The sequence below is a fragment of the Lonchura striata genome, chromosome 3, assembly GCF_050655825.1.
Source record: "Lonchura striata isolate lonStrDom1 chromosome 3, ASM5065582v1, whole genome shotgun sequence".
NCBI lineage: Eukaryota > Metazoa > Chordata > Aves > Passeriformes > Estrildidae > Lonchura > Lonchura striata.
Window position 1 is genome coordinate 69,412,702 of NC_140705.1, and position 288,358 is coordinate 69,701,059.

Sequence of the window (288,358 nt, forward strand, 5' to 3'; positions counted from 1 at the left end):
TTAAACTTATCCATCAAAATCCATTCCTGAAGGCAGTTTCTGCAGAGAGACCTGGGATGAGGACTGCACTGTAGAAGAAGCTTCTCATCCTTGGTGTTGACCAAGGAATAGCTCAGGTTTGGAGGCCTGGAAGGCTCCATCCTTCCTGCAGTACGAGCAGGGGACCTGGAGCCAAACTCGCTGTAGTTCATGCCTTTACAGCATGCAGAGACTCCGTTTCTTCAACCTGGAGTCATTGCAGTGAGCAGGTGGGCATCTTGCCCTGGAAGGTGCTTCACAAGGGGCATTTATTTCTCATTCTGTCATCAGCCCTCCTGTGCTTCTGCTTCACACGAGCTGCATTGTCTCTGGCTGCTTTTCTTTCCCCCTTCCTGGAAGAAATCCCCAGTCCCGGGCTGCTGGCTGAGCCCACACAGCCGAGGCAAGGTGGCTGATGCTATTCCTAGGGCTTCTCAAGGGCTGGAGAATCAACATCCTTCTCACTGAAGAGGAGAGTGTTTCCATGTGTTTCAGTTGTGCCCATTTGTGAGTTTATTTGGAATATGATCCAGAGCTATGCAAATCCATCTAGCCTTTCATGTTCATTCACTTCACAGGGAAACCTTCACTTCTCTGTTTTTGGGCCTGCAGACACCATAGCAAGGCAGGTTTTTGACCAGAAATTGTGTCAGCCTGGTCATGTTGCCTTCTCTGTAAGTTGAACATACAGTATCTTTAGTAACTCTGACCAGCTCAATATTGCACTTGTTTTGTTTTAGACCACTCTGGAGAGCTGGGGATGAGAGATTTGCTCCTGAGTTCATAGGAAACATCAATTAAGCCCCAGAATTTGGTGATCTATAGGTCCTGCTAGTCTAGCCTCAGCTGCCAAAGCAGTTAAGGTACATACTGGTTTCAGTATATTTTGTTCATCTGTTGCTTACTGCGGTTGGATTTCTGCCCTTCATGGCTGTTTTCTGAAGACTACTGATATGAATACAGCCATTCTAGACAGAAGATCCGGAAATGCTTTTTAAAATAAGCTCATCTCTGACCCATGTGCTGATAAATGGATCATTCAGTCACTGTGGAGAGTTGCAATAAAAAATTATTATAAAGGTAGCAGCAGGAGGCAACAGGACAAGGAGAAAAGCACACAAGGCAGGAGGATGACTGCTGTGCCTTCTCACTGCTGTATTCTGCAGCAGTGAAATCCAGCAGCTGCAATGAGGCCTGGTGATGCTATTTGCTTTTCTGAGATTTTTTTCTCAATTTGCTGTTATAACAAGCCCACTGGACACTTGCTAGTGGACACTTTGAGGCTTAAGCTGGGGCAGGCAGTTGCCAGTCCAGGTCAGCCCTTGGACAAGGGTGCACACTTGTGGCTGGCAGTGCTCTGTCAGGGCAGGAGATGCACAATGATGATGCAGGAGACCAGCTTCAGAGACACCTGAAGAAGCTTCATGCTGGAGGGACCTGCACTTCTGCCTGAGGGGGAGGTTCAAGGTGGCCAATGGTGGGCTAAAAGTGCTAATTCCAGGCTTGGTGGCTCTGTGCAGGGCAGGCACTGCAGGTACAGAGCAGGTCCTGGCCCTGCAGGGCAGTGCGGGGTCTGACTCACAGACTGCTGCAGGGATTGCACACAGTGCTTTGGCCTCTGAGGGCAGGCAGGAGAGTCTGCCACAGCTCAGCCCTCCTCTCCAAGGCACTGCATTTGTCCTGGGCATCCTTTCACAGTCTCAGATCAGGACTTCAATCCTGCCTTCACCTGAAGGATGGCCCAGTTACATCTAATGCCTTCTCAGAGGGGTTTGCTCTGGCTTGTCCTTCTGGTGAAAGCCAAAAACTCCAGTTTTTTTCATTCCTCAGCTTCAGACCTGTGATGCTTTGGCACTTAAGAGATGTGCATATATACCATCTGGACATGCTGCATTCTTGTTCTCCTAATCACATCCCGGACTTCACTGTCTGGAAGGCTTTTCTACCCAGTGGCTTACTGTCAGGTCAGGTGTTTATGCTCAGGGCAAGGTGTTGACTGAGGAAATGTAGGGCATTTCATCAGGTTAACATGGCTAGCTCTGAATTGCTTCATGTGGGGAAATCTAGTTTGCACAATTCCCACTCAGAAGAGACATGGTTCATGAAGTGCTGTTTGAAGTCCCAGCCCTTGCATGTGTTCAGCCTGTCCTCAGGAAGGATGAGCCAACAGAAGCAATGACTTAGTTGCATTTAGTAAATCACAGTTTTACTAATGGTGCTATCCATTCTGGTGCATAAATTCCTCCACAATCCATACTGAGTGCTAAAAAACCTGCTTCCCTTGTGTTTAAAAACACACATTAGTTGCAGTTTTTAAAAAGGCATTTGGAGCCTTTTGAATACTTACAGACTGCATCAAACATGCAACAAAATGAAGCGTGGAGGTCACAGAAGATGCCACTTTCTGGGACTATGGAAAATGAAAGAACTGCTTACATATTCTTCTCTGGCCTTGCTCAGACAGGAGGCCTGGGGGGGATGACATCCTCAAGGATGACAAAATTATTTGTCTGAAGATGGAATAAACTTGAATCTGGGAGTTTTGAGGTCAAATATCTATGTGTGCCCTTCAGTGTAGTTATTTGAGTTGTACCTGTGCTCCTGTCTTGTGCCTTTTCTCTCCTCTTTCCAAAGAAATAGATATAAAATTCAGGGGTGTAATCTCTGTTAGCAAGTCTTTAATGTCTGGTTGTCAAGCAGAATGTTGGGGACAAGCCTACAAGCTGGACTGGGGCCTGGTTATTAATGTACAAATTCATGTCCCACACACAGCCCTAAGTACCTGTTAGCATATGCACCTATGGCTGATCACTGATGCATTCAAAGATCAATTTTTCCTTTGGTCTGCTTCTGCTGGATCTCTGTTCCTTGACTGATGCCTAACAGCATCCCTCTAGATGGCTTTGTCCAGGGAGTGCAGAGCAGACTTTGCTGTCTTGGACAGATGGGCTAGCAGTGCCGTGAGATGCAGCCTCGGTTGCTTTGATGATCGTGTCTCTCCCTTCTGATCACTTTGGCCAAATACTACCCACAGGAGAACTGCCATAAAGGTTCAATCAAGAGAAGGAAAAGGATAGCATTGACTGAGGCTGAGTTTAAAATCTTTTATTATTTAGCTTTGCCAAACAGATAATGGAATCTGAAGTTGATTTGCTAAAATGTTTTGAAGTGGATGCCACCCCTGCCTGAGACAAAGAGGACCTCAGTGGCAGCAGGGACCTTAGGCTATGGCAGCAGTTCAAAAGAACACTTTTAATTTTGTATGCAACAATGTAAACTTCAAAAATAGTAAACTATAACCTTTTTTCCCCCCCTTTTTACATAGCATGTGATCTATCACAGATAGAAATTTAATGGCGAACCAAAATCGCATAAGTAAACATCCTGGTGCTTACAAGTTTCATAAAAAGTGTTACATTTGATGTAAATATCTTACATTTTTAACTCTTAACACTCACAATTATGGAGTAAAAGCAACTGGTGATTCACCCCCTTAGTCCATGCTCTCAGACTGTACATCAGCAACCACGCTCTTGCCAGCCCCTTGGATCATTTTCCGTCGGATTGTCCCACACGTGACCGAGATTTCCCCTTCCTCACATTGGCATTAATCAAGCGCAGCTCCACACAGGGGTAAAACCTGTGAAGTGAGAAGAGAACCAGGTCTCCTGCGCTCGAACTTGCAGTGCCCTGGGCCCCACGCTCCCACAGAAGCCACGGCGTGCATGGGAGGCACGTCCTGGCGTCGGTGGGAATTCGGGGTCCTTTGGGGCCACAAACCTGAGCCCTGCCTTTGCAAGTGCCTCGCAGCAGGACCTGGTTCTGCGTGGATAGCGACAAGAGTTCTGTAGAAGGCACTGGTTTTCTCTTGCATGATTTTAAACGTGGACTACAGTCATTTGCAGAATAAGGAGATTTGGGCTCTAGACTGCTTTCTCTCTATGCTTTAGTGCAAGCATTTTTTGCGCTTGAATTTTCCCTGTTTGCAGCGCAACATGCGCTCATCTACATAGAGTGATTTCTAAATCTTCCTTCCACTCTTCCCCCCATCTTCCCGTCCCCAAAAAGATTCCCTTTTTTTTGCTCCTTGAAAACTTTCAAAGTACAGCTCTGGTCAAAAATAAACATGTGATGTAGCATAGCATTTGTTTCTTTTAAATCACAGTGTGCAATGCATCATTCAGTACCTAATGTTCAAAATGTCTGCCCTGCATTTCATGAAAGTCATTCTTTAAAATAACCTATGCAAATATATTTTGACTATATATTACATTCATTTAAAAAGAGAAGAGAGGTTCTTGGTTTGCAATTTTTTTCAGTGTACTACTTAAGTGAAAGATCAGATGTGAAAAAAGTACAAGCAAACTGGACATGCCAAGACTTGATGCTTTAGATGGTGATCATATCAAAACTGTACAGGTATGTACACCATGTTGGACAGGTGTGCTTCTTCCCAAGAAAAGACCTTTGCATCATCATATATAACGTTAACCACAAAGTTTTGGTAAAAAGAGCATTTAATGAGCAAAGGATGACATGGAAGGGCGAGTTCTCCGGCTTTTATTAGGCAGTCCTGAAGCAATGTCTCCATTCCCTTCAGGAATTTCTTCCTTCTTCCGGACTTTGAGACGTGTGAGGAGCTTTATTACCCAGACATCCCATTCCTCTGGCAAGAGCAACAGGAGGAAGCCCAGGCCAATAATGATGATGGCAATTACTCGGACGCTGTTGAAGACAATTTCACTCGTGTAGTGATCAACAACTGTGTGGGACATTGAACGAGTGTTATTACATGGGAAAGGGCATTAGGACAGTATCCCCTTCCCTCCCCCTCACCTCCCCAGCTCTGAGGACTGGCTGTGCCAGGAGAACATGGCCATGGAGGCAATGATGGCAAGGGCACCATTTCCTGTTGGTTGAGCGCACAGTAGGGTATGCCCACCAACAGCACAGGAACTCCTGCTGAGGTGCAGGGACTCAGAGAAAGGGGCATTTCCATTTCCCTTCCCTGCACAGGACCTCCTGATTGCAAATTTTTCTTGTCTCCCTGAGTGCCCTGTGAAGTAAGAAACCCTTCCCAGGCTGAGCCATCCATGCACTCTGGAGGGATCACTCCTTTTGGTAGCCAAATCTGCCAGAGCAGTGCCCAGCTCTGTGTGCACTTAGTGAGCATGAAGCTGGCAGCTGCCACCTGCACGGTGGCACCAGCTGAGCGTGCTGGGATTTGGGAGCTGCTTTAGGTTGGGATTGTGTCTGCACTCCCCTGCCCAGCCCTCTCAGACTCTGCAGTCTCTTGGCTTTCACTGAATTTCAGAAAAACTGTCAGAGAAATGAACCAGACCTTGTCCAAAATTGAAATTGTCTGGAGTTCTTGATAAACACCCGCAGTGTTATTTACCAAGGCAAGCAGAGTTACTATTACATATCTGCTCTAAAATGTAAGCAATTATATTTGTTTGAATTTAGTGTTAAGCCTGCCTTGAAGACATCATTAAGAACTGATTTCTGCTTTATACATGGGTTTTTATTCCAGCCCAGAGAAGAATGTCTTCAAATATACTTTGTTTTTCAGAAGCAGGCTTCTTTAGACAGCAATTTAAAAAACAATTTTGGAGATTTTGAATATTCATGTAATATTGTACAATATATATTTAATGCATGAAGAATAAATTTTTAATCAGTGTTATCTCTGTAAGTCTTTGAGAGAAGGTGCAAAACATGTTTAATAAATCTATTTTCTTTTAGCCTTGCATATTAGAAAGGCCGCAGATTTAATGTATTAAGATGTGAAAGACAAAAAATCTTACCTGCATTCACTGGGACACTCAATACAATTCCAAGAGAAATCAAGGTGGGGTAGGTAATAGCAATCCCAAAATTTAGTAGAATATTGAATGCTGATGAAGGAAAGAAAAATGTCTTTTAGTACAGTGAAATTAGGCAGAAAGAATGTCACTTTAAACTCTTATGCTTTATTACTTTATTTGTTGTTCAAATAAAGGGTATATCAGCTTCTGTTGTTTTCCCTGAAGATACCAGAGGACAAAGCTCTGTCTGCTGCATGTTCACCTGCCTGAGACATCGCTGTTTCTGGGGAGCTCTGTATCCCTCTGGAGTCCAGTGGCAGGATCAGGGTGGCTTTTGGGTACAGCCTGTCTCTCAGCATCATATCCAGTAATTCCCACTCTTTATACTGATCCAGTGATCCCCCTGGCCCTGCTGAAAGACTTAACACTCTTCATCTGGGAGAGTTCCACTGAACAGGAACTTCTGTCTGAGTCCTTTTTTGTAGAAAAGCTGCCTCCAGTTGCAGGTGGAAGATGCTATAAATCTAACCCTCTTCCAGGCAGGAACTTACTAAATATAATTTCATACAATGAAATTATACTATCATTACTATGGAAAGATTATAATATCACTCCATTGTAATACCATACACAGTTTGTGAGGTGTTTCATGACAAATTAATAATTGTTTTGGATCAAATTCACCCTTGTTTTAAGGTGATCAGCTTTAGCAGAGCCTTGCCAATACTGAGCTTGTTGGGAGCTGGAGCTTTGACTGTCTTCCAGAAGTACCCATGTATTACACATGCCAGGGATTGCTTGCCAAGTTCTGCACCACTTTCTTACAGACAGCTTCCTCTGAGTCCACTGGTAAGTAACCTGAAGGTATTTCTGGAGTTGTGATTGTTCAGGGTAAAAGGAGCTGGCACTCGAGGGGTAGTGAAGAGCTATTTAATGTGGAAATTAATGTTTTAGGAGAGGGGATTCCATCATCCAGTGTAGGGACCAACTGGTCAACACATCTAGTTTAACAACGGACAACATCATTTTTCTAGTCCCTCCCCTCTGGGCTCTTTTGGTGACACAACAGTGGCAGCAGGAGAGAGGATTGCTACTTACCAAAATTTCCATCACTGTGCAATATTAAATTTTCAAAAGTTTCCTCCTCTTTAGGAGTAGCAATTACTTATTTTTAGGAGTAGCAATTAGCTACTTCTGCAGGCAGCAGAAGCATTGGAGTCTGGCCTTGCCAGGCCTGTCCTAACCTCATTGCTGTGGGGATGCTGATGAGCCCCAGATAATGCTCTCCTAGCAGGGCTACTTCCATCACAGCCTGGGCAAGTGTTACCTGTCTCTGTCACACAGAGTACATGAGTAGGAGTTAGAACAAGCTTTACCATTTAGTTCCACAGTCCCTTCTAAAGAGAGACACTGTGTTTTGGTGTGGTAATAACAGCAGAAACGAGGTCTACATTGGCCCTAGAAATGGGCCCTCTCATAGTATCTCAAGTTAATAATTAAGTTGAGAAGGGAAAACAGCTCCAGTACAGGGGAAGCTTGCAGTTTCCACCAGTTTCTGGTACCCTCCTCCACCCCCAGCAGTGAGAGCCCCCCCATCTACTCACTCAATAAGAGAATTGAAAATCCACAGAGGTTCCCCCAAGGAATGATGTCAAAAGAGCTCCAGTACTCCACTTTGGTAAAATAAAGGATGACAGGAATACAGGTAACGAAGAGGACGTTGAAGACAGCTAACACAGACAGGAATAAGGCAGCTTCTCCAAATTTAGCACTGCCCAAAAGAAGTTTGAATAAAACCTAAAAGAGGAAAATACATGGGTTTAACTCTCTTGCACCACCCTCCCTGGAAGGCTGGTGTTCTGTTCTGGCACCTATGCCGTGATGCTTGCCAGGTACGTGGGATGGCGGCTCGTGGAACTGTGGTGAGCAGCTTGTGTGGCCCAGCCTTCACCCTCCTGGCAGCCCCTGGAACACAGGCAGGGGCAGCTGCCAACTCAATCCATGCAGAAAGGGGATTCAGCACCTTTATCTGTGCATGAGCTGAAAGGAAAGGTCACTAACTATAACTTAGACCCTTCAACCCTAGCTTAGATCCTTCAGTCTTCTTTCTGCACCTCCAGATAATTTGACATTAAAGAGGCTGTGAAGCAGGGCATGGGGAGGAGACAAAGCATTCTAGATCAAGAATCTCCCTGCATGAGACATCACCGGTCCAGGCCTTTGGCTGCCTCCTGAGAAGTGCTATGGTGGTGGGCAAGCACAGTCCATGCTGACTGGCTGTCCTTCCACCTTCTCCCTGCGAACTCATCTCCAGGAGGCAGATAGCAGAGCAGCAGCTCCACAGCCCAGAGTGCAGATGCAGCCTGGGCAATGAAACTGCAGGGAGGCATTTAAAAGCTTTCATTTGTTAGTGAGAGAAGGAAAAAAAGACATGAAGGATGTGAGCAGCCCATCTGTGGCTGGGGACTGCCATATATATATATAAAAGACAGGTCTTATCTGGAGTCTGCATTGGTTTTCACCACAGAGCTCCAGAGATTCTGTTGGATACCATGGTCTGGGAAGTTTTCCTCTGCTACTGGCTGGAGACCAGGACAGCCAATGGACTGTGACTTAGTGGTTTGTGCTGCACTGGCAGCCCCCCTCACCAGTGTCAGTTCTCTCTTTTGCCTACACAGAGCAGGCAAGTGTGCAGGACTGCTGTGCTAGCAGAGCTCTGCCCACTCCCACCATCCCATCACTGGCCAGTGCAGCTGTGTTGCTGCTCTGCAGTATGGAGCAAAATGTCCTGAAAGCCACTTGCTCCTCATTTGCCACCTGAGGACGATGTGTTTCCCCAGCAGGGCCACCTCAGCTTATCCTCCTACCCCAGATATGCAGTGGCTCTGCTGCATGTGGTGAGATCTGTCTGCCTGTAGATCTGCCTGCTCCTTTGGCACACACAGCTCATGGGAACTGAGCCAGACTGAGCAAGAGCAGGGTGGCAGCAGCAGTGGCAGCAGCATGTGTTGCACAACAAGCTGCAGAGCTTCATCTGTCCTGGCATGCAGACCACACTGCAGAGTAACACCCTGCTGGCACTGCCACCACCACCCTCCTGTGCACGGGCTCTGGTGGAGCAGCCCTGAGATTCTCATTCCCAGAAAGAGTAGCAGTGCCATGGGAAAGTGAACACAGCTAGGCTCTAGTCTTTAATTTTTTCTGGTTCGGTGGGCCGTGTCTCTGGTCCTGCAAGGAAAGGCTCTATTAGAAGAATGAGCTGTATGAAACTTCATGACCTTCCTAATGTAAGATATTGTCTGATCTGAAAAACTGAGCAAAAAGCATCACAGCACTGCGCTGAGGGGCATGGGACAATGCTTCTCAGTTTAGCAAGTTTCCCTGGGCTCCTGGTGTTAGGGCTGTAGGGCTCTCCTGGCCAACTCCTGTTGGGTGACTGGTACAGTGCAATTCATTAGATCAGATGAAGCTGGCTACTCCTCCTCCTCATCTACACATCCGAGTCAGGGTGGGCAAACCACGCTCTACAAATGCTTATTCCTCACTGTGGACTGTGACTGAGCACCATGAGCAGCACAGAGGCAAGTGCCCAGAAGTGTGTCAGGCTGAGTGAAATGTCTCTGCTCAGCAGAGAAGGCTGCATCTTACACATAGTGCATCTTATCCAGCTGCTCAGGATGAGGTCTTGATTCATAGGCACGTGCTTTGCATTTTAAGGATGTGATTGCTTCCATGACAAACAATGCTTTAAGACCAACACAGGCTACATATGTTACTGAAGGAGGGCTGGCAAGTGGAGGTATCAAAGTGACTCAAAGAAGCTAAATCTCTGCAAGGTGCTTCCAGAATGAGTGCTTGAGTCCATAATCTGTGGAAAAGTGGCCTCATTCTTCATGAAGGTGGGACATCTGTAAATCTTCCCCCTGGTGGAGGAGCACTGGAAAAGACTATTCCAAGGAAATAGGCATTTTTATCCTAAGAGAGAGCAGACATCAAAGCAAGGGAACACCCGAATACAGTGCTGCAGAGCCAGTGTGTTCATGGCAGAGCTCTCAAAGAACGGCACATGGCACTGAACTGCGCTGAGGTTTGCAAGTGAGAGAGGAACAGCCCAAAATGAGTGACAAGGGTGACAGGGGGAAAGAGCCAGGTGTGCTTACCTTGTAGAGAGCAGACATTGAGGCAGAGCCCACCACCAGGGCTATCCCAATAACAGAGTGGCTGTGGAACCCATCGGCGTACGTCATCATAACTATCCCTGCAATAGCAAATATAGCAGCCACGATCTGGTTGGAGACAAAGAAAGAAAGCAAGAAAGTGTTACTAGACAACCCCCACGATGGAGAAACAGGCAGCCAGATTTACATGCAAGTGCAGTATTTCTGCATCATCTGCTTATGTAGAAAATAGTAGCAAGCCTGGGCCAACACCCAGGGAGAAGATGCTGCCTGTCCTTGTGGTTTCCCTGGCTGCAGGGAAGCTGCAGGCAGAGCTGCAAAGGAGTGGCTGCTCTGGGCGTGTGCGACAGGCCAGACTGCAGGGCTCAGTGCCTCTGACTGAGCTGAAGTGGGAATTTAATCTCTGTCACTGAGCTTGCCCATCAGTGGGTCCCTGCAGCCTGTGCATGACAATAATACACAAGTAACAATTCCCTGGAGCTTGAGAAAAGGCTTCGAGTCCTCTTGAAGTTTTGGAGGAAAAAGGTTATGGAAATAAACAGGGAAATAAAATTCATACAACTACTTTCCAGTCTAGACGAGTAGAAAGAGAGAGAGAGTAGGAGGAGGTTTTTTTCCAGCCAGCTATACACACTGCAATGCCTGAGGGGTGTCTCCCAAACAGAAGAAACATTCACAAAGGCAGGGGACACACTGCCCTGATTTACCAGGGTGTGCAAGAAACCCCTGCCTTCTCTGGGACTGTCCTGCCAGATACCTTCAGCCTCCCAGGATGTTTATTCTGGGGTGAATAGGGCTTTCTGTATTCTCATGCTTCCTGGCTCTGTAGGGCTGTGAGGGATGCCCTGCTTACACCACATGCCTTTTGGCTGCACACTCAAGGCAATGCCTCCAAGATGACTGAGATAGTAGTTTATTTTGATCCACAGATAGGTAAGTGCCAGCCAGCTGTACCCTCTCACAGGACCAGATGGGGGTTTTAAGCCCCATCCATGTGTAGGCTGCAGCTGCCTACACATCTATGAGCCTCCTCTCATCTTTCCTGCTTCCCACCAGAGATACCAGGGCTGCTGTGAAGATGCAGGGGGAAAGTCTGTGTGCCAAGCTCTGCTGCTGCCTGATCAGCAAAATGTGGTGAGGTAGCCTCTTTACCAGCTGCAGGTCCCAACCCCAGCAGCACCAGCAGCCTCTTCCCTGGGCTGACCTGGGGCTGGTGCCAGGGTACACCCATACACCACATAATCATCCAGCAGATCCTTCCCTCACACTGACATCAACACCTTCAATTTCCCCTAACACAAAACTGGCCAATTTTTGCAAACAAAACTGTATCAATTTCTCCACAGGTATAATGGCAGGGTGGCATAAGGCAGAATACTGATTTATGACTTGATAAGGGTGGAGCCCAGTACCAACTGCAAAGGTTGGGTATACACAGTGCACATTTCAAGAGGTTTAGATACAGCATCTTGGCTGCCATCTGGTCTCTCCATGCACAGCTGTGGGACATCATTTCTAAAGTGAAGTTTTGTGATGTAACTGGGCCCTATGGTCCAGAACAGGCTTCTTTTTAAGGCAAGGAGAGACACCCCCAACCCCTGCATGGCTCTACATAAGTGTGGGGCAGTTCTCTCACCAGTGTCAAATAAAAATTCAGACACTCTGTGTGGCTTCAGAAGCACAAGAAAAAAGGTCATTGCATGAGACTAGCATGGTCTCAGGCAGGTGCAGAACAAGGAAAAAGAGATTTGCCTTCACCCAACACATAATTAAGTGAAGGAAAGCTTTGCTGTTGCACCTGTGGATGTGAAAAGTTTACAAGGATAAACTCATGGAAGAAAAAAATTCCATCAACGGCTATTAGCTATAGAAACACTGCTTCCATCTCAGGAAGTCCTTGAGCCTCAAATTGTTGGAGGCTGGAAAATCTCATAAGGAAATATCATTACAGGCTTTTCCTATTTAGACAGATTTTTCTAGGTGTCTACTACAGGCAGCTGTTGCAGGCAGCTGGGGGCAGCGGAACCTTTTCTCTAATTCACTATGGCTCTTGGGAGAGCTGCAAGGTACATAGCTCAGGCTTGGCTGAAAGATGGCAACTCTGCACCTTCCTGTAACATCACCTGTGTTACAGATGAGTTGACAAAGAGTGGAAGAGGCAACATTTCCTGTAGCATCTTCCAGCCTTCACTGGAGGGCTGAGGAGAACCACAGCCACATTCCAGGCTGTGGCACCCAGCTAGCACCTTCAGTTTTGTGGGTGGAGGAAGCCTGCCTCAACCCCCGCAGGCAGCTGTAATGCCTCTGCACTGGAAACCTGGGAGGTGCATGCATGAACTGCAGAATGAAAGGTCTCCAGCTAACATCAGGAGCTGATCAGCTTCCGAGCACCTCCCAAAAGACTGTGCCTCTACAGTTTGAGATTTGATAGGATATGTATTTCCAAGTCCCACAGGCAGATGTGCGTGTCTATATGTTATGTACAAAGGAGGCACTTGCAGGTGATGGATCTCTTGGATCCTGAGCTGTTTGATTCACTGTAGCATGGAGGGAAACACCAAAGTCAAAGATCAAAGCAAATAAATGCAGCCTGTAAACAGTTGTGCTGGGGCAGAGGTCCTTGCTTGCCTCTTCCATCAGGCATGTCACAGGTGTCAGATGAGCCTTGGCCCCACTTCACAGTGTCCTGTTGACCTGCCGGGGGTGTCCCAACACGTTCTCTGAAAGCTTTTCAGCCTTTCCATCAAGCGCGTTGTTAGTGGCGGTGACAGGCTGCTCGCACACCACAGTGCCCGCAGATGTCACAGCGCTGCAGGGTTTGCAGAGGCAGTGCTTCAGGCACTCACAGCTTCATTATCTGTGTGTCTTTGACAGCCCACAGCCCAGCCAGTTGCTCTCTGGGCACAGTGAAGGGCAAGGCGGAAAAGCTCAACTTCATTAGGGAAGATGAAGGCACTTAAAAGTACCTGAACGGCAAGAATGGGAACTTGTAATTGCTCTTACACTTACATTCCAGCTAAATTGTGATTCATGTACTTAGAGAGCTAGTAGTTGCACTTCTGAAGGCCAAGTAGGATAACTGTACTTGCTTTAACCCCACTGAGTGGCTGCCTTTCTCACCTTGCCTCTGTCAGTAGCCATGAACAGGGACACTCAAATGTGCAGTCAGAGCTTGATGTGGCACTTTCCATCCTGGGGCACTGGTCGGAGTAGGAGCGTGGGAAGGCACTCTCCCCCTTGTAGCCTTGTCTGCCAAATAGCCTCTCAAAGGGTGCTTCTAAGAGGGTCAGAAGCTCTGACACAGTGTGCCCCCGAGGCACCACGTGCTTTGGGGCTGGGTTGTGTGGTGGCTGCAGCCCCTAGGTCACTCCCAGAGAAGTCCTAGCAGCTCTTTCCTTCTGGCTGCCAGTCCCAGGAAGAAGGCAGTGTATTGAGGTCATCCTGAGGATATCCCCCAGCAGTGACACTCTTTCTGCCTCTTGCTTTTCATATGGACTGTACAGAAAACAGAGGAAAGAGGGAAGAAAATTATTCTCTCCAAAGATTCCATGCTATGACCTCTGCAGACAAGAGTGCCCCAGCACTCCCACTATGCCACACAAATCTGGGTGGTAGAATGCTCTGCTGCCATGTGTCCTTCCAATCTCCAAGGACAAATGCCTCCTCACTCTCATATTGCCACAAGTCAGGATGCCACAACTGCTTAAGAGCAAATAGCCCAGTCTGTCTGCAAACCCCTTCTCCCTGCACCCAGGCCCCTTGCTGGCCTGTCACCTGGGAAGGAGACAACTGTGTTCCTTCTTGGATTCAGGAGATAGCTGGGTTCCTTCTCGGGAAGGTCCCCTTCCACAATTTCACCAGTGCCAGATTCCACAGGGAGGGACAGGAACACATGGCAGGAGTATCACACAGCCATCACTGCTCTGGCCCCTGTTCTGCTTCTGTGCTTCATTGCTGCTTTCCCAAAGTAGTGCAGATAGGAAACAAAAGACAGCTGTACATGGCCAGGACCAGCACTTGGGTCTGCTTCTCTGCCCCTTCCACTCCTTCTACCCCTTTGAGAAGGGAGGCATACAGAACAGGATTCATCCCCCAGTGCATGTCCCCTGCCATGGCACAAGACAGCCTTCCCAAGAAGCTGCTGGAAAGTCCCTGACCATCCTGGCTCTTCCATCACAGCATGTACTCGTGCAAGCCCAAGAAGCATCTCTAGTCCAGCATGTAAGTGCCCACGTGGGTATCCCTACACACACAGGTTGGCTTCCTTCCCTCCACACCACAGCCATATCCCATGGTAGGAGATGGCACATTCAGACTGAGGAGCAAGCTGCAGGTGCAGACCACAGTGCTCACCCCTCCATACACCATCTCTCCTGGTGTCCCACCAGTGCTACAGCTGGCAGTGCCAAAGAGAGATGAAGACACAAAACCATCTTTTATTTTCATTTGTCAAAATGGCAAGCACATCCAGCTTTGATAACTATGAGACTTCCGTAGCTCCAGGATCATTTCAGGATACCCTTGCTTCTGCACTCGAAAATCACAGTTAATTTGTTTTTAGGGTAGGGCTACTTGGGCAGAGGAGTGGGCAGACACCTGCTGGCCATGCTGAGCTTTTGGCAGGTACATTTTGCAACCATCCCCTGAGCAGCCTCTTGGCTGCCACCACTGAAAGGCTGGCCAAGCTCTTCTGCCAAATTCTCCTGCCAGAGAGGAATACATCCTGAAAAGTTAACTCTCAGCTACTCCATACAACATCTTTTTAGCACTACCAGCCTGGGTGGGTGAGCCAAAAGCTCCTCAAGTAGTGGCTAGGGACAGGAATAACTACAGTTATTGCTGTTGATCTTGATTATTAATTAATATTAATAGGTGAAGCAAGGAAAGAGGGACCCACTGGTGCCTTTTCCTTGCCATTTCTCTTGGCTCTGGCAGGAGCCCCTTGGCCCCAGGGTGGTGAGTTACCCACCCACCACTCTGCTGCCAAAGGACGTGATGTGCTGAGGGCTGCTGGAATGGCAGCAGGGTCAGCAGGGAGCTGAGGGTTTCCTGATAAACCCTGTGCCCATGGCTCTGTTGCTGCTGCTGCAGAGGCATTCATGTGGGGTGCAGAACTAAAGGTGCAAGCAAACATTTGGGGTGCCACCAGAAGAGCAGCCTGCAGCTGCTGGCCAAATCCAAGTCCCTGTGGACACCTGTCTTCCATCAGTGACACATGCAGACACGCATTTTGGACACAGGTGGGCGAGGGCAGCCCAGCTCTCCTCTCCTGCCTGCAGCTGCTGCTACCTGAGACGGTTGCAGAAGACAGCTGTCCCACCCTGCTGTCACACGTAGGAAGGTGTTGAATTCCCAGGATTGGACCAGAAGTGCACTGTGTGTAGCCAGGGCTTACGAGAATGCCCAGTTAGAAACAACCAGGTCTGGTGGCAGCCTGGGAATTGTCCCTTGGAATGCACTGGCAAGGGCTGACACACATCTACAGCAGTAGGGAGATAGCACATATCCTTTGTGAGACACTCTGGAGCAAGTCACCTCTTTCCTGAAGGAATATGCACAAAGGCATTGGGCTGGGGGAGCCAGTGGCTCCAGAAGCTCACAGGCACCTGAGAAGGCTGCAGGGAAGGCTGCAGGGAAGGCTGCAGGGAAGGCTGCATCCCTGCTCCGCAAGGACTTCTGTGCCCACATGAGCAGCTCTCTGCATGGGGACTGCTTGACTCAGCTGGCAGGAGGCAAGGGGTAAAGGAAAGACACAAATGTGAGGGGGAAGAGGGGAGACAGAGATAAGGAGTCACTTACCCTCACTCCCATGAACCTGTCCCTCAGAACGATCCATGAAAGCAAGAACACAAAAGCTTTGTTGCAGCAGAACAACACGGAGACATCCGTAGTGTTTATTTTCTTTATTGCATGTAAGTAAAGGTAGTTTGTGAGTGTCCAAAGAACACCAAAGGGTGCTGCCTTGGTAAAAAACACCTTCAAAGTCAAGCCATTGTCTCCAAAAAATCGGCAGCACTCCCTAAAACAAGGAAAGAAAGGCAGTGTTATTACATATGCCAGTCACAGTCTGCAGCAAATATATGGCTTTTTTTGCTCCTCTTCTTTTCCTTTGGGGAAAGAGAGGTACACACCTTAAAGAGGAGAAAACAAACCAAGTTTCAGCTTCTGCTGCAACAGCCAGCACCTGCACAGGGTACAAACAGGTAGGGGCTGCAAACACGGGAGGGGGCTGCAAAGAAAAATCAAAGGGAGAGGTGACTGAAATCTCACTCTTCTCATCAGTCCCTTCAAAGTGAACATCTTGAAGCGGTGTGGGGCCATCCTCCTCTTCATCCCTGTGGGCACCAGGATGCTGAGGGCCCAGGATTGGCAGCAAAGCCCCTAGCTCCCTGCTCCTGCTGAAGCCATGGGAAGCTGGTGCCCATCTGATCAGCTACTTGGGGCTTGGAAGAAGCCTTGCAGGAGCCCAGTCTGGGGTTTTTCCACCCAAGGGGTTGGACTTGGCTCAAATCTCCAGCAGCATCAGGGCAGCAGCATCAGGAGGAGGCAGCAGGCAGCTGCCTGCTCCCCCTGAGGGGAGCACATGGCATGGTAGCTCCTGAGAACACACCGGAGCAGCGAGAGCAGCAGTGGGAGGCAGGAGCTGATGTGTGCAGTCCAGGCTGCGGGTGCTGTGAATCCCTGAGCAGGAGGCAGCCTGAGTGGGTTCAGCCCTGGCACAAAGAGAGAAGCAGCAGCAGTTTGTGTCCCAACTGTAGCAACAAGACACAGGAGGTGTTGGGGGGCAGCTTGGCCCTGCTGGCAGGGCTGGCATGGGGCTGCAGGGATGGGGAGGAAACCTGCCTGCAACCTGGCAGCAGAGCTGGAAACTGCCAGCTGCATGGAAATTCAGTAGCACAAAGAAGGAATGAATCAGCCTAGGGGCTGGGGCTGTGGCCAGCAGCCTGCAAGGTGTATGTGAGGCAGCCAGCATAAGTGCCCTGACCCGCACTGCCATTGCTCACTTTCAAACCTGCAAACTCCCTGGGGCCCTGAACTTCTTCATTGGGGTGTTCTGACAAAACCTGAGCAGAATTAAATTTCCTGCTGACAATGATGGAGAAATAGTTTTTCACTGCTGTCATGAATTTCAAGCTGTTTGTTTCCTGAGACTGGGCATGTAAAGATCATTATCTGGACACAGATGAAAACATTGTTTTGCTCCACTTTCTCAGAAGACAGGGCTGTACCAGATGAATACCTAAAAACCCCCATCTATTCTTTGAGCCTCATCAGATCTCTGCATCCACAAGCTGTAGCTCCTCTGCTACAGCAGGTACAAGACTGCAAAGTAGAGAAAACACATATTTTGTGTTGATTGGGTTTTGTTGCCTGCCAGTCCCTTGTATCAAATCATAGCTATGCAGAACTTGCCCATCTCTGGATGTGATGACCCTGTACTTTGGCTGCTGTACATGGACACTTTCCTTTGAGCTGCTGGTTCTGCATTGTATCGTTCAGTGTCCCTCATCCTCTGCAAGATTGCCTGCTGGCAGCAGCCTAATTCCTGCCAAACCTGTTAACTGCCTCTCTGAATCAGCAGAAGAGCTGCCCATCTGCACTACAAACCACAGCTCAACTTCCCACCTGCTGGAGCTGTGCTGGGCTGTTCAGGGATGCTCATGACCCTGACAGATGCTGCCTGTGCTCAGCAGGATCCATTCTCCCCTTCCACAAACACTGTACCCACTTCAGGTCTGGCCTTCATTCCTGCACAGCATTGACTGTGCCAGCCACTTGCCACAGGGGACACAGGGACTGCAAAGGAAGCAGAAGCACACTGAAAAAGCCAGTCCCAAACTTCATTAGAGGGCTTAAACCTGCTTCCTAAGACACCATGTAGGGTTTCACTGCCAGGGTGTTATAGGCAGCCAGCCTCATGCTCTGAAAACAAAAGAACACAGGCATAGTTACAATTAAACGACATGAAGCAAGTATGAGAGGAAAAGAAAGGCTGTACTGAAATGAAAGAAATGGAATTTATGTTGGGATTCATCCTAGGGAAAAAAAAATTCCCCCTGCCAAAAATGTGTTCCCCACATATAGAATTGGCTATCACTATTTCATATACAGTAGAAACATGTGCTTTTACTGTCTTGTGGGTCTGATTTTTGTTTAGCAAATACCACTGGATTCCTACGATATCACAGCCTGGATGCTTGAAGCATCCAGTGTAGTGCCATGCTGCCCCAAAGGACAGCCTTGCCCTGACATGGATCATGACCCTGAGGTGCAGTGCCCACTTTGGCAGTCTCTCTTTGCCCTGTACAATAATGCTTCCTTTTAGCTGATCTGGCTGCCTTCACCAAGTGTGAGTTACTTTTCATAGGCTGGCTCCAGCTTTCAAAGGAGATATCCTTATGGCAGAGATTTCCTTACCCAGCACAGAGCTGTAGGGAAGTTTCTTCCTGAGGACTCCTAGGGCTGTGGAGGATGCTGCCAGCCATGCACCCACATCCACAGTGAGCCTGTTGTTCCAAACAGAGGCACCCCTGCAGATGGGTTATAGGGCTGCTTTGGACTTGGCATCTGCAGTGAAGTATGAGGAGCATCTGGGAGAATGTGGTATATTTTGTGCACCAGAATGTATGTGCCATACAATAAACCTCTCACAAGTAGCCATACCAGGAAGCGCTTGATGAAGAGAGTTTCCAGTGAGTAATGGTAGATAAATAGTTATGGGAAGCAAGGCAGGACTGTGGTATAACCTCTGCTGTAAGCTCAAAACAGTCAGGGATGACTCCAGAAAAAGCAACCTTCAGCTTAAATATCTTTACAGAACATTTGAAAACAGCTGTTCCTGCTGTCCACTAATTTCTGGGTCCAGCACAGACACAGGCACATCCACACTGTGTTAAAAGAGAAATTGTGCTCTTAGACTGACCAAACCTATTCCTGGTCACATTACCAGAAATCCTGTACCTGCTGCTCTCACCTTCCTCCTCAGCCCAGAAGCTGCTTTGGTACTCTCTTGATACAGTTTTGCTTGCTGGGAACACCCTTCTTTGCCCGTGGTACAGGGTGTGGATAACAGCCAGAAAGGCTACAGGGAATGTAGATGCAAAGCTCAGGTGTGTGCCCTGGCCCTGTGAATCCCCAGGTGCTGAGCATGGCTTCTCTTTGGCAGAGAAGATGCCCTGCAGAGCCCCTCTGCTGACATGATGTCCCCTCTAATCTCTATAATCTATGTGAGGAGTAAATTCCTGCAAGTGCTTAGCTGTGTGCAGATAAGGTGGCAGCACACAGCAAGGAGCTCTGGCATTGCAGGGTGTAATGCTGTATTTTTTAAATAAATGATCTCCCTGCTTTATTTTCCTCAATTCTGCCATCATGAGCTGGCGGTCCATTGTAATCACAGCAATTGGTTTAAAGCATAAATACAGGGCATTGCGTACAACTGGAATGGAATAGCAGAGGAAGAAGACTGTAAGGGAAATGTGCTAGCTTAATTGCCACAGCAGCAATTCAGAAAAGTTTACTTCTACCTAGAAGTGCCACATCCATGTTCAGACTACCTGAAGCCTGTTATGGTACTACAAGAGCTGGGTTAAAAGATACTACAAAAAAGCTTAAGGCACAGCAATCTTTTGTTTGTGTTTTAACTCTAAATTGTTTGCTTGTTTCTTTAGCTTTCATGTACTAGATCTTATTCATACTCTTTTTAGTGGGTATCTTCATTAACCCAGAAAATGGCAAATTAGCTCTACTCCATTAGGCAGGTCTCCAGCACAATACTTGCAAAATAACTCTGCCACTGGAATCAAGCATCCCCAGTGAAGAAAATCAGAAGTCATCAGTGCCAAAATTCTATGCTAAGTAAGAGTTAATTATATTGAAAGCAGGTGTTGCAGTCAAATGAAACTTGCAAATGAAATATGACAGTAAAGCTCCGCTTTTTCCCCACTGAGTTAACAATCATATATTTAACACTATTCACCTTCCACTGCCTGTTGTGGCTTTAACCACTGCTAGGCAGTTGTGATGTTTCCCCACTTCTCTGAACCTCATGCAAATGAATTTATAGAATCTTGCCAACACTGGAATTAATGCTTTTTCCCCCTATTTTGAAAAAAAGCAAATCCCACCTATGAAGAGAAAAGATAGACGAAAAACAAGAAAAAGTACACACAGTGTGTTGCCCCAGGCCAGGGGTTTGGTCTCTTGATACTCCCTGCAGAACAAACCTATGCCAAAAAGGCTTGTAAGCCATTGAAAAATGGCTTACATCTTTGGAAAATCTGCAGTAAAGTAGAAAATTTCTGGGAGTAATACATATCCTAAGGGAATACTTTGCACAAGACAGTTATTTCTCCTTTCCAGACTGTTAACTTTTGATAGAATTTTTTCATTGTTTCAGTGCTCATACTGGAGCCTCTTCCTCCAAACCAGATTTGGATCTGCTGCTGCTCTTAGAGGGTAATATTATTTCTTTGTCGACTGTGCTTCTTACTTTGACCTTGCAAGGTCTGTAACTGCAAATTGAATTTGGCTAAATTGCTTCTGATTTTCAGCAGAGTGAGTATCACCTCCTTGGAGCACAGCAGAGCCACCACTGTGCCAGTGAATCCGTCTTCTTGATTAGAGATTGGCAGGCAAAACATGTTTTGCTAATCCCTGCACCAATTAGGCCTGCATGGATAAATAATCTGCAGATGTGCAACAGTTTTACATTTCCTGTTCAATGTACGAAAAAAAAGACATGGACTAAAATGTCATGCCATGTCTTCTGGGAGGACTTGCAAGTCAGTTGTAGTAAGCAAAAGAAAAGTAGACAGACAAGATATGTTGACAGTATTAAGAGAGAAGGAAACTAGACTCAAGTTTAATTTCTCCTAGTGAAAAAAACCCACAAGGACGTTTTTTGTAATTCATCCTGTTAGGACCACAGCATCTCTCATGCATTAAGCTCACAAGTGGAGGAAAGTATGACTGCTGTACAGATAAAATGGAAGTTAACTCAATATATTATTCAAGAATGGTCTCCATGAAAGTAAGGATATGTTTTGCAGAAAAAAGGATCATGCCTCCAGCTTTGCTTCTTTCCCCTTTGAGCCAGCACTGACCCAAAAGGTAGCCATGACAAAATCAGCCTCTCAGGTGGGTAAATTTCAAAGCACTACAAGAAAAAAATGAGCTTATGAAACCCATTTTACAGATGTGCAAGCTGGGGCACAGAGAAGCAAAGTCCCAAGGTGCTTTAAAGTGGCAGGATGAGGGCTGCCTGTTGATTGCACCTTCACAGAGATGGGAATTTGCTTTTCCTGCATGTTTTTTTTATAGTCGGCTCCTGTTCCTTATCAAACCAATCCCTGAGCCCCTTTTTCCTGAGTCACCACAGGTTCACATGCCAGCAGAACAGTTGCACGGAGGCTCCTGTGGTGTGTCCCAGATCATAAAATGCTGTGAATAAACCTGCTGGCCTCAGCGCTTTGCAGAGAGATGCCCGGGACTCCTGCCATGGCTTTTATTGCCCCACTGCTCTGCGCCTCCCGCAACAAAACCTGTGTACCCCTGCCTCTAACTTTCCTCAGGAAAACTGTTTCCAGGTGCTGGGAGAGCACAGTTTTCTCCTCAGCTTCCACGTGGCAGAGGTCTGGGACCTGTGCTGGTGTGCCTTGCCTGCCGTGCTGCCTGCAGTGCCCACCGAGGAACGCTGCAGCCCACGGCCACGGACCTGTCGCTCCTCAGAGATGTCTGTGCTTATCCAGTCTGTCTGTGCTGGGGCTGCCAACCGAGCTAGGGCTGCCAGCCCTGGCCCTTCAGTCTTGTCATACCCTTCCCAAGGGGAGTGGCAGCATGCAGTCCCGGAGGTAACTTCAGCCCCAGTGTCTGGTTTCTGGAGACGGATACAAAGGGTGGCTTATCTAAAATACTCTACTGGCTTTTTAACGCCCATTGTCACACGCATATTTTTCTGTAAGCACTTTATTAAATGAGAGAAATTACCACAGAAACCAATCAAGCATCCAGCTGCCACTTTTAAATGTCTGCGCCTGCGACTGACTTGATTACTTGTTTCTACACTTAGTTTGAGGCTGGTGTTCTGCCTTTAAACTTTTATCTGTTCTGGGAGTTTCCAGCTCATTTGCAGAAAATAAATTCTGATAGGCAATGGAATGAGAAAATTGTTTTCTCCAAAATAAAAAAATAAATGAAATAAAAAATTCACAGACTGACCTTCTCTGAACTAGAGAGACAGGAGCAATTGGTTTTGCTCAGCACTGCACACATGCCATACGAGACATTTGCACAATAAATGGTCCCAGGAAATGCTTAGCTATGGATTTACATAGTAGACCAGAATGGCTCCAAAAGAAGCAAATAATACAAATCTTACAAACCACCTGAATACACATTTTCAAGACAAGTCTTAGAACAGACTCAGAAACCTTAATGAGACTGTTTAAACTAACATTTAAATAAAAAGGCTTTAAAAGAACAAGACTGAACCACATTTCAAAAAATGCAGCAAGTATTCCTGATAAGAAGTTTCTAATGTGACATGATACCTTCAGCAGTCAGGCAGCTAAAATTATCATGAATTATCCAACATTTTCTGCCTTTAAACCCCAGAGGTACCCAGAGCCTGAAGTATTTTATGCTCTTTTAGACAACTGGCATTATACAAATAAAATGTAAGACTGTTGCTATGTGCAAGCTCCAAACACCCACAGACCAGGCAGGCATCACACTTGAACACAGAAATGAGCTTTTTAGTTATACTCGATTGCTTTGTGAAGCACCTTTTTTCTGATCCCATGAGAAACATAACCCTTGACTTCATCTATTGAAGCACTCAGAATTGGCCTCAAATCTTTGTTAGAGCCCACCAGAGCAGAGGCCAGGAGGTACTCACACTGCACATTGCCCTCCACAGCAGCAGTGCCTGGAGCTGAAAGGGGCAGGAGGGGAATGAAAGCCTTAAAGGTTTCGGCGGGTTACTGGCATGCCCACAGTGCAAGCAGAGGGACAGGTCCTGATGGTGTTTGAGATGGGGCTGGAAGATGAACTGGAGGGAACCGACCCATGTGCACAGTGGGATGTGATGAAGAGTATGCCAGGACCCACCACCATTCCCAAATGGAATATAGGCAAAGGACTGTCAGCTCTAACAGCACCACGTCCAGGCAGGCACAGGCAGCCACGGCAGGGTGTGAGGAGCAGTTAATGATCTGTATGGAAGCTAATGACAGTCCTCAGGGAGCTACAGAGCAAGCTGAGAAAATGAGCAGCACCACATCATCAGACAGTATTTACTCAAGAGTTCAAAAATGCCCAAGAATGAAATAGGGAATTCAGAAAAGGGCTCTGTAATTCTCTTAAAACAGCCGTCTTGCCCAAAGCAAATGTCACATTGGTTCTTTAAATCCTATTTGTGCAGTGACTATGGCTGGCCATAAAATTTAAAGATAACCATTGCTAGTTAAACTCTGCACCTCTCTCTCCTCTTTCACCTCTTCATCAAGGAGCAACAAGGACAAGGAATGCCCAATTCAGGAGCATGCTGGCACAGCCAGGTGTTGCAGGCACTTGCAGATATTTTCATCCCAGGAGATTGGCTGGTGAGCAGATGTTCTTAATTCCTGAGCCCCAGGAATGCTCCTGTTTGTACCGTGCACCTAATGACTGCTGCCATCCTCCAAAACAGGATGCTGTCTGCTTGCAGCAACTTAGTGCTGACGAATTTAGACCTTCCTGAGGATCTCCCACTGCACCAGTCACACGGAAGTGGCCTGGGGCTGCTGGGTCTCCAGAGGGACCATTCCCCTAAAGGCACTTGCTCCTCACTTTATCCTCTGCAGCTGCAACTAGAAAAACCCCTGGGGCTCTGCCTGCCTGAAGGGAAGGCTCTCACCCCTGCAGGTGCAGCTTCTGCAGGACAGGAGCAGCACAGCACCACAGCTCTCAGCATCGCCAGCCTCCTCAGCCCCCTGGGCCCAGCTGGGGGAGCACACCCAGCTCTGGGGAAGGGCACCCTGGCTGTGAGAAGATTTCCTTCAGAGCCTTTGTTTTCTTTCCCACTGCAGGTGGGAGTTGCACTCAGGAGCAGGGGCTGTATTTTGGGTGGCTGGGGAGATGTGCTGGCACCAAAGTCACAACTAAACTGTGTCCTGCACGGCCCAGTATGAATGAGTTTGCTAATGTTGAGCTTTAAAAGGTTAGTTAATCAAACTGTTTTTTGAAAGAAAACCTGAATCACAAACTCACATTATTTTTAACATAACCCAAGTGGATTAGGCAATTCCCTGCAGATCCCCGCAGTCTGGAGGGGCACTTTATGCAATGCTTCAGTACTTCATTTACTGAAAAGATGAAAAGCATGGAAAGCCTTCCATGGAAAGCACTTGGAAAGGGCATCAGTAGGCTGAATTCAAGGTCCATAGAGATGGTTTATCACAAAATTTCGGCAAGAGCTTGGACAAGTCCCCAGCCAGCCTGTCCCGCCCCGGCACTGGGGTATGAGGGTACAGTCCCGCTGCTATTTCCCAGGGCTGTGCCGAGGTAAATGCAGTCAGGCATTTGTGCAGCACTCGGCGTGTGGCGAGGGGCAGCATATACAAACTGAGGCAGAGAAAACCTAAACATTAGAGTCTCAAGGCTTTGACTGCTGGAGTCAACATCATCACTGCTCTCCATCATCATCCAAAATTTCCATTGACGTCAGTGGATGTTCTGGGTGTGAAAGGCCTGCAGACTCTGAAACTGTGCAGCAATCGCTTGTGGATATCTTAAGCGTGGCCTGATGTGATTTATATCCAGCTTGTCCTCTTCAGCTGTGACCTGAACCACTTAGTACTTTTTAGAATAGTCAGAATGAAACTTTTAGGAGAAACTGGCCAGCTGGCCGTCTGCAAATTAGATTTTTGTAGTGGTTGGCATAGGCAGATCAAAAAAGTATGCAAGAATAAAATGCTTTTCTAGTAGTTGCTGTCTTGGCTTCTTTGCTCTGCTGATATGGAATTATCATGCTGATAGGAGTGGGAACAGTGCTGCTGTGTCTTGGGAGAAGGAATAAGACAAGAGGCAAAACAAAGAGGAGAGAAATATCTCAGTGATAAAACTGGCCAGCTGGCCGTCTGCAAATTAGATTTTTGTAGTGGTTGGCATAGGCAGATCAAAAAAGTATGCAAGAATAAAATGCTTTTCTAGTAGTTGCTGTCTTGGCTTCTTTGCTCTGCTGATATGGAATTATCATGCTGATAGGAGTGGGAACAGTGCTGCTGTGTCTTGGGAGAAGGAATAAGACAAGAGGCAAAACAAAGAGGAGAGAAATATCTCAGTGATAAAATGGGCTATGCAAACAACCTGAGACAGCTGTTACTGAAACACATATATTTACCCTCACAGACATATCTAATTTGCACCTTTATGCCAGTGGATTGTCAGAGACTTTGTGTGGAGGTTTGGATCCAGCTGGGCAAAGCCCTATTAGCCCTTGCTGCTGGCACTGCCAGCCTCGGGCCAAGGACATAAACTAATCAACTTCATAGCCTAATTGTTCAGCACCACGATGGGATGCTGGGAATACAGGAAGGTATGTGAGTCAGGAGATACCAAAAGACACACCATTAACTTGGCAGCTAGTCTATGAAAAGAAGGAAAATTATACTAAGAAGAAAGCTGAGAGTTTGCTGACATAACAGAGAAGCTGACACAACGCACAAATTGCCCCTAGATGCATTAAGTAAACGGGATATAGAAAGGAAATAATCTTTTCTAAATACTTGTATTTGTGGTCATTTTTAGAGTACCTCCCCTCAAGAACAGGTGAATCTTTTCTGTTTGAAGTTTGTTTGCCTTTTTAGTTGCACTGCTGATGTCCATTTAACACAAAACCAGAGCACTCTCTGCCCTGTACTCCCTTACTTTCTGTTCTTCAGCAAAATCATCCCAATCTTGCACACAGCAGCAGAGCAAGGAGGGGACCATGGAAGTGGAGTGAGGAGGTCTCAAGACTCTGTGATGGTATCTACCGTCATCCCAGAGCCTGATTGAACAGCACCTTTTAGAGTACAGCAATCTTTGAAAAGTTTGAGAAATTCAGCAGTCACATGAGGTGAATGGGTACAGCTAATGAGTTTAGAGCAAAAAGGGAGGTGTTTTAGAAAATATGATGTCTATTGCTTCTGAGATTGGGATTTTTAAACAGCTTTACTTGTTTTAACCTTTTTCCCAATAGGCTAATTCTTCAAAAACATTGATGTTGCTAGTTGCATTAAATTTGTGTAACACCTTAGTATAAGTGGCAAAACCAGAGCATTATGTAACAGAAATTGAATGGCTTTCATCTTTGCTACTGGAACATTAATGTCTTTCAAGTAGCACACAATAACTGAGAATGGCTTGAAATCAATTTCCTGCTGTCCAAGGGAAACATGAAAATTTCCATTCCCCATATAAGCACTTTGTTGCTTGAACAGTAAACATGCAAATTAAAAAATACGGACACCTACTGTATTTTTAAAGGACTGGATGGCACAGAAATGGAGCCACAGTAGCTGAAATGCCAAGAGAATGTACTCATGAAGGATTAGGCAGCAGTAAATCCAGTGAAGAGCTTCAGGAACTTGTGTAACATCTCCTCTACAATATTGTTTTACAAATGTGGGTTGAAAAGTTGTACATGTTTATTTTCATTAAATTTTCAGTGAAATAAAATGCCCATTCACTGAATCAGAAGCTTCTGAAGAAGAGTACAGATTATCAAAAAAGCTTACAAAAATTCTAAAATAAGTTTTGAACATTTTTATTTGAACAATTTAAGTGAAATTTATTTTTTGAATTCCTAATGAATATCAATTAAATCTATAGTGGAAAATAATGGAAGTTAACAAAATCAGCAGAAAATTGTAACAAAAACTAGCCCAGATTGTATTGTACTTGAAAGGTGGTTTTATTTTCACTTCTCACATCTGTATGCTCTTGGAATTTGCCTCTCATCCATTTAGAATAAGATTTCTTTTAAAATTTCCCAATGCATCCTAGAAAGCAAAGTCTAATAATAACCCTAATAATAATAATATTATCCTTTAACAACTCTTCTATGGCTGCATAAAAGGCACTGCTGACCCAAGCTACATAGCCAAGAAGGTACTTTCTTGAAGAGAGGGAGGGGAATTTTACCCTCCATAGCCTTACAATATATTTTATAGTTATCTTCATAAATAAGACCTGTGGAAGAAATATTAAAAAGAAATAATAAACCTGATCATGCACATGCCAGTTCAGAAGCCTTGTCTCTAAGGAATGTTCTTCTGCCTGTTTTTCAGAATTATAAAGGAATCTGTAAAATTGCATGCCATATTATATGAGGATCCTATATAAAAGCAAAATCTTCTCTGAAGACGCTTCTCAAGACAGAAGTGTACAGAAAATCAACTTCATTTTCTTTCTGGCATGAGAGGCGGGTCTATAGGATAAATAAGACATGGTTGTATTTCAATCTTCTTGCATTCTGAGGGGTCAGCATCTTCATAATTCTCTCAAGCTATTTTTACGCTTTTGTATTGATGGACCACTTATTCTTACATGGTTCAGAAGCTGAATCGGTTTCATGAACAATAAATCTGCAGGCTGTTAACTTTTCCCCTTTATACACTCCAAAGTGATCAGGATACTCAGTTTTGTGATAGATCCTCCCTCCAGAGAGGAAGCTGAGCTACTGCAGAACAGTTCTAGGAACACGATTTGTGCCTACTTTTGCAGCTCAGAAAATTTCCAGCTCCTTCCATCAGCTCCTTGAAACTCCCCAGACACCCCAGGTGAGAAGCCCTTGACATTTCAGAATTTTGAAGTAGGTAACCCTTGCCTTTCCTCCTCTGTTCAAGCCAGCAGCCTCAAATTCCAAAGAAACTACAACCAGTTCTCTCCTTGAGGGATGTGTCGTTTGCATGGGAGAAAGGGCTACCTGTGGGCTGAGAAAGCACAGGGTAGAAAAGGTATCTCCTGAGGTCTGCCATTGGCAGCCACATGCCCATCTGCATCTTCTCCGCATGTGGCCACTGACACAGGAGAGCTACAAAGCACTCCACAGACAGTGACAGATGCAGATGTCCTCCAGCAGTGTCAGGAATGACAAACTCCATCAGAGCCTTGCCTGATGATGCTGGTGTGAGCCTGGGTCTAGAACAAGGAGAAACAGCAAACACATACCTCAGATCCAAAGAGCTGCAATGCCCCTGTTACCGTGTTGTTGCCCTGATCGGATCAGGTCGCTAAAGCAGATGTCACCTGCCACGGCTATTATATCTCAAGCTCATTTGAATACCTGAATAGTGCAGCTTTATTTACCTCCCTGATTCCTACTGGAAGTGTGGAGTGGCACATGTGTGGGTCACCCTTGTGCCTCCACTGTTAGCTATTAGAGCAGTCACCTTCGGTGCTGACTTTTCTTCCAGCTGCTGTCAATGTCCCACTCTGGACTTTTCAGCTGACATCCTCCTTAGACCAAAAGTAGTAACATAAATGCCTAACTAGCCTTCAATTGCTTCATTCAGAATGGAGTAAAGCAAGTGTAATATTAAAAAGAACAGAGAAGAAATATAATAAAAGAGAAAGATTAGATAGAAATTAATTAATTCTAAAAGTAAGCAAAAGGATTATGGCACTGAGGTGATTACACTGCTTAGAGGTTATAAGAAAATGAGATCTATTTGAAATCCCTGGAAATGAGAACCATGATGGGGGATACATAAGGTAGTTTCAGATTTTCCATATTTAAAAAGAAGACTTGAATTTGAGATGGTGGAGTTAAATAGTGCTTGTGACTAAAAATTGCTGGAAACCAGGAGAGTCCCTGTGAACAGGATGCTAACCATTATTATTTATGTGTTTGGATGGAATACACAGCTGTTCTTCAGAGGCCAGGCAGAAATTTGTTTAGAGTCTGAAGCCTTCCACAGATACAATGCTTCAGAGTGCTCATCTGTGTTTTAAAATGTTCTATTATTTATATGAAATAATTTATATTTTTAAGGTTTTCCTCTTACATGATAAGAGGTGGTGAAGCACCCGAAGTCTTTGACCAGAATCTGATGCCACAGAAGTGGGAAAATAAAAAGCAGTTGCATCTTGTCATTGCCCTGCATGTGTGGGGGGAATGTCAGTGTGGTTTGGATAAGGCTGTTACAGCACACACTGCTCTCCTTCCTAGTGACATTTTTTATGTACTTGCTCTTTTTATTTTATATTTTTATTGCCTACTAAATAGTTTCTTTTGGCTCTGCTTTGTGTGAACCTCAGTGCAAAGAAAACAGTTCTGTTCAGAGAAGCACTTTGCAAACTGCCCTGAGGAGAAGTGAGCTGGTGCCTTGCTAGCACATAATCGCTAGCACCATCCTGATCTTGGCTGTGAACCCACAAATGAGGATTTCAACCCTGTCATTGCTGAACATACCCATTTACTTTGTGAAAGGCTGAAAACCAGAAATGAGTCCTTTTTTATAATGGTAATAACATAGGAACTTTTTGGCACATGATGCAGAATTCCTGAGGTAATAAACTGGAAAACCCATCTGCTGGTCCAAATGCCATACTTGTCTTTTTGGGAACAAAATTACTGAAAGACTAATACAGTATCAACTGTCCCTTCCTTCTCTGCCCAATCTGTGTCAGTGAGGCATTCACTCAGAGATGCCTCTGAAGAGATGGACCTCGATCCCACAAGAATTACCAGCCTGTGTCCAGCTGCTGATGGCAGAGGCACCAGGGACATGGCACACATGAAGAAACCTGTCCCCCAGGACAACCTGCCACTTTCTTGTCTTTCTTTTCCTGCTCTCCTGCTTAACCCACCTTGGATGCATTAACCATGTACCTTCACTCAGCCTGTAACACAAGTGTAGCTCCCAGCAGTTCAGGAGCAGTGAAAATTAATTAAAGTTTCATTAGCTAAAGCAGTCTGAACCACACATGTAAGTACAATGCCCAAGTACTTCTCTATTGCCTTTATGAATCATTGTTGTAAGCTCCTGATTATCTGCACAGATCAGCTAGGACTTTGCCACCCTCTAGGAGGATGCTTGGTCTGATAAATTTGGGATTTCTTCCTGTGACAAGACTGCATGTTGTGATGGTGCAGGGTGATTGGGATTCACTAAGACTACATCTCTGGAGAGAAAACAGTATCATTACCTGTTGGGAATTACCAGAGCAGATAGAGGAAGAATACAGATTATTCAGGATGAAGTTACACTGTCTAGCAAGAGGTCCTGGAAAACTTGCAAAGACAGCCCTTACTTTCAAGTGGCAGAGAGTGACTGATGGCAGTAAACTTGAGGTGACTCAGAACCATGGTATCTGGATTTGTTTCAGAAATATGACTGTGACATTTGAAAGTGTCAAATGGAAATGACAACTTCTAACACGGATTTCCCTTAATCGGAATAGATCATGCATTTCATGCTGGAAATGTTCTGGCTGTTATCTGCTTCTATGCTATTACATTTTGATGTGCATCTGGTAATGGCTTTAATAAAATGTCTGGAATAGAGCCTGTTAAAGAGTTTTCTTAGAATTAGATTGCTCAGATACCATCTAAATCTAAATCTTAGATTTAGGTGCTCAGATTAAAGAGTTTTCTTAGATTTGGATGCTCAGATACCATGAACATCCTTTTATGACAGAAGATTTCTAAAATAAAATGTAAGAATATTAGGGAAGACCCTCATGTACTACAAACTGATTTAAAGTCACAAAAGTAATTTCTGTTCTTTGACTATTTATAACTAGAGGAGTAAAGCTCCTTCTAATCTACATCAGTGAAGCATGCAGCACATCCATTCTTATAGCACTCACTTTTGGCTAAAATGATATAGCTTTGTGACACACAGCTGTAGTTTATGGCATCTTCTTGGTTTTATAGAGGGAGAACAGGACTTTGATTTTCTGAGTGAGACTGGAAGGGCTATGCAAGGGGCCTCCTTCCTGCTTGTTGGTTGTGAGAGCTGAGCTGCAGTGAGAAGAGCCAAGTATTTGCCAGATATAAAATTACCGGGCTCATTTGTCTTCTACCTTCTACTCCTGTGACATGCTTATTCCTTCCTTCATTTTGGAAAATGACCTTGTGATCCTTGCTTCCAGCATCACACTATTTCCAGAGCAGCTGCACAGAGAGCAGTGAAAAATCTGCTCCCTGCTATTACAGGGTAAAAGCACTATGAGGGAAGGAAGCACAGGGTGTCCTTGCAGCAGGAGCCAGCTACTGCTGCAACCTTGCAGCTTGCCACCTCGGAGAGAATTGGACCTTATCTAGCCATGATTAATGCCTGCCCTGTGGGTGTGCCTGCTCTGTCTTCATTTTAATAACAAATTTTTAAGGTCTCTGACAGACTGTAATTATAAAATGGCTTTTCTGGCCCTCTCCCAGATCTGTGGCTCCAGAGGCCAACATCAGAATGTGCTACATAATTTGGATCAGATACCCTTTGGTTGTAGTTATGGTTAGTGCAATTGCAGCCATGTACAGTGGATTGCCTGGGAAATAAAAATGCTTGGGTTTATAGCAGAAAGCATGAGAGGAGGAGGCACAGTGCTGCTCTGAGAGTGGTTAAAGGCAGAGGAGACAAGCACAGTTAGCCAGCCTGTTTCAGTGTGCCTGTGAATCCTTACACATGCATAGCAGGGGGTGTTGAAAAATTTAACAGAAGTACTGCTGGGGATTTATCACAGCCTACATATCTGTAAGTACTTACCTCAGTTTAAGTTCAGATGTAGATTAATTTAACCAAATAACTTGTTGGCTTTATCTGGAAAAACATGCTTACATCTTTCTAAGACTCTGAGATTTCTTTCAACCTTTTATTTCCTAAATTGCTTTTGGTTAAGCCAGTCCAGCCTGGCTGATCTCAGTGTTGCAAGCTTTCTCGGAGAGCTTTGCAGTGAGACTCATAATTTGCCTGCTTCTCACATAGGACTTCCTCTATCACTGTCATTTGTAAGATCTGGACACCTTATGTCACATTCTGACATGAACTGGGGGAGATCGAGGCATTATGTTGGCAGAAAGCAGATCTCAGGCAGAAGAGGAACTGGACCTTTTGAAAATCCTGGGGTTATTTGCATCTACAAGGATGTTTGGAATTGTTTCCCTTCCTGTTCACCTGCCAGGTTGGGCTATTGCATCACATGTTGTGTTACTTAGGTTCATTGTGAGGTCCATGAAGAGATGAGAAAAGTATCTCCCCGATGTCCCCATTCTTCTGTCCAGCCTTAGAGTCAAAGAATCACAGAATCACTAAGGTCAAAAAAGGCCTCTAAGATTACCAAGTCCAACTATCAATTTAGCACCATTGTCATTTTCACAAATAAACCACATCCTCAAGTGCCCCAGTCACATAGTTTTTGGATATTTCCAGGAATGGTGACTCCACCACTTCTCTGGGCAGCCTGTTCCAATGTTTGACAACCCTTTCCATGAAGAAATTGTTCCTACTACCTGATCTAAACCTCCTCTGGCATAACTTAAGGCCATTTCATTTCCTTCTGTCACATTTCCTTCTGCCATTTCATGTCCTTCTGTTGGCTGGGAGAAGAGATTGACATCACCTCACTACAACTTTTCAGGTACTTGTAGAGAGTGTTAAGGTCCCCCCTAAACCTCCTTTTCTCCAGGCTAAATGACCCCAGCTTCCTCAGCTGCTCCTTATGAGACTTATGCTCCTTATGAGACCCCTCCACAGGTTGGTGAGCAGCAGCCGAAGAAGTCAGCTCACACCAGTTAAATGAAAAATGGCAGATTTTAGCAGATATGTGCTTCAACCTTGATGGCAAGCTCTGTGGCACAGGTACTGTGTTTTTTTTTCCCTGCTGAAAAAGCACCTAGCACAAGCTGGTCCAGATCAGGATTTCCTGGATGTTAATTTCATACAAATATTAAGCAATAGTGATACTTGCATGACTGTGTGTCCTACAAAAAGCAGACATGGGCTTAGATAATGGAGATTTAATGTAGCATGTCTCTAGGAGAGGAAGGGAATTAGAAGTCAATAGAGAACAAAAATACCTGAATGAACTGTTCAGCAACGAAAATGTGTATGGCTTGAGTTAAGCCATAGAGCCCTGAGCCTGGGAGAAAAAGTCATGCATCAAAGATTAAGGCTGTCTCCTTATTGCTCACAGCATCTGAAGAACATGTAAGATGACGGATGCATTAATTAGCTCACTGCAACTCAGGAGCTGAAATAGTTGGTAGGTGGGCTGAGCCATAAACTAAAATAATCCCAGCATGTGAGAGAGGATGAGCAGGCAGCTTCAAGATTATATAGGAGATGGAAGCAAACAATGTTAACTGTCTAAAAAGAAAACATAGAATAATATCTTCAAAATACATAGCAAAAGATTAATCTATCTAATAATGCTTGCTCTTTGATATGAATTTTATTTACTGCTATGGTTGTTCAGTAAAAATATATTTAGCCTTTTCATTATCAATAGCATATGTAACAAGGATGAACATACCAAGTTTAGGGTATGTGGTCCCATTCTTAGAAGGGAGTTTTCACTAACTGTAATTTGTGACATAACAAATAAACTATTATTTTAGTAACTCCACATATCCAATTTTACTCATGTTCACTGCCAGAATGGGGTAATTGCGTTTTATGTGAGGCTGATATTGCAACTTAGAGCATCCCTGAAGATCTTTGACAATTGATATTTACATGTGATAGGAAATGGCTTGCAATCACACTTAATGTATTCATAAATCATCCTAAAAACTAAATGAACAGACACAAATGATTTGGTGTTGGTGAGATTGATTAAATTTCTCATCAAGATAATACAAAAAGAATTAGACAAATAATCCACAGACAGCACAAATGAGCAAACTGCAAGAAATTACTTGATTATGCCACCTTCACACTTAAATCCTAGGAGGATCATACCAAATTAAAAACATCAATTCATATTCAGGTACTAATGCACTGACTTTTCCAGTGGGCTGAAGACTGTCACTACCTATAGACTTCAAAAGTAATTATGTGTGATCAATTTGGATCTTAAAATAGATGTAAGAAAGTTAAGTACAGTGTCTCTCACACGGGGCATCAGCCATGGTGGGATTTCAGTCCAGGAGACAGGAGAGAGTCAAAAAACTTTTCTGAAGGAGTGTTTTCTCTTTTGGAAGGCTTGTAGGCAGGTGAGTGCTGGGGGTTCTCTTCCTGGAGCTTCATCTCTGTCTGCAGGCAGGGAGGAAGGGGCTTTGGGTGCAGCACCAGGCAGTGCTTTGCAGGCAAATGCTTGAGAATGAGCAGCCTTCTTCCTCTGCAGGAAGGTAGGTGCCACCTCCCTCAGCAAACAAACTCGGGCCTGATCCTGGAGACTGTGCTTTTCTCTATCCAGATCTCCAGGGCAAGAGACTTGTTGCACAAGGGAATTTTTCCACCCTGTTTGAGAGCATGACCCTACATTGATCCTAGAGCTAGAAAGCACAAAATCTGTGGCTTCACTTTCCTTTCAACAGATTGCAGTTTACAGGAGAGGTCCTGATCTGCAGGATGTTCTATGAGGACTGTCAAAAGTAAATCAGCCTGTTAGCTCCCTGGGAAAACCCTTTTCTTGCAGGATAAAGGGACTCAGCATGTAGCCGATATCAAATGGTGCCTACATACACATGTATACACACACACACATATGTACAACAACACAAGGAGGTATTTCCAACAGCTTTTACTACTGGTTCACCATTCCTTCCAACTGAATCTTTACAGTTCCACCACAGCCTTCATCAAGAACGGAAAATCCAGCAGCAGAACCTCAAAAATGCTACCCAAAATATCCTGACGCTTCACTAAATCTCGGCAACAGAGTCATTCAGATATCACAGTGCCCTGTGATATCCTTATCTGTCATTCCCTTCCCCCTCTCCCCCCAAGGTACCTAACACAAAATCTGGCTCATTTTACTGTAAATGTGCACTAGGGAATCTGCTAAATTTGGCTCTATCAATACTGCACCTACACAACTAGAATAAAGAGCTTCAGTGTTTGAACTCAGCCCTTTCTCAAAACTTAATGCACTGTGATGAAACTGAGAGAAAGGGAGGTTACTCAATAAGATTAAGCCCTTGAGAGACAGAAAAATGTACTGAACAGTAGTTCATATTGTTACTAATTTTAGTCTGACCTTCTTTACAGATTGTTTCCCAGGAAGAGTGACAAAAGTAGCAATGTGGTTTCAGCTATCTGTTCAGAAGCCTGGCGGAGGCAATGCCTGTTTTGGTACCTACTCTCTGTGCAAGGGTGCTGCTCCTCTGGCAAGCCCCTGCTACTGCAGGGAAGGGATCCAAAGCACCTCACTATGGCAGGTGGGCAAAGCACTCTGAGAGGCACAGGGCTCCAAGCAGCAGGGGACACCAGCTAAGTCATCTCCCAGGGTTGCTGGCTGCCTTCTCAGTGCTGGAGAGCTGGTCAGCTTTGCCATGGCCATGTTAGAGTTACCCAGGAGGTACAACTTGCTAAAATCTCACTACAACACCAAGGATGAGCTAAGAGCTGCACAGCTAGCTGGTCATGGGGGAGGCAGGTGGCTATTTTGTTGAAGGCATCCCACAGCAGGAATGACAGTTCCTGTTCAAGCAGAAATACCAATGGCATATAGTGGAAGAAAGCAGGTGAACCTGGCATTGAGCTGGACACATTTTCCATCTCACTGCAAATTACCTGCTTTTGTTTGTTGTGTAGTGGTGGTCTGGAATGAACAACTCAGTGTGAGCAGGGGAGAGGCACAAGATGTGTTGTGAAGACTGTAAGACAGCTATCGGGAATCACTCAGGCACACTGAGGACTATGGGGACACCAGCATGATTTGTACCAAGCCTAATGGAAAAATCAATTAATTCATTCTTGAAGAAGAAACAAAGCTGCATTAACAAATCTTGTCTAGTCAGTGCTATTTACATGTTTAATTGCCAGGAAAGGGGAGAGCATCAGAACACAGAGGCAGCTATAAACCGAGTCCCTGTGGAGGAGGGATTGACCAGGTAAGCATGCACTTAAATAAACCAGGACAAGTCTTTCAGCTTGAGCAAAGAGGGACTGTGTTCAAAGGCTTGGGTGAGTTGAGTGTGTGCTAAGGAGCTTATCTGCTGGAGTAGGTTAGATCAGCCATGAGAAGCCAAATTAAGATGGCTTGCATCTCACCTGATGCTGCCAGTGCCACTGTATCTTCAGCCTGTCTGTGCTTGTGGGGATGGATCTGCTTACACCTTACCTCTGGCACAGAAGAGAGACTCCTGAGGAGGAGGAAATGTCTAATGGAAGCCACCCATAGATGCTTAGGGGTGTTTGCAGGATGGGGCACGTGTCAGCCTTTTTTTGGCTCTGACCCTTCAGCAAGCTTTGCTGCTCAGCAAGGAGTGACATTCAGCATCACTGAAAATCAGCACTGGCACTCCTAAATTTTAGTAATTAGTCAAATTAATTATTAAAGATACAGAAAATAACACTAGTAAGGAATCACCAGGGGTTTGCTGATTATTCTCTTTCCATTTGGTTACTAAATGCTGCTGGGGAACTGGAAGACAGTTTCAGGTAACTTACACTAGTCCAGATTCTCATCTTCACCAGAGCTGTGCCAACATGAGATATTTTTGGTTTGAAAAGAGTATAAATGAACTGAAAGTTTGGCTCATGGGTGAGGATTGAATAACATGATGACAGAAGGGCTTTATAAACATTTATTATTCAAAATCTCTTCTGCAAATGTGAACACGCCTAGGCAATTATCTTGCCTTAGCACAGATGGGCAATTTTGATGCAATTATTATGCACCTTCAGTACTACAAAGCTTTCAGTGCCATTCCTTTTGAAAATGTCTGAATTAAAGGGAATGAAAAAACTAATGAACTATTGCATCTTTTTCCTGTCAGCTGCACAACATCTAGTAGATGCCATCAGCATACTTCATGTGGAAGAGCTGCATGGCCATGGCTGTTAGCCCATAGGCTTGTAAAAGCTGAGTTTTTTTCTGAAGACAAACCCATCTGTAGCCTTTGGTAGCTGAGTTACTTGAGGAAGGATAATTTGTTGCTGCACACTCAGATCATGACATGAGATTGATAACAAGACTTTGTCATCTCTTAAATATCCCTAATGAGATGATTCTACAAGTCCCCAAAACCTGTGGTTATTTACTGTACTGAGCTAGACAAACGCTTTTTGAGACTCCAGATACCAGCAGCATAATAGTGGCAAGTGTCTGAAGCCACACTGACAAAGAGAACAGTTTGTTTTTAGCACAATTGCTATGGAGGAAACACACTTGTTTCTTGAAACTACTTGTGTCTGGTTTCTTGCAGCAAACACATCCGGGAAGCCAGCTGTTTTTTGTTTTGTTTTGTTTTAATCCTTAAAACAAAGCAAAGCTCAAGAAATATAAAGCAGCAGACAAGTCAGTTTGCAACTTGCCAGCCAAAAGTAAACTCCACAATTAACTATACATATAACTGTCACAATTTTCAAGATCAATTTCCTCGTTATGACTCCTGTTCACCTGAAAATAAAGCCAATTCACTGCTTACTTTTGAAAAGACTGCAAGATAGCTTTAGCAGTTTGGCAAATTTTAGTTGCACATTTTCTTAACATATTCTTGTTAAGAAACAAATCTGTAAACATATGAAATAACTCTTGGTAGTATGACTTTATCTTCCTCTGGGTGGTTCTGAGTGACCTCTATGACTTGGATGGCTGCTGAGCCAAACCAAGCCAAACCTGGTATATCCCATGCTAAGAGCCAGTAGCCAGCCACAGGACCCTATACATGAGCAATGCTATGAGAAGCAAACTGTCCACTGAAATGGCACAGGATTTATTGAGCCCTCTTAGCTCACAGAGAAGCCATAAGTACTATCACTCATGCACATGTTACATTTCAGCAGAGCTCACGCACTCTGCTTCCGTAACACACAACATTTGGCCACCATCTCTGATTCCCAAGCACGCACTAACCACTCTTTGAGGTTCTTCTTGTTTTTCAGACTCCTGACAGCTCACTAGCACACTGAGAGAAACCACCTTCCTCATTTCAAATACTTCCCTTATGCTGCTTGATGTCACTTAGCTCTTTACTCATCTTCCTCAATCCATGGTTTAGCTGATTTTTATCATACTCCCATACGGTTATCTGTCTTTCATGCTCAAAAGTACAACTCTGCGAAAAATATCCACATGGAACTTGGTAAAGCAGAAAATTATGGCACAGACTCTATCTGGAATTACAAAAGAGCATGGCTTTGTAAATTGTCTGGAAAACCTATGAAATCAGTTGAGCTCTTTGTTAAATGCTGTCAGACTTTCAGATGGTTGGCCTTAATTGTTAAAAATTTCATGAGCAATGGCAGGTCTGCATACATATTAACAAAAAGCAGCTGATCATGTGTCTGTATGTCACTATATCCTCTTCTAGCACACTATTTTTCAACACTAAGTTTTTCTATTTGACTTCTCCATAATCAAAAGACACTTAAAAAAATTAATGTGGAGGTGAATTTCAGGGTGAATTTCTGGCCGGTGAAAACCTGAGTTCCCCTCTGCAAGATGAAATACATCTAAATAGCTATTAACTTGATATTTTTAATATTCACTCAGCCAGACACTTTTTGATAGAAATTAGGAAGAAATTAGTTGCTGTGAGGGTGGTGAGGCACTAGAACAGGGTGTCCAGAGAATCTGTGATGCCACATCCCTGGAAGTGTTTAAGGTCAGGCTGGATGGGGCTTTGAGCAATCTGGTCTAGTAGGAGGTGTCCCTGCCCATGGCGGAGGAGTTGGAACTCAATGATCTTTAAGATCTCTGCTGTTCTGTGATGAAATCAGCATTCTGTCATCGGGCTCAGTGGAACTATTCTAGATAGGGTCAAATGCTGCCTGTACCCATCACATTTAATATAGAGAACTTCATTAAATACTAAAAATGCTAGGTGAAAATTTTATTATTAAAAAAAGTCTAGCTCTCATTTTAGTGGCTTAATACAATTTCTTTTTAAATTTCAAGGTTAATAAAAACTAAATCAAATGCTCCTTGTTTGAATCAACATCTCTTTGCCTGAGGACAGAAGCACATTTAAGAAGCCTCTGGTAAAAAGTGGTAAGCAGAAGCAGAATGGGTACATTCACGGCAATATGTTCTGGTATGTGTAATTTTGGGATATCCTAGAGACAGCACAATAAAAGATGCAATAAAGCACACCTAAATTTAATAACAGTTATGCCTCACTCAGTGTCTGCAGACCACTAATCATTAACAAAATTAAAAGGTAGATATGACGTGGCTCTGCACTGAGCAGGTTGGACTAGAGCTGCCTCCCCGGGTCCCCAGCAGCTAGAATTACTTGTCTATGACCTGATGTTCAGGGATCATGGTGAGATGGTCTAACAAGACCATCACTTGTTACATGGAAAAAATACCAGACAACATTACAGAGCTGTGGTTTTATTTTTCTTCCAGTCAGTCTTCTGAGGTACTGAAAGCAGAGGTGAAATTCTTGCTATTGTCCTATTGAATAGGAGGTTTTCATATCAGAATAATTATCTTTCTGTACTTGGAAATCTATATATACTCCAGATGAAGGTATAATAAGCCAGACTAGTGAAGAAAGCTGCAGTTCCAGTGCAGAAAAGGCAAAATAAAATTTTTAGTCAGCCTGGCTAGCCTCTATAATAGATAGAGTGAAGAGAATAATGTTAAAAAAATGCAGTTTTTGGTGAAGCAAAACATTTTTTCAGATGCAATGCAAGGCCACATGCCAAATGATGTAGAGGAAAAAGACATAGAGTCCTCCTCTAGCAAATGGACCTGGATTCATACCATCCAAGGTGCCTCATCTTAGCAATGTACTAGGTTAATAATACTCTGTCACTGAAGGGACACTCGGGTGCTTGAATGGACTTGAGATCCCTGAGGCTTAACAGCTGAGGATGCTGAAAGAGATGGGAGATGCCATCCTTCACATAAAGCTTCCAGAGGCCCACTCCCCCAGTGGGAATCTGAATGCTTCACTCAGGCAGTGGAAGGTTTTTGAAGATATGAAGGGAACATTGCACCTTGTGAAACGAACAGCTTCAGTAAATGGGTAAACAGCTCCCAGCTCCAAAGAGAAGGAACACAATTTGTAAATAAGCAAACAAAAAGCAACCAACTCTAGGTGGGGAAGAGCTCAGTCACAGATATGAGGAACAGGGAACTGATGAGGCAGCAACAGGAGACTTAGTGTAGACTTGCTTAGCCAAGAGACCCAAATGACAGGCAATGACCATGAAACAACAAAGTAAATGAGGCTCTTTTCTTGAAACTCACTGAGTTGTAGCCCTAGGACTGGCAAGCAAACCAACAAGAGGGTTTTTTCCTTTTCTACAGCCAAGATGAAAAGAATCAGTCTCCACAAACTGTAACCCAAAGCAAGTGAACAAGGTAACAAAACCATATATTGTTTGCCTTCCCCATTTTTGAATCAGATTCCTTGGCAAAAAGCTACTATTTGGAAAGGTACTTTAGCACTGGAAAACACAAAATGGTTGTGTATGAGTGTGTGGACACATATATAAACCTGTCTGCCCATCAGCTTGTACCTTAACATTCTTTCCCTCCAAAAGCCCTTATGGATGTTCACAGATAACATTGTAGGGTTTTTCAGTTTATGATGCCCTGTTCATATACCTCTCTTGCTGCCAACCTCCACCTTTGGCTATTTGTCCCTTTTCACCACTTATAGCTTCGTCTAGCAAACAAGGGTGGCCAGCTTCTGGAGATTTGGACTGAACAGGATCCTCAGCCAGGTACATGTGCATTTATATGAGGCTGCTTTTTCATACAAACACAAACAATTCTGGGAAATCTGGACACAGTCCATAACCACTAGGCAGCTGGACAAATAGGTTTTTTCCACTTCTGTAGTACTGTCAGCCTCCAACAATTCTCACTGTATCATCTGTCTTTATTGAGAGCTGTTAATTATAGCTACAACATCTGTTGCCATACATGCACTTTCCTTTTTTAAAGCAGCTTTAAAGGTAGATGCCTTCAAGGTATTTTGACACAGATCTGGGCTGGAAAAAAACAAAAGCAGAATTCCTTATCACTCCTTGCTGGGTTTTGTTGTTATTTTTATTGCTGCTGTAAACATCATGGAGAATCTATCTAGGACAGTCTCAATTTAATGAGTTTGTGCACTGGGGGTCAAGGTACTTGGTGTGGTGACCAGGGTAGACAACATTCTGCAAAAAGGCCACCTGTGAAACCTTCTTCCATGTTATGATGATTGGAAAACCAGCAAATCCATGCTCACCTCAGCTTTCTGCTTCTTCCTCTGTGCAGTAAACACAATCTCACATTCTTTTCCCAGTCCTTTTTTTTCCCTTTGCCAGCCATAAAATACAGCTACTTTTCTGTCTGTGTGTGCAGGTCATGCCTGGAGGCAGGAAAGGGAGGAGGTGACCTGAGGTCCCTTCAGCCTGGCTTCCTTTTGTCCCGTGGTCTCAATGAGTGCAGAGCGGTCAGATCATCTTGGGTGGGACCAGCAGAGGCAGATTTGCTCTTGAGGTCTCCTGAGAAAACCCCTAGTAGTGTGGGAGCTTGGCAGCTTGTTTAACTAACCAGAGACAGTCTTAATGAAATGCAGTTTAACTACTGACCAGAGAGAGATCATTCAGTGCTGCAAGACACAACATTTTTTTCCAAGCAAAAGCCATTACATAAATACATTGCTTCATAGCACATGCCCTGTCTGCAGGTAACAAGAACAATTACTTCTTCTTCTAGTCCTTGCCTCAAGCACTGTTACCTCATAGGAGGCAGATAATAGAATTATTTTGAAGCATCTGTTCAAGCCACAGCAGAGGAGAAAAAAGTAATGGAACAACAAGACAAAATTACAGGACATTACTTAATTCAATCATCCTTAGAATGATTTTGCAAACCAGGCTCAAGATTGAAGAATGTGGGTCTGTCCTGATCAGGCAGTAACCAAGTTTTATTCTCAATTTGCACTTCACTGAAGTCCAAAAGCCCACAAGAGGTGATTTGCAAGAGATAAGGCTCTTCAGATTAAGGGAAAGCTTTTCACAGGACACAAATGTTTAGCTCTTTTCAGAACATCACGGTCTGAAAAACAAATGCAAACTCCAAGTATAATCTGTAAGGTTAAATTAGAAAGGACTGGCGTCCTAAAGAAGAACCCATGACCATTTTCTCACAAAAGCTAAAACATGAGTTCTCAGAGACAGTGAATAGAAGGAATTAGCAAATTAGTCAAACAGAATTTTAAAAGAAATCTCTCAGAGGTATTTCCACGAGGTTTAAAAAGGGAGGTAAGCATAAAAATGCCACCTTATGTTCCTGGGCCCACCATGCAGGCTTACCATTGTGAGAGCTACCTCCAGAGAGGATAGGACTAGGCCATTAATTTTGTGGCTTTCTGCCAGCCACTCACATCAAGAGTCTGATGCAGGTACCAAGCTCCATAGGATGCACTTGAGGGAGAGAAAAACTATCACCTTCACCATGGTCCAGGAGCAGTTTTTTAAGCTTTTCAATGGAAGACATTGAGAGGAGCAGTATCTCAATTCTAGTTAGGTGCCTAAATCTGGGATGGTGGAGGGCTCCCACTAGTAGCCAGTTTGGCCACAGCCCTTTCTCTTTCTCCTCACCCTGTCCTTCTGTGTTACCTTACATGCCTCACACTTGTGTTTCTGTTTTGCTCTCCCACAGAGTTCTGTGTGGAAACCAGACATTCAGCTCCAAGCTGGCAGTGCTGGAATATGCAGTGTGACACTGAGAAGCCAGCTATGCCACATTTCCCCCTAACCCAACCCCTGGTACTGTCTTCAGAAGAGACTGATGTGAACAGGAGGCTCCTCTAGAAAAACTCTGGAGCTGTTATTTTCTCAGGAAGAGGCAGCCTGTAGACATGGATGAGAAAATTTTCTTTCAGGGGGCACAAAGACCAAGAGACCATGACATTAATCAAAAAAGAAAACAAGCCTCCCCAAAGAAACAGCTGAAACCACAACTCATGCAATCATCTGGCCATAGTACAGCATAGCTGTGTTATGTCAAGGCAGCAGCAAGAAGCCACCTCCAGAACCCCTGGGGGGTGACAGCACATCAATCCCACCTCCAATGGGGACACTCTTTCCTCTTCAAAAGGCAGAGAACAGCAGCTACTGCAGGTTTCATCAGGAAGTGGTAATACTTGACTTGAGAAACAGAAATTAACAACAGCATCACCCTGAGCTCTGTGGCTGGGGCTTCAGCTGTGCTAAGGCCAAATGGATGCTCCATGACCAAGCTTGATGCCCTAGGGACAGCAGGCTGGACACTGGACAGGCACCCACCAGCACTGCCACTAGCACAAACACCCTGCTGCTCAGCAGAAGGCCTCACTATTACTGCTGCTTGCTCTTTGTGCAATTAGGCCTTGTCTTCAGCCAGGACTTCTGGCAGAAAAGTGGATATTCACTGAATATGCATGTTCAGAGAAGTGATACAGTGGTCCATCAATAACACAACACCTCCAGCACCTCTCAGATATCTGTAGGAGAGATAAACATGCCTGCAAGTATCATAAACCTCTTGTACAGTATCCACATCTTCTAATTAATTGTTTTGATACCAAGCACAAAGGTGACAGACAACTGTAGAGATCAAACTGATCTCTTGCTGTAGACATCAAACTGATTTAATCTGGAGTTACTCCTAACTGGTCTCTGTCAAACTCAGATAAGAATCAGATGCTTTATCTTTTAATTTCAATGGTTTATTTTGTTTCTTGGTTGATTTTTTTATAATTATTTTAATTTTCCCCAAGAAGCTAATGTGAACTTGAAATGTAAAGTGATTTTATTTTGAGGAGCACAAAGTAAATAGGTATTATTTTAAGGATAATGTTCTGAATTAGACAAATAGGATTTATAAACTGAAGTTATTTGAAAGAAAACACACTCCATTGGATGACATTTGCTAAAAACACTTGCATTTGTCATGTCTTGATACCTCCACAGCTTATTTATGACTCTGTTAATGCTGTCTGCTCTGGTGGCGAAGCTCCCATCTAAGTAGTAATATAAATCAGCAGGATGCCAAAAGTTAACCACACTGCAACATTTTAATGCTGCTGGGTAAGAGAGACTCACAAACACAAACCACTGAAAAATTGATAGTAGAACAGCATCCAGTCATGCCAAATGGCTCTGACCATCTTTCCCTTAGAGTTTCATCATGGCCAGAGGTTTGGTCACCAGTGGGGTTCTCTGCCTGCTGCAGAAAAGGAGGGCAGTGCCCTGGTGCAGGGCATTGAACTTCACAGCAGTCAGGATCAAACTAATGGACTCAGCTCCTTGTACCGCTGGGGGTGATGGCGAGTGTCTCATCTTTTGCATCATTGCAGAAATGCCTGTGAAACACATTTAGAAACCGGCCCACATTCTCCTGGACCTCAAGTGAAGCTATGGCACTGAAACTTTGTGGCCTCTGAAGAACGAAATCCTGATTCTGAGCCCAAGGGCATGTAGATCAAAAGAGACTTGTGTGAGGTCAATATGTTGGTATGTCAGAGTAAGTGAAATCTACTATGCTCGTCCTCTGCTGTTGTTGCACCAGGATTTTGATTCCATTTCAAAGACACAACAATAGTCAGTGTTACCTGTAACCTTTTCTGTATTTTCAAAGAAAAATCTACAAATTCTGGAAGACTAGTGGCAGATAATTTGGAGGCAATATAGAGACAAAACTCTGAATCAGTGAAGAAAAAAAAAAAACTAAAACATGTTCAAATATGGTTGCAGATCAGTGCAGGGACTGCACTGCGATGATCCTTTCATTCACCCAACACATCAGGTGCATTCAAGTTTTCAGTAGAGATTTAGTTCTAGCTTCTGTGTTCTCTTTAGTCCTAAATCTTTATGAAATAAAAAATCAAGATCTAAATTATAAATAAATAAATAATCCTGCAAATATTCTTGTAAGTCTTTTCCTTTGCTTCTCAAAAAAGTCATTAGATAAGCCTATGCCATCAAAATAAACAAGCATTCTGAGGTATTTTTCTAAAATGTGAAGAAACCCCTCTATTACTCCTCCCAGCTGGAACACAGAGGGCAAATCTTTATAAAAGATGTGTTTTCTGCCTAAAGATACATAAAGCTAAGCCACATCTTGCAGAGATTTTAATTTAATCTTTCATGTAGCCAGGGATTTTAAGCCCTAGTGCTTTTAATTTATGTTACCTCATAAATTAATAATGTAGATATGATGGAGGATAGCTCAGCAGATTAAATGTGTCAATGTAAATGTGTAATGTATTAAATTATAAAATATAAAGCAGTTTGGAAGCAAAAAGTATGAAGCACTCTTAAATGATGCTTCAGGTGCACAAATCATTACATCTCTTATTTCTGGACTGGACAATGGCTGAAATGAAAAATAATTTAGTTACAGTAATGTTATTTTAAGCTAAGCACAAGAAGTAGGAGAGTGATGCTGGCATGCTCTTCCGTGGCCTTCCAGAGCTCTCTGTATCACATCCATGCACATGAGTCCTGCGCCACGACATCCTTGGTGGCAACCATGGGAGAAGTCTGCCCTTGAGCAGCCTGCACCTGGGCACAGCCCTGGCAGCATTTGATGGAGCTGCTCAGGGAGTATAGAGCAATTGGAAGTGAATGCATGGGTTCTGGCTTGCTATGAAGAGTGACTCTCCCCATTGTGTGCTCATGCTGAAAGTCTAAAGCTACTTCAATTAAAACAGCCAGTTCCTTACCAGCAATATGGTTCAGTCGTAAGTCCTTGATACTTACATACAGTGTGGTCTAATACTCAAAATCTGATAAAGAAACTGAATAAACCTGCTCTAACATTCAATGTGTCCCTACAGAATTTTGGTGGCAAATTTACTACTATTATACATGTTATAAAAAGGGAAAAAAAACACCTGATTTTCTGTCATAAACTAGCTAAAAACCAATTTATATCCATGACAGATATGTTCTTCTTGTGAGACTACAAAACATAAAAATTCACGTATTTACAGCATAGCATACATGCTGGTATAATACAACATGAATTTAAAAACGGTAATAAATCATATAATCTGTGCAGTAGGGACTATACATCTATTCACTGTTGCTACCTTTTATGATCCCCCTTTTGTGCATTTTTCCTGGTGGTTGCTGTTTTTACATGCCCTCCAACTGTATAGGGAGGTATCCAAAGCACATGTGCTGGCTCCAGTGCCTTCAGGAAGGGCTGGTGTGAAAGCACTGCCTGTGGCAGGGGGAGGACAGGCTGAGCAGCCCAGTTCTGCTGAGGTGGATGGGCAGGTGTCCTAGGGGAGCTTTACTGCCAAAAAACATTAGGTACCTGTGGATTTCAGCAGTCTGTGTAGGCAAGCTCTGAGAACCCCTTCCTTTTCTACTTTACTGCTAAGGTGACTTAGATATCATATTTCCACCTTTTCCCACTGTTGCCTTTTAATTTATCTTGTTCCAAATTCCTGCCAGAGAGCTAAGATAAGATGTAAAATATAGATGAAAGTGAAGGATAAAATAAGTAGAAAGTGATTATGCCAGTGTCTTTACAATTCTAGGTCAGAATTGTCTTTTAACTACCCAGAAGTCTGTGAAATATCTCCCTAACATGCCCAACCATGCCTGGAACTGCAAGTTTTCCTGAGGATGGTGATGCCTCATATGGAGCTACAAAGTCCCTGTGTATCTCTTTCTCTATATATATTTGCACACATATATAAAATGGAAAAAAAAAAAAAAAGGAATAATTAGGAAGGGAGGCTGGACTGTAATGCTCAGGTTTACTGACACATACACATGAGACATATCAGCTGTAATGGTGCAAGCAGATGAACAGTAAATAATTTCACAGTAACTCTTGGTGCAGAACCACCAAAAGGCCTCAGTGGAGGTAGGGGACGTGCTGAGGCAGACACTACACAAACACTGGTAATGGGGAGCCCTCCCTCCTCCCTGAAGGACTGGCTCCTCCAGAAGAATAGGGAGTACAAGTAAATCAGAGGTCTGCAGTGATTTGCTCCAAACCACAAAACAAATCTGCAGCAAAGCTGGGAGCCACAGCTGCATCTCCAAAGGCACACATCTTCCCTTACACCCAGAAAAACCTCTCTAAGTTAACTCTATTAGTCTGCTTGTGTCAGACACACAAACATGCACTCTTATGAAGCCTGGGCAAACCTACTGCTAATGATATTCCACTGCATCCTAAACAGGCTGCAGGGCTTGCACCTGCTCTTCAGTTGAGCCCTCATTTAATTAATGAAAGACATGAAACTACCAACTGTATCAATTTACTGCAGCAATGAGTACAAGTGCTCTGGGTTTTTAACCCCAGGGACTTGGCAAACCACAACCGCTCACCCCAGAATTAAGCAGTATTTAAAACATTATCTGAGAGCAGCTGGGAAGAAAAATACTTAAAACCAAAGAAACAAAAAGGTATTTGCTTTTAGGCTAGCATTTGTTGCTGGTTTTAGATTAAGCTGTAGCTTGCTGTAAACTCCGTACTCCTCTTATCTCTGTATATGCCATGAACAAATACAACCTGAAGACTGAAGCTCAGGAAACATGGCACTTATAAAATGCCTCTAGAACTTCTGGATCCTGCTCTAGCACCTGCAGTGAATGGTCATATGCATTATCTGCAGCCCCCGCATTATTTAAAAGATGAAGAAACTGTAATGATGGCTAAGCAGTAAAATTTCTTAGCCCTAATCATCTGAGGCAGAGCATTTCCTGAGTAACCTGGTTTCTTAGATTTTTCTCGTAGTAAGTTTCCACCTTGCTGCTGCGCAGCTGGGAGCTGAGAAATGTGTACTTCTTACTGTTTACTTTTCTGAGCTACTTCATTAAAAGTCTATGAGCCCCACTGTGTAACAGAAGGGGAAAAGGTTGTTCACATCCTTCCACGTATCAGGCAAGCTCTCTGACATGGGACATCTTGATGGCTGAGTCATCCCATCTGTCCCAGACACCTTTCAGGCCAAAAGGAGCAGAGCAGAGCTGAGGGAGAGTCAGTGAGAGGCTGTCCTTCAAGCAGCCAGAGCATCCTCAGCCTCTCACGCAGGACGGGCACTCAGGGCTTTCTGTGAGCGACTCAGGCTTTGCGGGTTTGGCTTGCTATGAAGACAAGGTGTGCTGAAGACAAAGTGCTGCCTTTGGTTATGACTGCGCTTCCTCCCGGAAATAAACATAACAGCTCAAGTTTAACTGGGATCAGAGCTTGGCCTTTGATGTCAAGGGCGTAGTGCCAGGAAAATACGGCAGTACTTTTTACTCAGCTATTCAAGGCTCTGCTCTAGTCCTGAGCTTGGAAAAGAAAAGCTTACTTAGCTTACTCAGAGACTGACCCAGAGGTCAGCCATGGGTAGGGGAAAGAGATATTAATTTAAAAAAATATGTTTGCAGAAAACTCTGGATAAATAATTTTAGAAAATGCAGACTTTTGTAACATGACTTGCATTTGTTGGAAATAAATCTGGATTTCTTACTGCTGAAGTGAAATTATATTAGGAATAATAATAGCACCTAACATAGGACACACAACGAACTCAGACCGTCCTTTAACAAAACTGGAGAAGAAAGCAAACACAAGTTTGATGTAACTGACTGACTTGAACAAAATGTCTGTGAAATGTAGAGCAGCAAGCAAGAGCCACGGGATTAAGAACAAAAACTCCCATACCTGTATCTTTGCTTTGGAGACTGCTTTTCAGCTGACTTAAAAACATGTCCAAGATAATACAAAGGAAAGAATAAAAAGTTCCAGTTTGTTGCAAACCACGTTAGAGTGAAGGGTGCATCGAATTTCTTAAAGGTCAGTTTTGCTAGCTGGGTTGAACCCGACCAAGAGGAGCAGACACCCAGGACCATGGCCACACCCCAGAAAATCTTCTTGAGTTGAGTCACGGAACATTTCCAGCAGCAGCGGTTCACCCTTCCACTGCCTTCCGCCCCAGCTTGCATCTGTGCTTCGGCTGGGGCTGGAGACTCCCGGGAGCGCTCATCCCCTAGGAGAAGAAAAACACATGGCTTACTAAGCAAATCCATCCTGCATTTTAGTTTTCAAATCTTAGGCTCGTTTGAAGTCACATGAGCTTTATGAGCATAAGAACTGACCCGATCTTGCCACAAAATGTCCTTTGTTTTTAGATCATTGCAAAGCCTCTGGTTGAACTGAGGCATAATTAGAATGCAAATAACAATTATCACCTCTAGATTTAGAAGCCCTTGGGTAAAATGGAAGTGAAAATTACATGTTGCTTCGATGCACATAGAAAGACTTAACACACCACTTAAACTCGTGCCGTTAGGATGTGTAAATGAATGAAAAATGTGATATTGAGTTTGATAAAGCAGCAAAGGGAATTAAGATAACAGCACTTGAAATTGTTATTGTCTCAGAAAATGCAGAAATGGCTAGTTTATGGAATATGGTGTTTCTTAGAAGAAAAGCAACATATTTAATCTTGAAGTTAAGCAAAATCACTGCAACATAAATAGCATGATTAATACTGAATTGGATCATCAGGCATTTCAGTGGTCCCTGGATAAACAGGTCTGCTATGGCTGTAGCCAGATAGCAAAAACTAGACCAAACCACATGCTGCGCTGAAGTCCATCTCTGACCAGGCAAGCCTAACTTTTTTTAGTCTGAGTCCTGCACAAAGACTGGACTGCAGCTTTGTCCCATTATAACTAAACCTAGCATGCTGCTGGAAATTTTTCACCTAAAAACCTTGCCCCTTCAACCCTCAAACATGAATTGTTATAGCCCTGCTATCCTACAGCTGTCAGTCGATAATGTATCCTGCTTGTGAATGAATGAGCAAGGAAAGTTAGCTGGTTGAGTTCTCAGAGGCATCAAAACGTGCTGGCAGACCTCAGCAGCAGGCCACAGCCTTCAGGGCTTTTCTTAAATTCACCCCATTGAACATCTGCTGAAGTTGACAGTCACCCACACACACTCAGCAGTGATTTGTCTAACAGCCTGGCTGCAGTTGGTCCATTCACCTAAGGCAGGAAGTAACACATTGCAGTTCACATTGAAATCCAGGAATCTACAACTTTAAAACTGTTCAGAATTTACTTTATGCATTGAAAGGTGAAAACATGTAAATAAATCCAGGACAATGAGAGACTGTATTATTTCCAAACATTTATAAATATTCAAAGCTGACTAAGAGACATCCACATAAAAAAAAAAAAAAAAAAAAAAAAAAATTAAAAAAACCCCTTCCTTATCCTGGTGTGAATTCATATGTGGAATGGAAAATCTCTTATTTCAAGCTAACCTAAAGTTGTACTTATATGACCTAACACATTATGAAAGAAAATGTTTCTTTCTATGGAAATAACTATTTAGTTATTTCCCTACAGAAAAGAAATGCATGATCTGAGCTAAAAGTACCATTAGGTTGCCTGGTAAAGCTGTATTTTATAATAAGAAGGATTGTGGCCTCTGTTTGACGGCCTGATATCTAACAAGAATGTACAGGAGCAAAGATATAAACACCTAGCCTCTTTGTGTGTCTTCCAGAGATCTGATCTCTCCACTTATTTCAGTTTTCAATAGAAGGTTCTGTGGTCAGCCTCCCACATAACAAGAGATACACCAGCAAGCCAATGAATTGCCCAAAGTTAATGTGACCTTGTATTAAGCACATAATGGAAAGGTTACAAGCCACCTGTCAAAAGTTTGAATTGAAAAACAGACTGCCTGTGAACACTCAGCTCATTTTAAATAATTCTAAAGCATTTTCTTAGTAATAAATTGCTTGTAAATAATGCTTCTTACCTCACTTGCTGCACAGACCAGTATCAGTGTTCAGTTTATACCAAACAAGAGTACACTTATTTCTTTTAATTTCACCATGTAATGGGCAGTTGCCAGTGCCCTCTCTGCTGTCCACCCCACAAATCCTAGAATGATTACCAAATTTTCCTTTTCCACTCAAGATTTTCTTCTGGGCAGTGTCACTGCAACACCAAGCACTTCACATACCCTAACAAACTCCAGCATCCTTCTTCCCTTGGACACTGGGTTTCTGCACACAGAAAAAAACAAATTCATGAAGCCAGCATGCCAAACAAGAGTGTAAGAGGAGTTTGTGCCTCTGTGTCAATGCAACTTCACTCAGAGTTTGTGTTTTTTGTTTTTTTTTATGGAGAGCAAAAATGGTCCTCCTTCTTGAGACAGCCAGTGGGGTATCTGCCATTTGCATCTTTCTGCAGTTACTCCCTGGGGAAACAGGAAACCAGGATTTAAACCAATCCTGCTGAGGATATCTAACAGCAGGGAATGTGCCTAAAGCCACTGGGATATATGAGATTTTAAGATGAGTAGGTGCTCTGAGTCACAACACTGAAGCTGTTATTTTTTCCTAAAATGAGAATTAATCACAACTGTCTGATGCACCAGACACTCAACATCTGGTAACACAGTGTTGATAGACAGCCCAGTACAGACACTGTGGTGAAGATCTTCCCCCCATGAAGGGCTGAAGCCACCTGCCCAGGTCCCCATTGCACTGTGCACGTACACAAGAGTCAGCAGTTCATCTGGACAGCTTGCATAAATATCACTGCCTTCTACTCAGTTCCATGGCAATTGCTCCCTAAAGCTGAATTTACTGGTTTTCTCTGCTATGTAGGCAAAATTACTTGTCCAGGTATATTTAATTTTGTGTTAAACACACCAAGAGAAATGTTTGCTTTCAGCAATAGACAATGCTGCATGTTTAACTTCTAAAATGAAATTGCACCTCAAAGGTTAACTTTCTAGGGATGTTCATTCTTTTAATGCATTTACAAACTGGAGGGACTAAAAACTTATCCCAGACACAGTGGATTTCACAATGATGGGGTAAAAATCACTGTCTGATGATTAACAGTTACAAACTGAGATTTGTAATATCTGTCAGTGTCTGTAGTATCTGTCAGTGAAACTTTATTGTGTCCTCATGATTGCTTGTGCTGCTGGAGAGTTAGATGTCAAATAGACACAAGACCCTTCCAGTGGATGCACCACTGACCTGAAGGATACCTGTGATACAATCTTTCCCACAGAAAAAGATTTTCTTTGGAGAGGGTGGACCCTACAGATTATATACATTCATGTGGTCTCATCCTCTCATTTACTGGAGGGAACTTGCCTGCCAGCTGGCAAACACAAAATCCAGAGCTGTAGTTTGCCTTGTCTCATCCCTGTGTCTCTGCTGGGGACATTTTCCTCACCCAAACCACAGGTGCACAGATGAGGTGACACTAAAGCCATGCACGGCTGAAAAGCTTCTCTCTCTCTCTAACACTGCACAAGAGTCAGCTGGCAACAGAATGCACATGAATTTAAAGATGGCAAAATGTCTTTTTAGAATCAATGAGGCAGGACATTGAAGAATTTTAGTTCTGCACTCTTTTAATGGGTTTCTTCCATTACTTCCTGCAGCAAACTGCTCTGTATGCTACTGTATTCCCTCAAAGAACAGATTAATATACTGAGGTAGAGGAAAAATGCCTATCTTGCTTTTACTAATTTTAGTTTTTAATTTTCCCTATTGCTCATGTATTTTCCTTTTTCATAAATCCCAAATGGAGGCATTCCTCCTCCCTCCCTTTCTGTCCAACCTCTGTCCCATGGCATTCAGAAACAAAGGAAAGAAATCATCTCCCAAGTTACTGCCAATCCCACTAGCCTCAGAAAACAGCTGTCCTTCTGTTTCTTCTATTATGGCTAAGACCCCCCCTCAGGTGACTGTGGATACCTGTAGCAAGGGCCATCTGTACCCAAGCTATTTACTCCACAGACCCAGCTAAAAGCCATGAAGCAGAAGAGGCATGGTAAAGCACTACACCTTTAAACCATTAAAGGTAACAGCTTTAAATAGGCTGCCCAGGCCTTTTCTAAAGTCTATACAAGAGTCTTAAGACTTCTGTGCACAGCTAGACAGCTAAAGGGCTTACTGAAAGACCACACTGTACCTAAATGTGTGTATTAAAAATATGATAAAAAACAAGGGTGGCATTCATCTTCTTAGTTTGAGACATCTGCTGTGCCGACTTGTGTATCTGAGACAGTGATTTACACTTTCTGCATAGCTAGTAGACAGAAAAGAGACATTTCCACAGCACGATTTATCTCCTCCTAAAGTGGATGATTAAAATGAGCCAGATGAATCACTCCCTCTGAGTGCTTGTTTCTCTCCACCAGCTCTAAACAGTCTGGGGCGACAAGCTGGAAGTAGGTGTCTCTGGGGTGGGTGTCTGAAGCTGGGTGAGATGAGTCCCACCTCTCCACCACTGCTGTCAGGAACAGAGGGTGAAGCCACCACAGACAGTGCTGGTGGACTCAGAGCTGTGCAGTGCCACATGAACATATTTAGCTGTCATCAAGGACCTGCTTTAGCTGCTGTCAGCTCGTCAGCAAATCAGGGAAGGAAGCATTACACAAGTGCTGGATGCCCTTTCCAACCCTTCAGAGTGAGAAAGTGACCCTTAATGACAAAGGTCCTATCTACTAGGGATCAAAACATGTGCCTAATGATAATGCACAACTCTTCCAGGTTCCCTAGGCTAGGAATGTGTTTCAAAGTAAGCATATTCTTAATATGCTTACTTTGAAACACAAAGGATTCTGGAAAAAAGTTCTGGAAGCCTTTAAATCAGGCTCGTGGAAAAAAGTTCTGATAAAAAGAACACCCTCACAGATCTCTCTGACAATTATACATCCAAAGGTATTTCCATTTTGCCAGCCTGTCAAATGTTTTGTAACTGCTTGAGCATTGCGTAGAACAAGTTTGTAGAGCTTGCAAAAATATATGCTGATCATAAAGAGGGGAGAAAGAGCTGAAAGAAGTCCTGTGAGACAGTGCCTGATCCTCAGCATGGTTAGAGCTCTAGAAATCTGTGACATGCAGAAGGATCAGGGCTAGATACTACCAAGGCATATTCTCACAGCCTTGAATGCTGTGCGACTTCTTCACCCAGTATTTACTACATGGAGAGATCAGTGGGAGACAATTAGTTCCAACATACCTGAGAACACACACAATGGCTTCTGATGGTAGTCTTCTGGATACCCAATATTATTTGCCTCAGTAGTAGACTCACAAACACCTCAAATTTTGTTTTTACCCTGTTCCTACCACACTAACCATGCATTATTTAGATGTTCAAGATTTTTGAACTAAGCTGTTAAAAACTAGCTGAGGCATCATCCTGTGAAGAGAAGATGAAATACCAAATTCATTAAGTGATTCACGTGTCTGATTACCACTGTAGCTGTCTAAACCTGAAATGCTGACATTTGTTCAGATCTGTTGCCCAGGCATTTTCTTCACAGTCAGTCAGGTTAAAGAGTGAAGTCTCAGGGACTCACTTGCTGCCTGGCAGATCACCCGGTACCTAGTGCAGTTTTCTTGTGCCATTGTCAGTGATGGCCTCTCCTTCCACATGTCATCCTGGTATCTGGTTTTGAGAATCTGTTAATATTTCATTTTGGAAGCCAGTAATCTCCATGTTTCAACCTTCCTGCAAAGTTGTAATGAGAGCATGCACAGACCAACTTCTGCATCAAGAGACATTCCCTCATTTTCCAAATTAGCTCTAGCTTTGCCAAAGCTGCTTGTAGCAGCTGTAACTTCCTCACAATCTCACTAGAACTCATCAGACGCCAAAGAATCTGTTCCTGGTCATGACAAAGGACCATGACTCCTACACCCATGTGCCTCTCTTATACCCAGACTCTGACAGGATTCAAAGAAACATTTGAGAGTTCCATTTGAGAGTTCACATCTCTCATTTTAGGGCTCATCTCCAAGAAATATTTCTGTTCTGTATTTGAAGTAGTCACTGGAACAAGGCTAAGGTCTCACTTTTTCTCCTCTGGGCAAATTACCTCCTGAATTTTTGCTTTCCTAATGAGTAAGGATGTTTTCTATTCTGACCCAATCAGTTTTGCTTCTATCTGGGTTCCCTTGGCCTTGGAGGGCCTGTGGACACTCTCTTTGGCAGATGGATTTCCTGCTCCTAGCAAAGGGTGGAAGGCAGCTCTATGCACTGAGCTACTGGAGAGGGGCACACACTCCACCTCCAGTTTTTGAAGGAAATGTTTCAGCCACTTGCCTGCCAACTCAGCTCTGAAACAGAGTGGTAAGTGCTAAAGAGAGTGAGTAATAGTTAGGATGGACATCTCAGACAGCATAAAGGACAGCAGTATGTACTGGGCAAACACATGATTCATCCTGCAGCCTCAGTGTTCTCTGACAGCGGTCAACAGGCACATCAGTAAAGGAGATGCAGCTACCCTTTCCAGGTTTTGAAGAGAATCTTGAAAAAAACCCACTCCAAACAGTCTTACAGAAAATAGGCAGACAGGGAAGGTGCTGGAATGGCTAAAAGGCTCAGTACAGGATAGGAAACCAATGAGGAATATACAATGGGGGAAGCGGCCAAAGCTCTGCCGAGGTTTGCGGTGGGAACTGCACTGTTCACCATTAACCACAGTTACCATTAACCACGGGACTGAGCCACAAGGTGACAAAGTTTCCCAATGATGTGAAGCTAGGCAGGTCAGCAAGGGCAGTGGCCAGCTGCAGGGGATGAGAGACCATGTGGCTGGGTCACACATCGGCAGATGGAGAAGCTGCTGATAAAGAGGTGCAGTAAATAAACCCACACACCACACACCTGGTGACGGGCTCTGGCCACCAGGGATTATGAGCTCTTCACAGGATGCTCCATAGAAAAGGGCAACTCAGTGTTCAAGAGAAGTGAAAAAACAAAATAACTTCCATAAATTACTAGGAACAAAGCATAAAAAAATTTTTTCTACATCTGGGCAAGCTGCAGCTCTCAGCACACCCACACTGTGAGAGATCAATGGCTAGAAAATAGATATTCCTGTTCAATTCCACCAAGCTGGAGGCAGGACCCGATGGACTTTTGGTCATGCCCATATGGCAGCTGCGTGGGATTTTTGAGGAAGCTGCTTCTGGATTCCTACAGGAAAGCTGTGAGTCCCTGTGGGTGGCTGCTGTGTGGGACTGTAACACAGCACTGGAATGACTTTGGGTTTGCTCACAGTTCCCCAGTTTCTCAACCATGGTTGGGGCCGAAGATCTACAAGATCAGTACTCTATTTTTTATTGAATATCAGTTAATGTATCACAATGGAAAAATTACAAAACCCCATAAAACTTTATTAAATCAGTTTTTAAATTAGAATATTTGGTCAACACAGCATTGCACAAATGACTTTTCGGATGCCATTTGAGAAAAGTTTAGAGTGCTTTCTTTAAATACTTTGCTCTTACAGTATGAGATAAAAATAATTTTACTTAATTTGATCATGAAATAGAATTACTAAATTAAGAATAAATTAATACAGAAAATAGTTTTAAAGTCCACAATAGAATTATTTTAAAGGACAAACCCAGGGTATTAACCTATCAGGTCAGAAGGTTTGAATTTGCTTGAGGCTGCAGAATAAGGGATGTAAGTATATGAAAATAGGGAAAATTGCATGAACAAAAACTCAAACCAAGAAAAAAAAGCATTCTGAGCTCAGACCCTCTTCTGCTATTGAAATTCTTAGTATAAATTAACTAATTATAAAGTGTTATAATAATCTGTGGAGGCTATTTGAACTTGTCTGATCCTCTCATTTTAATTTCAGCAGGGTAAAAAACAGGACTTTTGGTTCATTGACAATCAAGGTGATTTTCATCTGTGGAAATCTGTCCCATATTACTGATATCACCAGATCATCCATATAGCTTGATTCATATCAATAGGCCTAAATTTCTTGGAGCAGGTACTCTCGTATCCTGAAGTATAATTCATAGATATAGTGGATTTTATCACTGATGGTTAATATACATTAATTTCTGTTTTATCCTGTGCTAAATATTATATCTAAACTTACTAAGAGCTGGAATTAAATAATCTCCACGTATTTTTGAAGATATGCCAAATTCTCCTCCCTAGCATACATATGCCCTTCTGCCTCTGTCAAATGTGCCAGCAAGGCTTTCTGCAAAATATGTATTTTAATTCCTGTCAGTGATATATAAAGAGGACTGAAAAGTTACCAACTTCATACTGCTGCAATTTGGACTTTTATCCATTTAATTCATCTTCATAGGCAACTGCCTTGAAATTCCATTAAAAGTTCTGCATCTGAATGGGCCTGATTATTATATTCTACTTTGAATTTTATGAGGTGAGGAGTTCCCCTAAATACTGTCCTTCTTATTATTAATCAGAATTCACAACCAGAGTCCACAGTGAAAATGGAAGCTGCTGAGTGCTTTTACACTAGCAGCACTGAGGAACTGGAAAGTAACCACATGCAAGGAGTAACCCTGATTATAAGTTATGTGCTCTTGATATCATTCTGTCTTCCATTCTTTAATAAAAGTTGGATTGAATCTTACAGTGAGTTACCTGGAGAGGTCACTAGACATTTCATCACTTACTTTGAGGAGTTACAGAAGTAGAACTGCTATTAGAACAAAAATCAGATATGAGCAAACTGTATTCTGGGCAAATTTTTATCAGTCTGTTCAAATTTCAGACTGAACAAAGGGTTGAGAGATGATAAAAAACCAGTCTGGATTCTCTGCAGGAAGCTACTGTAATAATTATCCAGGCATTTGAGTGCTACATGTCTTTCTTGAGTAATAGTTTTCTCTCCAAGGAAATTTAATTACTTCTATACTAATATAAAAAGCACATTTATATCAGTGCATATGTACAGGGAGAGAAGTGAATTCATGCTAACTGTGGAGGCTCTGCTGACTGCACTTCATCAAAAATAAGACAATGTTCTTTCATTCTTAAGAAGATTTCAGAAACTGGCTTTCAAGTAAGCACAATTTTATGCAGAAGACTGCTGTAAACCACTGGTTTCTTCCATAGTGAATTCCAGCTCCACCTGATTTTTCTCCTAGAAGCTAACAGCTTAACCTCCTAGTGAACCTCAAACACAATGTTTTCTTAGGTCCTAAGTTCAGATCAAGATAATTGGAGCATCTGTTCTCTGTCAACCAATAACTAGATACTAGTGGGGACTTGACATGGACTTGAGCATGCTCACAGTGGTTAGAGCAATGCACATATATCCACAGAAGTCCCCATGTGATTTACTCAATGATCTCTTGGAAAGCAGAAGAGATTCCTCCTCACCTCTCAGCAGCAAACTCTCAAAAGCTGAGTCTCCTTAAAAAAAAAAAATACAGGTTTGGCTAGGCCCATGTGGGCACTGAGGTACTCAGTGTAACTCCATGTGAAAATACATTGCATGCAAAAATTCTAGTTTCTATTTTCTCTCTGATACTTGCCTCATCCTCTTTGCAGTGAGAAAGGCTTTTGCAACCCACCATTCCTCACTTGTTTCAGTCAGCTACAGAAGACAGACTCATGCCTTTTTCAGTCACAAATAAAATATTATCCTTACTGAGAGTTGTGCTAGGGAATTTGAGGTGATTGTGGAAAGGCATTTCAAGTTCTTACCTCCTCACTTCTGTACTTCTCATGACTGAATGACAAAGGTTACAGGGTTCACACTTGTTTGGGTTTTTCAATTGAGGAAGCTTGGGGTCAGAAATGGACAAAATGTATACATAAGACTTCCAGAAGGGCCAACATACAACTTTTGTATAACCAAAGGGTGCTTGATCTTGTGTCAAAATTCATGCCTTGACTAGGCTCACAAAATTTCTAGGCTGGGTACCCCTGTATTATCTCCAAATAGAGAAGATGCATGTGTTTGGAACCAGGCAGCTCACATAGGAAATGGGGTACCTGATTTCTTCAATAGATGGTGGGCAGCTGTGCCTAGAGGCAAGCCAGCTCTGCACTGCTGAAACACCTTGTTTCCTGTTGCCTTTGATCTTGTGCCGCAGTGGCTGTCAGCAAAGCTCAGTGAAGACTACAAAGTGAACCTACTCTTTCATTGGCCAAATTCCTGCTTCTGCAGGATGCTATCCAGGTCTGCAGTGGCATCTCACGGTTTATAATTAACAAAGAATAACCAGGCTGTGGACTAAAGGTTGGCAGTGGTGCTCCAGCCAAGTGGAGAGAGCTGCTTACTGCATAAGTGAATGTGCTGTACTGAGTATAATGTGCTAGGAAAGCAACAACATAAATAATCCTATATATGAGACTTGTTGCTGGGAAATTGCCGGGGAATAGATGTTGAGCTAACTTAGACTTTTATGTTGAACCAGGAGTCTTTTTGGAACTCTGGCTCTTACACTGAGCTACAAATCCTACTGTTTACGATTGTCGGCCATCAGGAAAGAAGGACAAGATTTCTTTTACAAGATTTATAAAATTAAAATACAGGAGACAGTGAATAATGAATTCTGGTAACTTCATATTTCTTTTTTACTGGTTCTTGTTCAACTTCTCATGGGAGAAGCCTATAATTAAATAGGTGGATTAGTAATCTGCTTATATTTTGAAAGCAAATGCCTAAATTGATTCAAGATGACTACAAAATCCACCTTACTTCATTTAGGGATAAGTGGGTAAAATGTAATGGTCTGTGATCTACAGAAGGACTGAGAAGATGAGCCAATGGATGCTGTAATTCTTAAGTTCCATCACTGTAAGAGAAACTACTGTTCGTCCATTGTGTGTACATACTGTCTCATTTCAGCCACTAAAATAAGGAAGATTAGATAAATCTTTAATAACTTCTCTTTCTGCTTTGTGGTGCATTAAAATTCCTGCTCTGGCATTAGTTTAGTAAAAACAAAAAGGACTTATTTTATTTTTGTATCATTTGAGGAGGGGACACACTGCAGAAATAATGAGTCACCTCCAAACCTTTAACTCATGAGTTTGTACAGGCGAGATAGTAGATGAAATAACCATGGGGACATGACCAAAGATAAGCTAGAGGGACTCCCCAGTGAGTAAGGTAGCAGACCTAAGAGCAGCTCATTTTGAGGCTGCTTAAAGCCTAAGAAAGCATGGTGCCATTTGGGAAGTGAGCCAGGTGTTATGCAACAAGAAACTCCTCACGCCTTTGGAACAAGATCTTGGCTATCTTCTCAAATACACTGTTGTGCTAACTGAAAATACTGCAAGGAATAAAAAAATTGGACAAAAGCTGCCTTGGGCCAAAGCCAGAGTGTAATTGCTGTCCATGTGTACTTAACGCTCCGTACCCACAGAAGAAGGTACTGCTTTTCTGTCAGCTAAGTGACATTATTCTGCGGTAATGGGGCGCATGCTGGTAGGTCCAAAGGAGAAGCAGACACACAGCAAACCTAAACTCCCATTGATGTGAATTTGTCACCATCATCTTCACCAGTTCTAGTCAGGAGAAGGAGAAAACTGCTACCATAGCTAAGGAGCAAGAACCAGGTGGGTTAAGGTTCCCTGACTGCTCACACTCAACACTGTCCTCTGTGCAGAGAGGCAGCCTGAGCAAAAGCGCAGAAGCAAACACTTTCAAAGTTAAGTTCTCCATGCAGAAGCCAAAACAAATTCCTTGCCAAGGCTGCTTCAGTGGGGAAGCACACCCAAACCCACAGCGCTGGCTGAGCCACCAAAATACTGGCCCCTCTTGCTCACCAGCTGCTTCTGCTTTATAGGATGCATGAGCACTGCATAGGTCTATCATGTATGGCTTTCACAGGAAAAAGACCAGTGGCCACCAAATCTTGCTTTTACAATTGTGATGTCCTGGTTAAGTTGTTCACACAGCCTGCCCTAGTGCTCAGTTGTACAAGCATTGCCCAACTACCAAAATCTTTGGATGCCACCAGCACAATACTGCTAATAGTTACACAGTACTTATTCAGAAATATATTTATGAAGCATTTGAGCTTATTTCCCAAAAAGGAAGTTTTAGTCATTGATTTCAATAAACTTTCAATAAACTAAAGCTTCTCTGACTTGTTGCATCCATTCATGGACCTCTCATGGCCACAAAGATATGTGTGGGAAGTCTGGGGGTCTATTCCTATTTGTTGTAGGTCTTTTCTCGCCTGCTCTGTCAAAAGACGTGCTGCTTGTTTTTAGGCAAGTTACTTCATTCTGCAGTTTCTCAGCTGCTCCATCAACAAAATGAGGATAATAAGAATCTCTTCTCTTAAAGAAACTGACTGCTACTCATGGAAGTTTTTGCTGTGCTTGGGATCTTTGGTTTGTGCTTGCTAAAGAAGTGAAAAAGATTTATTATTAAAGTGATTACAGTGTTGATACTCTTGTGATGAATTCCCCGCAGGCATGCAAATATACTAAAGGCCAAATTTATTTCTCTTTCATAATTATACAAGTTCCCTGCAATTCCAACAATGCAGGCAGGGTTACTACAGCTGAACATGTGGTTCATCTGGTTCCACGGCAACTCAGTTTAGATGTTTATGTGCAGTAACTGATAGTAGAGAGGTGTCTTTTTTAAAAGAAATGTGGAATATCACCAGTCACTCATTGCCGACAGAACAGTGCAGAGGAAATGTGCTGTAGGGGAGGCTGCAATAGCATTTCCTTGGTGCTGGAAAGACTGGGAATAAGCAACTCCTAGTAGAGGCTAATTAAGTGGAGGATGTGTTTTCTGTGGTGTGGTGATTGTTCTGCAGTTCTTTGTCAAAGCTGATGTTGCCTGTTTCTGGAAGATCTTAAGATGCAGAGCAAGAATGAAGATATTTACCTTCCCGGGGAAGAGAAGTCAGTCCTCAAAGCACACTGTGCTTTCATGTACAAATAGGGTGAAACTAGTCATTTGGCTGGTCTGAGGGGAATGGCCACTGCAGTGTGGACAGAAATCGGTGAGAAAAACAACAGAAGGAAGAACAAGCACAAATCAGGCATCAAGCATATATTTCTCAAAATATGAAGGGTGTACCAGGCACAGAAAACACATGGTATGGTTACTGCCTGCCTGAGCAATCCATGTAGACACAGTTGTCTTTAGAAGTGCTGGTACAGCAGACTCCAAGCATACTGATGATTCAATCTCCAAAATAATTCGAAATGCCAGTCACGCTTCTGAACGCACAAAGTCCTTATCTTCCTTTTAAAGCTAAGAAGTCACTGCACCGGCAGGAAAATACAAGGAATGCTGGAGAGCTTTACAGCAATGCATATCAATGAAAGGCTCCTCTTGGCTAACCATCCTAGAATGAAACATATTCCTAGTGGTGTTGCCAAAGATCCTTGAAATGCTCTGATGGTGGTTGATAGGGGAGAAAATAATCATAACTATGAAGCAGATGAAAGGTTTTGCTCTCTTGCTCTTATTATTGTCTATGCCTTTGCAATGGACTTGGACTACCAGAGGAAGGTAAATCTTTGCCAGAGGTACGGCAGCCAGGCCAAGGGAAGTCAGCAGTCCACAGTGTGCCAATTAACTCACTTTATTTTTGCCCAAAACTACATATTTTTTTTTTATATGGCTTTAACACCAGTTGGCAAAATTAGTCAATGTTAGTCTGAAAGGAAATGTTGTCAATTGGTTTGGAAAAGGAAGCTCTCAAACTGAGCCAGTCTATTTCATCAAAGAGAAGGAAAGAAACTCCAGGCCCTATCATACAACACCAAGGCAATTTAGATTTTTGCCACTGATGATAAAGGAAAAAGGAATCTGAAGTAAAGAAGGAAAAGTCCAACTAGGTCAATAAAGTCCCTGGTGGGCAGCAATAGAGTATCTGAGAGCTGCTATGCAGAACAGACATGGAAATGCTTGAAAAGGTTCAATTTTATCGCTCAGTGAAAGATTGCTCTGCTTCTGTTTCTATATAAGGTAGGTAATAAACTGTATTTGAACTGGTAAAAGAGGAATGAGATGACCCAAATTTCAAAGCTGGAACCTGGTAGGTTATTATTATTTATGATTCATAAAGCTTGTGCAGTGCACCAAAAGAAAGGGAGGTGAGCTCCTAGCCCAGAGGAGCCTCCAATGCAAATCTCATGCACTCTACTGTGCATGGGGTCAACTTCAAGGGCTTTTTAAAATTCTAATTATAGTGTAATGAAGATCAGGCCTGCTCTTTCCATCAGTAAACTGGGATTTCTTTTCCTATCTCTGCAGTAGGTGGATTTTGTGTTACGGGAATGCAACAGCTGAAATAAGAACTTTCAGGTGCTGCTTACTTCCCACTCTGCTTTTACTTCCTTTTCTCCTCTTGCACATTCCTGCATTTTCTCACTTTCTGCTCCTCAGAGCTTTTGCTACCATTTTTTTTCCCTTTAGTAATTTCTCAGTTTTTCTGTATTAGTTTTTTTTTTTTTTTTATGGGCTTTCTCTGGAGTCTCACATTCACATTTTATGTCTTACCATTCAATCATTCCCCTTTTTTAGCTGTTCTTTCTGTTTGCCTTACTCTGGTCATCCCTTTTCTGCCTCTCCTCCTTACATTCCCCATGGCCAACCTTTTCCTTTCACCAACACCATTTTCTCAACCAATGACATATCCCAGTGGTATCCCCCCACACCAGCAGCTTTCCCTTTGCTTTTCCTTCAGGAACAGAGCTCTGTATCCATCCTTCAGACAGGCTTCTCTTCCTGACCTGCACCCTGCCTTCACATCACCCCTCCATCTCTAGAACATGGCTTACAGGTTTCTACCCAAGAAAACAGCTCCTCACCCTCAGATTTCTCCAGGAAACCCTTCTGAGCACATCAGTGTCCTTTTCAAGGTCCCCGGCCATGAGCCCTGATAAAGTCTTCAAAGGTCCCAGTGGTCCCTAAAGGTCTGCCAACCCCCATTGCTCTTTGGCTCTTATGCCCCTCCTGGCCATAAGACTTCAACTCCACGGCTACTATGCAGCTGGATTGGCAAACAGAGGTGAGGACAGATGGATGGAACATGGGGCTGCATCCCTCACACTGGGAAATCTGCCGAGCATCTTCCTCCCCTCCTGCCAAGGTTCCCGCACGGCAGATACTTGCCTACGGGTTTGGGGGTTGCTCCCGCGCCCCGAGGAGGTCCGGAGAGGTGCTCTGCCTCTGGAGTACGGGCGAGGAAGGACCCGGGGCTGAGCAGGGTGGTGGACAGGGGAAGGCGCCGGCGATGCCCGGCGGCGGGGGAGCCGCTCGTCCCGCGGGTTCCCACCGCCCGCGCACGAGTCGCGCAGTCCCCGCCGCCGGGCATCGCCCCAGCACCGCACTCGCTCATCCCGGAGCATCCCCGGTCGCGGTACCCGGTCTCCCCGGGATACCCTCGTCCCGCTCGCAGCGACGTCGCCTACCTTCCACTTTGGTGAGGGTGAGGACGGGGCTGTTGCAGGCGCTGAGCGGGGCCACCCTGGCCGAATGCTTCTTCATGGCGAGCCCGTCGCCGGCGGCAGCTCCCCGCCGCCCCGCGCCTACATCCTGGCGCCTCGGAGCCCTCCTCGGCGGCGCTCCCCGGCTCGGCTCCCGGCCCGCCGCCCTCTGCCGCAGCACCGGGCGGCGGGGGCTGGGGCTCGCCCGCCCGCCCGCTGCCGCTCGGGGCTGCTGCAAACCCGACGTCACCGGCACGGCCCCCCCCGCCCGCCCCCAGGGCTCCCGGGGCCGCCCCCCGGGTCGCGGCGGGGGAGGCGCCCGGACGCCGCGGCGAGAGGCGCTGCGGAGCCCCCGGACGGCGCCGGCCCCGGCGGAGGTCGCAGCGAGTCGGGACCGTAATGCGGCGGCGGACACCGCTCCCGCTCCCGCCGGTGCGCCAGGGATCCCCGGAGCGAGCCGGGCTCCCGGCCCCGGCCCCGGCCGCTGGCGCTGGGCTCCTGCACCGCGCGGAAAGGGCTCCTGGCTCATCACGCTCTGCTCAGTTCTCTTCGCACTGTCTGAGGGAAAAGGAGGATTTACACTCTCCGAACCAATTCATTATTTACTCGCTATTATCCCTCCTTTGTTTTCCTTCGAGTCCAGCCACTGTTCTGGGTCAATTTTCATCCGTGCCTTTAGTAATTTCTGCCATCCTCACCACAGCCATTCTGTTCCTGCTGTATCCTTTTGGAGGTAGACCAGAACTCAATCCAGCAGCCAAAATGAGGTACTCCATGGATTTACCAGTGATACTCCAAACACCTGCCGTCACATAATCTACAGCTTTCTTAACACAATTTAAAACTTATTTTTGAGGCACAAAAATAAGTATGTCCATACCCACGCACATAAAATAAAATTACATATGTCACAACTGGATGCTGCTTGTATGCAGCAACCTTTTATGCTGTTTTTGGTTTTTCCAGCAATAACTTTAAGATCCCCAATCATGACATACCAACAACATGTGATAAAGCTACCCCTCTGTCAGAGAACAAAAATCTAACTGGCATTAATTAATGAGACGTAATGCAAGCTGATTCAGGAGAGAACACACCATAATGAATGAGTATGAAAGATGTAAAATAGATTTATATCACTGTAAGCAGAGCACCAGAATTCACAAGATGCTGAGCACAGTGACCTCAGCACCCTTTGCTCCTTGTGATTTTTTTTTCTGTGGATATGAAAATACTCTGTAGATTTACCAGGTTCCAAACTGAGATGCGTCAGCAGACAAGGTGCAAATACTCAACATTTCTTAAGATCTGGTCAAATTAAAATGAGTGTACTTTGCAAACAAGACTGGGCAGCCATCAATACTCCACAAACACTCAAAAGTGTTCTTTAATTATATAAATAGTAGCTATTGAAAATCAGTCCTGACAGACTTTTCAGTAAACCGTGGGAAAACACCACCTTACTTCTGCTGGCTAGAAAGTTCTTTATATTTAAGAGGTGAGTTTTCTCAAGGGGTCAGACCTACACTATTAATTTGCATGGGTCTCATCAGTTGATCAACATTCTGATGAAGATCCAGGGTATTTTGCACTTCCTATGCCTCTTGTGTACAACATTTGGGATGAATCTCATACAAAAATCATTAGGCTAATTTCAAAGTGATTCTTCTAAAAAAAAAAAAAATCATGTACTAAGAGTTAAGACTACAAAATATCAGCTTTGTCAAATGATAGTTACTTGTTTTCATCATTATTTTTAAGACCTTTTAGTAGAATTGTCTAACCAATTCAGCTTCCTGGGATGTTACAGATCATAAGCATTTGGGAACCATGAGTCTGTCTTTTTTCGCTGCACTATTAATCTCAGAGTCCAATTGGTTTCTGGTTATTGAAAGAAGTTACATAAAAAGAGGCAGATTTCACCTCGGATGGTTCTGTCCATGAAATATTTTGTGATGTTGCAGTGCCTGTTATCTGAGGATTTCAAAGCACATTATAAAATACTAACTTATTTTACACTGTCTTTGGGAAGAAACTTCAGGCTTAGTGGTAGTTAAAATACAGCCACATAATTTAAGAGACTTCCTTAGATTCAGGTGACAAGTAACACCAGAACGTGGAGAACTCTGTCTGGCTTCTGCTCTGAGCAGATCTTCCAGGATCACCTCAGCCTCTGCTATATAAAGGAGGAAAACACTAAATCAGCATTTTACATCCAAATGTCATCAAGTTTTCCCAGAAGTAAGTGGCTGAGTAAGGATAATCAGACTTCTCTTCTGGTTATACTTGTAATCAATGGGATGATCATAAGAATTAAAAGTGTATTTGTTAAAAAGTCTTTGTTGCTGAGCACTTACATTATTCTAAAAGGCTTATGCTCTCTTATTTGCTAAAGAAAAGACATGGTAAGTGTCTTCTTGGAGGGTGGTGCTGCTCACATAGAAATTCACAGAAAAAAAATGGGGTTTGGGATGACATGTTACTTTAACCACATGTAGTATTTCAGGGTTTGCAGAGTTGTTAACACATTTCAGGCTCACAATGTTTTATTTAAGCCCGGAACTGCAAACGTCAAGGATGTGTATGGCAGCAAGTCTCTCCTGTGGCTGGCTGGCCCCTCTGCAGCTGGTGCTGCGGGAGAGCTGAGGCATCTTCTCCTCCTTCTTGCTCTGATGATGCCTTGCACAGCCACAGCACTCAAGCTTCCACTCCTCAGTGTTCAGTTTAGTCACCCACGGAAGATTTCAAAGCAATTGAGGACACTCAGCATCCAACTAGGGCTGGTTTCAACCATGGGAGAGGACATCCAGCCGCTTAGGGCCTCTTGGAAACCTTTTGCCCAATGTGTGTGTGAAGTACAGCTCTGCTCAACTCCAACCCCAGAGCATTTTAACAGTCTCTGGTTTCTCTTGCTGCCTGTACAGGCACACACACACACACCAGAGATCCACACTAGGTCCCTGTCTTACACTGTGCATAAAAATACCAGCCACATATCACAATAAAAAAAAAATGTTGTGTTTATTTAATGAAGACTAGGGTGCCTGAGAACTGTGTTCCAGAGACTCTTCTGTGAAAGCTGCATTTTGCAGCAGGCTTGTTACTTTCTGTAGCTGCAGCATCTCCACCTCCCCAATGTGCTTTAACACATTTACTGCTGGGTTACATTTCATTTTATTTATCATAAACATCTTACAGTATAAGCAATGCAAAATTTACTTACACAGGGTAAATTTTCAAGTCAAATATATGGCTTTTAACCTTTAAAACACCACTCCTGTATTCAGGTAGCAATGGAAGAGAAACTCGTGGATATCTGGGCTGTGGACAGCTTATAAATATGGAGAGAAAGTCTCAAATATTGGAAACTGGTAGATTTTCATTGCAAATCTAGAGCAAAGGTATGAAAAAGGAATGGTCAGATTAAAAATTCAGAATTAGGCAGTCAGAATTTGCCCAGGTTTAAGAATTTGTAGGCTTTGTAGTTTGATGCAACTATTTTTGTTCGAGTTGATTTCCCTTCTTCATTTTAGATTAAAAAGTTATAGTAATTGGGTAGGTTTTATACATATAAACCTTTATACAAGTATCAGCATCACTCAACTTTTAAACCTATGGATCACTTTCCTGAAAAATTATTTACAATGGAAGGTAGATTCAAGACAAAAAGAAATTCTCAGTTATGTGTGCTACAGCCTTTGATTTTTATCCTGTTAGCTAGTTTGTTTAACCAACATGAAACACAATGCTCTGTTTCTAACAGGCACAGTGGTATTTCCCCAGTTAAGACATTTTCATGTTTAATGTACTCATTGATAGGACATTTATTAATTTATGTACTTGCCTTACCACTGAGAGCAATAATTGTTGTGCTTAGCAACCTTAAAGGAAATGGAGTGAGGACTTCTACTCATGTAGCCAATTTCATAAAAGGCTTCATCTCATACCAGAATGAATTCATGTGCTAGGAGTCAAACACGCACATAATACCAACACTGGCCACAACCTGTTGGAAAAAAAAATTATCCTTTCCTTTAGTATATTTGAAGTAGTTTGGTGAATATTCTCCTCAAATAGTTATTAGTCTCTTTGTGACGAGCTTGTTCTACTTGACTCCTGTGTTACTTTTGATTGGCTATAATAACTAATAACTTTATAATCTGTTTCTATTTCAAAGCTCAAAAAACACAGATGTCAAAAGCACATTTCCAACACAAATATTAGCTGTTTTGGAAGTAATAGTTTCTGTCCTGCAATCATTCTAAATCTGCATTGAGATGCTCTCTCTGGTGACCATCCACCCCTATTCTGTTTGCAGCCTCCTACATTCACAACCTCCACTCAGAACAAATTCACATTTTTGTCAAATTAACATACAGTTTTTCTCTGCAATATTAATCTAGCTGTAAAGACAATGTCTTTCCAATTTTCCTTCTTCCAAAATAGTCCAGATACTTTCAGCATTGTGTCTTGAATTCAAGGAACAAGGCTGTGAAAGGAAAGAGAAAGGAAGCAGGGGGCTTCAAACCTCCCTGGCCACAGGTGCTCAGTAGAGTGCACCCCACAGACTCTGCTGTAGATACCTGATACTGCTCTCTATACCTTAATGCCTTCTCTTCAAATCTGATCAGAATAGAGTGCTACAGATAACAGTCACACGTGAGGTGCCCATAAGGGCTGCTGATTGTCTACACAACAACATATCCAACAGTTCCTAGACATAGATGCAAAGTCTTGATGAGAATATCTTCCTCTCTTTTTTTTTTTTTTTCCTAACCTTCTGTTTATAACTGCTGTAAGCATTACTGGAGGAGACAGCACTGCTGGATTTTATTTCCAAGTCTCATAAAATATTAACTATTTCCAAGATTTTATGAGAAGCTCTCTGGGTTTTGTGCATAAAGAACAGCTGCATTTCAAATAATACTGGTGAATTCTGCAAAATGTAAGAAAAAAGCTAGATTTAATCTCAAGAGTTTTAACACCCTCCTGGGTTTATCTGGCAATTGCTTTTCCTTTGTATATGAGACACTGTATGACTACAAGACCTAAATCACCTCAAATAATAAAAATTACATCATTACACCATCAACATCAACAATGCAGCAACAATTACTTCTTAACCATTTAATTACCTAGAATACATAGAGTACTAAAAATAACTGAGTATCACCTCTACATTCTTCACCACCAGCCCACTCCTGGCCAGTTGTTTTTGTAACGGACTTGATGTGAAATGCATTTCAATGTAGTTGTGCACATTTTCTGCCCTCATAAACACTGTGTAAGCTGACTTAAACCTCTACTCCTGAAACACCCCAGTTCAGAAGGACTTCTAAAAACATCTGAAGTTGGAATATATCAAAACAGAATTAAAATATCTAAAACCTAAAAACACGATAAAAAATATCTGTTGCTCAGATTCTGACTCAGAAAGAAAAGAAATAAATTCAGTCTGTGAGGGGACCTTTTGGCCTCAAAAAAAAGATTCTTTCAGAACTGTCTGAGCAAATAAGCACATGCTCCTGGCCTCAAACATCCAAAAACAGACCACAAGAACTGAAGGCATAATCACATCTTTTTTTCATCTTCTCACCTGAATATTTACAGAACTATGCACTGCCCTTCCAGTTTGTATTAGGCAGGACAGGAACAAGAGATGAGATGAAAAAGGGGCATCCAAAGATCTTTCAGAAAATAACAGTAAAGATACTTCTGAGGAGACATATTGCATATTTCAAGTCACTGTTTTTGCAGACAGTGCTCTAGGATGAAAATTGCAAAATCTGTCAAATTTAAGTTTTGCTACCAGCTGCTTGAACCAAAGATTAGGTGGCATTTAAGCACTCCCAATGGCCTGTGAAATGGAGAGGGTTTCAACCTACATAAATAACTCACCAGATATTTGCCAGGAAGAAGATTGCTGCCTATATAAAAGGATGTGTAAGAAAAAGAAGATACAGACTGATTCCTGTGTTCCCCTTTTACCAGGAAGACTGATTTTAAACACTTTAAATAACTACATTCTTTCCTGTTCTCCTGTGTATACTCTGCACTTTGTCTTTCTTCTTATTTTTTATTGTCAGTATTTCTTTAGTTCTTTTTTTCTTTGCATTGTCTTTTCTCTTCCATATCTTTCCTTTGTCAGATTTGTCCCAGTGTCAATACTACAGAGCTTGCAATATGAACTGGATGCTACATCCACTTATAAAATTACACAGACAAACAGAAAAATCCATTCAATTGTGCCTTCTTTTTTAACTGTTCATGTCCATCACAACCCTTAACAGTTAGTACTAGGGCTTTTGGAAGTGTCTTAGACATCATGATTTACAGCTTCAAAGTGAATTTGCTATAGCTGTCCAGAAGCTGTGCACCTCTCAAGCTCTCAGACTCTTTGCTCTATGATTTAATTTCTGACTGCACAATAATGGTGCTATGTCCAGAAGAATTCAAGATAAGGGTTAAAAATAATGCCCTAGGCACAGCCTCTCCACAGATTTTCCAAGTTTGCCCTGCTTCCTCACAGGAGCTCCAAGTGAGTTTCAGCAAAGTGGGCATCTGGGTTAATTCTCAGGAAGCAGCAAGTCAGATCTCTGGAATCAAACAGGTTAATTTTCCTGGGAACTCTCACTGAAATGCTTAGAGCAAGTAGCTGTGCTGATTGCCCTCAGAGAGACCAATCAGTTTGGCACACTGAGTTCCCCCTTCAAGCATAGATATTATTTAAAAGAAATTATATAGGATGAGCCTTCTGGCACCAAGTGCTTTGTAATTATATCCTCCCTATCCTGCTATCTAATCACTCCAGTCTCCCACTCTCACTGAGGACAATTGTTTTTCTTGAGCCCACTGGCTATTTCTCTTTTTTGGGAGGAGCTTTTCCTTTTACTTCTTTCAGCTGCCATTAGGGCACATATTAATATAGTTGGGTCCCAGCTATCTTATTATGAGACAGCAATATAAGCCTGTTTCTTAGACGAGTATCTGCCTTCAGACACTGGGAAAAGGAAAAGGGAGAAAAATGTTGGGGTGGAAATGCCTATTATAAAATCTAAAAGCACACTAATGTGTGCAGTGAGCAGTGGCAGTGCAATCCTCCCACTCCATTTCAGGCTCTGCCATCATTGTGGAACCAGGCCTGCGTTAAGCTGCTGCCACCAGTTACTCACAAGTACCTTGGGATAAAACTTGGCTACTTTCTTCATGTGCTTTTGAGATCCTATGCTGAAAAGCCCTGAGAACATCCAAGTATTACTGTTATTCAACACTCAGAGTATATCTAACAGGCTTACTATTTGTAATCTATTACCCTTTCTTAATGAAGAGGATGCCTTTTATTATTAGTGCAGAGGGTGATTATATTATTACTGTTGTTTATCACTAGTGCAAGAATAATTAAAATCTCTGGGTCACATGTTAAATATGAACTTTTGAAATGACAGTGGAACAGTGCTTTGTAGACTAAGAAGTACCTCTCTTAATACTCTAGCTTTTCATAAATTGATTCACAATCTTATACATCTTTACAAAATGAATTATTTTAACCTCACAAGTGCATTGCTGAACAATTCAATGTCATCGCTGAACAATGCAATGCAATGTCAAAGATGAACGCCAACAGCAAAGGTGACTAATATTCATGGGCAACACCACAGAGAAAAAGTAAGTCCTTTGTGCTGTTTCAAGGCCATGGGAGTTTTGATGAAAAGAACAGGCTTAAAGACAGGAAACTAGCCTGAGGTTGTGGTGGAAATTTAGGAGGGCTGCTCTGTCCCTTCAGAAAGAAGGTACTTTATATGAAGGAGCATGGATATAGTCAGGAGAATGATAACAATGCAAAACTAGAATAATTCCACAGATTTAAGTATAGCCAGATGAATGCATGGGCAGCAAAGAGTATAGTCTACCCCAAATATCTTGCATTAAATTCAGTCTTTTACTTAGACCGTAACAGTGTGTTTGTTACAGGAAGAAGCCTTTAAGTAGAGGGCTGAGACTGAGGACAATGGGAGGCTTTTTCCCAACAGTTTACTTTGGATATACAAGGCAGGATTGTAACATTATATTTTTATTTGATTAATTTAATCTAAAATAAGCAAAAAATTTGCATGTTTAATTCTTCAGATAGGAAATTCAGCTTAGCTCTAAAATATTTTAGAGCTTGACAGGTGCACAGCTTCTGGACAGCTAGAGCAAATTTACTAATACTGGTCAGATACTGGTGAGAAGGTTTTTACACATTGTCTTAGGTTTCAGCAGATCTAGAGAAACCATAGCCTTAGGATCTGTGAAGGAGGTCATGAGAGAAACAGGAAGAAAATGATGGTTTCTCTTAGTCACTCTCATGCTTCTCCCTATTTTCAGCTGATACTATGGCACATAAATTTACTACAGTAATTAACAGAATTTGCTACCTTGTTTTTCCCCCATCTACCTGGGCACAAGATATATGTGGAGATTCTGTATGATACAGAGCTTTTATCCTTTGTCAGTTTGATCCTTTTGCAATTTACATAGTATTTCAAAAAAGCAACATTTCTACAACCTTCCTTGGGATGTGATTATCCATTGGTGGATCTTGTCCTTTTTTCCTTGCAGTATGAGCTGAATGAAGTTATAGTGGGTTCATGCCATCTCATGCTAGCAGAAACTGAAAAATCTTTACACATCTTGTTAAACTAGTCATGACGATTTTTAAAAATGCTGGAGTAGAAACTCCAAGTTCCATGATTATGTGACGATGGCTATGAGCACCAAAGATGTGTCATTCTCAGCTATAAGCCTTGACTTTCCCACAGTAACAGGACAACTCTTTAAAGCCTTCTTGCTGCTTATCATTAATCCCCCAACTTCTAGATTGGATTTGGTTAATCCTTTTGGGGAATGAATCTGGATGATTAATTAACAGTACCAGGGATATCTGTAATAAGATTACACACATGGTTTTACATTCCCATGACTCAGTTGATTTTCTTTTGAACTAATGGGAACTTTGTTATTGCACTCAATGCACTCTGTGTTGGAACTGTCATTGCTGATAAAACTGTAATAATAAAACAGCTAAAAAGAAAGCAAATTTAAAATGTATACAAACAAAAAATATTAGCTTATAGGGAAGTAAGAGGGAAGGTCATATTAATCTAGGAATCCACAGGAAAATAAAAGAGGGCAAAGCATTAGGTAGAAAAATCCAAGAGAAAGAAGGAAAGTCAGGACTGCCAAGTAGGATAAGCCAAGGACGGCTGGACGAATGTTAAGGCAAACACCAGAACACAAATACAAAACATAACTGGAATAATAAATAATAACAATGTTAGGTTAATCCAGAAAAACTGAAGCAACTGCCTTTTGTGAAAAAAATCCATGTGTGCTTTGGATAGAGCAGGGGAATTAATCAGATCCTGTTCCTTTCAAGTAGAATAAGAAACACACTACTAAACCCACAGTTTGCTATTAAAAGGAGGCTCCTTCTTCTGTAATGTGTTGTTAGGGGTTAATGTGTCCTTGTGCAAAGAGACTTCAGACTCATTCTTTAGCTGCAGTTTGATCCCTTCACTATGGTCACTAGGACAAATCCTTCGAAGAATCCAGCTGATTTGTGTCTTTCCTGTCACAAAAAGCATCCTTGTCAGATATTTCCATATGAGCATTCACTGTATGGCACATAGATATGAAGTAGGAGTAATGGGGAGACAAATGCCCTCCATCAGAGGCTCTCTTGGCTGGTACCCATTGGTGTTAGCATGACCCTGGGGCAGCATCAGCTTCTTCTGTCACTTACAGTAGCACGAGACATGATCTGATCTTGCTAGGAACTGGACAGATGCCTGGATGATCGTAGGACAAGGGACCTGAGGGCCACAGACAGCCTATCCATCTCCCTCTCAATTGCCCTGAACCTCCATCAGACAGGCTCCAGCCTCTGCACTCATGGCAGAAACTTTCTCCTGAGGTCTGGAACAAGGAAACTCCCCCTGAGTTAACTGTTCATGCTCTTCTTCCCTCTCCGACTCCTAGCAGATGAAGATCTGGATCTCAGGTTGAATTTCCTATGAGAAGCAGCAGGAGAGCAGATTTATACCTTGCATGTTATTTCCAACAGCATCTCCCCAAGTGTATATAAAGCATTACTGTAATTCTGTCCTAGGGTTATGTTGGTATTAATAAACCACTTGAATTTTGCTCTAAGTAATTAAAGACACAAGTACTTTTTGTTGCAGTTACAGGCAGGAGGCAAATGTGGCTGGGGCTTTATTATTTAGATATGTGTAATAATTCAGGTAGCAGCATGTATTTTTTCAACTGCTTTTTATTCACATAACAGTCTAAAGCCTTCACCAATGCAGTCCCTCAATGCTTCAAAACATAAATTTAGATCCCATACCACCTGATGGAAATAAACAGCACAAAAGCCAAGCAATTTATTCCTGATTAACTAAGTATAAAACACCTTGCAAATAATTTATACTTGTTTCATATAGTAACTCACTGGAAAGAAATAACACTTCAGTGTCAATTTACACCTGGCTTGGATATTGGCATTTCTCATGTAAAATGTAATTGCAAACTGAGTATTGCTCACTGAGATCTAAAAAAATACAGCTTTAGACTCATCCCAGGCTCTGTGGCTCTTTCAGACACCACTAGGAACAAGCCAGCACTTCACCAGAAATAAGCATAAGACTTGCTGATAGCTCAATCTCTTCCCCACTAACAGCATTTCTCTAGGACTGACTTTCTAGAGCAGATTAAAATGACGACAACAGACACATAGAGAAAATAAGGGAAAATCAGTAAGCAAATGCATTTATAGAAGACTGGAAGGTTATAAGACTCTCAGGTCCTATTTGCTGAAGCCCTTAATCACTCTATAGGACATAACTAGTGCATTTAAAGGAACTTAGAAACCCTAATTGAAAAAACATATGTACTCCCCTGACACAAGACCATTATATGGGAATTGACAAGCTTTTTCTTGGTTGCTTTTTGCCCATAAGAAAAGCTTATATTGTGCTCTTTTCCTGATTGTTTGGATGAACAAAGGATGTTGCAGAACTATGCCTGGGAGGCTTGTGTGAGATAGATGAAAGAATAAAAACACAGTTTAAATCAACAAGGAGCCAAGACCACTGCATGACTAAGCTTGAGATAAGTTGATCTAGCTTTTAGGCAAATACATTTAGATGAAAACTCCCCCTTAATTTCTATGCTTCAGTCTGTGTCATATAGTAACAATATTATTATTATTATTATTATTATTATTATTATTATTATTATTATTATTATTATTAATAATAATAATAATAATAATAATAATAATAATAATGCTTCATCTAGGTTAATGCTATATACTTAGAAGAGTTTTGACCCTGATCCTCCTCCCCTGTCAATGTATAATGTAGACAAAAATAAGAAAATAAGCTGTTTACATTTTAGTCAATCCATACCACCCACATCAGGCTTCACCCAATTTAACTGCCAGTTGATGTCTGACTACAAACTGTTTAAATCCCTAAGGAGCAGGACTGGTTTAAGTTTTTTTACATAAAGTCTTCTTTATCTTGAATGTAAGTATACAGCTGTTTCAACAGATGTTATTTTTCAATGCAGCCAACACCTAGATATTGGCACTCTATCTGATAATTTTAAGTACTTTAGCATTGAGCCAAGCTATTTGTTTTTATCTTGCTGCATCCATATCTCCCCACTATCTTATCAAACATAACTTTGTCATATGTAATTGCTAATCCTAAACAATTCACCCTTAATGGTAGAGTCATCTGTTTATCATGTGCTGTAATCATTGAATACCCCCAGAAGTAGTGATGAGCATCTTACATTCATTGGAAAAGCCTTTTATCTGTAGTGTAGATATCCTGTTTCTTCCTATAATTTCCTTCCTGGGTCACTGCAGTGGGAAAAAAAAACAAACAAAAAAAACCCAAAAAACAACAACCCTTGTACATTTTATTTCACAGTGACTTTTACTCCTCCTACCATTAATTGGAGTTTTTGCATTTGTTGATTTTCTTTTTTTTAACAGAAAAAGTCTGTAACTGAAAAAACACCACATCCTATTGCATTACCAGTAAAATCACAATATTTCAGTGTGCAGAGATGTATAACAAGTTCAGCCAGACTGGTCTCACTTCCAGATATTTTGTAGTTTCAAATTTGCTTTATCTATTTCAAGGGAAGTCATCAAAACTCTCTGAAGACCTTGCTATAAATGGAAGTGTGATATCACTATATACTGGCACTATATACTGGCAACAACCAGAGCCATTTCATACCTACCTTTCATTCCTTTAACCCCGTCAGCAGGAGTTTTGGGAAAGTTCTTTAATCTGCTGCATTTTTTCTGTGCTTCACCTAGAGAAATTATGTTTCCTTATTTATTTCCAACTCGAAACAAGTACAATGGATTCAGTATAACAAAATTTCTACCCAAAGGAACTGCCAATGATTTCCTTATCAGTGCTGAAAATATTGGCCTTCAGGTATTCTGGTATTGTTTTGGGGGTGTTTTTCTTTGTTTGTTGGGTTGGGTTTTTTTGAGGGGGAGGGGGAGTGTTCTTTGTTTTGCTTTGTTTTTCATTTTGGTCTTGTTTGTATTGGTTTTTTTTTTTTAATAGTTGCACTACTTTGAGGTGAAAGGTATTGAAGAGTAAACAGAAATCATTAATGCTTCCCTTTTCACTTATCTGCTAATATTCTGATATTCTCCTGCCTGCTTATATGCTGCACATCAGCATTAACAAACCTCATTTTAAAAAGAAGTTAACAGAAAATGGTACCCATTAATATAGCAAATAGGGGAAGGGAGCTTATTTGCAGGTTGAAGAATGCCAAATCCTCAACAATTTGCCAGTAAAAGAGGAGAATATGAGCAGAATATCTGCTGCTGGAATAGGATCATCTCAAAGAAGAAACAGATTATTTATAAAATGTTAATGATTTCAGAAATTCCATAATTAGAATCACTGATACTTCTGTTGCAGATAATACAGATGGATGAAAGGGAACAGAGAAGGTCCTCCAGGCTTGCAGGAAATTTTTTTGCTGTTCAGCACTAAGGATGATTATGAGAATCCAAAGCCTAAGTAAGGGAGAAGCTGAATAAGAAGGAGTAGGCTAATATGTCTGGAGGAGACAGGCAAAGCAACTGTGGATAATACATAAGAGAAAAGAGTGTGTCAGAATGGTTTAATATAAATCTCAACCAAGAGCCTATTTTAATTTGTTCTCATTTTTCTTTTCAGACATTCCTTCCTCAGTACATATTTTAATGTGAAGGAGCCTTAGGAACTTGCCATGGATCCCAAGAATGACTTGAATTGAGTCTCAGATTCACAAGAACAAAGGAAAGTGAGCACTGAACAAAATCATTTACATTATAGTCATATAAAATAGCATATTGTAAGTCATACACTTTTATCTGTCACGTCAATAACATGCCATGATTCCTGACAAAAGTCATGTATATTAAACAGGCTCTATGTCTCATCAGCTGAAGCCAAAGCAATGGCAATAGGAGGACTGCTTTCTAATATTATACCTTTTGATACATTTGCATTCTGTGATTTTTTTTTTGTATTGCATGGTTCATAATTTCATGCTTATTATGCTTGCTGTTGACATTACCCCTGAGCACATTTCAGTTTCAGGCTCCATACTACAGAAAAGTGCTCAGGCATATAATCAAAATAGCAAATAATGAAGCTTCAACTTAACCAACTTGAGCAGATCTTCAGAGCTCTGTCACTGCTTACAAAGTGATTTGCTGAGTGGCTTTAAGTAGATATTTAAAGCTAAAAATGTGCTTCAGTGCTTTACTAATGCTGATTCACCTCCTTCCCTCCATGTCATATATTTAACCCTCAACACTTTTGTTTAATATAGCTGGGACTGCATTGAACTCCACCCAAAAAGTACCATCCCCTCCTGAGTCCTAGCTGAACTCACAGTCTCAGTATATTTTTCATTGCAGGATCCTACAGTCAGTTTTGCCCCATGTGAAAAACACTACTCTGTTTCACAGCTGCTGCCTGTCTGTTTTACTGGCTGAGTAATCCAAAACAATTCTCTTTTTTTCTTGTTTTATGAGAAAATTCAAACAGGAGAGGACTGAAACAAAATCTCTCGACCATTTTTTTATTTTCTCTGCACTCACTTTGGTCTCTCCTATTTAACCCTTCTCTAAATGAAATAACTCTTTCCATCCTCTCTTCATTCTGGACCTTCTCTGTGATTCTGATTAATGATGATCTCCCCTCCTCATGTTTTCTCCTATTCCTGCTGAAGCTGGTCCATGAACAGTTGGTCAAAACTGAGGACAACAGATAAATTTAATGTAATAAATAAGGAATTTATACTTATGGAGAATTATGCTGCTTCAATGTAGAACCCAGAAAGACTGGGAGGGTAGTGTTTCTTTAACTTTAGTGGTCTGATTTAATGTGATTAATCCTGCCAACAACTTTGCCAGAAGTCAAAGGAAGAAAAGAAGGAACTGAAAATAGAAATCACATTTTAATGTTTTGAATGTTAAGGGAGACAGAGAACTGGCTACGTCTGTCTTTCCTGTAAGTGAATTTGTGAGCATTTGAGACCAGAATGATATATAGGTATTGCCTTCCATATATGTAAATCACATTACCCTACAGAAAGGAGGAATATTTACATTACAGCCATTCTGTCTGGGACAGAAAGAGACTGCAATGTAATTATCAGGAAGACATGTCTGTTGTAAAAGGTCACCTCTGCTATGAAGAGAGGCTTCGCACAGTCCAACCTAGACATGTTTGAACAATAGTACAAGAACATTCATTATATCCATTATAAGTCTAAGGCACATTTGCAGCCAACCTAGGCTGCAAATACAATACATTTCCCTAAGTGGATTAATAGGAAAGCAGAGGTCCTAGAATTGCTCTGACGTATCATTTATACACATTGTAATCCTGACAACTCTTAAGTATTAGAGAAAATCCAAGCAGAGACTGTGCAAGGAGCGCCCACAATTTATTACACTCTTAAAATGCAGCATGCTCATCTCTTGATTAGCCCTCAGCTGTAACAGCTAAGAGATGTCTCAGAAAAAGTTTAGAAGACAGAATATTTCCCATATATATATATATATATATATATATATATATATATATATATACACATATGATTTTATTTCATCTTCCTTTTTCAACATTCTTATTTATAACTATGTTCTCATATTAATGATCAAGAATGGAGCCTATTGCTTTGCTAGACAACACTTGTTTTCATTCACTTTACACCTGCCTATCATTTAAATCTCCTGAGACAGATGAATTACTTCCTCAGAAGCAAAAGGATGAAATAAAGCAGTACTACAGTCGGGCTGTGAACGCCAGCAGACTAAGTCACACCTTGGACTTCCAAGTAGCAGTAGCTGAAGGAAGTGTGCCCTGGTGTGGGTGAAGTGCTGCACGTGGAAACCCATTTGTGACAGAGCAAGGTGTCCCCAGCTCCCCAGGCCAAGCATGAGCGCAAAGCCTCTCGCAAGGCATTTAGGGAGAGGAGATGTGTGCACCCAGACATCCAGGAGCTCTGCAAGTACAAGGTCCTGCTCAGCCATCCTGGGTGAAGACCTCAAGACGCCTGCAGCATTTGACAGTGCTTTTAGACAAAATTTGTGACTGAGTACTTCCCTCTCTGATACTTCTGTGGATGTATACTCTGGTTTCTCTTCAGATCCTATAAGGGTAAAGATGTGTTCAAAGAGCTTCAGTGAAGCACAAAGACTCTGTTTTCCCTTTTGGGAGCTCAGTTTACTACTTGTATGAGAAAATGTCCTGACCTTCCTGAGCATATCTGTACAAGCCTAGAAGTTGACTGTGTGAACTATGTCTATTGACCCTCCAGGAGAAAGGTATCTGCAGCCTGGTCTTGAAGATAAGATCCAAGTTCCACAGGAGTCAACAGACAGAGAAGCTACTGCTGCTATCTCTGGAAAACTTACTGCTGGGCAACTCTGGGTAACTCACCAAGTGCACAGTAGGTCTATTCTGAACTGGAAGGCAAGAGAGGAAGAATCCTGACAAATTTATTTGAGTAATTCTAGTGATAGAACATCTAATTTTATTAGCTTCCTCAAAATGTCCTTGCATTCATACATAACTGGTGCATGATAATAAAAAAGTAAGAGAAGATTATTATGAGAATCCATGATATACTATATAGTGACTTATTTTGCAATTAAGATATGGCCTAGCTCAAATACATCTCTTCTGTTTGAGCCTCTTTATAAAGGCAGAAACTGCTGCTCTGCTTTTTATAAAACATCTCTGTCAAATCACTACAATTGGACTCTAAGTTAACAAAATGCTCTAGACTTTCACACAAATCATGATAGGGCTTTTCCTCCTCATTCAGCCATTTTGGCTGGTTGTTACAATCACCTTGAGATTGTTCTGATTCGGCTTTGTTGTGTGTTTTAGAGCTGAGACAAGACATTCTGCTTGCAGTATTACCAGGTGTATTTGGCATTTGCTGCAGTCATGTGTGGCTGTTGTTAGTGTAAAGCCACATAAACAGTGACAGGGCTGGAATGGGAACAAACCCCCGATGGAAAGTGGGGAGAGGATGGTGCTTGGAGAGAGAACTGGTAAGAGCATCATCTGCATTGCTGTGCATTCTGTGTGCTCCCTTTGCATAACTCAAGGCAAACAGAAAGCTCCGAGTCTGTTAGTAGAAGCATAGTGAATATTTCAGATACATGATTTATAAATATGATACAGTCCTGAAAATGTAGTTACCATGAGTAACTAGCACAATTATTACTTCACAAAATGAAGCGACCATTAAAACATGAAATGATGTGCTAATTAAGCAACACAGTGGAGAGAAAGAAAGGCCTCACTTGCTATAATAGCATCATCTCATTTCAGGGCTTGGTGCCAGATAGGAAGGTAAAAGGCTTCTTCATCACAGTAATTTGCTTATAAACACAAAATTTACCTGATGGTGGGTGGCAGGATTGAGATGACAGAGGATGGGAATCCATCCTAAAAAGAGGAACAGAGTAGATTCAAAAAAGTAGGAGAGTTCCCAAAGCAAAGCAAATCAAAGTGGCAAACTATGTTGCCTATTGTGCTAGGTAGTTTTGGAGACTCACTCCATGGGCAGGGGATTGCTGCCAAAAGGACACTTGGTTACCACTGCCAAGTCCACAGGCAGTCCCTGGCTGCCATGCAGATGGGTACTCTGACAGTGCAGACTGGTTTTACACTTCTCATTTGGGTTTTGTTTTACATTATTGGCACACCACTCTTCACCAGAATAAACTTGGGGTGAAATGTAAATTTTAAAGAATTTAGAGATTTTAGAGGAGCTAAGATTTTAGTTAGAAATAAGCCTTACTAGAGTTAATTAAAATAAATGAGTAGGCCTTGATGAAGTTAAGAGTTAGTAGTTAACTAATAATTGATTGCTTGTTAGCACAATGTTTAGTTAGCTGGGTTTATAATGAAGAATATAGAAACTGACAAATAGATTTAAGGAACATAAGACAATTGTGGGCCTCCTCTGTTCTGAAACCAATTGAAGACAAGGAATGGGAGCTCTACCAAGAATTCATTTGTCATATTTGCATTGAAAAGGTAGAAAGGTCAGAACAAGGAAGACTTCATTTACTTCCTCATTTTGGGACCCCTCCCCATGAAAGGGACCACCGACCCATTTCAAGGAACAAACTACGCATGCTGAATAGCTTTTGGAGTGATTAGCATACAAAGCAAGGAATGGGATATACCAAAATGATGAATATGTATTTGTATTTTGGTTATTCAATACTTGTATGGATAAGAGGACTCTGTAATCACCTGGAAGGTGCGGTGTGTATTTGGGAGCTATCCTGCACGCTGCCTGGTGGCGAATAAATATACACTTTCTAACTTTATACTGTTAGAGAGCTTTTGTCCGTCACAGTTGGATATCAGTACTAGATCAATATCCATATTTTTTTAATAAATCAGGGGCATTTGTATTTTAGGTTAATATTTGAACCAGATTTAAGACAACCTAGTGCCCCTGAGTTTTCTTAATTCCTGGGTAGGCAGGAATCCAGACCAAAAGCAGTGTGCAGAAATCCACTCTGTCTGCAGTTTGCTATCTACAAAAAAGACCCAAAAGCCCTGGAGGTGCTTATGACCAAGGGAGAAACCAGCCCTGCCTCACAGGCAAGGGTATGTAAGGAATTGTTTATTTAGCACCTTGGGTGACCCTCAGGTTAAAAAAACCCAACCTTTGCATGGAAAGATACGTGTATTCCAGAAACCTGAAAAAGGGGAGAAACTTGTAAGGCTGGAAGATAAATGGGTAATCTCTCTGTACAAGAGGAATGAGAAGAAGAGTTTAGTTATTCTGAACTGTACAGGGTACATCAATTAGTTTGAAAGTAGGGTACATGGCAGGAAAGTGTAGAAGCACTTCCATTGCTGACAATATTAAAAGCATCAAAAGGCAAACACTGTAAATTGGGATTTGAGTTTTAGTTGTTCTGAAGAGCTGTTAGCTGTGGAAATTACCTCACTGCTGACTCCCCAGACAATCTTTTCATGCAGAGAGAATGATCCAAAGGTAATTAGCATCAGTGGAAAAAGCTCCTGGGTAAAATTTGTGTCTGCACTGAAGTGAAAATGAAATGCTTTAGTTGTGGGGGAAGGATTTCATCCAATACACATCCTGTGAAAGGGTTACACCCAGCAAGCACTTCAGACAAGAGTAACACATCTCCGTTCCTTTCCCCATGCATTCCTCTTTGTTTTCTCTCAGATATCATCAAGAGCTTCCCCCGAACATCTTGTAAATAAGGACTTTTCTTAGGAGTGCACACAGGACGTGCACACCAGCAGTATGGTTATGCTATGTTACTGAGAAAACAGTCTGAAATGTACAGCCTCTCCTTCTACTCCTTAAAATAAGGACTACTCACCCATCTTTGTATATTTAAAAAGAAGGCATTTTTAAAAGCATGAAGTACAAATAATTTTAGTAGTCCCATTCATAAGTTTGTCAGCTTTAATAAGGTAGGAAGAACATGTAACATGAGAAAAAATATGTGTGTGGGATAGGAGCAACCCCCCAAACCGCCTTATGACCAGCTAATAATATATTTTGCCTCATATTATTCAATGACTAAGCAAATAATAAAGATTTCAAGAAGAAAGTGCTTCAAATGGGTTATGAAGTCTGTAGGATAAAAGCTATCAAATATTGCCCTGGGTTGTATTTGTGATATTTTAAATACACTATGGTATCCTTTTCTGTCATCATTTTCTTAATTCTACGTTCCCCAAAATGCATGTATTCCTAAACCAAGTTCTGCTTTTAGGAATGAGCGCCCTCGACTCTTAATTTCTGTGGCACTTGAGTGTAACTATGTCAAGCCCTCGATGTTTTATAAGTGTCCTTCATCTTGTTCCACATCTCCAGGCCATGGTACACTGCCAAGTCCGGAATTCAAGTGCATCTCTAACTTTCCTTATCCAGTGCTACTGAGTCATAGCAAAGTGATTAATAAAATACATATTTTTCCCCCCATTATTCATCCATTTCAGGTGAAAACCACAATCTAAAATTTTATTTGTCTTAGCTGTACAGAGCTGCACAGTTTTAAGGGCAGACATTTGAGATTGAGTCTTCTGCCTTGTACATTATCAACAATCTTTTCCAGGTAATTTCTGCTTTAAAATCTTTAGTATGAACAATTGTATTACATGTAATTGTGTTAAAAATTTTTCTGCCTAAGGTCTCAAGTGAATTTATATTTCAGCAAGTAAACAACAACAGTTTTTCCTGTAAATTTTCTGAGTACTCATACACTCTCCATATGTGTTTTGAGATGAAACCATTGCAGACCTTGTGGGGAAGACACATGGACAGACTAATGGAAGCTGGCTCCCTTTTAGGCTTTCTTTATTTTGAAGAGGAGAGGGAAGAAGAAACTTAAATTGTCCAAGTGAATAATTTGTCCTGACATGTTGAGGTTCATGGAAACCCTAAAAAACACAGTTATATTATATTAAAGCTTCGCCCAGCAGTGTCAAACCTGTTTTTACTTTAAAGTCTCCTTGAAAAACTAACTTACACCAACCTAGATTTTTAAACACTGCCAACAAGTCACCAGGCAGAACCTATGGAATGTGTCTTGGACATGCTATCTGATGTCAGCCTGCACAGGAGCTGAACCATTGAGTTTCCCTCTCTCATCCTGCAAGAATGATGCAAAAGATGCCTTACTACAAAAGGAAAGGGTTTCTTTTCCAGATGAAAAACCTCACACATCAGAAATGCTGCCACACTTATCAGTCTTCTGCAAAAGATTCCAACTTACTGAAATGTCACAAGTCTCCCTGTCAAAAATACAAGGCTTATTTGCCAGTGATACCCTCCTACTCTGCTGCAGCCCACAAGTTGCTTAAAATAACTAGCCAAAGGTAAGTTTCAAAGCCTTCTGCCTTGAGCTTCAGTTTCAAACAAAGCAACTGAAATTTAAACAGAGGAAGTAACTGTTGTTCTGTTCATGATTTCACCCTTCAGCAAGAAATAAATATAAATCCCTTATTCCTTAACTATTTTGTGGAACTTTGAATCAGGTGAGCGTTCATGGAAGTGCAAGGCATTGTTAAAAGTTACAACAGTGAACATACAACAGTTCAACTTCCAATATGAAAATACAGAATGCTTGGGGTGGCCCTGCCATCTCTGGTCACCTTGCAAATATGAGGAAGATGCCAAAAATTTCTCTAATGCATCCCTGTATTTTCCCTGCAATACTGCTACCCAAGTACTTAACACTGGAGGCTGCAAATCCTGAACAATCTTCTGGTATTAGCTGCTGCCTATAGTTACAGTCAGCCTAGCAGGCTTTACCTTCCAGTAATCAGAATGAGCCATGAGAGAGACAAGGAAGCCTCTGCCTGACTGCCCATAACATATAACTGTGTCACACTGGTGGATTTATGCATTACATATCCCTATATCCTGTATTTTGCCTGCCCTTACCCTTTGGTTGTCTTTCATCCCTGATTTTCAACCCAGTCAACAAGTCAAGCAGGGTCCTGCTTCCTTTCTTTAGAAAGTTTTTTTTGTGCCCTGGCAAATCATGGTCTGTGCTATGTGTTTGTTGTGTGACCCCTTTCTGCCCCAGACAAATAAACAAACATTACTCCCCTTCATTCCTGCCCCATCTTCTACCACATTTCTGTCCCTTAATTTCACATCAGTGCTTTTGCAGCTTGACCCTCTCTTCCTCCAATCTTTCTGAGGTTGTCAAGGGATGAAAATCCCCATTTCCTTATACCTGAGCCATATAGATGCACTGCTGACTGTGCTGGGAACCACCCTGGGGTAGCAGATGTTAGAAGTTAGATTATTAAATATTCTGGTCGTGAAGCAGCAAGAGTGAATTTGTAAGTGACTTGGGAAGAGTTAACTGCAGTTTGGGTAGGACAGACGAACATTTTCAAAGATAGAAACCCTGAAATGTCAAAGAACAGAGTTATCAAAACAGATCATTGTTAACAAATGGCTGTTTATTGCTAACACAAAGCAAGTGTACAGTTTGAAGCTGGATTCCTTCTGTAAGTGTTTACTGGAGGAAGAGACAAAATTAGACATTTGTATTCTATCAGTTGTTCATAACACTCACAACTGCTTCCATATGGCCCACTACTCTACTGTTTTACTTCCAATTACTTCCAATTCCAATTGCTCTCAATATGAATTCCAACTTTTGGTCTTTAACAACAATCCATTGAGTGAAACACTCTCTCAGTATTACTGTAGGTACATCCTATTCCCAGTCTAATTGTTTAGAAGAAAATTAATTTGAAATAGCGACCAGAATAAACTTCATGCAATTGAAGCTCTCAAAATATCATTAATGTCTGGATAATATTTGCCATATCACACTTGATTTTCTAATCTACTGGTTACTGCATTGCTCAGTTTGGGTTTGTCACCTCAGTTTTCCTGTCTAAATTCCTGCCAGTATCTGTGCATCTTTGGAAATGAATTGGCATCTCTTTTGTGATTGGAATTATATCAGTAATGCATAATGCACAGTAGCAAAACCACACTACAGAATATGATCTGATGAAAGCACCACAGAGAGGAGGAACTGAAATAATTGAGACAGTTCAGAATAATGTTTTCAAAAAATACTCACCAGGATGTTTCATCCATAACCAGTTTCTGTTACCATGGTTTTTCTTCCTGCACATATTCAAGTAGATAAAAAATGGGCATCTAGTGCTCATGCCAGCTTAAAGACTCATTCCCTTGATTTTGTGCAATACGAAAATAGTATTTCTGAGAGCTAGGCTGTCTGCTCTCCTCTGCCAAATAGTGGGAGAGTCAAAGGTAGGAAAGAAACCTTTGCTGCTCTCTTTGGCATTCACTGTCAGTTGTGCAGATATGACATTACAAAGACACATATGCCGGCATCCATTATGTGTCTTTACTGTAAATCACACTTTATTTCTGGGGCAGGCAATCTTGTCCCAATGGAAGTGCCATGAATGCAATAGTGTGTAATTCAAATAATATTTGCAGTGCCATCTGAGAAAAGGCTTCAGCTTGGAACTTATTAACAACCTAAGGAGGAAAAAAGCCACTTGAACTACAGTTTGAGGGGTTGGTAAATATCTAGCAGACGTTGATAGCAAGTCAGGGGAGAAGGAGCCTATCACCATTTGGCCTTCTGTATGAGAAAGAAAGAGAACTTAAACAGCACTGCCTGGCTACAATGAAATGCAAGGTAACATAAGGAAAAGATCAGCTATCCAGGGACACAAATCTAAAACACACAGACCCAGAAGTTAAAAATCACAGCACTGCACAGATGGAGCAAAAGGCAGTTCTCCCTCTGTGCAGGGCACTGAGGGCGTGCTGGCACCTCAGGAAGGGCAAGCTTGCTCAGTGCCAGGGCCAGGTCAGCCATGGGGAACCATGGCAGGGGAGTGATGGCAGCAATGACTGCTTCTGCACGAGCTAAAGATGGGAGCAGGGGCCTCTGGGGAGTAGTAGGCAGGTTGTTTGCTAAAATCTGTGTCCTCAGAACTAGCTGGAGCAAGCTGGCAAAAAGGAGCTAGTATCACACTTTTGTTTCATGCATGGAGATGTCCCCTGTTTATTGAGCATGGGCTCTAGTATCAGAAAAATTTGGAACTTGTTCCTTCCCCTGACTTCCAAAAGGAATGCCAGGAACCACCTGTCTCTCCTTTTCAGGTCCCAGTCAAGTGAGGAAATCTGCTACTACTCAGTACAGCCCCTAGCATCAGCGAGACCTCACCTACACACCAGAGGCTTCACCAGAATGATTGTGCCAGTCTAGACAGTCAAACAATATCTAGTCCATAAAGTATGCAACTTTCCCAGAAAATGGCCCAGTGTGGCTGTCATACTGGCAGGAAACACTTCTGCTGGCCTACCCAATGTCATTTCTGCATTAAGCTGCACAGGCAAAAAATCACTCCTGGTAAGAAGTAAATTTAGGAGGGTTGTACTCTGCTATGCAGCCACATCTGTCAAACCTTCTTTAGTATAGGTAAAGGATGAGTTTGTCAACACTTGCACAGCAAAGAATGATCAAGGCCTGCTTTTAAATTTTAAGTTCAAAATAAGCCAAATCAGCCCACTGGTCAGTATGAACTGCCAAAGTTTTAGATCTCCTAGAACAGAGACAGTAGCAGGCATGGTTGCTGGGAGGCAGGATTTAGTCTTTGGATTATAGCAACAGCTGAGATCAGTCTGTCATGACAGTGATATGGAGACAAATATATTGACGGTGACGTCAAGACAACCAGACAAAAGCTTTTTGAGGTGAAGTGTTTTCTGTGTCTCAGTACAGGTGTTTAACGCATTCACAAACTAAATGTACTCAAAATTTGTGACTCATATAGCAATTCCAGAACTTGCTTCAAGTTCAATCATCAGTGTTTGCAATAAGCTCAGGCATTAGGGCCTCTTCTCAGCTGTTCTTTGAAAATCACGAGCGCCAGTGAGAGCCAAACCCCATTACACAGCATCTGACATCAAACGTGTGTGTTCTTATGCAGTTTTCTACATTATTAATTTTCTACCTGATGGCAGTATGCTCCTATTATTTTTGCCTCCCACTCATGTTCTGTGATGAAAAGCCTGCAGTAAAAATTCAGACTAATTCCTTTTATTTTACTCTCTCCTGCTGCTGTTCTATCTGTCAGAACTGCTGCAGGAAAGAAAAGCTGTTGCAGAACAGACTAATGAAAATATTGCTCTACCTTTTGAGATATTAATATTGCTCTACCTTTTGAGATATTAATAACACAGTTTCATAGCTCTCTGTCTCAGACAGTAAAGAAAACAGCTCTTATTTTTCACATCCCAACTCTTATTTTCCTATTGTCACAGGGTAGCATAAAATCAGAACCACCCACCACCTTCTGCACAAAAGCCACCCCCCAGAGCTGCACACAGAACACTGTCATCTTCCAGTTGCTTTAGTGATACAGATTTCCTGACTTCTTTTTTTTATTATTATTATTTTGTTTGTTTTGGGTTTTTGGTTGTTTGTTTTCTACATCACTATTAGTATCCAGTGCATGGCTAGAGACAAAGCAAAATATCAACTTCTACCTGCTCTGTGTCCAGAAGGGAAAGATGTAACTACCTCTGTGCAAATTTTCCTCCACCACCTGGTCTAGAAGCACAGTGCAGAAGTGGTTGGGACTATGATCAGCCACAATATGAACAACCAAATTCGTGATCCCCTTTTTTTGCCTTGTTCAGCCACAATTATGTTACTTAGATACATCTGAGAACGTAGAGTGTCCTTTGTAACACCCCAGATAGGTTATGTTTGTTTAGCAATATTATACAAATAGTAATGGATGGATTGCTAACAATTTAGGTAAGCACCTAAAAATGTCAATTCCTGGTACAACCCTCCAGCTGCAAGTGTTACTGATGATACTATTGACATTTAGGGAACTATTTTTCCCTCTATTTTTTTTTTTTTTAATAAATATATGTGTTAGTAAACTATTCCTCTAATGCCCTCTAGTGTCCACAAATAAGAGGGATTCTTGCTACTGCTTTGTCTTGGCATTCCTTTTGGCAGGGAAGTTTACAGCCTTCCATGTTGCTGAAGACCATGCAAGGAGTTCAGATTATTAAATATTAGACATGCATTACTTATTCCCATCTGTTTCACTGCATGGGGAGAACGGCCAAGTCCTACCAAAGCTGACTGGGGCATGCAGGGTGACACTTGGCTCTTGGAGGAAGGACACATAAAACACTGAAGTCAGTCACACGTGAATTTGGAGAAGTTACTGACTCAACCTGGAAAAAAACCCAAACTTTCTCCTGCTCGTCTCCTGCCATTCCCATTGCCTTGAAGGCAAAGATGCCCTCAGAAGAGAAGTGTGGTGACCACAACAGAAACACTTTGCAATGTGTTTATCTAATAATAGATATAATACCGGATGTGCAGGAGCCCAGAAAGGATAACCTGACTTATCCAAGGTCACAGCACATGGCCACAAATAGATCCAGACCTCCTGGCTCCCAGACCTGTGCTTAAACCACAGTAGTGTGCTCCTTCCTCTCTGCAAATGTGCTGAGAAGTTGCACAACCTGAACCTACTGGTTACATTTCTTTCTGAAGTTCCTGACAGCAATCCATAACCAGATACTTCAAACTCAGCATTACGACTGTGATCTACTGGTGGTGACACACACAGTCTTTGTGTCTGATGTTTTATCAAGTCACTTTTAGACAAAAATCTGGTCCATGATTAACAGCTGAGGCGCAATGTGTCTGCAGAAATCTTAAAGTCTATACAGTGAATTCCAGTGCTCTCCATGAGACTTGAAATATGTTGGTTTAGGAGCATTTTACCACCACAAATAGTTTAGCTATTACTATTTATTGTAACTTCCAAGTGGACAGAATCCTATTCACTTAACTAGTTTTGGTTTTAATCTTAAAAGGCAACTGCCAAAGTATCCTGATTTTTTTTAATGGGGCCCTCCCCTTAACCCAATTTGCGGAAGGAACATTTCTCCTTCCACTTACTGATTTTAAATTCACTGGAATTTTACAGACACTCAAGAACTGATTGGCACCAGCACTTCCCAGATGTAGTGAGAAGACTATTTTGAGCCTGGAAATCTATTATTTAAAATTGTTCTTGGGCCAAGTTACTTTTTCTGATTTCACAGACTTGTGTGAAAACAATAAATCAAATACCTTTTTCTTTTCTTTTCCTTTCTTTTCTTTTTTCTTTTCTTTTCTCTTTTCCCTCTTTTCTTTCTCTTTTCTTTCTCTTATTTTCTTTCTTTTCTTTCTTTTCTTTTCTTTTCTTTTCTTTTCTTTTCTTTTCTTTTCTTTTCTTTTCTTTTCTTTTCTTTTCTTTTCTTTTCTTTTCTTTTCTTTTCTTTTCTTTTCTTTTCTTTTCTTTTCTTTTTTCTTTTCTTTTCTTTTCTTTTTTCTTGTTTTCTTTTCTTTTGGAGCTGGGGGAGACCACATATGACTTGGGTTCTGCCCATGAACTACTGAAAGCAGCTTGCTGTTGGTTAGTAATAGGAAAAGGCCAAATTCCTAGCCTACAGATAGAATATCAAACCAAGGCATCACTACATTTGGCTTCCAAAGTGATAGCAGGACAATTTTGGGGAAAAATTCAACAGAAACAAATCACTGAATGAAATTCTGTTTTCCAGTAGAAAACATAAAAAATATATTTTACTTCTCAGCATATGAGGGATGCTCTGCAGCTGCAGTGAAGAGATGGAAGGCTTTTGAAATTGCCACTCAGCACTGGGCTGAGGCACATCACTATGTGCTCTGTGTAGAATGCAAATACCCTTTAAGCAGAAAGCACTTAGGCTGTCTTCTTTTCGTCTCACTTCTGGGGCTGTGACCCCCAATCACCCACCCTGCCCTCTCCAAGAGGGGCAGGCTGCTTCCCACGGGCAGGAGCTGCTCACAGTGCTGGGTGAACCTCTGCTCCTGCAAACCCTTCACGCCCCAGAGCGCGTTGCTCAGGGCACAGCATCCTTGTGGGACAAAAGTCAGCACCGCAGCACATGGGACCGAGAAGGACATGCAGAAGAAAATCCTAGTATTGTTGTCTTAGTTAATATTTTATCTTCCCACTGGGAAATGTTGTAAGATCAAGTGATTGCAACTGTAATGCTGATCTCCCTGGAAAGAATTTAGGGTGTCTGAGTTCAAGGAGAAAATTACAAGGGTGAGTTTACTGAAGACAGTGTACTTTGAAGGTGACATATTTAAAGGTCAGGAGCCTGAAGGTACTGGTATGTATAGATGAGGAACTTCAGAAGCTGATAATATGCCCAATTTCCACTGAAATTATGGAAATCGAAGAGGATTAGGTCCCCAAAACTCCATCTGTAACAATAGGTGTCCCTCTGCAGCTTCAGGTGCTTCACTAACTTCAAATGACAGGCCAAAAATCCATCTTGCAGCTGCTAGTACCATGTAACTAACATGTAAGAGGCATACAAAAGCTTTAAAAATATATTTTTGCAAAAATTATTCAAAAATTACAAAGAAACACATTATGAAATGTTCCTTGACTACTTCAGGAGCCAAAGATTCTTTTATAGTTACAATAACTGAAGGGTAAGAGTACATAAGGAATAGGCAGATGCTTATTGAAGAGTTATTAGAATTGGTTTTAAAACTATTAAAATGGGAAAGATCAACATGATTTGATTAATTTCATATAAACACACACACTCCTCAAGCAGAAGGTACTGCCATAGGGCTACTTATTCTAACAATGTTTGCCAGCAATATTATTCTTTCTAGTGTTTTGAAGACAAATAGGCCCTTCCTCCTATAAACTTCATATACCGAGTGAATGTGTTCAAGAATCAACTTTATTAGACACTGGTAACAGTCTAAATATTGACTTTTGTAATTCCCTTTAACAGCTGTTGCTTTCTGCACTTGAATTGACATTTAGCTCACAACTGAGTACACCAATGACACCCTGTTTAGAAATTACTCAGGTTATTTAAATCCTAGGACGTGTTACAACCGATATAAAAATTAAAATAAATGTGAAAGAGGAAAGATTAAGCTTACTGGCAATATTTAGCTATGGGGAACATCCATAATTCATAAACATCCACATTGCTTCTTTCCCAATAAACATTTCAAATCAATAGTTTTACTTTTAAGCTTCACATATATCATCTTAACTGACTATAGATCTGATTTACATTTCCATAGATCTAATATGCTTATTGCACAATCGAACTTTACTCATGAAAAAGGTTCCAAACACAGAAATTTTAAAAGAAATACAGAATTACTGAAGTAAAAGAAATGCTGATTTCATCTTGTAAATAGATTAAAAGTTTGTTACTTTTTATGTGAAAGCAACAAGAAATTGCAGTACAGACAACATTCTTGAGCACAGCAGGAATAGTAAAAACACCATAAATTCTTTAGAGTACTTTTATAATACTGTGGTCCATATGTCCATGCACTTTCCAATCTTGACACTGCTGACCAACACGGATGCCCTTGCCAGTGTGGGGAAGTGGCAAGCAGGGAAAGGGATGCACTGGGCTGGGAGGGGATGTTTCTGCCCCCTCCTTTCTGAGCTGTGAGGCTTCTGGACAGACAGCAGCACATTTCTGGCCCGTATCAGCCCCAGCTGATATATGCAACTCATTCAAGTACTTTCTCCTTTCAGTCCAAAGGCATTAATGAAGAGACAGAAACAAGCTCCTGGTGCTGAACCAGTCAGCCCTTGCCTCTTCCCAGGAAACAGCCAAACTAGTTCAGACAGTCTACAATGATGAGCAGCCAGCTGGCCATGGCCAGGGAGGGTGTCTGTCCTTTACATGGGGCTTTGCTGGCGTAGCACTGGTCACAAGACTGCTTTTCATCTTCTACTTTGCTCATGGATTTCTATATAATGACAGCCTTTTTTAATAATAATTAATAACTACTGTAGCAAAATTGTATATCAAAATCTGTTCAAAGTAACAGATCACGGGTATTCTTCTATTATTTATTTGAAAACTCAGGTTTGCTCTTTGGACTCGACCTTTTCCACATCACTTCAGACTGAAGTCAATAATGCTAGCCCATGTCAAACTGAAACCTATTCAAAATAACTGTCTTAGGAAGCCATGATCTCCACTCCCTTTGGAAAAAATAGATTTGCCTCATACCACTACAGTGTGAAATTCTACTAAGATTCATGTTTTATTTTTAAAGTTTATCTACGTTTTTTCCTTATAATTTGTTGAGGATTAACTCTCATATCTCTAATTGGAAAATATTGCTGAAAGGTTACTTTTAAACCACAAGCTTATAACACAAACAAGAATCTTTTCCGTCAATCAGAAACTCTGTCTGCTGACAGTGTTGCATTTGGACCATTACAAAAAACCTCCACTTCTCTAAGGTGAAAGTCACATGCAGGTGTTGCTGCTGAACTAGCCCATAGTTCAATTGTTATAAATAATACATAAAAATAGATATCCTTTAAAGGTACCTTTGAAGTGAGGCAAATATGTTTTCTAAGAAGAAATTATTCAGGTTTATCTAGTTTCCAGTTAAAGCAAGTTTTCACAAATAACAATTTCTGAACTATGCCAAAAAAGGCATCAGTTAAAATGCCCTTGGTAGTGTTTCTAGGTAGAATTATGAGCAGATTAAATCATACCTTCTCTTCTACACATGCCAGTGGTAAGACTATTGCACAAGCAAATCTTTACTTGCTCATTTCATTTTTGCACCTGGTGAGAGATTACCTATTGAGTTACTAAAGGAAAATTTACCTTTTCAATTTCACAACTGAGCTGAGAGATAAATACCTACTTAGATGCTTGAATTCAAGTAGACAGGTTCTCCTCTGGAGCACTTTAGAGATTTCCATTCATTTGATATGGAAGACAGATGCTTATTTTAGGTGCTTTCTCCACTAGACATCTAAAATTCAGATCTAAGCTAGACTGTCAGATGCAGAGTTGCAATATGTAGATGCAAGCTGGGTCTTACCCCATATGATTAACATTTTATGAAAGTCAGGTGGCCTTAAGTGAAATGTCTCTCCCAGTGTTCTTTCTGCCTTCAAATGGCCATTAAGATTCTGAACTATTTTTAGCATTTCAATATGATTTATTAAATACTAAAAATTTAAGTAGGTAAGGAAAATTACTGTGTATTGCTGTCAACCTGATAAACAGCCTGATATGAGAAGTTTTGGAGTCTGTAACTCAGACTGTATTTGGGTCAGCACAAGACAAGTAATGAGGCAACTTCATCCTGCAACTACAGACAGTGAAAGGAGGTCAAGAAGTATGAATGCCCAAATTAATGAAGGATCATACACTCTGAAGCTCGGAGAAAGAAAATGAAACAATTCCAAACCAACAATTTTGAACTCAAGTTGGAAAGTAATGAAATGATACAAATTTGGGTTAAATAATCTTACCACCCAAGACAATAACTCTAGTAAAAAACACTACATTTAAGAGTAAAATCAAAATTGAAGGAAACACTTCCCTATTAATAAACAATATTTTTATTCTAGATAGAAGTATGTATATTCTGGAAGTTCATACACTCAGTTCTATATACATTCCATAAAATGTTTTGGTTTTGTGAAAAGAAATGCTTTTATCATATGTTCTCAGCTGACCAGCTGCTATTAAGATGGTAGCAGATGTACCACTGTCCAGAACCCTGCTGCACCCCAGCCTGTCCTTGTTCTGCAAAGGCTCCTCACAGCATTGCTCTAGCACACCCCACAAATCACAGGAGGCTGCACTTCCCACACATTCCCATTTCTTATAGGTGTTAATGCTAAGCACTTGCTCTGAATTCATTCTTATGGGGTCACACAAAGAAGGTCTATACATCTTTAGACGAACTACTAACCAGTAGCATTGTTATCTGTGTCCTATATAGTTAAAAAGTCCTTAAGATTTCAAATAAAGTGAAGCACTAGAATGCTGAAACGTCTTCCAAACCAATGGAAAGAATTATATGAAAACCTCATTAACAGAGTAGAGTTAATCAAAGGTGTACAGTGCTTTGTGGACAGCTTTGTCAAACAAAAGCTGACATAATATGAATACATCTGGCATGTGGCGGTGATTTAAATCATGATAAATTGTGGGGGGTATAAAAATAGGACTAATCATTCCCATTACTCACCAGAAATTAATGTGCATTCTGGAAAATAAATTAATTCCTGCTGTCCTTTCTGAAATACAAATTAATAAACTTACTAATTTTTGCCAGTGACTGTTCCAAGGTACAGTATTCAAACACAAAGTATTTGCTCATAAAAACAGATGAAACATTTTAATACAGCATAAGTTGTATCACTGAAACTATCTCCTATTGTTGGTAAACTTTTAAAACTTAAACTACAAGGGAAGGGCTTTCTATAAAGCAATTAGTTTTACAGAAGCAAGTGATCACAATCTCAATTTTAAGAGTTACTCTGCATTTATGTGTAATTTTATTTTTAAAACAGTCATCCTGTAGTTTGAACAAAACCCTCCACCCCAACTGTACTTTTCAAGGGCAGCACTTGATCTGCAAGCTTCCACAGCTGCCTAACAATTCATGCACATCTGCCAGCTCTTCATGTGCCTGGAGAGTGCAGCAACGAGCACAGATGGTTGTTTTTTTTGAGATGCTTCAGAGGCCATCCACTTCTGTATCTCCTTGTGACTTTTTGGCTGCCATCATCATAAACTCATCACAAAGGCTTCAACAGGACCTGCAGACACACAAACACACCCAGCTGTGGGCAGAACAGCTGAGGTGCACAAGATGCCAGCTCTTAGTGGGGGAAATGTTTGGCTACTCTAGTGTTTACCTAGTGAGTTTGTTTTGTGAATACATCCAGGTGGCTTGTCCCTCAGAAACCTTGATCTCTGGAGAATGAGCTCCTAAAAAGTGAGAAATAACTCCACTGGAGTCAGATGTAAAAGAACAACTAGAACAGCTGGACCTAAGACAAGCCTTCTAAAATTGATGTTATGTGGGAAAAGGTCTATTATACATTTGCAAATATCAATATTAAAAATAAATTTAAATAGTGTAAATTAAGTGATATGGAAAGAGTAATAACCTATAAGAACAAGAGCAGTACAGCATTAAAAAGGTTAACATTTTACCTAATTAACAAGAATAGCTTCTAAGGCAGACTGTGACAAAAAAGAAAGCAAGACACACAAAGAGAGAGTTCTAGGGTAGGGAAATTCAAATATATCTTGTAAACCTCTCTAACAGGCTTCTTAAGAATTTCTAATTCAAATTCTTTAATCCTGCCACACCTCCTTCTCAACTCAGTACTTTGAAGATTAAAGCAAATATATTGGATCAAGTGCTAACTTGCCCTTTAAAATGATCAACCAAAAGTAAACATGGCACACTAGCTCCTGAAGCTGTAGAGTTTTGGACCACTCTCTAATTTTTTCTTTTCTCACTTTTCTTCGCTGTTTTCCCTTCTCAGTTTCTGGCTATGGGCCAATTTCTCTAATCAAATATTTATCTCCATGTCAGTAACAGAAAAGATGCTGCTCTCTATGTACCTTGGAAAACCTGAGTGGATTTACATGACAATCAGATTTTAAGAACTACTCCTCTTCCCTGCCAACTGAGAATATTCAGACCCATGTACCTGATTTTCTTTCATTACATTTCCATTGGGCCTAGACAACTAGTATCCAAATACATCAATCTGTGTGCTTATACCTGTGTGAGTGGTGGAAAAATATTTACACTTTAAACTGAAAATAAAGTAGGATGTCAAGGTCTTGGGAACAAGAGAGTTCACAATTACAATATAATCTAGCAACACAGGCAGAACAGAATGTTCTAAATTTGCAAAATCTAACTCCTTAATAATGAAAGATTTTGCATGTTAAACTACTACATTGGGACCACCGATATCAAGAAAATGAAAAGGTTTCTAACTGGATCCACAGAGCTTTCTTTCAACAAGAGAAAAGACATTGCCACCATCAGCAAATAGCTGTTAGACCTTTACAAAGTAACCTTTATCATAGTTATTAAACAAAAATAGGTATTTATAATAGAATTTTGCCGTGATTTGGTTCATCCTTGCTCATCCACCACACCCACTTGTGATCCTATGACCAGATGCTGCCATTTGAAGGTTTTGCTAGATACGTGTAGGACACACATACTTTAACTGCCATTTTAATAATAAGGCAAGCATTTTCTTTTTGCAAACAGAATGTGTTTAAAATCACTGTTTTGGTTTTGATAATCTGATATGAATAATGTGAGTTGCTATTTAACCCTGCTTCATAGCTCTGTCACAATTTGTATCCTGTCTTAGGTGTTCTGTGATTCTGTGATTCTACAATACAGCTCTAAAAGCCAACAAAGTTTGAAACATTTTGTTCCAATACAGGGAAAAAGTGGTATAGTGGATGCAAATGGTATTGCCTTGGAGCTGAAACTCATTGCTTGAAACTGGCAGCAATTTACCTGAAAAAGGGTAAGTTCAGGCCCTTAGAATGACCTTCTCCTCTATCTCCTGTGTCCCAATGCATGCACATGATGCCAGATGATACTGATGTGGCAAAAGATTTGGAATGTCTAGACTCTCACCTTTGCAATTTCCTATTTGCTTTCTCTTTGGTTTGCAAGGGATGATGGAAGCCAACAGTGCCAGTGAAGATAATCAAAAAGAGCTTCTACTACAGTGAATCAGTTTTTCAGGGTTGCAAGTTCTTCCAATGGTAAATTGCTCACAAAATGGTCCTGTATTAGCTTCCTGGAAGATGATCTCCTATGAGATTTTTTTTTAAATATCTTGATTGCTCCATCTTTTTTCTTACAGTAAAGTGTGATTGCAAATGCCCAGAGACTTTCACAAATGATATGTTCAATAAATGGTGGGAATGCATTAACAGGCTGTGATCCTATGTGTCATTCCAGCGAATACAAATTCTTTCAATAGGAAAACCACCCCATAGTATTTTCTTTACTGAGAAATACAAAGTATTAAGACCTTCTGTCTCACATTAGAGGATAGAAACAGCATCACCCTGTATCACTCACCACAGGCACAGTGCTAATGAGAAATCACAAATGCAGTGCTATTTCTGAGAAACAACTGGGGTTTTTTGATCATAACTGAAATAAAAACTCTCCATGAAATTTTGCAATAATTTAACTATTTAAAGTAGGAATCTCATTCATTTTCATTTTAGATACCATTTCAAGGCTTTCCACTTCAAACTTAGAATATGAATGTGCCATGAGTTTAGGAAGCCGTTTTGCAAAACCTTATACATATTATTACTATTTGTACAATTAAAACATTGACATTTCTGTCAGGCAGAGGAGCTTGTAGGGAAATGGGTGTCTGTGGCTGTGTTACACATGTGAAAAACAGAAACAAGAACCCTAATAAAACTGTTCAGTATATATAGTATCTATGAGTGTCCCCACGTGTGGGTGTGTTTGGGCACACTGTGGCAGGAGCTTGGAGGAGTTAAGGAGAGAGGGAATTATACCATGGTATCTCTGGTTGTATCCTTCTGCCTTCCAGCAGTTTGCAGCCAGAGAACTTTGTGAAAGAGAAACTATCTTCCTCTCTTTGTTTAGCAGTTCCTTTCCAGCTGTAAATTCATTAGGTTTCCTGTTATATATAGAATCATGGAATATCTCAAGTTGGTAGTGACCCATAAGGCTCATCGATTCCAACACCCTGCTCCTTGCAGGACTACTCAAAACTAAAAAACTATGAACAACAGCATTGTCAGATGATAGAGCTTTTTTGAAATGTGATACAAAGTATGTGATACAAGGTAAGTATTTTGACTTCTATACTCACCACAATAAGCACTTTCTAATGGAAATGTTTGGAGCCAACTGTGACTATGTTACCTTGAATGTGAACTTCTCAGTCTTTCTGGACAAAGCTTCCTATTGTTTTAAGAAATCTCTAAATTTCACAGTTTTTTCCCCTAATTTCCCTTGGTTTTTTTTTTTTTTGTTTTGTTTTGTTTTGTTTTGTTATTTGTTTGGTTTCTGTTTTTTAAGCTGTAGTGTGCCCAAATGAAAAGCAAACCTTCAGTTTAAATACTGATGTCAAGATCCTGAAAAGCATCACCTGCTTTACTTAAACACAGTATAGACACAAGTTCAGGCCTAAGGGAGGACTTGGGGGAAGTTAGCAGCCCTTTGGGTCCAACTTCAAGTCCTTTGGTGAGAAGCACTCCACATTTGAGCCAGTACCTGGCCCCCAGAAAGAAGCCCAGATGCTGTATAGAGGCAGTGCAACAGGTTACAGAGGGATGTCTCACCAAAGTCATTCAGGACAGCTGCAGAACTTTCTGACTAAAAGAGAAATTTTGTCTCATCAAAAAGTGACTGGCTTATTTATTGCAACATGGAGCTTCTTCTAATCTACGCTTCTGTCTTCTTCTTTTGAAGCAATGTACCATGAACAGGTAACTATAGATCAATTGAAATCATTATTTATAGGCTAGAGTTCCACTTCTTCCAAATCAAATTCCAAACCTTTCTGCTTTCAAATGTCTTTTTCATTTGCTATGAACAAAGGAGAGGAAATCTATTGCTGAGGAATGAGACTTGGGCTTACATTTGATCATTTTCCTTTAACATTGTAGACTAACACAAAGAAATCTTTATATCACTGAGCATTTCAGATAAGAGCTGACAGTATCTACTTGTGTATATCAACAGAGGCATCAGTAGACTTTATTCTGTCTAAAAAAAAAAAATCAGGCTAATCTTTTTCCTTCAGCTACATAATACAAGCTTTCATGAAGTAACTGTAAATATTTATTTTTAAAAGCCTTTATTCTTGTGAAATGAATCCATGCCATTTACACTACTGGTCTTTACTTGTATTTAGAAGAAGCTGACATCCACTGAATTATCATCAGCAAACTTCTTGTTACCTTTTTCTGTTACTGGTAACTAGGAATGCTCCAGGCCAGGGTCCCAACAGTGCAGTCACAGGTACAAGCCTGGGTGCCACCTAAGTGTGAGGGACATTTGCTCCCAGGGCTCACCAGCTGTGCCCATGGAGGTCACACAGTCACAGCTCTGCGCCTTCCGGGGGCTCACCACCCACTCCAAAAGGGTGACAAAACGCATCAGCTTGGGCCGCTGTCCAGCTGCTTTATTAAGCAGTTGTGCACATGGTACTCAGTGCAGCTTGGCTGCTTGGCACTGATTCATTAAGCTACAATAATGTGCTTCTCTTGTTGCCCACCCCATACCATACCTGCTAGCCCAAACCAGGGAAAAATGGGAATTCAGCCCCTTGTACTGATAAATTTTTCTGTTGTTTTCCACTCTGGTACTCTCACTTTTTGAGAAGTTCTGATTGCTGATGTTTTATTTAGGATTAAAAAATAAAACCTGAAAATTAAGCCTACCATTACTACTTTTTGAGTTTTATTATTTAATAACCAGGTGTCTTCTTGTACAGAAGAAGCTACAGATTTAAATGAATGCTATGTGAAATTTGTGCTTGCTCTAGGTAATATCAAAGAGTAAACATAATATCACCAAAACTGTCTTACATTGATCGTTGCTGTGATTAGCATATACAACCTATTAATTTAACTGGGTGGTTATTACAACCAACAGTAAAATTAGACAGTTTTTAACAGCATAAATTGTAAATAATTTGAATACTTTCCTTATTTGTCAGGTAAATAAGAAAAGCAACTTGTGAATATGCATTTTTTTTCTATACTCAACATGATGCTGTCAAAGGCGCTTTCAACTACTGATACTACAGAATCATAGAATGGTTTCAGTTGAAAGGGACCTTCAAGATTACCTAGTTATACAATCTCTCCTGCCCAGAGACAAGATGATTAATTTCACTAAGGATTTCCTCATTAAGTGTTTTAATAAACACACATATATTCACTTAGGCTTCATTTTAACATATTTAGAAATAGTAAAATGAATTTTTTTTTAAATTGAAAAACAGAAATCCAGGTTTTCTATTTACTTTTAGTTCTGCTGCTGTCACATTTCAAAGTAGCTTGAAAACAAAGGCTTGCAACAATTCAGTTATGAATCACTGCCAAACCCATATCCTCCTTATAAAGTAGAGATAAGCCAAGCCTTCCAGCATGTGTCACTGAGCTGACATCTGCAGGACAAACGTTTTCCTAGGAACTGAGGCTGAAATCATAAAACTAAAAGGAACACAGAAGGTGCTTATACACTGGTTTGGCACCACTACCACCCTCAAAACTGCTGCTTCCCCATCATAGGACCTTGAGCTGAGCATCCTTAGGACTAGTGCCACCTGAGGGCAAATTAGCTGCTTAGAGATCCAACATGGGCTAAACTTTACAGCTTCCCAGGAGCCAAGATTATTTCTTGACCCAAGTCTCTCCACTTGTTTCCAGCTGCGAGACATTTTCAGAGTGCTGGTGGATTTACAGATGGAGATGGAAAGACATGGAAACACCTACAAGTTTTGACTTTGGGAATACCACAGCTGGGAAATGGTTTTGAGTGTCTTGGAGACTGCCTATGTGGTGGCTCTGACAGCGAATTGGTTAAGCAATGCACTAGCACTGAGTTGGGAGGTTCCAGCAGCTCCTTATACAATTTCTCTCTTTCAGATTTAATTTCTCTCTTTTCCAGATTGTGCAAACTAGAGATGTCTTAAAGGAAGAGCAGTGAAGACCAGATGATCCAAGCCTTCTGCATCAGTGGTCAGCCTTCAAACTTCCTTGGGGGGATACATACATCATTTATATGCAAGCTTATATTTGAAAATCATGTAAAACTTGATTGATACAATTATCTGACATGGACTCATTGACATATGATGGAACAACAAACTAAAAGTAAGACCAAAATTTGTAGCTTAGGTTAGTAGCTGGACCCTGATCTTTCCCAATAGTAACTTGGAGGTGTTACTCCCTGGCAGGCATTGGCATCACATGACAAGGGGTGTTGCTTTTAACCATTTTGATATCAGCATTGTGTGATACCATGGTAGACAGTGCAGGAAGTTTTATTACTGCAGACAAATAAAGTACCTTCTAATAGTATGAAGGCAGTCATTCATAGCTAAATAATCTTGTTAAAAAGATACAGAGAGACTCACAGCTCCACACTTCAGTACCATGGCAGCTGTGTGAAAACATTTTGAATGTGTTTCCAGCAGTTATTTTTTATCACTTATTTTCTTCTGCTAAAGTTCCAGCTCTTGGATGATTGATCACATGAACATTTTAAGGTTTTTTAAAAAAAATGCTTATAGATCATAACATTGTGATAAGAAGGTCTGAACCAACCATCTAAGTACAATTTTTCATCCTTAGAAACCAGGCTCGAAAAACACAGCGGCAACATTTATGTCTGTGACCATAAGAAGAAATAAGTATATTGTATTTTGTGAAATAATACCTTGACTGTGAAGAGCAGTTCACAGCTTTTGAGTGCTTGTGGCTGATGATAGGATTCCAAGTTCTAATAATTGGAGCAGCATTTGTGAACACATTGAAAAAAAAAAAATACTGGGCATTTCCTCAGCCCAAATGTGCATGGTGTATTTTATAACATCCAACAAGGCAAAAAGTGACCAGACGAGTTTTTATAAACATTTTCACGCCTACGCAAATTAAAGAGCAATGAAAGAATGAGAAACACTTCAGAAAATCTGTAAATTCAATAGAACATTTTGTTCCACTACATTTCTAACCAATGAGATGTGAAATCACCAGACCCAAGTCAGCAATAAAGCAAGTTTGACTTCAACTTACAGATTTTTTAAGTGACTATCACAGCTTGAAGATATTGAGATACAGAGTCCTTGAGATAAACTTCTTGAGACTGGCAATAGCTAAAAGCATGGCTTTTAATTTGAAACTGATGTATATTTTAATAGATGCTAGAAATCTGATCACATACTGGATCGCCCCATGAGGCAGCATGCAAAGTAGAATGAAAATAAAGCCACTGGCCCAATGACCATACATTTTACACATAGGGCAAAGCAACCAAGAGAAGAACAGGAGACGGATGATACAGATCAAGCCCATCTTAGCAAGTCAGGAAGTTAGTCAACACTGCAGCTGCTCCTCAATCTCTGTATTTTCACATTTTTGTAAACAGGGTGGGGAAGGGGTTAGTATTTGCATTGTGTTTGTTCACTTTTTTCAGAGCAAAAATTGCTCTGTGATCAGCTAAGCCACACTGCTGTGGTTGATTCCTATTAATTTTACAGTAAAAATACCCTTCCAAATTCCTAAAAACATAGATGTGGAAAAAAGAATACCCTCTGTGGGCCTATTAAGAGCACCAAAAAACCCCCATTAACTCAGAAAATAAAAAAAAACATTTTAAAATTAATTCCTACAGTGCCACCTTGCGTTCATATATATTTTCTACTCCTTTCAACCCCTCAACCAGTTTATTTGTGCCAATGAAGCCTTCCAGCCCTGCAAATTGATTCACCCCAAGACTAGTTTAACATCTCCTTGGACATTGGAGAAGCTGATCCTCACATGTTTTAGCATTAAACTCCTTCCTGGAGCTCCAGAGATCTCAGTTCAGAACACAGATTCTTCTAGAGCTGGGATATTCCTGAAGCCACTGCAGCACCTGGCGGTTAGTACTTTCCTGATAAACTGGGAAACAGGAAAACTCCCTGGAGAACTTGCTGCATTTTGGAACTTTCAAGCAGAAGTTTTTGCAAAAAACATTCAGGAAAATTATATTAACCTGACTACAACAGTCCACAAAGATCTATATACAAGTATAGGTCCAGGTTTAATCTCTCCACACAGAGCAGTTTTTTAAAATTTACCAGCAACTCATTTCTAACAGCAAAAAACTGGTAAGAAAACACAAGTGACCATTCTTTATGCAATATAACACTAAAATAGGTCACTTCTATTCTGTGAGAGAAAACTTGCAGAATTCCAGGGTAGCACAGTGAGGAAGGTTTAGCTAATAATTACCAAAATCCCCTGAAATTTCTCCCAAAACTAGTAGCACAGTTGAAGAAATTCTGCTGAAGTTCAGCATATTATGGTCATTTCAACAACATCACAAGAAACCAGATGTTGTTCTCAAACCCCTAAAGCAGCAGACTTATTTGCTTATAAAGGTAAGTTATTTACATCTACACATACTTTTAAAGAAGTTTAATGACCACAGTTCAAATATTTCCTGGTTATATAAGGTTTTCAGATAGAGCAGGGACACCAATGGGGCATGTAAGCCAGAATTTATGGATAGGAGATACATCTACACCTACTGTGCAGATTTGAGGAATTTAGGGTGCACACAGGAGTTTAGCTGGACATGGGGCTCTGTTTCATCCCTTGTGGTATGAGTATCAAACATGTAGCACTGCTTGGTGCTAGCCTAGGATCAGAAAAGCTTAACTGGTTCAGTTAACTGCATTGCTGCAGTCTTCCTCACAGAGGTCACTCCTGCACAGCTTTGTGCTCCAGAGAAGGGACCCAACAGGAGCAATCCCTTCCAGGTGCCAAAGCCACACAGGCATTGTCCTGGGGAATGAGCCATGGAACAGGATGCAGAGATTTCTAAACCTCCTATTTTACCCAACTCACAAGCACCTTCCCTGCCAAAGACCTTTTGAAACAGCAAACCCTGAAACCCCTCCTATGGCCTGGTAGCATCCTCTGTGACACTGCTGATCCCATTGAGGCATGCATGCTGTGGTTCAGTGAGAATGAGGAAGGACAGCAGAGCGACCAGGAGGTTCCAGGTAGCTGGAGGCAGGAGGAGTTATGGAGGGGCTGTCCCAGGAGATGGCAGCACGATGCAGGATCATGAGCAGTACCAGCACCAGACACACTTTGGCTACAGGCAGTGCATGAACGATGTTGCTGGACACTGTTAAGTGCTGATGTGCTGCTGCGTGTCAGCATTTCTGGGCTCACACACTGTCCTCACTTCAAGGACAATTCTGTTGAGTGCCATTTCAAGCCAGGAACACTTAAATAACTAATTCCAAGATATGAAAAGACACTTTCATCAAAGACTGACAGAAGGGCTGAGGTAGGATGGGAACTCTAAAAATCGAGTCCAACCCCCGCTCAAGCAGGGTCAGCCAGAGCCAGTTTCCTAGGATTATATTCATATATCTTGTATATTTCCAGGGATGGAGGCTCCACAATCTCTCTGGGCAACTTTTGTCAGTATTAACCATAAAGGCCCAGTGTAGTTCTCCAGGACTTTTACCACTTCTGCCAGAGTGGAGGGAGCATTCCCAGATCAAGCAACTGAGATAATACAGCACTTGAAAGTCCTAGCTCCCCTCCACTCTAGAGCGTAACTTACTTTTTTGAGTTTTAAGAAGACTTTAAATATTTGCAGTGTGAATGTGTGAGACTTTCCTTCACCAAGTGCCACAGCTTTAAAGAATTGTGAGATTCAATAAAACACAGTTCAAAATGCAAGACAGGAAAGAGAGCAGATGTAAGACAAGACTTCAACATTTCATTTAATTTGAGCCTGTGTTTTGCAGCTCCCATTGCAACTGGTAGAATTCCATTAATATGTGCCTATCTGGATTTGTTGAACTCAACAGTCATACACAGTGCCTGCTTCTTAGGCAGAGCAATCCAAAGGCTCTCAAACTCTTTGCAAGATAGCTGCCTTCTTCTCTCTCCCTAACTTCAGACTGTGGCTGCAAAATCAGCTTCATTCCTGAAGTACAGAAAGTCTCTTGACGTATGTGTCTTCTCCACATTCTGTCATACCAAAGATCTTGATGTCCCAAGCTTCAGGGTGTTCTGACCAGGCCATGGTCAAAAGAGGGAGCACAAACCCCTCTGCTTTTATTCTCAGGGCTCCATCACTAGCAAAGATGCTCAGTTTATTTACTTCTACTTTTTTTTAACATGGCATTTTCAGTTCTAAATAATTTATGGAAGCTCTTTGGAAATTCAGAACACTCCTCATCACACAATGCATGAAATCTGAAGATAAATGGATGGTGATTTAGGGCCTGAGAAATAGGAGTTCAAAATCAGGCAGGATTTATGGTTACTTCAGAAATACAAAAAAAAAAAAAAGAAAAAAAATTCCCAGACCTGAAGTTATGACTTTCAATCCTTGATCAAAACAACTCCTGGCTCACTAGAGAGTTTATGTGTATGCATGTGTATGTATGCATGCACGCATATGTGCGTTTTACCACATCTAAAATGAGAGTGAACATTTCTATCACTTTACAAAGAAGGAAGAAAATCTCCCTTTACCAGGTGGGGACAATCAAACACCAAAGACACAGCAGGGATCTTGGCCAGACTGCACCAGTGACAGGGCTGCCAGGACAAACCTGGGACTTTAAGCTCACAGCTGGGTGCAGACCCCTGTGCCTCTGCTGGAGGCTCAGCTCAGCAGAATGTGGTCAGTTTACACACTGAGCCCTCTCCCACTTGCTGCACTCTGACCCCAGGCAGAGCAACTACACGGCTTTGAATTTCTCTGAGCTACTATAAACTAAAAAGGCTTATGACTCCCATTCTGTTGTCATAAGCTCAAAACTACATTGTGTCAGTGATGAGAAGGCATTGAATTGTCATGTCTGGTAAGAAAGGAGACACGCAGGGTATAGCACAGCAAGAAGAGCATCCTATGGGGTTGTTCTTTCTTATGTGGGGGTCTGTGAGGTGTATCATTGGAAATTGCAGATTTTTAAGACAAAAAGAAAACAATTACCCATTAGCTAGTTTACACAGCAGAGGAAAGTATTGCTGTATCTATGGGTATTGTGACACTACCAAAAAGAAGTATATGCTGTTGGCTGCAAAACGCCTCAGCACAGCAATAAACACAATTAAATCTTTGTGCAAAAAATCGTAACAGTTTCATTAAGGTCAGACTTGGAGGGAAATCTATAGCATTCTCAATTCTCCTAATTTCATGCAGATTCTCAAGACACATGCTATTCTACCACAGCTGTAGGTGTGTCCCTGTGAGAGTCTGAAATACCTTTAAGTGCTGTTGGCTAGGGAAACATGATCAAAAACCTGATGCACATGCAGTCTGGGATTCAGTCACAAGATCACAAAATGAACAGGCATGAGCAATAAAATGTTACATTATAATTATTATTATTATTATTATTATTATTATTATTTCTGCTGCTTTTGAAGCCTTCCCTTGTGGATTTCCGATTGGCAGTTCTGGAAAGCTTAGTGATTAAAATACTGAACATCCAAGAAACCAGCAGATGCAGCTAGTGAATTTACTAATGCACTACAAAGTGAAAAGAAGGCCTGGGTATACAATTGCAAAAATCTGGGCTTGAATCAACAGGTGACTAGAAGGGCTTCTGCCTTCCAACAGAGAGAATGAGTAAAGAAAATAAGAATTTACATCTCCTGTTTCATCACAAATCAAAATATGTGAGAGCTTCAAGCTCCTCTGAGAACCAGTTAGTCAGAAAATGAAATGAAACATGGACCCTCCAGGCAGTGCACAGACTCCCTCATTAGTGGCATTCCCAGCATTCAAGCTAGTAAGTCCCAAGAAATGCCAACAGCAGGATAATAGCAAGGTTCTCACTAGGTCTCAGGCTTCTCAGCAACACTAACAAATCCCACTTCTTTTCAGTCTCCCATTAATATTTCATGTCTTTGCTCACTCAGTTGTACAGCTATGAGCTGGTTGGAAAATAATAGCAAATTATGCATCACCAGGTGTGTAAGTCCTATAATACATGCATTAGCCCCTTTCTTCACTTACTTTGACTGGGAAGGTGTTTATTAACAGAAACCATGCAATAATCCCATTGCAAGGATTGTTGGGGACATAGTGAACATCTTGTCATGAAACAGCACTCAGAGCCAGTTTTTTTTTCAGAATGAAAAGATTTGAGTTTTGAAAGTTTTGATAATATTTTGATCCTGATTTGCACAGTAACATTTGCCAATATTCAGTGCTGCAGTCATCAGAAGAGAGAAAAGTCTGCTTCTTCCCCAGCTGGTGCCCAGGAATAGAAACAGGAACCTGCACAGTTAGTGCCAGCTTACACATGACCCATTTGGCTGCTAGCTCTGATACGGAGAAACATACTTGCTCCTGAGTCACACTGAGTTCATTTCCCAGTGCTGGTAGAGTGAAAAAGTATAATGATTAACAAGAGCAATGTTTCCATCAATTTTAAGGAGCTCCTGAAGCCGTAAGGGTGCTGTGAAGTCATCTCAGTATAAATCTCAATAGGCTATATCAAACTACATTTCCTGGAACTGCTAAATCTTGTATTTATCCACGTTTCAATATTAAAACAACAAACTCAATATTGAGCAACAGCAATATGCTAAAAATTTATTGTTAATTCATCTTAACCAGAGTCATCAAGTCTCTTCTTGTTGGCTTCTCTTACTTATCCCCTCCTCACTGCTGCCCCTTCTCCATCCTTCCTGCCATCACCTCTCACAGCTTTGTCCAAGCAGTCTGACACACTGGCCTGCAGCAGTGGCCTTCTTCCAGCTCCAGCAGCTGCCTTATCAGCTTTCAAAATCCCGACAGGAAACATGCAAGCAGAAGGCTTGAAAACACAAGAAAGATTTCTGTTAACACTGCTGCTATCACCCCTCTGGAGCGGACAGCTTGAGCTCCCAACTCATCTTTACAGTAGGAGAATTGAATAAGTTGGTACCAGCGTTCTACATTGGTCTATGAAGCCTTCTGCTCATTAGAACTTAAAACATTCCTCCACTGAAAGTCTTAATTATATTTATGGCAGCTGCCTTCACCCCTTTATACTTCTCTGGGTATAAACTACATGTAAATGTATCTTCTAATGTTTCTTCGCATCACTAGAATTACAGAAAGAGGTTTCAATGCAAATGAGAACAACACTCAGGCTGCCTATAATAAGCTAGATGTGCCTTTTGCTCAGTTCTTCATTCTGATTTTTCATGCCCCTATCACCACTCATTTTGAGCACACTACTGTGAAATTACACAGTAAAAGGAAATTAAAGATCAAAGAGATATGAGACAAATCCTATTAAATTTTTGCATAAAGTATTGCAACCCTGACTTTTCACACCTGCTCTGTACTCACTTCAAGAGTTATCTGCAAGTAGACTGTGTGTCTTCCCTGGAAACACTGCATGGAAAGCCAAAGGAGGGACTTTGGTGAATGTAATGTGGGACATTGCATATGTAAGAGACCATGAAGTCATGCACTGCTTAGCTGTGTAGGTAGTAAAGGACTAACATGAAATCTCTCTGTGGGTATATCTCAACAGCTTGGTGAGCACTGCTTGGGAATGTCCATGTGGGCTGCTAGCTACACAAATGACAGGGACTTCTGCACAGATCGGTGTCTGGTGACACTGAAGAGTGCTGTGTCATTAGGCTGATTATCAGATCCATTCCCTGATGGTATCACCCAGGCTGAGCCTAGCACTACTGAAATTATTTCAGAGCTCTTGACTAGTGCAGGCTCATTCAGGGCAACTGTGCGGTCTTCCACATAGAATTGGATTGTCCTGTATGATTTGCCCTGTGTGCTCCAAGGTATATGGAGTGCACCTTCACAAACTTTTAACCCATTTGCCCCCTTGCTGATCAAGTCTATGTTATCAAGATCAAGACATATTAAAGTTGTTTTCGTTTCAGATTGAAAATGGTATTCCCAAATTTACGACCAGGCCAAGTCACCTTGGTAAGCATCAAATGGCAAATGAAAAAGGGACTAAAATTAAAACCAGACTTCTAGGAAAACTCCCAGCGTCAGAGATTTCTGTGAAGGCAGGAGGGAAAGAAATTCAGAATTAGGTTATAGTTGAAAAATGGTTACTATTTAGCTGACATCAAAAGGAAGGTTTGAGAGATTTAATACAGTGTGAAAACCCCAGAACAATGTCATTAATAGAACTGGGAGGAGAGAAAATAATGTTTTTCACCTGCAAAACACTTGCACTTAGTAGGAAAGTCTCTACTATTAATTTGGATAGTGACAATGTTTCCCAGGAGTAATCTGGAAGTACAGAATATTCATCTCCAGATAAAAGTGTCTCCTTGTGAGAGAACATTATTCCTTTCAGATCCAACCCATGTGTATTGCCTCCCATGTGTTATGGCTATGAACTTGTGCTTGAAATGCGAATGTAGGACTTCACAGTGGGCAAATACTTCATGATTACTGACCCTGCTATGAATCTGTAATGGAAATCTCCAGTCAGGCAGGGGCAGCGGCTGTTAATACAAAACCCACTGACCTCAGAAAGCAGCAGCTTTTAACAAATCTGAACTTCCTTCTCATGTAAGTGCCATTACTAAATCCATTCACTGCCAGGAAAGAACAGAGAAGTCAAAACTATCCAATACTTTGAGTAAAAGGAAAAATGTGAAAAAAACACATTACTTAGCTATTTGTGACAATTCATGATGAGAGAAAACTTTCAGTTAGGAAGTTCCCATTGGCTTGCAGATGCATGCCCATAATCAAGCATTCAAGGATATCAATATTCCTATAATAATTTTAGTAAGAAATATAAAATAAGCAATTCTGTCTCACAAAACCTATATAGTAGTCAAGTTAATTTCTACCTTGCATGATGAAATTTAGACATACAAGTTCTTAATTAGTTAAACTGGGTCCTGGACATGGCATCGGCTTTAATGGCATTTCTTACAGCGCCTAAGCCTAGCAGTCTGTCTGAGAGGCAGGGTAATCTACCCTAGTTTGAGCACTCTGTAAACATTGCTGTAGGTCTGTGAGAGCCTGCACTAAACTGTAGTGCTTATACATAATTTGGTTTAAACCACAAAGATATAATCTGACTCACGTATACCAGGAAATCTGATGTGTGCACTGGTGTGCCAACAGCAGCTGCCTGAGACCCTGGGAAATAAATATGTCAGCTGATGACAGGGTTAAACTTACATCAGATAATCCCTCTGCTTGAAAATAAGCAGTGAAGAAAGCAGAGCTAAAAGTTGTAATTGCTGTAGCTCATTGAGTGCTCCCTTGGGCACTGTATTCTGAAGCCTGGAATAAAAATTATCAGCATCCTGAATGGAGCTGTCAAGCCACACTTGTTAGCAAAATTGGTTGGTAAGATGAAAAATCCCCTTTTACTTGTAATTGATAGAGGCAATAACTCAGGCTTGCCAGAAGAAGCTTCTAACAATGATGACATCTGAGGCAATTTGAAACCATCCAGAACTCCTTGATGGGCTTCTCTGAGTTGGGCTCCCAAGGGATCCTCTGAAATAAGCAGAGTCTTGTATAAAAATCTTTCCACAGTTGAATGTCTATATAGGAGAGAATTCTGAATTTTCTCCATGGTAGGTATTCTTTAGAAGTGCTAAGAAGCTGGATGTGGAAGACCTTGATTGTCAACACGCACATGTTTGTCTAAAGTCACAAGTTAAAATTGGGCTTTTTTTTCAGTGTGTTGTGGGATGATTCTTAAGAAAGTATTTGAGAGGGCCCCAAATGGCTTGTGCAAAACCAGAGAACTCAGGGTTTACACTACTACAAAGAGCTTCTTGCCACCCAAAGCAAAGAAGCAAAGAAAATCCCTAAGGATTTGCTATTAGGAAGAGGATTTTCTGCTGTTCTTTCTGACTAGATATTAAAAGGTCCCAGCAGATGCAATTTTATCTACTGAATGTATGTGATACTTCTAAAGAGAAAGAAATGTATTTTTACCTGTTCGTGTTATGAAGTAAAAGTCCCTAAAAAATCACCTAAAGGAGCTTGGGGAACTTCCACTGGTTTTTCAGTAAAGGACAGTTAGGAAAAATTTTGTCTGATTTCTAAACAGTGAAGAATATCTTCTTGATAACAGTGTACTCACAGTATGTATCACCATCACCGGAGGAAGATGTCACTTGCAAAAATTTACATATTTTCTAATGGTGTTACTGCTTTTCTTGTAGAAGCTGAAGGCTCTGCTTGTGAGCTGTCACTGCTACAGAAGACAGCTCTACACCACTTAGTCTACAGACATGGCTTGAAGGCCAGGAAACATTCAAGCCACATGAATACTGCTCTCAATGGAGCAATGTATAGCTTTTCTCAAAGGATGGGAATTCAAGATATTCTTAAGAGAAGCCAAAATAGCTGAAATGCTCAAAGGAAAAAGAACTGCAGGAGGTTTCATATTAGGCATTTCTTTTTTTCAAAGCTTGCTGATCCATGCACTGGACACAGCCTATTTTTCTAAAAGCTGATAGTGGCGTATTCATGCATAATCCCTCTGCAACATAAGCAGAGAGACAATTTTTGTTAGAACTGTTTAAAGAAACACAGAAAATTGATGAATCATACTAGGAAAGTGATTTACCCCTCTGCTCTTCATGAGAACAACCACAAACAACATTACTGGTAATCTCTCCTGAAGTCAGCCCATAAAGAGTTCCCAGAATCCAAAAGTTGAGCAGAATCTCCACTTGTTCAGCACAATCTACATCTCTAGAGCATGGGAAGAAAAATGTGTTTGTCTGAGCAATGTAAGCAGTGGGTGGTTGGCTGGCATCTACAGCTGACTTGGGGTAGAAATAGCCACTCAATACCAAGAAGCACTCTGTTTCATTCACTATTACTGTTCTCATCTGATATAAAACCTTATAGAGATGCCCCATTATCAAGGGAGCCATGCTATCCACATTTTGACTCTGGCTATTACACTAAATACATCTGTATTTTCACTTGCATTCATTAACACAGTGGGGTTTATATTTTCACAATAAAAAGCAATCCTGAGCTAATAAATAGCTCAGATCTCCAGACAAGTGCTAAGCAAATCACCCACAAGCCTCAGGCTGAAACTGGTCAGATCTACAATAAGTGGTTTTGCAGAAATTCTTGGGACAGGCATTTGCTAAACATAGCCAGTACCAGGCTTTTTTTCCTTTAAGAAAAACTGACATCTGGAAGAGTCATATTTTAAGGAAGACAGCCTAAGGCAACTCATTGTCTTAAAAGAAGCCCAATCCAACACAAGAAGTAGCTGAATTTCAGTGCAAAATTAGATCTCAAATGTCACAATTGAGCCCTTCAGGCATACAAAGAGATTGATTCCAAACAGAGAAGTTCTCTGTCTAGAGAGGCCCTCATGTCCTTGAGACCCTTGAAATCTACTAAGCTTGAAAGATAATAAACCTTTTTAAGCCTTGTCCTCTTGGGTGAGCTTCAGCATCACAGAGTCATCAAGGAGGTTCCTAAGCCCTGCTGCAGGTTTTCCTTCACTAACTGACATAATCTGAAATGTGGTTTCTAGAAAAAAACTGTCCACGACTTCATCTCCACAGGAGCTGTTCTGAAATTTGGCTGATAAACTTGTGGCTATTATGAACAAACTAAGACTATGAATAAAAGATACAAATTTATATTCACAATAGGCTTTTCATATTAGATTCAGAACAGATTTTCATTTCTAATGATGATAAACTAATCTCCATGTTTCAGAAAGACCACTCTTTACCTGGAGACCAAGAATTTACATGAACCTGGCTATTTTCTCCACCACCAGCTCCACATGGAAGCTGAGTGCAATTTTGTGAAAAGTGCAGACAAGTAAAGCAAGTAAATTCTAAGGGTAAAAAATGTCTATTTAGTGCTCTGAAGCACTGAATGTAATTTTCAATGCATTTTGCCTTAGCAACACTTCTTGTGTCTCAGAAGCATCTCCATGTAATCTGAAAAGACAGATTCTAGCAAGTCAAACCAGCCTAATTTGATGTCTACAGCAGGATGTTTTCTCAGTGGAACCCTGCTAAAATCAAGACCATGTACAATTAGTTTCCTCTTTTCACTTGAAGTTATTGCATTAAAAAAAACATGTATAGTGCAGCCTTGAAGTTCATAACCTCCTTGAAGTTACCTGCAGCCATTTGACTCCTGCTCTGTTGTGATGTGATGGCACTTTATCAGCTTTTGTTACCCCATTGACTGCCTGATGTGAAGTCTGAGATATGATTTATAAATATTCTTTCTGTACTCAAAAGGTACCAAGACAACTCATATCTGGTCTGCTTAGGTGCTTCTAACACCTAACACCTTCTAACACATATAAAATGAACATGGCAATATCACTCTTAACTCCTCCTTAAGGCAATTTTTAGCATTTCTTCTTGAATGCTTCCTCTCCAGGCTATTCATATCCTGGTGCTAAGATGTCATTCAGGTATCCAAAAAAACCTCCACAGGGATGTGGTGAGAGAACTCCCCATCATTGCAGGTATTCAAGTGCAATGGAACAGGGTGCTAGGTAATTCCAGATGTTCTTTTGAGGTCCTTTCCAGTCTGGGCTGTTCTATGATTCTGTCTCACAGAGAGTGTTTTCATGAATCTGAAGTGTGTGAAATTTTTCAGCTATAATTGACCACACTCTTTCTGTACTTTTTAGTCCCTTTTTTCTGGCAAATTTGGGACATGTGATGGAATATACAAAAGGTATGTGTGCTCATGTGCAAAAGCACACTCAGGTTCTTCAGCTAAGTATGCATGAACTTCATGCATCAAGATATTCATTAAATGCAGATCACATTAGTAGTATATTGCCCAATTTTACATAATAATTTTTCACTGCTTGAGCACTCTGAGGCTCAAATAACAAAACCAATTTTTCTGTTTTATAAGTTACTCACATTGAAAGCTCCAGATGAAGACTGATAGTTCTGCCCACTGTGTAACAATCCCATTTTTCAAATAGGGGCCTGCAAGTGAGGCAACCTGCTGGTTTTACTACTCCCATCGTAGACTCAAACTCTCAGAGAGCACAGGAGACTGTGTAAAGGACTGTGATTTACTGATGCATGGTCTTTTGAGGGAAGTGTAAGATGACATCTGCAGAAGGAACTAGCACATAAAAAAGCAAAGATAAATGCAGGAAAATTTACAAAAGGACTTGACTTCAAACAGAGGTGGTGCTTTCTTTCCTTAACTGTTTTCAAATTCCAATGGTGTCTCTATGGCTGCAAATGTGTTTTCAGCACCTTTTCAGTTGCTGAACATATAGCCAAACTTTCACAAAAGGTTGAAAATATACAATATACAGTTGAAAATACCTATGGTTAGCTGAAAAATGGTTTTGGCATTATGCGACAGAAATGGCCAGGATCCTTTTATCTGACAAACAGCTTTAGCAAGCTACAGATTTAAAAAACCCAACAGAGCTCATACAAAATACTTTTGTGGAGGTGTCACCATGTCCTCGGGTTTGTGGTCACCTCTCTGTTGTCTGATCTCCTGTTCATATGCAACCTTCAGCTCTGCTTTAGCCATGCAACTGCTCAAAGCCCAGGGCTTTGTAATGCCAAAGAGTTTACTACTTGCTCACATTCAGAATTATATATATATATATATATATATATATAAAACATATTGCAACATATGCAACATTTATCTTAATTCTTTTAGACAGTCATCTACAGATAGTAGAAAAGAAATAAATAAATTACATATAGTAATAAAAAGAGAGAAAATAAGCCCACAGATCAGGGTAATGTCAGGCAGGAAACAAGCTATCACTATGCCTTTTCTTTAAAAACAAAACAACCACCCAAACCTAGTATTTTTGAATGTATGCCTTTGAACACTGTTCTTTAAAATTCACTCCCCAATCCCATCTTACATCTTAGACTTTAATCATTGAAGCCTGTATGAAAAATCCCATACATCTGTAAGTACTTACTACTTGTGCTAGCTCTCATATCTATGAATCTTTTTGTTTCCTCATGTAAGCAACAACTGCTTTCCTGTTTCTTTCCCTCTTCTTTCTGTTCCTCCTCCTGAATGTTCTTTATCATGACAGAAAAGCCGCTTCATTTTCTTTTAAAATTACTGCTGGAACAACCCTGTGAGAAACACTGCCTTGAAGGTTTCCTGACAATCTGCTAAGCTGTTATGCATTAGAAACTGCAGAGACAAGCACCAAAAAATGCTAGGGGAGGTGGAAATCAATAAAATAATGTACTGCATAGGTGAGACATCATGAGCATGATTTGGTTGAGTGACAAGTCACAGCATGCATGACCTTTCGATCAAAAGAATGTAAAATGGTCAAAACCAATGACTTGCCAGACCCTGATTAACAAGAAATGAATGTACAATGTAAGGGTTAGGATTCAAATAAGCCCTGAAAAGAAAGAAATGTCACATACCATTAAGTGAATGCAGCACAGCTACCTTTAAAGAAGACTTTCTGGTTTTTAAAGATGTTTCTGGCTCCATCATTATTTCTGAGAGGGAGACTTCCAACATGGAATCACCTGTACCTACATGCAGACTTGGCTAATGGTTTCTGGTTTATTTTTAATATTTTTAAGTTCTGACTTTTGATACCTTTGTGCTCATACCACTGAAAACAGTTTATGCCCATTATGAAAAGTGAATGCAACATTTATGTCATATTCTGAGCACTCTTTTTGCATGGATATGTAAAGTATTTAAGGTCAAGTTTCTTTCTGTGTCCACACAGCATATAAAAATGGAAAAATCCTTTATGTTTAAGAGAGAAGGTACAAAAAGAGGAAAAACAGAGCAGAATCTTCCTATTCACGTTGTCTACTAGACTCAAAATACGTTTTCCACCAATTCAGAGAGCACAAAAGGGACTTCAGACAAGCAGTTGACAGAAAGGAAAGCAAGATCAGTAGTTCCCAAGTATCTCAGAAACAAAAAATAATAAATACCAATAAAATGTTGTTGTTGTTGTAGTTGTTTATATTGAAAAGCCTCAAGCAAATCCTCCCCCTTGCACAGCCTCCCTGCTAGGGAAAGAAAAAGCCAGCTGTGAACTTGTCTACCCTCGTGGGTTGTCCTTGCAAGCAGTGCACAAGCAGTAGCTAATGTGAATTCACCAAAGCCTACAGGCATTTCCTGTCAGCCAGCTGGCTCTTACCCTGCTATGACTCAGCTTCCACAGGGCTTTCCTTTTCACTAAGTTTGCAGCAAGTTATGGGGCCATGTGTCCCACACTGCTGGGTCCAATACCGTGAACTGAAGACAGCTAGCCATTCTGGAGGCACTCAAAGTTCAAACAAACAGAATCTAAAAGTATGTAAGGTCCAGGATTCAAGTCCTGGGAACAAAGCTGTGCCATCTATGCATACGATTTTCTTTTTTTTCACTTCTAGTTTTTCTTAAAAATCTTAACAATTCAACAATGAGCATGAATCTTCACACCAGTGCCAACAAAGACAGCAGTGACAGGGCATGCAGATCCCACCTGATTGGCTAGACTCAGTGACCTGCTGCCTCCTAATCAATGTACATGAGTGCTTCCCTGTAGGGCACACCAGGCTGAGTAACCAGCCATGTCCTGACACACTTGCAAGCTTCCTTGTAGGGCAGATGCCCAAGCAGGGCAGCACTTTGTGACACATTTACAGTGCCTACCAAAGGCAACCAATGACAATGATACTCAAAAAATCCCCGAGCCACAGGGAGCCGGGGAGAATATTCTGGGGAGCTACAGATGCATGCCTGCCCTGTCTGTGACTCTGCCTTCAAAGCCTGCTGCTGGCACTGTTTGAGAAAAGAAACCATGCTGGACAGATCTCTGGTCTGGACTGTCACAGCCATAGTGACAGCTTGATATACTCCATGCTCACTAATCCATTGTGACAAGGACTTGTTCTAACACTTCAAACTTCAAAACAGGCATTTTTGAAAAGACATTTTAAGCCAGGAAAATATTCCTCTTTAGCTCTGTTTGGCTTTAGCACTGCAAATGTTGGAAAAGGTAGCACATTCTCAAATTTTATTTCCATCTGTTGACCAATGAACCAGTTTGATGCAGTGGATGGCCAAGTAAAAACCAAAAACAGGTAGAAAAAAGCAGAAATGGGGTTTTGGAAGTTTACTCCTAAACCCCAAGCTTTTCAGAAAGTTCCCTATGAGTTTATAAGGCTACTGCCTAGGTGAGCTGAACCACCAAGGTGTCAGCAACATGCCATCCATAACAAGAAAGTTCAAAAAGATTAACTGAGCTCTCCCCTTCCCTGTCCTAAGTTCAAAACAGCACCTGCACACAAACACACAACCCCACCTCCAAGGCAAAGTATAGAGCTGAAGTTTAAACAACAGCCACAGAATCATACACCACTAACCCTGAAAAGATCCGATGCTCCTGTGCCATATGGCACCTAGAGAAATCATATTTATGAGCTCACAAAGAGTAGAAACTGTCTAAATCATCAGCCTGAGAAAAAAAATATTACTTCAGGTTTTCATTCAAAAGGTATAGCACAATTTCTACTGTTTTTGTATGGTCTAGAAGTATCCCCTCAGTACCTTTCAGGTTAGGCTGTAGCCAGCTCCTCCCCAAAACTCTGGTTGAAAAACTACCCAAACCTGGAGTTAAGCAACATGTAGCTGTGCTATCCATCAGAAAGTTATCTTCCTCTGATCCATTATTAACAACTGGATAAAGTCTGGGACATCCATAGGAACATGTATCTAGGTTCATCAGACTCACAACTTCCTCATATTGCAGAATGTACACCCATTATAAAATACATTAACACATTCTGGCAAGCTTTTGAAATAAAAAATATACAAGAAGAAAACTCTTTTGGAAGAACAGATAAAAATGTTGAAATGTACACCAGTTTTAAAGATAAGGGGATTTTGAAATCTTACTGATATTTCTAGAAAGAAAGAGAAACATAAGAAACTCCTCTAGCTACAATATAAGTCTAATTCCTCCAGGTGGTACCTACAGTTGCACTACATATTTTCTCATTCTCTCCCTCTTCTCCATTTATTTTGTAAAAATATACCATAAATCAGAATGGAAAATCATTGAATGCACACGGAAATCTTTTTATAAACTATATATGCAAAGGAGGCATTTTCTGAATAAAAGAGAAGTAAATTTTCGCCTTCATTACCTTTGATTACAAGTGACCTTCATTGTTAGTTGAACTTGTAACATTAGAAAATTGAGAAAAACATGACTGCAAAGTTGCATATCATCTACTTCTAAGACTAAAAATATTTAGGAAAACCCTACTTGTAGGAAAATATTTTTGCAAATAAATAGTTTCTAAGCTAATATAATTTCTCAAAAGTAGAGCCAGATGAAAGTGAAATTATCAAGAGAAGATTTTTTCTTTTTTTTTTAAATTTCATCTGGAACAAGCCAAATTAATAGAAGAGCTTAAAAAGTACACAGATATCCTAAAAAGTTAACTTGAATTTCTTTTTTTCTTTAATTCAGTTGCTTGAAAGAAATAAACTTATATTATGTAGCTAAGTAGAAAAGCTTCAGACATTTCAATGGTTTATTTTCTAAATAACAGGCAGTAGTCTAAGATAAACCAGGACCAAAAATTAACTTTTAACATTACAAAGTTTTCTTGTAAAGTAAATTGGAATAACGGTATTATCCTCCAAGTAAAATTACCTATCATGATATTGGCAACTATTATCAACTATTCAATGATCTCCAGTAAAACAATTTAGTAATTTTAAGCTGCTTTTCCAATATTTTGTATTGAGGCAATGAAATGTGTATGCAAAAAGAAAATATTGTAAGTAAAGGTTTAAAATATTGTGAAGCATTAATCACTTTCTTATAGCTTTGAGCAGCTGAAGGATCTGATACTACATTGTGACACAAAATAACTTTTCTGATGACCGAAGAAAAATCCAAATTATCAAAATGAAGGGCAATTTCTACAAGTACTGGTGTTTTCATTTTCCAGAAAAAATTAAAAATCCAGTTACACAACTGCTTTTTCTAAGAGAGATGATTTATGCACCCACACCTTTCCCACAGCTTGAAGTGGATAAGTGTGTAGATTGGTTTGGATGCTGACAGCTTAGCTATTTATACAGCTTAAAGAAATTGCTCTGCTTGATATCAAGGCAACTCACTTGAAAGTTGCACCTCCTGGACTCACATTTCAGAGCACTGATTTCACTAATAAATTCATTTTGATGTAATCCGGAAGTGAATATGTGTTGAATAACAATATAAATTGAGACAGCTCTATGCTGCTTCAGTGTGTTAAGAAATAAGAGGTTTGGAGGCTGTTTGACACAGGAGTTAATTAAATAGATCCTTAATTGTCACAGATGTATTGAGGAAAAGGGGGGGGGGGAATAGGGTCGTCATTTCTTCCACTCTGAGCTTCATTTCTGCACTATGATCTTCAGCTGTTAACATTGTTGAGGTGTCCCAGAGCAGCTCACAAGGGTTCTCCTAACATGGGAGGCACTCACAGGTAAACCATGCATCAATATATTGAGTAAGCTTTTACATACAATCACAAATTTAAAGACTAAGTAATACAAGTTTCAGGAGATTGGTAATAAAAGAGCCATTATGCAGAATGGGTAGAGAAGTGTTACTTCATGGTTATCACACTAATAATAGATGGAATAACTTTGGCCATCTGGCAGAAAATTAAATTCTTGGACCAAATTAACTTTGGTAAGAAACTTCCCACCTCATTTTTCAGGTATCAATTGATACAGGATAAATCTCATGATCCCAATCACTCCAGTAAAAATGTCCCTTTTCTGCGGCCTCAAAGATGAAATTTAGTCAGCAATAGCTGAAGTAAACTTCTCTTGACCTCAAGAATGCACTCCTGAGTAGAAGATTAAAGCATGCTTAACTCTTGTGCTGAGGACACTTGACCACTTCTCCTGCACAAATAAAAATTACTGATTTCTTCCAAGGGTAAGAAAGGAGCATGCAGTTTTTCTTGTTAAAAATCTTGCTGTGAGGAGTCAGTTCACCAATTGCCAGATATTTCCCCTCTCAGTACCTTTACATCAACATTTAAAATGCCAACACAGGACAAAGACCAAAAAAAATTACCCTAATGCATTTACAATAATAATAGGATATAAAAATAAAACTAAGAACTGGCACTTAGATTAGCAAAGAATGACAAACTCAGGCCTTCCTGCTTTGCTAAGAAACAGGTGAGTATTAATATTAGTGTATCCTCAGAGGCACTATTGAACAAAGTTCACAGAGCAGGAAAGGAAATTATCTTAGACAATATCTTATACAATAGAAATGTGGAGAGAAAAGAAAGATCAAGGCTTTTTTTAAACTTTTATAATTCCCAGTCATGTTTTGCTCTGATCCAAAGGGCTAAGAAAAAAGAGGAAGGTCAATGGATTATGCTATCACTAGCAACTGGAACAGCAGCAGAAACATGAAGACACATTCCTGATCCCTAGTAAGCAAGTATGATAACTCGAGATGGATGACACAGAGATGGAATCCAGCAACTTCTAGCTTGGGGTATGTCATGCTCTTTATCCCCATATTATTTTTAAAACTTACTAAAAATTCCAGCAATTGCATGAAGGTCAATACTGAGAGAATATACAGAGCCTACACCAACTTTTACATACTTGTTGCAACTGCTGCAATTTGAAAGAAGATCATACTCAAGAGGAAACCCATGAGGTGATTTTTGTGCTTCTCTACAACATCGCAGGCAAAACACAGTTAATAATCCAGCGCAGAAGTTTCTCTGTGAAAATGAGCTGAACAATTAGGAATTAACTATTAGGAACATGCTTAGGAATTGTTTCATAAATAGCACAGTAGAATCTTCTGAATTATACTGCCATGAGTGACTTGGTTTAAAAATGAGAATGAGCCCACTGTAGTAAAATGTACACCATGATTTAACTTCTGTGCTTAATGAGATACCCTATAACTGTGAGTTATACCTCTTTGGTATAAATCATAATTATTCAGACAAGTCTAATGAAAGATATATTTTTTATTACTATTTTTAGTGGTTAAAATTCAGCTGTCTGTAGAACAGCTTTCCATAGTAAAATGAAACTTACAGTAATTACATAGTTTTGAGTGTAGTTAAATTATGCTATTGAATATGAATCCTCTGAATTCATAGTGGCACTGTGAATTAAGAGCATTATGCACATATTGTACAGTCTTGGCTGTACTTTCACAAAATACAAATTGATCAACAAAGTAAACTGATCTCTGTATAACATGCAGAAACAAATTTTAGAGATTCCTGAGTTATGAACCTAAAAGCATAAAGTAATTCAGGCATCCTCTGTGTGTACAGAACAATTGTTTCAGTTTTATGGCACTGTCAAATTGAATCATGAGTCTCTGCCCTCTTTCCCTGAGCACAACTGCCCAGGGAGGTGCAAGCCAGACTGCTCTGTGGATATAAATGGGAGAAGCAACAAACCTGGGCTTAACAGGAACTTGACTGTATCAGCTGGGAAGGATCACAATTACTTGATACATAAAGTTATACATGGAACAGCTTTTTGCTGTTCTATTCTGACATAATTGTGCAATTTGTGTGGAAATGGCAGTAAAAAGGCTTTTGTATAGAAAACAAAGCAGAATCTCCCAGGGTCTTCACTTCTTGGGAGGGAATTTTGTGGTTGGGGTGGGCACCAGAAAGGGGTCTGTAACTGCACACAGCACAGTTCCTCCTATTTGATTAAACTCTCTGACAAACAATAAAACTACTGTCCAGATGTTATTTGCTTTTTTTTTTTTTTAAATTTTGGCTGCCTAAGATGTACACAGCAACTTAGTAACAATCTCCCTTGTCCAGCTCAGGAGGGCTAGTAATAGAGTGGCTTTGGTGGATTCTTGGTATGCAGCCAAGGTCAACCCTTCACAAATCAGTTCAGCAGAAAAGACAAGTCAACTTGATAAGAGATGGATGCTTACTAAGATTTCTTCATACATAATGAAAAGGATTCACCTTATTTTTGATTCCTGGAAATTTAAATTAATAAGATGTCTGAAGGTTTTTTAGCTCCCTTATTATCGACAAGGATGAGACACAGTCTGTACCAGCAGAGTTCACATTTCATCCCTAAGAATTGAAAAAAATAAATCTGTGATCAAACTACAGAATACAGATTGTCCATTATCAGCTGTTTGAATGATTCATGAGATACCATACGTCAGCACAAATACTTCGCTTAATCACAGCAACACGTTTGACATTGCAAAGAGGCTTCAAAATGTCTTTAACTTGCATTTCTCTGCTTTAAGAGTTTAAATAGAGATTATAAAGTTAGGCCTTGCTTCACAAAAAGATGCTAGATAGCACAATGCTTTCAGAGCAGAATTCAGCCCTTGTCCATAGAGAGGGAGAGGAGTAACAGAATGGTGCACAGAGGTTAGCACAAGCCCTGAAATTAGGCAGTTCAGCAACTGCAAGGGAGTAGAGGACATCAGGAGTTGACATTGGCTCCCTGTGGCTCCTGTTACTGCACTTAGCACTGCCAGGGTGAGATGGCTCCCCAGGACACAGCCCAGTGGAGTGCCCTGACCTTGACTTACAGACAGATATGGAACTGAGGTGTGGATTTGCCATTCCTACTTGTAAAAAGGTAATGTTGCAGGAAACAGAGCTGTGCATCCTTGAAACACAGAAGAAAGATTACTAGAGAAGCCAGTGTACAGGAGGACAGATATCAGTATTCCAGAGATTATTGAAATTCACTTTTTTCTTCTTCCCAAACATAGAAAATGTTCCAACCTACTCTAGGGTATTCAATACCAAAAAAACCCAAGCAGTTCTGGAAGCAGAGACATTGATCCTTAGACCTATGGAAGCAAGGAGGATGCAAGGGCATATTTATGTGCCTAGATACTTGAGCATAAGATGGGGAATACTGTATGGCCTCTGTTGCTTTTCATCAGGAAGGGCTAATATATGTTTTTCACCCTTTCTTTTCAAAGCAACTTCATAAAAAAAGATAACCCAGCAGTTCATCAAAGAACACCAAGGGTTTGTTTGGGGTTTTTTGTTGTGCACCAGTACACAAAAATAAAATCAGAATGGCAAATCTGAATGCAACTAATACATGAAGAGGTCTGGGAGAGTTCAAAAGCTTGAAAACTACTTGCAGATGTGGTCAGGTACTTCACAGTAACGGACACTTGTATAGATACAGCAAAATAAAGAATGGGAATGTGAAACGATCTGTGCTGAAATATATTCTAAAGGGAAGGAGATTTTTATGTTCAGTTTGCCCAACTTCCAATGACACATCCAACAAAAGAGTATACTCTAGACAAAGGAATAGCAGTACTTATTTTATGGTAATGCAGCCTTCATTTTGAAATGACCTCAGACTGTGCTTAATAACACAATTATAGTTTATGCTTTTTGTTTTTCAGCCACAGATAAAAAATATTTATGTTCAAAATAAGGATGCTGGTTATCCCTTATATTAAAAACATTTTAAACAATAATGTTTATTTTAAGCCTTCATTATGCTGAGTAGAACAACACCTTGCCCAGGAAGTCATTGAGCTGCAGATCTTGGATACAGTATTAGAAACAGGTGTCATAATGGGCTTGTCCTGATCTTAGTCCTCCTTAGAAAACAGTTCACAGTCACTGATGGAGTGAAGGTGCTGAAGCACCTGGGCCTTTGATAGGACTTGGTATAGCTCTCCTTGTACTCAACACACTTCCTCAAGAATCATTATACTCTGCATTGCATGCACATGCTTTCACTCCCTCAAATCTGGGCTAACACAGAACTGAACATAAGAAAAATAAAAAAAAAAGAGAAAGCACAAGTCAACATTTAAAGAAGCAAGAATCAAACACGTTCAGGCATATCCTATACAAATGGTTTTATGTTTTTCCCAGAAGCTAAATTCTGAGTTACTTTGGTTTATTCCTTTATATACATTTACTATCCAGGAGCATTTACATTTAATATATACCAGTATTTGAGAGATTATTTCCTGATGAGATGTAGTTAATCCAGAGAGCAGCAATTATTTATTTTCAAGACATCAATTAGGCTTTTTCATTTGGCTAAAGATATGGAAGCTACAGGACAGAAGAAGTATTCTAGATGAGAAGTTGCACAAGAAAGAGAACAAATTAATTTAAGAATATAACGTTCTAAAAATAATACATAGACTTTTTTTGCACTAACTTTCTCCTAATTAATGACTGGAAATGTATTCCCAAAACTTAGTACCTACTAAAGAGAGATGAAGGCAAAAAACCAGTCTGTTGTCAGGAAGAAAACATCCTGTAAGTTATAGCTACAATATGTGAACTTACATTTTTGAAAAATCTCTGCAGTCATGCAACTTAAACCATACTCTCAGAGCTGTGTGGACACTGCTGCATCAGTTATTATATGGAAGGAAAGAACTACAAAATTGGTTGAAATTTTGCCTATACTGGAAGTAAGAGAACAAAACAATGGTAAGAGAAATGTGACAGGGAGAAGAATGCCACTTGGAAGTCTCTAAGGAGTCATTTCAACTAGAGAGAAAAAAAGCCTGACAAAATGAACAAAAATCCCACAATGAGTTAGATAATAAAAAATACAGTATATATAATGTAGGTGGGGTACTTGTGTACTCCTCTTCTTCACTGTGAAATCCTAAGACCCTAAGCAAATGAATTCCAAGAACAGAGAAGTAATTCCTTACCAGGAAAATCCTATTTTATGTGTGTCCTGTTCTTACCTCGTTCTCAAAATATCTGATAATAGCCACTCCAAGAAATAACACACATTAGAATTAGATCGACCTACAATTTTTCACAATGGTTTTACAGTGACTCAGAAAAAAGTTGACAGGTTTGCACAAACTACAATATCTCCCTCTGTATTGCTACAGCAATATAATTTTAGACTTACAGCAAACAGATGAAGATTGCCAAAGCATTCAAAGACATCAGTTTTCAAAAAAAGAAAAAGAAAAAGAAGAAGAAGGAATAAAGCACTCAAAGGACATCATATACACAAGATGATTTAAAAAGGTTCAGGAGGACTGAAAATCTTGGGTAGATAGGTACATGAGAAATACTGTCAGGAAGAAGATAGATCTCTACTGAAAAATAGTTTGCTCTTAATACATTTATCATTTGCCTATGTTCACATTTACAATATATCTATCACTGTCCTGTCTTAAAAGAAACTCATTTAGTAAGAGTTATCCAGAAATGGAACAAATATAAACAGTATTATGCAAAAAGATTTAAGTAATCCATAATTCCATGTTAGAAATCTTCAGTTATTCAAATAAACATTGTTTTTCATTCTAGCACCTTAAGATATTAGCAAAATTTTAAATGAATTATCATAAGAAAAACGATGCTTATGCAGTCTGGATAGCTCCTCAGTATGGGAACACATGGATAAAGAGAGATAGTAAACCTGTCCTAGTGGTGCTTACCACTGGAGTGCCCATCAAAAGGAAGAGTAATAAACCAGCCTGATGTCTGCCAATGACAGCCAATTGAACTATTATGCTTAAGATCACTGATCTAATCATGAATAAACTTTGATGTGTCTACCTTCTCTGCGAACTTCCCCAAAATCTGTAATTCAGCCCTTAATCTGTAACTGCCCCATCTTTGGGCTAACCATTTACAAAGCTTCCTCATTTCTGGTCCTAAGTCAAACTCTTACTTTGAAGATCCTTTTCCTGCTGTTTCCTCACAGATTTCAAACTATCATCCAAAACTGAAGTGTGGGTAGATTAATGCATGACTTGCCTACAAATAACTTTTCCTGTCTATTCTCTTAATTTCCAATTAATTCCTCCACTGATTCCACAGCTTCCACTGAACTGAACAGTTTCAGTTTTCTTAATCTCAAAGCCCTTTAGAAATTACACCTAAATGTCAGGGTGGGAGCTGCATTTCCAATATATTCATTTTCAGTGTCATACAGACACTGATGGTATCACAGAGACTGAGAGCCAAGTGGAGACAATATGGGGGTAGAAACCAGAATATTTTCTTCCACAAATTGGAAGAAAATTTTTTCATTCTCAGCCTCACTGCTATCCAACAAGAATTACCATAATCAAGACCCCTTTACTGCATTTTCACTTCAACAATTTTCCTGTTGTACTGCTATGCATCTATCTAGTTCTTATCCTCTCTCTTCCCTTTAGTGTTTACTTCCAACCACAAATTTCCATTCATATATACTTTCATCTATCGAAACCCTCTCCCTTGCTTATGCTTTCACTCAATTCTTTTTGCTATCCCACAAGTCCATTCTGTAACAAGCATAGCAAATGCATATGGAAATCCACTGTGTACGCTTTTCAGAAATTTGACAGTAAGACTCAGCACAGCTGGTAGTTCATTGGAGTGGTTTGAAAGAGGAGATGGGGAAATTTGGAAATAATGTACCCAGGCCAGAAAGAGTTTCAAGTAAGGGCATAGTTATGTCAAAAGGTGCCTTTACACCTCCTTCTCTCAAACTTCTCTAAAGTACCTTTTTTCCCCAGAGTCAGTTTAGAAAAACAAGATTCTTCTATTTGTAATATTTCAACATCCTAAGCAATCATTTGCTGCAATATTCTGCCCCCCTTAATTGGTATTTGGTGTCTTCAGACTTTCTAGCAGAGGTCACAATGATATCCAGTATTTAAATGATACTTATATGCCCCAATTGTTGGAAAAATCAAGTTATAAGTGCAAGTCAGAGGCAAATGGACCACACCAAGATGGGACAAAAATTTGGGATTTTTTTTGCTTGTTTTATGTGGGTTTTGTTTATGTTTAGGGTTTGCTTGTTGCATGGAGGGTTTTTGTTAGCCTGTTTTTTTAATCAAGCTGTGCTTCCAAATTTGGGATGGTAATTTGAGAAAACCATTGATAAACAAAACATAATTCATGGTTTTCTCAGGTTGCAAGTCAAAAATCTGTATCATTAAAGCCAACCAGGATTAAATGGGAATTTCTTAATTTATTTATAAACTTAAAAAAAATACTCTCTCTGAAGGAAAAAAATCTTAATTTCTTCCTACCTATATCCAAGTAGTCAGAATAAAATGAGTTCTTTGCAAGCATCTTTAATAGCATTTAAAGATGACAGTCGTGTCAGTCACATTCCTGTATAGGTTGCTATTAAAATCTTTTTATGAAAATCATCTAGCAAAAATGTTTAAGGTAATTTTTTTAAGTGAAAGGTGACAAGCTGCACTCTGTACAGATGGAATGAAGGCTACCTGGCTTGCTAATGAAAAACAATTTCCAGTTGCCTGCATCCAAAACTCAACCTGGAACAAAGGAATTGTGTGTCTAATTTCACATGGCATGTTTAGTTACCTAGTTTCTGAACCCCTGCAGTAAAACTGAAGTCTCCTGTTCTCCTTTCAAAGTCTGTTTCTAGCCCCCTGATCACATGCATGGCGTGGCTTGCGCTGAGCCACGTGCAGACGCAGAGTGCAAGAAAGAAGTGTTCCAAAGTACGTACATGACCTCTTCAAGTCCTAGCTCAGACAGACTTACTTCTGCAGTCCTGACGTGAAGAGAGTGGTGGCGGGGAGCATCCCATGTCTCTGCCTCCCTTCTAAGGTTCTGCTGGCAAAGTCTGAGCCACACTGACATAGTACAATGTCCTTGTCATTACCTCATGCAGTTTAAAGGTGCTTGTGATCCATCAACTGAAGTTCTGCAGGAGATTTTACAGAAGAGGAAAAGGAAATATGTTGATGACAGCAACAGAGGGAAGGATGCATACCTTTTCTATTGTGAATACACTCTGCAAGGCAAGTAGGAGCAAGAAGAATTAAGAACATGCTTTAACTTCTAAAATAAACACCCATGGCTATACCAATCTGACCCACATACTCATTTTTCAATGTAGGTAGGACTACACTGAAAGTCTTGAGATTTTCTAAGCATGAATGTGGCAGCAATTCAAGTTCCTGAGCTGAAAAAAAACCAGAGAGAGCCTTAAAGAGCCGACAGAAAATTATCTGAGGAACAACTGCAAGTATAAACACATGGATTTCCAGGCTTTACTCTGTCCTTAGCTAGCTAGAGATGTGATGAACACCAAAGGCCAAATAGTAGTTCCGCTCAAGTCAGTTGGAGTTTTGCCATTGACTATAACTGAGCTGTATTTGCCCCTGAAGTCAGAATTTATCATCATCTTCACAGGAAGAAGGCTGTCATACTTGCCTGATGTTTACACTAAATGGAAGTTTCACTGGAGGTTGAGATGAGATGCACAATATAAGTCTGCTACTCTTTAAAATATTTTGTTGGAAAATCTTGTAAGCAGGGATGTTTATGAACACTAGTACAAGAGAGGAGTCAGACCCAGTGTGGGTGGGGTGCTGCATAAACACAGGTTTCATACTGGAGCCATTACCCCCAGCTTCTTCACAACACTGTCTGGAATGGCTAGACAGTCGATCTAAAGTCTGGTTTTGTTCTTGGAGCTTTCCAGATGATGGCTGCAAACACAGCATAAATATATTGCAGTGTATTTTGCTTTTGCAACACATGCAGTGGTTTAGGGAATGCCAATATGAGAGCCCCAAACTCTCTCCAGTTGTGATTTATTCCAGACTGAATCCCAGGCAAGAAAAACTGAGAGAATCTGGAGCATAAACTCTGTTTTTTACCAGTGTGTCTGCACTCATATTATCATTCACATACATTTAAGAATTTCCTCATAAAAGAATTTCCTCATAAAACATCAAAATACCTGTAATCTCAAAAAATATTCTTAATACTTTCCTTATCTTAAGAGGCATGTTCTGACTAATGCAACATATTCGCAGATGTGCTCATGAGTAAACACCTTAATCTTGTCTGATAAATTACAGCTTCTACCTCATTTATCTTGAAATTCCTCATTGTATTACCCTGCATTTTTCAAAGAGGATTTTGTTTTTTCACTCCTATCCATTTCTCTCTCCTCATAGTAACTCATAACTTTACATCATCTATAAGTTTCACAGACACAGTACTCACCCTCCCCTTATTCAGTAAGATAGTAAAGTTTCACCTCTTTAAAAATACTTAATTTCTGCATTATCTTTGTTGGACATTTCTTCTGTGACAAGAAAACCTAAGAAATTTGTCTGCAAAGTGAAATTAGTGAGTTGCAAGAGAGGAATATGTTTTTCAAAGTTTTTTTTGTTCTCCTTTCTATCTGTATATACACATGAAAAAGTAATTATTCAGCATAAGGTAAGAAGTTCATATATTCTTTTCTTTAAATACAAAAAACCACCATTGTGTATTAAGTTACTTCTTTAGTGACAACCTCAGACTTCAGAAATGGAAAATTGTTCCAAATATTACTCAACTGATAGAATAATTACTCACTTATAGAATAATTACTACTTTGACAACCATAAGGCAGGAAGAAGCCTCAGTTTAAAAAATCTTCTGAGGAACTACACCGTCAAGTTGCGTTTTTAACTATTCACATACATTGCTTGACTTCTACACAATACATTCCTTTTCCTAATAGGGTCACATGGAGTATTCACATGGAGTATCAGAAGGATTTTTGAATTCCCATTGTGGTCTTAAACAAGTTGCATTTAAAATAATCTCTAACCACAAAATCACTTCCTACAACTTGTATCAAACCTAGTTTTGACTTATAAAACCTCTAGCTTGACTTTGGAAAAGACAACAAAGCAACACAGAAAGTTATATAATTGCCTGACAAAGGTGAATTAAAAATCTGAATGATCAACATTTGGTTCACATGCAAGGTAACAGTATTACTATGAACACATTAAGCTGAAGAATAATTGTAAGGTTGAAAACTGGCTTTACACACAAAGATAAGTAAATAAGAAAGCATGTTCTTCTGTCTATTTGTAAAAAAATCCATGTTATCATGGATAAAAATAATAAAACAATGCAGCAGTCAGTACAGAGATGTAAGCAAGCTTCAAGCAGTGCCACATAAGAGAAACTCCATTTTGTTACAGTGACCCTGCAGCAACAGCTCTATCTGTAGCAGATAAACAACAGAGGAATATAAAGCAGAAGGTACAAGGATGCTGCTGAAGCCTGCTGCAGTGTCAGCTCCTCCCAGAGCTCACAGTTGTAACGGCACCTTGGGACAGAGACACTAATTTATATCCACTGCTGAATAAATGCCAAGAGTCACCTTCTCCTGAATGCAGGCCTGAAGGCTCTGCAGAGCTGCTCAGCTTTCCATCCTGCAGGTGGCCAAGTGGGTGGTGAGAAAATCAGGCGCCTCTTCAGTAGGTATAATGACACTGTCAAACCTCCTTCCTGGAGCATTTGCAATGGTGGCTGCAGTTTATTCCTGTTCTGGAGCAACAGGCAGATGTGACAAAGAGCTGTATGCTGGGTGCTGGCAGAGCCCTGCTCTGAGTCTCTCCTAGTTTAGCTGATTGTTCTCCTCCTGGCAAGTCTAACAGGGTTCTCCCACATTTCCTTTGAGAATGGTTATAGACCAAACCTTCTATATAGCTGAGTGGAGCATGGGTATTCCCAGCAACCCTTGAATCTCTCACTTGGCCGAGTGATGTGATTTCTGACATGTCACACTGTGTCCAGAATAACAACACAGTTTTGTCCCTCCTTCGTGGTATGCTTTAGGGAAAATATGGCTAACAATTTTTTAGCAACTGCAGAACCTAAACCATGAGCAGCATCCTTTTCAGTCAGTCAAATTTTTTCAGAGGGTCAATACAGGATCAGATGTTTTTTTATGGCCAGTGGTGAGTAAAACCACACAGAGAAGATCAACCTAACCAGCTACTGACTGGCTACAGAGGCTGCAGTGGCCTGGATTCAGAAACTCTGATGGCTCCACCTACACAAACTGGCTCACATCCAGGTTCTACAGGCAATGTAAATTGTAGCATTTGCAAATTATTCCACTTTTCTGTCTTTATAATTTTATTTTAAATGAGAATTTCTCTGTATTTTGCTACTTCCAAAGTGAAACCAAAGAGAAAAAATAATCTCACAGCATCCTACTGAAACTTTACTCATGCCAGATGAAATATTTCTGGGTGCAACTATCTTTCTGTTACTTGAACTAGGGGAATAATTGACACCAGACATGTGGTTAGTATAGGCTAATAAGCATGAAGCACAGGTTTTAATAGTTATTGTTAACTTTAAGGAAAACTGAGATTCAGAAATTCTGGACCACATTTCCAGCTCTAAAATGGAGAATATTTTAGTGGAACCAGGCTTTTCTGGTGACTTGTTTTGGGTTTTTTTTTCCCCCAAGAAGAGCCTTGCTGTCTGACCTTCCATAGTCTGGGCCATTCATAACTGTCTCTAGACAGCAGATTCATTCTTAGCTGTGCTCTCTCAGTCACAGTTCCATTAACTCTGAATTTTCTGAATCCGAGACTTCCCTTTTCTTTCCAAAAGCAATAACTGAAATAATTAGAAAGTAAGCCTGTGGGTCTATCTCCCACCAAAATCAATAGAACTAGTAAAAATCAAAGTATTTTTTTAAATTTGATTATTTAAAAGTTAAATTCAGCTGATTAATAGAAACAAATATTTAAAAGTGCATCCAATTTTAAACAGTTAGCTCCTAAGAATAGTCAAGCATTTCAGTAATCAAGAGATAAAAGTGAATAGCGGAATCAGATAAAATGGAATAGGACAGTATTGAGATAATAATTCTGGCCGTGTCATCTCAGGTTTTGTAATGATTGTTGATAATAAAAAGTAGTAAGAACAAATGGGAAGCATTTCAGAAAAACTTTCCCCAAACTCATGTAGATCAATGCCAGTTTCAACACAGAGTCTGTATTATTGATCCATCCTAACAAATCCAGCAGGAGATCAATTTGACCCAGATACATATAAACCTGGTATTTGTCAGAATCCACATGAACTGTTGTCCTTGTGTTGTTCCAGCTGCATAACTATTTAGAATCCAAACCTTAGAAAACTTTACAGTGTATCACAGATACAGTACAAGGTTCCTGAGACACTTTCTTTTCCAATAGACTTGGTTACTAAATGCTTCTATTTCTAGATACTGTTATTGTTATTAATATTAATCATGATTTTGCTATGCCTAAAGAGGAATAAAATTGGATTAATTATTTTGGCTGCTTGGTCACATGCAGTTATTTTTGGATTTCCCCATTATCTACCCCACGTTGGCTTTTCCTTTCAAACAAGTGTAGTCAATTCAGATTATAAACACTAACCATTTAAGATGACAGAGTTCACTCTGGATAAAATATTTACCTATTGCAAACTTGCTAATTTTCTGTTTTGGCATATGTTCTGCAAGCTTTCATGGAGGCTTTAAGCTTAAATCTCTTCTATAAGCTGTGTAAAGCTTTAATTGGTTATTTGACCATGAAATCCCCACCATTTTTTTCCTTCTTCCTTGCTGGATTTGGTGTCTTTTAAGCCTAATTCAAGCTGTATTATGCACTTTGTAAGACTGCTTTATACATAGATTAGTCCACAGTTATCTTCATATACAAATATATAAACCAGTACTGCTTCTCTGTGCCATCCAAAGAATTGCTAAAACTTCCTTGTATTAGGTTTTGCAAGGTGGCTTCCTCTGCAAAGCACCCTGATCCCCTCTGGACAAATGGCCATTGTTCAGTATTTCCTGCAGCAAAGGTCAGGTCTGCAGGAACTATCAAGCCACACTGACTGCAGACAAACTGAATGTCAATCCCACTTGAGTCAGCTTGCCAATGGCACTGCCTGCCCAATTTTGTTGAACCAAATTGTTTTAAGACAATGGGACTGTGTGCATCCCCCATTGCCAGACAACTTCAATACTATTGTCATTATTAATACTAAATCTGAAAGCAAAGGCACAGTAAAAGGAAGGTAACCTGAATAAGTATCTACAGGATGCTAGAAAAATGTTTTCACTTTATCTTACAGTCTCTCCTGATGAATGATCTCCTGGGGAGAGGCCCTTCAACCTTTTGGCAGAAAGACAGTAGACACCACACCTTGTCTCACACCACAGAAGAGTTCCTGACACAGATCCTGATACTGGGGCTCTTGGACTTGGAATCCCCAGCTCCACTGCTTTGATCAGCCTTCCTCTTCCTCACACGTGCACAAACCCACTCTGGCCTGGCTGGCAGCGGCAGGTCCTGGGCAACATCTGGTCTCTGACAGTAATAGATTACTCTGGCCTGTGTCACCTGCTTGCTTTCAGAGCCAAGGGAAATGGGCTGTGCTGGGATATGCTGCAGCTTCTGCCAGGTGCAGATCTGCTTGTTCACCTTGAATTCCCCATGAGCTTTCTGGCAATGTTATTAAAATTACCAGGGAAACTGCTCTGATTGAAAATTAGCAGCAGCACCCCAAGTATGTCTGCACTTGTGTGGATATGAACAGATTATTTCTGCTACTGAAATAATTCCACTGTTAGGGAAAGCACAATTAATTACATCTGCTATTTGACATACAAGGTCATTTATTAAACCCACCTATGAATAATCTCATTTACCAACGCAAGTTTTGCTTATCCCTGAATCACCTTCCTGCGAACAGATGCCAGATACTTTATAAAAGAGTTTATGAGCCTACAGATTCAAGTCTAGAGGGAAAATCCTGCTGACCAGTCATAAGAGAGAAAACGCTACAGCTGCTGAGCAGCATGTCCTTAAAATATTTGCTGTTCTTGATGCTGAAGGACAATGGGGCCTCAGAGAAGTCTCAGACTTCAAATCAAATCTGCAGCACATAGGTACTGTTTTTACAGTGTAGTTTAAGACAATCAAAGGAGCTGGAAATGCTGCATCAGACAGCAACAGAAAGGTAAAACAAAGCTAAGAAAGAATACAGCAATAGGGGAATGAGTGGACGAGGAAAAAGATGCCCTGGAGGTAGCTGAACAGCAAAGAAAAAGGCAGGAGAGGAGGGAAATGGCTGAAGAAATCCCAAAGAGCAGTGATTGCACCTGCCTTTTGAAAATACTTTGGTTTTAAAAAATAATTTATCAATTTTTTTTCATAGCCTTAAATTACATGAACAATTGTACTGCTCCAATTCTAGATAAACATCTACAATAAAGGAAATTGAAAAGGCTCCTCCAGTTGAAATAAAGGAAATTTAAAATGGCTTTCCAATTTACAAAAAAGAACCCAATCTCTTGGGCAAAATACACACTGCACATTGTTATTCCTAAAATCTTTCACAAACTGTTTTTGTACTTGAAATTATGCATGTGTATAATTACTGCATACTCATGAGCTAAGCTTTTTATTTTGTAATTTCACAAGATTTAGTTCCATTACAACAAAACAGCACAGCCTTAAGAAAGGAAAGTAATTTTGATTTTCAGACTTTCAGCACTATTATGGTGAACTTCGAAAATACAGACAGATTTAAGAACCTTTGAATGACTTTTGAATTCATGCTCAAACACATTGAGGAAAATTTCCAATAGCATTTAAGTGACACAGAAGCACAAGGGGCATAGAAGCACAAGTCCCACAACCCTGACCCAGACATGCAGAAGTACAGGATACTACACAGCAATAGTGGTTAAAAATATCACCCACAACATTTACTTCCCAGCTTTGCCTATGATATGTACTGATACTTGTGAAGACCTGGAACTGCATTTTGTGGCTTAGACAAGCATTTAAAACCAAACATTAGTAGGAAAAAAGATTCTGACAATCTGAAACTTTAGAAAAACCTATACAATCTGAGGACTTAACAATTAGAAAAGTTAATCTATAGACACCACACATTTCAGTTTACAAAACACAGAAAATAACAAACCTGCAAGATTCTAAGTTTTTTAATCACAGCTTTATCCAGGCTGCAAAAGCATGTGGAAGGAATTCACTGGGAAAATACAAAGGCCAGTTATGAAGCACAGACTTATGAAATTACTGTATTGTGGGGCCAGGGATGAGTACCCATTTGAGAAGATGGTTGTTAAGCACCAGACAGAATATGAGGTAAGTCACACTGCCCTGTATAGTTCTTCTTCTTACCAGCAGAACTCTCACAAGGGAAAAAAAATAACAGCAGTAGGATTTTTGTCTTACTCTGCCACAAAGAAAAGTAAAACCAATCTTAATATATTTTCAAAAGGGAAGAAGGACTTGATAGTAGCATTAAATAGCAACTACACCAAAGCTTTTCTGCACACACTACAGAACTACAGAAAAATGTATTTGCAATATTGAATTTTCCTATATTATGAAACTATAATTTCCATTTCCTTTGTAAGAGAATAATTTTATGAATTTCCATTATTTTTTCACTATCTCATCACTCAGATTTCTCCTTGGGATTAAATCCAAAGCAGAGGAATCTGACATTATTCCTGTGAATCACTGTGCATCTGCTAAAGTTCACTCTCAATCCATCCCTATTCATTGCCATAGTTTCCCTATATAATTATGTACTTTTCTTTCCTGGTTCACTTGGTATCCAATACATGATTTGTTACATGAGGGAAAGCAGGAACAGCTGTCCAAATACCACCTGAGTTTGTGCTGTCTCACCAACCCCTTGATGGGAAGGCTGGATGCTGTTCAACAAGCATAACTGCAAGGTCCTGAGTGCTGGTGGGAAAATCTAGTAACACTAATAAGGAATCACTTGTATTTCTGTAGAAATGCAGGCTGCTGTGGACCATCAGTTGAACAGAAGTTACTGAGACCATGCTGCTGTCTGGGATGGCTGAAGAGGAGAAGCCTGGATACTAGTATGATGTACTCCAAGTGCTTTCCTTTATGGTGAGGCATGGCCAGGAGGGTGCCCCAGGCACAGGGAGGGACCCACTTTCTGCCTCTACCAGCTGGACCCCCACACAAGGTGTGACCTAAGCACAGCAACCAGAACACACTTCATTGATGCTTGAAGTACCACACGGGCACGCAGTCCTGCAGCCCGAGCAGCACCTGGGAAAGGAGCACCAAACATTGAGCACAGGTAAGACCACAGCAAGAGGAGCTGCCAACCACAATGCAGACACCTGGACGGAATCAGACAATCAGAAGTCAGACAACAGGGACATACAAACATTAGTTAAAGGGATGCAAAATACATTGAAGAGACAAGGATATTAACACCCTAACAAAACATGAAAAGGTGCTGCAAGGGGGAAGGGAATAACGGTCTGCAATCCATGGAGGGAAGAATAGAAAGTGAGATTCAGTCACAGACAGATTAATCCAGGCTTGATGTTTGTGATGAACTATTCATCACCCTGACAAGTGTCTAATGACACAATAGCAAGCACAGGCATAGCCAAGCTAAATGCTTAGAGGCATTTACTCAAACTCCAATGAAGTTCCTACAGAGGTGACTCCCCTTCCACACATTCCTTAGCAAGGCTGGCAACACAACCAGCAATTTGTGCAAGTATTTCCACAGCTGATTGATCTTCTAGCTAATGACCTACTGTGAAGGTCAAGAAACCCAGAAGGAGGTGGAGGTGTTCATCTGAGCAGAAACCTACATTAGAAGGAGGTGGTCTTCCATTTCAGACTACTGCCAGTGACAAGGAAACATCAGTGCTCCCCATCGCTACTGAAGGAAAGTATTCTCTGTTTGCTTTTTCTTCCCTGGTTGCTCAGCAACCACAGAATCTTTTACATCTGTAAATGCTGCAAATATCTTATTTTGAGTCATTTTAATATTCAGCCTGGTGAAGAGCTGATTCATCGTCACTTTTCTTCAGATGGCTATAATTAAGCTTTGAACTGAAGTGTATGTCTTGGAGTTGGTAGTAGGTTGAAATTATAGTAGATGAAACAACAGTAGGGAAAAAAGCCACAGGTTGGGCATCATTTGAAAGGGAACTGACACGCTGCTCATTCTTCATCCTCATGTGGATCAAGCCTGTATCACAATGGCACTTCCTAGAATGGGAATTCTTAGATAAATACATGGAATTCTTCTGCATGCTTACATTATTCTGCTTCCCTTGGGAAAACATGCACAAGAAATTAATAAATATGAAAGGTATTTTACTTATGTAACAGTTATTATTAAAATTATTGGCAACGTAAGGCATGCATAATTTTCATCATGTTTAGTATTTCCCAGCCTCTCTTGACAAAAACAACAGACAAGCCCAATTAATAACCATGTGGATGGATACTTCTACTACTACATGGCATCCACTATCAGCTGCAGTGTTACACACTATCAAAAACTCAACAGAAATACAGTAAATGATCCAGCTCCTCCACAATTTGTCAAAGTACTAAGAGAAGTTATGTGGCAATCTTGCTGTGGGAGTGCATGATTTCACTATTTCCAGCTCTTTTTCCACTGTGCTGCCTGCCCTACCACACAGCAGCAGAAGAGGATAGGCACCTATGGCTCACTCATTCCCATGCAAAGCTTTGGATTTAAGTATCTGAACTGAAACAGCTGAAAGCCAAGGTGACACTAGGTTTGAGCAAAGAATGAGCACTGCAAATGGGACTGTGCTGAGGGGCTTTCATACGAGCAACTCCTGCCAAGTCTGCCACAGGTACGAGGCAACAGCACCTAAAACTTGTGCCTGAGATAGTCTTCTCACAACTGCTTAGCAAAGTTACAAGAGTCACTGGTTTGAAGAAGTGAGTGAAAGGTACAGAAGTACAGGCTTTGGTTGCTTCCGTCAGGGCTCCTGATCACCTAGCTAATCAAATTGTGTTTATTTGGTGCTTGTGAAAGGCCCTTTCTGCACATTCATAGTTCTTGGTGTCAGCTGCTCTGAAATCAGGAGATTTCTACCACTGACGCTTATGGGAACAAAAGTAGATCAAATTAGGAAACTGTAAGAATCTTCCTTGTTAATGTTCTATCATCTTCCCTGTTAAGTTTTCCAAGATGATGCAGGACACAAAAGCTTCTTGACATTTTCCCTGCCATGGTGTGTAGTGTATGACAGGTTTTCTTCCTACAATATTCAGACATATTCAGAAAATCCACATAAGATAATGACAAAGGAAATGTTTCAAAAACATCTCATATAGGGAATAAAAGGAAAAAAAGGATGTAATCTCATTGACCTATATAACATATTAGTACACCAAAACCTTACCAAAGGAAGATATGTTGACCTTAAAAGAAATTGAAATGGAGTAAGAGTCAAGCAAAATATTTCTTAAAATTATTTCCAAATAATTTTAAAAATAGAGAACCTAATTTCCTCAAAGAATAGCAAAATAAAAAATAGCCATATGAAATGACTGAGAAAGTGAGTTTTAAGTGATCTCATGTGATTGACCTTTGAATTCTCCACTATTGTATTTCATTCTAATTACAGTCATGCACAACAGATTCTCTTTTAGAGCAAAGCTGACATTTTAAAACATAACTACAAGTTCAGCTTTGATACTGCAAAACAAACTACAGCCATTGATAAGAAGTATGTTTTAGTTAAACCTAAGCATTGTATTTTAAAAATTCTTCTTCAGAAATGAGAAAGTCTGCTAGACACAAAGATTACCACAAAAAACCCCATGAATGTTTTTGACTATGTCCTTAATTTTTCCAAGCAATTATTTCTGATGCAACTCACAAAATTTGAGATTTTGACATCTTTGATAGAATACTTGAATATCTTAAGGAACTGGGCTGCTTAGTAAAAATAGCAATTCTATTCTATTGGCAAGTTAGCTAAAGTGATTGGGAGTCTGCAATGTTGCAGTGAGAATAATACCTGGTGTCAACCTCAGGACAAAGAGGTATGCCAGCAGTCATAATTATGGGTAAAAATTAATTGTTAATTAACCTAAATGATCTGGAAAACAAAGTAAGCTTAGTTATTTGCAGCAAGTGTGTAAGGAGACTCACTCATTTCTTGAGATGCTCAGACTTTTAGTGTTCTTGATCCATTTGCTTTCTCTCAGCCCATGACATCTGGATATAAATCTCTTGTAGCTTCTACTGCTTACAGTGCCTTTTAATAACTTACAAGATCCTGCAGAAAGGTACAACTTATTTATGTGCCTGCAAACAGAGCAGGACTTAATTTTCAAACATGCCATTGGTAGTACCCGTGAATTCCTTAAGAGAGTTTCCTGCACAACGAAGGCTTGGTAGATGCATTACAAGTAATGTGGTGACCGCTAACAAAACTAAGATGTACAACTCCAGTAAGACCTCCTCAAGCATTTTCTCCCAGAAGGTCTGATGCTTCACAGACAGAAAAGCACTTCAAATCCACTCCTAAGTGTGTCTGTCTCAGGCAATGCTAATTCTGATAATCTCTGTAGAAAACAGCAGAATCATTGTCCGTTTACTATTTCCAGTGACATGAATACTAAATTCACCATGTGTTGTGTTTCTGCCCACTTTATTTCTTAAGGAAGCTAAATACTGTATTAATTTCTGTGATTCTTCTCTTACAACATGGCCCCCTCCAGCCACCTAATACAAAATACATTATCTCTTTTGGGCTCACTCTAGTTTGACAATATACCAAGGAGATGCAGCTCAGAACCAAACTAAATATATATGCAGTTCAATTCCCTCATTGCTTCAATTGCCTTTTGCCAAGATGGGATGATCATGCATGAAAAGCCACACTTTTTCTCCATATATATCCTGTTATAAATTCACGTCTATGGTATTTTTCGTACTGTCAGACAGCCCTCAGAACTGCTGCATTGCAGACATTTTCTAACAAATATTTACATTGATTTTTTTTTTTTTACTGTACAAAGTAAAACTCTCACAAGTGTGGATGTGACTTAGCAATTTTTAAAATTCAGCTTTTGCATCTGTCCATGTTTCTAAACTGTTTTGGTATTTTTATATTACTTACTGTCCCTACCAATATTCTGTAGACATAGTGTCAAAGTGTAGCTGTATTAGCAGTAAGTTAGTTTCTCAAATAATTCTAAATAATTCTTCTCCCCACTTAAGCAAAGATTCTGAGATGATTTTCAGATTAATGAAAAGATACCATTCATTTTTAAGACAGAATTTCCTATCTTTTAGTAACATGTCAACCAGAGAACAACTAACACTTTTGCTCTTTTAAAATCACAGCTGTTACAGCATCAATGGCATTATGTTAACTAATTAGGATACCACCTTCCCAGGTACCAATGACTATGTAATAAGGTTAAAAAGGAAAACTAATCCCAAACCACAAAAAAACAACAAAAGGCTGAATAAGCAAAACACCATAAAAATTCCAGCAAAACTCAATTTGTCAATAATGTAACCTGGCTGTGCCACAGAACTATATCCACCACATTCCCTTGGCTTATTTATATTAAAAGCATGTCAAGTTATGAAAAAATAAACAATTCCTTTACACTCTTTGAAGCAGATGATTTCATCAGTTCTAAAACTTAATTACAGAAGTTCTACACAATAGTTTGCATCGCCATCTGATAAATATTCAATTAAGCAGTGTTATTAAAACTACTTGTGAGGAAGAGGAGTGCTGGGAAAGCACAGTGGTACCAGCACTCCTATGCAGCAAATGTCATTTAGAATCCAACACTTGACATGCCGGTCAGACTTTCTGGTTGCATTAGCAACAGAGATGTATTGAGACTACAGGCTACAACACTCCCAAGCCAGATGCAGGTTCTGAAGGAAAGACAAGCAAGAAGACTGCAAAAGAAGAGTGGGCATAATGCAGAAGATCCACTTGGATCAAAAGCACTAATTTGGGCACATAACTAACAACTTCCACAAGAAAATTACTTTATGCATATAACATTGACTGTGGAATAAAATCCCCCAAAAGAACAACATCAACAACTATCTAGCAAACTGTTAAGTTTTAAGGCATTAAAGGAAAAACATAATGAAGAACGGAGGTTATTCTAAGAGAAAAGTAAGAAAAAGCAATAGATAATAACTTCTGTGTGAAAGTCTAAATGAATACTTATTTTTGTTTCAGTGATTAAAAAGGTCACTTAAAAATTCTCTCAGAGTTAGAGAGTATTATATCTTCCCCTGTTAATTAAAAAGAGACTTTATATCCTAGGTCCAATGAAAATGAAATTACAGATACTTTACATAAGATGAAAACATGCAGAGGCAGTCAAACAGAAGGTGCTAGGAAAAATACCAAATATATCAACAGAGCAGAAATATTAAAAAAGGAAAAAATAAAAAAACTATTTCAGATAAACCTATTTACAGTTAATTTATCATAGCAACCAAGGCAACAAATGACAACTAAATGAGATACTCTAGAAGTTAACTAGATACAGCTGTTCTGTGGCACTTTTTTCTTTTCCACTAAGTACAATAATATAAAAATTCATACCTAAGCGGTATAGAAAAATCGAAGACAAGTCTCATGGTTAATATACTTAAGCAATCACCAGAAATATTGATAACTTCATCCAAACTGTAACATTCTTTTCAACAGAATCCAAATTTTTCTCACTGTCCACAAAGCACTGCAGTGATGTGCAGTGATAAGGGCAATTTCTGAGTTTGCTGCCTTAGTCAACAAAATTAGTAGGGTCTCAAAATTCCAGACAAAGCCAGAATGAAGTAAGATATTTTACCTAAAATACAGCATTGAATTCTATCCACATGTACCTACAGAACTACTCTTACCAAAGGAAGGAAAAATAATCATAATGATACCAATAAAAAAGAAATCACCTGCACAAGTAGGAATGTAATGAAAACATTTTCAGATACTGCCAAGAACCTAAAAAGATGACTAACACAGCAAAAAGCAAATAAATAAAAAGAAGCTATTATCTTTTATTCTCTCTGTACAAAAAATGAAGAACGCTTAGAAGGAGGTGTTAAATAGAAAATACAAAGATTGTTTCATCCTATGTTAAATAATTGTAGATTCCTCAGCTTTTGATGGATGACTGAAAAATAATGAACACATGGAATCATGACAGAATAAAGCACAGTGGCTTCTGACTTGAGGTGTTCTCAGTAAAGAGAAAGAATGCCAAGTCAGGTTATTTTAAATTCTTTATTTATTTCTCATTTCTGCTTAAACTTGTTTAATCTAAACTCATGAGAATGATGGAATAAGCTTACACTGTGAACAAATTCTTGTAGTACTTCAGAGGATTCTGAGCTGGTGAAGCACCTAGAGAACAAGCCTAAAAGGAAGAGGATGAGGGAACTGGGATTCTTTAGATTGAAGAAAAGGAGGCTTGAGAGGAATCTAGAGAGCTAGTATATCCTTTAAAAATAAAAAAAAAACAACAGCAAAATCACGTACTGCATCTTCATTCACAGAGCAGAAAATAATCTTATTATTGTAATATGATCTTCAGCTTCCAAGCTTACTCATTTGATTTATTCAATCAAAAGAAAATTCTTTCCACCCCTCCTGAATAGCTTACAAATACCAAAAGTAGGCCCAGCCATTCAAAAAATGCAGGCCTGGTTAAACAACCAGGGACTGCTACCTCTTTCACTTTTGACATTTCTTAATACTTCAGCAACAAACAAAGCTTAGAAACTCACTTGGAATTATCTGAATAGATTATAATGTATTTATTTATGCATAAAGTCCCTTAAATTTTCAAAATTAAACTTTACTTATGAGACTTTTTCATAGCCCTTTAAATAATATTATACATTTATTTATATAAAGGAAAGAAAATATACTGCAGTTTACAACGTTCATCACTAACAAATCTAAGATTGAAACAAAAGCCCGCTCAGCTGGAGCTGAGGAGTGGTTTAATTTCATTTAAGAATGTGAGGCAATTCAGTAAACTTCCAAAGGTGCAAGTGAGATGCACAGTACACAGCCTCCAAAAGAACTGGGAAATGCTAGCCTTCAGCATTCAGGCTTTTGCAAATCTCATTCTTGTGTGCTACTAATCAAACAGGTCTGCTCACTTTGTCCAGACCACTGGACTCTCCTATCCTTTGTTGCTACATCAAAATACTTCTCAATTGAAGCATAATTTCATCACTTTATAAACTGTGTCACCTGATATATCGCTCCCCAGAAAGACTACCATGCAGTGAAAAATATCTTTTTCAACTGTATCATAGAGAGGATAGTTAAGCCTAACAGAACAAGAGAGAACGCCTTCCTTGCAGATGCCATCACATTGCAGACGCATCAACATCAAACCCAAAAATTTTCTCAGAGGATATTCCTGGTGCAGTACGTTCCTTTTCCTGTGCAATGCATAAAATAATTAAATAATGGGAAAAACCATCCAGGAGGGAGCTATCAGCCACAGTTACCAGAGAGGAAGAGGCCATCACTCAAGCTGTTCACTTCCCTCGCTGGGCTGTCACCGTTTCCTGCACATATCTGTTGACAGGTCAACTCACCAGGTGTTAAGAAAAGTCACTGCCAAGAATAGTGCTGAATGTCATTCTGTTCCTCCTGGACTTACATTCAGAGATTACTTCAGTTTGCTTATAACAAAATAAGACGATTGTCTCTTCCATCTCTAGACACTTCCTATCTCAGCCTGTTCTGCACAAGGTTTGATTTATTTTCCTGCACTTCACACTTCCACCCTGGGAAGGAGCACAACTTGTCAAATACTTCTTGGAAATTAACATGATGTAATCTTTCCACATGCATTAGTCACCTTGGAATTGGTGAAAAATAAGATTTTAAAAATCTGTAAAATATCCAAATTGTGGAGCAGCATGCACCTGAAAAATCCAGGCTGCCCTCAGTCTGAGGTCACTCACCTCCCATTGTGATTATTACAGGTCACCCAAGAAGAAATGTAAAGGTCCAAAACTATCCTGCAGGACACATGTGAAAAGAGAATAGCATTCCTCTTCGAGTCATTTTCTAACAAACTTCTACAGCAAATCCAAACACCCTATCTCATATTTATAGATGTTATAAACAGGAAAGTTCTCTCAATTACCTTTTTCTATTAAAGAAAAGAAAAACATTTATGCAACTAATACAGATGTCTTTTTTCCAGCAAAACTGGGAGAACCCAAATGCTTTGTCTGATTCCATGAGCTAGTTCCCATTAAATAATAAACCACACGCAATCCCTCCTTCCCAGCCATGTCACAATGTATGTCATTTGACAGGTTTGCAGGGCTGCAGCCTCCCTAAGCTAGACAAGAAACTCACCAACCCTTGGCATTACAATCAGAGAGCGTAACTTACTAATATTTATATTATGGTAACATTCAGAATCCAGCTAAACTGGGACCATCAGTATCAGTAGGAGAATTATTACACAGAGCATTTTCCTCCCAATACTACAAAATAAACAGGATTAAATGAGGGTATAACAAGGGGACAAACAGAACTGGTCTGGGGAGGAAACAGAGTAGCAAAAATCACAAAATATGCCTCATGCCTAGACAAGCTGGGAGCAATATTCAAAACTAATACCTGTTACCAGGTTACAGGTCTTTTTTGATACCATGTAGGAGAAACTTTCAAGACGTGGTTTCAGTATGTGCAAAAACCTAGCATGAGAGACAGGGTTTAGGTATAACATGCTAAATACATTGGAAAACATAACAATAACTGAAAATCTGAACTCAAAGACAAACTTTCACACGAGTGAGACTATGAAACAAAATAAGGGAATTTTTATTTACACTTTACAATTAAATATCTTTTGCATTTTTCAATAGTTTAAGTATGTGACCAGCTTGTTTTTTACTTAATGAGGGTGAATGCCCCCATAATTGAACTGCACTTATACTTTTGTAAAGGCCTCCTGGTTTCAGAAAGAAATACACATAATTTGAGAAATAGACCAAGAAGAAAGTAAGTCTATCTTCTGATGATACTTTTGAAAATTAAAGTTTACTTTTATCATCTTCCTCTTCTTTACAAAACTGTGTGGAATGTCTAGGCATTAGTGCAGCTACTTTTTATACTTTTTAGACACAGAAATATTTTAGATTATACTCCTTTATCTGGTTTACGTGCTTGTGTTCCCATTTCAGACAAGTTTATTTCCTAAGACACATGGCATAAGGGGGGATGACATCATGTTCTGATATTTTTTTCACTGTTACTTTGGTAGCCAGGCTTTTTATACTGCTTAGCAAAGCATGATTTCATTATCAGCTTGCTGTTATCTTTCAATCCTGTTCCACCTTGTCAGGTATTTGAGAATTATGCAGTAAATCAGTGACAATCAATTCAATAAATCCACTGCTATTTGCATGGCCAAAGATAATTATTCCATACTATTTATCATAATTGGCACAATATATTCTATTTTGCAGTTTAAATACACATAGGAAAGCTGTTAGATTATTTTAAGATGCGACCTGAACCTGTAAGACACCACCTGCCAAAACATTCAAAACCTGAACTTAAATATGTGAATTCCTATTTTTACCAGCTAACTCAAAGGGATCAGGGGAAAAAAAAAAACACACAAAAAAACTAACAGCAACTTTCTGGACAGTTTCTCTCACAATACCTTCTCAGACCTGCCTAACCTTGCTTTCTCTTGAAAGCTAAATAATAATTACATAGACCTTAATTCAGAGCAACCATGGCAATTCCTCTATTTCTAGCTTCAAGTAACAGGAGTTACTGAAGAGAAGTGTTGTAAGAGCTAATGGGCTATATCTAGGTGTTAGAAAGTCTAAATTAAAAGGAATGCACCAGCCCCAAATAAACAAATCTGATTTGGGGCTTGGCAATGTAATTGTGGTGTTTTCTGGTTGCAGTACCCTGTCTGTGGATCCTCTAAACCTTACTGAATAAGAAGCCATTTAAAAATTTCAAACTTTCTCATTACAACTGTATTGTCATATAATTTCAAATTATACTTTTATCCATCACCTGCTCAACATTATGTAACATGGACAACACAGAAACTTCCAATATTCTGAAATAAAATTTCAGTGCTCATTCCAATTTCTAAGTAAAAAAAAAAAAAAAAGGACTTCTGCCTCTCAATTCCACTGAGCACCCAAAACAGGGTTCTTAGTACACTGTGGGTGCTTACAGACTTCTTAGCAGAACAGCTTAGTCATAGGAAAATGGCACAAATTTCTTTCCTAATGCCTTCCTTCTGATTTTCCCTAAAGAGGTTTGCCTTGTTTTTCCTAGCCAGGGAAAAAGCACAGTACATAGACTTTTTTCCAAACTCTGTTACTAATTTTTCCATTTCTTCATGAACACCACTCAAGGAGTGCTCTATGCAGGTTGAAATAACTGGTTGTCAAACTACAATATTCATTGCTCCAACTGTAGAACAGGCTAAATTAAGACTTTTGCAAAATGCCTTAGATGAACAAATCCATAGCTGGGATAGAGACAATAAATTCAGTGCAAAACAAATGGGCTTTATCCAAGTGAACAGATTAAATTATTGGAAACAGAGGGGGGAAATGAATTGCAAGAACAATCAGTCAACATAAAGAAACCATCCAAACATGTCAGTGGGGATCACTACATAATGTTCTCTTGTGGCACTTGTTCTGATAAAACTTAGCTGTTTCTGTTCAGGGACACATTTCACCAAGGTAACACTAAAAGCCCAACAGCACTGGCTGCTAACACTGCATAGACATGCATTTGGTTTGCATGTGTGAGAATCATATTTATATTTAAACCAATGGAAAGCACAGAGCACTGTAACATCAGGATTAAAATCTTCATTTAGATATCTGAAATATTGCATATGGATAGACTCAGCCACCAAGCAAAGGAGGGAGAGAGAACTGTCGATTCCAGTGTTACTTTGCCAAGAATAATTTATCTGGGAAGGAAGAGTACCTTTCTTAGACAACTTCCTGGTACAAAACACTTTTAGAGTGCAGACCACTTCAATATGTTACTCCATTCCCTGTATCCCTGTTATCCTGGACTGATACAAGTCTAAAAAATAACAGGTAGACTCTGCTGCTTGTTCTAACATCACCCAGTTGCACCTACCTCATCGCCCCCAACACTTACTTTCCATGGAAGATGTCTCTCTTCTCTGTCCCTTATCAGAAACAGCTGAGTTTGCTGGCCAACAAATTTCTAAATCAGGAAAAAAAACTAGGTGAGAAAAACATAACCAAGACCTGACCACTATTTTTGTTTATAATAGATGCTTAGCATATAGTAAAAAGAGAAGGAAACATTTAAACTGAAGGAATTTTCTTAACATTCTCTTCAAGTATTTATACAGCTATATGCAAAGGTAATTTTGGACTGATACTAGACTGTGAGATTTTTCACTTGGTAATTTCAGACAAAGTTGCTTTTTTCTTTTTGTCTACATACAAAACAAAGGAGTATGACTGCAACATAGCCCTGCTAGCACTCACCTTTTAACAAAACTTGTTTGGGGTACAATCAGTTAATGTGTTAATGTTTGAGTTCATCATTTATTTAAATAAGAGTATAACAAATTTATAAAGATTCCAGAAACCTCGACACTTCTGAGATTTTCAACAGAAGCCTAGTTTTCTTCCCAGTTCTAGCTCTTTAGACCTGTTTGAAACTTTCATGACCTCTCCTATGCCTTTGCTATTCTTCAATGTTATTCTTATCCTATTTATTTCCTTACAAGTTCTCAGAGAGCTCACATCAGATGCAAATTTGGCTGCCCGCAACCCAATGCTCCATATGGCATCTCACCCACATACTCTTACACTTCCATAAAAATCTCTTCCACTTTGTGTTTTACTTTGCTTTTAATCTTTTACTTAGTGAATTGATTCAGAGTGTTTTCCTCGGATTTCCATATTTTATCCCTGCTGCTCTGTTACTGCCAGAATAACTTTTGTTAACTGCCATATACATGAATATGGATAGTCCAGCACATCATGATTATCAAAACCAGAACTCAGGTGAGTTATGCAACATTTGCTGAACTGACATTTCTCATTTCGCCTGCAGGAGCTGTGAGGGAAGGTTTGTCCAGCTCTTCAGGAAACACTGGTTTAAAGGAGGCAGAGAGCTTCAATACAATTTATTAACATTTAATTCTTAGAGATGACTAGCTACACAAAAATAGACTGGGAAATATATACCTTTGCATTCATAATATTTGTACTGGTGCCCAGGAGTTGTACAGATCCTATCATAAAGTAACTTGAAACACCATCTCTATTTAGAAACCTAAGTTCACTCATTTTAAATGTTAAAATTAACTGGTATAACTCATTATCTACCAGCCTCCCCCTTTGCCATTTTTCCCCAACTGCTTTGAGAGTTGCCTTTCAAGCACCTTTGGGTTTCTCATAGAAAATTCAGAATATATTAGCAGAGGGTTTTTTTAGCACATCAGTATCCAGAATATTGTTAGGATTTCTAAATTTTCTTTTCTTTTCGGTCTGGTGTTTATCTATACATGACCAGTACTCCAGCTGGAAGTGCAGCTGGCTGTTAGAAAATGAAAGAGATCTCACTGTGACAGACAAAAAAGCTAAACAGGAGAGGAAAAAAAAATAATCAGTAGTTGAGATAAAAGACAATTTAAGTAGTAAATGGGGTAGAGAGTGCAGAAAGGAAGAAGATGAGGGCCCTGAGTATGAGAGTGACTTGTGTGGAGAACAGAAAGCAACAGTACAGCTTCCCACAGAGACCTCTTGCAGGTGAGATTAATTTCTCTTCCTCTCCCCACACTCTCTTTGTTCAAATTGCAGCTAATCACTTGCAAATAAAGTGTGGTTAATAGTGGCTACTTAAAGATGGCTGTCCCTTAAGTGATGTTTATGTAGAACAAGAAGAGTTCTGCTCTACATAAAAGACTATAAATCTTGTACAGTCTACAAGTCTGTAGACTACTACTAGTTGTGCATAACAAAATCTCTTTCCAAACACCTGACCCAGAGTTAAATCTGAACACATAGGAAAAACCCCAAACAAACAAAAAAGCTCAAAAGATAACAAACAAAAAAAGCAACCAAACAAACAATACAAAACCACCAGAAAAAAAGGTGACTAGTTTCTTGTCACATGCTGCATTTGGGATCACAGGCATTTGAACCATAGTTTCATTTCAGAGAGAAATCTGAAAATTTAATGTTGTTTCTCCCAAACCCTGCAACTGGTAATTGCCTTTATTTGTCTTTTCCAAGCTTATTTTAAGCTGTATTCTATAAGCCTGTACTACTTAATTAGCGCTTTATTTCATTAATGTCAACACAGAAGCAATTTAAATAAAATGAATGATGTATTTGGTTTGAAGAGGATTTTATGCTTATGGAAATGGTGCTTTTTGCAAACAAGGTACCAAAGACTTAAGGTCTCAACATGTTGCAACAATGTCTAATTGCTCTCTCAAATTTATTGCCTGAAGAAATATATTTTTCTGAAATAAGTCAAACATCCATCAAAACACTAATTTATACAGGTTTTGTCTTAAATGACCGCAAGAAACCCTGTCACAAGGATTTTTCCATATAGACAGACCTTCATGTCAAGCTAAATTGCTCAGCACATGCAAATTACTTTGGATTATATTACATTCTGAAAAAATGACAAGATCAGCCTGTTGAAAAAACTTAAAGCATAGATCGGTGATTATGTTGAAAAGGACAAAATTACTAAGAGAACTCAAGCATTTTGACAGTGCATGGAATTATTTATGTTTGCACCAAAAAAAAAATTTGGTCTATTCACACACAAATTTACTTAGAAATTATATATGAGAGCAAAGATGCAATCTTCTGGATAGCTATACATAGCACAGACAAATAAAAATGGTATTTTATTATGTGAAAATATTAAATTAGTATTTTCAAAACAATTTTACATTCATTGTTAGCTAAAACCAACTGCCTAGGGTAATATAAAAAAATTAACATTCTCAAAGCTAATATATACAAACAAATAATTTTAGCCACACAGCTTAAGTTAATAATTTGTAATTTTGCAGGCTTGAAACTTAAGCATCAAATAGTTGCAGTAACATTTCCTCACAACTCAGTAACTCCAACGAAATACAGCTTCCTTATTATTTAACTGAATAAAACCACTAAAGATCTACTTTTCAATTGCAAAGCAGATGCATGATTCTGTAATTCCACCCATGGGTATTTTCAGCTGTTATTTTGGTAACTGGATAAGGTCCTTAATATTTTAATGGTGCAACATTAGAATTAAAAAATTATGAGAGATTATGAGTAGGAAAAAATGGAACAAATTCAGCTGGACAGGACCTATCATGATCATCTCATCCAACTGCCAGCTTCAGGACTGACCAAAAGTTGATGCATATTATTATTGGCCTTGTCCAAATGCTTCTTCAATGCTGACATGCCTGAAATGTTACCTTATATTAACTATTATAATGTTTAAATTTCATTCATTAGTTAGTTCCAAAAGGTTACAAATGCAAAATTATTTGACCTATATTATTTGTATTATGTAATGGTTGAAAATTGCTCTAATTTTAACACTAAAAAAAACTTAATGAAATCATCTTTATGAGACAACAATAATTCAGCCTACTGGGAAATAAATTACCAGTAACAAAAAACCCAAGAAAGATTAGACTTGCAAGGTTGGTTATTGAAATCCATCAGTGAAATTGATCAGCTTCAACACTGAGCTGAGATCTATATAACCACTTATCTTTTAATAAAATCAGCTGCTGTTACACAAAGCAGATTACAGTGCAACTATTTTAACCTTGAACTAAGAGTTATATATCTCAAGTAGAAGAAGCCTTTCTGCTAGGTGCCGACTTTGTTGTACTGCCCAATTATTCTACAATGCAAGTAATTCATCCAGAGCAGTTAATATCCAGGGTATTTTATGCCTCTTGATCTCTTATTTCTCTGGTACAATTCCTACAACTGGGTATGCAACTTTGCGCAGGTTCTACAAACCTCCCTCCAAAAAAGAGTTTAAAGATCCTAATTAACTCAACATTTGAGATTGTTTTATCTCTTCCTGCTTTGAACTGCTTCAGAGAGAAAAGCAGTTTCATTGCCTCATTCCCATGCTGTTCTCACCTAGCACAAATAAGAAGGATCATTTTGTTACATATAATTGGAGGATCAAAAATAAGAAGTGTCTAATTACACGGGGAAAAAGTGAAGGAAACAAAAATTCACTAGACGTTCACTAGGGGAATGCTCTTGGCTGGAAGGGAATTTTGTGTACATGTTTACATCAATAGATAGTTGCAACACAAATGCTCTCAGTTGGTAGATGGGACCAGATCCAGTCACTCTGCACTTCCATTTGAAAAGTGCAGAACAAGTTCTAATCGCAAAGGAAACTCTAGCCTTGTGGTACAGTATATTTTGTTTGTAAAAATACTTTGGTGAGCATGCCCTGGGACTCTCTGGAGATTTAAGAGTATCCAAGCTTGCCAAACTGCACACCTTTCACAAATCTATTACATGATCAGACCAGAACTCTCAATTCCCTCCAGGACTGCAGTATTCTTTTGCACCATTAGTTACTGGTTTCAGTTAGGCAAAATTCCTCTTAGCTTCTATCAGTTTTACCAACATGAAGATGGAACAATTCTGGCCTTTGAAAATAAAGACATAAGAGATTAATGAACTAACTCAAATGGTTTTGTTAGATAGATTTTAAACTTTACCAGAGTGTTTCTCCAAGCCACATGCTTCCCATAACATGTATGGCTTTGTGGTGGGATAATTTAACAAAAACAGTAACAAAACCAAAAACCTAAAATGGATGTACAACGTTCTGTTATCTCTAGCATTTCAAATTTCTCCAAAAACATTGTAATTCCATCCCAACATATACTGTCCTTTGTTTACATTTGCAAGGAGTTCTGGGTGTATCTGTTCTTATTCCTTACCTGACTGAGGCAGGGCATTCAAAAACTAACTGGCTTCCAAACTGTTGCTTATACAAATGATGAACTAGAATGCCATTCTTTTAGTGTTTTAAAAGGCTTCTGCCTCAGACTCATTCAGTGATACCCACTTTAGTACAGGGAAATTGTTTGTTTTCATCTGATGTGGAAAGACATTAATTATGTTTTATTATTTAGTAAAAATATAAGGTTGAGCTTAGGGCAATACAAAATTTTCTTTTGATAACAGACCTGTTCGCCTATGCTGGTGCTTCTATAGCATACCCTGTTGGAAGCCTCAATCCTTTACTCCTAACCTAAAGCTGTAAACCATTGTATATATATTCATTTTCCTTTCAGCATCTGGGCTCTGGTAGTCAGTTTTCTAGGCAATGGGAAGAAAGAGTGTCTTCTCCTCAATTCCTGTAGATGCTTTCTACTGATGTTGGGACAAGCTATTAAGTATTAACTAAACACCAAGTTTAAAGACATTTAAAATTGCACATCTATTAAAAGAAATAATTATTCCATAATTTAAATTGAGCTCCCCAGTAGTGCTTAGGAACATATAATAAAGACCATGTATGGGTAGGTGTAATTGGATGCAGTTGCCTTAGGAACAAATGTTCAGCACATAAAGCAGGAAGCCCTGCTTGAAAGGCAAACTTGAAGACTTAAGCCTTGTAGCTGAAACCTGGCTTGACTGAAGTTACTGAGAAAAGTACCATGGGCTTGGTTGGAGTCAGAGATTCATCCCAAAAGGTTTTTTAATTCTCTCATTATTATCAGTGCAGAACTAAATAATACATTAAAAAGTGCTGTACTGGAGATGCATTTCCCTGTAGTAAGCTTATCACAAAACAAAAACTACCTAGAGTAATAAGAGAGTTTAGGCTTATACTCTTAAGATTCTAGTTTCAGTACCACTTCCAGTGTATTTTCATTATATAGACATGAGATATTGTGCCTTTAGAGAAATGTTATTGTAGGGTGCAAAATAATTTGACATGCAGAGATAAAACATTGCTGGTATAGGAGTATCATTTTAAAGAAATATTAATCACAAAGATTCCTATAAACATGCAATGCAAAAATCTTTTCATTTTGTAGAAATAAATGTTTGCCAGAATGATTTCTAGTGAGATGGAGTTTTTACTACGTACACAGCAGCCACGGAAGGCACAAAGTATTGTTCCCAGTACAAGATGTGTTTCTTGTCCATGCATTTCTTTACAAAGAAATTACTCATTCATGCTTCTATGATTTCCTCTCATTTTTGTTTCCATTTGGAGAAATATTATAAAACACAAAACCACTTCTCACCCTGGGTGAAGTCAGAACGCATATACAGCCCTCTACCTCTTAAAATCACTATTTGCAAAAGACAAGGAATTTCCTCCAGATATTAAACAATACATTACTAAACTGTGAAGTTTGAAAGAAAGTTGTCTTTGAAACAAGAAAACAAAATACAGAAGTTGTTTATTAAATAAGTTGTTTATCAAATAATACTTCCCAAAGACTGTGAAGTAATTTTATGAATGGAACCAGAGATCCAATTCCATGCTGCACCCTCTAAGAGGATCTTCCTAAGTTTTACAAGTCAACAACCAAGGGAAGGCAGCAATTTAAGGTGTCTTTGTGCATTCTTCATATATTCTCTCAAGATAAGCTGGCAAGCTGGAGAAATCAGGCAAGAGTCATATATCCTGAAATCCCTGAAGCCATGCACACAGTAGCTCTATTCCTTCATGTTAACCTAGTTTTCATTCCAACTCATGTCATTTCCTGGACTGATAAAGAGGAAGAAAGTTCATATGGCTGTATGTAGGAGTCCCACTCTATACCTACAATAATAATTGAATGTGGGCTTATGTTAATTTCCAAGTCAAGACCCATCTGTCATTCTCATGTCTCTTGAAAAAACTTAAATAATTTTTGAACTCCTGAATGCACCAGAATTCACCTTATCTAGGCATAATCTTTGGCTTGCATGAAACTTGAGCTCACGAATTCAGGCCAATGGAATACACTTGCAATGTATGCAAGAAAGCTGAAATATAAGTCCTGAAAAAGAGGCCTCTAGTTACACCACATGATGTCGAACTGTCCGGAAGTCAAATCTATAAAAAAAAATAGCCTTTCTGCTCCTCTTGCTCAACTTAAAAGAAATCAAATCTCCTGATTTAATTAAAGACATTTTCCATGGCTCCATTGACTTCAAGGAGTTTGTTTCTTGACTGCCTTTTTCTAACTTTACATTATTTTGTAATTTTTCCTCTTTAACTAGCCTCTGATAATCAAACCTAAACATATTTCTTTTCATTATAAATATGAAGCGAAGAAGGACCCACAACTGAGAAGTTACCAGGCCACTAGAACACTAAATGCTATACAGCAAAATATCATTTCAGCAGAAGTACAAGGAAGAATGGTTTCTGTCAGTAATTTCTGTTCCATGGAAAGTGCTAACCAAAACCATAAGCAGTAGCTAGCATCTAAGTTTAAAAAGTAAACATGATTACCATCTTTGCTTGTTCAAAATAAATGGCTACATGTTAACTAAATCAATCTTAAAGTTTCAAAAAAACGTTGCATAAAGGGAGCAGGAGAGACAACAGAATCGTAAAGCCATGAAGTGGTATTTCCTGTTTCACTGTGCAAACACTGCACCATTGATATTAATACTGGCACTGCATATTTCAACTAGGACAAAATTTTGCAAGCAAAAAATCTCTACTGAACATCCAAGAAACCAGATTGTCTGGAAAGCAGTAACTGTTTGAAAATGGAAAGACAACTTCAGGCTTTCAGGACAGGATCATGAATACACCAATACCATCCTCACACAAGCTCATCAACTCTGAAGGTGCAGGTCCTTGCTTCACTTCCCACCTGAGCACAAACCTGTGCTCTGTTCACTCAACTGCACAGATCTGACAAAGCCAAAGCAAAATATCCTGGATGAGGCAGAGCCCCCAGGCTGCCACAGGGCTACAAACAGCACAACAGTGAGCTTAAAGGTGGAATGACTTGGCCTGCTCAGCTTGGGAGAATGGACACGCAGGTCAATTTCCATGCTATTTTTGTACCTTAGCGGGTGTGAAGAGATAGCAAGGAAAACCACCAAATTAATGGGATTTCTGATGTAAGAGTCAAGGGAAAAAAGCCCTTTGGGTTTTCACTATTGGATTCGCTCTGCCACAATATTTATATTGCAATGGGATCAATAGGACTCTGCACCAGTGTTCAGAAATTAAAATCTAGTTGTTTCCTTTAGACATATAAGGCACTTTTCACTAATTATTTGACAGAGGGTAGTTATAGCAAAGCAAAAAGAAACTTTAATTGCAAGATTAAGGCCTTATTATTTCACTAGAAGCCAGTTACATTCCCTTATCCTGGAAAGGCTCAAATATTCAAATTTTCTTGCCTCAGACAATTGGCTTGCTGTGTTAATACATTCTATCGGCTATGTGATGTCACTGTTATTTTCCTAAATGTGAGGCTACCTAAATTTCAACACTGTTGGAAAAGCTTTTCTCAAAATTAACAACCAAACTTCTATATTGACCAGATACACTCATGGAAACAAAATGATAGGAAACAAAACAAGGCACATTTAGTAAATAAAATGAACCTTATTAGGCCCTCAAGTTCCAAAGAAGAACAGAGGTGTCTGCAACCATTCAGATGCATCTTTTTATAAGGGGAGATGACTGAGCAGAGAACAAGCTTCTCAAATTCTGAAGAAAATGAAACCTGGGATATCTCTGCTGCATCCCTTCTGTCTAAGGACTACTTTATGTAATTGTTCATAAAGAAAATATTTCTCTATGGTCTTCCACACAATAACAGCATCTTTTTTTCTTCCAAGGTGCACTGAGGGATGAAAGAAATGTGCCTAGTGAAGGGAATCGTAAATACTGAGGGAAGTGGTTTCTACAACAAGATGTACCACATGAAGCCAAGCTATTGCCCAGGTAGGAACCATGACCTGCACATAAATTTTTACAAACATAAGTGCTCATTTTATTACTGTTATCAGAATAATCATCATTCACAAGCAACAGTGGAAAGTCTATGGTTTCAGCTTCCAAAACAGCAAGAGAGACAGAACTACACCTTCGCGTTCCAAAGGATGGCGCTTGCCAAAGGGCCAAAGTGGCCTTTACATAACTTTTCTGTAGAATCATAGAACAATGTAGGTTGGAAGGAATCTTAAGGATCTCCTGATTCAACTATACCTGTTGCCATCTCTCTCTTTCTCTTGATGCTTATTTTATCTCAAGTAAATGGCAGAAATTATCAGCGATTTACACAAGGAATATGAAACACAAACACCTCATTATACGGAAGAGAGATTATGGCACAAAAATTCACCTTGAAGAAAGCCCTGACGTGAGCTAGAATCTAGTAAAATTAGCTATTAAGCTAATGAGCATTGCAGGTTGTTGTCCTTTTGTGGCTTTGTGTTTCAGTAACACAGCAGTGTCTGGTATCATAGGAGAATGTTACCAATATAGGCTTTGTAGTCTGATTTCAATACTATTATCTCATTAAATTAATTGTTTCTATTAAAAATAATCATTATTTAAAGTTGCAAAGATCCATCACACAGTACACTCCAGAACTATTATAGAAATTTACCTTGAGGAAGGGTCTGCAATAAAAATAGTTCCAAAAATAAGTATTTATCCATAATTCTTGATAGTTTCCAAATTATTTTTTCAAAATTAACTTGCTCCCTCATTATTCCGTATCAATTCAGAGTAGTATGTGTTTTTAGCAACAATCCATTATTATTGATTAGTGAACATGTTCACATTTCTATTAAAAAAAAAAAGAAATAAATGCAGTTTTCCAGTGGAAGGATTCTCAAATGCCAGGTAACACTCTTCAAAATTTTTAACATGAGCCCTGACATTGCAAAGATGTACCGCTAAGTTTAGCAGTAGGTTTGCATGGTGAAAACCTCAGTGGTATTTTCTAACACAGCAGCATTCAGTGAAAACATTCATTAGGGTATAAAATGAATGCTAGAAATCAACAGACTCCTAATTGCTGTCCCATTAACTGTTTTGCATAAATAGCTGAAGATGACATGTAATTAAAGCTGCACCGAAAAAAAACTGAAAGCAATGAATTAATTTGTTTAAACAGCAAACAAACAAAAAAAAGATGGCCCATTTTGCAGGCAGTAATTTTTAGTTTTTTCCCTATGAAAACCAGACAGAAAACACAAAATATTTATTCATCTGCCTAGTTAAAAGTGGTGGTTACTTAACACTACACAATTAAAAGTGTTAAGTAAACAAGTTACTAAATATTCACTAAACCTTTATCATTTACTAAATATTTATTTAACAATCAAAAATGTTTAGCAAGACAGTTTAAATGAGAATTTGCTTGGCTTGCCAGCAAGAAATTTAAGACTTAAAATTTTGTGATTAATTAAGCTCTATATTGTAGCAGAAACCAGTTTTCTACTAAGTCTACTAGCCAAAAAAGTTTTACCAATTTTCAAAAGCATAAGAACCCACATGTTTCTTCTCTATTGGAATTGTCTTGAAAAAGAAGATTCTGAAAGGTTTTTTTTTTTAAATGTTCACCTGGTATCTTTGCAGCTGCTCAGTATTCAGCACCTGTACTACTCTCGCCTGCCTCAAGTGGCCAAATTGTGCTCATTCTCAGTTGCAAAACCACGCAGAGAGCTAAAACCCAGGAGACCCAACAGGTTCTCTTTCAAAAGAGAAATACATCCTGTAGTATTTGGGATACAGACTTGTGATTATGTCTCCAAAATACTTAAAGAGACTATTTCTGGGGACAGCTCTTCTCAGTCATAGTGGCTACTACATAATGAGGAAATAAATTTTTGTGTGAGCTGTCATGTGGACATAAGTCAGGAATATCCCTGGTTCATGCATCACCACATAGTTTACCGAGGCAGAGAACTGCAACTGACATTTGAAACAATGACACTACAGAACTTTTAAATCTGCAATGCAATTCATCACAATTTCTTTTTTTTGCCTATAGGTGTTCCCATGTTTTCTTTGGTTTTCTTGGTAACATAAAAATTACTGATGTTAGTATTAACAATGAAGAGTAGAAGAGCATTGACTAGAAAATAAATCAGGGCTCAGACACCCTAAGCCTATATAAAAAATAAACATATATATATACATACACACAGATATATATAAAGCACATATTTTTATTAATCTTCTAAGCTTCAGTGCTGACCTAGAGATTTGGTGTAGTAGAAGGGCGATTGACCTATAGATTGACCCTGTGAAGAGAAACTTGGGGTAGCTGCATCAAGCAAGAGGTTACTTGCACCTGGACGTTACTTCATGTTTTCACCTGAAAAGCAAGATTCTCACATAATCATTTGACCTCAGAAACAGCAACATGAATGATACCACCAAGTCTTGCGTTAGTTATAAACTTAATAAATTCAGTATTTGTGCATTGGAAGCAAGCAATCAGTTTAAATTAATTACTTACAGTTGGCCTGAAAATTACTTTCCCCAGAGAAAATTATAGTCTTCAACTTATGTCTTTGAACTTCTGCAGTACATCACCTCAAAAAGTAAGTCAAATTCTCCCTGAGATGCAAATACATGAAAATGGTATTTGCACAGATTTCTCTTGATTCATATCCTCACTGGATTTGCTTTTAGTAACTGTGAAATTTCAGCATTCAATGGAGCATGAAAAGAAATTCACAAGGAGGAACACTGGGGATCAGTTGGAAACACTGGTCTCTAGCTGTATAACTGATACTCTAATATTTACAAGTGCTCATACATTTAATTAGCTAAAACCAAAACCAAACTCTTACCTTGAAAAGCTGTCAAAATCTATAAGTGGTAACAGTCTGCCCAGAGGAGTGAGGAGCACCCCAACTCTGGAAGTGTTCAAGGCAAACCTGGATTAGGATTTGAGCCAGCTGATCGAGTAGAAGTGTCCCTGGCTGTGGCAGGGAGGATTGAAACTAGATGACTTTTAAGGTCCCTTCTTACCCAAATGATTCTGTGGTATAATTCTGTGATTGGCATACTCAGACAATTATGCTTTCTGAGCAAATCTTCAGGCTATTCTGCCAATGTGTTCCAGTACGTTATTGGTGATAGCATTTAAATTCCACATTCAGGTCAAGACCTAATGTGCCACGCACTGGATGAGTATTATATTGAAGTTTTGTGCATCAAAATTATATGGTTTATTTTGTTGCTGAAATAACTATGAAGAAACATTAAAAATATGAAAATTAATATTTAAAGTACCAGGAAGAAGCAAAGCCAGAGAACTTCATTTAGTGCACACAATCTTTCCCTTACACCTGAACATCATGTCTCTTAAAAGTTATCACTGGGACAAGCTGGAATTATTCACAAGGTGGAAGTCTCAGAGAAATGTACATTCACAAGCCGCATCCACAGACAGCAGTCAATTCCTAATAAAAAGAATTAAGAGGAGTTCAAACTACATACCATTCTCTTCTTTCTGCAGGTATGGAAACGTCTGTAAGCACACAAAGAATGTTAAGTGAATAGAAGAGGAAGGCCAAAGCCCATACAATCTTGATTTGTCCATAACAAGTCTGTATTTATCAACACATACTAAAGATACACAAAAGTCCCTGCTTTAAAAGAAAGACCTAATCTTAAACAAGGAGTAGAAGCAGGTGATCTGTAGGAAGAAGACTGCAATATAGGGATAGCTGGCTCAAGCCCACATGAATGTATTTAAAATACTAATCACATAATGACACATTGTGATATTGAATCACCAGAAAATAGACCTAGTTAGAGAAAAATTAATGTTTGGCAAAGGTGATAATTTCCTGTGGAAACAAGCACCTTGCTAATTTATACAATCATTAAAATAGATTAGTCTTCCATACTGACCAGGGGGACAGTCCAAGAGTTTTGTGACACCTGTATTTCTCAAGTACAGAAAAGCTCCTATGGAACTATACTTCAAAAAAATATTTAGAAAACTAATTCCAACTGACAGTGCTGTGAAATGGAAACTTAAAATATGGCTGTTCACCTCCAAACTTGCCTCTGCTCTTCAACTGAAGTCCCAGGCTTCCAGAGGCAGAAATCATGAGAATTCATTTAACCTTCATAAGAGAGAGCAGCAGTGCTAATACAGCTCTAACAACAGCTTCATCTACAAAAAAGAAAACTGTCAATGGAATCTGCAAATCTCATGGCATTGTTTTGGGGGCTTTTTTATTAAAGCCTTTGATCACTATGTTCTAACTAAAAGGAAAAAATGAAAGTCAACATACCTCTTACTTATAATGAGAATTTCACAAATATTGAGCTGATACATCTGTAGCTGCATAAGTGTATGATTCTGCAATCTGACTGTGTCTTATCTGTTTCTTCCCCTCTGCCTTTATATTTGAAAAATCAAATCACATTCTGCAAAATATTCCCCATGGGACACATATGAATATTTGATTTAGACTGGGGAGCAGTTAACCACATAATTAGTAATCCTGGAAATCAAAGAATTCAGAAAAACAAAAACTACCAGATTAGATCATGGAACACTCCTTTTTCTAAAGGTTGGCAGATGCTACAGAGGGAAGCACAAGAAACCCTCAAGAAAAGTCTCCTCACAGCCTAACTCAAATTCTGGATAATGAAGTTTAATATTATCTCCAACACGTTTCCCATTTTATCACAATTCTAGATCTTATCACTGCTATTACAATTCCTTGAAATCCAAGAATAAATTACATGTTTTCTTCACTATTATTTCTTTTTCTCTTGGGCTTTAATTGATGGCTTTTCAGCTTCTTTTCCTGTCTACCTTTTTTCTTATGACCACAGAAAGAAGAAAAACTCTTTACCTGCCTAAGCAACATGTGCCAGTACTTTCCAATTCCTTTGTTTCAACCTCTTTAAAGTAAACAGCAAAAACTCTTGAGGGTCTTTATAGATTGCCTGTACTCTTTCTTCTCACTCATCTCAGAGCGTCTAGTAATATTTTTTTGAGAGAAGATAACCATAATTACAGCATCTCATTAAATTTGCTGAAGGCATCCTAACACACAGGAACTACATTACATTATTCTGGTTCCTAAAATCTGGTTTGCAAGTGCAGTCAAACAGCAGAGGTCTTCCCTGAGCTGTGTACAGTCCCAAAATTACCAGTCAATGTAATGTGAAAGTTGGCAGGTAATTTTAGCATTTTCAGGAAATGTGAGGCTTCTGTTTGTGATAACTGAATGACATGTGCTGACATTTCAGCGAGTCACCCGGCTAGGACAGGTCTCCCTAGGGTAATGCTACAAGTCCTTTCTCATTCTGTCCAACCCAGGCCAGTTTGTGTCTTAAGCAAATTTTCACTTCTTCCTCCTCTCTTTCTGAATTTATAAGAATATTAAATACTGGAGTTACTACATAACCTTGAGGCATCCCCATATGTTTCAAATTGTTCTCCAAGTAAGTGTTGGGGTCATGGTAACACTATCTCAGATTATCAGGGGTAGTTTCCCTATAAATAAGCAAAAGCTTTCTGAATCTCTCAAACAATTTTATATATCCATCCATCCATATATATATAAACAGTCTAAATAAAGTACGAAAGGAATACACTGTAGTGCAAAAGAGGTAGCTCTGGCCCTACAGGCAATTTAGTTACAATAAAAAGAATGTCACCAAGAGAGATAGACTAAATAAATCTAGATCAGACCATATTATGGACTTATTTTCTGCAAAGCAAGTCCATTATTAATGCATCCATAACTATAATCATAGTGCATCCAATTGTCTACAAGGATGCAAAATAAGATGACAAAAAGTATCCAGGTTGCAATTCGATCTTAATGAAAACTATTTGTTTGCAGTACTTGAGTCAAATAAAATTCTATTTATAAATAAATAGAAACCTTGCAGTTTTCTAACTGCAATGTCACAAGGAAAGTCCATATCCCAAAATTAGACATCAGCCCAGCTTGAAGAAGTATTTGAAGATGTTTCAAAGAGGCTAGGACAAGGTTGTCTTCTCACTTTAGATTATATACTCTATTCAGTCAGCTATTCAGCTGATGTAGATCAACATGGCTCTCCTTAAACCATGCTGTAGAGATATATCCTTTCTTCTATGTGTCCTTCTATGTTCCTAGTAACTCAGATTTTAAATTTGCAACAAATTCACATAACCAATTATTTTTTATTTTTAGACATACATTTATGAAACTCAGACACTCTGTATATTTATTCCCCACCATTACAACTCAAGTATGTAATTTTGTTATTCAGATCAAATTAGGAAAGAAAATGTAACTAGAATAGCAGGCTAAGGCTTGCTATTAAGTTTTTCAGACAGAGTTATAAATTTCAACAAATAGGTTATAATTGAGGAGCCAGCATGACCTTTATTATTTCAGAAGGTTCAGCCATAGCAGCTCAGTGTGACTTCAGCTAGACTATTAGTCACTCTGTCAGAGAGAAGCATTAACATCCAACTCAGTCTGGCATTCACATATGATCTGATCCCTAAAACTGACCTGAATAAGCTTTACTCTCAAGAACAGCCCCAATCCAGGCACTAGAATTCCTCTTATAGAAACACCTTGCTCCTAGTGCATAAAGTAGCAAATATCTAATATTTCTGTCTTAATTGCAATCAAAGGATAAAATAAAAAAAGGCTCTCACAGGAAAGTATTAGAATATTTATTAGTAAAGTCCTATTTTCAGGCAATCAGAAGCAGCTTTCCCTCAGAGAAAAACTGAACTAGTACTGTGTGCCACGCATTCTTGTATCATTCATCCATTATTAAGCACACTGCCAAAAAAATAATCCAGTAGTAAATATTTCAGAACGTTTGCACTTAATACTTAAGGAAGTACAATATGAAAACAACCACTTTATCAGAGCCAGTGTTTCCAGCAAAGCAATGGTTTCTGTTACAGAAGAATCCTTTTATCAACAAAACCCCCTGTGATATTTCAAACGACCTTAAGACAACCAAAATAATGTTGTAACTTCAATCAATTGGTAAACTATTCTAGAACTTTTTAATGCATACAATTGACATTAAAATGATGAAAGATGGACAAGAAATAGGGCATTACACACAGAAAGTACTAGTTGATATATTAAAACAACTCGAGGTACTGCTTCTTTTGTAAGTCATGTCTGTGAAGGAATACAGCTACACTTCTCTTCATATGGTTATCATTTGAAGTTTCTTTCTCAAGTGTATGTACACGGAAGAAACAGTGCCACTCGACACAGGAAAAGACAGATCATTCAGCTCAAATGCTGCGAAAATTTGACAGAAATTTTCTCCTAAAACAACAGAAACGTACACTGATAACGTGTTACTTGTGGCCATGGTATGTGCATGAGCATGCAGGGGCTTTTATACAGCTGTCAACACACGGTAATCACCGTCGCTAAGTGTGCCTGTAACATGAAGACAAATATTTGACCTATTTTCTTAGCAGAATTTAGCTGTCATCATTCTTAGCACCGCGCTCTCGTGAACCAGCCGCTGCCAAAGGACTAAGGCAACACGGGCATAGAATTCTTCGCCGAGAGTGAGAGCACTTCCTTCCACGGAGCGAGGTTCGTTCCAGCGGTAAAGCGATCGGCCCCTCGAACCCACATCCCTCTGCCGGTTCCAGGCTGCGCCCGCTCGCCCCCGTCCCGGCAACCCCCCACGCCCGCCCGTGCCGGGGACTCACGTTTGTAGCTGGCAGCCCAGGGCTGGTAGCCGTAGTAGCCGGTGATGCGGAGGATGCGCTCCTCGATGGAGGTGAGTCCCACGGACGCGCTGGTGAGGTCTTCCACGGAGCGGGACCACTTCAGATCTTCTTTAATGGCCTCGTCCACCACCAGGTACTTGAGCTGCCGCAGCTGCGGGCTGATGTCGGACAGCCGCCGGGGGCTGACATCGGGGGAGCGCCGCATGCCGCTGCGGGTCGGGAGAGGGGCGTCAGCCCGGGGCCGCGCCGCCAGCGCCGCCGCCCTCCGCCGGCCCCGGGCGAAGTTGGCAGCGGGCGGGGGACCCACGCCGGTAGGGGAGCCGGCCCGGACCCGCGGCGCCCGCAACTTTCCTCGCCGCCCTCCACCTGAGTGACCCCGGGAGCGAGCGGCGCCGCCGGCCAGGGTGAGCTGAGCGGAGGTGAGGTGGGGCGGTGTGGGGTGTCCCTGTCCCCCCGCCCGCCCGCCCGGCCCCGCGGTACTCACAGCGTGGCGGCTTTGCCCCGCGCGGAGCCGTTGGGGAACTCCCGGATCCCCATGGGGAGCAGCAGCGATGGCTGGGGGGCGCCCAGGCTTCCCGGCGGGGCGAGCCGGCGGCTGTCACCGGCCGGGTAGGAGGCGGAAAGGAAGGAAAGGAGCGAGCGGGGGAAGGCGGCGCCCCCGTGGCAGAGGGTCCCCGGGCTGGCGCTGGCCCCGGCGGGGGAGGCAGTCACGGAGAGAGGCAGGCAGGGATGGAGGAACGGAGACGGCCGGGCCAGCGCTGCCGCCTGCGAGCCGCCGCTGCCTGCGGAGCGCCGGCGGCGGGGGCCGGGCAGGGCAGGGCGCGCTCCGCGCCCCCCACCCCGCGCGTTCCCGCCGGCCGCCGGCAGGGGGAGCCCCCGGGCCCGCCGCCGCCACAAGCGGCCCTCGGGCGGGGCGGCCTCGCCTCACCCTCCCGGGGCGGGGGCGGCTCCCGGGGCGGCTTCTCCCTCACCCTCCCGGGGCGGCCTCGCCTCACCCTCCCGGGGCGGGGGCGGCTCCCGGGGCGGCTTCTCCCTCACCCTCACCCTCCCGGGGCGGGGGCGGCTCCCGGGGCGGCCTCGCCTCACCCTCCCGGGGCGGCCTCGGCCTCACCCCTGGGTGCGCCCGCCCGGCCCAGCAGCGAAGCCGTTCCCGCCTCTGTTCGGTGGCCACAATCTCCGAACGGCGGGGGGGCCGGACAGCCCGAGCAGGGCCGGCTCTGAAGTGACCCACCTGATGAGGGGACACACCTGGCTACCCCCGTACGGCCGCCGAACCAGCACCGGAGCCACACAGCCTTCTACCAACTCACCTTTACTTTCTTTTTTTTTTTTTTTTTTTTTTTTTCTTTTAATACACCATCAAGTTTAAGTGGCAAACATGCACTTAACCTTAAATGAGCATGTGAGCACAGATATTACCTTATACAAAGAATTCAATTCATAGACAAATAAGATTGAAATCTGATAATAGATTCTTGGGCAAAACTTGGTCGCCTAGAAATACAGACTGTTGAAGTCAAAGAGTGTTTTGTATATATGTATGCATATATATTTGGAAGGGGGTAAAAATTAAGTCCAAGGAGAAAAGGTTGTTACCTTTCACCACTTCACTAGCTCAGTTTACTTGGAACATTAAACCGCCGAGATATAAAATGTGGAAGTGAGCTGGATCAGTGAAATGCAACCTTTCACTGTCACTGAAGGGAGCATTACAGCATCACTGCACCATTATCAGAAAGGGAAAGTAGAAAAAATATCCAGCAGATAAAAATCAAACTAATTATCATCTTAAATTCACCTGTATTGAATAAAGCACTAACTTTATTTTATTTCCTCTCCAACCCTTATTTTGAACCTATGAAGGGGAAAAATGTTTGCTGTTGAGGAAGCCAGTTCCAAAATCCACTATAGGTGAACAGCAGTGGTCCAACAGTGCAGAGGGTAAATGTGCAGGTGCTTGATGCTGCCTGCCAGTAATGATGGAAACCCTTGCAGGGTGCACAAATCAAAGCAGAAGAATGATTTTTGGTTAAGATGAAGGGATAAAAACAGAGTGCTCACTAAATCTAACAATACTGATCGCTGTCTTGATTTAAACATCTTTAGGGCATTTAGGGCAGGAATGGTGATAACAGGCATGGACGGGATTAATCATTTCAGTCAGGCCTCCAAAGGCCATCACTGGACTAGCATTGTCCACTATACACAGTCCATGCTCTCCCTGGCTTTAAGTGGTGCGCAAGGATAGGATTTATTCTCAGAATTTCCCATAATGCTACATGTATCTAGTGTAAAATTCCTCTATGATTATAGGTCCAGAAATAAAACATGGTCTCAGGGCCAGCAAAGGCTCCAATAAAAAAGCAAACCAAACATTGTTGATCAGCCAATAGTGACTGTGTCTTGGTTAGACAAGACAGGAGTCTGTGAAAGAGGGCAAAGCCTCCTGTGCAATGGAGAACGGCAAACCCCCCTCCCTCTGAATTACGAGGATCTTTAAATTAAAAGGCTCTCAGGCAAAGATATGGGAGTGGGAGTAACAATTCTTTACTAGGAGAAAACTAGACAACAATTTAAAAAGGAAAATGCAATCGGTACAAACAAAACCAGTGAAAGAAAAAAAGTCTAGAACCTGAGGAATGCCAGTATCAGGTTTTGCTGGGACAATTGCTTTCCCTTGCAATAGTTGATGAGTTGCAGCTGAAGTGGTGATCTTTAGAAGGGTATAATTTTCCTCTGAAGATCTGGTGGCAGTGGGGGCCGGTCTTCCTCTGCGCCGGGGTTGCCTCTGAGCTCCGCTGCCGTCGCCTCTGCGCGCGCCGGCTGCTTCGCTGCGGGTGCCGCCGAAGAGAGAGAGAGCGAGAGCTGCTTTTCTCGGAATCCCGCGAAGAGAGAGTGAGAGAGCTGCTTCTCTCGGAGTCCCGCGAAGAGAGAGAGAGCGCCGCTTCTCTCGGAGTCCCGCGAAGAAGAGGGAGAGCTGCTTCCCCCCTCTGGGTGGGACCCCTCACGGCGTTACTTTTCAGCCTTTCATTGAATCAGTCAAAGGTGTATACACAAACCATTGTCTCTGAGAGAGATATCAAAAAAAACCTGTCCAACCGGTTCGCCTTCGACAGATGGCAAATGGAATACAAGCTTATCTTACAACCCAGGACATTATCCACCCCTTATTCTATTTCCATCTGCACACCATGAAATCTTACACCCAGTTCTCTCTTAAGACTAAGTTTCCCTGTGGTACACAGCGGGTCTCCCCATCTTCCTGCATTACCCACCAAGTGTAACCAGGTCCTTGAGCAAAGACAATCCCACGAATGGGTTGGTCTTTGCCTGAGGTGGGATTAATCCAAACAGTTTTCCCTAAAATACCTTTCATATGTACTACAGGGACCTTATCTCCATCTACTGCGTGTAAGGGTTCTGACTGAGCAGGGCCAGCTCGATTGACAGACCCCCGGGTGTTGACCATCCAGGTTGCTTTTGCCAGGTTAATTTCCCAGTTTCTAAATGTTCCCCCACCGAGTGCCTTCAGGGTAGTCTTAAGGAGTCCGTTGCACCGTTCAACTTTGCCGGCAGCTGGAGCATGATAGGGAATATGATATATCCATTCGATACCATGTTCTCTGGCCCAGGTGTTGATAAGGCTGTTCTTGAAATGGGTGCCGTTGTCAGACTCAATTCTCTCAGGGGTGCCGTGTCTCCACAGGACTTGTTTTTCCAAGCCTAAGATGGTGTTCCGGGCAGTGGCATGAGGTACAGGGAAAGTCTCCAGCCATCCAGTGGTGGCTTCTACCATGGTCAGCACGTAGCGCTTGCCTTGGCGTGTCTGGGGCAGTGTGATGTAGTCAATCTGCCAGGCCTCCCCATACTTGTACTTGGACCACCGCCCACCATACCATAGGGGCTTCACCCTCTTGGCCTGTTTGATGGCAGCACACGTCTCACAGTCATGGATAACCTGGGAAACACTGTCCATGGTTAGATCCACCCCTCGGTCTCGTGCCCACTTGTAGGTGGCATCTCTGCCCTGATGACCTGAGGCATCATGAGCCCATCGAGCCAGGAACAACTCCCCCTTATGGTGCCAATCTAAGTCTATCTTTGACACCTCTATTTTTGCTGCCTGATCTACCTGCTCGTTGTTCCGGTGCTCCTCATTAGCCCGACTTTTGGGGACATGGGCATCTACATGACGGACTTTCACCGTCAGCTTTTCCACCCGAGAGGCAATGTCTTTCCATATATCAGCAGCCCAGATTGGCTTTCCTCTACGTTGCCAGTTGGCCTTTCTCCACCTTCCCAGCCAGCCCCACAGAGCATTGGCTACCATCCATGAATCAGTATAAAGGTAGAGCTTTGGCCACTTTTCCCTTTCAGCAATGTCCAGAGCCAGCTGAACGGCCTTGAGTTCAGCGAGTTGGCTCGATCCACCTTCTCCTTCGGTAGCTTGTGCAACTTGGCGTGTGGGGCTCCATACGGCTGCTTTCCACTTCCGGTTCATCCCTACGATGCGACAGGAACCGTCAGTGAAAAGAGCGTAGCAGGTCTCCTCTGCTGGTAGTTGGTTGTATGGTGGAGCTTCTTCAGCCCTTGCCACTTGTACCTGCTCCTCATCATCAGTGAGACCAAAGTTTTCACCTTCTGGCCAGTTCGTAATTATCTCCAAAATCCCAGGGCGATTCAGGTTTCCAATACGGGCGCGTTGAGTGATGAGGGCAATCCATTTGCTCCATGTGGCGTCAGTGGCATGGTGGGTAGTAGGAACCTTTCCTTTAAACATCCACCCCAGCACCGGTAGTCGGGGTGCCAGGAGGAGTTGTGTTTCTGTGCCAATTACTTCCGAGGCTGCTTGAACTCCTTCAAAGGCAGCCAAGATTTCCTTCTCTGTGGGAGTGTAGTTGGCTTCAGACCCTCTGTAACTTCGGCTCCAGAATCCCAGTGGTCGGCCTCGAGTCTCCCCAGGCACTTTCTGCCAAAGGCTCCAGGACAACCCATGGTTCCCGGCTGCAGAGTAGAGCACATTCTTGACCTCTGGTCCCGTTCTGACTGGGCCAAGGGCTACAGCATGAGCGATCTCCTGCTTGATCTGGGTGAAGGCTTGTTGCTGCTCAGGGCCCCAGTGGAAATCATTCTTCTTTCGGGTAACCAGATAAAGAGGGCTCACAATCTGGCTATACTCAGGAATGTGCATTCTCCAGAAACCTATGGCACCCAGGAAAGCTTGTGTTTCCTTTTTGCTGGTTGGTGGGGACATAGCTGTGATCTTGTTGATGACCTCAGTGGGAATCTGGCGCCGTCCATCTTGCCATTTCACTCCCAGGAACTGGATCTCTCGGGCAGGTCCCTTGACTTTGCTCTTCTTGACGGCAAAGCCAGCTTCTAGTAGTATCTGGATGATCCTCTCACCTTTCTCAAACACTTCTGCCGCTGTGCTCCCCCACACAATGATGTCATCAATGTATTGCAGGTGTTCTGGAGCCTCACCCTTTTCTAGTGCAGCCTGGATCAGTCCATGGCAGATGGTGGGGCTGTGTTTCCACCCCTGGGGCAGTCGGTTCCAGGTGTACTGCACGCCCCTCCAGGTGAAAGCAAACTGAGGCCTGCATTCTGCTGCCAGAGGAATGGAGAAAAACGCATTAGCAATATCAATGGTGGCATACCACTTTGCTGCCTTGGACTCCAGCTCGTACTGGAGTTCCAGCATGTCCGGCACAGCAGCGCTCAGCGGTGGAGTCACTTCATTTAAGCCACGATAGTCCACAGTCAATCTCCATTCTTTGTCAGATTTGCGCACAGGCCAGATGGGGCTGTTGAAGGGTGAGTGGGTTTTGCTGACCACCCCTTGGCTCTCCAGCTCCCGAATCATTTTGTGGATGGGGATCACGGCATCTCGATCCGTCCGATACTGCCGGCGGTGCACTGTCGAGGTCGCAATTGGCACGCGTTGTTCTTCCACCCTTAGGAGTCCTACTGCAGAGGGGTTTTCTGACAGTCCAGGCAAGGTGTTCAATTGCTTAATGTCTTCTGCCTCTACAGCGGCTATTCCAAAAGCCCACCTGAGTCCCTTTGGGTCTTTGTAATATCCGTTCCGGAGGAAGTCTATACCTAGGATACACGGAGCATCTGGGCCAGTCACTATAGGGTGTTTCTTCCACTCCTTCCCAGTCAGGCTCACCTCAGCTTCCACCAGAGTCAATTGTTGTGATCCCCCTGTCACACCAGCAATGGAAACAGGCTCTGCCCCCACATGTCCCGATGGTATCAGAGTACACTGTGCACCAGTATCAACTAAAGCATCATATTTTTGTGGCTCTGATGTGCCAGGCCATCGGATCCACACTGTCCAGAAGATCCGGTTTTCCCGTGCCTCTCCCTGGCTAGAGACAGGGCCCCTCTAACACTGGTTATCATTCCTTCCCTGGGCATACATACTAGAGGTCCCTTCAAGGGGGTCTGACAGATCGTACCCACAAGCTTGGTCACGGGAGGTTGAGGCTACCTTCACTTTGGTGGAACTCCCCCGGTTAGAGTTTCCCTCCTTGAGTTGACGGACCCGTGCTGCCAGGACAGAGGTGGGTTTCCCATCCCACCTCCCCATGTCTTCCCCATGGTCACGCAGGAAGAACCACAGATTAGCCCTTGGGGTGTACCCTCTCTCTCTAGCTGGGGATTGTTGGGTGCTGATTCTGGGGCCTGTGACTCTCACGGGTGCTGTATTAACCTTCCTTATCTCCTCCCTCATCTCCTCTTTAAACTCCTTAATCACAGCTGAGATATGAGCCTGCATTGGGCCATTAATCATACTCTCATAATTCCTAAGTTTGTTGGCAACAGAACCTATTGTCTCCCGGTGGGTGTCAGCATTGATCGTTGCAATGAAGGTGGCGTATTGAGATGGCCCAAGATTTGCCAGACTCCACAGCATTTGTCCCGTACACCTGACCTTGTCAGGGTCATTATTGTGTCGTCCATCCCTCCCAAAGAGTACCTCCAATACTGCCACTTCTCTCAGCTGTTGGATCCCTTCCTCGAGGGTCTTCCAGCGCATTCTATGATGGTGCTCTTGCATTCTCTCTCTGTGGATAAACCTCTCCCTGACACTCATTAAGAGCCGCTCCCAGAGAGAAAGGGACCCTGGTTCCCTTACAAAAACCTGATTTATACCCGAGTCCTGGGTCAAGGGTCCCAAGTTCCTTGCCTCACCACCGTCCAGCTGCACGCCTGTACCCATAAGATCCCAAACCCGGAGTAGCCAGGTAGCATAAGCCTCACGCCCTCGTCGCACAATGTCTTTATGCAGATTGCGAAGACTTTCGTACGTCAGGGACTCGGTGATGATAGCAATCTCTGGCTCCCCTGTGGGTTGTGAGGTTCCTCCATTCCTGTCCCTATCTGCAGGGTGCTCTGCTTTCACCTTAGACTTCCTTGTTTCTACCGGGGCCACTGCTGCTGACCGTGACTGCCCTTGTGGTTCAGCTGGAACCTGGACAGTTGTAACATTAGTGGGTTCCACAGCTGTACTATTAGACTGTCCCTCCTCAAGGCAAAGGGCCGGTTTCTCACCAGCTGGGGAAATGCACTCCTTCAGCATCTCTCGTATCTCCTTAACCAGAACCCTCACCCAATCTGGGCGGTTCATTTCTGAGGTGGGCTGTGGGGCAGGGTCAGGCTCTGGAGCAGCAGCATCTCGAGTCTGTGGTGAAGGTGTGAGGGTAGTTATCCAGGTTAATCTTCCCTTATCTCTGAATGCTAAATATAACAGGACTATCAGCAACACCACCCATTGTATGGTATCATTAGCACTTAAAAAGGATCTTAACCCTTTGAGAACTGGTGGAACAGACCCAAAAAGATGGTTAAAAGGTTGAGAGAAAGTTTGCCCAGGTGCTATTTCCTCGCAGTAGGTACCGTTATTAAAGTAACCCCAAAAACATACAGTTAACGTGTGATAGCTATGAATCCATGTACCTGCCTTCCAGAGGAAATTAAAGATCCATGAATTCCTCACCCAATTAACCCAGAAGCCAAACTTGATAACAGACACCGTAGCCTTAGTCATAGGACCCATTTTTAGATAAGGGTCTGCAAATGGGAAAAGTATAGCTACGATCACATGCCACCCAAACCAAGGTAAACTAGACCACATGGTGATGCTGAAGATGTTTTTACACACAACAAAACCAAATTACTTAAGAACTGTTAATCCTTTTTCCCTCTCAATGCCCTCGGGCCCCACGTTGGGCGCCAAATTCTGTCTTGGTTAGACAAGACAGGAGTCTGTGAAAGAGGGCAAAGCCTCCTGTGCAATGGAGAACGGCAAACCCCCCTCCCTCTGAATTACGAGGATCTTTAAATTAAAAGGCTCTCAGGCAAAGATATGGGAGTGGGAGTAACAATTCTTTACTAGGAGAAAACTAGACAACAATTTAAAAAGGAAAATGCAATCGGTACAAACAAAACCAGTGAAAGAAAAAAAGTCTAGAACCTGAGGAATGCCAGTATCAGGTTTTGCTGGGACAATTGCTTTCCCTTGCAATAGTTGATGAGTTGCAGCTGAAGTGGTGATCTTTAGAAGGGTATAATTTTCCTCTGAAGATCTGGTGGCAGTGGGGGCCGGTCTTCCTCTGCGCCGGGGTTGCCTCTGAGCTCCGCTGCCGTCGCCTCTGCGCGCGCCGGCTGCTTCGCTGCGGGTGCCGCCGAAGAGAGAGAGAGCGAGAGCTGCTTTTCTCGGAATCCCGCGAAGAGAGAGTGAGAGAGCTGCTTCTCTCGGAGTCCCGCGAAGAGAGAGAGAGCGCCGCTTCTCTCGGAGTCCCGCGAAGAAGAGGGAGAGCTGCTTCCCCCCTCTGGGTGGGACCCCTCACGGCGTTACTTTTCAGCCTTTCATTGAATCAGTCAAAGGTGTATACACAAACCATTGTCTCTGAGAGAGATATCAAAAAAAACCTGTCCAACCGGTTCGCCTTCGACAGATGGCAAATGGAATACAAGCTTATCTTACAACCCAGGACAGACTGACACCTGCTGAGCACTCACCTGCCTCTTGGCATGGGCTGCTGCAAACTAGCACAGGCTGGTTTAGCCCTGCTAGAAATTTTGCCTCCATCACTGATGTGCTTAGCTGCCCCCCCTTCTATAGCACCAGAGAGTAGCTGTGGAAGTCAAGACCCTATTACACCCATATCCACTTTGATATGCCAGAACCATTATTCTTCTATCCAATACAAATTTTCAGCTGTTTTATTCCTCTCCAGCTACTGTCATTCCAAGGTGTAAGTGAAATGACGGATGGGTGTTTCTCCTCTCAGGCACACAAGTGACTTTGAACAGCTTGGGTGGCAGTGCTGACAAACTTGAAGTGAGCATGCATCTTGCAAGAGAGGAAAAAATGCATGGGAGTGAACATCTTAAAGTTCACTGAAACATTTAATAAAGATACATTTCAAAATTGTAGTAAGATGCAACAGCAACATCTACCAACAGCTACCTATTAGTGTCTTTCCAAACCTTGCTGTAAGTGATGTTTCTTCTTTAAAAATAGCAGTTGCTGGAGACATGCAAGTAAAAATTCTCATGTATATATTTTTAATTATGTTCAAGCATTGTAGCTAAAACTGAAATGTTACCACATGGCATTGGACAATAGAGCATAAAGTATAGGATTCCACATGACTTGGAATTTGTAGATTTATGGAGCTGCTTAAGATTTTTAATAAAAGAAGAAGAAAATATTGTAGTATTCTAGCAATTCCACAAAGTGTAAGGAAAAAAAAATTTCTAAATAGAATATACCTACTCTAGTGGTAGTGGGCAAAATGGTATGCAGCACCAAGCTGGAGCCATTATGAACAGCTTTTATGAACCTCTTACTAGTGAGAGCTCATTACTTTAGTAAAACACCTGCAATCATTCAAACATAGAAGGTTTAGGAAATTGTATTTTTTAAAAGGCAGAGCTCTATAGCAAGGGAACAATAAGTATTCTGGAGTGTGGTGCCTTATTCTGTCCTGTTAGATGCTCTTTTTTATGCATTTCCAGACTACATGAAATTATATGCTTGACTGATATTCAGCTCTTAAAAGGCACAGCCATTAAGATATATTAGCATTGTTGTCTACAGCATGATGCCATATCAAAGGAAAATATAATTTAAACTGTATGTATGTATGTATGTATGTATGTATGTATGTAATCTCACCTCCCATCAATACTAGCTTGCTAGAAGATTCTCTGGAATGGAAGTTTACGTTTATCAAAATACTACCCATTTCACAAGAAAGGTAAGTGCATTTTTTCATTTCACCCAACCCCCACGTCGAGATAAGAGTTTTACATTTAAAAGATTCTTTGATGTACTAGACTAAAACAGCAAAAATGTTTCATTGGGCAACAATCACTACTTCATAAACACCAGCATGAAGTTGATGTGCTCCTTCTTTCCCAGTTCCTAAAAGTCAGCCTTAGAACCTGAGTCTTTAAAAGACAAATTAGCACCCTCTTTAAGCAAGGAAAGACTTAAGAAAGTGCCTTACTCACCAAATATTCTGCATTTGATATATAGTCCTGCTTCTTAGTATTTTTATGTTTAGCGCTGAAGGTATAAGTCCAAGGCATTAATCAGATATTCCTGCCCCAAGGGTATTTGGGTATTGGACAGAAATACAATATATGTGATGAAAGTCCTATATAATATATGGAAATGCTGTATGGCAAAGCTATTCATTTTCTCCAGCTGGGGTCAAATTTGACACCCACATGAATATAATGCCACTGCACAGCCCAAATGACTCCAGCTCTATCCACGGGACTAATTGTAGCATGGTCAAATTGAATAGGAATGCAACTTTGAGCATAATGCATTTCACATACAAAATATTTTGAATCAGCAACAACAAAATAACCCCCAGAAACTGTCTAGTCCATCCTAGTTATTTGCTTGCATTCATGTTTTTAAAATATTTAATACCATCTTGAAATGGTTGAAATGAAGTCAGAGAACCAAGAAAAACTGATACAGCAGGCAGAGAATAGTCAAATGAAGACTGAATGAGATGCAAAAGTCAGCCTGACCACCTCCGACAGAATGACCCTTGCTCTCTCAAGTAGAGAAACCAACACTGTGCTTGAGAGAGCAGTCAGATGAATTTAAGACAAGTAGAGCAAAATTTTCACATGAGCTCACACGTTGCTTGATCCTCCTGCAATGCATGGCAAAACCACATCAGAATTTTTGTCAAGACACCTTGTTGAAAGCAACTGGAATGCTCTGGAAATCACAATCTAGCTGCCTGTTATAGTTAGGAAGGGCCATACAGAGTTAGTGTCCCAGTTCCCGTGAGGTATGCTGCTTTATAGAAAGCTGATTTTAATCTGTTACTTTGAAGTGGTTGAATATAAACTGCTCACTTTCTTTCTTTGAAAGACACATTGGAAAATAGAAGTCTTTTATATTTGGAATGGAAAATAGACCTATTTTTTGTTTTGATATCCATTGTTAGATGAGAAGTGCATTAAAAATTTAGGACAACTCATCATATCTTAGTGGCATACGAGCCCTGCCAGTGCCTGTCTTCTAAGTTTAAATCAAAAACTGAAATGCAAAGAGCAGAAAAATAGTAACATTTCCTTTCTACAGCAAGAGCCCCAAAAGGACTGTAGGAGGTGTTAATGAAAGAATACAGAACAGACCTCTTCAATATCCCGTATCTTGAGAAATACCAGAAGCTTCAATCTCAAAGTCCATTGATATGCTACATAGCCTTGATATTTCTTCATGTTTTGCCATTTCACATTTTTTGTGCTAGAAAAACCCAGGTTTAGGAAAGGCTAGATACCAGTACTGCAAGTTTTCTGTATTTAGCTGTGCATGACTCCTAGTTCACCCTTGTCCCACAGGTTTGCTGAGAGGCAAGCCAAACAATCAGGGAATGAGGAAGAATAGAAAAGATATAGGAAAGAAAATTAAGGACTCCAGAAAGAACATTTAAAAAGCTATTACTGGATTTTTGCTCAGGGAAGGAATTTGCTTTTGCAAACTAGAGCACAATATTCATATTTTGTTTGAAGTTGTTTATCTGGAAGTTGTGCTAGCCCCAAGAAAAACTTAATAATTCTTACCATTCAGATAAACTTATAGGTTGTTTTCTAGTTTTGAAGGTGCTTTTAAAGTTGATTTTTTTCATGCAAAAAAATATGTGTCACTAGCATTGGACTGTACAGATTTCTCAGCAGAAGAGATTTCTGAAGAAAAAGAAACAGTTGGAAACTGATATGACAGGCAATTTTTACTATATAAAATTAATGGTAGCTGTTTGAAGCTGCACATGTGTCTGAAACATTAAAAAACCCACAGTTGATATTTTGATCTTGAAGCACAGAAGATCAAAAAAATATTACACTTTTGCCAAATGGTTCCAAAGTATGGGGCAAAGCTTCTTACTTCCATGTATGCATTTTAAGTCCTATTTGTAAGTTAACCATACTTACTTATCCTGACTTGGTATTAATTTTGGAAGCTACTGTAACTATTCTGTTGCATTAACTAATATCTCACTTCTCCCCACAATATACAAAAAAGTGTCCTTTCTTCACCTTTTGCCTCCTACAATGGATAGATTTCATCATGTCATGGATAAAGACTGTATCTCACTACATTTTTTTCCTGGATTTTCTTTGAAATCAAAAGACTTCATTAGAAAAAGTAAATTTCATAAGAGTATAAATTGTTAGTGAGAGCAACAGTAAGAGCCAGGGGCAAACAATTTGCTGTGCAGGTCGCTCCTGCAGATTTCAACACTCCTATACACTGCATACCCACAGAGAGGCAGACATTAGCACTGCTGTGAGCCTCAAGGCTGCACTGCTTCTTAGTGGAAAATGATATAGCATTAAAAATGAGTTCTTTCATCTTGTATTTCCTCAGTAGATTCTTTTATTGTGATGATAAATTTGGAACAATGAGATTATTTGATTAAACTTTCTCAGTCACTGCTGAATGGACTACCCTGCTTGTAGAATTAATAAAAAGGACAAGACACCTCATTAACATGCTTGGTATTGAGCTCGATTGGCAGCAGCACAGCTTAATCCTGCCAAAAGCCATTTGCTGAAGAAAGTCAGAAAGCTTTTAAATCATATTCTTAAAGGTTGAGTCAGGAGAAGATGACCTTGCAAAAGCTGTAGTCCTAACTGTCCAGACTTCCCTTCTGCCCATTCATGCTGAGCTGCTTACTGCACAGAACAATATGTTAAATAGTATGGCTTCTTCATATGCAATTCAATGGATCAGGCTTTATTTTGCTGTGCATGGTGATTGGAAAGCTAAAACTTAGATTTACAAAAGCCACATGTGCCAATGTCCTCTAGCAGGGTTTTTGTGTTTTAGTTGTTCTTTTTCTCTTTTTTAGGTAGCTAGAACTATGCTAGCATCACTTGATGGTCTCAAGGTACATTTTCATTTACAAGAATTGATACAGACGTACCACACCACTTTAACTATTGCCTCACAGCCTGTATAAGCAAATACAGCTCAGAAAGACATGCACAAAGTGGATGAAAAGCATGTGTACATAATCATGCCTATCAAAACATCACAAAGATCAAGATAAATGACATTGTTGTTTAAAATCATTCATCTGTGGCACAATAACTATAGAAAGATTTATTGTGAAGTAAATTGCATTACAGTCCTAATACACAACGGTCTATAAAACAGATCTCAACCTTCTGTTTTGGAAACACTGCTTAGATTACTTACTTAAATATGTAAAGAGAGAGTCTCAAGTAGTTAAAACATTCTTTATCTCTGGTCACCTAGATGGAAATAGTTTTTTTCTATGTAAACACAAGCAACTGCATTTCTCAACTAGAAATACACTAGTTTCAAGTAATTAAAATTTATGGCAAAGTTATCCTCTAAGCTCAATTAACCTACTTCATACCAGTGGAACTTCACCAGCTTAGTAGAGTTGCTTCCAATGTCTAGTCTCTGAACTCACAGGTAGGCTCTCATTGTGAAGGGTGACATTTTTGTCATCAATCACTTTAATGTATTTTCAGAAGAAATGTGACTGCAAGAAAATTTTATTGCAAATAACTTATTCTATTTTTTCTTAAGCTAAGCACATAAGAATGTCTTAAAAGTTCATAGAACCTTGTGTTCTTCTCTTGGTAATGTTTCTTCTAAAGTGCATTTTTATATTCTTTTTTCTAGGCTACCTTTTTTGGTGTTGATCTAAAGGTTTTATTTGTATAAAGGTTTTCCTTTGCTGACCCTTGCAAAATTCCTATTAAAGTAAAAATAGGGAATATGAGAAAATTAAAAGAAAAATTGAGCCCTATTAACAACATGATAAATATGAGGAAGGCAAACTAAAACCATACATGTAGGAAAGTAAGAGATCAGATTATGCTTATATATCTTCATCAGAAAAGGGACACTCACCTTATCTGTCTTGCAAGACAAATATTGTCCTTGAAAGAGTAATGCAAAGACAAAATTACAAGCTTTCCTAGGACAGAGAACTCCATGGCACTTTAGAAAATGACAGTGCTGTGTGAAACAGAGGATCTGTACGAATGTTTCCTCCCACAGTCTTCTTCAGGTCACTGTGAGGTTTTTTATTTGGCTTTAGAAATAAGGAAAAATGCTAGCTTTGACATTTAGAATCTGTAGTAAATAGAGAAAACAAGGATATTGCAAGCCTCCCTAAATGGATTTTTTAATGCTTGCCAGAAATAAAAATTTTAGTTGTATGAAATAGCTAAAAGAGAAATAAATAAATAAATAAATTTCCTTTTATTGTTCTCCTGCAGTTGAGATTTCACGCATTAAAAAGTTGGAAACCAGCAACCTTGTATGCTTTACAGTGCAATGAAGATGTAATTTGTACCTTCTGTATCTCACATGGAATTTTTATATTGCCTTGGATGCACTTTCATAAACATTAAAAAAGAAATAAAGTAGCCCAAATAAAACACAGCTATTGTTACTTCCTGAACACTGAGCTACAGATAGTGTTTTGCAATCCCCAGTACTCATACAAATTTGTAACAAGGGTTTTAACCCTCAGCTACTACTAAAATTATTGTCTTGTAACCTTAAATATATTTGTCTACTAAACCAAAACAAATTCTCATGGCTTTTGACATCACTTAGGGAGAAAATTTGTATTTGTTCCTTTTGTTGTCTTATATAAAAGAGCCTTTTTTTGTGGCTTCTCCCACCTGCTGAATTGTGAGTTACTATGATACCATTCAAGACAAAAGCCCACCCACACAATACAGTTATTGAGGTGACTGTTCCATGCTTCTAATTCACTTTGGCTGCATTAGTCCATAAACAATGACCTGGCCCTTGCAGAGCCAAGTCAGGCTCCCTTCCCTCCCTCCTCCAGTAGTTGTGGATGTTCTTCGCTTTACCTGGTATATATTGCTCAATATTATACACAAGCAGAGATACTGCAACATAGAGAAGCCATTTTTTAAGCCTAATTTCAACAGCCAAATTTTAAAAAAGCTCAACAGGAATATTCAGCTCTGCTCATGACTTTGAAGAGATATGCAACAAACCTGCAGTTTACCAACAGCAGTTTTCCATCCTAAACCAATAATGTGCTTTGCTTAGGCGTGTTTGTGCAGCTTCCATGAGCATATAGGAAATAATGGGACACACACATCAAAGCATGGATTCAGTCTTGTCCATCTCTTCTCCATAGCAGAGACATCAGTCTCCATTGCTCACTGGCAGCAGTTATTTCATATGCCAGGAAAAAATCATGCCAGCAAAAGCACAGACTCAATATTAGATTTTGAGGGAAGTGTTGCTGCTATTGCTGTTATTATAGCATTTAATGTTTTGTATTGCATTAGTCAATAGCTACCTCTTTATTTGCAGCCTCCTTGCTTTTTCCATTTTATTACATTTGATTTGTCAAACAAGATTGAAAGGAAATAAATCCTGGGTCTTGTGTAATGGCTTATTTTCCCTTTTCTGAATGCCCATTCTCTGGTTAAGTATGAAGGCCTTTTTCACCCTCCTCCAGAGATATAATTTCGTCTGATGAAATTTAATTACTCTTGATTCTCATGCTTTACTCATGTGTGCTCATCAGCTCTATGGCCTGTGAGACAGCTCAGAGCTGCAGAGTGTTATCTGTGTCATACCTTTCAGAAATGCAATTTGTAGCGCTAATGTTCAGAAAGGTTCTTTGGTGACATTTTGTAAAGATTAAAATGAAGTACAAAAGAGATTTCCATGCAGCCTGCAATGCAGAGTGGTGTTAGGAGGAGCACTGTTTGCCTGCTTCCATGGCTCCAATTTCACCACATGGAATCATAGGATATATTGAGTTGGAAGGGACCCACAAGGATCATCAAAGTCCCACTCCTGGTCCTGCACAGCATCACCCTCAGGAATCACACCATGTACCTCAGAGTGTTGCCCCAATGCTTCTTAAACTCAGGTGGGCACATGAGTGAGGCAGTCATCAAAATGACAAAACAGAACCGGCCAAATCACAAAGGAAAAGTAAACAGCACCATGAAAAAAATCAGAACCTCCTCCCACCATTCAGGAGCAGAAAAAGGAAATTTTGGGATGAAAAAATTGTGAGAACTCATTAATATGGAATCTAAACAGCTGAGCATCATACTAGAGGGCCCATGGTTTTCCACCAGTGATAACAATTATCAGCATGCCATTTTCTACTGAAGTAGAAAATCCTGAAGTAGCCTTCCCTCTCTTACATTGTTCTAGAATAGGCAGGATGGCTGCAGAGCACCTGCTTATCACCTGAGGTCCATCTTATTGCAGGAGTTTGCACCTTGTGCTGTGTTGTGTATTGCTTGACACAGACCAAAAAGACAAGAAAATATACACTGGAACGGTCAGGGAGAGACCAACTAATCTGATTTACAGAAAGTTCCTGGAATATAAAGGACCTGTGTGTCTAAGTATGGCTGTGGCTGAGGATATAAAGGTAACTATTATGCTGTTCACTGATCAATTATATTTTTTACTTTAGTTTAAAAACCTTTTAAAACACACACTTCATTTTTATACCTTTCTTAAGCACCTGTTGATTTTTGTTTTAAGTTACTTGCCTACATGGATTCAATTGCCAGTGTTGAGCAAAAGGGATGATAGGAAAATATCCCCTGAGAATTGTGCAATTCTGTAACATGAAACTGCCCAGGTATGTGCCAGCATATACATGTTCTGATCCTCTGTTAGTGCCTTCCCAATAAAGTATGTGTGTCTGCACACACACACACTTAACTCCAGACTATGGCATTGATCAGCCCATTCTCCAATCTGCTGTACCAGTTGTAGGCCCCACTGGAAGCTGCTCACATGGGGCATTTTTTGCCATCTTCTGCAGGAGCATGGTCAGGCCCTAAATAAACAAAGGATCTAGCTGTAGAGGTGTACCAAGAGATTTATCTACCCTCCCTTTTTCTACCTGGGATCCAACTCAAGCATAAATTTTTTAATAGAAGAGCAGTTTGTAGTCTCTGGCCTCTTTGATCATCCAGGCTTTAAAAAACAACCCATTGGTTCTGTTCCTTTTGAAGTTGTACACAGCAGGATCATTAGCAGTAGAGAAGCAGACAGATGCAGTGCTCAGTGTTAGGTTCCCACAGTCACCATAACAACATTAAGTAGGATGCTGAGCTGTACCATCACTTAAAATGAGACTGACAAGTGCTGCAGAATGGTGGGCAGGTGACACAGCTTTTGTTTGGAGGCTGTTCTCTCTAGCAGTGAGCCAGGAACATGGAAAAGGACCAAACAAGAAGCGAGGGCACTCTGTGCTTGACAGAACAACTGGAAACTTTCAGCTCTGTTTGTCTCCTGGGAAGCGATGAAGTTTTGTAGGCCTTGGTAATTAATTGTGCAGCTTCTAGTTCTGGCTAGTCTGCAGCTTCTGCTTTAATTGTCAAGCTAGAAAAGCTTCTGTAAATTATTGTCTTCTTTCCTCTCTTCCCTTTCTTCCCTCTGCCACTCCAACTCTATGGACTATGATTAGATTAACTGTAATGAGCTCGGTTCAAAATTTGAGAATCATTTATTCATAAGCACTTGTGTTAGAGCTTCCTTTTCTAAACATATTATTGGTGGAAAGGGGTGGTTGAGGAGTCATGTAAGAAAAATTTTCTGTTTCTCCAGAAACTAGATTTTTAAACTATATTTAATAATTTCTAGGCTATTATAAACATTATCAACATGAATTAACAGTCTCAGCTTATCTGCAACAAGATAACAACTTGTGGCACTCAAAGTCATAAATCCTTTCCAGTGACAGCTCCATAACTGTGAAGTGCAATAATCCTTTGTATTGACTGCTTAGTTCTAGACTGTCAGGCAATATAAATGGGTAATCAAGGACCTGGTTAAAACTGAAAAACAATTGTTAGCAATATGTATTTTAAGTTGAACTAAAGTGATTCCTAAATTTCTATCCCACTTGAAGATAAAGAATAAGAGATCCCTGAGGTGTGACACTGGATGCTTCCTGGCAGAAGGTGCTGGAATTGGCCTCAACCTGCATATCACCGGTTCTTCTGTGACAGTGTCTAGCCAAGAATAACTTCTATCAAAACAGCATTTCTCAGTGCTGTAGGTAGCTTCAACTTTCTTTTAGATTATGACAGTAGAGCCTAAGATAGAGATTTAATTAGTATCACCAAAACCTTATGGTTGACATGGAAATGAAAGCCCAGTTCCTAGTTCTGACATCTAACCCACAACACCCAGTAAATGATAGTGAAGCTTCAAGCACGCACATTTTACAGCAGCTGACAGTAATCCTATAATACTATAGGGTCACCTTGCTTGACTTTTCCAAACCAAAAAAACCCACCCAAAAATCCATAAGTAACAGTCAAGTAAGATGAACTCACCTTGGAGATAAGAATAGTTTGACATTTAAACAACAGCACAAGAGTTTGCTGTCAGGAAGAATGGAGTCGGGGGGAAATAGACAAGGACCTTATTTTGGGACTTGCTTACCATCATAGTATTGGCAAATTTATGCTGAGTTACTGTAAAGCATTATTTGTGGTGACAACAGGCACCAAAAGGGAATCCCAGTGGAATGAGTTTTGGTGCTACATAGCATCAAAACACTAGGCTGTTTCAAGTAGTAGACATAAGTGAAAAATGGCATTTCTTATGAGTTTGGAGAGGTTAATTTCAGAAAAGTCTACAGCCTCCAGGTGGTGGAAGTGAATTCAAACAGGTGAATTTAGTGCAAAGCTCCATGCAGAAGGTTCTGCTGCTGCCACATTTTGCCACATTCTATTACTACCACTTATTGTCCAAAACAAATATTAATTTGTTTAAGATGTGATAATATAGCTTAATAAACATATCTACAAGGCTCAGCATTAGAATGAAAATCAGCAATACCACACTGACACAAACCTCTTCATTCTACCAGGTGCATGCTTGTTAGAATAATAGTGGCTTTGTTTTCCATTGTTCATGCACTTGTAGTTTTCCACTGCTTTGAAGATTACAATGAACGTATTGATTTTCTCATGTCTACACATACAAAACTTCAATATAGCTCTGCCATGAAAAAGCCCTGCATACTAATATCCTAGCTGGTGTGTCAAGGGAGTTGCTTTTGGGCACTGATCTCTACTTCAAGCTAAAAGAAACTGAGCGCTCTCTTTAGAGTAAATTAGAAATATGACAGAGTCTACAAAGATACAGATCAAATTACTCCAGCAATTCTAAAAGCCAGCATTCCATGCTTATGCCAAAGCAAACTGAGCATACTAATTGAGCAATTTTTACCTCTAGTACTATGAAAACTTGCAGGAATCAAAGAGCAAGAACTTTGGAGCAGAACCAAAAAACAGTATACATGTGCATCTCAGTACCCAATATTTGATCAGAATAATCTCCTGAAACAGCAAAATGGTTTGACCCAGTGGCCTACAAAGTCCAGTAGCATAAGCTCTACTGCCCGTAAGTATGACAGCTGTTTGTAACTTTAGTCATGTGGACATCATCTGCTTTCATTAGAGCTTTTTTAAAATAGCATTCTACCACACATATTGGAATTTTTTGAGAGGAAATAATAGTGCATGCTGGCCTTTGATTTGGTGAACATGAAAGTTGAATGCAGTGCATATTGATTATTAATTGCAGAGTTCATTATAGGCTGCACCATCTTAGAGCAGAACAGTTCAAAGAGGACAAGCAAAGGTAAATTCTAAACAGAAAACCAAAGAATCAAAAATTATGGATAAAATCTCTAAGAAAGGAAGATAAAGATTGCAGGAGATTAATTAATTCCTAGGATTCCCAGGCTGGCTGGGACTGTCACGTGTCTTTTTCCATGCTGGTGGTGGTGTTCATCTAGTACCTCCAGCACTACTCAGTAAAAGCCCACCAGAGCTTTTTTACTGACACAATGGTGTAAAATATTAGATTGAGTTCTTGAGCACTTGTGGAAGCAATGAAGTTTTATGTTAACACTCCACACCAGGAACAAAGAAAACACCATAAAACAGCAGAATACCTCATGCCTTCGTTCTGACATGAAGAAACTGCTTTTAAAACATGAATGAATACACCTTTCATCAACACTTCACATTAATTTATTATTTCAGTCAGTTATATATATCCAGCCCTTTTCTGATGACCCTGTCTGCAGCTTTCACCAGGACTCTTTCAACATTTTTCGTTTAACAAGAACAGGTGTGTGTCCACCTGTCCTCTTTCCTGAAGAAATCCTAATAATTTATTAGTGATTAACCTAATCACTAATGAGACATTGTAGAACTTCAGGATTATGTGTACTTCTCCTTTCACTTCTCTCCCTTAATGGCTTACTGACCATACCTGAAAAAAAAAAACCTAATAAGCTTGATTGAATGAACTTTGATCTTCCTAAACATCTGAGACGTGGCTGTAGCACTGACCTAGGGAAAAAGTGAGATTGAACATCCTACAGTACTCATTTGATATGAAAATAAGACTCCAACTTGCGCTGTTGTTATACTATCATCATCTCCGTTGTGACATTTTTAAGTCAGTGGCCAGATTTGCATTTTCTAGAGGGACTAGAGTCTACTGGCAAGGTTCTTAAAAATCTAACTACTGGCCTTATTAGAAGACAAATATTTTTTCTGGATTCCAAGGAGGTTCTGAGTCAGTCATACAGCTGATATTTCTGACCAAAGGAGCACTCACCAGCTTAATAATGGCAGCTTCTAGAATACTGCAGTTCAGAGTCTCTTTCTTGTGCATATTCAAGACTTTAATCGTCATCTTTATCCACCACAGAAATTCAATAAGAGCTTCAGAACTGACCCTTGATCAGATTCTAGAGCTAAAGTCAATGTGAGAGATAATCTATTTTCCATGGCCAGTGAAGATGACCAGTTTCCCTTGAGGAATGCTATGGGCAGACATATGAAAACATTGTTGTGTTAATGCCTCTGGGGTAACATAATTAGTTAAAAAGAGGAAAGTTACTGTGCAAGAGCAATTATAGCAGGAGAGAGGAGTGAGAATATGTGGGTATAACAGCCCTGCAGACACCAAGGTCAGAGAAGGAAGGGAAGGTGGTGCTTCTCATTTGAGCAGGTTTGTGTGCAGTTCCCAGAAGGGACTCATGCTGGAGAATTGTGTTAAAAAATTCAGCCCATTGGAAAGACCCCCACTGAAAAAATTCACAGAGAACTTTCCTCTATGGGAGGGACCCCAGGCTGGATCAGGGGAAGTGTGAGGACTCCTTCCCCTGAGGAAGGTGCGGCAGAGAAAACATGATGAAGTCTTCCACAGTCCCCATTCCCTGTCCCTTGGTGCTGACCATGAGGAAGGAGGTAGAAAAATTAGGAGTAAAATTATGCCCAGGAAGAAGGGAGGGATGAGGGGAAGGTGTCTTAAGATTGAAGTTTTTTTTCTCAGGATCCTACTCTGATGTGATCTGTAGTAAATTAAAACTGATTTCCACAGATCAAGTCTGCTTTGCTTCTTTCAGTAATTATTGAGTGATTCCTCCCTGTCCTGATTGCAACCCAGGAAGCTTTCATTATGCTTTTTTCTCCCTCTTCCCAGCTGAGGAAGGGAATGATAGAGCAGGTGTGGTGGTGAGCACCTGGTGTCCTGCCAGTACCAACCCACCACATCTCTCTACTTAGCCATCAACACAAAATGATTTTGTTATTGAAAAATTTTGAGCTACTTGAATTCTAAGAATTGTTTTGCTTGCTAGAATGTCAAGGCTGACACTGACACATGCATACTCTTCATTTACAGGGAGAAAATGCATTTGAACAGAAGGGAAAGCAAATCAGACTTTGCAATACTTTCCAAAATACCATCCATTTGCCTCAACTAGATAAGCTTTTATCAAGATCTTATAAAAGAAATTTAACAGCATTTTTCTCCTCTTGCCTGCTTTGATCAGTTATGAGGAAATTAAAAAGGCTGTCACTATTCGGCCTTAGCACCAGAATCCTATTGAGATTAATGGTGCAATTAACACCTCTGAAAACATTTACTTGACCATTCAAGCAGTCCAGAACATCATCTTTCTCTGTGTAAACTTTTTTGTAGTTGGCATTTAGTAACATCAGTAAATGTCAGAGATGTTAAATAGAGAAATTGTTCTAATTTTCAAAACCTGTAGAGAATTCTTTTTTCTAACAGGACCACATAATTTTTCACTGTCCTGGCCTGAACTGGAAACTTAAATATCATTAATCTGTAGGTAGAAAGATTGCATCTAAGTTTTGATTTTTAAAGCTCATTAGCCTAACAAGTTAACTGTGTCCGTGTCCTGTTCTGAGCTCCTCCACACTGAGGTGCTGGAGTGTGTCCAGAGAAGGGAAATGGAGCTGGTGAATGGTCTGGAGCACAAGTCCTATGAGGAACAGCTGAGGAAGAGGGGTTTAGCCTGGAGAAAAGGAGCTCAAGGACACAACTGCTTGAAAGAAGGTTGTACCCAGGTAGGGGCCAGTCTCTTCTCCCAGGCAACAGGGAAAAGGATGAGAGGACAGGATGAGAGGACTTAGTCTTAAGCTGTGCCAGTGGAGGTTTAGGCTGGACATGAGAAAAAAAATTCCTCACAGAAAGGGTGAAAGAGTGATTAAATATTGGAACAGGCTGCCCAGGGCTGTGGTGGAGCCACCATCCCTGCAGGTGTTTAAGGAAATACTGGATGTGACAGTGCCATGGTCTAGTTTGCAAGTGGTGTTTGGTCATAGGTTGAACTCAATGATCTCAGAGATCTTTTCCCACCTAATTGGTTTTAAAACCCCAAACCAACAAACCCTTGTTTTACCTATTCTTAGCAGCTCAACTGTTAATTTTAATCAAAAAGCCCTGTTAGAGTACAGTAGAATCAAACTGTATTCTAGTATTAAAGTGTTTGTCTACTCTTTATATGAAATAGGAGCTCTAAAAATATGGAGAAGAAATTGGGCAGGTGCTGTGGTTATGCAAATATTTATAGTTATGTTTGTTCAGGTCTTTAGTTTTTTGAAAAGTTTGATCAGTTATAACATAGGATGTTCTCCCAAATCTTTTAGAAATTATGTATTTGTAGATATCAATATGCCTTTTCCCTAGACAGGATACTCAGAAAGTATAAAGTCAGCTCCTTTTTGTGTGTACGTCTACTTCTGCCTGTTAAGGACTACTTTAGAAGATGAACTATTGTATTCAGCAGTAGCCACTTCCTTTCATTCAGAAAGGGATGTAAGGAAGAGCTCAGTACTTTATCATCACATTTTTAATGCTATCTGGAGTCCCAAGCTGGTTGAGGGTGTTACCACCTGCTGTAAGCATTCCCAGTGCCAGACAGATAGCATTACTGTGATTTGAAGTCAGGCATCTTCTCTGAGATCATTAAGAAGATAATTAATCTCTGACTCATTCAACAGGATTCACAGAGTTTTCAGATTAATTTCCTATAGATTATTTGTCTTCAGGAGCAATAAAAATAAAGAACTATTAAATCAATATCAAGAAGATGGGAAATTTCACCTCCTGCTTTTCTTGAAGCATGAGAATAGACGGCAATCTGAAAAACCAGTGTGCACAGGAAAATACATGAAGATGTTTATAGAGGTTCCCTTTACGGAGCTTTATTTATAGTTTTCATAGCTCCACAAGACAAATCTCTTAATTTTGTAGTTCCATCAGATCAGCATTAACTATTGCAGAGATCTTGCTGACTTTATACTTCAGTCTGTAATATGCAGCAATAATGCTTATTTTCTAACCAAACTGAAGATCACACCCAGCTTTCCAAAACACACACTTTGGAATGTGGAGTTGCATTATTTGTATGTTTTATTATCCCTGTATTATGTATTGGTTTATTCCTTTGTACCCCCATGTACAACTTGGTTTATCCCCAGTTTTCCCGCCTTGTCCTCCCTTCCCGCCTTTCCAGTATCTATCCATCACCCTGGAAGAGGCACAGTCCTTCCCTTTACCCCTCCCTGGTGCCTTGTCTGTCACTCGGTGCCCCTTCCCATCCATCCAGAAGCTTCTACTCAGGGCACCGGGTGATTGGGCGAGGACCTGGGGCTCCCCCCATATCCTTCCCCCATTGGACCACGTTATATCACCCCATCTCGGAGCCACTCCCTACCCCTATCCCTATTAGTTACCGGTCTTCCCCTCCCTTACAGTTTATAAGCCGGTGCAAGCACCTTGTGCTTGTTCCTGTTGGCTGGCACCGTTCCGGGATATTTGGCCCCGTTGGCCACAATAAACTCGGACTTAGCCCCCAACAGGATCTGCTCTTCATTTACCACCGCGAGGCTTGCTAGCGCTGCCCGGAACCCACAAAGGCACTCTCCAAACCCCAGCTGGGAGCGGCGGAGGGTGCCTCAATTGCCCACTCTCACCCCAGGAAGAGAGCTAGCCGGGGCTGAGAACAGGGATCTGGGGCGGGAGCACAGCATTGGAACAGAGTGAGGATGGGTTTAAATGGATCCCTCAACAGCAATAAGAGAAACCTGCTGAGCACATAGATCACATGCCAGAGCAGCCATTAATACCAGCTTTATGTTAGTCCTCCTTTTCACTCTGGATAGAAGTAAAAACTCAAACAATCACCTGACAATGTTAGTGAGATATACATTATTTCCTCAGTCTCACTTTTCCTCCATGAATAACAATCCTCTCAAGCAAAGAGAAAACAAGGACTTTGGAGTAAGCAAGAGACCTGTACTCTAATCTCCTATGCAATACAGTGTGAAACACCTGGGAGGTTTGTCTTTCCTAACATATATTATGCAATATCTACCTTCCCATATTAAAAATCTATGCTTCAATGTTCAGTATTCTGTATTACAAAGATACATATCCTACTTCTTGTTAACACAATGAATGTTTGTATTCCACTAGTGATTTGTGATAGCTCCTATGATCATGAAGAGAAAAAACAGGTAGAATATTTATATTTCTTGTTAAGATGGTTAAAAAATTGTTGTAATATATTCCTCAAATTAAGTCAACTAAACCATAACACAGCAGCATACCATAACAGCAGCTTAACACAGAATGTACCTACTAGAGATGACTGATTCAAAAGCTTTTCTAACTCAGTTAATGCATTATGTATGCAATAAGTGGCTTCTCCTTCCAGCCTAATCAAGATTAACTGCTTGGATCACAAATACTCTCTATTCTCACAGTACTGAAAACAATTATACAAGTACAAAGAAACTTCATATAAAAATTATGTAACTGAAAGTAGGAATCAGCATTGATCCACATTATGTTTAAGTCCTGCAGGTTCTGTACAAAAGTAAATTAATATTCAGTGATCACATTAAAACATCTTCTGTAGAGTTGGAAGTATGCCTGAAGTGCATCAGCTTCTGAGGGAGGAGGTCACTAGAAGTACTTTAATAAGAGCTACTTCAAGATGAAGACCTGGGTGTTGTGGTTTTCCTAGCAATTAACAAGTGTTTCTCTTCTTTCCTTGAAAAATCCCAGTCCTAGATTAATTTTCAGTATTTCTCAGCATATGCCTAACTGATCTTTGGCATAAAATCCCCAGCCATTGCCCAGAAGTAGGTTTTTCTAGGAATAGCTCCTCTGGCAGCTCAGCCTGTCCTTCAGCAGCGCCTTTAAGGCTGAAGCTCCAGCCTGTCTCAACCCTTACCAGCAAAGACCTTATTCCATTTGTTTCCTTCTGTCTTCCAGTCTCTGCAGCTAGATGATCACAAAAGTCACCACAGATTACTTCAGCTGAAGCAGAATTCCTAATAAGAGTATTCAGAACAGCTCCTCCTATTTTGAGGCTCATATACTTGGGTAGTAAGCATTCATACAGATGCAGAAAGTCCAGAATGTATTTGTGGAAACAGAGAGGTAATTGCAATCCTTTAATTTAAAGTTTACTTCAGAGAGTATCACTGTTATGAGGAGCTCATTATACTGTGAGTGCAGTACTTATTCAATGTGTTTTTTCCAAGATAAAAATGAATCCCTTACTCAGAAAGTATCAATTTGGTTTTCTTGTAGTCTTTCTGTCAAATATTTTATAAAAAGCACTATATGAAACTGGAATTATCATGTCATCTTAGTATCAGTACTGTATTTTGTAAACCATATTTTCACAATTAAGCAGCATCAGAGCTTCAACATGTTCATCCTCTGTGACTTAAATTTGAAGTCTTGTTCTGTGTGGGACAGGGAGGGTTGTGGAGCTTGTCCTTTTCCCTCTCACAAGTATATCTTATGGCATTATTGAACCTCAGAACAGAGCATATTCCAAAACCACCTTTAACTGTTCTGTGTTGAGGGGTGCTTTACTGTGATTAAAATATGTGTTATATTCTAAAAGATCTTATGTTTGAGTGAGGGAGCTGAGGAACTGTGGGGCATTACCCTGTTGCTCACCAGCACTGGAGCAAGATTGCCCTGCATGCTTTGGGCAATGCCTCACTTCTCAAGTCTCTAAATTAGCAAATTTGCACTGGATTCTCACCAGGAGTCTCTTTTGAAGAGAGAATGGTTCAAGCTCATGTCTGCTGACAGTAGACCAAGAAAAAGAAAGAACCAGATTCCAATTGCACTGCTCTGATTTTATGTTGTCATATAATTACGGAACTTCATTTCCTGACTATAAATGGAAAAGCACATTGCAATACATTTTTAGGAGCATAATCGCATACCCGTGTAATTCAATCCTCACTGTATTTTATACTGTGCATTTAAAAAGTTGTTTTAGAAAAAATCTTGATGGTTGTTCGTTGTTAACACATTTAGGGAATTAAATCACACTTAAAACCAATGCTGAAATATTTGACACAAACATCAAAGGCAAATCATAATATAGATATCTGCTATGTACCCTGTTCTTATTGCCTCTTTGGGTAGGAGAGGGAGCACATACCAATTTATATGCCTATATTAACAGCAGCTTCTAAGAGATTTGTGCACCTCTGATAAATAATGTTATGCATGCACATCATTAAATGTGTGGCAGGTGGAGTGGGTGGCTGGAGAGGCAGAACAAAAGACCCTTCTCCATGGTATCAGTTGGGTGTAGTTCCAAGGATGGCTTTGTCTACATTTTGCCCAGAAGAGCAGACACTGACCTACTCTGTACACCCAGACCTTCATCTGCAGGCATTCTGGGTCTATGGGCTGTGCAAGATAAGGCCAAGAAAGTCTTGCTACCTCTAGACTAAATTTCAAAAGACAAATGTGCTGCCTGTGATCTGACAGGCTGTTAAAAAAAAATTAGCAAAACAGTTAACAGAAGCAAAACATATACCCAGGCAAGAATATTTATTCCTTGATACCCAAATATATGCAGTTGCCTCCCTCAAACCTTGTGATACCAATTCTTTTATTCACACTATTTCAAAATCCCACTTCATTGCTTCCTGCTGTGCAATGGAGGTGCAACCACTACAAGAGGGGCCTGAACCTCTGTCTTACACAGTCTAGTCAGTAAAACCTAGTTCTTCCCGTTCCAGTTCCCTTGTAGTTTTTGGGCTGTTGTCTTCTCTTGTTCTATGTGAATTTATAGGTGTGTTCTTTAGTGGCAAACACATCTCCATCTTACTTCTGGTATGACTGACTTAAAATGATAGAGTCCAAACAAACTTAGCATGAGTGGTTGGCAGTCTTCAAGCAAGCCCATGGGAACATACTTTGCATAAATCTATTCACACAATGCCCATGAAATATTAGGTGGGAAGTGTAGGGAAGTAAGAATGATATCAGTTATCTTGATACAATTTTCATCTTCATGATGAAAATCAATTTTGTCTTTTTTCCTAGATTTGTTACCTGAACCATAATTAGAGCTTTATGAAGGACAAAAGAAAAAAGAGAACCATAATGCTTTACGCAGCATAAGCTCTGTGTGGCACTACAGATGACTTTAGGTCTCAGGGATCCATGCAAACACTTTCTACAGATTTCACAGCCTAACACTTCAAGAAAAATAATTGTCTTTCTGACAAAACACAGTCTCCCTGGTGAAAGCAAGATTGCACTTAATGATATTTTAAAAACGCCCGAACCTCATTATTAAAAAAAAAAAATCTATTAAACAAGTAATATAATATTTATTTAAAAGGCAGCTTGAGAAATTGTTTATTTTGATTATTTTAAAATTTGATACTTTCTAGTTGTGATTCCAATTAGTGTAGGAACTTTGCAATAATAAGATTGTGTAGGAAACAGGGATTTATAACAAATTACTTTCAACTGATAATTGCTATGACTCATTTCTTTTCCCATCCATTTCACCAGTGTGATCCTGATATCCAAAACCCCAAGAAGCAAAGTTTATTTTGTGCATTATGTACATGCACAACAGGGAAAGTCAACCACAGTGAACCACAATGTGCCAGCTACCAAGTTTTGGGAGGAGAGGAAGCAAGGGGTTGTTATGGACTAGTAGATCAAACCAGAGGAAGAGATTGCATGCAGGGGCAGGCTGAAGGACCCACACCAGTAATTATTCATTCTATGCTCACCAGTTGTCAGCAGCTGGCAGCTTCCTGAAGCACAGTTGTGCCAATTACACCTGAAGAGGGACTTCTGACCTGACATCTCCCAAGTGAGGTCACACTGCACCTCCTCCAATAGTCTTCAGCTGCTGTGCTTCCCAGCACAAGCACAGGTATGTCCCTCTTCCCACACCCACCTGCAGAAGCCCCAGGTAAGGGCTTTTTAGGGCTCCCTCTCACAGAGGGTGCCTGGGGCACAGATACCTAGCCCCAGATAAGAGGCTGCAAATTAGCACCATTGATACTAGAGCAAGAGTGGGTGGGAATTTCATGCCAGCAGATGGACTCTGGACCTAATTTTTGTTGGTATGAGGGTCATGGGAAATTTTGTTTAAAATAAGATACTCACCCTTTCCATGTGAGCCTGCAAAGGGTTCTCTTATTCATTTCCTACGTGTAGATACCTTATGAACCTTTCTCATTTATCACCCTTTCCAGGACTGTCTTCTTTCTTGTAGAGTAATCCTACGTAATAGGCAATTTGGGCAAGAGGAGGAAGCAGCCTTCTTTTAACTCTTTCCAGGCTGCTACAGTGGAAAGAAAAGGGTGCTTGTACCTCCACATGGGTTATGAGGTGTTAAAGTAATTGTGTTGGAAAGTGAGCTGATCTGATGTCTAGGGGTAAAGGGTGCAGAAGGCAGGGGAACCCTTTGTGGGCTGGTGAGGCTGATATTGCAGTAGAGCATTGTGCTTACTCCATTTTTTCTAAAGACTGTACAAAATCAAATGAGTACAAAGGATAGTTGTGAAGTGATTAAAGGGCTGAAGCAAATTCCTCACAGGGAAAGATTTCAAAATATATTTTCATATATTTTGTCAACAGTGAGCCTAAGAATATTGACTATAGTGCATAGCTGTCTGCATGTAAAAAGAAAACAAAAAATCCCTGTAGTAATTATCTATGTAATCCAAAACTATAAAAATTTCAAATTAGAAAGTTAATGTTTTAGCTTTGCATGAAATTTAACTTTCAGGAAACCACTCATGAAGCAAATTGATGTATTCATTTTTTCAGCAGTTATAATTTGGTATTAATTTCCTTTTCTTTTTCCTTAATTTAAAAATCATTACACCTCTGTGCCATCAATAAAAATTGTTATCCATATTAGAATATATATTTATTAAACACAGAAAAAATGAGGCAAGTATGTGAGCCTGGTTGCTTGACTATTAACCCAACTTTCAGTATCTTTTTTTTAGAAAGGATCATAAGTTTCTAAAGGCATTTTAGGACTAAAAAGAAGGGGAGGCCTAGAAATAAACTCCTCAGAGGAAATAGAGGCAAAGTCATGTACTTTCTGATTTGGATGCTAATCAATTTATGGGAGATTCATAGAGAGTCTGATATAAAAGTTAATGGGTTTTCTCCATGGCAGATCTCCTTAGAAAGTTCCCTAAATATCCATACAGAACTTAAATCATCCTTCGAATTGCATTTTAAATTGCTGTTCTTCAAATATCTCAGTAGAGAAGGTATTCTGTATTAACTTCTGTAGTTGTGACAATAGTTATTCAAGCAGTCTACTGCTTTAATCTTTATCAAACCCTGTGAAGAGCCTTCCAGGAAAGTTTAACTATGGTTGAAACTGTGTTATCTTTTGCATAATTTTACATAATTTTACCTTCTTCATGATGTGTTGAGAGGAGCCAGCAGTTCAGCTTATCTCCCTCTGAAGCAGTGTGCTACTCTTTATAGTAGAGGTGACAGTGGGGTGGCAATGTGCCTCGTCTGAGCAGGTCCATGGGGAGCCCTGGCCTCCTGCACCTCCAGGCTGGGGACATGCTGGATGGAGTGCAGTGCAGATCTCTTCCCCAGCACCTGCTGCTGTGTGTCTGTCTTTGGAATGAAGTCACGAGTATATGGATGTGGCCTGGCTACTTCTGGGAGATCCCTGGCTCAAAAATGGCTACTGCAGGTGCCCTCTCCTTTCTAACAGCCCGAAAGATCTGTACATAAAGGTCCTTTCCTACCTTCCCGTGAGATTTTCTGTGGTACATTGTAGGGAGCATGAGAAATTTAATGCAAAGTTCAACAAGCATGTTTTTGGGTGTCTTAGCTCCTCCCTGACTTCTGAATCCAACAAACTGCAGCCAAGTGAATGTAGTGGCCAGAGAGTGTGGCTGTCATCTCAGCAAGACAGCTTTTGTTCCCAGCAAGCAATGCCTTGGGCATCAACTCTATCGATGTTTGCCTTGGCATGGTGTGCTTCTGGGAACTTCCAGAGAGAGACAGAAGTAAAACCACTGAAAGTCTCCATGCCACCCCAGGCACGTCCTGCCTTTCTGTGTTCTGTTTGACCAACAACCTGGCTCATAACCTGTTGTTTTGGAACTAAATACTGAAATGGTATCTAAGGGAAATAACAGTTGAGCTCTGGCTCCTGGAGGTTTTATGCCTAGATAGAGGATGGCCTTAAATGGCTCTTGAGAAAATGACAACAGGGAAGGTGGAAGTGTATGTGCAATGTTATGTGCAACCTAAAAGAGAGCAGTGGTGGAATAGCAGAGGAAAGCATTCATAAAGCCTGGGGTTTTGTTACATCTTTGTCTGTGTTCCTGTATTAGAAAAAACTTCAGTAATAATATTGTCCATTCAATTCAAGAATTCATGCTGCAGAATGCCCCAGTAGCTTCCTGGAGCAGCGCAACCCACCAGCTAATGAAAGTCTGCTTAAAGAACCATCAAATTAAAAAACAATATTTTTGGAATGAGGATGCAAGAAGGCAGGGGCATGACCCCGCTGCAGATTCACAAGAGCTACAGGCTGACATTTTAGTCTTGATGCTATAACTACACAACTGTAGATGTATTTTAGCAGGAGATGACCAAGACAGTTTTGGCATTAGGTTCTGTAACAGACAGCCTGGTGGCTGAAGGAAAGGCCCCCTCAGCACCAGCTCTGAACAAAAACTTGCATCTTGCTCAGTCTGTTTTTACTAAAGAGGGCAGGAGATGCTTTTACCTCCATGCTTCTCTGCCCTGTGGTTACCATCGTCTCCATCGACCAAGTTGTGACAGGAGAGTAAAACTGATTAATGAAGCAAATTCTCCCTTCATACCTCACAGTGAAGTTCTGGATGTAGGCATGTTTCCATAGTAACAATAATGCCCTCAGAAGAATTTGTTGGTTTATCTCCTGGTAATAGTTCTTTGGAGCCTTACAATGTTTGGGATTTAATACATCTTTCTTCTCCATAGAAAGCAGATTATTTCTTCATTTATAAAGAACAATAAAATTAAAAAACATACTGACTGACATTTAATATTACTATAATAGTATATTTTTATAATTTTATAATGCCAACAAACACCCAAACCAGCCCTTCCCCACCCCAAAATAACTAAGAATGGGAGGAATATCTGTGAAATATGCTGAAAAGGATGGATGAAGTGGTCTTTTCATTTGGTAGAGCAGGGCAACATCTCATGACAATAAGGAAGGCAAAGGTGTTTTTTCTAAAACACAATCATTTCAGTTCATAATTAAACCATTCTATACACTCCAGAATACCATGTAGTATCTTTTTCATAGGATGCAGGTTTTTAGAAACACTTTTCTTGTTTTCAGGTGCCTTTGTACAAATGCTTAGGAGCATGTATTTTTATGCCAATGTGATAGAAAAAAAGCTTGCATTTCCAGAAACACTTGGACATTTTTTTTGCATTTCCCTGACAACAGAAAAATGACACAGTGCAGTTCCTTCATGCTAGATCTTTGCAAGGGGTCCTCTACACTTTCAGAACGGTCAGTGTATTTCAGTCAGTCTTTGCATTTTGCTGAAATTTGTCAAGAACAGAGTCTTTAATTCTTCCCATTATTTTTTCTAAATATGACCTCCATGCCTTTTCTCCCCATCTAAACAGATCTTTAGGGCAGAATGCATACTGAACCACCTTATTTTCAGGTGAGTTTATGGGTCAGTACAGGTTACCTGCCCAGAATATAGGAGTTTGATTTATGCGACACCCTGTGTCCTTGCAGAGCATGGTCTGCTACACTTCTGGAGTTCTGTAGACTGTCCATTCTATTCTAAAAGACGTTGGAGACTACTGTTCTGCCCTTTATTTGTTTATTTTAAAAACTGTCCCAAATCTGGACATAGTCCTGGGCAACCTGCTCTAGCAAAAGCCCTGTTGAGCCAGAGGCTCAACTAGACCAGATCATCTCCAGAGGTGACTAGATCATCCCGAGAGGTACCTTCCACCCTCAACCATTCTGTGGTTGGAGGGAGTTATGTTTTGCTTTGTATTCAGCTTTCTGCAGAAGTATTCCTACACATCTCAAAGCTGTAAGACCAGGCCAAGAGTTTTCTACTCACACTCATTTTGTGTGGTGCTGGCCAAGGAGACAGAAGCTTGTCAGAGAGTGGGAGGCAAGGAGAGACACACAGAGATATTACACAGGATGTGCAGAAGTCACTAGGGAAAACACAATTCTCCTCATTACCTGGGAAGAGGTAACAAACACCCAGCAGACTGCAAAGGGAGCAGCAGAGCTCTGGAAGATGTGCTGTGTGCTGCTGTGGGATCTCACAGCTGCACTCCAGGTAGCCCCAGGGCTGTTGTGCCTCTTTCTGCTCCAACAGGGATCTGGAACAGACAGAGCAAACACTGATGTGGCTCATCAGGAGGATTTAGAAGATCTGTCAATAGGATACAGAGTCTTCTGATATCCTATATCCTTCTCAAACACCATTAAGATGCTCTTAGGCTCAATTTTTCAGTATCACATAGATGTTGGTTGATTTACCTGAACATATACACACATAGATAAACTTACACAATTTTACCAACTTGAAAAGAGTTGCATAAAACCTGTGTATAAGCATTAGTAATGGAATAAAATAACCTTTTAAAAGGTCATAGAAACCTTTTCACTATTGCTAATCAGTTGTTTTAAACTTATAATCCTTGAACACAGAGAGAACCTAAACAGGCAAAGAAGCAGCTACAAGTACAATATATTCCAGGACTTTTTGTGGTTTGTATTCTGTAAATACTTTTACCTGTGCTCTGACAGTACTATTAATCTGGGGAAACAAAAATTGTCATAATCAGTGTTTAGAGACTAGTAAACTGAGAAGCAAAACCAAAAAAGTAGTTCTATTCACAGGAGAAACAGCTGTGGATATGATAGGTATCTATGTCATGGCTCCTATACATGGAGCCAAATAGCTCTGCAGAGGTAATTTTACAGCTTTAAAATCTTGGGAATAACTTTAAGAAAATTTGTAACTATTTGTCCTTGCTTTAGGTATTTTTCTTCTCAGAGTTTTCAAGATAATGCTCAGAAACTGACAATCACATTTACATCACCTTACAGAAACTATAATTTCTGTCATGATTTTGCTTATTACTTCTGAATATGCCAAATTCCCTGCATGATACTTGTCTCTAAACTGGCAATGTGCAAGATTTTAATCTATTTCAATGCACTTTTTGGTATTTAAACCCAGGTACATAACAACTAAAAACCCTTGAAAACTGTAGCCAGTTGAAAACTGGTATGAAGGCTGAAGCCTACATGTCCATTTGTTTCTTCACACAGTTTGCTATGTCCTATGACTAGATTTTCCAGCTTCAGCATCTTTTGTGTTGGACTCCATAAAATAAGCTAAAGAAATATATTTTATTTCAGCATTTTTTTCTGGAATGGAATACATGTGAAAATTTCTCATCTCTTAAAAAAAAAGGCACTGTACGTGGTATTTTTCTGTATGTAAGAAACATCTCTATACCTATAGTTCACTTACAATAATAAAATTGATGGATAGGTTCTCAATGACCATTCATAATATGGTGTTCACACAGATAAGCATAGACATCCTGGGAAATAGAGGTAAGACTTATTTCTGAGAAAATAGGTTTTTTTTTTTAATTGGAAGACTCTTACTTGCTCTTACTAGGATTCATGAGAGTATTTATTTTTTCAATATACATGGTCTCTATCTTACCTGTCAAGCTCTCCTTACTGTCTGAAAGAAAACCAGTGCACTCCTAGTGGCTGGACTGTGGTTAGGTCTGCAAATCATGACAAATCCTAATAATATCTGTTAAAATGTCTCTGCGCATTTCTGCGGGATTAATCAGAATTAATCAGAATGTGTGCAGGTAGCATTTTTTAATGCAGTGTCACCCCTTCTGCCTAGACTGAATCCTGGTCACTTCTGCCAGGAGAGTCCTGCTTTTCAACATTTCTCTTCTACACGTCCATTTGCAACTTCATGAAAAGTAATGGTTTTTTTTTCCTCAAGACTATTCCAGTTGAGTGTTGGGTCATGCAAATTCCTTGGAAGGGTATCCCAGCTTCTCTCTGAATAGTGAACATCCCAGCCCACTTTCCCCTGAAATTTGTTGGGATACATCTTTGAGTGTAACTGAATATTCATCAGCCTCTGAAGGATCATTAAGCTAAACTATTCTGTCTATTTTAAGGTATTAGAAAGCAAAACACTGGGATTTTTAAGCCATTAAACAAACCAGCTCAAGAATTTTGAACTGCAAACATCACATGCAAAAGAAAGGACTATGCTGCCTTTCTGTCAGTGGTGTCATTTTAATACAACTCTTCCTTGTCACAAGATCTTCCATGAAAACAGCCATTTACTCAAATAGCATTATCTGAGGGAGGATGAAGTTTAAGAGCTGTGATGGAGTGAAGTAAAGAATTTAAAAAGTTGTATTATCAAAACGAGTTTTATGTGACTCATTCAGTTATTTCATGCCAGTATAAGTCCATACTTTCACCATGTTTTCATTGATTTTTGTCACATAAAAATAATGCTTAATGTTGAGTTTAATGTGTTTTGTATAAAGACAGAAAGATATTTAAAAGTATAATGGTAATCCACTTGCCTATAGCACAAATTATGATACCTGGATTAATTTTATTGCCTTTCTTCATGGTACTGTGGAGCAGGAACAGAAATTTGGAAACACTGCAGTCTTCCAAGCAAGAAATAGAATAGATGAAGCAGGTGACTGGCATATCCTAGATGGGAGGTTTTACTTTCTGATTATGCACAATTTAATTGTAACTTTTAGGTTACTTGTGTAGCAGTGGCTGTTCAGTATGGTGAGGGGAGATGTTGCACTTAAAATTATTATACCAGAGTATAAGAGGGAGTTGGAAATAAAAATGTTTGGAAATCAAGAAGGGAGAGAGTTACTATTCCTCTTGCAGCTTTACCATGTTGGCCTTACTGCACACTCTCTTGTGGGTGGTGGCATGTGTTTATAGGCAGTGTTCTGCACAGGACCTTCCTCCTTCAGATCATGGGATGAAACTGCTTGCAGAGTGAACCAAGGCTGTGCAAGTTGCTAAACCAGCTCCTGTGCCTGTGGTAGGCACTGGAAAGTACTCAACAGATGAGTCAGAAAGGATGAGCTCATGGCTCAAGCAGATTAATGCTGCAGAGGATACAGTCTTCCTGTCACTACCTCAGCCTCAGATGACTGTCAAGTGCTACAAATCACCTACTGTAACAATTTGCACCAATAAGCTGAATCTGATGAGATCCAGGGTTGGATTTGTCCCAGCACTGGGTGTTTGCACACACAGCAATGACTGCTGTCAAAAACCCAGGCTAGTCCTTGTGACCCAGCTGCTCCTTCCCACTGGAACAGTTAACAGCAGGTAACAGTGAGCAGAGGTCCCTCTGTATTCAGGATTGCCCTCCCACATGTTTCATCAGGCTAATACTGTGAACACAAAACCCATAGAGCTTAATGGTTTAGAGCTCTCTAATGCCACAGAAATATTAATTTCCACTTTGGAGGCACTGGTGTGTGCAGTATGGAGGAGCTGCCATAGTTTCTCACCATTTTGCTTTGCCCCAAAACACTCCAAAGTCTAATCTAGCCTGGAACCAGTAGTAGAATGAAAACCATTCTGAAGATGGTTTTGCAGCATCAATAGTCTCTGTGCTGCTAAAAAAATGCATTGAGATAGTATTATTTTTGCAAACCAAACACCATCATATGGGAAGCCTTGACATTGTGACAGACCATGAAATTGCAATATTGTGTTGCCTGTGGATGCTTTAATATAGCTTTCATTTAAATGGTACTTTGGGTGGAAATAGAAAGACTGTGCAACAACAGATTACATACAGATTTTCAGTCTAGAAAATCTTCAGTGCTCACCTGGCAAACTCATGTCAGACAGGAACTTTTATTCCATGATCCCTAGATCCATACAAAGCTCCATGCCAATCTCCACTGTCTTCATTGGATGAGGTATGTTTGTATGAACTGTAAGTCACACTGGCATCTGGATAAAAATAAACTGCATTTGAAGCTTTTTGGCCAGCATTAACCTGAATACCAAAGAAAGATTATGCCTCTATTTCTAGTACTGCTCTCACGTAAGTCTTTTTGAGACTGCACATTCTCCAGCTATCCTGAATGCAATCCTTCACATTTCCAAGACCAACAGGTCTTTTAAGACAATGGGAGGCAATGATTTTATTTTAAAGACAAGCAAAGAGAGGAAGATATGAAAGCTGTCTAAAAATCTGGTTATGCAAATGGAGTCACAGTTCCTTACTTATCTCTTTGGACCTAACTATCTAATGTGAGAATTTTCATTCTGCTTTATTTCAGAAAACGATGTTCATTTAAACAAACAAAAAAAAAATGTAAAGACAAAGATATTGAGTCTAAGATTATGATACTGACAATGTTATTTTTGTAATAATCACAATAGATTTATGGAACATTTTTGTTTTAGCATAGCAATCCTCTGTTTCAAATCATTGAACAGTTTCAGGCAAGACTCATTTAACTAGTTTACTGCTGATGAAACTAACTTAACTGTCCAAAGGCTATGCTGCTGAAGAATGGTTTAGCAAAGGGATGAAGCTCTAAAACCCACGCACATTGCAGCCTACCACTTGTGAAATACTTATAAGTAATATTCATTCATGGGAAGTGCAGAAATCTGCTTTCACTTCAGTCTGTTCACAAAAGCTAGAAATCATATTACAATTTTAAAGTCAGTTTCAAATGCAAACACTTTAATTCAATAAACACTTTAAAAAAGGGGTTGCTTCTCCTATAGCTACATGATTTTTGAAGAATATTTTATGTATAATATTAACAGAAATCTTTACACACATTCGGCTAACTGACAGTATTTTTTTTGTTTTGGAATATGTGAATTCACCAGGCAATCAGTTCCTTTCTGTTGCTAACAATTAGTGTTCCTGCTAATTAAGGTATTATATAAGTTGGGTTTTTTTTTATTTCAAGTCCATGCAGTACCTTGGTTGTCCATTCACTGTATGTTTGATGACCTTAAGAGAAAAGATCTGCAGTATAACCAAAGTTCTCACTGCAGTAAGTTTTACTTCTCTGAATGTCCAGGTATCACCAGCCTGTCTGGACTACCCCACATTTGTGGAGGGTGACCTACCATATTACCTACATTGCAAGAGAAAGTAAGATAGTATTTGGGCTCTACTGGACACTGCAACTCTAATTATCACTAAAGGAGAGAGAATTTTCCAGATGCATCTGTTCCATTACAAGCACACCTGGGATTTGATTGTACCAAATACAGAGTGCCCATAGCTAACAGTTCGTAGCTGTTTAGGACTGGCAAGCAAAGGAGCATAGTCACTGCAAAGAGAGTATTCACGTGGATGGCTACTGCAGTGAAGCCATGGCAAGCTCTGAAAGGACTGTGAGAAAAGCTATTTTGACTTACATGGAGGTGCTGGCCAAAAAAAGCCCAGAATACCCCAGAAAACATAGAACCAGCAAGAAGGCAACGACCAACATAACACTGCATATTTGCACTGTGAAATATCACTGCAACTCACTGCAGTAGAGATGCCAGCCAAAGCAGAACAGCACTCACTGCATTTTCAGCTCAGGCAACAACTGCAGCTTAACATTTACCAGAGAAACCCTAGGCCTGAGGCAAAGCTAAAGCACTGAGGTGTCATTTTGCCATGCACTGATAGGGAAGCTCAGCTTGCAGGCGGTTTTGGTCAAGTCTGTGCTGAGTAGTGAGGTCAGTCACTAGGTTTTTAATTGCTTCCTCACCCGCAGTTCAGGGTCCTGAAGCACAAGATAGAAAATAAGAAGATTTCACAGGGTTTCCTGGCAGGCAGCATTCACTCTGCTGGTTAGGTTTCTCTACAAGACATCACAGTTATTTTGAACTGGTTTGTGTTGGCTTGAGCTCTTCTGCAAAACTTCAAGACTCAGGATTCAGGTGGGCTTAGATTAATACATTTTGCTCTCTCACAGGTGTATATAGCTGCTTATGCTAGAGGCAAGAGTAGGACAAAGGAGGCTGACGATGTGAAATATAGTAGGCAATGACTGCCTCTGGTGGAGATTAGAGCCAATTTGTGCAGAAACACTATCTGAACAGTATTTATTTGTGCACTGTGGGTGTTAATACAACTCAGAGGCATCTTCACAAGCTGCATGAAAGTCTTTGAAGAAACTATTAGGAAGCTTCTTATTCTCTCAAAGCAATTCCCATTAATTTCCATAGGAGATCCAAAGTGATAACATGGAAGGTCATAGGCCCATTAAAATTTGCAAATAATAACTGTAGCTTCCCAATAGTGAAACACTTTTACAGAGATGCCCAGCAAATTTAGACAAAATTCGGTGTATTCAAACCTGATCAGAAATCACAGTGAGTGAGAATAGTCACCATTTTAAAATCAATTGCAGCTTTCATGAGTTAGGTGCAATTTTCAGGGCAATCATGTCAATTCTGCAGATAATCATTCTGCAAGATTTGAATATAAATTGTATGATAACAAAGAGAGAGAAAAAGCAATTCCTTTTGAGTTCACATGGTTGCAAGTGAAAGGCAGCAAGAAACATCAGGGAATTACTTTTAACAGAAGTACAGATAGCAAATGTTTAATTAGCCTCAGATCATACATATCTGACTGAAAATGTGTCATACATAGGTAGCACTTTCACAAGAGACTAGGCTGATAATCTGTACTTTTAGAAAATCTGTAGAGAAATCATCCTGGCCACAAATAATCACAAACTGACCGCTGCAGGCCTATATAGAGGATAACTTTGGGCATAAAACACCTTCAATTATACATTCTGTGAGGCTGTAGCTTGTATATGATAGAAAAAACCTTTCTGCCAGACTGCTCATCAGAGATGTGCAATTTACATTTAATGAAAACAACCTACAGTAAGTTTTTGAGTTGCTTGGATTTATTTCCCATCCATCTGACTAAGATGAAGACGTTATTTTTAGGATCTCTACTAGTACATTTGGGGAACAATTTTGTAGAGCTATATTAACAGGTATAGGTTTTAAAGTTGCTTGTTCTTGTGCCAAGAAGAGAGAAAAGACAGTGATGGATTGATCATTGGAAAGATGGTGGTGCCAGGGAGAGTTAAATGTATATAAGCAATCCCATTTCCATACAAATGAGACACCAGTTAGGGAACACACTTGCTTTTCTTCTTTATCCAGTTGTTACAGAATCTACCAGCATGTCTCTGGAGACTTCTCCTCAGCTATCAGACTGCAGGAGAATAAACAAACCCAGATTTTCTCTGTATGTTGGTTGTTTGAGTACACGGCTCCAAAAGAGACTGTCAACAAACACTCTTTATGACCCAAACAGATTTCTGAAAAGGCTACTTGATGAAGCTTACAAATTTTCTTGTGCCTGTCCATACTAAGATTTCTCCTGGCCTCCAATGCTTCTCATGAATCCCTGAAATGCAGTTTTGAAGGTATAGGGAAACATTTCAGGCAGAAGAATGACAGCTTAGTTTAGTCCAGAAATAAACCTGATTTATGGTGGAACAAGACAGAGAATTAAAGGATGGTCTTTGGAGACTCTGCTTTAAGGTGGAGACAAATTATTTTTATACTTGGATTCTCCTGTTTACATTATACCTGATGCCATTAGTTTAACAGTTTATTTGAACAATCATGAGATAAGAAGATGATTTCAGAATTGCTTCACATCTATATTAGTAGATTATAGGCTAAGTTGCAAAAGTTCTCTGACTTCCAGTTTGTCAGGAAATGGAGGTATGGTTGTTTATCACATTTAACACCAAAGATTTCATTTTTGTGTGAGCTTTTCTCCCTAAATATTCAAATCCCTTTCTTATTCACACACCTGTGATCAAGTTACCTCTTAATCTTTAACTGCAATAAACAAATAGATTAAATTTTGTATAATTTTCCTGCCATTTAAATTTTTTTCTTGAACTCTTGAGCAAAGCACAGTACAAAGGAGTATTAGCTCTAGAGCGGACTGTTTTATTCCTGCAGTGGTGGTATTGTTAACCGGTACAGAAAGAGCATATCCTTTCTGCTCATGTGATATTTCTCTGCTTATACATCCTTTGGTTGAGAAGCAGGTAGTTTCTTTACTGTCACAAACTGGTATTTGAAGAGTGCTATAATGCACATCAGAGCAGTGTACTATGTGATTCCCCTTCCCTCAGGAGACAAAATACAAATTCATTAATTAATCAGATTTCAATCCCTCTCTTTGTCTTTGATATTCATTGATCATGGACTGTTGTTCTTGTTTTATAAAAAATTAAATATTATTCACAGAATATGAAACAGGTCCATTACAGTACCAGTCACTTTAATATCTTGCCTAAATACTCTGTTCATTCTTCTATTATGCAAATGTCTCTAGATTCTAAATAAGTAAAATATAGTAAAAATAGAAAGTAAAAAATAAAAATTACATATATATATTTATACATATATGTAATATATGTGTGTTAATAGGGATATCAGAAAGTACTTGTAGGCATAACCATTCTAAAACATTTTCTATTTAACATTTTATATTTTATTTAAACACAATATTTAAATATCAAAACAATTATTTTTAAAATACTTATTAATATGGGGGGTTTTGTGACATAATCCTCCCTCACTCAGTTTCCTGTAACACATTTGCCTTTTGAGTGTTGCCTCTCAGCTCTTCTTGTTTTGTTTTTTTTTTTCCAGAACAACATTCCTCTCCTCCATGAAACTGTAGTGTGATCATGCTTTGCTCATAGGCACCTGTAGAAATTAATTTTTAAAGTAGAAACGTGTTCTTAGAGATAATTCTGTCTAGCAGACACAGAATAATCCTGAGCCAGTGGCAACATCTTGTTTGGAAAAGTAATATTTAGAGATTTGACAGGTGTTTGCCATAAGCAGGGACAGCCCTATGGTACATGACCTGAAATTCCCTGTGACAATGCAAGTCCTTTCTGCACATAAAGGAGCTGCTTGTCTCTGTCCTTTCCTTGATTTGGGCACAGACACCCTGCAGGAAGTCCCATCACTGAACCAGGGGCACTCCATCCCTCCCCCTTCTGTTTGTCAGTAATTACAGCAGATAATATCACACCTGTGCAAAGGGCTGATCTCTTCTGCCATTCACCAGCTGCTAGTTTTTCCTTTTAATTTTGAGAGTGTCAATTAAAGGAAAAAAAGAAAAAGAAAAAAAAAAAAGAAATCCCAAGACATGAATAGATCCCGATTTTTGGCAAACTGAAAATGATACCCCAGCGTGTTATGACTTTTTTCTTTTTTTTGTATCAGTGGAAAAGGGGTTTATGAAAGAGTTTCCCCATATTACATAGATCAAATTGTTTGTCAGTTTGTTATTCCAAATCTTCATTAGACACTCAGTAGATAATTTAGACTTCTGAAAGACTACAAGCAGTCTGCAACTTCTGAACCCAAGGCTGCTCTCTCACTTCAGGCATTTGAAAATATATTTTTGTAATATGTATACATAATAAATGAAATTTGCAATGGAAAGTGCAATCCCAGAAGGTCTATGTCTCAAGAGCTAATGGGATTTATAAATCCCATTTTCACATGCCACTTTGATACACCAAAAATACATGAACCTATTTTCAGACTATTTTCAGACTTTTACATCAGCTGCATGTTTTGATCTCCTTTTTTTCCCCAGCAGAACTTCTTCATGCTTATTAGGTAGATGCAAATCATATATGAATATTAAGCAACACAGAAAACAAGTAGAGATAATATATGACTTCCACCGGTCTCCAAATTACTTCCATATCCCATAGACTTCGAGCCATGTTCTTGTAGGAAAAGAAAATTAAGGTGGCTTCTCAGTCTGCCTATGAGAAACAGGTGTGGGAACTGGGGCTTGTGTGTGAGCCTGAGAAGAAGAGTGTCTTAGCTGCTACTAAAGGATGGAAATACCTGCTGGCAGGTCAAACAGAATGCAAAATCCATGCTAAAATTGAAAAAGAGCACTGAGGTACATGATCCAACCATGGGAAGGACAGAGTGCCTCTGAAAGTGAAACCAGGACAGTGCTGGCCTGGGCAGTCAGTGAGCAGTCCAGCAATATTTTGACAGGAATCATCCTTCTTATACTCAAACTAAAAAGTAACTTATGTGTCTGGTGAAGATCAATAAGATAAGAGTATCTGAAAACTTCAGCCTATCAATTACTTGAAGATAAAAACCCATTTACATAAGTAAATGTGTACAACACTTGGTCTAAGTGAAGGTGATACACACCATCTCTCCAAAGTAATGAAGACAGCATCACTATTTTTTTCATAAGCAAGTAAAACCATCTACCTGGAAAGCAAGTTTTGGCATCATGTATGCTCAACTAATTGAGAGAAGTCATGATCTGAAGGCCCTGGTCCCAGACTGGTACTGAGGACCTGCTGGAGGGTGAAAGCACTTGGGTAAGATGCAGAACCAAACCCCTACCCTCTGCAGGTGTCACCTGTTCAGGACAAGAGCAGGGAACAGCAAAGTGTTCAAAGAGGTCAGGTAAGACTTGGCTGATATCTGCTAACACTGGTGCAATGGAAAGCTGGAAGAAGACATGAGACTGGTGACAACACCCTCCCTCAAGAGTGTGCCCATGCTCAGTTAAAGTGCTTCCTTGATTTTTCTGCAAAGGAGGAAAAATAAGTATTTGTATCCAGAGAAGAGGCACTCATTTTTTTAGTCAGGTGGACCAATACAATAAGAATGAAGCTGGCCACTGCTATTTGATACCTCACATAGCCCTTCCAGTGTTCAAAAATGCCTCAGGAGAGCTTCATCAATGATTTTTTGTCAAATTAAGTCACTTGAATGCACTGAAAAAAATGGGATTAAGAATTTTTTTTTTAATCAGAAACAGTTTCTTTGAATTGTATATATTTTTAAATTCCTTTGATTAATTTTAAAAGATCAAATTTATAATTGTACTAATCTGTTGTTAACATTTAATGAAGAAAGGGGTAATTAAAAGTTTCCCCTCTCAACAGAATCACTTTTCATACCAAACGGTCTTGTCAAGAACCCACAAAGCTGAACTTTTCCTTTCAGATTAAAGTACTTCAAAGTACTTTTTTCTTTTCCTTTTCTGCTTAGTCACCAAACCAGGAGGAAGAACCCTATTCCATTAGCAATCCCACCCAGAGGGTAGGCAGCAGAGAATAATCTGTTGTATGAGAGACTGCCTTGTGTGATGCTGACTGTACAGAGGAGGCAAGGGATGAACAGACAAACCACATGGAACTTCATGTCTCTTCCCCTAGCCCTTCTGCCGACCCAGTCCTGTCACTCAAATCCTATAATTTCCCACACTGAAAGCAGTTTCCAGAATGCTGTTTAGCTGTTGCTTCAGCTGCATCACTTTTACATACAAACTTTCTTCTACCTGTCATCCCAAATGTGCAACATACTGCAGGGCATTGGCAGTGCAGGCATTATCCAGTTCCAGGGGGAGTGCTATAAATTTAAGTCTGACTATCTTCATCAGCCGTTTACCTTGGTAGAGAATTTCCACTGAACACATCTGCGACAAATCTCTTTTCTCGTTCCCTTTTCTTGGATTATGAGTCAAATAAAACACAGCCTATGACATTAATGGTCTTGTAATATTGGTTGAACTACCTGGATGCTAGGAAACATTACAGCTGAGGTCATTTTTTCAAACAGTGTATTGAATTACAGGTTTCCATTTGCTTTTTGTTTTGCTTTTTCCTGTGGGACCCATTTGTACACTGAACAAAGTAGGAGCTTGCTTGATACAGTGTTTAATCTCATCTTTATTGTCTTGTCTGACCACACTATTTCTGGGTTTTTTTCATGAAAAGAAAACTGTTGCTTCTTTTGTGTTTTTCTGCACACACTAATGTCTGAGTACATAAAAATAAGTGTACATTTACTGCCACAGAAATCTGGTGTTGAGGGACTTCTGCTTTCTCTTCCATTCTAGGTGGAGGATAAAGAGAAATTGAAATGTCAGAGCATCCATTCATGGCATGGTCAGCATCAGACAGGTCAGATTTCTCCTTATAGAGCACTCAAATTATACAAACTTGTAACACATGATAATGACAGAGTTCTATCACAGCAGATGTGCTGTAGGCATAGTGACACTTAGACTAGTTCAGGTATTGTAGGTAAACTAGCAGTGAGAGCCACAAAGGACTGAAGTATTTGCATTGTGCAAGGGAGCACCAGCCCTCTCACAGCCCAGTGCCACCTCACCTAGGCACCACCTTTAGCTTTGAAGCTCAGTTCCTAGCTATTTAGTAGTGGTGTGTTTGAGTGTTGAGTGCCTTTGTAAGTCTTACATCAGAAAATAGGGGGAATAAATTACAGGATGTGTCCACACAGCAAAATGAAGCGTTTCAGCTTCTGCAAGAACAGTTGAGTGCAGCTCATGCCATGGGAGAAGGAGACTCAAGCAAGCTGTGTCACACAGGGAAGTGTGGGTGGTGGATGTTCACTATTCATGGTCCATGTACTCAGGCAAGACTTTTTATTTATAGGTCTGTTTGTGGCTTGCAGAAGCAAATACACCACAATTACTAGGTGGTTATACACAGTAATTCTAAAATGAGGCCACTCTTTGTCTCTTCCCAAAAGCTGTCACAGTGTCTAGGCAGGTGGAAGCTGAGTGCCTAAAGGCAGTTTGTTGCCTAATGTTGTCATTTAATTGCCAGACAGCTCCCTCTCATAGAGGCTTAGAACATAGGTTTTGCAAGGTTTGACTCTCAAAACTGTATCTTCCTATGAAGAAAGCCAACCAGGTTCATGCACTTTTCTTCCAGAAGCTGTCACTGGCAACAGTGAATTGTAGAGAATTAAAGTCTTTCTGTCCATGTGATCTACAGAAGCTCAAATTGCCCCTTCTCTCTGTGTCTTACTTCCTTGTGGCTCCTTTTGGCATAGTCCCTATTTCTAGTCTTTCTTCCCTTGGTGTCCCATCCTGTGTCGTTCTTCTCCTCTCCTGCTTCCCTCAGCTTGTAAACTCAGCTTTCAAAGACTCCTGCTGCACCAACTGCTCCCATAGGACTTCACCCAGCTCTGCCAAATCTTTGTGCAGTGCTTGTTCCCAAACACATTAGAAAGTAAATCAGCATTCCAGGTTGCTACAGACATGGGCAGAAAATCCAAAGAGAGTGGCTTCTCTTTTGCTGTCTTCAAGACCAAAAATCAAAGCAATGGATTCTTCTGCATCTCTGGCCATCTCTCTGTCATATGATGTACAATTAGTCCCACAGCAAACACAGGGCACAGAGAGCAAGTGAGGCCATAGAGAAATAAAAAATTGCCCAGCTGCTGAGTTGATGAAAGCTTAGAGCTGACAGTGTCTGAAAAAGCATTACTTCTTCCAGTGAACACCAGATATTTATTATGAAGTCTGGTCTCAGTTTGAAGGCAGTATTTTTTAACTAAAACAATTTGCAAATTTGTGAGTCCTTGAATCTGGGTGTACTGTTAATGCCAGGTGAACAGCTTGGGAGACACTGGCATTCTACACACAGAGTTCACAGGATTTAGTATTTGCCTTTTTTTTCTTTCACCCAACCTTAGTGTTTTAGAAGAATAGAGAGTTGAAACCACCATTTCTTGAAAGCAACAAACTTAAATACAGCCATGAAGTGTTTATACTCCACAGTCTTTAGAAGGAAGTATTATCTTTTAGGGTTTGTGCACTGGTGACCAGCCCTTAGGCTGAACTAACAGAAGAACAGTCAGAAAGCATCAAACATTGCACAGGAGAGCAGAAAGCAGCTGGCCAGCCACACCTGGGACTCAGTAATCCAACAAGAACTGGAAAAAACTACTAGGCATTTCAGTAAGTGAAACGGGAGCGTTGGAAAATCCCTTTGGGTGATGCCCCAAAAGATAGGGAGGTGCTGATTTGTTGGGTATCACTGAGGTCAAATCAACAAAACTGAGTCCTGTAGGTGAAAATTAAAGAGGCAGGTTGGTTATTTGGGAAAGGGAAGGTGTTAAAAGGGATTGCTAGGTGAAACAGTTCATGTGATTTGGGTTCTGTGGATTACTTGTCAAACATCCATGCAGTAACATCCCAATACAGCCAAGAGCAGGACAATAAACCTGCTGTTGCAACCTTGCTCTGTGCAAATGGCTTCCTTTCCTTGTCAGAGGGGACAATAGGGTGAGCTCAAATGTCAGGCTGGATGGGTTTGGAAGATGGACCAAACTCCACCTTAACATCAAGGGTCCTAAGCAATCTTCCTAATATGAGCCCAACTTTGCTATTTGCTTTAATGAAGATTTAGCAAGAAAAAGTGTTTAGAAGTAGCTCTGTTGAGGCAGAACACTGGTCTAAGCCTGTTCATAGTCTCTGCCACACTGTTCTTTGTAGCAGCCCTTGGCTCAACATGGCCATGAGAATGATGTTTGTGTTCCAGCCACACCCTGGTGTTCTGCCTTTACCCTGTCCCACTTGTTTTCCTTCATTAATACACTGCTCAGGGAAGGTTGAATGACTTGGCAAAGCTGGGCAGTTTCTGGAGCTGCCTGAGTAAAGAAGTACATGGAACCTTGTGTCAGTCTGTCTTGTATGTATGCCCTTGTCCTCTTCCTCCTTTATTCCCTGTCAAGTATTTTCCCTAGTTAGCAGAGCAGAAATGAAACTTCAGCAATACAGAAAAATCCTGGGGGTGCAGTCTCTCTTGAGCCAGTGCATGACTTTGCTAATTACCCCATGAAGAAAGTTAATGAGAAAAAAAATCCTTTAGTGGAAAAAATCCTGACAAAATAGATGTGTTTGTAGCTGATAGCCAGCTAAGGATAAATGCAGAAGCAAGAGCTCTGGCAGGCTGCAGCAGTGTGATTTTTCCCAATCTAGTCTTAGGAAGGGGAGTTTGACAAATCAAGCACAAAAGCTGTAATTCTGCACGTCTCAGGCAATTCCATCAGTGAAGTTTGGCACAACAATAAAAAAAAAAAAAAAAAAACCAAAAAAACCCAAAACAAAATAAAACAAAAACCTTCTGACTCCTTTGCCATGTTGCCTGGTGTGGGATGCCACATGGGACACCCTAGCCTTGTGGGCAGGGAAGAGCCCTACCAACATCACAGCTGCCTATAAGCCACAGCTCCCTTGGCTGGGGCCGTGTGAGATGCAGGCAGAGCATGAACCTCCCTTAAGGAAAACAAACCAAGGAGAAGGGCTACAGACACATGGAGGCCTGTAATTGCAACTGCAGGTGCCAAACACTGCTTCCATGTGCCTTCAAAAAGGCTCAAACCCCTGTTCTGTGTGGGCTTTTTCATTGTGCACTGTGTTAGTCCTCCAGGAGCAGCACCAGAGCCTGGGCTTGGTGCTTTGCCTTGAGAGGACATCCTCGGTCAGAATGCAGTGACAAGCGCCTTGGGCCAAGAGACAAGCAATTTATGCAGGAAAGAAGAGAAGGCTCCTGTCCTCAGCTCATGCTTACTGGGGTGTTCAGGTGCTGTGTCCCCTCCACAGCTATAGTCCTGCCTCCTGCCTGGCTGTGGGGTCAAGCAGAGCCTCTGAACATGTCCATATGCTCCACAAGCCACAGTGTGGGTGAGGTTTTCATACCAGCTCAGACTTAACCTGGCTGTCCAGCTCCTTTGTACACTGCTGTGCCTCAGCCCTAGGTGATCATCTTCCTCTCACAGGCTCAGCACAAGTATTGTGCTCATGTCCCACTTCTACAGGTTAGCACCAAGCAGGAAATGCACCTTAGTTGTTTCATGTGGGAAAGACATTTTCTGTGTGTAATTTCACTCAGTCTAAACACAGCCAAGTGCTGGCATTAGGAGGAGATTGGACAGAGGTCATATCATTACAGGTGTGCTTTAGGGCACCAATATATATTTCCACCTTCCCATGGGGGAATGTCCCATGCAAAAATCTCTCTCAGATAAGCATAGCAGAGACATACCAGACTTCCAGTGTCTCACAGCCTACATTTTTGCTAAAGGTTGCTTCATTTTTTGGAACTTCATGAGCATGTAACCCTAATGCCTGACACCCCATGGCAGTCAGCTCTTTTGTATTCATTTGGCATCACAATGGGGAGATTTCTTCTCCTGGGAAGTGTCTGGAGCAGCTGGATTTGTAAAGGTACCAGAGACTCACCGTGGAGGCTTTTGCACCTCAACAGGTTTTAAACAGGGTTTTTTATAATAGGTTTTTTTGTTTGTTTGGGTTTGGTTTTCTGTTTTGTTTTGGTTTGGTTTTTTTGTTTAGTTGGTTTATTTGGGTTTTGTTTTGTTTTGGATTTTTTTGGTGAATTGTGCAGGGACAGAAAAAAGAGGAGACCAAGGAATCCTCAGAAGGGGATGGTTCAGCAGGAGGTGGTCAGAGAAGATGGGTGACAGGGGTGAAAGGAAGTCTGGGAGAAGAAAGAAATGGGCAGTCAAGGGAAAAGCAAGGAGGACTTGAGGCAGTTACAGACATTGATGAGGGATCATTTATGACATTGATATGAGTGACAGCTGGGATTTTATGAAGCATTTGAAAGAAAGACATGCTTTTTAGGCATTTTGAGTCTTTTCCACTGCTGTGCGATAAGGGAAATGCAGCTGCAGGAAGGCATATGGCTCAGATAAGAGGAAGCTAATAAACATATGAATGAGGTTTAAACACAGCTAGATCAAAGGAATATATTTGGCTATTCTCATAACAAGGGCTTTATCCTTGCCTTGCTATTTCCCTCAGATAGGAAACTCATCCTTTAGTCCCAAGGCAGTTTAGCCTTTTTCTCTAGGTCTCCAAACAGCACTTGTGAGAATCTAAAAAGAAAATTGATCTTCTACCTTAGACTTGCTTCCAGCACAGCCCTCTGATTCCTTTCTAGCCTCAGCTACTCACTCCCCAGCATCACCCTCAGTCCTTCACAGCTGCATCTACCCCAGGCACCAGTTGCAACCTCTCAGCAGCCCTGGCACCCCTGGATCAGGCCAGGATGCTCCACAGCTTTGACCCTGAACTGGAGAAAGATACAAGTGAACAAGAGATGCACATTTGGGTCTTACCTTTTTCCAGGAGCGAGGCCAGAGCTGTTGGATACATATGGATGCACTGGCCTGGTTAGTCTGCCTGCAAGGCTGCTCACACCTCCTGCCCCCGCCAGCACTGATAAGAGCCACCATCACTCTCTGCTGCAAGCCCCACTCCACAGCTAAAGCTTTCAGGATTTGTTTTACCAGGTGGATTTTTTTCCTTACATTTTCATGATGCTCCTTTCAACCTCTCCACAGAGGAGAAGCTCTTGCCCTTCAAACCAGCCTCTCCCCATCCAGCCACTGATTGCCATCACCTACATCAACTGCCTGGCTTCATTCAGGCCAGTTGGAGGTGGAGCTGCCTGAACCCCAGAGGACACCCTTTTTTTCTTTAAGGAGTTCCACAGATCACTCTGTGCCCATACACTCATGTTAATGCAGTAACGTTAGCAAACATGTTCAGCTAAAAGAAAATTATAACATCTTAAAGATAGCATTGAGTTTGATTTGGGGGCAGGATTTGGTCTACTGAGGAATATTAACTCACCCTTTGAGGTAATATCTACTTCATCTGTTGAAAAAAAATACAGCTTTGTTTACTCTCTGCTGATATTTGCCCAACAGACAGTATTGTCTAGTTTTGAAAACACATCAGGCCACACAAAAGAGCTGCCAGGCTCTTACTGAGCTGATGATTCCTTTTTGTATCATCATATTCCTTATCTTGGGATCCAGGCTGTCATCTTTAATTATTTTAAAATGAACAGCTGCATCCTTATCAAAATATTTTATCCCCTGGTCACTCTTCTATTTCTTCCTTATTCATAAAAGCAAAGAACTGTGATTTGTTTTATTTGATTATTGGTGTTTTGCCTCATTGCTTCTTAAATTGAGGAAACTTTTAAAATGTATAAATATTCAGCTTCTCTTTATATTCTGGCTCTCTAGTGTGAGTGTCCTTCCAGGCTGCTCAGCTCTTTCCAGCAGACTTTTCTCACATTCTGGATAATGAATGAATGTGTCCTCCTTCCAGTTTGCCTGGAACTTATCTGCTGTGTGATGCTAGAGAAGAAAGACTCCTGGAGTGATGCATGAGCCCAGCTGTTCTGTCTTCATTATTCTATTTTTCCTGCTTCATCAACCACAGATCTAATGTCCTGGTCACTGTGCCCTTCCCCACCAGCCCAAACACCGTGGCCCTTTTCCTGTGTACACCAATTTCCTTTATTTTAATTACAGCCTCTTATTCACAAAAATCAAAGTCTGCTTTACACAATCTAGTCCCACACAGCACGGGCAATATATAGATAAATGCCTAAGTAGCTACATTTCTATTGATTCAGCAGAACACATGCATCCAGTGATCAATAAAACACAAATTTGGAAAAATGGGGATAAAGTAAAATAGGTTTTTAGCATTTTCATCATCACAGACAGAATGCAGTAAGGTAGCTCTATACCATGACACCCAAAGAGTCATCTTAGAATCTATGTGTGCCTCTCAAGAGTAATTTCTTTAATATTTTACCATATTAGGCTTAAAATTAAGAAATATTCTGTGCAGAATTGCAATCCCATGAACTTGCAAATACAAGAGGATGGGACATGCAGGTAGAGTTAGAAGTGGACTAAGTATACGGACTAGGAAGAAGTGAGGGTGGGATACTGGGCAAAAAGCTTCCCTGATACAGACAAGAACTTGATGAGAAGAGGCCCAAAGAGTGGTGTAGAGCACCCTACAGAGCAATCAGAGCTCCACACCAGAGAGCAGAACAGTAACTGGCATGAGAGCAGAAGCTGAAATGAAAGCTGACAGTGGAACAAATGTTGGTCGGTGAAACACAGGCTGATTATATACCAGTTAGCATTGATTCGTGTGCCAAGAATAACAGCAGGCACTGCAACAGAGTGGGGGAGTGTGAGGCACTGAGAAAAAGCTCAGCACAACAGAGCAGGAGATGATTAAACAAACAAACAAACAAACAAACAAACAAGCCCTCACCCCAAGGAGGAAATTATTAAAGCAGCATGAACATGGGGCTGCAGCCGTCTTCTGTGGAAAGCAAATTCTGCAGTGAGCCCGCAGACTAGGAAAGCCCACAAATGGCAACTCCACATTGCTGGGGAAAAATGGATTGGTGAGAGCTGCTAGCCAGCATATGTTTGACCTTTCTGAGGAAAGCAGCATAAGCACCTTCATTAATGACCGTGGCAGGGAGAAGCGCCGGCCTGGAAGGAGGTTTGATTTCCGGACCATCTGCGATCCTGCCTGCCAAGCAATGGGAAGGCACCGGCCAGCCCAGGCCCTGGCTGGTGTTCCTCCTCACAGCCAAGAGAAGGTGAGACAGGCTTCTACCCACTTCTCATATACAGGGAATCTCATTTAACTCTTGAGCACTTGGGGACCTGTTGGAAATCGTACAAACAAAAGGCGCAGCTCACGGGAGCAGAGGCAGATCTGGGCTCTCTGTGACCACCTCTTACTGGGACATGGGGAAGGATAGCAAGCAGAAACACCCAACAGATTACACATTTTAGGTCTCGTATTTTGTATGTCCAGCCTGTGTTTTGGTATCCATCATGACACAAGACACTTCCTTTTGTCTTTCAAGCACACATTTTCATCTCCTTTATTACCTTTTATCAATGAGCAGGGGTAAAGCTGGATGATAGCAAAACCCATCATGCTCACTGAAAATGATACGTGATCACAGAAATGATACAAAGGCTGTTACATACAAATACATACAGATGGCAAGTGCTGTGAATAAAACACAGATTGGTTGGCCTCATCTCTACATAAGAGTTTAGTACAGTGACTCACAAGAATTTGTTTGCAAAGTTGGGATGTACTTCAAGAATTACAAACAACTTAAGGACTCGGGCAAATAGGACAGGATAAAAAGAACAATTGTTAGGGGTGTTACCAGCCCACAGAGGTATCTCAAATCACAAATTAGCCCACTCCCTTCATGTCTATGGTGCAAGACAATGCCTGTATTTATAATGGATGACTGGATTCTATTACAGGAAGAACTACGTACTCCTGGGGTTAGTAAAAGTATGAAATGGGGGAAAAATATGTAATGGGAAAAAAGTGTGGCATAATTCACCTGGGATCAAATAAGAAGGTGTGTTGTCTTGTGCTGAGCTATTTTCAAGAGATGCTGAAGAGGAGGAGGATCTGATTACACTGCAAAACCGTACGCTGCTGCTTAGGCTAAGTGCCACAGCCAGGAAAGTTGTGATAGTGGATCTGGGAAGGGTCACGTGAGAAGCTTTCCATGGTGTCATGGCACTGGCTAAATCACCACTACAGCCTCATTGAGCTGTCAGTGTGCACTTGTCATCAGCTGCCTTTCAGAAAAGATTATTTTAAACAGACAAATAGGAAAAGGGCTACTCACAAGTTGAGTTCCTCTCTTTCTGAAGGGTAGATCAAATAGCCTCTCTTGTGTAGCTGTGTTAATAGAAGACTGAGAGAAGGTTGGATAACATTTGCACAATAAATACAGGAAGAGAGAGGAATTATTTCCATTTAGATAAAAGATGCTACAAGATTAGGCAGCTGTACACTGACCCTGAAAGAATTTGGCTTGGAAAGAAGATATTTAACTTCCAGAAATAAAGTGCCAGAGCAGCCTTTGAACAGGGATGCTGGGAGAAGGTATTTGACTGTTACAAGATAACGTCGGATTAACCTACAGAAGAGATTGTGTGAACACAGGGATGGTTCTTGGGTTTGGAAATGATGGTGTAATAGATGGTGTTTCAATTGCTTCAGTGCTATTTAGAATTCCAGTTGAAAGGAGGCTTAGTCACATGTGTTTGTGTCACATATTTAGCTGCTGAATCTCATGCTAGGCCAGGCTCCTGGTTATTCCCTGGTGCTAGTACAGATTTTCTCTTCTGTGCTTGATGCTGTTCATTTTGGGTTTGTTTGAACTTTCCTTTGGGTACTACAGCTTTTTTTTAGGATGTTGGTCCAGGTGTGTGGATGCCTCAGTGGCACAGGGACAGCTTTTCAGCAGCACACCAATTTACATCTCCCACTGGTCTCAGAGCAGTGCAGCAAGCAATTTTGCTTGCTCTTTTCTATGAAATTTTAAGTGGCATTAGATAAAACGGAGGAAGACTCTCATGTCTGGCAGCTGGCAGAGCATGAAACTGAAAAAGAATATGATGAAAAAAGGCACTACCATTTCCAATTGAGATGTCCTTGCAACTGAGGGGCTTTCTCCTCTGATCTGAACCGAGTCCAGTTCTGCAAAGATTTCCGCACATCAGTAGATTTGGATTGGGAGAGATTCTCTTGTTCTGGGGAAAATTTGCCTACAGAAACCATGACTATTTGTAAAGTACAGCTTTCAGTCTGTACCCTTTCCAAGCTGAAGACTCATCCAGGCTTTCTTCTTTTATTAGAACAAGAGAAACAAATCCTATAAAGTGACAACAAATTGAAAACATTGCATATAAATATCTGAAATGGTACAAACCATATACACATAATCAACAGAGCTGTTATTTAAAATGCACATTTTTAACCCAGGAATATTTCCCAGCTGCTAGTCTGTAATCTAAATGAGCATAAAGTCTTCTTTCCTCAGCAGGAGCACTATTTAGTGAAAATATCCTTCAGAACCAGTCTTGGCAGCCATTAAACATGCTGGATGTTCTTAGCCTAAACCATTAGACAGCAGCATCTCTCAGAGGACTGATAACTGACTAAGATTTAAACCTGTTAAAAACATATTTTCTGCAGTAGCTTAAATACATACCTGCAGCTGGTATGAAGCCCAAGTCTCTGTTTGTTTTTAATTTCTCCCTTAAATTGAATTGTCACAAATAACTTCCTGTAATCCACTTAGCTGAGTTTGAGGCTAAACAATACCACAGAGAAGAACAGAAGTTAATGTTCTAATTTGTGCATGGCCTTGAAGTTTGGATACAAAATAAGCCAAATTTATGTTACATTTGCTAAATTCCATGGGAATGTGCACTGCGGCTCCTGCATCAGGGTGAGAATATGAATTGAATCTAAGCAAGACAGGAACTGAAAATCACCTCTGATCTCACTGCCTGTTCTTGTTTCCTCATAGTCCTTTAGAGACCACTTTGTCATTACAGAGATGAATTTGGACTCTTGAGATTGAGGGAGAAGCTCCAGGTCTCATACATGCTTCTGATTCTTGTATAAACTGTGTCAATGCTTTAACCTCTGGTAAAATAGTAGCACAAATACAAAGGTTGTATTTGCTGCATTGCAGAATCTGGTTGCATTTTTAAAGTGTGATAGAGCCATGGTCTACCAAGCAGAAGGGTTTATAAAATCATTAGACAAGAGAAACTGGGTTCTTTCTGAGAGACATGCAAAAATGCAGGCTGAAATTGGAGTGGTAATTCCCTGCAATACTTGACACATACGTTTTCTACTGATTTTATATATCACATCTAATAAGATGTGAGGTTAAATTATGAGATGCAATTAAAATGCCATATTGACCACATGACCTCAGAGAATGTCTTATGGAGCTGCCAACATGATAGCATTAGCACACCATTGTGCTGCTGATGTAATATCTCTGAAACCATTTTAAACCAAGCCTGTATTGCATTTAAGAAGGGTGACACTTTCTGGATTACAGGATGGCTGCAAAGAGTGACAGTGACATCAAGGCAGAAATATAGCAGAAGCATATTGTTCTCTTAGCTGTCTGCTAGATCAGTTTGATGCAAACACATCATCTTGCTTCTTGGAATTCAGTGAAATGATGTTATTGGGGGTCTTGCTGAACCAGGGTTGTGTGCTTTCCATTCATCCCTGCTTCTCTGCTCCAGTTACCAGCTCTGGGAGTTTCATCCAGGCTCACATTTTGCAGCTGGGAAAGAAAGTCCTGGGTTACCATTTACCCTGGGGATCTATTTTTGTCCAAGCTTTCAGGGTCAGTCTGCTGTCTGTGTACCGATCATTACATTATTCTGTTTAGTTACCAAGCTCTCATCTAAGGGCATTCAGGACTAAAACTTCTCAAAAACCTATTTTCATGTTGAGATTGGTTTATGTTACAATGTATGACTTGCAAATCAAAGCCTGCAACTTTTATTAGCCTCCTTTGTGAGATGAGGTAGCAACACTTGCACCATCAAAATTATCAGTAGCTTGGCAAATACTCAGAGGGTTTTGGATTGTTTAGGGCTGGAACCTCGCTGCCTGCCTTGGGACATTGCCTTACCTCAGTACCATGGAGGTCTCTTGCCTCATCTTGAATAGGAAATTGCAGCTTCAGTTGCATTTTAATAACTAGATGTCACCAAGGGGGTCACAGTACAAGTGTCCCCAAGAACATCACAGGAGCACTGTGTATCACAGGAAGCAGCTCCACTGCATGTAAGATTTTTTTTTATTTGACCTGTACCCTGAAGTTGATAAAAACACATCTTCCTACTCTGTGCATTACCCTCCTAGAATGGGGCTTCACTCCTGACCAAGGGTGCATTCATACATTCATATTTGTTCTCAGCACCTTGTTGATGCCTGAGGCAGAGCGAGGAGGGCAGGATTGATGAGATAGCCCTATTGCCCAAAATGAGAGCTCTGAGATTGCCTGAAGTAAATGTGCTGTTGACCCTTCTGGCAGGTCTGCCCACGTTTCTTCTGAGCTCTGACAACCTCTTGCATCCCAAGGGTCTACAGAAGAGGTAAACAGCTTCTGCACAGCAGGCATTTCAGATGGACTAGGAGGCATTTACAAAGCTCCTGGCTCTTGTAGGGTGCAGCAGACTGTGTTTAAAATCAATGTCTCTGTGTCAGACACTTAGGACCATTTAGGGCAGAGATGCTGACACAGACTCTGTCTCCATGCATCTCCCCCAGGTTAGCAGGGGCTGGGACAAGAATCAAGTGTGCTCCACAGGTGGGGAAAGGGATGAAGGGAAACTTGGGGCTCCCCAGAAAGAGGGAAGGCATGGAGGTAGGGGCATGGTGGCTAATGCCATCTCCCTTTTCTACTCCATGGCCACAGCACAGCCCCTCTGCAGAGCTACCACCCTGGGTACTGGCAGGAGTGTGGCACCCTGGTTTCAGTGCTGTGCTGAAAAATGCATGTTGAAAAACTGGACCGGGAATGAACTGAGCTTTTGACAAGATGCTCATGTTCAGCACTCAGAGGAGCGTGGCCTGCTTCACCTGTTAAAGAGGATATTTGAAGGATGCTCATCTCTTCAGGACAAGCTGGTAACTAATGTAATGTGGTCTGTGGTCTGCAGACAAATATGTAACAAAGCCCTATAGCAATGCTGGTTTTGGAACAATTAATTAGAAACTGTGCAGTTAGCCAAAGAAGACAGGAATTTTTTAACCGGGAAGGTAATTAGCATCAGGGACAGAGGATAAGAGCTAGGACTGTTTCTGTCAGACCTGGAAGTCCTATCTGCTCTAATACTGCAGATGTGTCTTGATTGCTGTAAGAAGCCACAGAAGAGCATCAAAAGGGTCCTTTATGCCTTTAAAAGACAGACATCTTTTCACTCCACACCTCCTACTTGTAACAGATTGACTAGTTTTGTTCTAGTGACACCACCTCTTTGATAATCCTGCTGTCAAATTATTCTCCTCCTCTCTTCACAATGCCTTGGGCACTGGCCCTTCCCCAGGGGCTGGGCTGGAGCAGGGTGACTGCCCCTGACCCTCTAAGTCCCACCATGGCCCCCCTTCACTGGCCATCTTTGCTACTTACCTTTGGCCTCAGAGCAGCTGTGGTCTCTCCTCTTGTGCCCCATGGAAGCTGCTCTCCCTGCACCTGAGGCTGATGTTGTTTGCAAACCTTCCTGGGGCAGACTGCCCGACTCCACGCTCTGCATGGGTCAGGAAAACCAGGGGCTTTTCTCAGCTCTCAGCAGGGTCAGCAATACCATGTCAAGCTCCCCGAAAGAGGGGGTACAAAATATGGGTCATTTTCTTCTTTTGTATTGATACTTCTCCCCATAGAACATGAAGCAGGAATTTGAGCTAAATGGAGTGTGGATTTTCATTTTTGCACAATAAATTTCAAATAGGGCTTAATTATCCCAGGCAAATAGCACTAATATGCAAAAGTAGCCTACTAAACATTTGAAGGACTTTATCCCAAAGGTAATGTTGTACTTCATTACTGGGCAATGATATTTTTTGCATCTCTGTTCAGAAAACATGCCTCAAATCACAGCTGGCAATCACTAAACAAATTTAACAGATCTTTGCCCATAATCAGGAAACCAGCCCAGAAATGCAGAATTAGGAATTGATAATTCCTATTTAAACTTACACTACAGTTTGCTGTCTTCTGTTTATGCAAACATGTTAATTAATTCTTGCCCATGTGGGGTTGAGATGGAAGATTTACAGTTGTAGGATAATATGTCCAGATGTAATATTGCAGGCCAGGATTCAATCAGTCTAATGCTCATAAGCAAAGCAGTAATACACTCAAAAAGAAAAATAAACCAATTTAATTCTTCTAGATGAGCTATTAGTTTTTATGTCATTATGTTAGCATTAGTGCAAACTGGCTGACACGCACAGTACAGACAAGTGAATCATACAGTCCTTTTGTGACAGACATTGGAAATGGTTTTAGAAATAAAGTGTTGGCTGCAGCTAAAGCTAATGGGTGGTGATGGGGCTTTCCTGTCCCCTCACCTAGTCGCCATGATTAGGGCAGATGATGAAGTCCTTTTCTACTCTCTGATTCTCACCTTGCTGCCTACTGAGATGGGCCAGCTAGGCACTAGTGAGAGCTTAAGGAGAGTCAGACTGAGAATACTGTGAGCCATGCTCCTGAACGGAGAAGAGAAATTCAGAAGGTTAAGGGGGTAAACCAGTCTCAAAAAAAATCAGGCACAGAGAAAAGAAGTGGCAGTTCTATGTGCTACTCCAGAGACTTGCACATATGCACTAAACACACTATGAAACCCCTGGGATCAGCACCAAATAAATCTGGGGAGTTTTGAGCCTCCCAGAAGAGTGGGTTTCTCACTTTTTAAGATAGAGTTCATTTCTGTCTGTCCAGACAGGCTAGGAACTAAAATGAAAGGCTGACCCAAGGCCAGGCAGTGCCTTGAGCCACATTTGGCCTTGGAAAGTTTCAGCAGTGACACTGACCTACGCTTCTGCTCATGGGTCTGAACACTAAGTAAACTTAAGATAGAAAAAGCTTGTTAGGATAACAAGCACAACTTGCCTCAGGGGCCACAGGAGCCATCTACACTGGGGAAATGCCAAACCATTATCCTGATTCATAGAATATATGGTGCGACTGAAGTAAGAGAGCTGCAGATAAATGTAGATAAAGGATGAAAAACTTACTTCCATTAAACTTCATTTCAGATGACTTTTGGCAATGTCCTTGCTCTTCCTTCCTCTAACTCCTAGTGACAGGCAATGAAGCCCAGCAAAAACTGTGCGGTCACGTAGCAGTTTTCCAGGATGATTTCTCCCTGACATTGGCTGTCAGCCCGTGCACCTGCTCCCAGCCACACTGTCCCTCCTCATTACCTAAATCTGTCATTTGGCCCCAGCTGCCACGAGTTGAGATTGTCTTGTTATCAGCTATGGCAATGGCCCTGGCAAACCTGCACCATCACCAGAAAACTGCATCACAGTCCTCATGCTCAGTGGCAACATGATAACCTTTGAAGGTAATTGTGAGGAGAACTCAGTGATAAAAAGTAAGTAGAATGGTAACTTAGGAAGCAATGAGACTGACATGATAAGCATTAAAATTACATACACCAACTACCTAATCTGCATTAAGCAAGACACAATTTTGCAGAGGCGGTCTCTAGAATCTTAAAAATATGGTTTCTGTTTGAAACAAGCAATAAGAAATTTTTTTGGCTATCTAGAAGCATTTTGATATATGCTGCAACACTGAGAGTAGTGCAGAGAAGAGAAACTCTATTTTCCTGAACTTGTGTATGCCTGGAATAACAATACTTCCCATTATAGTAATTTTATTTTGTTTCAGTAGAAAGAAGAATCTAGAAGAATGAATAATGGAATAACATTAGGGCAGTGGTATTTTTAGCAACTTATGGTTCATCTCACTACATTTATGGCAACTGTTTACAAAGCAAATTGTAACATGGAAATTCAAGATTTGGCATTAGCAAACAGGTTCTGTGCAAGTTCCTACCTACCTAGAGGACAGCACTGTCCAAGTAACAACACATAAAAGACCTTCTTTTTTCCCCTTTCTTCCCGTTTTCAAGGGCCCCTTCCATGCAAGTTACCTGCTAACTGCAAAGCACCTAACTTGAAACAGCTTTGTGGGAAATCTCCATGTGATCCTGGGCAGGACAATCTCTCACTGACCAAAGCAGAGAGCAGGCACCTCAGTGTAGAATCTCTTCCACACACCACACCAACATTGACTTCCCATCCCTCCTAGATACTGTCGTGGATCTAGAGCTGCACACTGCTGGGAGCTAGAAGAACATCCTGGGGAATGGCTGCTACACACTTGCCCCTTCCTTACACAAGTTCATATCATGATCTTGGCCATTGACAGAGACAAAACACTGGGCTAGACAAATATTTAATGAAATCCAGAACTGCTGGTCTTATACAACTCCTCTGACATAAGCAACCAGATAGGGAGGTTTTGCAGTGCTGACAGTAAAGCTGCAAACCGCCCCAGCCCCTGGAGTTACCTACTTAGAGAATAACTCCTTTCAACCTCCAGCAAGTCTTCAGCACCCACACAAGGTGCCACTGGTGAACCTTGGGAAGAAACTTTGGGAAGAGAACACATTCATTAAGGGACAACATGGCTGTCACTCAGCTCCAAAATCAAAACTCGAGTAGGCTTTTCCATTTTCTTTCCTCCAACACAATGAATATCCTGCCAGTCCTTTCCCGTGAAATAACAGTAAAACAAGTTTATATTTAATGACTGACAGACAAAAGAGAAGACAGCAAATGTCAGCTGTAGCACAGGAATAAAGCTATTAATGGGATATATGCCTGCAACAATTGAAGACAGGAAAGTGAGGACAGAACCCAGGCAATTCTTGTATGTGTACAAGTAATTTGCTTGCATTTTTAACTCTCTCTTGTGACTTTTTTTTGGCACTACTGCTTTATGAGCCACGCTCTTCATCTGGGTTTACATGCACCTGCTTCACAGTTTGTCTCTAGGTAAGGGATGCTCTTTATACTGAGATTCTTGCATGATAATCTTTCTCCTTCTGATCTGGATTCCAGTTTCAACTCATCTTATATGCTGGCTTCATGTGAAGATGTAAAAGCTATATGAAATGAGGCCCATTATTTTCATCAGTTTTTCAGATTTCTCAAAATATTGGAGCAGTTGGTTCATAAGAACAGGATAAATTATGTCACTTTTTTATTTGCTATAATCAGTCAGCATCTGAAACAAAACCAAACATACTTTGGAGTGCTCTTTTTTTTTTTTTTTTTTTTTTTTTTTTAAGGAATAACCAGGAATAAAGGAATAACTAAGCTACAATTAATATCAGGGTTAGGTACAACACTGGCATTAATAGAGCCTCCTTAGGCTGAGGAAGGCTAACTGAAGGATGCACAAACATAGACAGGATTTCTTCAAGGCACACATGCCACTAAAGAAAATACTCCCACTTCATAGTGCAGGCAGGCAAAAGCCAGACATTTTATTTAAGTTTAAAATAACAAATATTCACCTACAATCACAGTATACTTCTTAGTTTATCGCTTCTGCTTTGAATTCTGTGCTTTCATTTCATGTGTCTATATTTAGCATTTGTGTAAATGCTGCAAAAGTAACTTTGTGTATCATTTAACATCTGTGCATATCCTTTAGAGTTTAACATGACAAAGAAATTAAAAGACATTTTGAATTTTAAGGTACTGAAAAAAATCAATAAAGTTCCACAGAAAAAAATAGTATAAATGTTTCTTATAGTACAGTACTCTTAATTTTATGTCAGTGTCATTTTAATGCCATAGTTTTCAAATATTGACTGTATAAAGAGAAGACTAGAGGGAAAATTATCTAAAATGCCTTTCCTAAGTCTGTTAGACTCTGTTGATTTATGATATATGTACAGTATATAAATATATTTATGTATATATGTACATATATATTGGTTAACATTCATTTTAAATAGAACTGTGTTAACCTAAGCAGTATAAAAATAACCACTTTCCTGGGAACATGCAAACATAATATGCTCTCACCTAATCAATTAAACTCAAAACAACCAAAACCTTTAGCTCTGATTTTCTACAAATATAAATTTCAATTGAAGACTTTCAACTGATTTAACCATAAAGTTTTTCCAGTAAAGATATAAAAAATTGTTTGATGCTAGCTATAATTAAGCTCAAACACAGTATATTTTGCGTTATTTACTTTCAAGTATTTTTCCCATGTGCGCTAAATCTAGACACACTGCATTTGTTTTCTTTACAATAAATTATTATTCAGCTCTAAACACTAAAAGCCGAATTACAGGCAATCTGGCATGCTTGCACTGCAGGTAAAAGCCTCTCCTCTACACTGTTCCTATGTGGGAGGCTGTCTATTATGGCTATTTGTGCTCCAGATCTTGTGTTCATTGCAAAGCGTAATTAAGATTCTCCTACTGTAAGATTCTTAAGGCCAGAAGAGAAAGTACTACAACCACTTAAATCTCACCTCATGCTCACTGAAATTCACTCTGAGGTCCCTGCATTCAACACAGTGACTGGTAGCTGGACTAAAACACCTCTCCTGTTATAGTCAAAGAGGTTCCAGCTTCAGAAGTTGAGCGAGATCTTGACTTTTTAGTGACTTTTCCCAAGGGGAAAAAAATTCGGTTCCATCTGAACCAAATGTGACATTTTTCCTTTTTTCCTGCCATACAAAAAAACTGAAAAAATTTATTTGCCCTGAAACGTTCCCTTCTCCTCCAAAGTGTTCTGAGTACCAGCTAGAAAAGCAAGAGAAGAAATTGGAGCTATGTTCAAAGGTGATGCTGTTTCTGTTCCTGCATGTAACCACCAGCTCAGCAGAGCACACGCCGGGCTGGACTGTGGGAAGAACAGGGCCAACTCCTTCTGCTGAGCAGATTTCAACCATCTATTAGGAGAATGTGGCATATGCTGAGTTGTTTTCATTCCATTCCATTCCATACAGCTAAATATCCACTCCTGCCCATTTCAGAAGACTGAAATGCATCTGTCAATCTTCCCTACCATCTCACCTCATCCAGACCTTTCAATTGCTTTTTCTATCTCTCAGAAAAGTATTTCATACAAAAAACAAACAGCACGGAAGACCCAAGGCACACTCTCTTCAGGACATTTTTCTGGTGACTGGAGGACCTTTAAGGAAGTAGGAAATTTAGATGTAAATGACATAGGCAAAGGAGGGACTGCAGTCTTATTTTTTCCTTCCTAAAATAATTGTTTACACCTGCAAGTTACTGGGTAATAAAAGGATGACTTAGATATTCACCCCCTCCACCAGATCTAGAGATATTGCTCTGCAAATGTTAGATTAAAACTGTGACTATCAAAAGTGAACATCTCAAAATCTGCTGTCAACCAGTTGCAAGATGGGGCATGTAACTCAATGAGCTGGATGTCAGTGAAGGCCTAGTCTCCCCAAGATGTTTAATGAAGTTGCTTGTGCAAGCCTTTCTCTCTGGCATCTCTGAATGTGGTACACCTAAATCCTTATCCCTCAACCAAAATGGCCTTATGTTCCCAGCCACATCTCACATTTATTTCCTCTTCCCAGGGTGGCTCCCACATTTTTCCCAGAAGTCTTTTCTATGACAGAAGTGATAAATCCTTGTTAAAGTAGCACAGTCTTCCAGCTTTTATAATTTGAGAAAAAAATATGAGGCTTTCTATTTCTTATGGTAAGTAGCATAAATGCACCAAAACACTGGTATGGATACCCGTGTATTAATTGTTTAGAGAGCTGTCATTGGAAGTTGGAGACTGGGAATTCACAAAAGGCTCGTTTGACTTCTGATCGTCCTTCATGGAGGCTGCTTGGTCTGAGATGGAAGAGAAGGAGAGCTGGTCATGTTCCATTATATGCACTTGGTCCTCTTCCTTGTCCTTCTTCACATAAAACAACTTCCTAAACTTTTTGAGTTCATGGAGTTCACAGAAAGTTTCAAGAACCACCAACATTGCGATAAGGCCCATCAACAGATAACCTGAGTGGGAATAAAAAAGTTTAAAAAAATTAGTTATTAGCAAACTAGGTAGGGCTGGACCAATTTTGAGCTTCTGACTTTTCTTACCCCTGTCCTCTCTGACTAGTATGTCAATTTTCTCTATGACTTAACTACACAGCTTTGAACTGTGATATCCTTGGTTTTTTTCATTTATTAAGGAAATTTCCTTTATTATCTACAACCACATAAACAGAAAAAGTAATAGTAGTGGCTTCAAATCTGGTACAACTGTGCAAGAAAAAAAAAAACAAACATGTAAAGGTATTAAAAAACCATAACAATAAAAATTTACCATATGCACACTCCTGTACTTACTTATGATTAAGTGCCCTTCAAAAGAGTTTGAATAAAAGATGGAAAATAAAAACTTTTACCATAATATTCCTATATATTGCAAGCAGAAGTAAAAATATGGGAGCTAATTATGGTCATTGATAATTTGTATCAGTTTAGCAGGACAAATCACTTACTACTTCATGAAAACTTTGGAATTATTTTCCTCTAAAATTATTAGACATACAACACCCTGAAATACCTGGAAAAACAAAGCTACTAAAGACATGTACAAACGAAATAAAACCAAAATGAAAAATTACTGTAAAATTACTCCTGGAATTTGAAAAACCCGACATAGTTACTCCATCTTTTGGGCACCTTTGCAATGTTTGTCTAAGGTACACAAATTATGCAAAACCTGGAAGTGTTACCTAAAATATATTACAAATTACTTTAGCCATGTACTGACTGACTTATTTTTAGAGGTAATAGCCACCTCTCATAGACTGGGACTTTTGGAAATGGAGATCTCTATGACCAGCAGTACACTGTGCTCTTTTTTTTTTTATATTCTCCAAACATAAATGTGTATAGTTTAAAGGAAGGTATTAAAATTAATATTTATTAATCTCAGTGTTTCATTAGATCCCTACCTCTGTTCATTACAATTCAATAAGGAGCATGACTACTTATTTATTTTATAATTTCAATGAAGTAAATGAAGCAGAATCCAAGTGTATAACCATTAGCAGACTGCACTTCTCCAAGAGCTGCACATTAAGTGTGCTGAAAAATCAACACAGATTAATGATTATAATTTCCATATGGTCACTGTCCTGTTACCTAAGGGCATAAATATCTCACCTGTAGTTACAGATTATTCACTGGCAGGAACACTCTGCTTTTTGTTCCAGGAGTACCATTAAACAATTTTTTAATACTGAATTCTCATCTAAATCAGCACTATAGCTAAAATTTATTAATTGTTTTTAAACTTTATATCATAGCATCAAATGAGAGCTATGCATTAACACAAGGAAGAACCAACAAAGCTATATCAGTTGAAAAGCATATATAAATCTGCATTGAGAATTTGTAATTATCTCTGAAATTCAGTCCATTTGATTGCCACTTGATTTAGAACAGGACTTGTGTTCTAAAAATTCTTGAAAAGCCTGTAGTATTCATTAAGCATTTTCTGATGTAGAAGAACAAAATATCTTACAGAAAATTTAGGTTCAGGAGAAAACATTTTATTTGGTTCCTTGAATTGTTTGCATGAAAGGAAAAAGAGTAATTTAAAAGTTATAACCTTAAAACCTATTGAAATTAGATATTCTAAGGTCATAACTTTGCCTAAAAGCTACTTTTTCCTTTTAGTATTTCCTGCAGTTTACTTCCTAATTGTTGTACAGCTTGAAAAAGCTTTAATCTGAGCCCTAATGTTTTCTTCAGATTTTGAGTTTTTCAGAACAGCAAGTCTTTAACAAGGCCTTTGCCATGTGTGACTTTCCATTCACTTCACCACTTAGCATCCCCAAAATCAACTCTGCAGATCAGCAGGTTAATACTTAAAAGCTACCATTTATAAGATAAACATGACAGGGAGAGGAGAAAATCTGCAACAGCAACAGGCCTAGCAAGATAATAAAACAAAGTGTTCTGTTGGCTAGTTCAAGGCCCCGATTCAAAGAATGGAATAAACCTCTCTTCAGGTACAACACAAAACCAAGTTAACAGACTCTTTGCCTACATTATGATTGCTGGATCATGCACAGAAGCTTAGTCTAATGAAGACCAGCCTCGATGCTTCTGATGACTCAAAGACTGCTTGCGTTCAAGCTGTATGAGAAACTGCCATGTTTCAAAACACTGTTGCTGTCACACTCAGCATATATTTACTCCAAATACCAAAATAAAGGTAATTTTCTCTTTAAAATCACTGATCACTATGATTTCTTCTATGTCAAATAAAACTAAACAATTTAAATTTAGCATTCATGGTCTTGCTTTTCTACCATCTCAGTCTATTTGTCTGTCTTTGACAGCTGGTATGTAGCAATGCCAGCTTCAGCTACCTTCTGTTTCAACTGGAGTCAGAAACTTTGCTATTCCACCTCGTTTTTCACGGCTTCTTGATTCATTTTTATCCACCTGTCATCTAACCTTATGGGATAGCCTTAGGTTATACACATCATCTTGGCTCTGCAATGCACTGAAATGTAAGCCCAAGATGCTCTTAACCATTTTCGTAACAGTTACGTGAGGTTTTTTTTCCCCTACTATTAATAAGAGAGCAAATAGTTATGGTTAAAATAATGGAATTCTAATTTCAGCTTTTTATTTCTTAACTAAGAAAACTGACCTTAACAGTTTCCTCTTTACAGAGCTATGAAAATTAATGCCCAGTTTTCTAGCTGACAAGTGATCATTATTCACAGACTGGAGAGAAGAAGTCTGATTGTCAATTTGATGTTGATATTTTTATTTTTAATATAAAATGCCTTTTACTTTGCTGTTTAGTTTGATACTTACATGTAATTCCAATTTTATATAACTCTCGGAATTTTTGATTGTAGCCTTCTCCTGGCACATAGTCTCCAAGGCCAATGGTGCTCAGGGAAATGAAACAAAAATAAAATGACTCCAAAAAATTCCAGTCATCTTCCAGGACAGAAAATATTGCTGCTGGGATTAAGAAGAAGAAGGAGACAGTGATGAACCCGAGGACCATAGCATGGATGATTGCAACGACCTGCTTGGAGAAGCCCCAGCGGATGTGGAAGTACAGCACCGGGCGCCTGGTGACGTACACAATGATGCGCTGCACCACGGCCGTCAGGAACAGCAGCGTGAACGGGATCCCGATGACTGAGTAGATGATGCAGAAGGCCTTTCCCCCATCAGATAAAGGCACTGTGTGTCCATAACCTGCAACAAAGCACAGCAGGCATGGGTTCAGCGAAAGTTAGGAGCTCAGCTGCCACTCTGATATTGGATATATTGAGTGAGATGCACTAAAAGATGCACTATCAGTAATTCTGAATTCTGCTACTCTTGACGAATGCTGTTCAAAGGTCTGTTTTAAGCATGCAAACAAAACTCAGTACTAGCCACGAACAAGTAAACCCAAATATTTTTTTTATTTCAAAATTGTGATAATCATTGTATAAATGCTTATTTCAGAGAAGGAAGAAAGGCCTAGTCAGGAGTGGAAGCTTATGCCAGGAAATTTGTATTTGATTCTGGGTTTTCCTGTTGAACTTTAAATTTAGTTTTACAAAGTGATGTAACTTTTCTACCCACCTTGTAAAGTGGAATAATACACACTTCAGAAAAATGTTCCTACATCTACAGTAGTAACACACTCTTAACACCTTTTGTGAAAATCAATTAAATTACATAGAAGTACTATAATCAACATGTAAAGCTACCTAATTCCATGCCTCCACAGATTATAATACATCAAAAGGTATCTAAAAGCAGAACAAACATTTTTTTCACAGCAAAACTTCACAGATCTAGCCACTGTGGCTAGAGTTTTGCTCCACCACTTACACACCAGGAGGATGAACAGTGCTGCCTTCAGAGTACAGGAATGGATCCCCTGGTGTAGGGACTGATGACAGCCAGCAATTCCAATGTCAAAAACCTGTACTTGTACCCAGTGCAAGTGGCTACGCTGCCAAAGCACACTCTGACAGACAGGATTTGGTTCTAAATGTAAGTCATCACCACAGGAAGGAACAGTAAATCCAACATAAACCAGGAATGCTTTCTTCTGTTTGCCAAAAAATTGGGGAAAAAAGGCATTTTGTTATCATTGCAGCCAGAAAAAGGAAATCTCTTGAAATTTACTCTGGGCAGCCTTTACACTGACATCAAACCAGGCAAGTGCAGACAGGCCCTACCAATTCTGCAGCCCCAGATCAGCTAGCTCATTTGGGTTATATTACTGCTGTAGAGCAAGGCATTTTCCAGAGCTACTGCAAGTAGCTATCTTGAGTAGTCCAGGCAGAACACACAGTGAATTCAGGGTCATACTGCTGCTGATTTCTGAACTGCACTCTGCACCACCCCAGCCTGCCCAGTGTACCACTAGACCAGGCAGACATTCAGTGAGGCCTCCTGGGAACTCTCTGCCTGCTCTCCTGTGAAACTGGCTGTTCTGCAAGTCCCCTCAAGTTTTATACTAACAAAAGAGATTTCCTCTCTACTTTGATGGATTTAATAATAGAATCATTACTTTTTAAGTTTTCCAGAGGAGTAAATAAAAAATAACATTTCATTTTCTTAAGATGCATAAAGACACTTCCAGACAATGAGACAGGAAAAACGTCTTATCACTATAATGTTCAAAGTCTTGTAGAAGAAACACATAAGGTGTAATTTCTCTGCGTTAGCTAACCCAACAGGAAATTTCAGTTGTATTTGAATTTTAATGATATTATGAATAATTCACCCAAGCTCAGTCTTTTAAGCCCTGGTAAATTGTACTAATTAATGGCTTTTTTTCCTGCTTACCTTCAGTTTGCTTTATCTGCTCTGAGATAAGAGGATCAACACTGCACAGAGCAGTTCAATCAGATTCATGAAATTGTAAAGAAGTGTTCTACTCTGTGCCTAATAATGCTGGAGATTTGACTGGCATTTCTGACTACTGCCAAGTCGATGCTTTCTTGGCCGTGTCTATCAGAAGTCTTGGATCTTGCATCCATGAGGGCATATCCCATCACTTAGTGTTTGAAACTACAACTGAGTATGATTTTATCCACACTCATTTTCAAGTGACACTTTACTGCCCAGTTGCCATGGGGCTCTTTCATCATCCTTACTGCCTTAATTAACCTTGTATCTTCAGTAAATTTAGTTGCTTCCCTCTTCCAGGTCATTTAGGAGTAAGTCAAACAGCACAGGCCCAATACAGTTCTACAAGGAACACCACCTGTGACAATCCCTAGGGGAATGAAGAAACCAGTCCTTCACGAACTAACCATTTATCTTACTCTGTTTGCTACCTTTACATATCTCAAGCTATGGCAAGCGGGGAAGAAAAGTATTCCTATTTTTTCCCACTATGCAACTGCTTTTATGTAACTTTTCTTGACAATCTTAAGTGTCAAGAAAATTGCCCATAATCTTAGTTATCACTGTATAAAAGTCATTAAAACACCCCTAACCAACACAGCTATACTTTAAAACAGAGGAAATTACAGATCCAAGGCCCTAGACACTCCACTGTCTGCTTTCAGACACTTGTGCTCTATTGCCTCCCATCTCTGCTCCTGCACAGGGAGGTGTGTGTGCCCATTTGCCTTTTTCAGTGGAAACCACCATGATCACAAGCATTACAGCTAAAGTCCTAAGGAACTTGCCCAAGTTATTTTGTCTTCTGTCTTAGCTGTGACTAATTGCTCCTGTTAGATCACTTTGTAGATAAATACATAGAATTGGCCATTATATTCCAGGTAGATATATTTTCTCCCTCCATTTTTATATACACGATCAGACTTTGTTTTTCAGAGTGTCTAGGTAGCTTCCAACAATGTCCCATTCGTAACAGCCTGTGTCAAACCCAGCACTGCCTTTGAGCATTTCACACTTTTCCATCCTCTCTTAGTTTGGCACATGTTGGCAGTGGGCGTTTTTTCCTTTCATCCTTCTCAGACACTGCTTTGACCAATCTAAGCAGTTGTGTATCATTGCTTTGTCTCTTTATAGTTCAGTCTCTCCTGTAGCTTATTAATGAGTTTTTCTCTGTGTTAAGAGGCAGTGGCTGCCTTACAGGTTTTTCAGGACCCCAAACGGAGCACTTAGTGCCAGAGTAAAGAGGTGCCATGGTTCTGTTCAGCCTAGACTGTCACACAAATCCCCAGATGATGCCCCAAAGGGTGGATGTTTGAAGGTGGAGGTGGATCTGACATCAAGTGAGGCAAGTAAGAGGCAAACAGAACTGCTATGGCTCTCAGAAAGCTTCCCCCAGCCAGCTTCGCCCAGGCTATGGGCATGAAGCCTGGCAGGTGTGTACCAGGCTGCAGCACTGCCTCTCTCTTCCACTGCCTATCCATAGTAGAGGTACTGTTCCTTCTACAACAGGTTTTGTCAAGCCACAGCTCCCTCTGGCCCCAGGTGACCTGCTGCAACACCACCAGCCCTGTGCAGCATCCTGAGATTCTCAGGGCGTGGAGAGGGTTGTGTTCAGCACACCCAGTGTCCTGCCCAACACACCCATTCAGATGGCAGAATCACACCACGCAGTATAACACAGCAAGCGTGCTCATCCCTCTGCTGGTCTGAGTCAGTGTCCTTGAAGAGAAGTCAGATCTTTAAGTCAGCTCATAATCTCTAAATGCCCCAATAAATTAAGTGCATCATGTACTATGTATTTTTAAGTTATGCAAAAGTCTTCAAATCATCCCAAGCATAACATGACTCACTGGGTTATGATGAAGATGGTCAATGATAATATTTACATAATTTCTAGACTTTAATTTTATAAGCCTTTGGCATTTTCCACTGTGTTTAACAGTGAAATACATCTTTTTTCCTAACTGGTCAATTGTCTTCCAAGATGAAAAGGAAATGTCATGTGATGGTACATCTGTGTGGTAAGAGAAATCACCTTGGTTGCTGCTGTGCTCTTCCTTGCAATAGAAAAGAATAGTCTGAGACCTAGTTTTATGAAGAAATATGTATTTCATTGTTAAACTTACTGTGCTACCAAACTGGAAACACTTTGGAAATTTTTCCTAACACCATCTTGCTAAACAAATCAGAGAACTTGGATTTATAGCCAGGCTGAAATACGCCAGCTTATATTGCAGAAATGAGGAGGAAAAATTCCACTGTGACAGGCATTTTTAAGCAGAGGAAATCCACTTGGAAATTACATTTTGCTATCTCCTCAGTTGAGTTAATGAAACTGATTTTGTGTGCATTAGAAGAGGGAAGAGGAAGAAGTGCTATAAACTAAAATTGATTAAATAATCGAGCTCTCTTCAATAATAATATACCCCTCAAACTTCACTAGAAATAAAAGTAGTAAAACAATATTTAAATTAATATAACCATGAAGATTCGATCTTCACAGCAGTATCTCCCCTAATCACTTTTTAGAATAGAATTGTTTTGCCAATTTCTAGAGTGAAAGGGCTTCTTCCAAAAGTACCAACAAACCAACCAAAACTCCAAAGAAGATTCCAACACATTGATACATGCATCTCATATGTGGTTTTGATTCCTCCTGAGGCTGTTCTCTGCTGCCACTAGTTATCAAAGCCCGAGACTGCTAATTCCTCAATGTTCTGTAGCTAGGTTTGGACTGTGGAAAGGACCATGCTCATATAATCAGCTCACAAATGTCACCTACTGCACCAAGAAAAGCTGAAATGGCTTTTAACACAGTCACTTTATTAATAAATACTAAATACTAAATAAATACTCATATGAGCAATTTGGCTGACTGTCAGAAATATCTGAACCAAAGAAACAAGACATGGACATACTCACTTCTATGGTCAAAGTCAGTTTCAAAACCAATTTCTACAAGAACAGCTGTATGTCAGAACATTTTTGTCTTGCAAAGCATTCAAAATCTGCCTTGTCTGTTCCTGCACAAGAAGCTATATTTCACCTGCCCAAAGAAACTGCATCCACAGATGCTGGGAAGGGGAATGCTAATGAATCAAACTGGGGAAGATGTTTGTATGAGGACAAGGGATACTTTCACACCTTATTCATATTTATATGAAGAAGAACAGCTTGCTTTACAGTCTTATGTTTGGTATTGTTTGAATTGCCTGTGGAGTTGCACCAGTGCTAGCAAACAACTGATGTTCACTTCCTGTTCTTATATATTCTGTGTCAGCTTAAATAAGTGGTGTGAAAATGGGTTTACTGCATATGGACATGCAACATATCCTTTTAGAAATCATAATAATCAATAATAATAATTAAAAAATCCAAAATATAATGTTGGAAGCAAAAGTAGTAATGCTTCCAATTTCCTACTGAACATGTTTAGTTGTCTGAAAAGCCTTTCTGCAATAAGCCCATCCCACCTCTGACTTACCAGAGAGTCCTACACAAAGAGACAACAAAGTCTCTCATTGACTGGGACCTTTGAACAGAGTGGTGGAAAATAATTACCCATATAAAAATACATTAAAAATTTAGCAAAATGTCCATCTTAAGTAAAAAAATACTAGCCAGCCAGTGAACATGACTGGAAAGGTGGAAAAGAATGATCTGTAAGGGGCAGTGTGCAACACAGCAGATGGACTCACTCCACAGGAACCAAATGCAGACATAAGATTAAGTACAGACATCAGTATCTCCCCCCCATATCTGAGATGATTACTATGACTGCTTGGTGCAGTATTATCTCTTCTCAACAAAAGTATCAGAGGGAAACACAGTTCAAAAGACAGTGACTTTAACTGGAAAATGATAGCACTCTTTCCTGCCACCACTCAACAGTGGATCTTGCTTGTCCTGCCTGGATAGATTATGTATGACCAAAACAGGTATTATCAACCCAAGGGAACTGTTACACCCTTCCAGTAGAGTCTACATGAAAACACACATTCCTCACCACTAGAAAGATGCCTACCATGCATGAGACAGGACTCCAGGTGAGGCATATTCACCATTCCAGGGCTAGTAAATATGCTTATATAAAAAAAACATGTTCCCTGCAGGAAGAGCTTGTGTTCTCCAGGCAATCAAGACAGCAGGCAAAGCTTTCCCACTTATCCGGGGAGAGAAGATTTTTTCAAACCCTGCCTGTCAGCTACATGGCTCCCATCAGACTGCCTGTTGAGAAACTCCTTTTTGCTGGGACATGCTAAACTTCCAGCCTGTCATGCAGTCTGTGTGGGCTGGGCCCATACTCACACAGAGACCTGACAACTTCAGTCATGTTTTTTAGATGTATCATTAAAGATTTCCTGTCCTCTCTGTGCTTCACAGTGCTCCAGGGCAGGAGCAAAGACTAAATATGAGTGGCTTCAGCAGGCAGAGATCTGCTAAACCTCTGTGCCTTACTTCAGCATTCAGGCCTTACTTCTATCACAGATGATAGTCAAGAGGCATGTATGAATTTCTGGGTTTGCCATTTGGGTTTGTGTTTCTTCTTTTTTTAAAAAAAAGCTAACAGCACATTTTCCTTTTTTTTGAAGTTCAAAGTCTTTATACCAGGACAATACCGAAAATTGGTTCCTTTTAGTGTCATCCTGAATTTAAGATCCTATAAGGGTTTAGCTACAATCCAACCAAGATCGATCTAGTGTTGGGCTATTTTTCCCCCTCAGAATTCTCAATAACAGCACATTTCTAGAAACACCTATCCAAAACACAAATACCACATCTTTAGATCTGCCTCAAGCAAAGATTTAGCATAAATAAACAAACTCTTATCTTGTTTCAACAATTATTTTCTGTTATATCAGATTCATTTTCCAGTGGAGAAAGAAGTAAAAATTACAATAGTCTGTTGAATAAAACTCAACCAACAGGTCAAAAGCAAGGTGAGACTTCCTGAGGGCTCCTCTGAGAATTCAGCCAAGAAAATTCCAATTATTCTTTTATTGGTTTACTTGCCTACTAGGCAACAGATGGTCAAAAATCTGTATCAAAGTAGGGGCTCCAAGAAAATACTTTATTATTAAGGTTTCCTAATAGAACAAACTACCTAAGTCTCAGAAACTTAAATCTACTAAAAGAGAAATGTGATTGAGTTTTCTTAGGAAAGTTTAACTTGTAGTCCTCTGAAACATTAGAAAACAAGATGAGTTTTTTGCACTGGAATGTTCAGCAACATGTGTGCAGCAGCATTCCCGTAATAATGGATTTTTAAAGTCACTGATCACCAAGATTAACAAGCAATCAAAGAAACAAGTTCTTTAAAATCCTTCCTAAGAACTTCAATACCAACTTCAAGGTATTGAAAGGGGTTGTTGTGATTTAACCCCACATGGCAACTTAGTACAATACAGCTCCTTGCTCACTCCTCCCTCATGGTGGTGAGGAGAATTAGGAATAAAAAGTAAAACTTATGGGTTGAGATAATAAATTTTAGCAATTGAAACAAAGTGAAACATAATAATAATTATAATAATAACAACAATAATAAAAAGGAGGATGAAAGGAATAAAAGCCAAGACAGACAAAAGAAGCATGCTCATCACTTGCTGGCTGATGTCCATGCCATCCCCAGGCAGCAACGGGCCTCTACCAGCCAACTTCCCCCAGTTCATATTCTGGGCATGAAGTTCTGTGGTATGGAATATCCCTTTGAATTGTTTAGGTCAGATGTCCTGGCCATGAGCCCTCATAGCTTCTTGTGCACCTGCTCCCTGGTAGATCCTAGGAAACTGAGAAGTCCTTGACTTGGGGTAAGCACTACTGAGCAACAACTAAACTTCCAGTGTATTATCAGCCTTATTCTCATAATCAATACAGATCTGAGCACTGTACCAGCTACTAAAAAAAAAACTGACTCTATCCCAGCTGAAACGAGGGCAGGGTGCAAGCCTTTTTACTGTTCCTCCTGAGGTTCACATCCTGAAATATTCAAAGTAGGGGAAAAAAACTTAACATGGACAATGTTTTGGCAGAGAGAAAATGTCATTATTGATTACACTTAGTCAGCAGCTTGTCCATGATATTGATCTTCTCATTTCTCGTGTTGATTCAGTAAAAAAACATGACGAAGATTTCACCAAATTTTTTTACACATCCAGATTTTGTCTGTAATTCCAGAAGCCTGCATGTATGGAAAAATTCCTTTTAGCAGCTAAGACACATTTAGCATCTAATTGGCAGTGAAGCTCAGAGGACACACACTTTCTGAAGAGACTGACACAAGATGGATCTTTCTTTTTACAGAGAAGGTCTGGAGCCATGGATTCATTCCATGCTGCAAATTTGTCTTTCCACAGCCCCTCTAATTTTCATGTACCAAGTTTTCAAGTTCTATCAATTACTTCAGCTTTCTACCACTTGAAAGACCTTGTGTATGCATGGTGTACCACAGGGCTGTGCCAGGTGCTACTGCTGAACCCTGCACCTGTGCACTGTAGTGCTCTGCTTGAAGCCTGGTACAGTTCACTAGAAAAGAGATTTCTAAAAATTTATAATTCACACCTGTTACCATCTCAAATGCACCCTGGGATGTGTCAAAAGCTTTGAATGTGCTGCAGTGGCACTTACTGCAGTGTTTTAATCACATATCCAGTAACTGAAGAATACCTTTCTAGTCTTGCAAAGTTAATTTCTCGCACTGAAATGAATCACAGTTTTTCTTCCTACCATCTGGAAATAAAAAGAAACAACCAGCTGCAAATTAGTAGGCTTTCCACCTCCACTTTGAAACAAAGATTGCTTTATTGCACCATCAGAAATTACAGAGCATGAAAACAGTGAAGGAAACTTGTATTGTGGGCAGTAAGGAATTATCATACAACATTAAAAAATTAGGCCATTTCACACTGTGGAGTTAAAATTAAATCTGTAAGCAGCATCTTTGCATTAAAATGCAACCTCACGTAGAAGAAAGTGTTATCTACTAGATGCAGCAGTAGAATAGGAATATTTACTTCTGATCTTGTTATTGATTTGACATCTGGAACTCAGGGAAATAACAAGCATCAACTCCCTCATTTGGCAGAGAAAGACTCATAGTCCTTGCCTATTTTTGTAAGATATTTCAATATTTCATATAAGTCAGTCATTCACCATAATGTATTTGAATGTGGATAAATTCTATTACTATCTTCTGTTTCAATAGCTATTCTCAGAAACAAAGCTAAACAGAAGCAAAACAATTTAGCACAAATAGGAAAAAATCACTAAAGCAACTAACAACAACACAGAACTGAAGTGCATCACGCTCCACTTTCATGCAAGCACATTCTATCTGGAATAATAAAGATAAATTATGAGACAATATTTAAATAAAGACCAAAGCGAGATACTTTTATAGATGAGATGGCTTACTCAAAACTCTAAATCACAGTCCTATATATGATGCTTGATGACACTCTCACATCTGAATACAGTCTAGCTGAATATATTCACTATTTCAAGCTCAAAATAGAACACAAATTTGCAAAACTCAACAGGGAAATACTTCAACTGCTGTGAGAACTAGTTTACTGAACCACAAACAGATTTTATAGATTCACTAGTCCTATTCAATTACTTACATGTTTAAGACATCCCACATAGCAAACATTAATCATTGGAAACACAGATTTGATAGGACAAATAAGGACAAACGGGATAATCACAGCTGTATGTCCTATCACTAAAAAAAGGGAAAGGAAAAGAACTGTGGTTGCACATATTATTTATGTTCACAAGCAGATGAAATGTAGAGGTTTTTGCTTATCTAGAAGTTATTTAGAAATAAACAGGAATGTAGCATTTAGGAAGGTAAACTACATACACAAGACATTTAGCCAGCAATGTAAAGACACAGACAGAGCAACTTAATTACTCTGTGATTTTCAAAATCTGTATTGTCTGTTTAGACTAATGGCAATTTGTTTTAAAACAATGCACTTCGCTTTGCTACAAGAATTTCTCTTGGTGGGATAGTTAATGACTCCAAAAATTCTTACAAGTATTGGATGACTTTCCTAGTGGAAATACATAATTCTAACCTCTCAGGGCAAGAATAAGATAGGCATGAATATAATGAAAACACGCAACATTAAATCAAGTATGACAAAAAATATGACAATTCATCAAAAAATACTCCAGTAGCCCAATCACAACTCTGGACTCACAAAGTCAGCCAAAGACCATTAACACTGACCAAAGCTTTTGAGACCCATTTCCTTAAATCCTTTTCCAGTAAGGTAGCACACATATCAGAAATGCTTAGCCATCATCCATACTGAAGGTTTCATGTTCAGCACCCTCCTGCCAGCACTTGCAAACAGTGACCAACATGGAAAAGGCTGGACTGACACAACCTGTGACTCTGTAAGGAAATGTGCTGTACATGGCATCTTTCAGACCTCAGCATAAAGGGGAGGGGAATCTTAAATTATTGGTAATGCCAAAAGAAAGGCCTAGCAATGAAGAGCCAGAGCAGCAATGAGTAAACTAATAATTAACACACATTTAAAAGGGACCAATTTCTTTGCAAGTGTCTGGTCCTATGAATGCATCTAGTTTCTTATAATTGTCAATGACAAGAATTTGTAAACTGGGTACAATGGTATGACTGCATTACTTCCTTACTAACTCCAAAGAAAATGCAATTTCCCACATAGCAGTAGTTACAAGGCAGGAAAAAATTGAGTTCTCCCGAAGATACACGCACCTGAAATACACTGGAGATAAATATTTTAATGACGGCATCTGAATTAACAAAAAGGAGTCCAGTTAAAATTCTCTCAGCTTTGCTAGCGGACATTTTAATCCTGTGTAAAATAGTGCTCCTTTACAAGGGACAGCCAACAATTGTCAGGTACACGATCAGTAAAGGAAATACTTTCTCAGGTTACCAGCTCCTTTCTTATACCTGTTGTTGATTTGGCTGTACTTTTTTGATTCTTTCTGTGCTTCTACCACGTAGCTACATGAAATGCCTAAATAATCCCAAAGTAACTGCTAGGAAAAAAGTTGCTATTGGTTCTGCCCCCTCTTGTATTGGTTGCAGTTTGCTCAAATGTAGTACCTCAGAGCAAACTAAACCAGCAGGAAGAGAATATGTTTCTTCCAGTCTGATAAACTGACTTGGCCTACTGTTGTGGTCCTGTTGGCAACAGACCTAGCACAGGGCTGAACCCCAGGGTGAAAATCAGGGATCCAAGGCATCTTCCTACCACTGGCAAAGCAGTTAGGTAGGCTCAACCCATTTTGTTTTTCAACACCCTGAGCAAACCCTTTGCTAGGTAAAGGGATGCATCTGGCATGCTAAAGCAGAGAAAATGCTGCCAACCTTCTCACAAAGGCTACTCAGGCATTTGGTCAGTTATGTGGGTCACATTATCTGGTGTCCAGTAGGTTTTCTACACATAGTAAACAACTGTATGATTCCCTAGAAGGGAGAGGCAACATTTCTGGATTCTCCATTGAAGATACAGAAATGTGCATTGCACACTTTGATGTGGCTTCTGTAAAACTCTATTCAAGTAGCTGTGATTTCCTCTAATATTACTGAGCAGAAAAACTATTACTAAAGGAAAAGAAAAAAGAACATCAAACGCAAGAAAATAAAAGCCTGCTCAAGTGCATCCACAGGATGGGAAATCAGCTTACTCTATGGGAACACAACCTAGCAGCAGAAATGGAGAATTGCAAGACAAAATACACAGGTTCCTATTCTGAACCACACCGATGACTCATACATGGTCTTTCACGATTGTTTTTCCTTTGTCTTAGCTTATACTTTAGCAAAATATATACAGAAATGTCACTATGATCTGTCAAGATGCAGAACATAACAGTAGTGCACTAATCAGCAAAGCCGTTTCTGGTATGCACATGCTTCAAGATACACTGATAAAACATTATTCAGAAATGTGAAAGATAATCACCATCTTCCTCGTGACATCTAAGGACATGGTGTAATGCAAGGCTAAAATCAGGAACTCAAACTTCTGTTTGAGGTGTTGAGAGAGCTTCCATCTTTTGCTTTGATTGAGATTCATGGCTAACAGTAACTCCTAGGATAAATGAAATTTTCCTCAAAGAAGCATACAAAATATGTATGCTTTCAGGTGGCAGCTAGAAAACCTGACCTGAACAATTCAGGTGGCTTCACTGACGACACAGAGCTGCACTAAAAGATACAAGTGAAAATTAAAGATGTATCTTTCCACTACAGGTAGCCAGAATGTATATACATAACAACTATAACAATAAACTGAGACCTAAATCTAAGGCCGAGATTAGTCTTGGATTTTTTTCCTTATCAACATGAATTGTTGGTTCACACAGTGATGCATCCTGTAATGTTCACAGTTCCTTGGTTACCCAAACAGAGTTGCAGCAGTGGACCAGGAGCCAGGTTGGAGTCCTGGACTTCTCAACAGATGTGTAAATGCAGAGGTAAATTAAACAATCCTCACATTAGATACATTTATTCCTAAGTACTAATCACTCAAATGATTTACAATTTAATTTCTGTGCGTTAATTTCTGTACACTGCTTAGAGTTTACAGTAGCTGGCATTTTCAAATAGTAACACAGTGATACTTCTTTGAGCCCTGTTCCTTTTTCCTATAGTGCTCAGTCAGCATCCCAACACTAACCAAAACAGAGCCATGGAAATCACTGATCACAGAACTGTTAAAGTTGGAAAAACTCCACAAGATCATCAAGTCCAACCATCAACCTATATAACATATATAAATAAGTAACAAGACCTGCTGTGAAGTGTTTAAAATATAATTGCGCATTAGTAAATCATACAGCCTAGAGCTTCCAAAACTCAACAAGAGATAGAAGTCCTCTGGTTTGTTTTAGAGTTCTCTCATTTCCTTTAGACTGCAAGCTTCAAAGGAAAAGGTCTATGGCATTCTTGTACAGCATACAGCTGGGAAAATAGCTACTTTGAATAACATACAAAACAGAGATTCCAAGGCCTTCCCATATTAATCTTAAATACAATGATCAATTTTTAAGGCTCTTTTCCTTTTTTAATGGAGGGAGATGTATAGACTTCTATAATGATAATTAAGTCCAAGAGTCAAACATCCAAACTATTTAATTTTTAGCAGATCTCTGGATATGTTGCTACTTTTCAAACATGAGGAGGCTTTTTCCACTTTAAAGCTACATGCAGTAGAGTCTCAGCCTATCAGGGAAGAGGTGAAATCAGGTTTTGCCTTGTATTGGCTCTTGGTGACTCTGAAGTAACATCTCCTTTTCAAACTACATTGTAAACAAAAGAGGATACCTACTCTAACTTGTTTCTGGACTTTAGCACTAGTACTGCATGTTGCAATGTCTGAGACTGACAATCACATTTTAAAAGCTCAACTGAGTAAAACAGGTGTTCATAGTGTGCCACATAGTTTTAAAGTATCAAAGAGAGTAGAAGACCAAGTGGCACATAAGGGAAAATTCAATAGAAACTTTAAAATAAAATCATACCTAAGTCCTATTCCAGTCAGTGCTGCATTATTTGAGATTTTCTGAAGGATTACTTTTGCCTCATAATGCTGAGAAATCTTCTCATACTTGGAAATAATTACAGTTTTACCTTCACCCCCACCCCCCGCCATGGTGGGCAGGACACCTTTCACTAAAGCAGGTTGCTCAAGGCCCCATCCAAACCTGGCCTTGAACATTTCCAGGGATGGGGCACCTATAAGTAGATTCATCTCTCATTCTGCTTACTGGAAAAAAAAAAACAAAAAAACGTGAACAATGATGTGTCTTAACATTATCATTTCAATATTTAATTCTGCTTGGTCTCTCTTTTACCTTAAACCGACATATATGTCTACTCTTAGAAACCTTCTGTGAAGAAGCTACTATTAAAGAATTTAAGGTTATTCAGCTGAATCTATTTAAACAGTGTTTAAATAACTGAAAAACACAGAAGGAGGTACTTATACTACAAGCAAAATTAAATTCAGAGGTACATTTTAACATTTTCGTTTAATTTTGAGTTATATTAAGCACATTCAAAAAAAGTACTTGGTGTGTCAGACATGAAATACATGAGGAACAAAATATATGACAAAACCCCATTCTCATAGTACTAATTCTTTCAAATGCTGCATTTCCCATTATATTAAACTACACTTGGAAACATTCTATGCAGAGATTCTGGTCATGCCAGAAGTTTTCAATTTGTGGTAGAAGACAGCAGAAAGCCTCTACTTGCTGTTATCATAACAATCTGGACTCACAATTTGCAGGAGAAAGATGGAATTCTGCTGTAAACTTTCTAGCACTAAATAGTATGCAACTTTGTCAGAGGGCACAGACTCAATTTCTCACACACAAGCAAAGGGTATTTGGAAGACTACCAGGCCAGCTTGTTCCACTGGCAAAACCTGTTTCCCAGCCCAACCTGCAACTGGCATTTCCCTGGTTCCTCAAAGATGATGTGATAACTTCCAAAGCTGCTTGAGTGACTAGCACAGAATCAGTTTAAAGTACAGACCATGATAATACTTAGGAAGCATCAGTTAGTAAATGTTTGGAGTCTGGTGACAGCTGGTGTACCATTTGGATTCATATGTGCTTTTCCTACAAGGACGCTGGTACATTCTGTTTTCAGAGATGAATGTGTATCTTTTCCTTTCCAAGGAAAAGGAAATTCATATGTTCTTCCAAGAGGCACTTGGATACTTTTGTGAAGTACAGTACTTGAAAAGCTTTGCTCCATTGATTCCTTTCAGTTCTGCTCTTAACCAGAACCACATCACTGTTCTGACCTCATAAGAAACAATCTCTTTAAGGTTTAGGCAGGGTTCTTCAGTGATAAAGACAACTGGTACATTTCTTCTGAATCTTCTGGGTCACCATCAGTAACTACTGTAGATCATCAGTTTAAGTTTGTACAAATATCCTAACTCTCAAGCAGCTGATGTCAGACCCAGAGAGACAGTAGGTATTAAGGTAGCAAATTCTTAAGAAACTTTTTATTACTTTTCTTGAGTCCTGAAGGCATTAAAACTCTGATAGGAATCCTAATTTCTCCTCAAAATGCTAAACTTCTATTTCTTCACAGACCAAGAAATAGTCTGGTCTTCATATGATTTAGTAGCTTGTAATCTACTTCATAATTAACCTGGAGCAGTGACTAAAAAAGGCATTAGTCCATAGGTATGATATTATTCTATTAAAAAAACCCTACGGATTGATGATGATGCAGTTGGCTGAAGCGAAACAATGAAAGAACCAAACCAACCAAAAAATAAATGAAAATAAGAGAAACAACAGGTTTAAAAGACACGTAAAAAATTATATTAATATAAAAGTGAAAATCCTACCAAGTAATGGCCAGGAGCTGCAGGATTTGGCTGTTAAGTTTTAGAAATCCTGCTCTGAAAGTATACACGACTTTCAACTTAGGGTTTGATTTGGAAATGTCAGTAGAATCATAATACAAATTCCAGCTTCACAAAAGGGTTGAAAAATAGAAAATATTTAATGAAAGGCAATTTCAGGGGAGATTACTCTGTTGCTTTCAACTGTTTGTGTTTCAGCGCAGGAAGAATGACCCTAGGCCAAACACAGAAGGACTACAGAGGCAGCGGTTGCAGTCCTTCACCTGCTGAGAACTGCTGGGGTGGCTCCTCATCATTGGGAATTGAGCAAGGCAAGAGGAACTGGAGGATACAGAAGTGAGGACAGAGTTTGTAAAAAAGACATTCCATCCATCAGCAGCCAGCAGTGCTGGTAATAAAATAATACAGTCTTGGTAATCCATGGCTTCCCCAGTTTCTGTCAGTAGATGGTTTTTACTACTCACTGATCTGTAAAGAAGGCCAAATATTGGTTTAGAGTGACTCTTGACACTCTTTGTTTCAGCAAGCACAAAGCAGAATTTTTGGCTTAGTTGACTGCTGTAGTGCCATGAGAAACCAGGAACTACCACCTGCCTGGAACATTAGACAGATTTTCTCTCTGCTACTGCTTACTGCAGTGAAAGAAAACAAGACCTTTGTCCTGGGCATACAAGAGATAATGTGACCAATCTGCTGGATGTAACTCACCTCTGTTACTCATCTCTGGTAACTGAGTGCCTTCTATTCTGAAGTCCAGAACCTAATACCTTTCCCAAAAATGTTTGTTAACACAGATTTTGACAAAATACAGGGGTTTTGGAGGTACTCACACCATGCATTTTTGGTTTGTGTATTTTGGTAGGTTTGCTTGGTTTCGTGTTGTCAGGGTTGTTTTTTTTCAGTTTGCTTGGGTTTTTTAACTTGTCAAGACCCTTCTTCTCTGGTTGTAAATGTGATTTTTTTTTTTTATTTTTTACTATTTCATTGAACATTCCCATGATTTTGTGTTGTATACATACTCTTTCACAACTCCCCTAGATGGTGGGGTTTTTTGTCTCCTCTTCCTAAGGAGTTCTAGAAAACCCTAGTTCAAATCCTTGTACTGAGAATAACATTGAGCTGAACTCAACTGAAATCTCCCACATCCTAGGAGACAGCACCCTGGGGCCAGACTTAAATATGACAGCAGCAAATCTGGAACTGCTCCATGGGTATAGAATGAAGGAACTTCCCTTGAGAAGAAAGCAGACACACAGGCAGACAGAATGACTCTGTTTATACCACTTAATTCAAGAGGTAGGATGCCTGGTTCCAGGACAGTCTATTGATCTGGAGGCCAACAGCCTTGGGGCCAGTAGCTGTCATTACCCTGTCCCAGAAAACCCTGTAGGCTTCAACCACTTGGCTTCAGATCCAAACAGTTGCCTTATTGAATGGAATCCTTCTCCTCTGGCATCTTTCTCAACCTAACTGATTTCCCTTGCTCTTAGAATGTCTCCTGTATAAAACCCATTCTATTGCAGAGCACAGCACAACCTCCCTTTACTCCCAAGATCATCCCCAGAAAATTACCTTTTCCTGTAGATGTTATTTCCAAGTAGCAAACAACTCTTAAAAGAAAAACAAAGTTCCCAAAGTTTGGCATATTCACCCTGGTGAATAGCTGCAATTCATCACAACAATTTAAATAATCTATGAGTGCTGCAGTCAGAGCAACAGTACAATGAAGCTTCAGTGTTCTGCTGGAGTCAGGGGTGACTACCAGTGAGAGAGATCCAAGTTTAATCCATCACCAAGTTTGTATATTTTCAGATAAGAGGCAACAGAGAATCTTATGTCAGGTCTCTAGACAGACATTTGGTATGAATTATGAAACACATTTATTTGGTGTGTATTAATGAGATAATGCAGCCATCACCAGGGACAGAGCCCACATATTCTAACAGCAGCAAAAATAACATCTGCATTTCACATTGAATTCAAGCATGGGCCAAAAAACCTTGCTTTCCCTAAAGCATCTATAAACTATCCTCTTTTTTATTATTTATTACCTTAAGTTATATTCGCATTTTTCTATACAGGTTTGAAAGATCCCAGTAGTTTCTTCCACCTGAGGGCTCTACTGTAAGAGACTACAAATCTTATTATGTTATTTTAATGCTCCATTGTGATGCTTTCATGGCACTTGCTCATCTTCTTTGGACTTGTTCAGATCTGTAATGCACACTAAATATGCACTGGATGTGGGGCCTGTTCCCCTGAGGGAGAAAAAAGGCAAGAAAATCAAGCACTTGTGAGAAGAACATGGAGAGGATGATGCAGACTGCCAGGCTTCTCTCTCCCAGGTCTCTTCATACAGAATGAAGTTTCTTTTGCAGTACATCACAGCCTCGCAGTCTGCTACTTGTCATAAAGGCACAGTTTCGTTTCTCTAGCATGTAATCAGTAGCCGTGCTTATGAGAGTCAGATCTAACAGAGAACACCCTTATAAATCAAATTATAGATGCATTAACTCCTCATATAGCTTGGCAGTTAAATAACCTGAATGCAAAACTTTTGCTGAAAACCATATTGTATCTTTACTAGCCCTTCAACCAATCATTTTCAAAGTAACACCCTCTGTTAGCATTTATCTGCAACTACTGAATTACTACTCTTCCTTACTCCATTCATAATACAGTGAGCAGAAACCCAAATTCAGTCCATTGTGGATCCTCAGTGACATTCTCTGAATACAGCACAATCAACCCATCCTCAGCACCAACGATGAGATTGGTACAGGCTGAATTCTGGAGGAAATGCTGCTTTCACAAAGCACTTTGCAGACAACCATGTTACAGGCTTCAAAAGTGGCTGAATATGGACAATCCTCCCCTCTCTTATTACCTTAACTCTGGTCATTCAAATGAGAGGCCAGCTAACCTCAATCAAAAAATTTAAAAAATGTGTTGCCATCATAGAAAAGGCAATTTCTCACCTTTTCTCTGCAAATCCCTAAATCAGGACAAGACTATCCTCACCTTCCTTCTAATGGGTATCTCGCCAACCCTATCACAGAAGAGAAGGATGCAAAGCAGCTCTTCCTCAGCATCCCTCTGGTGTCTAAATGTGAAATCTCCAGCCATGCTTGTAGGTGGCACAGCTTGTAGATGAATGCAAAAAGCTCAAAGCTGGACAGTCAGAATAAAGTCTTACAGCCCATTTGTATAAAATGGCATGGAATATCCTTGCACTGAGAAGACTCTTTCCAGAAACAAACATAGAACTACAGGCCCCAAGTTCCTAAATTGGCAGAACCTTTTCTTCCCTATCTATGTTCCTTCAACAAGCCAGTGTACTTTTCATATCTGTCAACACAACCAGTATCAATTTCTTTGGTTGGTTCATTCTGCTACAACTCATGTAATGTAGTATTCCCATATTGTACCAATATGGGATAAGATGTTAGACACTGACAGCATGCCAAGATGAGTGAAAACACCACCTGCAAGGGTGAGTGCAAAAAATTACTTCATTTTTATTGTTGGAAATAAAAGACTTTAGTACAGATGGCACCACAACAAAGCCAACCATAAAGAACTGCTTCAGCATAATGATTTGATGGCATCTAGCACTGAGACAAGCAGACCATAGATGTGTGTCAGGTATTAATTACAGCAAATTTCCAAGGCAGACACTACTTAAATGCACACAACTGTATATTCTTAGCGTTTAGGCTGTCAATTATTAATGACCAAAGGGCTTCACCTTACACATGGCTCATATGGCATTCTGCACAACTGCTTAAGTTGCATAGGAAGGAATAAAGTCAGAAGAGAAACCTGCTGCCTGTCACTGCTACACTCTGCTGAAGCCTCACCACCAGTCCATTTCACTGCCCTTTGCTTGCCTGTCCTTCAGGCAGCTTGTGACAGTCCTGTGACAGCCCATGTGCACAGCAATATTAATTGCTTTCAAGTAGCAGTTTGCCTTATTCTGCAATCTCCTTTAAGATTTTTTTTTAAATTCTTAACTGGCTTTATAATTTTCTTCAAGGATTTTCTCTAGTGAGTAAGAAGCCAAAGACTATACTAAGGACAGGAGGGAATAGGAAAAGTCAGGATTGCCAAATTTAAACACTTTCACACATACTCTATATAGAAAACGGAAAGGTTATGAAAGAAGCCTTGTCCTCTCTACAAGAGATAGGTGTGCATTTATTTACATATGAGAGAAAAATTCAGTCAGCTGAACATAAGGAACATCCAGGTGCTCCTTGTAGTTTCAATTACACACAGAAACAACCCTCAGCTGGCACCACCAGTAGCAGGGTTCTCTTTTCTGCTTTTGCCCTTACTGTACTTGGCAAAGGGAAGGCATTTCAGGCATACACTTTATAACAATACAGCATATTTTATGTTAAACGCTTCTGAACAACTGTTTGAGGTGGCCAGGCAGGTTCTTCTGCTTGTCGTCCCTTTTAATGACCATTTTAAGAGACTTGAAAGATTTCTTGCACTGGTGCAGAGTCAATTGAGGGGAAAAAAATGCACCTCACCAGAAATACCTGTGCTCTGGGGAAGATTTGACAAGCATTGGCCATACTGTACTGATTTGTATTTATACTTGTCTACTTGTACAAACTCTAATTTATATTAAATAGGGATTAAGTGCAGCTGAAGGTTACTGCATAAAACAAGAAACAGATGGATTTGGTTAAAAAGGGCCCAAGTCAAAGGACTATCAGACACAGAAGGAAGTACCACCACTTAATGCCGGGGTCTATTACATCAGTGATGCCTGGATGACCTCAGTTTATGAAGCTCACAGAAATAATGAAAACTCACTGCACACGTGTCAGACCTCTGGGTTTTCTGTGCACACAGCATGTAAGGGTCATTTTCCAAAAGGTTTTCCATTTGGACAATTTGGTACCTTGCGTCTTCTTCCCTGGTAAGGCCTCTATGATCAAGCCAGCTAAACATGCAGGGCCAGGTTATGCCTTGCCCTTCAGCAGACATGCAGTGGGAAAGAGATATCCCTGCCTGAGCTGTACTACTGAAACCAAATATCCTGAACCTGTATATCAGCAGGAAGTGTTAAGGTGTTACCAACTCGGACCCAGCCCCACTGTCCCAACTGTGAACATTTTTTGACTGAGTCATAAAAAAAAAAAAAGAGGGGGGGACTTAAAAAAAATTTTTTTTTGCATTATTTTAATGTTACTACACTACAGAAAAATTAATTTGAATATTAAAATAGCTCTTGGACAAAATCATTTACATTTTATAGAACCTAACAGTATAACTGATTAGAAGTGAAAAAAGCAGGTCAATTCAGCTCCTTACATTTTAAATGCTTTATAGCTTTGCAGAAAGAAAAAAAAAAGGACGAAAAATGTGGGTGCTGAAGTACTATCACAGTTCTATGCTTTTTTCATCAGTAGTATTCCTATATGTTGATTAATGCTTGGAAATTTATTCACTTAAAGAATTTAACTGCTTTAAGTGTGTCACTTTCTCTCTTCTTAAAAATTCTGATAATTAAGAAGTGAGGAGGGGAGGAGTTGTAGAGACACCAATACCCCTATTTTACTTTTTAAAAACACAACTTCCTTATAACCCTAATCTGTATACTCAATGACAGCTAATTTATAGGACAAGCATTGCCTGTTTGAGATCAGTCAGGAAGCACTAACATATGATTAGGTGAGAAAATTATTAAATGTCACTATTAGTATCAGCTGATTAAATTTCCCATAATAGAAGGAGTGTTAACTTGGGGGCAAGGAGAAAAAAAAAAAAAAAAAAAAAAAGGCACAGTGCATCTTTTACAGTAATATCAACGTTCTATCAAGAGACAAAGCCCTCTCTGGTTGGACAAATTTGGGGTGATTATTTTTAAAGCTTTTTTTAATGTAACAAGCCCTTATTTGTGTCAGTGACCTGCATTCAAATCACCAAAACCCAGTTTCCCAGCACAAATGCCTGCACTCATCCTTTAGAAGGCTGTCCACTATGATGGTACGTGAAATGCAACTACTGTAAAAATAAGTGCTTGTAAAAACTATGGTCAGAGGAACGTTTCCTCGAGCTTTTCAAAACACCAATGCAAACTGCTGTCTGGAAGAAAAGAAGCATTATCCTTCAGTCACTCATTTACAAATATTAAATGGAAATTGACAGTAAAACATATCAATGAAACTTAACTTCATTATAACCAGGTTAGCAGTCCGTCCCCCGTCCATCCGTGTATGTGTACCCCAAGGGGAAAAAAAACAGCCAAAAAAACCAAAACCAACCAACCAAACAAACAAAAAACCAAAACAAAACACCCCCCCCAAAAAAAAACAACAACAAAAAAAAACCCAAAAAAACAAAAGAGAACGCCAAGGAGTCACCTCTAGAAGCACTAGAAGCAATTAAAAGTTCAAAGGAAGAGCCGGGCATCTCGCCGGATTTTCGAAGCCGCCAACGATTTCAAGGTGAGGAATTGGCAGCCTGGCTCTTGGCTGACGCGGGGTCAGTCACGGCTGATGCATCCCGCACAAAACGTGCCTGTGGCACGGAGAGTTGGGAAGTACGGCTCCCTCCGGAGACCCGTCTCGCCAGGGCGGGGGCAGGCAGCCGCCCCGTGCCCCGGCCCGCAGCCCCGGCCCCGCCGCGGGGCCCCCGGGGGTCCGGCCGCCCCGGAAGGCCTCCGGCAGCGGCGGACCGCCTTTGCCTTACCCGTGGTGGAGAGGACGGTGCTGGCGAAGAAGAGGGAGGAGGTGAAGTCCCAGTTCCAGTTTCCCGAGGCGTTGCTGAGCACCGAGACGCCGTAGTTGCTGGCCTCCAGCACCCGCATCAGGAACTGCTCCAGCTGCTGCTCCGAGAGGCAGGCGTGCTCCTCCAGGAAGCGCTGCTTCAGCTTGCCCAGCTCCTGGCGCAGCAGGTCTTCGTAGGGCAGCTCCACCGAGGAGAAGACCACGGCGCCGAACACCAGGTAGAGCAGGTAGCCCAGCACCAGCAGCGCGAAGCACCAGGCGGAGCGGTGCTGCTCCACCAGCCGCACGCAGGAGCTGCCCGCCAGCGACTGCAGCATCTTGCCGAGCCGGGGCCGGGGGAGCCCCGGGCCGGGCCGCTGAGGGAAGCAGGGCAGGGCAGGGCAGGGCAGGGCAGTGCGGCCGCCGGCTGACTCTGAGGCGCGGAACGGCGCTGATGTGGCGCTCACGTGGAGGCGCGGCGCAGGTACCGCGGCGGAGGGAGGGACGCGGGGAGGAAGGGCCTCCCCCTCCTCCTGCTGCCGATGCTGCTCCCGCCGCCTCCTGTTGGGACGCCGGCTCTTTCTCTCCCTGCTGCTCCTCGTCTCCGAGTAACGCGTGGAATCCCCCGCAGGCGCTCCGAGAAGCCGACCGAGAGCCTCCCCCCGCCCCGCGCTGCGGCGGACGTTTATTCATTCCCCTTTCCGCACAAATGTCTCTGGAGATTTCCTTGCCCCGCTGCTCCCCGGGCCCTGCCGTGAGGATCCCCCAAAACAGCAATTCCTTCCACTATTTTGTTGGCGGTATTATGCTTCACTTATTTATTCATTAATTCACGTTTTAACGCAGAATAAGGTGGCGCAGTGTGAAGCAGCAGGCTGAATTTCATTTAGTGCAGGATGTGATGAGTTCAAGGAGAAACCCAGATGTCAGGTGTTGAAGTCCTCCCTCAGGTCTGTAACTTCAAAATGGGACCTGCTTGGGGGTGCGGTTTGAACCAGGTGACCTCCAGCAGCTCCCCAAACAAACTGAAGGAGTCTTTGCTCTTGTGAGACGCTTACTTTTTAACAGTGTGGAGTGCCTGGCTAGTGCTCAGAGCCACATCCACGGTGAATACAAATGCGCGGTGCAGCCGGCTCTCTGTGTAGCCCCAGCCAGAGATCTTCACAAGTTTCACTCTGAATGCTTCTTTCTTCATCCATCTTGAACTCCAAACCAGCAAACACACTGTAAACTTGCCAGTTGAGGCTCCCCACCAGATGAAAAGCAGCAGTAAAAATTACAGCTTCCCAAACTATCCCTTAGGGTGAATAAAGACAGCTTCTAGTAAAGGAGGGAGAGAGGATTCCCTGGTCGCAAAGTTCTGCCACGGCCCTTCCATCTCTCATTGCTGATGGCAATTTATACAGACAAAAAGGAGTAACTTGCAAATTAGAAATTTACTAGGGCTGAGCCAGGGAGTTTGGACTGAGTAAATAAAATCCAGCAACCTATCTTAAGCTGTGAGGTACCACTCTTAAGCTTAAAGGACTACTGTGGGAAAAGAATAGAAAAATGAAAGGCAAAAAAATAATTCAGGCTAAAAACTTAAAATGATATGTCAACATTTCCTTTTATACAATAGCTATATGAAGCTATGGGATAAATCTGTCCTGACAGAACAGCTCATCCAGTTCCTGTCTATTCCCCACTGCCAGCCACAGCTGGGTCATTCCAGGGCCTTCAACACATCCCCCCACCCCCATGTTTCATTCAAATGTAAATGTACTCTTACATAGAAACTGCAGCTGCTTGAATGGTTGGTCAGTAGAGCACTGGGGAGATGTGGGAGGTACACAGGAGACAGGCTGAGCAGGCAGACTCTCGATGACGTTCTGGGAGAACACATGTGTGGTGTTCGTGATAGGTAGTGGTCATGTCTTTCCTATAAAACAGAATTTTCCCAACCTTCAAGCCAAATATTTGTTTAAAGGTTAGAAAATGTTTGCCTAAAGAACACACCTCTCTTCAGTGATAGGGTACAGTGGCTGGGGAAGCTGAATCAGCCTCCTTCAGCTTTCCATTTTTATGAATCAGTCACTCTCCATTTTTAGAAGCCTCTCACACTTGGAGGCTTGTTAGGCTGAAGAGAAAAGGAGGACTCTCTGCTGAACAGAGCATGCAATACTCTCTTTACTCAATTTTTATCTCCAAAGCTTTTTAGAGGCATGGGCTGAGGGGAACAATGGTAGAGTATCACAGCTGTGTCACCAAAGCATTCAGTTCTTGGTTTCAAAGCAAACATCTTTACAGTCTGAGTTTTAGCCACCATTATTGATATTCATATTTTAACTCAAAGCACTTAAAATAACTAGTAACTTAGTTATAGATTTTTTTGGGATAGGAAGGTGTCTTCATATTCAGTTTTGTGATTTTGAGTGATTGTATTTACCATGATAATATCACATGTGAATGCAGTTATGCATTCCAGCTTCATTCCACAGCATGCTATATTACATTTTCATGTTATGCTAGTCAAAGATTAGGCTAGTCAGGGATTCAGTGTACTGAATTCCGTGTTATGTCCCGTACAACAGGACGTCACAACATGCTTCAGCAGGGAGTGACTGAAATTGGGGAGCAGGCTGTTACAGAACAGCCTCTCCCCAGCAGAAGTTTCATTCTACAGTGATCATCCCTCTGAATAAAACTTTAATCCAGTTAATAAATTGTACAACATCATCACATTGCTTGTCTACCAGCAATGCTCTGTGGTGACTGGGCTCCTTACTGTTGGAGAAGTCCAGCTGCAAGCAGAGTGAAGAAACACACTATTGGTATTACTGGTGCTCTCCATTGCACAAAACTCTCTCAGAGCTACAGAAAATGCAAATACAAGCTGCCTGTCTACAAGGGCAGAAAAGAAGGCAGACATTCTAATCCGCCATAGAACTGAGACAGAAACCACGGTTATGTCCTGGGGTGCTAGAAAACCACAGAGAAAATTAATAGTCTCCAACTCTGCTACCTAGGGAGGTAGGACAACTCCCCTATCACATCACTGGGCTAGCAGCTTCTGTGGCACAGTGCAGAGGCTGAGAAAACCCTCTCTTGTACATAAGAAGTATAAGGTCCTTTCAGAGCTGTATGAATCACTGACGTTTTCTAGTGGGAGAAGTGAAATTGAAGTAAAGAAGCTTTGTGTTAATGGCAGTCTGTTCTTCTCTGAGATTTTTGGTTAAGTAGAATAATCTTAAATTACGGCAGTATTTCCAATGAAATGCTGAAGGGCTTGAGACATCAAAAGATAAGGAGGTGGTGGCTAGAGGAAGAGGACAGCTTAGTTGCAGACAGTGACCAGAGAGGGGGATCACTGGACTCTAGTCTTTTGTCCAGTGACTGAAAATGACAATAGATAAAAATAGTAGCTTCAGTGAAAAGCAAGAATAGCTCACAGCAATGCTCCAGTGCCCAGAGCCTGGTCTGTGCTGGGTGGCATAGGCCAAAGAGGAGATTTGACATGGAGTCTCTACTGCTGTGATCGCTGAGTTCTATTCAGTGAGCAGGAATAAGTCTGGGGAAAGGGAAACACCCATGTTTGGCACCGTTACTTATATCAAGACTATAAAATACTTTCAACACTAAAAAGAAAACTGAAAAGTACTTATATGCACAGAAACTTCAAGTTGACTGAAAGGATGATTTATTTTCTTTTTTTTTTTCCCCCAAAAAGAGTATTTTTTTGGCCAGACCACAAAACTTTTTCCATCAGTCTTGGAAGAAAAAGCCCTTCCTCTCTTTATATTGTAGAATCTTAAATCCCAGAAGCTGGGTAAATAAAATTAGTTACCAGGCAATACTTATCCTGCCAAACCTGTTCTGCTCTGGCATACCTACAGCATGACCTCACAGTACAGAGAGCAGAGGAGGTGGTGGTGAGGAACGGTGGGATGAACCAGGATAGTGTGGGAGGCACTAGGAACTTAGGTGGGGAAAACATGAGGCAGTATCAAAGCTGTGTTACCCTGACAGCTGAATATTGAATAGCAGCAGGGAACTGATTTGTCCTTCAGAACCTTTCTTCAAATTTGGCATGGAGATAAATTCAGTGGTTTTGGCAAATTTGAAGTTTGATCACTCCTAAATTATGTATACATGAAGAAAGATTGCCATAAATGTGAGATTCTCTGAATTCACTTCTATTAATTATTCTGCCCCTAGAATATTTTTTAAATGAAACTGATAAAAAGTAGAATCCTTCATGATTTGGTCTATCTGTTAAGTGAAGTCTGGAACATCATACATTTCCTTTTATGGAATAAAATTTTTCTGATCAATTGCTTCTAAATACTCAATTTGCAAGCTTTTGCAGAAGTTAGTGCAAGGTTTGCTAGTGGCTCTAATTGAAAGTCATGGCCTTGTGGGCAGGCAGGATGTGAATTTATAAGAATCACCTCCTCACTAACAAAAATGTACTTAAGTTGAAAAGCAGTCAGATGGGTTGCCATGTGTTCTGTTTCCAATGGGTAAGGTGTTCTGTTTGGTTAAATGGAATCATCTAGATTTGGGTCAAATAAAGTAAAACTTATAAAAGTTGAAACAACGGAGCCTGACTTTTCAGGGGAAAAAAAGTAATCTGTGAAGAGTGGATGCAGTCTCGTCTTAATTTGGCAGGAGGATGGAGAGGGTATAAGAGAGTGTTTAGATCTTTAATATTTATCAGCAGCTCTACTGGTGTCAGTAGATACAGTGCTATGGAAAAAAAAAAGAGTCAGCAAATTCTGTGTCCATGTTCATGCCATTTCCAACAAAACCTGCCTGGCTAAATTCTACTTGAGAGGGAAGGGAGGAGGCTTGAGATTTAGTGGTTTCCTCAAAAAAAACCCCTTTTTATGCTGTTTGCTTAATGGTGCAACGCTGCCCACAAAGGTTAAGACCACTGATGTGTGATAGCAAAGGAGTGGATGTGCCTAGTTTGGACCTATATTTAGGGGAAGGTTTGCATCATGAAGTAGTAGTGTTTAGAATCAAGGAAGTTTATATGCATGGTCAGGCACAATTTCTTTCTTGAGTGAGTCATCCTTGTTGAGCGTAAATATAATTTTCCTTAGAGTTGCAATAAGTATTCATATCTAACCAATGATCTTGCTGTCCAGGTTGAATAACTGATAGATAACTGTTTTATTAAGATAAGCACTTTATGTGGTGGAAAAAGTAATGTTGTGTATATTTGCCATCAGGTTTAGCAATGACATTATCCAGAAAGCAGCTTGGTTTCTCTAAGAGATGTCAGTTCAATGGGCATAAGGGCTGCATATAGGTACATAAATACACATGCCCATGTATATACATATATGGTCTTATATAATTATATATATAGCATGCTTCTTCAAAGTCCTCACTATTATATTCCAAGTTGTGCCATATCTTTGTAGAAAGGTTATTTGTGGGATTGTGTTAACACTAAAGAAATGTACTAGCTCAGAGAATTCAGGATGTCAACATGACCTTACTAGTGAATTACAGTAAATAAAATTCAACGTTTACAATAAAGTGACCTTGCCCTCCTAAGTCCTGTGACAGTCACCCAGCAGAATCGGTCTTTTTAATCTCTTGTTCAAGATGTTGAAAAGACAAATTATATACTTAATACTTTGCACTGAAAAATAGGAGTTCAAATCACAAAATACTTTATATCTCTTCCATCTACTCTGTAGAAATTTTTGTCCTTCTTCCCCAGCTTGGCAGTCTGCTCTTAAAAGTGGTCATGGTGGGAAATAAAACAATGCATAGCAAAACTGAGTTCACACAACTGCGGGTGTCCAGGCCTCCATCCTCATCTTATCAGTTCTGAGACCAGTTTTGGTTTTGTGCTAGTTCTTGGACACTCAGGAAACGATGGTGTCAGCAAAGCCCACCAGCATTCTCTGGGCCAGTTTCAAACTATACAGACTTAGAATGGACTAAACACTAAATGATCTATCTGTAATTACTTTTTAGAGTAGTTGGGTTATATTTCCCTGGTTTCTGATTTTGGTTGACTAGGGCCTGGTCCCAGTCTTAGTTTAGTGGTGCAATTGGGCAATAGTGTACATCCTTTTACCTCTCTTAATTTTACCTCTCTACAGTTTGGATCACTGTAGAATTTGTGGACTTGTTATAAAATCAATTTTATGCAACAGGCTGAGTTGAACTTTTCTTACAGTGGCAGACAAAAACTTGGACCTAGCAGTGGTGACATTTTCTCTGACAGCTCATGCACCTTCTTACCCATTCACAGAAAGGTCACATTAACTTATCAAAACAGCTTTCAGCTTCAGCTTCATTTGACTCTGTGTTCCTGGGCCCCAGCACGTGTACACAGCACAGCACTGCTCTCTGAGGCCTCCTTACGCTGGGCTATGAGTTTGGATGGAACAATATGTGCATGCTTGGACTGCATGCACATCTCCAGTGTGCTGGAGCCTGGTCTGGACACATTGCTCTTTGGCTTTGCCTTAGGCAGCTGGGCTCCAGCGACTCAAGATGTTTCTGAGGCTGTTGTCCTTTGTAGCAGTGAATGTCTTCATGCCTGCAACACAATAGTTCCAGCCCATAGGAGACCTAGTGGAAAGTGCACATCATCTTCAGGCCAAGATTCTTCACTAAAGTAGGGGTGTCTGGTGCTGGATGTAGCTGCCTGCGTGTGGATTATACAGGGGAGGTACTTAGGATGAGTTTCAGATGCTGCCTAGATGCTGCCCAAGAAGTAATCAGCTATGGAAGAACTACGATTGAAGATCTGGGAAAGGATCTTTTTCCTGCTGTATCCATAGCTGATAGCTAGGATCTCCTGCAGCTTGGTTGTTCAGGTCTCTGGACTCCTAGAGAGCAATACCAGTGAGAGGCCCATCTTTGCATGTCTAATACATAAAATACATTCTAATCCAGATGCTCAGGCATACCTGAAAACAACACTTGTGTCTGACCTTGTGTATTTCCTGCGCTGTTTGGGTCCTACAGCTTAAAGGAGCTTAATGTTTAACTGTAGGATGGCATGAGTTCAAATGCTTCCCTGAAAATGTTCCAGGAGGAGGATGGAGGATCCAGGCAACCTCTTCCCTGGACACAGGCTTTACAGCCAACACATGGTGGAGGGGAGCACTGAAACAGGCACCCTTCCCTCTTCATTCCTGCAGGGCAAAGCTGTGTGTTTCTGTGGTTGGTCCTGACAGCTCAGAGACCTAATAGCTCTTCTCTGGGAGTGCAGCACAAACCAACACAGTGTACCAGATACCCTCAGCCGTGGCATTTCTTGCTTGTAGCTGGAGGCCTGCATTACTTCTATGAAGTCAGCAGGAATTACTGCTCCTCAATGAGGAAACACAGGCAAAACCATCTAATCTGTGATACTACCCAGCCATGCTATTTGGACAGGTCCGTTTTCCAGGCAACCCTTCTGCCTCAGCAGTGTTAAATTTTAATAAGTGCTATTCATTGCCTCACGGAAACAATGTCTGGAACAGCCCATGGGTACTATTGCCACATGCACCTGCTATAATGAACACCAAAGCCTATTTCAGTGACCTGAATCTTTTGAAAATTTAGTCCTTTATTTTTATCCACTTAGAGGGAGCACAAGCTACAGTGTCCTACTTTTTCTCAACTGTGTCATCTGACTCATCAATCAAAATAGAGGCTGAATCTTCTTATCACCCACTGACTTTTAATCAACCTAACAAACTGATCAGAAGTACAAGAGAAAGTTTTTGTCACTCACCCCTATACCTTTGCAAATCTTGAGTCATGTGAGATATAAAGTTTACAAAAAATACAATTCCAGCAAGGCCAAATCCTACACTCTTCCTTGGAAAGCTACACTTAGATAGGAAGAACACACAGGACAAAGAGAAAAACTTTAATATGAGCTTTTATATTATTGGGTTGCTTAATTTTAAATATAATACAATAGTATTGTTTTATCCACTTCCGTCAGAGTCCATGGTACACTCTTATAACATTTACCAGATACAGAAATATAAAAGATATTTTTAACTACAGGCTGTTAAACAAATGGCTTAAAATGTAGGTCTATCCAGAAGAACCTCTGTTAAAAATGTGACAAGTTTTTCCCCAGTACTTTAGAAAACACATGAAGCAGTTTAAAAATAACATGTCACTATCACCTCTACCACCAAAATCTGTTTTTCTTGTTGTTATGGCAAAACAAGTGAGAAGTGTCAGTGACCTGATCCTATTCTGTCTGACTCATGAGACATATATAGGAAACAATTACAACACATGCTAAAAGATCATTCCTTCCTTCCTCTTAGAAACTCTTTCCCTGAATCCAGCCTGTGATCCTTCAAAAAGTCTTCAGCCTGGCCAGGAATAAAGAATAAAAGGCTGAAATATCCCACTTTCCAAGGAAAACAACCCACATTTCCCACTGTGACCATTTGTCTTCTGATGTCTCACACCTGATTTTAAGACAGATCTACAAAAAAGTTGAAAATATGTTAGGTTGGGACCTAGCATTTGCAGCCCTTTTGAACAGTGCCAACTGTGGATTTTCCTTTTCTGCTGCATTGTGATTGTCTCTACCTCCCCCATTGCTTTGTTTAAACTAGTCCTACCTGTGCCTCTTCTTGCTCCTAGTTAAAGTCCTCTTCTCCTACATATCCCATAAAGTTATTTTAGGACTATACTTTCATAAATAGAAAAATGAAATAAAATTAACACTATGTATATTTTTCAAGCTATCCTTTCATAAATTAAGTCCTAAGCATTACTTCAGTGCAAATAACTAATGATCAAATCCTAAACCAGGCTGCAGAATTGGCCATTAGCATAGGTTTTCCAATGAAACTGAATTGGTGTTAAATTAACTTTGGGACAATAGTTATACAGCTTAGTATTAGGAAGAATGTTGCTAACAGGTTTTATGCTTTGGATGAACTTCTATTTCCAAGTCTACCAGCTCATTACCTCATCATACACCTCATCAATATAAAATCAATCAAAATATTAATGATTTATATAAAGTTATAACTAATAGTAATCAGATGTATTGCTGCAATGACAATTACTTTTATTTTGTGTTCATTAAGTAAATGGAAGTTTTTTTTCTAGGCAGTGCACAGAGAAGGAAAGATGAAAGAGAAACCTTAATATTATTGGTTGTTGGAGTAAAATTTAATATCACCAGTCAAAGGGACAAATGAATAGTTTTCACATTGTACTGATATCTTCTGTTTCACTGCAGTTAAATTCTTACCATGGGGAGTTTGATTATAAAATACAAAGGTTTTCATATGCTGTGTGCCTACCATACCACATTAAATATTACTTTTTGAAAAAGTATTATTAATAGAGTGCAATCCACCTGCAACAGCACAAAAGGTTTTGGTAAACAAAACTAAATCTGATGATGAAATTCATTACAACCAAAACCTATTACTGAATTGAAAAGGAAAGTATTGTCTAGAGAAGTAATTTCTGGGCTGTATACTCTTCTTCAGTTTATCTGAGCTTTGATTACAGTAATGTAGTATAAAACATAGTACATTCCAAGGAGTGAAACCAGAAGAATCAGACTGTAATAAAAGAATGTTTCAGTACGATTTTTGTGAGAATAGTGCATGGTGATACATATTTAACATTAAGCTTCACTGATACAAAGCATTTAGGTTAGTGCTGAGTAAACCCCTTAGTCCTCAAGGGATTCTCAGTCCTGTTCCACAAGGGAAACAAGCATGAGAACTCCAGGAGAATATGCAGCAAGCAGCTAGAGGCTGAATGATCTCCTGTCAGAATTTCAGTAAGGACAAATCTCCCCTAGCCAAGATCAGTGAAAGGATCTTGTGGAATTGCCTCAAATGTTTAAAGCAACTAGAAGAGAAATACTATTTGTCAGGTAAAAATAGTTACAAGAATCACACAATGGGTGAGGTTGTATGGGATTATATTGATGAAGAAAATGATGATGATTATTCCTACTGTCCAAAACCATAGCAATTTAGTCCTTCATGCTATTATCAAATCTATTCAGCCACAAAATTTATCTCATTCATATATGATATTACTGTGCCATAATTACTGAACAACTTAATAATTTTGAGTACTGAAAAGAGTGTTTCCCTGCATTAAATCTCCTGACAGCTTGTGAGTGAAGAAATTCTGTTTTCTGATTTTCTATCTGAAAAATAGAGTCATAGAAACAGAAGATCACTTTCTGAAAGCCAGTCACCATGAGATGGGGAGAGGCATTTAATAACATAGTCAGGAGTGCCAGCAAACCACTACTGACATCATTAGGAGTTGACATGTAAAGTTGATAGCAGTACTTTTTTGCAGTCTCATTAAGGACTTGCCTGCCTCCTAAACCTCTAATCCCTAGTGACTGAAGTCCCTGCATGGAGGAGAAAGCAATGAAGGAATCAGTTGCCTGCTGCCTGGAAATTAAATCTATGTGCAAAGTGGATTTTTCTACAGAAGGTAGAAGGGATTTCCAAGCTGGCCTCTGCCAGAAAAGTTTGGTTCCCTGGAAGTGTCTTACCTTGCTCCTTCTCTGGGCCATACTCTTTACCTGTCAGTAATTCCTGCAGGATTTTCTGAATGCTTGTATGCATGCAGCCATGTCCAAAACTCATCCATGCCCCAACTGCTCTGATGCCAGTCAACATCAACCCTTTCTACTTCACACCATCCCCTGCTAATAATTCCACAAACATTACACCCCCCTACAGAACAACAGTTGTTTCCGGTTTAAATGGCAATGGATGAAGAATCCTATTGGTGTTCAGTCCTTACTTTCCAGCACAGCACCTCAGGCTGAGCTGGCCTGAGTGACTTTCTGTGGTGTCCAGGGTGTGGTGGAAATGCTGGACATATGCCAGGGACACTGCAGCTGGTGTCTTGCTGCCTTCTCCCTCCTGTGGCTTTATGTGTCTTATGTATGGTTTTCCACAGGCAAAGGGGACAACAGACCTGAAGGACAATTGTACAAAAGAACCTGTAACAGCTCAGGAAAGCCAAGAGTCTTGCAGTTACTTCCCTAAACACCAGTTCTGAAACTTGAAAATAGACACCCTGGAATTTTTAGCTACAGGCTTCTTTTTGCTTAGACATTTCCATTCATATTCTGTGATAGATAGACATTATTTTGGGATAACAAAATGGGCTATTACCACAGGATCATATATATTCTCCCTGTCTTCTGCGAAGTTCAGACTGAAAGATAATCTGGATGTAACTATCCTAAAACATTAAACATTTATGAAAAATATATATCACAGCATTTTACATACAATTGTGCAATATACTTTTGTGACTTTGCTCCCAAGGCACTTATTTTAGATATTAAATTGATGAAAAATGATGTGATGCTTTGAAGCAAGAAAATATCTCTCCTCAACCCCCTAAATGAACTCCCTAAGACATATTTCTTCTGCTTCACATTAAAGCAGAAAGCTGCATTTCCACCTCATCATTTTATATTGTAATGGTTCTGGTTATGAAAATGGAATAATCAAAAAAGCTATTTTTAAAATAGCTTCACTAAACTATAGAGGAAATTATATTGTCTGCTGAATTAGAAAATCTGTCTATAATTAGATTTAAATATCGCTCTTTTCGGTGCATTTTAGCATTTCTGCAGGCCATAGCCCTTATGAAGTATATAGTTCCAGATTTTAGCCTTTCTCTTTTGAAAATTATGACCCTGTGGCATACTCTCAGGAGATTATTTCTTTATATTAGCTGTAAAAGATAATCTAATAGGTGATGCAGTCTCATTCCTGTGGCATAATTTGTTTTCATTTGTTTTTCTCTATGTATTGTGTGTTGTAAGATTGTGAAGAAAATTATTCATCTATAGTGAAGGATAGTACAGAATTTTACTATAAATGTCTCTATTTTGTATTTCACAAGTGATACTTATGTATATGAAGTGCTATTTACTCTACATAAGGAGCAGTGGAATTTCAGCAATTGTAGTATTGTTTCTCATTCTGCAACCTTACTGTGTAAATAAAGAAACAAAGTTATTAGTATGAAAGATGTTTATATAGCTGTTCTTTTGCAGAAAAAATGCCGCTCTTGTTGGGTTTTTTTATTGCCTGCAATAATGCCATCACTTACTCATCCACCTGTGGTGGCTGTTTCCAAATTGAGACTCGTTTTCTGAAAGCTATACTGAAGAGCAAAAAGTGACTCCTAAAGAAACTGTTGACACCATATGGCTAGTTCATCTGGTTATCAAGACATTGCTATGCTTTAGTGTCTTCTGGGTACACTTACATTATATAGGATATGTATAGTGTGGAGAGATGGAGAGAGGAGGGGAACACGCAAACAACTTGTGGTGTCCCCTGGCCACCTTGCAGCTCTGCCATGTATCCTTGTGGTGTGTAAGTAGTTGCTGCAGTGCTGGTGAGCCTCCATGATCCTTTCCTCCTTGTCTTCCAGTCCTCTTCTAACATTTAAGTAGCTCAGATATGTTCCACTGCCTCTGAGCAGTGACAGGGAGGGGAGAGAATGGGGAGTGAAGGTGCACAAGGCCAGATCATCAGCCAGCATTGAGCAGGGGAAACAATACCAGCGTAGATGATGGTTTGTCACACCTGCAGTTCTGATGTGGGTGCCTTCATCCTAGAGAAGAGCAGAGCTGACCCTCTCTTCTATCAGGTACACCTTGTTCTCAGATGTTCAACCACTTCTGGATTTGTGTTTAAATCAGTTGAAGTATAAGACAGTGGAAATATTTTCCCTTCGGGACCTCTGATTTTCAGAAGATATAGTTCCCCTTGTTAGCCAGAAATGAACTGTAAAAATCACACCTCAGCCTAGATGAATTCTCACTATACTTGAGACTACAACTTAATAAAACTGTTAACTTTAAACTCTGGCATAAAAAGAAAAAAAAAAAAGGAACAATTTTTACATTATGTAGGTAAGGTAACATCTCCCATTTTGGCATCCTCTGTACCACACAATGTTGAGTTCAGACATTTCAAATTTTAATTTGGATATATACATGGACTTCCACAAACTTGTGATGTAAGTAGAGCCATGATTTCCAGCTCAGGTGACCCAGCTTGCCTGGCTCTACTTGCTTACCAACCATGGGGCTGGTGAAACAATGCAATTTCTTTTATCAAAAAGTCCTGACTCCAAAGATCTGTCACTGCAAACAGTCAAGGGAGCAAATCACATGCAAGCCTAAAAAATCAATATTGAAGAATAAATTGAACTATAATAGCATGTCTATCTGGTTATTTAAAAATAGATGAACAAAGAAAATGCAAAGCACATGAAGCAGTCAAGAAAGGTTTACAGAGATTACTCAAAGGCTGAAAAATTGCAAGGAAACTTCCCTTCTAGAAACAGCCTAGCTCAACACCCTCTGAAGTCAGGAACATGGCTTGTTCCCATGACTTTGAAAGTTTTCTCAAACATATCATTTGTGTCTTCCCAAACACAAAGAGATAGTAGTTAATTTCCTTTTTTGCTTATATGCTCCTACTAAGGCCCATTGATAGTGTCCATGTAAGACAAAGGGAAGGGTCTTGGACATGTAACAATTCAGGCCATGAACTTTCAAGGAAATGGCACATAGCAAATCCATCAACAGTGAGCTGAGATTGTCCTAAGAGGCCTTATTACATTTGTAGAACTATAGGCACATTCAAGAGGTTCTACTGAATATTGCTATCAAACCTCTGAACTGTTACAAGCATCTTTTGATGATACTTTTTAGGCTTCTTCTGACATTCTGCAGAAGATGCAGTTTTCATTTAAACTCCATAGGGTACTTCAAAAGTCTGCAAGGGTTATAATTTTCTTGTAAATATCATTGTATCAACCATTTCTTTTAAAATTCTCTTTCAAAAGAAAAAGTAATGAAAAACAAACAAATAATAAATACTTAGAAAACAAGGTTTTGACTATCAAGACAAAGTGGAGACAGCTGAAAAAAATTAGTATATGTGAGTATAGTGAAACTCAAGGGTTCATAAAGAAATTAATGACATTAATGAAGCACTAGCAGGGGTCTACAAATAATTACACATTAAAAGCTTCTAAAAGTGACACTTTAGTTGGACAAACATCTCTTGACATCTGGATCCATAGGAATAAACCTTTCTGGGTGCCATATCAGAGTCAGCAGTTTTTCTTTAGAAACTAACTTTAAAATGCTAATAATTTTTATATAGTTATCTATGAATTATTCCTAGAATTATTCTGTGCAGCTGCTCCATTTCTCATTTCTTTTAGGGTTGTCATATTGGGTAGGGGGAAGCTGTAAGCTCCATCTTGATCAGTTGTTCCTCAGAACCTGGCCAGGGGATTCATTATGGGAAGGGCTGATCTGATACCAGTTCCCTAAATGTTGTGCTTGAGTCAGCTCCTGGCTCAGTGGTTATCAAAAGCCTGAAGAGATTTTCCTGAAGAAGCTGAAATAAGTGAGGTATGTTAGCTTGTTTTAGAAGTCCACCCTGCTTTTAATGAGCTAATTACCCTGCAGTCTTATTGCTGGTTATGCTTTTCTAATGCATTGTGAAATCTGCTGAATCTAGAGGCAGAGCAATTATGACAACTCAGGTTCATTTGTGATTACAGTTTGTCACTGTGTAAGCAGTGACTGTTCTCACATCTCACATTGCATCAGAGAAACTCAGAGCATTTTATGAACACTGAGAACAGTTGGAAGAATATATCAATTATTAATAAGATACATCCTTATGTTTGAACATTATATGCTGTCTTTTCCTCTCAGTATGTTTTCCAATATACAAATACACTAACAGCTTCATTTTCTGTGGCACTGTATAGAGTATATGATCAATCTAATAGTGTTTAGGGTAGGAAGCAAAACTATGGTTGCTAGAGAAAATGACAAAAACCCTCTGAGATGCAAAAAGTAAACACTCAGAATATGTCTTAGGATATGGAAGCTAAAATCTGTGTACTCTTGGAAATGAAATAATGCAGTTTTTAATGGCTGCGGTGTCAAGGTTGTGCCCTTACAACTGTTTAAACACAAATCCTATTAGCACCAGTCTGGATTTTATGTTAACACAAGGTCAGAGAGATGAGTCATGCACAGAGCAGTAATAGCGGATCACTGAACCCACACCCGGGTGAGTATCCTCTGCACTAGCTGGGCATTAATGGTGTGTGACTGCTCTGCTTAAGGTGGCACAACTGCAGCACTCAGCAGGGACAGCATGGATTTTCTTTCTGTCTGCAGCAGAGAGCATGACCTCCCATCCTGGGTCACACAAAGGATGGGTAAACGTGTGGAGGAAGGGCAAGGTTTAGGTAGGGACAGGCAGCTACATCACTCTGCTCATTCTTGGGCTCTGTGCAGTAGATAAGGGTTTTGGATATGGGAAAATAGCTGATGCAGCGGTTTGGCACACATGTGAGAGAAGACAGCCATCCTGGCACCCTGCAGTGCCAGAAATGTTGGTGCTGAGGCAGAGTCTATTTGGTATGTGTGTGAGGGTGTGTGCCAAAGAACCTGCTAGCCAATAGTAGGATGATAGAGGCAGAAGGAATCTAAGTATTTTTGAGTAGTTGTGCCACTAGCTGGTGAGAGAGAGGATATTTTACAGGCAGAGAACTGAATGATGAGGTGACTAAATTAAACCCAAATATGGGAGACAGCCAAGAAATTAACTAACATGTCCATATTCCCTGCCCAGGTTCTTAAAGCAGTGTTACGTGCTCTACTTTTTATCTCTGCCTCTGTGAGAGGCTGTCTCTGTTGAACAGTGTGCACTGCTTTGCATGCTAACAAAATACTGTGCATGATGAAAGGCTCAAAGCCAATCACTGTAGCAGTCTTACTTAAAAATGCAATTAAAACCTTAGAGTGAGTTACTGTTAGCCAAAGGGGCTAGGAGAAACTGAAGATTGGTCTGGATGGGTTTTTTCCCCCTAACATACTGGAGTGGGAATGGAGCTAGAGAGATAACACAGCAATTAAAAATGAGAAATTGATTAAATTAATGATGAAAATGGCTGTGAGAGGCTGAACTTTTAATTTTTTTAAAAATCTGTCTATAGTATATTAAATAAAGAAAAGAAGTTTGAATAATCAGGAAGTCAGAATGATGCTGTGAAATTAATTGCTAATTAAGAACACAGAAAAAGTAAATGAAAAATGTAAAATATATGAGGAAATGGCTACAGTTATACATCTCTCTAAGGAGCCAGAGGAATTGTGGTGTGTGAATGGATTTGATGGTGTGCTGTAGGGTGTTTGCTTCATCTGGGCTTATGTACCTAAAGGCAGTGCTAATTTACAAGACTCACCCTTCTGTAGTCACAGCAAGGGAGTCACTTCCAACACCACAACAGTCCATAGAGAGACCAGAACAAATAAAGTGTTTTTTAGTCAGGGATAGATATGATCAAACCTAATGATGATAATACTACTGCTTCACTCAGTGTTCTTATTACCAGGACTTTAGAGCCTTACTGGTATTGAGTTCACACTGGCTCTGTATCTTAACTCCATCAGCTTCCAAAGGAAAAAAGGAAGGAACCTCTGAGACAGAAATGAGGCATCTTCAAAGGGTAAAATTGCCACTTCAGTTACTGAACCAGCACTAATCTCAGAAGGGTAAACTTCAAAGGGAGTGAAGCCTCTTTTCTCCAGCAGTTGGATGAAGCAAATATGACACATATCAACACGGATAGAGTTTTTTCCCAAATCCAGAGCTAAGAAAACATCTTTCACGCATCTAAAAACTTGGAAATCAAAATTGATTCCCTCTCAATTTCATCCTTATGCTTTAATCCTTTGATCAGAAATGATCCCTGGCAAGAATCTTTATCAATAAGAACCCACAGTAACTGTAGAGTTGGTATACTTCAAAAAGCTACTGAAATTGCAAAAATAGCTGGCAGCAGGACAAGACAGGACAATATCTAGAGATCAGTGGTTCATCTTTCCATTTTGTACCAGCCTTGGCTTCTGCTGAAGATTTATGTATCCTTGATCATTTGCATCTGCTGCCTGGGCTGTGGAAGCGGTGTGGAGTGACTATGCACAGGGTAGTCTGGAGGGAACATTCCAGTTTTCACATAAGGAAAGCACTGCTGTGCTGGTGTGAAAAGAGAGAAAACAGCTCTGACAAGCAGACCATGTCTGAATTATTAAAATGCTACCTACCCTGGCTGCTGGAGTCCTGTATCCAGCATTAGTACACCGTGTGCTACAAACAGGTGGCACCAGGGAGTTGAGGAAAGCAAGGGAAAAACTATTTTGCATATTGTGGGTTTTTTTCTATAAGCTGCTAATTAAAAACAGACATATAAAAAAAAAAAAAACCAAAAAAACACCAAACAAACAAACAAAAAAACCCAAACAAAAATCCAGCCCCACAAACCAAAAAATATTTTCAGCTGCCATTCCCAGCAGGACATTTTGTCCACCATTCCAGCTCTGCATTAACATCCTAGAGAGGACAGAGGGATGGCAGCTCACTGGCAGCATGTTTCACTGATCATTTTGGGCTGGAATAAGGGTAGAGGTCTGAAACTCCCAATTCAGTCTTGGAATAAGCATAGAACCTCATCACATTCCATCTCAGCAAAAGCCGTCAGTGGGTAAGACGTGACAGCAGAAGACCCCAAGCCACCAAATGGACAAATAATCTATTTGTCTTGTGCTTCCAGGGCTTATTCCCAATGGCCTCCACCCTGCCCATCAAATCAGCTGGAATAAGGCTAGGTTCATCAAATTCCAGTGGCTTCCCCTGGATGATTCCTGTTAATGCATGTGTGCAGAGGAGGCAGAAGAAGCTTGAGTGGCATTTTTAACAGCTTTAGCCTGCAACAGCCATCAATGTGTCACTGGTAAAGGAACCTGAGTGTACCAGTGTATCTAATTCCTTCATAGGAGACATCACTAGTAAAACACTAAGAACTGTAATATGCACTAAGGGTTTATTAAGTGGGGGCAAAGGAAAGCAGAGATTAATAGCATGAATTTTATGTGGAATTTTATGACACATTTTTTCATTAGCCTGTTTGCAGTCTTGAACTACAGTGCATCCCATTTGGTATTTTTCAGGCAGCATTTTGATATTTAGTCAGAAGCGAAGACCTACTGCAGGCAAATGAAAGATGAGCAAAATATTTCCATCCAATTCTGCCATGAACACTGAATGGTCACCTATGCATTTCTTGTTCAGAAACCCTGGGGATAAATTTGCATGAAACTGTAAAAATGCACACTGAGAAAACAAGCAGAGCACAAACTGGGAAAAGCAAGGACCACAGCAGAAAGGTAGGATAAACTTGAATATTTTGGTCAGTTTTGTTTTAATACTTTGTGCTTCTTTAGATAGATCCACACAGTATTTCATCAGCTCCTCTGACCTGGTCTCAGTAAATTCCTTTGACTTTACTTATTCCCTCTTCTGTCAGCAGAAGATATGGGGAAAAAAGGCCTACCTCCACTGGATGTGGAATGCATCATTCTCTGCCCTAATGAGGATGCTGTTCCTTGATATGCTCCCTCTTCCATGTCCTCTGTGTTCAGACCTATTCTTTTAATGATCATCTGCACCAACCTCTGAGATTCAAATGAATTCCCCACTCAACTTTCCCAATTTGTTTGTGACTTGAGAGTTTTATGAAAAAAACCACAGCTGACTAACATTATTTGACTCATCCCCCTTTGGCTTTCTGAGAGATGTTAGAGTGGATATACTGCTGCAATGTTACACAGGGGGTCAAACACATCCCCAAGACTTCTACCTGCTGTAAGTAAAAATCATCAGCACTAAACTTATGGATGAGTTCATCAGCTGCAACTCTCATTCTGCCTTCAGGAGTAGGTGATATTGAAGCATACAAAAATAAAATTCCACATAAAATTCATGCTATTGATCTCTGCTTTGCTTTAACCCCACTTAATAAGCCCTTAGTGCATATTATAGTCCGTAGTGTTTTACCAGTGATGGCCATTATGAAGGAATTAGATACACTGGTACACGCAGGTTCCTTTACCAGTGACACAAAATAAATGAGAAAAATTTAAGAAGAGCTTCTGATGGTTTTAAATTCCCTGATTAGCACAAAATTATGGCTGCAGTGCACTAAAAAACCCACTCCATAATCACTGTAATTAAAACCTTATGTACCTCCTCCTGTTTCCCCCACAGAGTGGTCATTTGTTAAATTGCCTCATAAGGCTCCTGCATTAGCTTCACATTTCAGCCTGATTTCATGGTGTAATAGGGCTCTCACAATCACTCTCTGTGCTTGCTTGCAGGTAGGTGTGTCAGCACTTGTCTAATCACTACTGTGCTAACCAGCCAATTTCAGTCAAAGCTTTGGAGGTCTCAGAGGTATTCTGGTCCTGTAAGATTTACAACAGCAGAAAACTCTGTGGAGAGAGAAGTTTCTGTACATGCTTTTCCTGAAAGAAATGTAAATACCATCCACATTATTAGATGCAAAGGAATCCACTCAGAAGCCCAATTAAGCTTTATTAGTCCTCCAGTTTGCCAAACAATTTGTAAGTAACCCGATCATCCCACTTGTACAGAACCATTGCAAAATAAGGAAAACAGGGACCTTGGGGGGGCTTCTAAACCAACCAACTGGATAAATGATACTGTCTCACACCTGCTAAACATCTGTCTAACCTGTTGAAGATTCCCAGCCCTGAGGTCTCCCCAGGCAATTATATGAGCAAACAGCTTTATTCTGCACCGCCTTATGCTACGGCTGAAACTTTGTAGTAGATTAGAGAAGCTCTGTAAAATATGGTTCAAAGCCTGCAGTACATGGCTGCAGCAATATTTTTTTAAATTTCAATTTAGAGCAGTCTAGGTAAGGCAAGGAAGGTAAAGCAATGCTGCAGCATTGATTTCTCTCAGGGACATGACAGTTGCATAAAGGGCTCTGCTAATTATAGCCACCAGCTATTAACAGACCCCACAAAAGCCACAGCAGTACTGCAGCTATTTGGTGCCTGCCACAGTGCATAGCTCTGCCAGCTGAAAGCATCTGTCAGACTTTAGAATTGATTTCCAAAGGTAATGACCCAGCAGGCCCCTGCAATAAAATAATGGTGGACTTGACTCTGAAAGGTCCTTCTGATGGTGATTTGCTGCCAGAGCACTTTCCTGCAGCACACCTGGTTTTAATTGATGGGACTTCTCAGAGCTGGATCCATTATGCATGACTCAGTTTCAGGATTTTAATCCCAGAGAGGTTACTAACAAAGCTGCCTTAAATTTATTTTGGAAACAGGATGGACCATCCTTGAGACAAGAAAGTGCAACATAAATATGCAGTTCAAATTTATCTGTTCGGAAAAGTCTCAAGAACGTTGTTGCTTCCTAAAATGCCAGCAACTATTTTCCAAGTTAAATGGGATGGATCAGTGTGGGTAAAAATTATTGTCTTCATACAGATTTTTCACTGCCTAAACAAGGCTGCATTTGGAGGGATATGTGATCATTTTATACACAGTTAAAAACAGTGCTTTGAGGAGGATTAGGAAATGCCATCCTCTCTCCATTCTCTAGCTTGAGGGAGTGCCAACTGCATGCTCTTTCGATTCCTGCCCAGCAGACACCAAACTTCTGCTCACTGCCCATCTGGTTCCCCAGGCTCTGTCCATACACGCTGTAAGGTTTGGAGAAAGAGGCAGCTGAAGCAATATCCAGGAAAAACCATCTAAACAATTTTCCTTGACCAGACTTAGCTCTTTGCCTTTCCCAACCTTTCCCTAGAAGTAAAAAGTTTAGAATGAAATTTTCTTTGGTGAAAATCCTTGGTACTGTTTTCAGCATCTTAAAAATCTTCAAGCTGCTGCAGTTTGGCAGCAGCTTCCTCTTCTCAGTCTGCTGCACAGGGGCCCTGGTGGCCTCTATCAGGTTTGGCTGCCATTGGCTTATCAGTGCAAGAGGGTAATTCCTCAAAAGAGTGAGATAAGTTCATAGAACAAGGCAGTGATGCCATTCATACCCTCCTCTCCCTAAGCCTGCCTTCTTGCCAAAAAATGACAAAATATTTAAGCATAACATAACTTTATAATGGTTTGTGGCATTTAGAGTTGAAACTCTAAGCAATAATTATGCTAATGAGAGATAAAGTATGTTCTTGGCAGCTGAACACTTTTTTGTTGGCATTGTCATTGATTTGTTTATTTGTTATTTTCTTTTCTTCATTGCTGGCTCTTATTTGTATGCAGTAAGTGCCATTTACAGCTGTCCTTGAGAAAACTGCTGTAGCTTCCAAAACCTGGTTTTTCCTTTTTTTTTTTTTTTTTTAAATTTAATTTCTTTTTTCCTTGTTTCAAAAGTAACAGCTTTTTGAATTTTCAGGCCCTTGACATGCCATGGAGTTTTTCCCTGAAAAGGGTAATGACTTTCTCACCAGAGCAGCACAGCAAAGCACCAGGGAAATAAATGTGGGGACTTGCCATTACAACAGATAGTAGAGAAATTAAGTGCCCATCCACAGAGGACTCAGTATTGGGTTGAACAATCACATTCCCATTTCAGTTCTTAATTGTACAATGAGCAGGACAGAATGGAGTAGATCCAGGGGGAACTGCAAAGGAAAAAAAGCCAATACTCAACCAGAGCTTGCTGCAGAGAAGAGCTTGCTGCTCTTCAGCTTACACATTTTGAGCATAAGGAGCAGCTTTATCTAAACAAAGCCATTTTCATAGGGAAATCCCTTGAAAAACTGATGATTCAATTCTGTTTTCCTCCTAAGATGGGACTTTGCTGAGCTGGACACAGGGAGAGGTGAGCTGAGGTGGGAAGGCAGGGAGGAGAGGCTGCCGGGCAGTTGCACGGTGCCCTCTCAGTGCACAGAGCAGCGGTCACTGCTGCGAACACTGGCAGCAGAAAAGCTGAAATCCTCAGGGCTTCTGCCCTGCTGGGGTTGGGGCTGTGTGTAGATGTGCTCTGCCTGCAGAGGAGCCCCACCCACACGTGAAGGACCTTTAGCTTCCCAGCATACTGTTAGGAATGGAAGCATCAGTTCAGCTGCCATGGAAGGATGCCTCAGTTCCCTTAAGCACATTAATGTGATCTGCAGGAGCCAGAAAAGCCCTAGCTGTGAAAGCTGGGTCACAAGCTCCGTGTAGGAGCACTGCTGTGCAGTGTTGGTGACATGGATCAGGACTGGGCGTCTTTAAGTAGGGCCTTTAAAATGCATATGTGGCAGATTTCCCAGTTTACCCTGTCACACCTGTGGTGTGGCACACAGCAGGTTTTTGGCATTTCTTACTAAGACACAACTATTCTGTTCAGTGATTGAGTTATCCTGTGACATTGGTTTGAAATAATGTAAATAGAAAGTGAATTCTGTGCTTGAATTTAAAACTCTTAGAAATAATGAGCAGAGCACAGAATGTCTACTGGATCTACTGTCCCTGCACTGTGTCTCTAGCATGCAATAACTGATATTCTTTTATTCTTTTACTCTTTGGGGATATCGCTTGAAAAATCTACTACTTACCAGATCACTGAATCAGTAGATGCTCTGTTTCTCCTTGTACTAGATATGCACTAAGCACAACAAGAAAAAACAGCCTCTCAGACCATGGATGTTCATGATTTTTAACACACAAGCATATATCAAAGAACTTTGTGTTCCACATAACCGTTTCTCCACCATTGTGTATACTTGGTGAACAGTTGAGATTTTAGGTTTTTAATAAAGAGGAGATATGATTTCTGAAATTACAGAATCATCTATAATTGAAAGAGCTGCAGACTGACCAAAATGCAGCTTGTTGCTTTCTTGGGATTATATCAGAAGCACCCTTCTGGCACTTGACAGGCATTCCTGAGAGCTGCCCTGCTGCATTGAGAGCAGCTGCTGATGACAATCCCACCACCCCAGCATGACTTCTACTGTGCTGACACAGCCCCACTGTCTCTAATTCTGCTCCCTGACAGTGGATCAGACCTACCCAGGGCACACTGCTGCTGGGAAAACAATGCAGTACACACATAAAATAAAAACAACCAGGAATCACAAGGGTACATAAAAGAACATACACTTTGTGCTGACTGACGTCAATGCAAGCACAAGTCACTGGAGATTGAGGCTGTACTCTCTGGCAGATGCTTTTCCTGCTTCTGTCTTGGCTCTGGTTCTTTGCTTCCTTATTGCTTTACTCAGTAGTCAAAGCATGTATCACACCATGTAGTTATACTGTGCAACACATCTGTAACACTCCAAACATGAAACTCGAAAAAAAATAAAGTTCAAGGGGGGATGTCACCAGTCTTCTAACAGAGAGCAATACATGTATGAGAGAGGACATTTCCACAGGGTTTGGGGTGAGCCACTGATGTATCCCAATTCATTCCTTGATACCTAGGTAAGCAAAAAGGAAAGAAGGAGTTAAGAAGTTGCTGCCACACCAGTGTCTGTTTGCTGCTAGCACCCAGACTAGGTAATCATTTACACCCATGTTCAGTGTTTGTGAAACTCTGCCCAGATTGCACTTCAAATTCATTTTATACTCATAAGGAGTGACCAGATGAAAGCTAAGCTCATGTATATCTACCTGCTCCTATGTGTCATCCTTGACTAGCCTTGCACTTCAGAAAACTCAGGATTTTTCTTTTCAGCTACCTGCAAGATATAGCTTTTGTGTTCAGCTATAGGTTACTCAAAAGGACTGGTGCCCCCTGTGCCTGCCTTCTGAATCCTGAAGAAAAATTAAAGAGCCCACCACCCATGAGATATCAGGATTTGCATTTCCTTAAAGGCATGCCTTGAAATACATCCCAATTCCAGAACAAGAAGGTTACTATAATACCTTGAACATAAAATGAGGATGTTACATTGCTTTCAGAAAAGCAAAGAAGAAAACAGTGATGTGGGACTCTGTCCCAAAACCTGAATTAATTTTTAGTTTGCTGCTGGAGGAACATTTGGATATTTGATTTTGCTGCACCAGAGAGTTTTCTTTCCATTTCAAAAGTCTGAAAATTGATTTTCCATAACCAAGTAGCATGATATCTCAAAGATCTAGGAATCACTATACCAAGTTTCTTGAATGTATTAATAGCTATGGTTTTTATTAGCCTAGAAGAAGGATAAGGAGGAGACAGGTAGCAGTCACCGGACAAATAATCTTCAAAATGTGGAAAATACCAAGCAATGTAAAAGATGCTGGCTGTAGCAATATTTTTGCAAGTACTGCTGACTACCAGGGAGATAATTCAGGCTCAGGTGGATGAAGCTGCACTTGATTTGTGCACAATGATGAAGGACAAACAAGGCAAGGCAGAACAACCTCACATCCATTCAGGAGCTTCCCTCTGTTTCCCTTTAAGCAGCCCAGACAACATGTTCTAAGTCCAAATGTCATCTGAAAATTTGGGCCTCATCACAGAACTTAAATCTCTGGTTTGTAAAGGTTATTGAATTTTTGCACATGATAAAATGCCTGGTTGAAATATGCCTCAGAATTAGAGCTGAGTGACAAAGAGATGGTCAGTTTTATCTCACAGAGGATTTAAATGTTTCATAATCTGGTTTTCCTCCAGTTGCAGTATTTCTAGTGTTCTAGAAACTCCCAAATTTCTAGAATAGTATTCTAGATTTCGTAAGTTTGTATAAACTGGAAGGGAACAGTCTACACTGGGGAGCCCAGGAGGCAAAAGTGCCACTGTCCTGCCAGTGCCTGGAGGAACCCAAACTCCTGGATCCCTGACAGCTATGCGGGAAGTGAAAATACAATTTTTGTGTATGGCAGGTGGGAAACAAATACTGTCAGAGGGAAAAGTGGCTTCTAAACAGAAATTCAGACTCTTGTCAGGTTGTGCACAGAAATTTGTATATTATACTAATCAAAGAGATGCTGTGGCTCTTTGTGAGATTATTTTGAATATATGTACATTGCAGTGCCATGTGACATCTAAAATAAATTTCCTTCACTTGAAATTTATACTGATTATTTCAGCAGATTTGGAACTTCATGATTGCAGAGTCCTTTTATACTTAGTACAATTCCATTTTTAGTTTGGTTTGTGAAATCAGATTGATTTTAAAGTGCATATAGATGAAGTTACGTCTGTCTCATTTTTACATCTTGTAATGGATGTGCACACTAAAATATTCATATGCAAAGAGTACATACTGTAACATGGAGAAGAATATAATCAAAGGACAGAACATCCTTCCTTGTGATTTGGCTAAAGACAAGTTGGAATCTGACATTCATTTAGTTCAAATGAAGTATATCTAAGGCATTCATTTTTATACCTGTAGTTCATTTACTAATATGATTTTATATAATCTTGATTTCTTTAAGTTATATTTATGTACTTTCAAAACATCTTAGCTCTTGGTGCATGATGACCCAATCCATTTATTGTCAGCTGGATTTAACCACGTCAGAAAAACAACAGACCACTACAGAACTCACACTGTTGAACTTTGCCAGTTAAAGGTCTGTCCTAATTTTTCCTATTCTGTAGAAATCAGAATTGAAGCACAGTTTACTTGACATTTTCACAGGTGTTTCTGTTGCCAGGTGCAAGTTTTCTGTGTACATAAAAACACATGGTTTTACCAGTATATTTAGTTACACCTTATAGCTGATCAAAAGCAACACTATGTACAAAAATGTCACATATTTATTGTGTTTTCCTTCTGCTCCAAGTACCCTGGACATGCCCTTTGCATTCACAGCAGGCCTTAGAAATATGTGGATTGGTTTATAAGCAGCCCAATAACCTCCAGAGTATTGTAGGTATGATTTGGATAGCATGCTAAGATCGTGCTTGGCAATTATTTTGAGCTGGTTTCAGCCTTGCAGAAATGAGGACAGACTAATTAGACTTGGACTTTTTAGCTGAAAAGAAGAGACAGCTGAGAAGGGAGATAATAGAGGTTTATAATGATAACTGAAGTAAACATGGAACAATTACTCAATCTTCCACCCACTATGAGAATTAGAAGGCACCCCAATTATCAGCAGCAGGATTAAAACAATGAGAAAGAAATGCCTTTTCCCCTAACATCCAATTAAGCTGTGAAACTAAGTGCTCAGGGAGGTTGTAGAGGCTAAACTTATAAATTAATTTTAAAAGAGATCAGACAAATTCATGTAAGCATGAATGTCCACCAGTGGTCAGGGAATGTGACAGTCTTGATGCAACCTTTGGCTCAGTAAGCCCCTTGAAAGAAACCTGTAGCTGGGAAGGTAATACTTTGCATTTCTCCTGCTTTATGCTCGCTCATAAAAATCTGTTTCTGGCCACAGCTGGAGGCAAAATGCTGGGTGGATCTTTCAACTCATACAGTATAGATGTTTTGTATTTCCAGTCTTCACTGGGCTGCCATAGCATTATTTCAAGCATCCATATCATAGGAAATACAGTAGCAGAAGAGCAGTGATAGATGCTGAGCTCCATGGGATTATGAGGATAAAGTGGACAAGTCTATCATGCCTTCAGCAGTGCAACTAGCCTGAGGTGGGTGCCAGGGTGCCCAGTCTGTGGCCCTAGGACAGTACATCTGAGCCCTGGACTACTTCTGCACATCAAAGTCACTGCACTAGAATATGCATTTAAGTGTTCACCATGATAGGATGGTCACCATGGCAGGAGAGTCACCACAACCTCCTGCAGGCCATGAGCAGGATGGGTTCTGGGGCCTCAGCCAGTACCATAATGTGGAGAACCACATGTACCCTCTTCAGGACTTTTATTACAATGAGAGACCACAAAAGCAAATTAGAGAATTGATCTCTGGGTGGAGAACAATATGACCTGGACATTAGGTGTACTGCAGTTACTGCCTCAGTCCTTGATTTTCAAACTCGTGTACAGTTTGCTGCTGCTCCAAGTTTTGGCATGCTATAAACTGGGAAAGGCACATATACACATGCTGAAGCACAGCATTCAGCACATCTGCTTTTTTCTCCAAGATCATCAGCTGGGAGGAAACAGAAACTCTTTACCCAGTGTTACTGCTTTGTGCCTTTTGCTGCTTGAGACCTTGTCCCCTTCTGAGAAGTGTAGTGACAGGGCACAGTCCTCCATTCAGTAGAATCAAAGCTGTAAGAAAATAAAAATTATGGTCTCTCTTGAAAATAAAATTTATTTCATTAAAGGAATGAAAGAATCTCTCTAGATAAAACAAAAACCTATTTAAGATATCATACAGTAATAAAAAAACTAAAAAACTTCTAAGTCAAGGAAATCACTGAGGAATCATAGTATACAAATTTCAAATATTGGACATATCACCTCACCAAAGTGATGGAAAGTGTCCTTTTAGGATCCCAAAAATCAGAGAGAAGAATATTCTGAGAGACACTAAACTGAATCAATATACTTTCTACTTTCCTCCTGAATGAAGATTGCTTTCACTCTTGTTTTTTCTTAAAAAAAACCAAAACAAACAAAACCCACAAGGGAAGAAAATAAGACAAAAACTCAAAGAAATAGTATAGTTCCCTTCAATCACAATTCTTCAAAACTGATTTTAGATCGTAATTTTCCTGGAATTGCTTCTTGAACAGTCCCTTGGCTTCCTATCTGCTGGTCCAGATTGAATGAAAGGCACAGTTGCTGCTGGTAAAATAAGCCTTTTCTTTGGAAAGTGTGCCAACTTGTGCTCTCCGCCATCAGCAGGTGAGCCAAATGGTTCTTCTGAGGAGATATGAATTTGCAGACAACTCAGCTATTCGAAGCCTCAGCATAACAATACCAAGACCAAAAAAAAAGAAGAAAAAAAAGTGCAAAAGAGAAAATAATCCCTTCTGTAACATCCATAAAGACAAAACAAAAAGATAACAATTATATCATCATCCACCTAATTTAAACTGATGTGAAGAAAGCATGCAAGGGGATTTCAGGAAATTTCAATATCACTAATGCTATAGCTCAAATATACAGAAAAGGTTTACCTTTTGATCCAGTGTAATTCTATCAATATATCAGTTGCAGGTGATACAATCTGAATTATTAAAAAAATATGGATATTGATCTAGTACCAATATCCAACTGTGACAGACAAAAGCTCTCTAACAGTTTAAAGTTAGAAAGTGTATGTTTATTCGATGCCAGGCAGTGTGCGGGATAGCTCCCAAATACACACCACACCTTCCAGGTGATTACAGAGTCCTCTTATCCATACAAATATTGAATACCCAAAATACAAATACATATTCATAATTTTGGTACATCCCATTCCTCGCTTTGTATGCTAATCACTCCAAAAGCTATTAAGCATGCGTAGTTTGTTCCTTGAAATGGGTCGGTGGTCCCTTTCATGGGGAGGGGTCCCAAAATGAGGAAGTAAATGAAGTCTTCCTTGTTCTGACCTTTCTAGATTTTCAATGCAAATATGACAAATGAACTCTTGGTAGATCTCCCATTCCTTGTCTTCAATTGGTTTCAGAACAGAGGAGGCCCACAACTGTCTTATGTTCCTAAAAGCTATTTGTCAGTTTCTATGTTCTTCATTATAAACCCAGCTAACTAAACATTGTATTTACAAGCAATCAATTATTAGTTAACTACTAACTCTTAACTTCAGCAAGGCCTACTCATTTATTTTGATTAACTCTAGTAAGGCTTATCTCTAACTAAAATCTCAGCTCTTCTAAAATCTCTAAATTCCTTAAAGTTTATGTTTCACACCAGGAGTCTCTGGATTCCTGTTCTCTTAATAGCGTACAGCCCAATTCTAGTAATTGTAGGAGTTATAGGCTGCTCTTCTACTTCTGGGATAATTGGCCTTGGAGTAGTAACATCTTTCTTTTGTGTTTGTGGGATAGTTCTAGTCCTGTTCTTATGATATTCAGTACACACTTGAGTGATATTAAAGTCAAGATCATGCCCTTTTATTGCGCATCCCTCTATTTTTAGTCTAAACTCAGGACATTTACTCAAACATTTGTCACAGCATTCAGGGCTAATCTGAATGAGTTTCATAGGTGGATGGTAAGCCTCATGGAACCCATCTTGCACAAATGCATAGTTACATCCCCAAACATTTCTCCCTTCCCACAAATGTGCATTTGTAACCTTAAGCAACGCAATGATAATCTCATTTAGGGCCCTACGAGAGTGGGGATTGTAGGCCCTTCCTTGGCACCGGTATATTCCAGTTATGTTGTACTTGTGTGGTATTGTATTGGCTCCTGTTACAACTATGGCAATGGCTATAATAGTTACGACCTTCTCCATTATTTCCATAATTTCTGTAGGTCCATTTATTCGCTGTCCCAGGTGAGCTTCAGCCTCAGTTCGTTGTCGTCTGATGTCACTTTCCAGACTCCTTCAGGAGCTTCCTTCACTCGGGAGTGATGGATCCAGGCCTCCTGTTCTTTGATCTTGATTGCAGTAAAGGTAGTGAGGAGCACCTGAAATGGTCTTTCTCACTGCGGTTCCAGTTTTTTTTTCTGCAAAAGACTTAGCATATACATAATCTCTAGGTTGTACATCATATACTGGTCCATCTAATTCTCTGTTTTGAGCTCCAGCCACATATTTTTCAATTTCCCTCAGTTGTTTATTCAGGGCTACCATATACTTATGTAAGGTTTCCTCTCCTACTTGTGGCAGTGTGGTTCCTTCTTGAACTGCATGTGGTCTCCCATATAATATTTCAAAGGGGCTCAATTTTTCTTTTGTCCTTGGTTTTGTCTGAATTCGCAGTAATGCTAATGGGAGAGCCTGGGGCTAAGGTAGGTTTGCCTCTTGTCCCAACCTTACAATCTGTTGTTTAGTAAAATGATTCATCTTTTCCACTTGGCCACTCAATTGAGGATGATATGGGGTATGTAGCTCCCAGTCTATCCCCAGGTGATGGCTAATTTGTTGCACAATTTTGGAGATAAAATGCGGCCATCTATGTGAGGATATGGTGGCTGGAACTTCAAATCTTGGTATTATTTCTTGCATTAGGTGCTTTGTTTACCTCTCGGGCTTTAGCTGTCCTAGTAGAAAAAGCTTCTGGCCAACTTGAAAAGGTATCAGTCAATACCAGGAGGTAACAATATCCCCCCTTCCTGGGTAATTCTGTGAAATCGATTTGCCACTTCTGCCCAGGTCCGCAACCTTTCCCAACTTTGTCCAACTTTAGGCTTTGGGATGTTTTTAGGATTAGTTCAGAGGCAAAGGCTACACTGACGAGTTACTTGTATCACTGTGCCCTGTAGTTTCCTAGCTATAATTTTTCCTTTCAGATGGTTATACAGGGCATCTACTCCCCAATGTGTTTTTTCATGTTCCTTTTGTACTAATGACCACAACAAATAGGAAGGCACTACAAGTCTCCCTTCCTCTGTTACAGCCCATCCCTCTTGATTATAATTTGTTTTTTCTGCCTTAATAAGTTTCTTATCCTTTTGACTGTACACTAGCTTAACTTCAGTAGAAATCTTTCCATCTGGGATCAATATTGCCTCCACTGTCTCCTGAAATACCTCACCTTTGGCTGCGTCTTTCGCCTCTCTGTCCGCCAGCATGTTCCCTTCTTCCAATTCAGAGCTCACTTTTTGGTGTGCCTTAATGTGCATGATGGCTATCTTCTCAGGTAGTTGCACTGTATCTAGTAGTCTCAGTATCTCTTGTGCATGTTTAATATTCTTCCCTTGCAAATTTAACAGTCTTCTCTCTCTCCAAATGGCTCCATGTGCATTAATCACCCCAAATGCATACCTTGAGTCCATGTAGATGTTAATCTCTTTTCCCTTTGCCAGCTCTAAGGTTCAAATTAAGGCAATTATTTCAGCCTTTTGTGCAGCGGTGTTTGCTGATAAGGGTCCAGACTCCATTACCTTTCTACTTGTGGTAACCACATATCCAGCATGCCTTTTTCCACTGATGACATAGCTGCTTCCATCAGTAAACCAAGTCTCAGCACCTTCAAGTGGGATGTCCTTCAGATCCGGGCGGCTGGAGTAGGTGGCTTCAATGGTCTCCAGACAGTCATGGATCACTGGTTCTCTCATACTCCCACTGAGAAAGGAAGCTGGATTCACAATGTAAGTTACAACAATTTTGACATCATCCTGTTCTCCTAGTATAGCTTGGTACTTCAGACACCTCTGTGGAGAGAGCCAATGTCCCCCTTTTGCCTCAAGGACTGCAGACACTGTGTGGGATACTAGCGCAGTCATCTTCTGGCCCAGGGTGAATTTACGCACTTCCTGGATCTTCACTGCCACTGCTATAACGGCTCTGAGGCACCTTGGCCATCCTTTAGCTGCTGTGTCCAGCTGTTTGGAGAGCTAAGCCACTGCTGTCCTGTACGGGCCTAAGTGTTTGGTAATATTCCCAAGGCGATCCCTTGTTTTGCATGGGAAAACAGGAAAAATGGTTTACTCATGTCTGGAAGTCCTAAAGCTGGAGCTGACATGAGGGCCTTCTTTAGTTGGTCGAAGTCTTGTTTCTTTTGTCCACTGGAGATCTCTGTTCCCTTCTGTGATCAGGGCATATAGAGGCTTAACAAGTAACCCATAGTTATAAATCTATAGCCTGCTCCACCCTGTCATGCCTAAAAAGGTTCTCAGTTCTTTCCCTGCCTGAGGTCTCAGGGTCTGACATATTCCTTCTTCGAGATCCTGGCCCAGGGTCCTTTGTCCAGCACTCACTCTATAAATGTCAAACAGTCATTTATGACTGTTTATAAATGTCAAACAGTCATTTACTCCAGGTAAATGACTATTTGCCTCACCATCTGGACTTTCTTCTGGGATACTCTATACCCCTGCAGGGCCAAAAAGTTAGGAGGCTTACTGTCCAGTCCATGCATGTTTCCTGGGTCTGGGTGGCTATCAGGAGGTCATCCATGTACTGGAGCTACTGTCCTTCTCCTGGAAGAGGTTCCCAAGATTCTAAATCTTTGGCAAGCTGCTCCCCAAATATAGTGGGGGAGTTCTTGTATCCCTGTGGTTATATACACCATGTAAGCTGGTTCTTCCTTCCAGTTTTATGGTTATCACATTCAAATGCAAAAATTTTCTGGCTGGCTTCATGGAGACGGAGGCAAAAGAAAGCATCCTTCAAATCTAAAATGGTAAACCAGGTTAATTCAGGTGTTAAACGAGTTAACAAGGTATAAGGGTTAGCAACTACTGGATACAAGTCTTCAGTTACCCTGTTAATAGCCCTTAAATCTTGCACTAAGCTGTATGAACCATCAGGCTTTTTTACTGACAAAATTGAAGTATTAAAATCAGATTTACATTCTTTTAACAGTCCTATTTGCAAAAAGTTTTCTGTAATTGGGCTAATCCCTTCCCTATCTTCTTTCTTCAGGAAGTATTGTTTAACCCTCACTGCTCATTCCCCTTCTTTGAGCTTGATTTGTATAGGTAATGCATTCTTTGCTCTCCCTAGTATATTAGAAGCACATCCCCCAGGAGACACTTGATCCATTATTTTCTTGAAGTTTTTCTCTTCTTCACTTACTGTTTCAATTTCCTTGGCTATTAACATTAGCCTTAACAACTCCACGTATTGTTGGTCCTTTACCTCCAAGCTAATTTCTCAATTTTTAAATATTTTTGCATCCAGCTGCCCTAGCAGATCCCTGCCCAAAAGTGCAGATGGAGCATTAGGCATATATAAAAACTGGTGAATTCCCTATTGCTTTCCCAGTTTATATTTTAATAGTTTGCAAAATATGATCTTTCCAATTGGCCAGTAGCCCCTTTTACTATAACACAGTAATTTGTTAGAGGTATTAGATCCTTATTCAACACTGAATATGTTGCCCCTGTGTCTACTAAAAATTCCACTTCCTTTTCTTTATTCCCCAGTTTAACTACAACCAGAGGGTCCCCTAGGGTAGGGCCCTCTGGTCCCCCTCAGTCCTTCTTTGCATGAGCAACCACCCTTTCTCCCACCCATTCGCTTTTTCTCTGTTCATCACCCCTTCTTCATTCTGGGTGCTGGTTTTACAAGTGTCCAAATTTCTTGCAAAATGCACATTGATCTTTTCCCAGTCAGGGTGGTCCTTGTCTTAGTGGGTCTTGCTCACATTTCACCTTTCCTTCCTCCCTTACTACTGCTACTAATTTCTTCATCCCTTGTTTATATCCTTCCTCCCGATTACTAAAGACTCTCCATGCTACATCCTATAGAGTCTCCAAGTCTTGGCTGTTTGGGCCCCAGATCTTCTGAAGTTTCCACCTGATATCTCCTGTGGATTGTCCTAAAAATAAATTTATTAGTTGTTGTATTCCTTCCTCTGATCCAGGGTCCAGGGTGGTATTATTGCCACATCGCGTCCTGCAGGTGATCTAAAAAATCAGAGGGTGTTTGAGAGGGACATTGTTTAACAGCATATAAGGCTAACCAATTTATAGTTTTAGGAATTGCTCGTTCTAGTCCTGTCACTATAAAGTCTTGATATCTCTTAAGCTGTGCTAATTCATCGGGTTCATTGGGATCCCACATCGGATCCTGAAGAGGAAATACATCTTTAATATCCTCTTGTGCTGATACACAAGCATCTTCAGCTAAGTCCTTGGCTACCTTCAAAACCAACTGCTTCTCTGTTTCTGTTAAAGCATCAAGTAGTAACTGCATGTCTGCCCAGTCAGGTAAATGTTGCTTAACCATAAAATTTAACCTTTTGGCAACCCCTATCGGGTCATTCCAATAACCCTTAGCAGTCTTTTCCCAAGTCTCCAAATCCATTGAGTAAAAGGGGACCTTAATTATCCTTGGTTCCCCGTCAGAGGCTATAGCCTGCCTTAAGGGTGCCTGTATGACTCTTTTAGTTTGCTTTCTAGTTGTTTGTGGGGGTGGGTTCATTCTGGTTTGCCTTCTGGTCCTTGATGCTATCGGACATTGTGGGGAAGGCTTGGGACTTGGTTCAGATTCATCCCATTTGCTATCACTACTAGGCAATGATGGATAAAGCCTTGGGGGTTCCCTTGATTTAGGAGTTGGTGGGGAAACCCCTACCTCACTTACTATTTTTCCCAGGGCAGATGAACCAGAGTACAAGTTAGGGGCGGCTAGAGTTGGTGAGGGTTCCAATTTCACTCCTTCCCCTACCCTCCCCTCTACCCCTCTTCCTTCCTGGTTTCTAGGCGGTGGTAAAAGTGCCTCTACCTTCTCTTGTTCTAAGATCTCTGCTGGATACACTTCACTTGGATGCGAGCATCTTTGATTTATTGAACCTGTGCCACAACACCATTTGAGCTTTTCCCTGTTAGTTTTATTACCCTTTTCAAGAGCCAGTACCAGTGGATCAGATGGTGGTCCAATCCCACAGTCCCTTTGCCACTCAGGGTAATTTTGAAGACTGAAAATCATATCAGCATTAAGTCACCTCTTGCCACTTCTGTTCACGCCTGAGGAAAAGCATCAACTGTAAAAGTCTCATAGTCTAGTCTACCATTTGCTGACCACATTCCTCCCCCATCAAGTCTATAGAGTGGCCACCACTGCGCAGAAAATTTGACAATTTTGTATGTTAATAATTTCAAAAGCTATTCAGCA

General features: G+C 40.5%; 2 protein-coding genes across 5 annotated transcripts; both read right to left on the minus strand.

Annotated features, from left to right (window-relative positions):
• Nucleotides 1-3,108: 3,108 nt before the first annotated feature.
• Nucleotides 3,109-165,268, minus strand: SLC35F3 (solute carrier family 35 member F3). 4 transcript variants are annotated; one of them, XM_077782116.2, is made up of 8 exons: nucleotides 164,926-165,268; nucleotides 164,421-164,650; nucleotides 48,743-49,067; nucleotides 15,803-16,022; nucleotides 9,986-10,111; nucleotides 7,430-7,622; nucleotides 5,826-5,915; nucleotides 3,109-4,780 (listed from the first exon to the last, which is right to left on the minus strand). In XM_077782116.2, the coding sequence occupies exons 1-8, from the start codon at nucleotides 164,976-164,978 to the stop codon at nucleotides 4,536-4,538; spliced, it is 1,482 nt and encodes a 493-aa protein (XP_077638242.1). In that variant the 5' UTR covers nucleotides 164,979-165,268; the 3' UTR covers nucleotides 3,109-4,535. The 4 variants fall into 4 exon arrangements, with proteins under 4 accessions (XP_077638242.1, XP_085432904.1, XP_031360188.2 ...); XM_085576778.1 differs by lacking the exons at nucleotides 164,421-164,650; nucleotides 164,926-165,268 and adding an exon at nucleotides 147,878-164,367; XM_031504328.3 differs by lacking the exons at nucleotides 164,421-164,650; nucleotides 164,926-165,268 and adding an exon at nucleotides 86,489-86,712.
• A 61,090-nt stretch (nucleotides 165,269-226,358) lies between these two features.
• On the minus strand, nucleotides 226,359-254,504 carry KCNK1 (potassium two pore domain channel subfamily K member 1). Its single transcript, XM_021527111.4, has 3 exons — nucleotides 253,903-254,504; nucleotides 231,746-232,141; nucleotides 226,359-228,913 (listed from the first exon to the last, which is right to left on the minus strand). Exons 1-3 carry the CDS (start codon nucleotides 254,255-254,257, stop codon nucleotides 228,654-228,656), a joined length of 1,011 nt encoding a protein of 336 aa, XP_021382786.1. The 5' UTR covers nucleotides 254,258-254,504; the 3' UTR covers nucleotides 226,359-228,653.
• Between the last annotated feature and the right edge of the window lie 33,854 nt (nucleotides 254,505-288,358).

Coding starts and splice junctions, on each gene's coding strand:
- SLC35F3 (XM_077782116.2), bottom strand. CDS start 164,978: ATGGGGATCCGGGAGTTCCCCAACGGCTCCGCGCGGGGCAAAGCCGCC. Junction 7,623..9,985: donor CAATGTCTGCTCTCTACAAG/GTAAGCACACCT, acceptor TTCCTCTTTTAG/GTTTTATTCAAACTTCTTTT. Junction 4,781..5,825: donor GAGTGTCCCAGTGAATGCAG/GTAAGATTTTTT, acceptor TGTCCCACACAG/TTGTTGATCACTACACGAGT.
- KCNK1 (XM_021527111.4), bottom strand. CDS start 254,257: ATGCTGCAGTCGCTGGCGGGCAGCTCCTGCGTGCGGCTGGTGGAGCAG. Junction 232,142..253,902: donor CACCGTCCTCTCCACCACGG/GTAAGGCAAAGG, acceptor GCTTTGTTGCAG/GTTATGGACACACAGTGCCT. Junction 228,914..231,745: donor ATATAAAATTGGAATTACAT/GTAAGTATCAAA, acceptor ATTCCCACTCAG/GTTATCTGTTGATGGGCCTT.